This window comes from Malaya genurostris, chromosome 2, assembly GCF_030247185.1.
Source record: "Malaya genurostris strain Urasoe2022 chromosome 2, Malgen_1.1, whole genome shotgun sequence".
In the NCBI taxonomy this organism is placed as follows: domain Eukaryota; kingdom Metazoa; phylum Arthropoda; class Insecta; order Diptera; family Culicidae; genus Malaya; species Malaya genurostris.
In genome coordinates, this window is record NC_080571.1 from 2369124 (window position 1) to 2657481 (window position 288358).

The window sequence follows — 288358 nt, forward strand, 5'->3', positions numbered from 1 at the left end:
GTGCTATGAAGATAAACAATTTTACTTACGTACGTTTTTCCTAAGAAAATAGTCTAAAAAGCACTCTATATTTCGTTGTCTTATTTACACAATTTAACAGGGGTTACACATTACGCATTACGCATTTCGTAGCTTTATATTACTTGATTTAGGCTTTCCAAAAAGTATATGTATGTGCCTTTTGGTCTGCGACCCTGCTTCCTATTAGTAGTTAAAGTTAATGTATGTAAAAGTTAAAATGTTAAATAACTTTTCAAGGAAAAGGCCAACCCGTGCACAATCTTCAACAAAAATGTGTAATTTTACGTTTTTAGTAATTGTCGCGAACATAGTAGACATTGAAAATAATTGCGAGAAAAGTTTTGTACAAAAAAATGATTTATGGTGTTTTTAAACGAAAATGTTTCATATATCTGAAACTTTTTGTGTTAGACTTATAGCTAGTTTTTGGCATTAAAAATGCCTAACTCTTCACTATATGGGGCCGATGTCAATTAAAAGTTTAAAAAATAGTCGCGTAACTTTTTTGTGTCATAATTTTGAACGTTAATAACTCGGTCATTTGTTGATGGATTGTTATAATTTAACAACCAATCGATTCGGAAACTTTTAACTTAAACATGTATGATGACGTCGTTTCAGTATTTCAATAGCATACTATTGAAAAAATTGTTGGAATCGACCTATGTTTTCATCCATCAATCCCTGTTGTACAAAATGACGTCTTGTTCGGCTTAGGAGGCTTTGCGTCATGCATAAAAAAACACCGCATCATTATGCGTAGTATGAAGAAAAATCTATAAATATAGGCTGCACAATATTTCTTTGCCTAGTTGATGTTTGACTGTGAATGAAACAAGTAGCTTGTCCAGTGAGCTGATGACTGGATTGTATATGCGTTCATTTGCTGGATTGTCGTATTTGCATTATGTGTTGGTTAAATTTCCTGTTGTCTGCGCAACACCGTGTTCGCTTGAGTATCTTATATATCATCTAGCTATTGAAGAACCGAATCAGTGTGGTTACCGATTCTTTTTAAATATCCCATGTATTTAGCAAATTTTTGGTCGATTTTGCCATTAAAAATGCCTTACACTTCGCTTCCCGAGGCTGGGTGTCAATTTAAAACATGCAAAACTAATCGTGTAACATTTTTCTGTCGTAATTTTGAACGCTTATAACTCAATCATTTGTTGATGGATTTATATAATTCAACAACCAATCGATTCGGAAACATTTACCTTAAACTTATGAGACAACGTCATTTGAATATTTCAATTGTATACCATTGAAAAATTGGTTTGAATTGAGTATTTCATTTTGGTTCTCTGGTAACTATCAGGCCAATTTAGAATTATCGGCGATAGATTTTTTGCGGATCTAATTTGCAGCGCTTGTTCCTCGATGATTTGTTAATGGATTTTCCTAATTTAGATGATTCCAAAGCTTCAATATTGTTAGCTTAAAAATGTTTAAATTTGTCAACGGATCGGTTTGCATACTTAAATCTCCATTCCCATACGAACAAAACGGTGGAGCGCAAATGGATTCAGTATAAAGTTGTATTCATCTTTTCCATTGAATGTGACTGAACAAGTTTTGTCCCACCAGGAATTAAACGCTTCAAAAGATTCAAAATTAAATCCTGAAACTTATCTAAAGGCGGCCTCCTCGGTTTAGTAGTATAAATGAGTTCCACAGGCTCACATATTCAGTACAATTAGATGCAATATCATATAGTATCAAAGTATCAAAGATAAACTCAAGGTAATTTTACCTGCGATTTTACATGTATCGTTTGAATAGGAACCCTCGTAGAATTTGGTTCACTGCCAATTACAGTTCAATTATTATTTGCTTCAAAATAATGAGCGTCTGATTTAACAACACAGATAAAAATATTTTGTGAATTTACATTTATTTTCATGCACATATTTGGAGCAGGTAATTGAATGGAATGTTACATTACAAAACTAAGCGATTTGTAAATATACAGCCTTGTTCGATGAACAAGTAAATGCATTTCAATGTAATTTTGCATCAATCATGGTTTTAAATCAGATTTTCGTTTCAACTGATGTCTATTTAATAGTACTATCGGTTTACATGTCGTGTAAGTTTCATCTTTTCTTTCTGTGTATGACAATGTTCATTCATGTGTTAATAACATCAAGTTACAATATGAACAAAATTTCAGAATTTTGTTGCGTATCCATTCCGTATATTCCTAATATGTCAAAGCGAGAATCAATGTAAGTAACTAAATATGTTACGCGCACTTTTTCACATGTTTTCTTCCTCGTATTGTTGCCATATTATTTACCGACACTTTCCGAAGATTATCGACGATTTTGAAGAAGGATTAATAAAATTACACTATTACTGAGTTTACTGGTACAACATTTTTCGTTAAAATAAATAAAATCTTCTCTTGGATCGATTAACTGTTTATAAAATTAATAAGTTTGTACGTTTCTCGAAAATTATTATCATAAAATAAAATAGGTTCATTTGTTCAGGTTTAAATCTTTAGGTTGTTTGTATCTAAAATTGAGCTTTCAAGTAACTTTGAATACATCATAATTGACTTCTAGTTAAAGGACGTTATTCAAAAACTTAACAATGTAAAAATTTGTGGAAAGGGATTAAAATTGAATAGAATTCATCAAGAAAAAATTTAATTGTTAATTTCATCATTCGCTAACAATCTTAGCCCTTAAACTAGAGCAAGTATGTAATTAGTCAATTGAATGAGTTTTTACTTTAGTGTATCACCATTATTATCATCTTTATTTTCGTATTTATTATGAAGATCCTAAAAACGTCCCATTTTTAATGTTATTGTGTTCGGTCGTGTCTTGAATACAACCCTCTATTTTTTTCTCGTTAGAAGTTCTAAGACTTTGTAGAAGACATCGTTTTTCCATCTTTTAAGTGATAAAAGTTGTTGAAGTGAACTTTTATCGTAGTATGCTTTGAACATTTTTTATTGCAATCAAATCACGAGGTATATTTTTGTGAATGAGTTCTCCAAAGAAACTATGTATATCGGATCAACAGTTTAGCAGCTAGAGAATTTAATTCACGTTTTAGTCGATACAAACCACTGTGTAGAGGCGTGCTAGTGGCGCGCGAGGGGCGTTCCAATATACTTTCAGTCAAGCTTAAGGTGTTCATGGTGGGGTGCATAGAGATGTCTTATACAGATTGAATTCCCAACTGCACCACCTCTGTTAGTTTTGTTTTGACTACCAATTTTCGATCAATCACGTTTTTTTTATTATTTTATAATATATTTAAGAGGGCACATTGCCAATCATGTTTTTGTTTTGATTATGGCATAAAATTTTCTTCCACCTACTTTATTACTCTTGGCAAAACTCACGTAGGAGTAGAATGAAATCGGAATATAGAAAATCTAAAAATTGAACAAAAATCTACGTCAAAATTATATCTTTACCGGCTTACCGATATGGAATAAAATATGGCAATGATTGGACAAAGTATCTAAGTTACAAGGTCACAAGGGGCAATCGGATCGCATTTTTTAAGAGCACACACGGAATGAAGAAGGTTGCGAATTCGAGTCCTCACATGTTTAATTTTCGTCATTATATTCGTTTATTGTTTTCTGTTTCTTATTGGATATGTGCTTGTGCTACCGAATGAAATTCAGTATTCTAGGCTTCGGTTAACTGACCGCAAATGTTTACAAGTAATAATCTTCGCAGCTTCTCACGTTCTGTCTTTGTTCATTACAAGCGAAATCGAAACCAAACCCGGCATTCGGCAGTTTTGGGGCGAAATTCATCCGACCTCAACAGGGCTCAACCCGAGTGGCCGTGCGCATGACTGTTACCGAAGAGGACGACCGAACCGAACGGTCGAGAGGCTGTGACAGTTCGTATCAGGATATTCTCAGACTGCTGGACGCCACTGCAGCCGACCTGATGGTCTGAGTCAGTTTTCCAGCATCCGTCAACCGTTTCGAACGGAACAGGACATTTGTCGTCCGGGAAGCATTTTTCCTGGGAAGTGGAACCGCTTATCAGCCCGGCAGTTGGTGGTTGTGTTGGCAGTCGGGCAGTTTGACGCGTGTGTTTGGATTTTTTTTTTCTTGTCTCGCAGTCGGTTACGAACCGTGTGGATTTAGTGTCATGACACGCAACGGTTGATTTCCGCCGGTGGGGATTACGAGGCGCGACCGTGCGAAACTTGGCACTGTTGTTGTTGTTGGTGTTGCTAGCTATTGTTGTTGTTGTTCCTATTGCTGTTATTGTTATTGTTAGTTGCAACCTCGACTGGGTGGACGAAGGACCTCGATGCTCGATCCATGTCGTTGCTGATGCTGGATGCCAAAGCGTCCGTCGCTCATGATTTCGTTCGTTCCGTTCCGTTCCGCTGATGATGCTGATGGTGATGAATAAAGCGAAATGAAGCATAAAACGATAGCATAAAAAAACCTAGTGCACTTTAGTATGGATGACTGGAAGTGGGCAATCGAATGTGAATGGATGGTGGCAGGTGGCGATACTGATGTTAATCACTGTTCAGCTTTTTTACTTGCCCCATGTGAGCACACGTGTTTGTGAACCTGGTAAAGTGTTCGAATGAAGAAGCTCATGAGAAGCTGTCCAATTTCGGCACATTTTTTTCCCCACGAATTGTGCAGAACCATGAATACGAGAGTTTGATTGAAGTGTTGGAGTTAAACGAGACATCAAAGGCTTGGCGATGGTTTGCCACGAAAAGTACAGTGCGGGAATGTGTGATGTGGTCCTGAAATAACTCGATGCGCATGAAATTGAACTCCACTGCAGGTATGTGCAAAACAGTCTAACGGTTTTTTTCTCTCTCCACTGATTCCTGATGAATTCTGGGATGGTCGTTCAATAAAAGAGTATAAATGTCTGGCTGCCGGTTGTAGATTGCAAAGTGAGTTATATTTTCCGGTTCACCCTTACTCGGATAGCTGGAAACGTGGCGGTAATCTGTGCCGCCAAGACGGAAAACTGCTGCACAATTGATACGGACATCGTAGCAGAATTGTAGAATGGAAAATTAACTGCGCGTTTGATAGTGTCTGTGTGTGTGTGTTAGTGGGTTGGAAATTTTTTAATTAAAATTTCGGAGGACGAAAGGATGGTGCTCTGGGATGAAGTTCTTCGTTTCCACATGTAGCTGAAAGTTGAAACTGTAGTGTGAACACTGGAAGCACTGGTGAGTATTCGGTGGATAGAAAAACGACCAGCTGTGCAATTCGCTGCACAAGTCGGTAGCACAATGGCAATGTTTGATCAAAAATGAACTAGTCATTGCTCGTATTGGAATATGGACTACGTGCTTTTGTGCTACGAGGTTGACATTTGTCGGTTCGATTTTCCCTGTGTCTCTCGTGTGTATCAAGAATTAGTCTTCATTACCGTTTCTAAAATAATCATTGTCGTATTTCCCTTCGTCGCTTTCGGAAAATGTAGATCACAACAATGTGTTACAAGTTATTTGACGTCCGTTAGAACTAGGTATTACGAAAACATACAGGAAAAAAGACTGATGACGGGAATAGTAGAATTGAAAATTTGCGAAAAAAATAATTACAAAGACTCAAATGTTAGGAACTAACTGAACATAGACTGTTTTTGCCAGCACGTCGGATTTATTTGATCGCACCGATGTAAAAACAATGTTCGAAACCTATTCAGAAAGTAGGGACAGTTTCGACTTAAAAATATATTATTTTATGCATGAGCTTTCCACATTATCACCATTTACTTCTAAACATTTTTCGTATCGCTGCACCAGTTTCCTCAGCTTCTCTGATTAGAGGAATATCGCCAGCGCCTCTGGTTTTCAAGTTTTTTTTTGTCGTGAATACGACTTACTTTACTATGGGGCGCCTTTTTAAAATTAGCCATATGGAGGAATGGGCAGAACTTGATCGTGAATATCTCGACTTGTATTAATAGCAGCAACATAATTTTTTAACAATTTCATCAATGATATTATCAGGAATTTAGGATTATATTTTGAACAGTGTGAGATAATCACAAACAATTCAAAATATAAGTTTTCTGGAAATTTGAAAACTACGCGGAAAACTCTTTACATTTGCTTGGGTTTTTCGCGCAAGGACGACGATTTTGAGATAGCCAGGCACATATCTTCAACTGAACGTTATAAAAGGGATCATTTCTTCTTGTGCGTTGGATGGAAGCAGACGTCGAGGCGAGAAGACGCGTTAAACCAGTTTCGCATCATTTGGCACTGCGAGCGGATGTGTTGCGGTTTGTACGCAAAGCTGGTTTCAATTCAAGCAAGAACGATTGCATCAGCGGCTGGTGCTTTGCATTGGAGAGAAAGAAAACAAGAAACGAAAAGTGGACAACATTACATAAAATTAGCCGTTCTAATGGCTCTAAATGTTATCTAAAAAACTATCAAGATGACTTTTTTTTGCAAATCGAAGGTAAAAATCATCAGTTTAGTGAAAATTTAAAATAATTTGATTTGCTTCGTGCACTTTTTGCTGCGCGAAAATCGTTCGAGAAAAATGTTCCGAACTGTGCTAAATATCGTAAAGAATTCCACAATTTGGTGTTTCTAAAAGGCAGAAATGAATCCTGTACAGCACCTTGATAGTTTCTTTCAACGAAATATGCAAATCCGAAATGAGATAGTCGACGTCAAAGCGCCCATTTGCGAAAAAGCAACAAACGAAATCACGTAAAAAGAAGCCTCTTAAGAAAAATTGCTTCAGTTTGGCATCATTTGGCCCAATGCAACCAATCATTTTAACTTATCATGAAATCATGAGCTCTAATTTTCTACCCGGATATCACTTTGAACCCTCTGCCGCAAGTGATGTGGTAGATTAACAGATTAATGGTAAAGCAAAAAAGCATACATTAAAAAGCAAGACCTACTGAACATGTTTACTTCATTCTGAAGTATGTTATTAGATAATCGTGTTGTTTTACCAACATAACATAAAAATAAAGATAATGAATCGAAAACACATTTTTCATTTGACAAACATCAATGTTACATTTTGTTCGAATGTATTCTTACATATTTGATGGGATCATCGTTGTTGCTCGAATAATATTCCGAAAGCTAGCGTTTAATTCGATTGTGAATTTGGAACACTATCTAACGAAAATCAGAAAAATATTTTGTTCAACCACTTTGATTAATTTGTTTTATAGATATAAAAACACAAGCTGTATTGATGCGCCTAAATATTATGAATGAGACGATTTTTTTTTGCAAGAATTCGACATAGAGTTTCTTTTTAAGAGGTTTAATTCACTCGTGTTTTTTTATGCAAAAAAATACTCAAAACTGAAGTAATGAACGCAAGTAAACACGTTATCTCATGTGTCGTCGTTTTCCAAAAACAGAATATTTTCATTTTAGAACAAGTTCGTCGTGCTTTTCACTGAATTTATATTGCAAACATGACCATCGTTGCAAAAATCACACAAAACGCCTAAAGTTATACCCAACAACTTCAAGTGCGTTACGTTTAAATTTCATTTTTTTTCCATAACATTTTCTTTATTCAGATTTTTGTTTTCTCTTACATGATTTTTACAGTTTTATGGATACAACTTCAAGTTTTTCAGCTATGGCTACATTTTTCAACATTTGTTTGCAGTTATTCAAACATTATTTTAGAAATAATTTATTTACAGATTAGCACTTAAGGGGCGGCTAGGGTCTAACACTTTTGAAAAATCATTTATTTTCTTTCTATTTTCGGATAGTAAAACATTTCAAGAATATTCTGTGAAATTTTGAAGCCTATCGGAACAAAACTCAGTAAGTTATAGGGCTTTATCTCTGCCGATCTCATACCACGAAGAAATAAGAGTTGCGCACACAGGCCCAAGATTTCTACTTCGATTGACTTGAAAACTTGACAAAACATTCTTGAAATGTTTCATTATAATAAATTAATAATGAAAAAATATATTTTTTTGAAAATGTTAGACCCTACGGGCTCCCTGGAGTAATTAAATGTTTCCTTAGATTTTATAGATAAAAAACTTTAAACGCGTTTTTCTCGATGGCAGGTTTTGAAAGTCCGTGTCCATCGTCATTCAAAAACTACTGCATCAATTTTTTTCAAATTTTGCACACACTTTCTACATATGAAAAAAACAGACGCCAACGCTTTCCTTTTTGTTGTTTGTTACTATGGGGAGGTTTTACAGCCAGAAAATGAAAGTTTTTTTTCGTGAAACAAATTTTGTTGAACGATAGTTCTGAAAAAAAATCGCAAAAATGATGATTTTTTCATCATTTAGACCCTACCCCCCCTTAAGTGCTTTGATGTTGTTTAAAATTATTAATATATCCTACCTAACTAACCTACATAGAAAGTTCACGAACTAGCAGAGCATCTGACTGTGACGCACTTGTTTCAAATTTCTCCGCACTTTGGATGATTTTGGTGAAAACATGTTCAATGTTTGCTAACCGATGGACCTCAACTGTGCTGGTTCTGGTTGGTAGATTTAAAATCATTTTGAGGAAGCGGGTTTGGACTCTCTGTAGTTTTAGTTGATGTGTTCGTGCGCATGTTTTCCACACAGGAGCAGCGTATAACAACATTGGTGGTGATATTATTTGCTTGTAGATAGCAAGTTTGTTAATAATGGATAGCTTAGAGCGACGATTTACTAACGGGTTTTTAAAATTTTATAGAAATCAGTCCGATTGGATCATGATCCGAGAAATTTTAACCATGGTGTATTATCATAACATGAAAATTTATTATTTTCCCCAAATCATGACTCGTTTTGCTCATTTCTAGAATCGGAATTTTGCCCGTGTAGAGAATTTCACAATTTGGTTCTTCTAAAACGCAGAAATGAATCCTGTACAGCATCTTGATAGTTTCTTTCAATGAAATATGCAAATCCGAAATGAGATAATTCGACGTCAAAAATCGTTTTTAAATATTAGTAGTGAAAAGGGGGAAAGTTTCGCAATTCACACAATCGATCAACTATCAATTTAAATTCGAAAGTGTAAAAAATCGTGTTAGTTTTATTCGTATTCACGACATCTGACATTACACACCCGTATTTTTTTCATGGCATTTGTGTAGACAGCAGTGCGTTCAAGGCGAGAAAATTCATCTTCCGAGACACTAATCGTCAAACTACAATCGGATCACAGTGTTGAGTTCAACAGATAAATAAAATTGGTTTTTAAAATCAACTCTATTATCAAACCATTTAGGACTGAGGTCCACTAGAAGATTGATAGTACCTATTAGCTTTCTCCGGACAAAACCAGCCTAGATGCCGTGTGGAATCCGGCGGAAAAAATAAGCCAAAAATAGATCCACTGGGTTCCTGCTTCCATGTCGTAAAAGGCGACAATTACAGGAGTTTTCAGTTTTTTAAAGTTTTTTAATTGAATGATAAAAATTAACTATTGCGCAAATAGTAAAAAATACTTGTTTGTTTGATAAATTAATAATTTTTTCTCGGTAGCCGATTGCCCAACCTATTAATAAATTTAATAAATAATTAAAATAATAATCAAGACACGCGTGAAATCTGTACATCTTTGTTAACTGATTTAAAATGATTTGATATAATTCTTAGTATATGTCACTACAGTGAATCGACTATTTCGTCTGGATCCTATTCACTCGTTTATTTTGTAGTAGGTCATTCCATTTAGAAAATATAAGGAAGGTTTTGTTCGTTACGCGAAAGTATTTTAAATTTTCTTTCAGTTTTCACGCATAAGAACAAGGAATCAAGACTTCCCGGGATTTCAGTATCGGATATTGTTGAAACGTTCACTCGGGAAGTCAGTGAGTTTAGTGGTGCACCCGAGCATCTTGAAACCAGAACATACTAAGTCGCATGCAAGTACTACCATTACTGAAATTTATACTAACAAATATTCCGTGGCACTTGTGGAGTGCGCAGTAGTATATACGGCCTCTAGTAACAACAAGTGTTAGACTAACGTACCTTCCTATCTCTAAGCGGACCTACAAACGGACCTGGCCGGCGCCGGTACGGGGTTACCAGAAGTTGCACATTGAAGGTTGATCTGCCATTCCCAGGTCTGATCTTCCAGAATTTCCCTGTGCAATATCAGCTGATCCCGATCAGTAACGGAGTAGCAACCAGGGGTGGCCGCTCAAGCTCAAGCTCAACACTATTATAAAACCATTTAATAACTTATTACAGCGGATCCATAAACTAAGTAGCTGAAGATCGTTTTGTAAATCACAATATCGTTGCAGTGCGAAATTCACAGCTGACGAGAAAAGCGATTATCACGGGTACTGTTTACTGTACGCACAGATAGGCAAATAATTACTGAATTGGAACAAATATGTCGAAACGATTGGCCGACTTAGAAATGTAACGCTTGTTCGCGACAAAACTTTTGAATTTACTCCAACCATTGAGGTCTGTTCAGAGTTCTTTGTAGCCGATTAAGCTGCTTTTGTTCAATATTTTCGATTTTGTGTTATTGTAGCTTGTTATTTAAATTGAGAGCGGTCTCCCTTCCCGAGAGCTCAATACAGTTCGATAGGTCGCCATTCCGCGCAGTAGGTGATTTGCCTATTTCGGTATAATATGAACATCTTTGGCGTAGTGACAACATACCAAATCAGACCAGAATAGCACGGGAGTGCCATGGTTGCATAGGAATGGTAAGAATCGCTTCTTTAGACATTCTTTACGGTATATTTCCTTGTTTACCGTTCCGGTAGTGATGAAGCTTTGGCTTGATCGACCGCAGCTGCATCTTGCTTACAAAACCAATTCTTGTGTGGGAAACTCGGCCTTTTTCTTCAACTTGAATGGCACCTCCACACCGATCCGTTGCATGGAAGTATAAAAAGACATTTCGGAAAGTTGCATAAAGTCTTCCAGCGCATAGGTTTCAGGAAAACTTCGTTAAATGTTCGCGATTCAACAACTAGTGAGCCCAACTTTTAAACGTCACATTCTGTTTATAATTACGCTTCGGTACAGTTTTCATCTTGAACGACTTCACACCTTGCCGGCGCTTGAAAGTATGCATGAAAGTTTTATTTTTTTAATTTTTCTAGTCACAGTACGTACCGAATGAACTGATCACTTTTGCAATATTTGCAATTTGCAATTATTTTCGCGTCCTTCTTGCCATTCCTGAGATCCTTTTTTGTTCTGGTGATAATGACGTGCATGATTGTGTTTATTGTTTTTTTTTGTGTTTGGTTTTATGATTGTTAGAATAAGGAAAAATAAGCTATCCACAAAATTTCCTTTCAAATTATAATAAAAAACGATATTTGTTTCAAACTAAAAATTGATCCTTTATTGTACGAGGTTAAACTTGAGCATAATGAAAACCTGATGAAATTTATCACGAATTTTCGAACTTTTGATCCAATTTTCTTCATCAAGTTTCGGCAAAGAGTTACATCGCATTTTTGAACGCTTGAGGTCAAATTTTTTTTCGAGCTTCTGTATGTTCCCAGCTGCCTTACCAGTCTTCTTGAAGACCCTCTTCACGATTGCCCAGTTACGTTCGATGGGTCGAAGATGAGGGCAATTTGGTGGATTGATATTTTTCTCAACGAAATGTATACCCTTTTCCGCAAGCCAATTGAGAGTGGTTTTGGCATAGTGAGCCGACGCCAAATCCGGCCAAAACAGTGGAGGTGTACTATGCTTCTTATATAAAGGCAGCAGTCTCTTCTGGAGACACTCAGATCGATAGATTTCTGCATTTATAGTTCCGGTAGTGTGAAAAATGGTTGACTTCAAACCACAGGAACATATTGCTTGCTAAACCAGTACCTTTCGACCGAATTTTTCCACTTGAATCGATCTGTCCGCATCGCTCACATCCTTCCCAACGACGACAGTAAAGTATTGTGGACCTGGAAGGGTTTTAAGTCCTCCTTTACATAAGTCTCATCGTCCATCAAAACGCATGCATCCGGACATTGCAAAAGACGCGAATACAATTTCCGGGCCCTTGTTACTGCTCGCTTCTTCTATTCTACACTTTGTTTCGAGATTTTCTTGTAGGTCTTCGGGTGATTTCGCCTCTTGATACTCTAGATTATTCCGACACTCGTTCCTGCTTTTTGGCCAAATCACGTTTTAACATTGATTTGTTCATCATGATTAGAGATACCACTTTCTGGTCCAGTTTCGGGTTGGAAGAATCGGATTTTTTACCTTTTCCTGGTAGCTCATCCAAAGAATAGTGTTCCTCAAACTTATTAATGATGGTTTTAACACTGGCATGATGAATTCCAAAACGCTTCACCAATTTTGGCATAGTAAAACCCTTCTCACTTAGCCATGTATCCAGAACCTCAATTTTCATTTCCTTTTCAATACGCGACATTTTGAAAACGCAGAATTTCAACCGCACAAACAAGTAAACAAACGAAAGCTGACAGCCAAAGCATGCTGTGATCTGAGCATAAAAAACCATCACAAATACATGCGTACAACTCAAATGTATGTGGATAGCTCATTTTCGATACACTCTTTAACTCATTAATAACTAAGCAATATCTCAGTTTGGTAACTAAAACTACTTTGAATCTTTATTCGACAGGACATAAAGAAGGAATCGAAGGAATTTTAACAATGTTTCATAGGGTCGAATAGAGCTGGGGAATGAACAACTCAATCCAGAGAATTCCGTTTAAGGCAATCGTCCAAGTACCATGCGCGCGGGCAGTTTTAGCACGGAACGACCGAAATTAGCTCTGCGCCTAATTCGTATTACTGTTTTTGAATTAGTTGATTCTAACAACAAAATTTCCAAAATAACTATAAAATTAGTTAAAATGTAGAATTTACTGTGCTGAAAAAAACTCTTATTTTTAGAGAATGTGTTTAGTTGGCGAATATTCTGGACACAAACCAGCAATATTTCAATCCAACACGAAATTCTCATTGACAACTAATTTCGTTATTAAAATCAGAAACTTTGATTCTATTTATCTATCACCGTCATTACTGAAGGACAGCAGTGTCAAAGCAAAACAATCCATTAAAAAGCTAAAAGGGACAGTCTTGTTGAAACTGCTCGCAAATTGTTTAGATGTTTTTCGCATGTGTTACGTAAACTGTTAGTGGAAAGTGTATTTATTCAGAATTTGTGCGCACTTGAAGCGATTGTGCGTAATAATGTTTTTACGCGGAACAGTGATGTGAATTTCGAATGTTTCACTCTAATTGTGATGAAGGTTTTTTGTATCTTCAAACCTTCCGAGCTGCGCCGTCCGGTGTACTATTTGTATTCGGTTTTTGTTTTCCGAGTGCTCAAAGTTTTCAGTGAGAATGAAGAAACAGTGATTTAGAAGAAAAAAAATTCAAAAAGATGTTTACGTTTCGTTTATGTCTTTTTCTCCAACACAACATCGTATTTATACCTGCCAATATAGAAAAGACAACCGCGTCTGAATTTTTTTCGGCAGTAGTGTGCCATCTAGTGGCTAGTAGTCATTAAGGTGTTACCGTTTCGGTGACAAGGCGCCATATAGCTGCAGATTGCAGAAGCCAATTCAACCATTCATATTGGTTGAAAACAACATTATATTTCTTTAATTCAACTAAAAAATTAGTTGACTGGATATGAAGTGTGCCTTAGCTAAGAAATGACAGTACGTTTAATTTGTGAATTCAACTAAAAAAAATAGTCATTTCAACAAATATTTTATTATTATTAAGGGAATGAGAATAAAAAATCTAAATCAGCAAAAGTAAGATTTTTTTAGTTGTCTCAAAAAATAACTAACTAAAATCAGCAAATCAACTAAATTTTTCGCGAAAATGCTGATTTCGGTCGTTCCGTGCACGGAACGACCGAAATTAGCTCTGCGCCTAATTCGTATTACTGTTTTTGAATTAGTTGATTCTAACAACAAAATTTCCAAAATAACTATAAAATTAGTTAAAATGTAGAATTTACTGTGCTGAAAAAAACTCTTATTTTTAGAGAATGTGTTTAGTTGGCGAATATTTTGGACACAAACCAGCAATATTTCAATCCAACACGAAATTCTCATTGACAACTAATTTCGTTATTAAAATCAGAAACTTTGATTCTATTTATCTATCACCGTCATTACTGAAGGACAGCAGTGTCAAAGCAAAACAATCCATTAAAAAGCTAAAAGGGACAGTCTTGTTGAAACTGCTCGCAAATTGTTTAGATGTTTTTCGCATGTGTTACGATATATCCCTATATAATTTTCTAAACCGATATGTAAAAATGACGTAAACTGTTAGTGGAAAGTGTATTTATTCAGAATTTGTGCGCACTTGAAGCGATTGTGCGTAATAATGTTTTTACGCGGAACAGTGATGTGAATTTCGAATGTTTCACTCTAATTGTGATGAAGGTTTTTTGTATCTTCAAACCTTCCGAGCTGCGCCGTCCGGTGTACTATTTGTATTCGGTTTTTGTTTTCCGAGTGCTCAAAGTTTTCAGTGAGAATGAAGAAACAGTGATTTAGAAGAAAAAAAATTCAAAAAGATGTTTACGTTTCGTTTATGTCTTTTTCTCCAACACAACATCGTATTTATACCTGCCAATATAGAAAAGACAACCGCGTCTGAGTTTTTTTCGGCAGTAGTGTGCCATCTAGTGGCTAGTAGTCATTAAGGTGTTACCGTTTCGGTGACAGGGCGCCATATAGCTGCAGATTGCAGAAGCCAATTCAACCATTCATATTGGTTGAAAACAACATTATATTTCTTTAATTCAACTAAAAAATTAGTTGACTGGATATGAAGTGTGCCTTAGCTAAGAAATGACAGTACGTTTAATTTGTGAATTCAACTAAAAAAAATAGTCATTTCAACAAATATTTTATTATTATTAAGGGAATGAGAATAGAAAATCTAAATCAGCAAAAGTAAGATTTTTTTAGTTGTCTCAAAAAATAACTAACTAAAATCAGCAAATCAACTAAATTTTTCGCGAAAATGCTGATTTCGGTCGTTCCGTGAATAAGCCTCGTCGTACACACGCATTAAAACACACATGGTTTTCCTTCCCGCGAAAGTTATTTGATGACGTCCTAGAGATGAAAGCAAAATCTGGTGAAAATCCCGCTTCATTTCCCTAGCAAGCACCGTTAAATTGGAGTTTATGCATGACATATTCTCACATTAATTTCCGATTGACGATTTCCTGTTTGCATAGTACATCAGAGAATTACTGGATGTTATCAAGCGATTAAACTCTGCGGTTCTGGGTCAGTTAGATAATTCAATCAATGTTAGCCAAAAGTAAGACTGTCCAAACTAGAAATATAGAAAAACTTTCGGGTTCATAATTCAAATCCCGAATTTCGTCTCTCAGGGGTTTTGTGAGAGAGAAAAAAAAACTTTTTCCGGAGGTGAAAGTTTTTGAATATATTTTCTCTCCTTCAGCCGGGGACGATGTCCGGCCCCGTCCAGGGTACGAAAGTGAAACGAACGGATTCCGTCCGATGTGTTGTTTGCCTCAATTCGATTAGCTTCTCCCGTCCTTCGGAAGCTTTCCTGACAAGCTAAGCGGCCGGAACCGTTTAGATAACAAGTTTTCACTTGATCGGATGAGTTGTTTCCGGTTGGTGGAGGTGGTTTCATTTTAGGTCTGGGAAGCTGATAGGTGGTAAACTTTTCCTAATAGCTTACCCCTCGGATTGAGTCCGTTTGAGTACGGGCGGTTGAGACGCTAATCGGCTAAATGGCCGATTGGCCTGCTGCGACACGATTGAATCGGTTTGTTTTGAACTTTTAGTATTTCTGGTCCGAAAGTAAGCTGATTGTTATGTTCTTTTTTTTAGCAGGTATCCACTTTCGCATAGAACTGTTACTAGATACGGATTGAAGTGAGCTTTGTTTGAGACTAAAGGTGACTTTTTCATTATTTCATTTTTCAAACTAGAATTTTATGGGTTCTATAAAACGAATCTCTGGCCAATTGGAAGCAAATATTGCGAAAATATTAAATATTACCGCTGAAAAAATCATTCCCGATTTTAGGTAAGGAGTGTATTCGAAAATAAGCTATCCACAAATTTTTTGTTTAAATCTGAGGTGGAAATAAGCCAATTTTGCGAAATGTGAATCAAGATATCCGACTGTTAATCAAAAAACCGAACATCGTGAATTAAAAAAATGGGCAACTAAACTAAAACTGCAATTATGTTTTAAATTGCGGGAAATTAAATTGAAGAATTTTTTGAATACTGAGTAAAACCAAAATTTAACAGATCGGCTGAAAAGTTCGTATCGTTTCTATGAGAGGGCGCCACTAGAATTAAATCCATACCATTTTCAGTTAGTACCAACCTTCAAAAGATACGTGTATAAATTTGACAGCTGTCTGATTATTAGTTTGTGAGATATTGTATTTTGAGTGAAGCTACTTTTGTTATTGTGAAAAAAATGGAAAAAAAGGAATTTCGTGTGTTGATGAAACACTACTTTTTGATGAAAAAAAGTGCCGCCGATACCAAAAAATGGCTTGATGAGTGTTATCCAGACTCTGCACCGGGCGAAGCAACAATTCGTAAGTGGTTTGCAAAATTTCGTACTGGTCATATGAGCACCGAAGACGATGAACGCAGTGGACGTCCAAAAGAGGCTGTTACCGATGAAAACGTGAAAAAAATCCACAAAATGATTTTCAATGACCGTAAAGTGAAGTTGATCGAGATAACTGACACCCTAAAGATATCAAAGGAACGTGTTGGACATATTATTCACGAATATTTGGATATGAGAAAGCTTTGTGCAAAATGGGTGCCGCGTGAGCTCACAATCGATCAAAAACAACAACAAAAAACCATGCTGAAATTGAACGAATTGGGCTTCGAATTGCTCCCTCATTCACCGTATTCTCCAGATTTGGCCCCCAGTGACTTTTTCCTGTTCTCAGACCTCAAGAGAATGCTCACTGGTAAAAAATTTAGAAGCAATGAAGAGGTAATCGCTGAAACTGAGGCCTATTTTGAGGCAAAGGACAAATCGTACTACAAAAATTGTATCGAAAAGTTGGAAGATCGCTATAATCGCTGTATCGCCTTTGATGGCAATTATGTTGAATAATAAAAACGAATTTTGGTAAAAAAATGTGTGTTTCTATTAAACGATACGAACTTTTCTGCCGAACTGTTATCTTATCAAAAATCATTCGTTTCAAAATTCATTATAATATCTACAATAAATATGTGATATGAAACCACAATACTGACTAATGAAAAATGTGCTTATTTCCACCCCTGGTTCAAATTATGATAAAAAACGATATTTTATTCAAACTAAAAATTTATCCTTTATTGTATGAGGTTAAACTTGAGCCTAATGAAAACGGGATGAAATTTAAGTTATTCCTTCACGAATTTTCGAACTTTTGATTGGAAGCTCTTGATCAAGTTCCGGACAAGTGTTGCATCGCATTTTTGGACGCTTGAGCCCAAATTCTCCTGCATGTTCCCAGTTGCCTTACCAGTTTTCTGGTGGATTGATATTTTTCTCAACGATTTTTCTCCGCAAGCCAATTGAGAGTGGGTTTGGCATAGTGAGCCGACGCTAAATCCAGCCAAAACAGTGGAGGTGTACTATGCTTCTATGATCTCTTCTGAAGACACTTAGTTTGATAGATTTTTATAGTTCCGGTAGTGTAATAACTGGTTGACTTCAAACCACAGAAACATATTGCTTGCCATACTAGTACCTTTCGACCGAATTTCTCCACTTGAATCGACCTGTCCGCATCGCTCACATCCTCCCCAACGACGACAGTAAAGTATTGTAGACCTGGAAGGGTTTTTGAGTTCTACTTTACATAAGTCTTATCGTCCATCAAAACGCATGCATCCGGACACTGCAAAAGACGCGAATACAATTTCCGGGCCCTTATTGCTGCTCGCTTCTTCTGTTCTACACTTTGTTTCGAGATTTTGTGCTTCTTGTAGGTCTTCAGGTGATTTTGCCTCTTGATACGCTGGATCATTCCGACACTCGTTTCTGCTTTTTTTACCTAAATCACGACATTGATTTGTTCTTCATGTTTAGAGATACCACTTTCTGGTCCAGTTTCGGGTTGGTAGTACCGGGTTTTCTGCCTCTTCCTGGTAGCTCATCCAAGGAATAGTGTTCCCCAAACTTATTGATGATGCTTTTAACACTGGCATGATGAATTCTAAACCGCTTCGCCAATTTTCGCATAGTAATACCCTTCTCACTTAGCCATGTGTCCAGAACCTTAATTTTCACTTCCTTTTCAACACGCGACATTTTGAACAAGTAAACACCCGAAAGCTGACAGCCAAACGCACAGCATGCTGTGATCTGAGCATAAAAAACCATCACAAATACATGCGTACAACACAATTGTATGTGGGTAGCTTATTTTCGATACACTACTTATGTACAAAATCTCGACCCATTCAATGACCCTACAGCGATGTACTATGAACTCATCATTCAAAATCATTCTCACAATTATCAACCAAGCAGTGGTTTTCACTGAAATGTTGATATTCAATGTGGTGGGTGATGTATTGAAAATTTGCCATGCTGTTGTTAAAAACAGTTATAATGACATCACAAAGCATGTTTCATATTGCAGTTTCAAAAATATTAACACTATTTACTTGAATTTCATACAGCCAAGTAACAGGAGCGCAGGAGCGAACACAAACAAGGGTTTAAAACAGCCCGGTGAAAGGGCGCTCTACCAAGTACTTTCGTAGCCAACATATTGAAATCGTAGCCAACATAGAGAATTAAAACAAAGTCTTTTCTCTCTATAATTAATATTCAGATATTTTTCGCTGTATTTATATTGCATATTGCTATCGACTTCGGAATATCATCGTCTAGTGAAAATTGTTGCTTTGCTGATTATCATGAAAAGTATCATTCATAATCATGTGTGAGTTTAAAAAATGAAAATGAGAAATGAGATTACACTCAGCGGTGAAATTTGGCTAGGTGATAATTCCGCAACACTGATCAGAAGCGATAATGCTGCCACAATATCAATCTCACAAAATCAAACGATTTTCGTTATTATGATCTATGATGATTTTGTGAAAGATAATCACCGACGGTGATGATAGCTGTTTTTTTTCAGAATGGTAATACCAACCTGTGCGGTATAATTTCATTTTAAATCGAATAATATAAGATGAAAATGAAATTTATGGCCGCTGACCGTCAGCATATCCCTACTAGTTCATTTGACTTTTGCTGCCATTTTCAAGTGAAGCTCCCGGAATTCATCGTCAGTTGATAAATCGTACCTAGTCATTTGAAGTTTTGCTTGCTCAGTACTGCCAAGTAGTGTAGCTCCTTCATTGTCTACGCTCTTGACAGTAAGCAGATTCGAACGAATAGAATTATAAATGGAGTAAAGTATTAAAAATGAAAACTGAAGAAGGAAACAATTAATTTATGTGTATTCTGTGATTGATATTTCAGCTATCTGGTTTGTCTTTCATCTTTTATCTTGAACCAATTCGAATGTTTACATGAACCTCATTTGAAGGCCGCTATCACACTATTGAAAGAGATATTTTGTCATTTCAAGAGATCAACTGACGGTGGTTAAACTGAGCCTCGATTGAAGAGAAACGAGTGATGACTGAATGGCCGTTCGGGCCTTCAGCAAACATTGTGTGAGTCAGAGAATTGAATTGAATGAAGTTTTACAGCACTGATACCAACATTGTGTTGTTTCTGGACCTCAGAAGGATGATCCGTGCCAAAACCGTAGTGATCTGGTTGAGAGGTGCGATCCGCAATAGTGTTCTTCTCGAGAGTTGCCAGATTATATCAGCAATATTTTTTCTATTTAATAATACTTTTTTTTGGCACACTGCTTAAGCTCTAAGATGCCGTGGTCATTTTCTAATTTTAGTTTATTTTTCCCTTAAAACTAGGATAGTTTCTTTAACTGTGATAATGTCGCACATTTACAAAAGCAGTCGGACTAAACAAATAACACTTGCTCTATTAGACCTTCTAGAGAATTCAGTGAATCAACTCCATAAATTATATTACAATTATCCGGAGCTTGCGCGAAATTCCGAGCAACAAAGCATAACTGGAAGCTCTCAAAAATTTTTTTCAGTAGATTCAACCCAGATGTTGCATATCCGCTCAAATTCAAACTGAAAAAGTATGGTTTGGATTTGGTTTTTAATAGTAAGAACTATCAATTGAGAACTGTATTAGGATCTACAAAGGATCATACAGAAAATTTGAGAAAATTCGTAATATATCAAATCTCGTGTTCTCATTGCGAGAATAAATATATTGGACAGCCAAAAGGAATTCGGAAATTCAGTTTAAAAAGCACATCGCAGGAATAGCGAAAGCCTCTAAAGAATTTGAAAAGGGTTTACCATACCATTCAAATACCGGTATCTGTCTGTCACTATTACGTTAGTATCATAACGATGTTAGTATGGTTTTCATAGTGGAATCTAAAAGGAACCTTTCAATTCTTTTTTCATACGGTTTAGTTTTATTCTACTAACCGCTCGAAAACCAAACTATGCATTTTATCATTTTACCGGGTTGGGAATCGAACCCAGGTGTGCTGCGCGAAACGCATCGACTTACTTAGAAGCTTTAAATTCAAGAAAAGTTTACTGGAATTTGTTTACCATAGAAGAAATTCAATAATTTGGTTCTTTCAAGGACCAACAACCGATCTTAAGGGCTGAGGCCAGTGTGTTTTAGGGCGTTTTAAAGGGCTATTTTCACGCTTTAAATCCGATTTTCTCAGAAACGGTGACGAATATCAAAAAACCCAACTGACAATCTCTTAGAAAATTAGTTTAGATTATTCTGTGAAAATTTCAGAATGATTGTTTGACTTTAGCGGTCGGGAAAGTCTTATTTCTGAAGGAAGAATTGCATAGCTGAAAACGGCAACTTTCAACTTGTTCATTGAATATCTCGCCTTCAAAAGCATGGATCAAAAATCTATCCTGTCAATGTCTAGATAATTTAATTTAGATGCGATTAGTGCATAAACATATATGTTATCGCGATGAAAATGAAGTGTAGGTTATTTTTGTCAAGGTAAGTCGATTTCTATGGCGCCCCCTTTTTAGTTCCCTGGTAACGTAACGAAACATGAGAGAGAAATAAAATTGACTCAAAATGGCTGCCAAACAAGCGGCAGCTTTCTTGGATTTTATGTGATGTGGTCAAACTTGTAACCGAAAATATCAAAACTTTCTTGGCCACATCGAGAGTCATTTTACACATTTGCGAGCGATAATGGAGAGAAATGGAATACGCACAGTGAGCCACGTGGTTTTACGCGAACTAGTGGCCTCAGCCCTTAAAGAACTGTTTCTGACTTTGAGTCTTGCACCCGTATTGATTTAATTCGCACCGGGTGCAGTTCTGTGGCTGGGCAATTAGTCTGTTTTCGTTTGTCTCGTTTTGTTTAATTGTGTGCTAGAATATGTTTGATTTGAATAAATCGTACTTTAGTATAAGCTAGTGAATAAGTGGAAGCATTCACAATTCACTCAATGCGAACGAAGTGTGTCAGCTTTATACGCATGCACGTCATCCAGTGATGCATCTGACATTAGCCACCCGCCTTTTAAAACTGCTTATGTAAGCCAACATAACTGCCAGAAAACACCTTTGTATGTCCTCTTATGTTTTTCTCAACCGAAATCGGTGTATTCTTGAGGCTAATGTCCCATGTACTTGCGTCCACGTTTTGGACTTCTACTTCGTCTTCTGTGATAAAACCCTTACGTTGGTTTCCACACTCGGAAATTTTTCAATGAGTGACTGGAATGACGAGCGCCTGACGGTGAGACCAACGACACGACCTGCCACTCGTCTATTAAAACTGTATCGCAAATCTGACTACCCCTCAGTAACTCGAAATGTCAAAACAAAATATCTTGAAAATTTGTTAAAACTGGCAACTCGATTTGATAAATTATTGATTTCGAATAACAGAAACCTTGGATACTGTTGTTCAAAGGCATGTTTGTATAGATAAACAAAACTAACTCCGAGTCGATATACCAGTCGCGCATTTTACCACTGTACCTAAGAACAAGAATCGGCCCTTAAAAGTTAATTGAAGCGCTATGTTTTTGCGATACCGATAAGTTATATCATTTTATTTGCACCACCAGTAATTGTATTCATCGAAAATTTGATAGCATAGCAGTTACCAATCAACTACATCAGCATCTCACACCATCTCTATTAGAAAAATTCAATAATGAATTGAAACTATTGCATAGTTTTCATAAAATATTCGAATTATGCGACTAAGAATTTCTTCTAAGTAGATCATATCATCAGCATTACTATTTTTTAACGCCATTGAGACAAACTTTTGTTTTATGACTTTTGCTAACCATAGAATAGTTTTAGTATGACATCTGGATAATTCTTGGAAAATTCTCTTGAGAAGACTTCAAACGCATCTCCAATAAAGATCTTCATGGATAACAATCAAGCTTTTTGGCATGATTTAGCAGAGAAATAACATAAATAAATGCATTTTTTTGTTACTGATTCAATGTATAAAGGATCTTTGAAAATAGCTTAAATTTAATAATGATGTTTCAAATCGACATCACAGAACGCAGCAATTTCATTAACGTTCTTTTCCCATTGATTTAAACTTCTCTGAGGGTTCTTATAGTGTTACGAAATAATGTTTTTGGTCTTAATTGAATACATAATAGACAAAATAAACGTGAAGCAGGACGTTTTTTTCGAGTTCTAGAAACAGTAATTTTACTTGATTATTAGCAAATACACATGATTGTAAATTCAGTTTTCTCTTGTGTTGCAACCGATTTTGAAATACATGATTGCACACAAGAGAATATATCGCTTTATTTCGAATTTGATCCTTTTTTTCTTGCATTTTCGTGGCTACTGACAATGGATCGGGATACTTTTCCTATTTCGATAGTCCCACGACAAAAGGGCATAACTGCAAATGAGAGCCTCTCTTTGTTTACTTTCTCTTTTGATTATTACGGAGCCATTATTGCAAATTCTCTAAAGTTTCCAATATAAATCGAAAGCTTGTAGTTTTACCTTGAAAGTTTTGCGAAGAGTAAAGCGTCAAATATAAAATTAGTTCGGTAAATCGTGAAAGAAAACGTAAACAAAGAGAAACTGTCATTTGCAGTTAGGCCCTTTTGTCGTGGGACGGTCGATTTGTTTGTTTATTTCTACAATTGCGGTTCCTTGACAAATAACGCATAGCAACGAGAACAGTGTTGCCTAAAAAGATTAATTTTATCATTATCCAGGAGTCGCTATATTTGTGGTAACTGACGAAAAATCACTCACAGACACTTTCTACTCCGATTTTTCTTCGGAGTGCCTGGTCGTGTCGTCGGTGAGACTCTTACTACAGAATTCGACATCGTTTCATATTTCACTTGCCCAATCAGACAGCCTTGACTGCTTTCGAGGTGACGGTTACGTTCTGCAGTCCTTTTGGACATTTCTTGAAGTTGAACATTTGTGCTCTTCGATTGTTGTTCTCGAGGGGTACAACTGCTGTGTTCTTCTTTTGTCTTCTTTATAAAATTTCCCTTATTCTTATTGTTTTCTTGTCAAGCTTATTACTACGTCAGTTTAAAGACTTGTGCTACAACTTGTAACAAGTGGTACAGAGATCCTGATCGATGGCAGCAGTTCTTTTGTAAATTTAGTGCATCTGCTGATCGGGATGGCAAACTGAGTTCTGTCGAATCCCATCACATATGGACGTATCAAATCTAGGTCTAACATTGCCGCTCGAAATCTGCTGATGGCGCCATCTTCTATAAAATGCTGTAAGCTTACTTCTTTATCCGATGCAAATCTACAAAAATACACATTCCACGTCCTTTTGTGTATGGAAATAAATTAGCCTAATCTGATCTCATTACGAATTAAAGCAATCATTCCTTAGGCCACTCGAAAGAAAGAAAGTTTCAATGGTGTTTCTTACCAAGCCACATTAATAACTCGAATATTAATAGTTGTTCTCGGAGCAGATATCATCTTATTACCGACAGCAGAAATAAACTTTCCAAAGTCTCATTTCTCGAGCTGTTCGGTACAGCAGAAGTAATATTTATCTTTCCTGTTCTAAATACATCATTTCATTTCCACTTCTGCTGGAGGAAATGAAGACATCAATAATGTAATAACACCTGTCTCAATCAGAACGAGATCTCAGGTTGCCACAAGCTGTTTCAGCTTGTATTCCATAAGCTCCGCTATCGTTCAAAGTGTATCGCATTTCCTCTTCCTTGTTGTAGGTGTCTTTTTTTTTTTCTACACCCACTCGCGGTCGTCAGAGTTTGGGGGCAAGCCTAGGGTGAAAAAAAAATCGACGAATAACAAGCGACATCAGATCAAATAGAAGGTAACGAAAATATCAAAGCCAGCCATGAACGGCTGTGTTTAAACCCATCAGGCGTTCCGGTTGACATTCGTTCTGGTTTCGACATTTGGACGAGCTTTTTTGCTGTTAGTTGGTAGCAATATAAGAAATAAAATGAGAAAGTCATGTAAAACGATGTCGCCGTCGATGATTCATGACTTCCTATCAGTGCGTGTCTCCTGTGAACGAAAGTGGATGTATCGAATGCGCGGAAAATACCGGAGAGAGTAGATTCCTCTGGAGGAAGTATTTTCGGTAGGAAGTTTTGCAACAGAAATTGACATGTTCCGGAGGCAACCTTGTCAGGAGTAAATTATATTCTGTCGTTTGTGAGTGTCATAACTTTTTTTTTCTTCTTTTTGATGATCGGGTCACAGACTTCTTCGAGATAACAGTCGGCTGTGGTAAACTTATTCCTTGGATGTGATAAATTGACAAGTTCGTTTGGGGTTGGTTAGAACAGCTTCTGATTTAGGGCTCCGGTAGGAAAAGATGGGACGAATAAAATATCATTATCCGGAAAACAGATATCAAACTACCGACCGGTGCAGTGATACCTTTTTCGTTCAGTTGCATATTTTATGAATCTTTTTTACGTTTCGTTTTCGACACGTCAGTGCCTATCAGTTTAAATCGAGTTACTAGTGTTCCAAAGCGGTGCAACCAGTTAACCGACTCAAATTTCAGGAGTACTCCAAGAACAATGCGTTTTAACTGTATGGTACAAATTAGAGTGCCTATAATCATTTTAATTTTATAGACACTCTAGTGTATATAATTTGATAAGATAATCGCAGTAGGCGTGTGTGTGTCGGACGCACCTGTCAAAGTTTTAGAAAAGAGGTTTGCATGTTTTTTATTAAATAAAGTGAATTTCCGGCATATCCAAGTTTACTTTTGAACTAGTGTAATTTCTACTTAGTTCGGTCGGACTCTATTATTATTCATAGTTTTAAGCAAACTTGTCTCTTTTCGGATCGTAGAGAATTTATCATTTTGCAAAGAATGAGTGAATACAGTAGAAAAGTCACCTTATTTGAATGAAGCTATTTTAAAGAACTACTAATAATAAAGTTTTGTGAATTTTGCCTTCCATTTATATTCCTTTCAGTTAACATTGATCCTTTCCGTATGTTCGTATTTTCTAGTACTGAACTAGAAAGATTCTTAATTCGAAGACATACATGCTTATGGTTGAAAGAAAGAAGCTGATGACTGATCATCAAAAAAATCTGTTTATTTAGTGAATAAATCTTTTTATTGGGGAAGATGAATTACCGTTCAGTAAGGCTTGAGAAACTATGGGTCGTGCAGTTTCAACATATTTTATGGGCAGCATAACATGGACGATTTTCCAAAAAAAAAATAGGTTGTTTAAATTATATCTCATTGCTATCCTTTTCCTTGAGGGAGAGGTGCTCTCATTACTACCCAGCAAATTGAAGGGATGATGTTTCATTATTCTCGCCATTGATTCATCGTTGTTAGCAGACATATATCGTGCATTGGTTGCAGATGATAGTTTCGTTGATGAGCGTGTTAGTTTTGTATTATGGTTGGTTTGAGCCGGTGCAGAAGTAGGTTGCTTGTCCTTGCGTTTAGATGTTTCCTTGTCCAGTTTCTTGCATAGCTTGCTGTAGTAAGTAGCTTTTTGACAAAATTCACATGTAGCTAACTGGGTTTCATATGCGAGCAGCAAGCTACATGACCACTTTCCGTAGTGATCGAAAGTCACATAAGAAGGGCTTGGTTTCAATGGCTGCATGAGCACGATACGAAATGCGATTCAGAACATCAAGAAAAGCATTCCTTCAACTTTCCCTCTCAATGAAGAAAATCTCTCTGTAAGGCTGTTATACCAATATTTATCTCATTAGCATAGGTGCCATGTTATTTTGCAGTTAACTCTACTTTCGAATTGTTACGAATAACAAATTGTGATAAAATTGAATACAATGGCCCTTATTGCCGTTCTCACTTCCACTTTCACATTCACTTCACTTACATGTCACTTCATTTGATTCTTCCTATTACCAGTATCACGCATAATGAAGTGATCACTGTGGTGGAAAAAACTAATTTTTTCAACAAAATGTTGGTGGCGTGATATTCATAATGACATCAAGTTCTTCCAAGTACTTACTTTTGTCTCTGAAGCGACTTCCGTAATAAGGACCTAAATTCACTTCACTTGGTTTTCACCGTGAAGTGATACTTATAATAAGGGTCACAGTCACTTCACTTGGTTTTCACCGTTTTGTGACACCGGTAATAAGGGCCAATATCTTTAATTCGACTCCAAGAAACATCTAGTGGTACATTGACCGCAGTTGATTGTTTAAATAATATACAAAAAAACGACTTCTTCAAGCGTATGACCATTGATTTCACTCGTTTTATCTTATGGAAAAACTTATGACCGTAAAAAGTATGACTCTTCGAAGTCAAATATTATTTGTGCTGAATAACGCTTGAATCTTCATATCAGAGCTCGAAACTTGTATTATGCGATGCTTACTGAGAATTCATCACGATGAAATCTATATGGAATTCGATTATAAATTACTACGCCCGGTACACTAAATTATTCACTGCGAGAAAGATAAGTATTGAAGTAGTCCGAGACATCAATTCGAGTCGAAAAATTTGGTAAGAAAGCTGTGGACTGGCAAGATATTTATGGCTGTGGTAAAATTTCTCAATCCTTCATCACAACTGCTTCGGTGAACAGCGAAATGGAATGTTTACAACAACGAAGCCTCATGGATTTCACTGACCACTGACCAGATATTGCGTCTTGTCATTACGCAAAATCAGCAGTACTGTGCTACTTTTGTTGCAGAAAACATCACGGAGAGGAATGGGCCTAGTTTGAAACAACTAATTATTTGATTGAAGTTCAAACTCGTATTGTTGCCTCCCTCATATAGAAAGGCTATGCAATCACTGTGAAAACCGACTTTTGAACCGAGGCCCGGAGGGCCGAGTTTCATATACCATTCGACTCAGTTCGTCGAGTACGCAAAATGTCTGTGTGGGTATGTGTGTGTGTATGTGTGTATGTGACGTTTTTTGTACTAACTTTTCTCTGAGATGGCTGAAAGCTCTTATGGTCCCATACAAAATTCCTGAATATTATTTGGATCCGACTGAAGTTGTATTTTAAGATTAGTTTCGTATCGTTCAATCCTAATTTTTCGAAATTATTTTGTTTTTAATTTTACCGAAAAATTTGATTACTTTCAACCAAAATTGAGAATATTAGACGCTAGCCATTGCCAATCAAATCAAACTGAATTGTCAGTTTGAATCAACGTAAACATATTTTAAAAAAGTCAAGTTTTCAGTTAGATGAATTTCCTAATCCTGTAGGCAGTAATTCAGACTGTTTGGTTTGATGTTGAACATTTTTATTGATTTAGATCATTTAAGGGGTTACACCACTGTAGAAAATAAAAGAGACGGAATTTTTTTGGGGAATTATTTTTGGATACAAAAAATGGAGTAATCCGAATTTTGTATAAAGCACTTTTTAATATGTATTTTCAAGTGCAAAAAAAATGATCAGTTTTAAAAATTGAAAAACAAAATGGCGGCAGTGCTGCATTTTGACGGCCGGAAACATAAGTCAAGTAAATCTTGACCAATCGATTCAAAAATTTCACAGATTATTCTCGATAGTTATCTCCACAGAGGTACGTAGGTACGTGAACTTTCATTTGACGTAGATTACTGATGTATTTTTTAACAAGAGTCTCGTAAGGTTTTCCAGGGGATTGATAGTACTTATTAACTTTCTCCGGACAGTACCAGCCTAGATGCCGTGTGGAATCCGGCGGAAAAAATAGTTCCACTGGATTCCTGCTTCCATGTCGTAAATGGCGACAAATGCAGGAATTTCTTTTTCCTTTCAGTTATTAGATATTAGGTGTACAACTTTGCTTCCGCCGTTTTTTTTCAAAATTTAAAGCTTTATTGCTAAAAAGTGCTTACAGATATATTTTTCAGAGTATTGTCTGTCGCTAGCGACAACTTTCGACTGATCTGCCAGGCCGTGTGCCATCGAACGGAATAGGTGGAAGTCAGAAGGGGCGACATCTGGGGAATACGGGCGTGGGGCAAGACTTCCCATTTCAGCGTTTCCAGGTACTTTTTGACCACTTTTGCGACGTGAGGCCGAGCATTGTCGTGTTGGAGGATGACTTTGTCTTGTCGCTTTTGATACTGTGGCCGCTTTTCTTTTAGCGCGTGACTAAGGCGCATCAGTTGCGTTCGGTAGCTATCTCCTGTGATGGTTTCACCCGGTTTTAAGAGCTCGTAGTAAATTGTTATTCATCTTTGAAGGTTTTTTTCTCTTCCACCATCATGTTTGTCTTCGACATCGAAATCACCATTTTTAAAACGTTGAAACCACTCCCGCCACGTTCTTTTACTCAGAGCAGCATCACCGTAAGTTTCTGAAAGCATTCGATGCGCTTCAGTTGCATTTTTTTCGAATTGTAACAGAAAAGTAAAACTTCCCCGCAAGAATTGGGCACATAAACAGACATTTTCGAGCGTGAATAATACGAAAACAAGAACAACTGTCACTGAAACGGCGATGACAACTCGTTAGGCACTGTACACACTCACTTTAGAGTCATTATCATCTATGTATTTTAACCAGCCTCAGCCGGTACTGCCACCTATTGGAAAACGGCGGAAGCAAAGTTGTACACCTGATATTTTCAACGTTTTATTTCTGATTACTCTATTTTACTAAATTATCTCTTCATTTAACTTCTAAATTTGCGGCTAGCTTCAGAGAAATGATTTATTTGGTATGTTCTCTTCTTCCAAGTTATTGCTTGTTTTCCAAGATTATAAATTGAATGATAAAAATCAACTATTGCGCAAATCCGGTAATATTACAAAGTTAATAACAGAGAAAACATAAATCAGAATATTGAATAAATAGGAAAAAACACTTGTTTGTATGATATTTTTTTGCGGTAGCCGGCTGCCCAGATCAACCAATATAACCAATTAATAATTTTAATAAATAATTAAAAAAAAAAAGAGCGGAAATAATAAACAATCATGACGCGCGTGGAATCTGTGGACTTTTGTTTGGTGATGTAAAATAATTTATCAAATTTGTTAGAATGGTGTCACAACTATCGACTGAATCGACTATTTTTTCTAAATCCGATTCACTCGTTTAGAAAAAAATGGGGAAGTTTCTATTCTTTACGCAATAGTATTTCAAATTTTCCTTCGTTTTTCACGAATAAGAACTGTGAATCAAGACTTCCCGGGATTTCAGTGTCGTATATTGTTGAAACGTTCACTCGGGAAGTCAAAGAGTTTAGTGGTGCATCCGAGAATCTTGAAACCAGAACTTACTAGGTCGCACAAGAGTACTACCATTACCGAAATTTATACTAACAAATATCCCGTGGCACTTGTGGAGTGCGCAGTAGTTTATACGTCTTCTAGTAACAACAAGTGCCTTCCCATTCCTTAGACGATTTATGTTCTAACATGCCTTCCCATTCCTTAGACGATCTACGTTCGGGCCTGACCGGCACCGGGACTGACTAATGAACTCTGGGGTTACCAGAAGATGTACATTGAAGGATGATTTACCAGTCCCATGTCGGATAATCTAGAAATTCCCAGCTAGTCCCGATCAGTAACGGAGTAGCAACCAGGGGTGGTCGCTCAAGCTCAAGAGTCTCGTGAAGTTTTCCATATATGAGTAGCTAATTTACGCAGGAAACCTGCTAATTATAAGGAAATCGATTATGCTGACCAAGGACCAGGTATGTCATTCCAGATATCCGATAAAATTAAGTTTAATAAGGTCCGGATATCAACCAAAAGTTGATTAGATTAGATTTTTTATAATAATTTTGAAAGCTTATAGCTGAGTGATCTGTGAATGGATTTATATTCTGAATAGTATGAACTTTCGCACAACACAAAATCTATAAACATAGGCTTTGTCAATTTTATTTTGCTCAGTCAACCACAACGGCTCGGTTTGTGGTGTTCAGTATCGAACCGGTTTGCACTCGGTGCGGTCCGATGATGACGTAGAGAAGGTTGCTTGTACACATCAGCAAGTGGACATTCTACGGGGTTTATTTTATGTGCCGTTCGCCTCGAATGAGCGGTATCGATTTTCAATGTGTGTGTTCGCTCTCACAGATTGGGCGTTCTAACGTTGTGTTTCACAATGCGAGGATGATGATTGCAAGTTTACCTGTCAGTATGCAAGTGAAAACAAATTTTCACATGTAAAATCAGTTATGAGTTATTTAAAAGTTAATTTTTGTGTAAGAAAAGTCATTTTCCACCTTTGTTAGTTTTACAGCTTCCAAAATTCAGATTCAAACAATGAAAATTTTCAGTTCTTGTTTCAATATGTGAGAGAATGTTATGTTGATTATTTTCAAATGATTTTATTCGTCGCGTAAATTATGTAATGTCACTTGAATATACACTCAAAAAAAAATTTGAATTTTACAGGTGACTTAATCCCTCATACGATGTAATTCATAAAGACCTAATTTGTCAAATGACGGAAAAATTTATTTGTAATGACTTAATGTTAGATGAGCTTGAATTTTACTGGTTTCGACTGTTACTTGCGTTCTGCTAGCAGGTGCGACTGTATGAATTTAAATGCTCATTTTACCAGCCAAGCAGATGCATGCTTCTGTGGCTCAGTCGATTAACAGACGTACTTGCGATCCAATGATTCTCGGTTCAAGTCGCGGCGGTTGCTATCAGTATTCTTTTTTTTTATTTCAATGAATTTCATGGCATGGAGTTTTAGACACAATATTAAATGTTCTTCGACGTAAATTTGTGTGAACTGCGACGCTCCATTTATGTGCATCTAATAAGATGTAAAATCACAGGGATTTTTTTAAATGTGTACGTCATACTTACTTATCGAATATGCGATATTATAATGAGAAATAGCCTTTTATCGCCGTTTAATTTATTCCTCTAGCGTTCAGAGTGCCCTTAACTGAACCGAAACAAATAAATGGTACTCGATCGCTAGACATCGCTATAGTACATGTCAACATTAGATTGATTTCTGTTCGAAAAAGGTTTGTCCGCAAAAAAACTCTTCTAACCTAATTTTACATATTTCTGAAGGTTTTCCATTTTTAATCGTAGTTCACACTAGATAAAGTAGTAATAATCACTTTCAAACCACATTTCCACCCCTCCGAGTTTACTTTTATTGCTGATATCTGTTTCCATTATTATATTTTTGGAAGAATTATTATTCTTGGTTCCATTTTTCATTTGCAGGTGTTGCTACGGTAATTGAGTTTTGCGGAAATGTGACAATAGCAGTCTGTGTAAAATTCAATCCTAATCCTAAGAAAGTTCCAAATAGTGAAACTTATGCCGTTTTTAATTGAAAAACACTGGTGGCGTGAACTGCTCTGTTTTTGCACTTTCGAGCAGAAATGCAATATTCTGAGGGTGTTTCATTGCAATTTCTGCTAGAAAATGCAAAACCAGAGCAATTCACGCCACCAGCGTTTTTCAATGAAAAACGCCATTAGATATCGCGCTAGGGAAAATTAGTTCCGCGCTAGATTGCCAATTATAATCAGTATCAAACCGACTTTCCGAACCGATGTGGTTCGACAATGCCGTAGAGAAGGTCACTTGGGCATTTTTAATGTCATCGTGATCGGTCGCTGTAATTTTTTTCATGCAGTGATATGCATTCTCTAATAGAAAGCTCACTAACGTCCGGAGTAAGTTTATGTCCACCTACTTCTATAGCACAATTTTCTACGCATACTGGGACTTTCCATATTAAGTTTTCATACCTATGCTCATTATTATGTTCGATAGCGAATCATACTGTTTTGAAGACAGACAGGCCCGTACCCAGGATTTCATTTCGGGAGGGGCCCAAAGATTAAAAAATAATGTTACTGAAGATTGCTCATGTACCTAATTCTCGGTGTACCTTTTACGGCTGTTTTTAACATACTTACTCTTTTAACTTTTCCACTGGAACTGATATTGTATTACATTTCATTACCTTCACTGTTTTGTTATTTCTGTAACACATGTCTGAGACATTCTAAATAATTATATGTTTTTGATTTCGGGAGGGGCCAGGGCCCCTCGGCCCCCCCCTCTGGGTACGTGACTGAAGACAGAAAAGAATTGCATGTATATTCCACTGCTGACATTGTTTAATTTCGTACCATCGAGAAGCATTTGTTTATTTTACCAAAACCATAATTTCATTCACTGCTGTTTAAACTCAATAATGATTGAAATCGATAATTATGATGATTTTGTGAAACGATACTGTACTATTTTTTCACACCACTGCATAGTGGTTCAAAAGCGCAATTTCACGCTCTCAATTGATAACTCATAGAAACGTGGTTTTTGAGGTACAGTATTTTCAGCAAAGTTGTTTAGAATGAAAGACGCCATTTTTTGGCAAATTTTGTTTATGTGATTAATCCCCTTAAAAGTGAGATAACAATATTATTTTTGCTCAGGACCAACATGGGGGCTTAGATAATTCGACAAAGTTGTTCAGAAAGTCATTTCAAACAAGTTTGCTGAAGGTACTATTTCTGTAATTTGAGTGTAATTCATGATATAATGTATTTTATGAAAAGGGTGTCCTAAACCCAGTTTTTGTACAAAAACATATATATTATTAATTTATATAAGTTTTTCATGTTCTACAAAGTTTTTTATCATTAAAAACTACACAACTTTTTCAAACATATTAGGCTGCTATCATTTCAGTTTAATGAAATAGAGCCATTTTTCATGATTTTTTTTACAAAATTTCAACTTGTCTATTATCAAAAGGCGCAGATGAGACTACTTACACATTAAACCACTTCAAAAGAGCTTTCATCCTGTGGTTAAATTACTCGTCTGCGATCGTCTGTAAGCGAGATATGTTCTTTTCAAATATCCTTGTTCTGGACATTTGCAATGATAAGGTTAATTTTAAATCGGATCAGATTTCAGTATATATTCGTTACCATGGTAACTCTCATAATAAATGATTTTTATAGACATCGAGTTCTACAAATAAAAAAGTTTAGTAATCATTACAATCATTTTTCTATAGAAAAGCTCTGCGGATAAATATCCTCTATTCATAATTTAAAGTGGAGATCGATAAACGCTTGCTATATTGTACTGTTCACAATGATTAAGAAGTTTCTTTCATACAGATTTCGAGAGTATTATACACGCGAGCAATTCAGATCACTTACGAATCGGGATCCCATGAATTGGTTATTAGTTTCATAGGATTCTTTGTTGACAAATATTCGTCAATGGCCAAAACAGTCCAAGAAGAATCTGTCGGACGATGCTAAGAGTCTTTTAGCTGGTTGAGAACATTGTCAGCTATTATAAAATAAATACAAATAACTAAAATATGAGTTGTGGTAATACTTTTCTCTACCAGAAGATGACATAACTTAATTCAATTTGATGATTGCTTTTTTTCGAAAGTCGTGACAAAACAGTTACTAAACTATTCCCTTTATAGACTTCAATTCGGCTGCTCGGCCATCCATGGAAGTTGACCATCAATGTCAACTTTCCCTCTCTGAGCAGCCTAGATAGCCGTGTAGTGTCGGTAGCGGTTTCCCAACTGGCTAAGAATAACGCTACGGTCCACCTGTACCGGTGGTATAAGTCCACCAAACAGGTAAGCCGTGTGGCATCCGGCGGAATTATTTTTTACCAAGAATTGATCCACTGGTTTCCTGTTCCATGTCGTAAAAGGCCACAAAAATAGGAACTCCTAAGTCAAGGTGCATTTCCGTACCGATGGCTGAATGGCTGCAGGAGGTTAAACATTGCAGTCGTGAACGGAATATCTTGGGTTTTTCCCTTAATGGATACACGCAATGCTTAACAATCGACTTCTTTGTTCATCGCTTCGGCAAGCAGAGATTAGAAAGCTGAGTGTCTGTGGGTGTCCTCAAGGTGGTGTACTATCCCCACTTTTATGGAACCTAGTCGCTGATGGTTTGTTAAGGAAACTTAATAACCTTGGATTTCCGACTTATGGTTTTGCCGACGATTATCATATATTGATGACCGGTATAAGCATTAACACTCTCTTTGATTTAATGCAGAAAGCCCTGCGATCTGTTGAACAATGGTGTTGTCAGGTTGGATTATCTGTAAATCCGGGCAAAACATCAATGGTGCTTTTCACTCATCGTAGGATAATCACAGGAGCTCGTCCGTTGCAGTTCTTTGGTTCAGAGGTGACTGTGGTCGAACAAGTTAAATACGTCGGGGTTATTCTTGACTCAAAACTGAGTTGGTCTGCTCACATTGACTTCAGAATTAAAAGAGCTTGCAAGGCTTTTGGCCAATGCAGACGAGCTTTTGGAAAATCATGGGGACTCAAACCCAGATATATTCATTGGATCTACACAACTATCGTTAGACCAATTTTAGCATAGCATTTTAGTCTTGTATGGTGGCAGAAAGGAGAAGTCGCGACAGTTCAGTCGAAGCTAAATCATCTCCAAAGGATGGTCTTAATGGCGATGACAGGAGCATTCACGACAACTCCTAATGCTGCTCTAGAGGCGCTACTGTGTATTAAACCCCTACATGTGTTCCTAAAACAAGAAGCATTATCTTGTCCATACAGTCTTATTGGCGCAGCTTGCAAACTTGCGCTCAGACAAAAGCATTTCTACCAGATTTAAATCTGAAAATGTCAAAGTGTCTACTGCATTTCTCCAAGTATCATTGCAGTATTCTGGTCAGAGCTCTGACTGGACATTGCAAACTCAATTATCACATGGCTACTATTCAACGTGCTGAGTATTATTCGTGTGATTTGTGTGAATGCGATTATGGTACTTCATATCATCTGATATGTAACTGTCCCGCATTGACGCAGCTACGTATCCGGGTTTTTGGTTCTCCATACATGGTTGAGTCTGTGTATGCGGAGCTAAAATTGAAGGATATTCTCTCGTTTCTCACCCAATGTGGTAAGGAGCTATAGTCAGAAGGGTTCATCGTTCTTCCTGGAGTGAATGAATCCCTTCTGTATTCACCTTAAATAGGGTTTAGCAGATTGTTTGGCATCCTTTGGGGGGTACCGGATTTACTTCTGCTCGTACATACTGCGAGTCGTTCTGCATTCTTCCGGGAGTGCAGAATGGTGTCGCTTTTGTAAGATCTCTAAATCCTCTCGGGGGTTGGAGGTTTTATTAACAGCAGACTGTTCGGGACCTCGTAGAGGTTCAGAATTTCCTTCTGCTTCCACTAAATGTGATCCTCAGCAGATTGTTCAGCATCCCTTAGGGGTGCAGAATTTACTTCTGCTTTTATGTGTTTTTGTGTCGTCAATTTTTCCCATCCTCCTAGTCCAACCCTTACCATTTCCTTTCAATCCTTCCCTCTTATATATCGGGAAAATGATGCTAAAAACAAATTGATGGCAAGGCACAAATCTCCAAATATCAAGGGGAACGTGCCATTTGAGCCAATTTGTTCTGATTCCTGATTCCCTTTATAGACTTCAATGTGCAAAAAAAATTTTGTGGCAAGTACCATGGTAATGAATATATACTGAAATCTGATGTGACATACAATGAACCTTATCATTGCAAATGTCAAGGACAAGGATATTTGAAAAGAACATATTTCGCCTGCAGACGAGTAATTCAACCACGGTATGAAAGCTCTTTTCAAGTAGTTTAATATATAAGTAGTCTCATCTGCACTTTTCTGCGCCTTTTGATGATAGACAAGTTGAAATTTTGAAAAAAAACATGAAAAATTACTCTATTTCATTAAACTGAAATGATAGCAGCATAGTATGTTTGAGAAAGTTGTGTAGTTTTTAAAGATAAAAAACTTTGTAGAACATGAAAAACTCATATAAATTAAAAATATATGTGTTTTTGTACAAAAACTGGGTTTAGGACACCCTTTTCATCAAATACATTATATCATGAATTACACTCAAGTTATAGAAATAGTACCTTCAGTCAATTTGTTTGAAATGACTTTCTAAACAACTTTGTCGAAGCAACTTAGCACCTATGTTGACCCTGAGCAAAATTAATATTTTTATCTCACTTTTAGGGGGTTTAATAACAAAAATGAAATCTGCCAAAAGATGGCGTTTATCATTATGAGCAACTTTGCTGAAGATACTGTACCTCTAAAATCACGTTTTTAATGAGTTATCAATTAAGAGCGTGAAATTGGGCTTTTGAACCACTGTGCACTGTCATTCTGGAGACAACTGTACTCTGTTGAATACTTAATACAGCCACAATTCCATTCAGTACCACATATTGAATATGAATTCATTGGTAATCAGGCATAATTGCTTCTATGAGCCACATACCTTCTGTCGAATCTATTTTGATTTTGTATGTTAACTGCTCCGACATTGCTCCCAATGGAATAATAAGAATTTTGTGTATTTGGCAGTAGCTGCGTACGACGATTCTTTAATGTCGGTCTCATCGCATGCACTATTCAACTGTTTGATCTTTCGGTTTCATTGATTCACGTCGAGATGTGACAGAAACATCGAGTTGAATATCTTATTTGATGTGAACATTCTTGCCGTATCTTTCAGGTTGACAGTATAGGATGCTTTACTTTGATGTGATTTATGAAAATCTCATACGAATAAAGATACGTTATTGGAATTTTTTTAAAACATTCTTCTGGAATAATAATACTTCTTTTATATCTGTTATATTAATTCACTTCTATTATGATGTTAATTGCAAATCAAAATAACCGTTGCCAGAAACTTGTCATCAGCGTTATTGATCAAAGCGATCGTTAATCAATCACATTTGAACCAATCGAAATTGGTGAAATTTCTTTTCAATTTTCCAAATTACTTTCTCTTCCGGTACCTCCGGTCACGTCAATCCGAAAGTGGAGAAAAAACTGTATCGATATCTTTCTGGGAAGTTCGAAAAGTTTCGTCCATACCTTCACGTACGATCCAGAGGCGAAGGAGAGCACTTTCTGTGAAATAATAAATAAAAGGGCGCCCCACATCAGGTTTCGATATAAGCTCTTCCGTTCGTTTTTCGAGGCAAGGCGACGCCTGCCTTGTTCCACACCTAAATGAATGCTCTCATCAAAGCAAGCTATGCCGGGCGGGCGTATGGCGAAGATGTGCACAGGCTGGGATCGAAATCCTTCGTAAATAACAAACTTTACTTTACTTCAACTTTTTCTTTCCCATGAGGAATTCCGCCGCCCATTGGACCGAGCGTGCTCCGCTCTGTGAGTGTTGTTGATGGAATGTTTTCGTCGGCTTCCCTCATGTGAGTTTCGGAGCAAAGTAGCTTTCTAGTTTTTATCTCGTTTTCCAACTTTTCCAACCGGCCTTACGTCATGATTTCGGAAAATTATTGCTGAGTGATTGAGAAAACAAGTCGTTTTTTTTCACATTCTTCCGAAACGGACGACAGGTCGGTCACTACTCAAACGAAATTGATTTGTGTGATCAAGTAATATTTGCACCACCACAATTTCCATCCTACCAATTCAGTTATTGCCGGGAAATTGGTTTCTCTAACGAAATTATCTAAGAATGATACCATTTCGGCTGCTTGTAAAGTTTGATTGGTTTTGATAGCTTCAAGTTGAATCCCCCCAAGAAAAATGCACTCACTTGTTTTCGAGAGCTGCATTAAAACCATTTAAAAAAAAGGGGACTGTAAAGGTGATTGTTTTCAATAATTTTCAAGAGGTCAAAAATACCATGCAATAAAATTTTGTTCGCTGTCCTTCTCAAAACCCATCTCGGTCTGCCCGGGAAATGTTTCCTTTTTATCGCCATAATCGATGTGGAACGTACCTTTCTATTTCAATTCTACCGCATCCCAAAATATGTCCCAAATTGACCTTAAATTGTACTGGACAATCAATTTCCCAGCTCAAAAACAGTTCACTTTAGCACGCATACCTACAACCTGCCCAAGAAATATAGCCCCTAACTTGGCAATCGTTTTGCTTTCGGTTTCGGTTGGGTTGCCCTTCCACTCTTCCACCCACCAACAATCCACGGCTGTACCAGGAAGCCATCGGGAAGAGCACTTCCTTCACTGCCGAAATCACGAACCCTGGCTTCGACTGTCCCGATATGTGCCGGAAACGAGGCAAAGAATTTGTTAAAAGGATTAGATCCTAATAACTCCTAATAAAATAAACTTTGACAGTTAGATTGATGGTCACGTACTCTCTGATTCGCCGCAATTTCCATTTCATCAGAGGGTGCGGTATAAGCGAATCTAGTTATCCGTGCTCGGTCAAACCAAAATGTAATGTCCATGCAGTAGGCATGGGTCGTGCCTAAAGAAAAGACATCGGACCAATGTTTATTTATGTCTGGGATGTGGAGCAGAACGCGAGTAAAAAGAAACTTCTTTCCCGGAATACGGTGGAGAAATAAAAGGCAAACAGAGCTTTTCCCCTCCACCATAAGAAAACTTGAACCACACAACGATCCGCTCGCTCCTCAGAAGCTGGCAAGGAGCAGACTAGGAAAAAAGGAATTATTATTTCATTCGCATTATTTCCATCACCAAAATTTCATCCTAATATTGTTTCTGTGTTTGCCTCCAGCAAGACGTTTTCTTCGTCCGAAATGGATTTTTGTTTTGGTTCTCGTCCTGAAGCGACCCATTCCCTTGGAAATCTCGTCTAATGATTATGTTTCGGTATCCTTTGAAGCGGGTTCCGTTGTTTATGATATTTCGATACTTACAATTTACCCGTTTGGCACAATCCTGGGAAAAAGACACACCCCTTTGAAGTTAACTTTGAAGTACTACTGTATTTAAATAATTGATTAATCATAGAGGAAAGACGGAAAGACGGAAAGACGGAAAGACGGAAAGACGGAAAGACGGAAAGACGGAAAGACGGAAAGACGGAAAGACGGAAAGACGGAAAGACGGAAAGACGGAAAGACGGAAAGACGGAAAGACGGAAAGACGGAAAGACGGAAAGACGGAAAGACGGAAAGACGGAAAGACGGAAAGACGGAAAGACGGAAAGACGGAAAGACGGAAAGACGGAAAGACGGAAAGACGGAAAGACGGAAAGACGGAAAGACGGAAAGACGGAAAGACGGAAAGACGGAAAGACGGAAAGACGGAAAGACGGAAAGACGGAAAGACGGAAAGACGGAAAGACGGAAAGACGGAAAGACGGAAAGACGGAAAGACGGAAAGACGGAAAGACGGAAAGACGGAAAGACGGAAAGACGGAAAGACGGAAAGACGGAAAGACGGAAAGACGGAAAGACGGAAAGACGGAAAGACGGAAAGACGGAAAGACGGAAAGACGGAAAGACGGAAAGACGGAAAGACGGAAAGACGGAAAGACGGAAAGACGGAAAGACGGAAAGACGGAAAGACGGAAAGACGGAAAGACGGAAAGACGGAAAGACGGAAAGACGGAAAGACGGAAAGACGGAAAGACGGAAAGACGGAAAGACGGAAAGACGGAAAGACGGAAAGACGGAAAGACGGAAAGACGGAAAGACGGAAAGACGGAAAGACGGAAAGACGGAAAGACGGAAAGACGGAAAGACGGAAAGACGGAAAGACGGAAAGACGGAAAGAAGACGGAAAGACGGAAACACGGAAAGAAGACGGAAACACGGAAAGAAAACGGAAACACGGAAAGAAGAAGGAAACACGGCAAGGTGTCGGAAACACGGAAAGAAGACGGAAACACGTAAAGAAGACGGAAACACGAAAAGAAGACGGAAACACGGAAAGAAGACGGAAACACGGAAAGAAGACGGAAACACGGAAAGAAGACGGAAACACGGAAAGAAGACGGAAATACGGAAAGAAGACAAAAAGAAGACGGAAAGAAGACGGAAAGAAGACGGAAAGAAGAAAAAAAGAAGACGGAAAGAAGACGGAAAGAAGACGGAAAGAAGACGGAAAGAAGACGGAAAGAAGACGGAAAGAAGACGGAAAGAAGACGGAAAGAATACGGAAAGAAGACGGAAAGAAGACGGAAAGAAGACGGAAAGAAGACGGAAAGAAGACGGAAAGAAGACGGAAAGAAGACGGAAAGAAGACGGAAAGAAGACGGAAAGACGGAAAGACGGAAAGACGGAAAGACGGAAAGACGGAAAGACGGAAAGACGGAAAGACGGGAAGAAAGAAGACACTACCTTTTAACATGCAAACTTATCGCCGCTAACGTTCAAACAAATTATAAATTTCCTTTCTTATTTCTCGTTTCAGCTCATTTTCACTGTAAAAAGAAAACAGGAAGAACCCTACAAAAGCAGCCGAGGTGCTTAAACGATCTGGTGCCCGGATCAAAGTGTAAAAAGCATTATTATTAGAGAAAATTTAGCACCATTTCAATCCTCTTTTGCCCGAAAAAAAACCCACGTGCTCAGACGGTTGAAACAGAGATATATACCAGGGCGAAGAAGAAAAAATCAAGAATAATGTGTCAATAAAGTGTAAAACGCCGCTCCAGTGTATCAACCCCTTGAACTCGACACGACAATCGGCCTCTGTGACAATCGGCTGCTTGCTGAAGAGAACCGAAAGGCGGACGAACCTCGATGCAGCTCACCCACCCAGCGCTGTAGGCATCCGCTTGGGTCTTGATCTGTGTCAGGGGTTTTTTTTTATTACCATTCGGGGCTCGAAACGTGTTCGGAATTGTAAGATGGTGATCAACGGTAGCAGCCTTCGGACAGCGGTAGCCGCAGCAGCAATAGCATCACCCTCCGTAGTAGTCGGCCATCGTCGCTGCGTAAGACCAGTGCTGGCAGCGGAGATGACGGTGCTAAATCCGGTCACCACCGGGACAGGATTATTGGTTTGGCTTGCCGTGCTGGCCGTACTCGTCAATGGTAAGTGGTGTTAGCTATCTCTCCCCAACCTCTCCAACTGTACGTTTTGGGGGATCCAAGCAACGGTGATGCGATGGGCGTTATCTGGAAAGTGTCGACCTTGTGTGGCATGTAGGCCATGGGGTCGGCTTTTTTTCCTTCAAATATTCCGAGCAGGTAAAACGTAACAGAATCGGTCTAATCATTGTCATACGGTTCGACATGTGTTTTTCTTTGTATGTACAAACAAGTTCGATCGTTTGATGATAAAATAGAATGTAGCTTCACTGGTGGAACGTCACGATTCATTTGAGAAAGTTTCGAGTCGGTTTTAGTTCAATTGAATCAGACAGGAATTGGTGATGATGAACAGGAAGCAACTTTAAGCGACGCAGTATTCCATTTTGGGCCTTTAAGTTTCGACAGACAGCGAGTGAGGATTCAATGTTTGCGATGTCATGACTAAACGGAAATGCTTTGAATTGAATGTAACAAATTACTTACGTTTGAGCAAAGTATTGATTGGCTTTTAGGTATGATTTAAGGTTGTGTCTGGTTTGCAACAATTAGTTTATACTTAGTTTGATCATTTTTGTACCTGACTAAAATTAAATTAGTACGCCATTTGGATGCCACTAGGACGTCTCTTCGGGAGGTAACAGAAGAAACCTTGTAATACAGTTCTTCAGTCGAATTTCAGAGGAATTATATCAAAAACAGACCATTTTAAATATTTAGTGAATACGTTGAATTTGAACGCATTTATTTAGGGTGAAACTTGCTGTACTTTTGAAATATATTTTAACTTCCACAGGTTTGAATTTATTTGCTTGAATCGAAAATCTTTTTAGTGAGGTAAACCATCCCGAACAAAAAGCGATTGTAAACTTATAACAAAGTAATAGATCATTTTACTATCATTGCTTATTTAGGCATTATTTAATTATTGAAATTGCAAAATAATGTTTCAATTTGGTATGATAGCTTGTATTACTGCACTTCTGGGTGCACGATCAACGCAAACTATTAAACATGACTGAACTAACAGCCTTTTCCATCACGAGATGGTTTTACTGTGATGTGGTGGTGTCTTTTTCGATTTGTATAGAATTCGTTGAAGTTATCCATATATAGATATATATATATATATATATATATATATATATATATATATATATATATATATATATATATATATATATATATATATATATATATATATAATAATGATAATAATAATAGTGGCAAAAGTGTGTGTTGCTAATATTCTCTGCTATGCGTGGACCGATTTACAAATGTTTTTTTTTGTTCGAAAGGTGACGTGAGGTTTTAGGCTATATATGCTATAATATTTTGTATAGACATGGAGATTTTCCGCTCAATGCATGCTAGATCTACGACGATTGTTTGGCGCATATCGAGTTGTGTAATGCTTGCCCGCTGTAGAGCAAAATATGAATACTAGATTAATAATAAAATCCTTGGGCGTAAAACAAGCTGATTTGTGTTCAAATTTTATTGAGAATACACAGAAAGAAAATCTAAGGTTGAAATCATTGTTTAAACATATGAATTTGTACTTGATGCCAAAGCAACAACGTGTATTGGAGTTCTGTGCAGTGCAGTGATGTCAGCAGTGATAATGTTTATTTGGTCACTTATTAGTATCATGGGAAAACACGTTTATATTGCATGTCTGTAACTCAGTTTTGAAATATCATCTTTTCTAAAAATATAATATAGCTTTTGATACATAACTGAATATTATTATTTTTCACTGGTAAAAATAATATGATTTGAAAAGAAACGTATGTTTTTCAAACTTTTTACATGTTGATTGCAAATCCACCACATAAAAATCATAGTAAAACCACGTAAAAATCACAGTAAACGACTTTTATATTCTCATGAAATAGTTATGATTCTCAATGAAAGGACTTTCTTTGATATAAATAAACGAATATTAATTATTGTTATGTTGTATTTTAAATTATCACTTAAAATAACATTACTTACATTGTGTTACCCTAAATTTCACATTCATCGTGGAAGAAATCAAGTTTTTTCTAAAATACATACGATTGTTAATAAAATGCAGCATAATAGGAGACCCATCAAATTCTGATATTATTATTACTTTGAACAACTGAGTACAACGAATAGCCTCATATGCTAGTAGATGATCATTAAGGTGACCATGGAAGCGAGCCACAAATGGCAACCAAGAAACCGCCTACCCTCCCACTCCACCTTCCGCTATTTGCCCTGCTCTTGATGTAAACAAACCATGAAACACATTTTTTCTACGCGTAGGGGTAAATATGTTGCGTAGAATTGCTACTGCAATTTGGTGACATAATCACTTATCGTATTGATATATGTTTACGATAAACTATCAACTCTGAAGAATGATTTGTGCAAAACTTTTTCGGACCTTCATTAGAAGGTTTCTTCTTAGAATGTTATTATTTTTCACTCACCTCAAGATTTCAACTGCTGTTTATAGCTCTGTGACATAAGTAAGCTTTATGAAATACATTTGAGTTGTTCTTCACTGGTGAACTTATCATCTGCTCTAAACATTTTATTATAAAACCTTAGAATAACTCACAGTTCTGGTTTTGAAAATTTTCCGAAAATCCACGATAAAAAGTTTGCCGGCCTACTTTAGTATTGGTAATACCACCCTTTTAAATTGGCAGTGATGCCATACATAATTAGAAAAAAAAACCTTGCAATGCAATAAAAATGGCAATATTTTTAATTAGTCGCACATTGATATAGTTAAAATTACGGATCAAAACTACTTTTGTACGTCACCATCTAAAATCTCAATATTAAAAAAAACGATAACATTTGCCTAATTTCCATTTCAAATATTGCTTCCCCTCCTAATTATCCGCAACCCTTTTGTCTTATTTACCGTCGCTAAGTAATGCAAAAAATAAACAAACAGTTCAAGTATTGCAATGTTTTCGAAATGCCTCGTCCGTATAAGAATAAGAAAGCAGCGCTCATTCGCGAAAATCAATAGAAAAATAGATGGAATACGTTGATAGAGGGTGTTTTGGGTGGCGAGTATGTGCGGGACTCATCAGTTCAAACAGTGGAAGAACTGCCAGAAGTGCCGGTTCAATACAATACCACGGAATTTAGACACTGTACTTGATCCAATAATTTGGTATCAATAGGTAAAGTTGTAAAATATTTTCGTCAATATATGAAATTATATCTTCAAATTTGCATGATAAATCTTTTCAGAGCAAATAGCCGATTTATCAACCATCCCTCTCGTTAAATGCCACTTGACTGTTCTCTGGGTGAGATTGCTTCCCTATCCGATAATGTTGTCGACAAAATGGAAAATGTAGAATTTGTTGGTTTGTATTTTTTGAATATGTGAGCTTCAAATTCAAAAATTAAAATTAATACAAAGAGCCATTGCAACAGAGTTTGTTCTGATTTCGTGTGGTGTTACTATACTTAATCCATCAATGCAACAGCTTCCTTTTTACTTTGTAATGTAAGAAAAATGCCAAGAACCAAGCGAGGGCAAACAGTAAACTATCTTCTTTGGCACAATCATTATATTCTCATGATTGCAATTTGTCAACTCCAGAATGAGCATGAAGATGAGATAAGTTCACTCTGTTCTGCTAGGTGATTTGAATAGTTTCAATGTTTACATTTTGTTCTTGCAACTGTATTCCTTTCAACACACAAATATTATTATTTCATTCCTCTCTACTCACAAATACTATTACTATATGAAAAAAGTATTGTTTCACCAATACTTTTACATTTATTTTCCTTGGCTTCTGTCCACGGTCACCCTTAATTCACCGCACTCCCATAACTGCCCAACAACGTAAATTTTTTGCCTTACTTTAACAATTTCTACTAATTCATATAGCTCTGTCACGTCTCTTTCTGTTCTAGTTAAATAAAAACCATTTCTGTACAACGTACCGTAATATTCATAGAAGTATGTTGCAACTGTCTCTTCATTATAATCAATATTAGTTGATTCGACAATATTTTCAAAATATGACCTTTCTCTCAAATCTACTTGTACAAATGTGGTTTGTGCATCGCTCTTGAAAAAAATGTTGTTTTTTAAATCGTGACTAAATTGCAAGGCTGCCTTCAGACATAATGTGTAAGTAATATTTCGACGAGAAGATATAACGTGTGCATATTGTTTGAACTGCTTATGCTTAGCTTCATGTCTAAAACACATCTGATTAGTTATAGGACCACTACTTTCAATTACTGATCCATAATGTAGAACTATGTGATGCTTTGGTTTTAAGCCTTCTTCGAAAATTTTCTGGTAAAGTTCATGATGGTATTTGGTAAACAATCGAAGTTTATCTATATCTTGCACCGAAAAAGATAGCAGCAGTATCATCTCGACTAGTTTGATAAGACTTTTTGCATAATCCCAAACCAAATCATTTTGTGGAACGAAAGGCCTATAAATGGAAAGTAGTGACAAAAAGCACGCATTTCACTGGCTGTTGTTCTAATATGAACTGTTTTGGATTTGTTTGCCGAATCAGTGATGCGTCTAATACCTGTTTGCTGAAAGTACGTCTACGATTATTAAGCTCATTTATAGTTAAATATTGTTTATTGAACAGAACGTAGTTCAAAATTTTTGTAAATCCATACTTGCAAATACCATTGCTGAAAATATCATGCATGGCATCGACGGATTTATTTGCTGTGATATGAAATGATGGCAAACTGTTGAATTCCGAACTGCCTCTTATACCGGTTTCTTTTTTATCGTTAATTCTAACATCTTCTTTATAATTCAGTACATTACGTGAATCCATTGGATATTCCTGGACATCTTGTTGTAACAAATGTCTATGCCTTCTACAAAATCTGCAATAATAGTTTGCATTGAATCCACCTGTAAACATAAGCATGGTATGTACACCTAGATTGTCACCCTGACACATAACCAACACAAATCGTATATTGTATTTTGTATTGTTTACAGAGATTTCTGTTCCCCTTTCCTCCATATATTTGAATCGATTTATTAGCACTTCCATCAATTTATTGATGCCTATGTCACTTATTGATATCTTCTTCAAAGCACCACATACAAAAATATTTGAAAGCCTTGCTCTACACTCGTTCGGAATCGCAAGACAGTTATAGTAGATTCCACAAATGACGTCTTTTTTGTTATGAGAGCTTATCATTGATCTCATACTAATCAGAGTAGATCAACAATGGTAATACAATTTCGTTTGAGTATTTTTTTATAATCGCCTTCCATAATGTACAGTTAACGAAATGCATGATTCTGCTTGAATTTTTCAATGTATTCATGTATTCCAAAGTTTTATCTAGAATACCAGGACTCTCAAAAAAAGATTTGAGTTGGAACTCTGCATCTAGTATTGCCATGTGATATGTTTTTAGGTTAGCCGCAAGCAGTAGATCGGGCGGAATAGTGAGCTGTGTAAGTATATTATTTTGAAGTATTATTATTCCTATCTTTTCTATATAGCGAAAGAACTTATAATCACTGCTAATATAATTAAAAGTATTTTTCAGTCTGTCAACATAAAACATTAGTTCGAACTCAGATTGTTTATCAGTAAAAACAAATGGCAATGTTTGGATTTTTTCTGCTATTTTTGTGTAAACTACTTCAACACTTCGTTGAATATCTCGTATGTCAGATCGCGTTATGTTATTTCGTTTGTGTAAACACAGAATGCAATCTAGGACCGCATTATCAATTTCCGAACAATTGAATTTACTATGGTCGTCACTTTCTTGTTTACTGCTTATGTGATTGTAACAAATAACATTTTGATTAGTAGCATGAATATTTACACTATTTTCTTTAACGATAAAAGATAAACGGTTACGGTTCATGTCAAATTTGTGATTCAGAATATGTCGTTTAAATGAATATTTATTTGTAAAAATTAAGTCACAGTCTCCATAAGTACATTCGAACCTATACTCCCGCGGTATTCGGTATATATTAACTAAGTGATCGATATAAGCTTGGCCTGATCGATATTTTTGATTACATCTTGTAACAAAACATTTAATTTCTATCGCCGTTGGATTCATCTTGGTTATGTGCATTTAGGAATGATTCGAGCTTTAGTACACGCATCTTTCTTGTCTTTTAATCTCATAGATATAGCGGGATATGAATAACCAAACAAGATATGAAAATTTAGAATGTTTCAAACCTAAAACAGCAGTAAATTTGATGAACACATCTATTGCTCTTGAAACAGTAGGTAGAGTGTAAAATAGGTCACCATAGTATACTCGAAAAATTCCAGTGAGATTTTTATAATCAGTTCCGAAGAAAATCAACTTAGAAGAAGCTGGAAGACCAAAATCTTGATATCGACTGTATAATGCTTTCAATTTCGTTGCTGCATCGTCGTTAGATGATGCGAACAAAATAGAATCTGCGATCCCGTTTACAATTGTTGGTTTATACTTTCCAGCTACCTTTTGAGGATGCAACACACAATTAAGCAGTAGAATAACAGCACAGAGATGATTATCTGAAAAAATTAGAGGGTTGTATTCAAGACACGACCGAGCATAATAACATTAAAAATGAAACGTTTCTAGGGTTTTGTTCGTATTGGAATGGAGATTTAAGTATGCAAACCGATCCGTTGACAAATTTAAACATTTTTAAGCTAACAATATTGAAGCTTTGGAATCATCTAAATTAGGAAAATCCATTAACAAATCATCGAGGAACAAGCGCTGCAAATTAGATCCGCAAAAAATCTATCGCCGATAATTCTAAATTGGCCTGATAGTTACCAGAGAACCAAAATGAAATATTCAATTCAAACCAATTTTTCAATGGTATGCAATTGAAATATTCAAATGACGTTGTCTCATAAGTTTAAGGTAAATGTTTCCGAATCGATTGGTTGTTGAATTATATAAATCCATCAACAAATGACTGAGTTATAAGCGTTCGAAATTATGACAGAAAAATGTTACGCGATTAGTTTTGCATGTTTTAAATTGACACCCAGCCTCGGGAAGCGAAGTGTAAGGCATTTTTAATGGCAAAATCGACCAAAAATTTGCTAAATACATGGGATATTTAAAAAGAATCGGTAACCACACTGATTCGATTCTTCAATAGCTAGATGATATATAAGATATTCAAGCGAACACGAAGCGGTGTTGCGCAGACAACAGGAAATTTCACCAACACATAACGCAAAAGCGACAATCCAGCAAGTGAACGCATATACAATTCAATCATCAGCTCACTGGACAAGCTACTTTTTTTTTTATTCAAGAATATAATGTTTAAGGCACACTGCTTAAGCTCTAAGATGCCAAGGGCTTTTACTAATTTAAAATTTACGACTAACTTAAAACTAGGGTTGTATCATTAAGTAATGTCATATTTGGGTCGCAGTGGTTGACTTTGGCAGATCCAGCCTTCATGTGGTGATCGGCCGGTGAATTGAATATTTCATGAGAGTCTTCCATATGGCGTTGGTGAATATTCATGTTGGCCGCATTCTTCGGTCCGTGTGGGTCCGCGGGAAACACCCCCAGGTTACGAATACCCGGCGGGTGGCCCGCATGCTGTTGATAAGTTTCCGTGGGCGATGATGGTGTTGTTACAGAAGAAAATGAAAAAAAAAAAAAAAGCGAAGTAAATATTGCGGAAAACGGAGTAAAAAGGGGATATGGGAATGAAATGACTAAAACGACAGAGATCTAATTAGTTGACATCGAGATGGTGAAGAGACGGGGAGGGGGGAAGCGAAGGTTAGTGACAGCAAAAAGATCTTGTTAGTTCCGATGAAGATGGTGGACAGATGAGGAATCGGGATAATCGGCGGAAGTTAGTGTCGAACCTGCAGTTGAGAAATAATTCTTAGCCACAGTTGAAACAACGTCGATAAATAGGAGGAACTTTCTAAGCCAGATGTAACAGATTACACTTGTATATTAATGTGTTTGAGAAACTGGTATATGAGAAGCATATATGAACTATCCCGACTCGCCAACACATCCCGAACCGGAACCTCAGGCGGTCTACCTCGGGCCCTGAGGGATTCCAGTAGCTTCGACCTGGCGTCGCGATACTCTACGCACGACCACACGACATGCTCGATGTCCTGATAACCGTCGCCACAGGTGCAGAGCCCGTTCTCCACGATCCCGATACGCCGGAGATGTGCGTTGAATGTATAGTGATTTGACATGAGTCGTGACATAACGCGAATGAAATCACGACTCACGTTCATCCCCTTGAACCAAGGTTTCGTCGATACCTTAGGGATAATGGAGTGTAGCCATCGTCCCAGTTCGTCATTGCTCCATGAAGTTTGCCAACTTTCGAGAGTTTTCTGACGAGAGATACTGAAAAATTCATTGAAGCAGATTGGTCTTTCATAAATATCACCTTCTAATGCGCCCACCTTAGCCAATGAGTCTGCCTTTTCATTTCCCGGAATGGAACAATGTGAAGGGACCCAGACTAACGATATTGAATAAGACCGTTCAGATAAAGTACTCAAATGTTCCCGTATTTTCCCCAGGAAATATGGGGGATACTTTCCTGGCTTCATTGCCCGGAGAGCTTCTATTGAGCTTAGACTGTCCGTGACAATGAAGTAATGGTCTTTGGGCAACGTTTCAATGATCTCGAGGGTGTACTGAATAGCAGCTAATTCTGCGACGTAAACTGAAGCCGGATCACTGAGTTTGTAAGAAGCGGTGATGTTTTGATTGAAGATGCCGAAGCCTGTGGACTCGTTGATGTTTGATCCGTCAGTGTAAAACACCTTTTCACAGTTGACTGTTCTAAATTTATTATAAAAAATATTTGGGGCCATGGACAAGCTACTTGTTTCATTCACAGTCAAACATCAACTAGGCAAAGAAATATTGTGCAGCCTATATTTATAGATTTCTCTTCATACTACGCAGAACGATGCGGTGTTTTTTATGCATGACGCAAAGCCTCCTATGCCGAACAAGAAGTTGACGTCATTTTGTACAACAGGGATTGGTGGATGAAAACATAGGTCGATTCCAACCATTTTTTCAATGGTATACTATTGAAATACTGAAACGACGTCGTCATAAATGTTTAAGTTAAAAGTATCCGAATCGATTGGTTGTTAAATTATAACAATCCATCAACAAATGACCGAGTTATTAACGTTCAAAATTATGACACAAAAAGATTACGCGACTATTTTTGAAACTTTTAATTGACACCCGGCCCCATATAGTGAACAGTAAGGCATTTTTATTGCCAAAAAATAATCAAATGTTGGTCTTATTTTATTTTATTCGTCATATGTTTTAAATATATTATTACATCAACTTTTAATAAATATTTTATCGACATTGGTATTGAAATTTCATTATGTCATTACCTTGATTCAAAGCTTTATCACAAAGGCAATGCAATAGCTCCGAAAAACACTCGTCCTTTATACGTTGTTGAAAAAATAGCTGAATAGTACCGAGAACTGTCGACCATTTTATCGAACCGTCTTCGTTTCCCAATTCCAGTAAGCGGAAATCAATGTCAATCTATAGTCAATAATCAGCATTAGATACTTTTTCAACTCGTATGATCTTGTAACTTACCAACTGATATCCGTGTTCCGACGTGACTAAGTTCCATAAATCCGCTTTGATTAGTTTATCTAAAGCGACGGAGCTATCAAGAAAGGATTTACGCATTCCAAACGTTACTGTCCAATTATCGAGAACAGTTGACCACGGTGCTTTATTTATCAACAACCATTTGCGGGCTTCAATCGCACAGGAATCGAACAACTCAGTATCGATATTTGGTCGTTTTCCTGATTTCAAACTGTTGAGATAATCTTCGTCTTCTTTAGAGCGCTTTCTCAGTCGTGATTTGATAGTGTTTATTTTGTTGTAAACTTTTCCACCGGGGTTTTTCTTATCTCCTCCTTTCGGCAAATAATATGATTCCTGAAAAGTGATTTGAATGAATTACCGAATACATCAATAATAATGCTGTAAAGAAACCTCGTTCTCTGATGGAAACAACAGTGCAATTGCTTTTGAATATGTTTTTAAATCGTTTTCATAGAGTTTTATGCGATTTTCTAAATGCCACTCGGCAATCACTTGGGCTAGCTCGAGTTGGCGACGTTCAGACAGAGGACCTTGTGTTGCTTTTTCCAATATAGCCTTCCCAAACAAATTCTGTTCTAACAATCGCTGCAATACTTGTGGGCCAAACGGTAAACTTTCAATTGTAGAATCCAGAACTATTTGATTCGAATCAATGTTTTCCTTGTCTAGTTCAATCATGGATTCCTTCAAAAAACATTAAAAAAATATAAATAACATTACAGGTTTGGTAACTTAGAAACATTCAGTTCTAAAAATTGGTGTTGGGACAGTAAGGTTTGATTAATTCTACTCCTTGTTGAAAAGAGAACTTACATTGAGACAGTAAACTAAAAATTTTAAGCCTGCAAAATACTTTATAAACAACGAAGTTGCTTTGTTTAGTTATTATTAAACAAAAAAGTTCTGATAGTATCCTGTAGTTCAAGCATTTTAGATCAATTTGCTACATGTTGAGGATATATTTTAGAAATATAATTTACCTGATCGCATTGCTCCCATAATGGCTTTCTACTGCCCACAGACGAAGAATGTCTCTCATTTCCTGGAAACTGAAAAGAACGATTGGAAAACAAATTAAAAAAATGCTAAAAATCGTTTTTATCGGAACATCTCCCGACAAAATCAAATTTGAATAGAAATTTGACCAAGTGGTAACCAGACAAGTGCTATTCAATCTTTGTGTAAACTTTTTACAATGAGATATGTCGTCCAAAATTTTTTCTGGAATTCACTTGCTGGAGGTTTATTTATCTTTATATTATACGTCTATACTCAACAGAAAATTACCTTTACGATGCTTGTAGATAGCTGCGATGCATTCTCAGAGATATTTGTATCAACTAAGTTATTATTTTGTCCGAAACATTGACCACTCGTCAAGAACTGTACAACAGCCGATTGTTCCAGTATGCTAATGCCGTACTCTGAAAATAATTGAGACGATAAAAATATTGCATCCATGAATTTGATGTCACTTACTTTCTATTACTTCTTGAACCGCCTCTGAATCCAAAATGAGTTGGTTCTCATTAGAGCACAGGCAATTTTCAGTGGCCAATTTTTCGCGAATGATTGAATTACTGTTGTGATTGTACGCTACACACATAATACTCATATGTAATACACATAGAAATAACTGAAAAAAAGTTAAAGTTCTAATTCAAATTCAATTCACATCAAAACATGATGAGATCGAATGTGATTTGTATCTGTATGTTTCACCTATAGATTTGATTGCTTGAGCATTTCGTTTTCATGTATACTTTACAATATTTTCAATGGATCTCATATACAATTGAAATAAATTTCGTCACACGCATCTCATGTGTTAAAACAGATACAGTAGACGTGTGTTATTTTTTCAGTGTACTTGATTCACGTACTTCTTTATTTTCAACCACATGTTCAATTAGGTATGGGCGCCAAATAAACAGCATACAGGTTTCCATTTTTCGATATATAAATTGTGTTCAATGCCGTCAACTCAAATTAAAGAACGAAATAAAAAAAGAAAGTGATTGACGAGTGAGCGAGACGTTATTTTATAATTCGTTGTTTTCTTAAAATTCCAGAAATGTGAATTTCTATCTTCACGATTAGCAAGATTGAAGTGTGCAATGGAACAATTCCATTGGAATCCAAAGGATGTTTTATGTTTTTTTCGGCATATTTTTCTCTAAACATCGGTTTCTGCAGAGTACTTCGACATTTCAAATTATTTGCGTTTATGTGGCTATGAACAGATCCGTACAATATACTCTAACTAACAACTCTTGCTGCTTTTACGGACATCATCGTTTGAACGGGGTTTGGAAAACATCACATTGACATTTTTCACCTCTTTGAAGCGATTCATCGACTTTCTCACAAACTGGAAAATTGCTGAGATTTATTTTACCATTCAACTTCATTGATCGCGAACAATCATGACCACACTCTTCTGATACCGACTTTCATACAGGTCGTTTGATTATTCTGATTTTGTTAGTGTTCGAAATAATTTCCATCCAGAGATATTTTTTCAGCGGTACGAAGTTCGCCTGGACAGGTATAGAAATAAAGGGAACAAGTGCAGAACGCACAGAAGCAAGTGTGGAAGGTACAGGAACAGGTAGAAACAGTGAAAAAATACAGAAAGTACAGGAACAAGTACAGACATGAGAGAACAAATACTGAAAATACTGAAACAAGTGCAGAGAGGACAGGAACATGTAGAGAAAGCACAGAAATACAGAGTACTGAAAAAGGTACAGAAACTGATACATACAATTCAGAAACAAGAGCAGAAAGAACAGCAACAGGTTCAGAAAGTACAACAATAAGTACAGAAAGTGCAGAAAAAAAGTTCAAAGTTAAAAGGTTAATGGCAAATGTTATCGAGGAAACGATTCCAATGATACCCCCTGACATGTCATTCAAATTTAAACGTCATTTTCCCGTCCGTTTAGCTTTCATATTATCGCCAATAAAGCACAAGAGTAATCGTAAGGAGTTTGTGTCATGAAGTTTGAGTTTTTACATGGAAAATTGTATGTTCGCGTGTTGGCAAACCATCGATTTGACATACTTGTACCGAAAATGGAAAAACAAAAAATGTTTTTTATCGCAGAGCAGCTATTCTCAATCTGTGGTCCGCGATATAAAAAGGCTCCGTTTTATTGACAATAACCATTAAATTGATTGAAAGAAGTATTGATTTATTCACATCTAATCTAATATTATTGCCCTACGAAGTGTGCAGGGGTCCGCTAGTTGATATATAATGTATTTGGAAAACTAATTGGTTTTATGGATCTGTCGTTGTTTTTGTCTCAGTCCTATATACAAACTTTTAGAAAATCACCTGAGAACACTACACAGTTTCATCCACAGATGCCACAAGACAACACACCCAACTTTTCTCCATTGCTTAACGTAAGGACAAACTAAAAATATGACCGGTAAAACGAATATTAGCGTCACAAGTTCTCAGAGACAGTTGTTAATACGCAACGGATGAATTAGTCTGTCAACTGAACTACTGTGGACGTGATAAAACACAACTCAGTAGACTTCCCGGTAGAAAAAAAAGCGTGGTAATTAATCTGACCGCACGTAAACATTCATCAAGCTTTTTCCCTAGCAATAAAATCTTTCTTTGTTTCTTCGGCTGAGAAATTGAGTTTTTTTGACATTTCTTAATTTAAGATTTTTATTCATTTTTGAACTTGGTGGGCAGTAAAAAGAATAATATATCCATGAAGGGTATTCGATCAAAAACAGTTTGGGAACCAATGCTCTAACTAGTAACTAACAATCACAATTGCTAATCACTTTTCGACACAGTCCTTAGCTCGAATGCAGTCCGACGTCAATTTCTAGGCTATATCTCCGACATTACCTAGGCTTATATTTTTGCAAATAGGAATGTTTTTAGTTTTAGGGGATAATAATTAATGGATTATTACAACATTGTCCATTTTATACCAATTCAATGCACACTCTTTAACCGTTCAACTAAAAAATTCCGTTCAGTAAATGTTGCCATATTTTGATTTCTATAATTGGCAACCATGAACATTGTTTGCAGAGAAATTCATCGAATTCCGACTTAATTCCTTAGAGTGATAAATATTTTACGGAGTGGAGCTAAGAAATTCCAGATTCTCCAAGTGGTAGTATTTTTTGGTATTTAGCTGATTAAATGTGGTTCATGCTGACTGAGACGTGTTGCCTTTAATCTTCGAAACTTCTATCCTTTTGTTGAAATATTGCTCTCTCTCTCTCTCTCTCTCTCTCTCTCTCTCTCTTACACACATACACGCATACATTCCCACAGGGCACGCTTTTGTGAAGTGGGGATTAATTAAGAGATGATGTGCTTTTCGCCGAGCCGGGCTACAATCGACCGTAAAAGAAGGAGTATCCCCATGGCAGTTTTACTGAACACTGCTGACAAAGCATAATCCGACGGGGCGAAAGTTCATTAAATATGCCAAACTTTTAAGCGAGAGTGGTGTACTTTCACACTCCGATCCCTGCCTTCGGGTGTTGGTCGGGTGCTCGTAAGAAGGAGTGTGTAAGGAGGAGTGGCACTTGTCGGGGTGAGCAGAGTAGGTTGTAATTATGAAGATGTTAAATCCCGGCAATGGGCCCATTCGCATGCACCGACGGATGTAGCTTCGCTACTTGACATCAAGATTCTCGTAATGCTGTAGTAAGGAGTGCTTTTTACGAGCTTTCGTCTGGTCGGTATTGCCGGAGTAGTGGGGAATGAGAGCTGGTTTTGTGAAAAGGGTTACTTAATAATTTAAGTTTGTGTTCCGGAGAGTTTCTTCTATTCAGGATTGTTTTGCTTTTACTTTATTAAATGATACTATTTAAGTGGAATTTATCTTGATTATGAGAAGGGATAAAGGAAAAGTGATGGCTTGTCATATGATGAATAGCAATAACAAAAAAAAATTACGCAGTTTTTTTTGCACCAATAGAAAACGAACATGGCGTGCAGTGAAAATTTTAGTGATTACAATAAACTAATAAATTCGATCTTCTTGTGAGAGAATTTTCTCTTGTATCGAAATCCCTTCACCCAGTCTTTTACAATTCTCAGCAGAAAAGACTATGTAATCATTCAAAATAGGGAATTCCTACCTTGGTAAAAGTTTGTTTGTTTATGTGAAAATCAACACATGAGATCAAGCCAATTTTATGGGTTGATATTTTATCGCTATAAAATGACCACCCCACTCCCCAAAAAAAAAAGAATAAGAAGTTCAATATTTCAAATCTGTACTCCAAAAATGGGATGCTCGGTCGGGTCAATTTCTCCGAAAATTAAAAGTGCCCCATAGGATCAAAAATATGCACAAAATTCAGCATTCTATCATAGCCGGCGTGGTTACGATATTACGGTAGTCGGATGGAGTCAAGTCTGGTCAACAAGACACGCGAGGTAGGATTTCCCATCCACTATAATCCAAAAGAGCGGGTAGACTAACAGTAGATATAGGGTAACTTTTATACTACTGTAGTTACAGAAGGGCAAACTGGGTTGATCCGTAATGAGAGCCATTTACGCGCATTTTGCGGGAAGTAATAATCTTCTTCCAACAGCAACATGTGGCCATAGAATAAGGAATCCCGCTATTTCAGCTTGAATCCACCTGTTGATTTAATTGCTGAAATGGTGTGCCCCACATATAGCGATCTGAGCAGAGAGGTCGGTTTTTGAGTTCTTGGCCATTATTTCTGGTACTTTCGAAACCGGAAACTGGGAATCGGTATAATTGAAGTAATACTAATTACACATTTACTAACATCAATTTTCAAGGAAATTTCATTCAATCGGTTCAGCCATATCGAAGAAAGTTAGTACACTTATTTTCATATTTTTTTGCACATATCTCCCTGTAAATCCAGATCCGGAAGCCATATTTGAATGAAATTCAGCAAATTCCACAAGTCCTCACATTTGAATATTAGCTGAATAATGAGCTAAAATAAATGTATTTTATTGAAAATTACTTTATTGAAGTGAGATTGAACAGATTTGAAAAGAAAAAAATGTTTCCGTTCAGTTCCATTTTATTTAAAAAGTCTGCCTACACGCAAAGAAAAAAATTGTGAAAATAATCAAATTTAGGTTTCACCCAACGAATATTTTTGTTGAAATAGTGACGAAAGAACATCTGGTTTGATATATTGCTCCTTGAAACTACAAAACATGATTCGTTTATATTTCTCGGTGGATTAGTTTGTTTCAATCAATAGTTTGATAAAAAATAACAAAAATTTTACTTGTGCGTTCCTGTCAACCTCTCGGCAAACAATTTCACAGTAAATTCAACTTAAAAAATAGTTTTAAATGAAACGAACTCTAGTTAAAGTCAATAATAGTAACGCTTTAAATTCAAAAAGCCTTTTAGTTGAAATAAATTTCCTTTCCTCCTTCTGGAATAAAATGATTTCTTTCAAACTAATTTAACAAACTAATTTTTTATACTACTTTTATTTGTTTTCAATATTCTGATATACAATTTTTTAAAAGTTTGCATTTTTAAAAACTTTTAGCCGTTTTGTCGCTAGATGATCGAATTATTTACATAACAGTTCGGCTGAAAAGTTCGTATCGTTTGATAGAAACACACATTTTTTTGCCAAAATTCGTTTTTATTATTCAACATAATTGCCATCAGAGGCGATACAGCGATTATAGCGATCTTCCAACTTTTCGATACCATTTTTGTAGTACGATGATGATGAGGGAGCAATTCGAAACCCATGAGGGAGCAAATCGATGAGGGAGCAATTCGAAACCCAATTCGTTCAATTTCAGCATGGTTTTCATCGACTTGTGACACGGTGCATTGTCTTGATGAAACAAAACTTTTTTCTTCTTCAAATGAGGCCGTTTTTTTTAAATTTCGTCCTTCAAACGCTCTAATAACGCTAAATAATAGTCACTGTTGATGGTTTTTCCCTTTTCAAGGTAGTCGATGAAAATTATACCACGCGAATCTCAAAATACAGACGCCATACCCAAGTAACAATTCGAATGCCTAATGGTTTTGATTGTAATTTATAGGAGTTTTGTAATTGATTTTTCAATCACTACCTGCTTTATGACGACTATAATAAATGTCTCTTTTGACAAGTAATATCATAGTTTTTAAAGCTTCTATAAAACTTTTTACCCAGACTACCAACTGGACTAAAAATAAAACAATGTGTACTAGAATAAAACCATGCAAACACTCTTAATATTGCTTTCAAACATTTTCTTTAAAACATTATTGTCAGTTAAATTCTTTTATAAATCTAGTTTTGTGTGTGTGCATGTTCATTGGATGACAGTTTCACTCAGAGCAAATTTGAGGGTTCTAAAGTATATTTATGACACATTTGTTATGGGCTATTTGATTTATTGCTTCTTGGGTTAAGCGTAATTTGCATTAAAGAAAATTTCATGGCCGCCATTATGATGTTCTACACCGTAGCATTCATTGACATCAAATAAACTTCGAAATGCAAAAACGAATAAAAATGATGGGCTTTAATGATTCATTCTCAGAACGTATACACAAGTTTTAATGCCACGAAATAGTTTTATACAAAAATGACGAAGAATCACAAAAAATAATTTTTTAAAATCATGGAGATTTTCGCAAAAACTGCATTTATTTCAAGGCGATTAGTTATAATTATTATTTTTATCCAAACATTCACGATAAAAATAAAAGCGCATAAAGTTTTTACGTTCGGAAAAAAAACTCAAACTTGTAAATAAAATCTAATATATTCTTACTGGTTGCATTCAAAGCAGACATGACACACACATAGCTATGAAAAATATTATCAAAACGACAATTTATTCATAGCGGAATTAATTTCTTCCGAATAATTTAAATGTTGATCGTAAAGCTGGTTTCAAAATTTTCTTGAATTTGGAGTTTTAACGCAGGTTTATGCTAATTCTTCACTTCGCTTTAAAAACCTTATGAAGAATGGTCCACTTGGCAGGAACATGCTCTTATAGAAGTTATCAGTAGGCGAGTTTAAAGTTTTAATGCAAGATTTATTATGTAGCATTGAAGACAGCTACAAGTATTTATTAATATTAAAATTGTTACTTGGGAAACCCTACCGGCCGATTGTTGAGTCTTTCCACGCTTTGGGTTCGGTTCATCGCGTGCAGTCCACTCAGCTGACTGTCGATTGGACTCCGGAGTGAAGTGATGGAGCCATGTTTCGTCCATTGTTATATATCGACGAAAAAAATCGGTTTTATTTCGATATAACAGCTCCAAACACTGCTCAGAATCATCAATTCGACGGACGTCCACTGCGTTCATCGTCTTCGGTGCTCATATGACCAGTACGAAATTTTGCAAACCACTTACGAATTGTTGCTTCGCCCGGTGCAGAGTCTGGATAACACTCATCAAGCCTTTTTTTGGTATCGGCGGCACTTTTTTTCATCAAAAAGTAGTGTTTCATCAACACACGAAATTCCTTTTTTTTCCATTTTTTCACAATAACAAAAGTAGCTTCACTCAAAATGCAATATCTCACAAACTAATAATCATAGAAACGATACGAACTTTTCAGCCCTCTCATAGAAACGATACGAACTTTTCAGCCGATCTGTTACCACTATCAAGCTCTGATTTTTTAATTTTTATAGTATCCAACGATTCGGTGCTCCAGCAGTCAAAATAGAGATCCTGCATGAAATATTTTTTGCAAAGAGAATGTGTTATGTAATGTTATACAATTTTCAAAAAATTCCCTATTTTCGATACATAAACTTGAATTTTTGAAAATCCCTTGGAAATTAAAGAAGCAGATAAACGCTTCTTATGAACCTTGTAAAAAACTTTATCCGCGGGAGATAAAAAAAATGTCCTGGATTATTCTCGCGGAAAAATAGCTTTTGTCTATTGGAAATAAAACGGTTACGGTTCATTTAAACAGTAAACTTAGTTATATCAGTACACAAATAAGATCATAGATAAATTGAACCTATTTCTTTCTTGAAATAAAGATACAGGAGGATTGAGTCGATATTTCGATAACGTCAATTCAAATTTGGTTGACATGTAATAAATAGTTAAATTATTTCAACAACAAAATTCTTCGGGAGCAAATAAATTTTTCGTTTGGTTAAACCAAAGTTTAGATTCAAATCAAGCAGTGAGCATTTTTTATATTCAAGGGAGAAATTGGTTCAAAACAATCATATTCTAGCTTGAAATGAACATAAATCATCCTAAAAATTCTACGAACTGTTTTGTTATTTTAAACATGCTCCATTTCTCTGCGTGTACGACTTAGAACTGATGCACTGATGAAGGTTGCAAGTAGCACAGCGAAATACTGCTATCTGTATCTGTGACTATCTCGTGACATTAGTGGCAAAATAGGAAAGATTTTCTAAAGATAGTAGCATTAAATGGAAATAATTTTAATTTTTCAAATCGAAGTTTTTTTATGATATGAAGGGCAAATGAAATTCACAAAAATGCATGAATGATTTTCATAGGTTTTATTTTATGAAATTATATCATCATTTTGCAATATATACATGTAATTTAATTCAGAAATTATTTTAGCATTTTTTGTACCAACTGTTAACAAACATTTTGAAGATATTTTCCATATAAACCAATCTATACTAAAAACTAGTAATATCACATATATTTGCGATTTTGACGACTGTTCGTTCCTATGACTATGGAATACAAGTTAAATAAATCGCTGCAATAAAAACCAAATTTATTTCTCTTTCTTGATGCATGACGGTTCTCCGAAAAACCCTCTTCAAAGAAAATTCTAACAGTTGGTTTTAAGGCTGGAATAGTAAAATTTGTCTTTAATTTATTATTGTTTTCATATTCGAAATTATGCATTCCTCGCATTTATGTTTTGGACTATCGATGAAATACATAAAGCGAATAATTATAACAAACGTAGATAACAATTCAGAAAATCATAAAACTGCATAGGAAAATCTCTACCTCTTACTGGAATTGATTTCTGCTTGGTTTAAAAGTCTTTGTCCTATGAAACTCTTAGGTTGTGGACCATCTCGGGAATTATTTTAACTTTCAGTAAAAGTTTGACAGTCGAACAGTTATTTTGTCGTTGCCAAATATAACTCTGCTCGAAAGTATAGTTTGTTTTTGACAGTTCATTAATCATTTTCCGACACTGAAAAAAATCTTTCAAAAAATTTTAATTTCAAAGTAAAAATTTCTTCTGTGTAATTCGTTTTTATACTTTCAGTCAAAAAAATACTTCTATGTAAAGTTCCAATACATTGTCAAACAAAGTCAACTAACGTTCGCTGTATTGCAATTATTATACCGCATTTTATTTTCAGTGCAAAATAAACCCAATTAACTTTCTATCCGTCAAACTTTCAAATGGGCCGCAGTTCTAGTTAACTTTAACTATTCGATAAATAATTACTGCGTGGCTGTCCAATTTTAATTAATAGTTAAAATAATTCGCGAAATGGTCCTCGGCCTTAGCTGCTTTTTGTTCAGTGCAACATATCAGTCTGCTTTGTGTGGATTTGAAATCGCAGTAGGCGTGTGCATCGGGCGCTAATTTTAGTTTTCTTATGTCATAATAAAAGTATAACATTACAGAGTTCTACCGACGACACGACCTGCCACTCGTCTATCAAAACTGTATCGCAAATTTAGGTACCCCTCAGTAACCGGTAATGTCAAAACGTAATCGCTTAGAAAATTGTTGAAACTGACAACCAAAGCTTAAAATTGTTGATTTCGAATAACAGTTACCAGAACCTTAGCTACCAATGTTGTTATGTTGAAACCAAACGTGATTGTTAACACCTGAAAAAATCTAAAATGATCAGTATTGGAACGAAAGGAAATGTTTTTTTTTCTCTAGGAATAGTTTTCCAAGAAAATTGAGAGAATAATTTGTATCGTGAAGATCTTAGCGGAGGAATTGGTCGAATTACGATTGGACTACGTTTTCTGTGAAAGTCTTGTGATTATAGCCAGTCATCATAACGATTATTTTTGACGCTTCTTTCAGTCTGAAACAACTGATTCAGGAATATTTCCCCATAAAACATTTGCTTTTAATCTTACTAGAACATTACTAATTAAAACCTTATATATAAAATCTCGCCAGTCATATAAACATTAAACAATAAACACGAAAATAAAGAATGTGAGATTTTAGAGTTTTTTCGTTTTTTAATTTTATTATTTACATTTTATTATAACAACCCAAGACATTCGCATTAGTCTAATAAACTTTCTTGATAAATCCTTAATTTATTAACTTTCGAAGTATTACGCCTACACGCTTTCGAACAATTGTTAGTCCTCTAACTCCCATCCTAACTATCCAGTGAAGTATCGTACATATGTTATCTAACGTCCAAAAGTGAATGAATTGAGAATTGATACCGGTAAGGCATGGTGATAAACAATGCATTTAAAAATTCCGACATTGACCATTTGAAATTTTGTACAACTTATCGTCAGCATCAAAAATATGGATGAAATCAAGATTTTGAAATCTTTCAAGCCATTTCCCAATGCTAATTCTTGATATTTTCATCCAATAAAACGGCGGCACAGCTAGACACGGAGATAATTGTAAATACACGCATATCGGCCAACAAAAATGTGAACACTACATTGCTTTGTTTGGCCTGTTTATAATCTGCCTTTGTGATATAATAAATCATCTGCAATCATCAAAATCAAACGAACGTTTCCGCACATTTATCAAACTGTTTGTTTATTTGTATTAGAACTCCTTGGCAACTAGTTCGTAGCAACTGAACAGTGTTGCTCCAAAACATTATTTTCGTCATTAGCGAGGGATCGCTCAATTTTTGGTAACTGACAGTAAATCGTCAATGGACATTTTTCAAGTCGGGTTTTCTTCAGAGTGCCTGGTCGTGTCGTCGGTTCTACACTGATAAAAATTTGCACGATCGGATCATATGTAAACACAACTTCAATTTAAAATGCATATAGAATCTGAAGGTAACGATATATCTGATCGTTTTTGAGGGCATTTCATATAAACGTAGCAAGATATCCACTAAATATCAACAGTTTTTACAGTCATTTTATAAGTTAAGTGTATATTCTCATAAGTTTCATGTGTTCTACAAGCAGTGATAGATCAATTGCTTTGCACATGACACTAGCGTGCAACTTATTTTCAGTGTACGGTTCACAAATATTGATATTTATTGATTTGACCTCGTAATTTTGAGTTTATCTTTGCTCTGACAACGTCGCATAATCTGGACATTGTATCCCATCCAGTAAAGTATTTAGAGGTGGAATTGCAGCTGGAATTATGTCATTATGGATTCTTTAAGTAATATAAATCGATAGAGTGAAAGATTTTCATTTTTCGAATTGATCAGGTTCGAATTTTACAAACAGAAAGAAAGTTCTGCACTCGGTCGGAATGATTCGATTCGAGAACATAGAACTGGGCTGAAAATCACACAACTATCCAGTGCAGAATTTTATACATTTACTCCAATTTTTGAAAGTTTTTCATACGCTAGCATACGGTTCGTGTGATGTTTTAGAATTATAGTAGAACATATTTTAAACTAGAGTCGTGCTATGGTTTGAACAAATGATTTGTATTGTGTCACTGGACGTTGTGATTCAATTATCATCTTGTATGTTTTTGGTAGCTAGCGGCATCGTGTATTAATATACATTGTATGAATTATTAAAACTACTTCATATGGTTCGTATGAACGTGCATCTAAAGCTTAAACACAAACTTAAACAAACAACACATTTTTTCCATAATCGCATCGCTTGCTGAAAGCGAATTCCGTTCAAATCGCCAACTCCTCGACAACTTTGGAAGAGTCATTGTTTTTCCGTAAAGTAGGTATATATCAACATTTCATCTCTTCCCTGTGAACAATGGAGATGTGGTATGATAACTGACGAGGTGTTCAATATGCGTTGGAATAGTATTATTTCCCAGTATCGTTTTCTAAGCAACATTTATTATTAGACCACAATTCAATACAAGTTTTTTCTGTGTCTGGCACAGATCCTCGTGCATCAAAACCTCTAAAAATGTTGTAATTGACTTCAGCTTTCCTTCGTAACACGTTTAAACAACAAACTTTAAAAAAAAACAATAGTTTATTGGCGAGATACTTCATGTACCTGTGAGTTCCGGTGCTATTTGTTGGAATAATTGGCAATCAACTGCACAATATGAAGTTACTCAGTAACTATCTAACCGCTAGGAGATCGTTTCTGCTGCACTTTTATTTGAAAATCTGATCCTCTACCAGCCTCGCAAATAGATGTACGTACTAACGATCCGAACACCATGCATCTCACGTATATGTGAAAGGCATCACAACACCGGTTGGTGGATTAAATTATGGTTTTCATCTTTTGCAGTGAATGCACAGCGGACCACAAGAATTTACATTTTGCACGAGGTTTGCAGAATGTTAAGGACTAGACTGTGCATTGCCCCGGGTGAAGGCAAAGGAAAGAAGCGAAACGATAGTTGCATATTCAAAGACTGCAAAGTGTCGCGTTCCGCGGTCACACTCGGAGGTTTCTCGGCAGGAGCAAGGATGCGAGAGAGGCTCAGCATCGTTTCCGGTGTACATTTTTGGTGCACATTTTTTTTCTGTTCCTAGCCGGGCTACATCAGCTCTTGGTTCGTCCGTGCATGGGGAGCTTGATACTGATGACGATGGAGCAGATTCCTTCGCTCTGGCAGTTCGCTGCCTGGTGCATCGACCAGACCTCTAAAGTTTCTACGCGAAGCGGAATTTGTGTTTGGTGCGACACCCGCTATCATTCACTCTACACGGGAACATTTTTGGAAACTTTCTGAAACATTGACGGCACACATCCGGGCCACAGCATGCATGTATTCGTTCGGTATTGGCACTGTCGTTGGCCAAAATTGGACCAGAATAAACGCTCTCGTGTGAAAAGTTTTCGTCGTGTGTTCCATCCAACAATCACGACGTGATGTACTCGGTTGCAGCGCTGAATAAACAAATAGGTGCATTGTGTAATGCTGTGCTTTGAAATCCATTTTTCTTGGCCCGATCGATCAATTTTCTTGTTCCCCTTCGGTGATGGTGACTCTCCGACGACTGGGAGCAACTTTGTGATACTTGCCGTTGGATGTTTCTCCGGCGTAACTCGCGCTGGGAGTCCGCTCGGCTGCCACCGGATCGTTTGTCAAAGCAGGTGTTTTCAACTTCGAGTTGAATGACGTGCCAGAAATTGTTATTGCTGCCAAGAATCCCCAAGATGTAGATGGCGAGAATTTATAATCATACATTCAACACGTGTCAATTAATATAAAAATTGTAAACACGTCAGTCTTGGTCGGATAATTTACGGATTTGGGCGATGGCGTTGTAAACTGAAGATCGTGCATTCAAAATCTACTATCCAAGTAACCAATGGGCATGGCGAGAAGTACGAAAACAGAAACAAATATATCAGGATTGCTTGGATGAAATAATCCCGAATTGGCGGCTCAGTGCAATGAACACTGATCTTACAAGCCACACTGAAAGACCGAAATCAGCATTTTGGCGAAAAACTTAGTTAATTTTCTGATTATATATTTTTTGAGACAGCTAAAGAAATCTTACTTTTGCTAATTTTTCTTCGAAATCGCTGTATTCCTCATTTGACTTCGTGAAATCGACTTTCTCATTGAAAACTTTGAGAACTCGGAAAACAAAAACCGAATACAAGTAGTACACCAGACGGCGTTGCCCGGAAGGTTGGAAGAAACAGAAAACTTCGTTTGACATATACAAATAAAGTGCAGCATTCGGAACTTTTCTTCACTGTTCCACGTAAGAACATTATTACGCACAATCGCATCAAATGCGCACAAATTTTGAATAAATACACTTTCCACTAAAGGTTTACGGCATTTTTACATATCGATATATCGTAACAAATGCGAAAATCATCAAAACAATATGCGAGCAGTTTCAACAAGACTATCCTTTTTAGCATTTAATGGATTATTTTGCTTTAACACTTCTCATGAGTTTTTGGCTTTCAACCAAATTGAAATGTTAATAAAACCAATTTTTGTTTTCTTTGTGCTGTCATTCAGCAATGATGGTGATAGATAAATACAGTCCAATTTTCTGATTTTAATCACAAAATTAGTTGTCAGTGAGGATATCGTGTTGGATTGAAATATTGCTGGTTTGTGTCCAGGATATTCGCCAACTAAACTAATAAATTCTCTAAAAACAAAAGTTTTTTCCCGCAAAGTAAATTCTGAATTTCAACTAATTTAATAGTTATTTTGGAAATTTTGTCGTTAAAATCAACTAATTGATAAACAGTAATACGAATTAGGCGCAGAGCTAATTTCGGTCGTTCCGTGCAGTTGTCATATGTTCGAGCCCCAACCTGGAAGGATTCATAGTGTCAGTAGGATTGTAGTACTAGTCATGCAATGAATCTGTACGCTAAGAACCGACTGCGAAGTCTGTTGAAACAGAAACGGCCAACTTCACAAATGGAATGTAATGTAAATACTCTGGGTGAAATGAAACAGTTGAGTTAGCGAAATAAAAGATTTTGGTACTTTTCCGTTATCCGGGGGTAAGAAAAAAATACCCAACACCGTTTGCATTGATGCGTGTGCTACTCAAATTTCGCTACTGCTTCTTCATAACTGTTCTCAGGGCAGTAACCTTGGTCCACTACTGTTTGTGCTGTTCTTCAACGATGGTGCTTTACTACTTGGCGTCGGATGCAGATTGGTTTACGCTGATGACTTGAAGCTGTATCTGGCAGTCCGTGCAGTCGAAGATTGTGTCCATCTTCAGGAGCTCCTAGATATTTTCGTAGACTGGTGTCGACGAAACTTTTTAATAATCAGTACTGTTACCGTTTCGGGTGCTTCACCCTAGGATCTAATTCCGAGCACAGCAGAAGAGATTCACATTGGCTGAAATAAAATATTCGATTATTGTAAATATCTAGGTTATTAAATTAAATAAATATGTAGCAAAATTGTATACAAATATGAATATTTATAGAGCTAGAATTAAATCAATTTTTCACTGCCAAATAACGGTCAGTTTATAAAAAAAAGAATGTAACGCATATAACACCAAATACTGTACACAGGAAGGTACTGGATGGAAGGAATGGGTGGGCATTGGATTAACGGATGGAATCAGGAAATAAGTGTTAATGGAGGGAAAAAGAGTTGGAAAGGGGGAGGTGAGGTGATAGTCAAGGTATAGCAAAAGGCAAAGGAGTATAAGTCACTCTTTTCCGCTTTAGACACCGAGCACTCAAGACGGTTTACTTAAACGTAATGGGAAAAGTACATAATTAGATGTCTACGAAGTTAATTCTGACAATCCAAATAGTGAACAAAGATTTGATAAGCCGAATTTGAGACGCGCCAGGTAACAAATTATGGCCCTTTTATGACAAAACCCTCATACCTCCCCTATACAACCATCAGGACCCATTAAGTTCGAGCAGGAATTTGGGTATCAGGGTTAAGTTGAACACGTTAGTTCCCTAACGGACCCGAGCGAACAAACTATTCATCGTTTCCACCATCACTCGAAATATCGGTCAGCAGCAAAACGATCTCCGATGAAACGTGCGTGAATCTACGATTACGTCGGCCGTGGATCAGCAGCAACGTCAACGACATCACCGATCAATAGCATCGTCGAAGTAGCCAGTACCCTTCCTCCCCGGTCACACACATACACAAATAGTAGGTAATAAATGTAGATATTGTAAAACAAAAAAAAAGTGTTTCTGATCACGGTCCTTGAAGCCGACCTTGAGAATAAAGCCACTCAAGCTCGAGCTAGCCATAGTAAAAGAGGCAGTTGAAGCCCGCCCCAGACGGTCCCCGTGGCTTGACCAGGGACTAGGGGTTTTGTCTTGGTCCTTCTGAGTGAGAGAATAACAGTACCGTGAAATGTTAAGTTATAACTTTTCATCGTAAAATAAATCCAATAGTATTCAACTATTAAATTGACGTACAAACGAATTTGGCGTTTTGTTGGATGCTAAACTCACCTTTAATCTACACCGATCAACTCTAGTTTTCAAAGCAACGCGGCAACTCGGATTTATTGCAAAAAGATAGTGGAGACTTCAAGGATCCTTATTGTTTGAATTCATTGTATTGCTCATTAGTGCGTCCACTAGTTGAAAATGCGTGTTTAATTTGGAGTCCTTACCAACTGGTTTGGAATTTACGGATAGAACGTATACAAAAAAGATTTATTCGATTTGCTTTGCGGGACCTTCCCTGGCGGAACCCACTGGATCTCCCACCGTATCCTGACCGTTGTCGCCTGATTGGATTGGAATTGGGATTACTTGTGGCTAAAGTAATCAACGGCTATATTGACTCTCCCAAGATCTTATCTCTTTTCGATTTCCGTGCTTCTCATCGACCTCTACGCTCGACTAGTCTATTTCAACGCAGGTTCCATAGTACTACATTCGGACACCATGAACCTATAACAGCATGTATCCGAGCATTTTCCAAAGTTGAGCATCTATTCGAATTTGGGGAACCACAAAAATTATTAAGTGTTTCTTTTTTATAAATTGTACCCTTCATTCAGACTAATATTTGTCAGATGAATTATTTTAACAAATAAACAAATGAATAAATAACTAAGGTAAGTGTACCTAATTAAAGTAAATGTACCTTACTAAGTTATAGCTAACTAACATTGGTAAACAAACCAAGCGGTTACAGATTATATAAGAAACTCCTGCTTCCGGTTATTCATTGAATTCCAAGCTTCTGAAGAAAATATTGCTGCTTCGCAGGAAAGACTCCATTTTAATTCACACGGAGAACCCTTCGATCATAAAATTGCGATATCGCAGTTTTTGATTTTTCCGATAGTTGATTTAACTAATTTATTTTTGATTTAACCAATAAGGGTTTTGATTTGCATGTATTCAAGTAGTTGAAAAATATGTTGTTTTGAATGCTGTCAAATGCCGAAGACAGTTGAAAGCAAAACAATAATTGCAATGCAAAATCAACAACTTTTTTAGTTGAAATCTGTTCGCGTCGCTTCAAAATGTCAATGAAAACAACATCGATGGTTAAAGCGTTTGGTGAAATTGTGTTCATTCGATTTGAGAAATTTATGATAACAAGTGTTTATCTAACAGCGTTGTTGTGATAAAGTTAACCTTGTTTAAGATGAAAAAGATTTGGTGATAAATTAGAAAATGTTAATGAATGATCATCTCGTAATCTTTTAGGTATGCGCAAAAATTTTCGATCATTGATTTACTTCCAGCAGACTGTTTTACTTCCAGCTGTTTGATACCGATGATGATGTTCATGCATTATTATCAATGAAACGCTTTTTGACATGAATTTAATTTATGAAAGTAACAGGAGCGAAGGGTTTCAAACACATAGAACGCGCTGCGATTGAATGGCGCGTTTGAATTTCCCTCGCAAATTTCCAATTCCCAGCACCCAAGCTCCTATAAATTGACTAAAATTTTCGCAAATGTTATTACATTGTTCGAATTGATTCAACTATTTGCAACTATTTGCGATTTATTTTTCAACTAACAGAATTTTGTTTCAATAACAACACCAGTTATTTCAACTAAAATATTTGTTGAAATTGAAAGGTCCTCACTAATTGACAGCATGTTTTTCAAACAGTTAAATTAGTTGTTTCAACCATCGTTTCTGCTAATCGAAAAACAAAAATGACAGTTTAGTTAAAACAACAATCGATTAGTTGTACCAAATTTTAACCAATCGAATTCAGAAAATCAACTAACATTCTGGTTGAAATGGGATCGCGGGTGGTTCCGTGCAGGAATAAAAACTAGCTTTGATTAGATCAGACAAAGGGGGGAGGGATTATAGGATTGCTTGCGAGAGCTAGAAACGCCATGGTGGCTTTGAGCCACCGAATCATCTTGTCTTCGGTTATGTGACTGCGTCATATTGATAGAAAATGAGAAGACACATATACAAACCTGTATCCGACTCGTTTGTCGGCTATACCCAAAGCTAGGGGCATTTACCTTAGTTAGGTATTATTTTGCATTAATCAGAAACCAGTTGAAGCATGATTTGGTCAGCCAATGCATCGAAGCAAACTGTATTCGACACATTTTGTCTTGCGCCCGGATAACGGAAAAGTAAAAAAAAATTGTGCACTTTGAAAAAAAATACCGTGTTGGTTTCAAAACTTTGATCGGGTTTCGGGTATTCGATCCCGAAAACTAGGGTTTCTTGAGGTTTTCGATCGGATACGGGTAAAGATTTTTATTTTTTATCGCGCACGGATCGGGTTCGGGTTTGAAAGAAAAACTTTTCTCGGCTTCGGGTCGGGCACGGGTAAAAGCTTTTTACTTTCGATCGGGTACGGGTCGAGTTACTTAAAAGAGTCGAAAGACCATTTTGGATATTTTTAAAGGATGGTACCCCTCAACGGAGTCGCTATGATTGTGTGCTTTCGGAATTTGTCATGCAATTTATTACTCAATCAAATTGAAAGATTCATAATCTTGGCTGCATCCCGAAGCAAATGAATCGGTTTATGCTTGAAAATTGAACTTTCGCTATCTTCTTAGTCTTCCTTTGAATTGCTGTATTGTGTTTCTGTCGTTTCCATTATCATACTTGCACGGACAAAATTCCGATTTGGGGAAAGGAGTGTAGGAGAGTTATGATAACCCCCGATAAAATTTCTCGAATAATGAACCATTTGAACTAATTTTGCTGAAATTAAAGCGAGCTTTTTTCACGTGATTCTTTCATTTTTGGATTTTCAATGGGATAAAAACTTACTTGGACTACCATAAAAAGTTGGAAAACTAATTCAGACTGACTATATCTCAGCTACTCTTCGGCCGATTTCGAATGTTTTGTCATCATTAGAAAGGTGAATTCATCGAAAATGGAATATACTAAGTCTACCCAAAGTTATCAGACAAAGTGCAAACCAAAGTCTTTTGCAAAAAAAAGTCGGATCGCTTACATGAATTCACCACATCTCAAAATTTCAAAATTTTATGATAATTTAACAGATAAATTCTTCACAAAACAAAAAAACTGCGATATACTTCAATTACACATAGCCTTATTGGCTACGTGTAATTATTATAATTATTCGGATTATATCAAAAGTCCAATCGTAGGTAATGGAAAACTTTGTGAAAAATCCTTAAATTCAAAGCGATTACAGAAACAGTTTGACATTCTCATTGATTAATTTTGATACAAGTTATAATTTGTTCAAATGTACCTTAATAATTCAAAAATTTGATATCTATAGAGAGATTTTAAATATCAAATGTTTGAAACTATACAAGGAATTCGAAGTTCGTGTTTTTCAATGTCTGCTTTTGACGTGAATATGTGACGTGCCTTTTCAAAATGCACTCTGTACAAGAATGGGCAGAATTTAATTGTGAATGTCTCTTGTTGTAATTACGTCAGCAACATAATTTCTCCTCCATACTACCGGAAATATGTTCATTAATTCATGATAAAGTTTTCAGTAGTATGAGATAGCCACAAATAACACAAAACTAAAGCTTACTAAAATGTTTGGTAAAAACGAGCACTAAGAGCTCCGGCTAGTGTGTTTTAGGGCGTTTTAAAGGGCTATTTTCACGCTTCAAATCTGATTTTCTCAGAAACGGTGACGAATATAAAAAAAAACCCAACTGACGATCTCTTAGAAAATTAGTTTAGATCATTCTGTGAAAATTTAAGTATGATTCATTGTCTTTAGCGGTCGGGAAAGTCTTTTTTGTGAAGGAAGAATTGCATAGCTGAAAACGGCAACATTCAACTTTTTCATTGAATATCTCGCCTTCAAAAGCATGGATCAAAAATCTATCCAGACAATGTCTAGATAATTCAATTTAGATGCGATTAGTGCATAAAAACATATATGTTATCGCGATTAAAATGAAGTGAAAGTTATTTTTGTGGAGGTAAGTCGATTTCTATGGCGCCCCCTTTTTAGTTCCCTGGTAACGTAACGAAACATGAGAGAGAAATAAAATCGACTCAAAATGGCTGCCAAACAAGCGGCAGCTTTCTTGGATTTTATGTGATGTAGTCAAACTTGTAACCGAAAATATCAAAACTTTCTTGGCCACCCGGCCACATAGAGAGTCATTTTGCACATTTGAGAGAGAGCATGGAGAGAAATGTAATACGCAGAGCGAGACGCGTGGTTATACACGACCTACTGGCCTCGCTCTGCGTATTACATTTCTCTCCATGCTCTCTCGCATATGTACAAAATGACTCTCGATGGGCCGGTGACCAGAAAAGTTTCAATATTTTCGGTTACAAGTTTGGCATACAATGTGTCTGCATCAAAAAAACCTACTGCTTGTTTAGCAGCCTTGCTGAGATGATTTTATTTCTCTCTCATGATTCGTAACGTCACCAGGAAACTGGAGCAGAAAAAATGGCGCGTGCATAGAAATCGACTTACCTTCACAAAAATAACATTCACTTCATTTACATCGCGACAACACCTATGTTTTTATGCGCTAATCGCATCCAAATTAAATTATCTGGACATTGTCAGGACAGATTTTTGATCCATGCTTTTGAAGGCGAGATATTCAATGAACAAGTTGAAAGACGGCGTTTTCAGCTATGCAATTCTTCCTTCAGAAAAAATCTTTCCTGACCACTAGAGTCAATGAATCATACTAACATTTACACAAAATAATCTAAACTAATTTCCTAAGAGATTGTCAGTTAGGTTTTTGATATTCGTCACCGTTTCTGAAAAAATCAGGTTTGAAGCGTGAAAATAGCCTAAAACACACTTATCTCAGCCTTTAAGGCGAAATTTAGTGCCGAAATAAGGTGCACAACATTTGAACCGCATGAATTGAACGAATCATCGCACAAAGCGTATCAAGTAAAACCGACACATAGAAATACGGAATATTTTCAGTGCCCACTTTTTGTGCTTAGCTAGTAACACAGTCACTGTGTACAGTTATAAACCATAAGTATTTTACTTTTACTAATATGGGGGGGACTCATTTGTGCATGTTGTTTAAAATGGTCATTTTAATTATTCAATGTATAACCAAAATGCTTTTATAATTAACCAGAACGCTATTAAATGTTTTCGAGACTTCAACAAAACGTATCATTCGGCGTATGAGTTCGTGAATCGATTTCGAATGATTATTTAAATGAATTTTTTAAATTTGGTTATTGTAAACTAAAGCATGATTGTTTAGAATAATTTTAGGTTGTATCCAGAAAACATTAGCTGGATCAAACCAGATTTTTATAGTCACAAAAGAATCTTTGGAATTACCCAGAATTTATTGATTTTTCAATAATTTTTTTGTGCTTTTATGACTTAGTTTCAACCGGTATTTACAGGATATATGGTTAAAGAAAACTAATATGGTGGAATATATTAATATTTTTACGTTTCGTCTTTAACTCATTAGTGCAGAGCAGTGATGCCACTTTTCCCTGAGGAGGAATCCGTAGATTTGGTTTCAAGTGTACTCAAACTCATATATTTGCATAGAATTATTATTATAAAGTTTTGAAGAGTAATTTCTGAAGTATTGAAATCAACAAGACGAAAATTTCACTAGCACCAAGTTTCTTTCTTCAAAGTTAAACTCAACAGTTGAATAATTGCCCGTTTTCAGAACAAAAATGCGATTTTATTATTTCTCGTAGATATCTGGAGGAATAATGCAAAATCCATAGATTTCAAGAGGTAGATCCATAGAAAAGGCAGAAATCCGTAGATCTACGGATAAATTCGTAGGGTTGGCATCGCTGGTGCAGAGCAGTTTAAATTGAGTTACTTAATACTAAGCTCGGCAATTCAATTTGAACCACTGAGCAGACGTAAAGTTTCTTCTACTTGCAGAACACTTTTTATTTAGCAACATAGTGTTTTCGACTTTTTTTCTGGTCAATGCAGGTTTGGTCACTTATGAGTCGAAGACGAAACGTAAAAATATTGAAAACAGCTAGGTGCTCTAGCACCAAATTTGGTTAACCCCTGAATGAAATTTGTTTCGTTTTTTTAACTATGCATAAAACCTTTGTTTATAACTGAACAATTTTTTACCGTTTTTTATTTTAATGAATTTTTGGAAGAATTATAGATACTTTTTCTCCAGGCTTGGCGAGTGGATATCAATAAGGTATAGTTTAGGAATTCGAAAAATTCCAGATGGCAGCTTTCAGTTTGTGGGTATTTTTTAAAATCGCTACATAATTTTTATTTGCGAGATTGTCACATGAATTCCTAACTCCCCGGCAAACAACGCTAAGAAGTTTAAACCGAATCTAAATGAAAAGATGTAATTAATTAAACAATTTACTAACTTTAGTTTGGAGTTCCTAGATGGCCATAAACGATTTGTAAATTTGTAAATTTATGAAAGAATTGTAATGAATTTAGGACAGAATTTGAACATTGCATTTTCAATGTCATCTTAATTGGTCTTGTCCCCTACACAACTCCGTAATTCTTACCTAGTATTAAAAAATTTGCAAAATTAACAAGATCAATCAATTAGAACCTGCGATTATCGATATTCATAAATGGGAAAAACGTATGTTAGCTTCATTCGTATTCACGCCATCTAGTTATGTCTCTGACATTTCCCACCCGTCTTTTTTGCTTTCCCTTTTATATATTTAGCAGTTCATCACCTCATATGAGTTTAAAGGTTCATTGTGATATTCGGGTAGTAAATTAGAGTTACGAGTTTTGAATAATATGCATTCCTCAAGTAACGCATTTTATAACTATGAGTTATTTTCATGGGAGAAAACTTATTGCTCACATAATCTTATGTTGTGACCGGACAAACCGTTTGCTCATAGGTTTTGAACGACCAGTAACATGCTCGCAGATGAATCCTCCTGGAAGATATCCCTATTCGATTCCAAATTTAAACCCATCTCGTCCGGGTTTTAACGTGGGTGCCCAGCATTAATTTTCTTCTCTCGTCTTTCAAATCTGACCTTTGTTAGGGCGGAGTATCCGGATTCTAAATGGATCAAGCTTTTCTGTGATCAACTGTGAATCCAAAAAGAACCTACCGAGAATATCGAATCATGCGAAACCACAAAATCCCATACATCTAGTAATAGTTCCAGTTCATTATGACAATCTTAATCAGCCAATTGACGGAAACACTTATTCGGTTTCTGGCTTGGAAAAAATAAAAGTACTTGCCCGAAACAACGCAAAACCAGAAATACTAGATGCTATGAAACTCGCGATGCTTCGAAACTACCCGATATAATGACCAATCGCGTTTCATTACCCCGTTCAGAAAGGGCCATTATCGATATTATTCGAAGTTAGAGCCCGAAGCCAATTACCTCACCGAACGCACATTTACCCGTCACATGAAACTGATCGATTTTATTAATCATTAATAATCGCCCAATCGCTCATTAACTCAGGAAAAATGTAGCAGATGCTCTCCATTATGGCCCGGATCATAACCTCGAACGTTGTTACGCATCAACGACAAGCTTCTCCGCAGATGTCTAGCCTTCTTCCTTATTGCGCCTAGATGCCGACAAACCGCTTAGCAGCAGTTCACCAATTCAATTTGCCAGCAATTTGTTTGCCTCCGCCTAAATTGGTTTTCATTAGACAGTTAGCGGTTCCTATTTAAAGTGTGTTAGGAGAGAGTAGGCGGAAATTTTGGCTAACGGGTACGGATGGATGGAACGGATTCTTCAACATTACCTCCGATGAACGATAAAAGTCATGGCTTGCTTGATGGTTGCTTGGAAGAGAAACCGATACGCTCCAAGATAGTTAGGGCAGCCCTCGGCAAATCTATGCAGAACAGCAAAGATTTCCACTCTGCTTATCTTCCATGCTAATTTGCTGATTTTCATCATCGCAAAAGGAAAGCAGTGTGTATCAGCAGACAGTTGTTTACAATCTGTGGGATGCTGTAGCTTGATGGACCAGGGTGGCTCGGTGGTGAATCTCCGCTTCTTATCGCATTATTAATTCTAGCTTTGGCTTCATTTGCTGTGCCTGCCGTCGGGGTTGTCGTTGTTGCCGTTTTCTTTCGCATTATGGAAAACCATTCCGAAAATGAACGGTGGAATCATGCTGTCATGGAGTGGATAAGCGGGTGCTTGATGGGCACATTGTTGGGCTGGGAGCCGCTACTGCTACTGCTCTGACCGAGGGTGGAATGCTGCTGGAAATGAAAGAAGCAAACTTTTAATAATGAAAATTGAAAGCGACAGGAGGTCGAAGATGGATATGAGGAAGGGTGTAAAGGGAAATCGTCTTGCTAGCTTATAAACGCGTGTAGTGCAATCTGATATCTGCCTGAATGGAAAGGATTTGGTGTCTGTTGAAGAGATTCAAATTTTCGAGTTCAGAGATCGCAGCCTGTTGGGAGGTTGCAAAGGACCGACCGGAAACAATTTCAAGGGGTTTTTGCGAGCAGTTTCCAAAAGTTAGGATTATACTTGTCGGCAAGGAATTTAAATTGTGAAATCATAACAGTTTGCTGATCAATTAAACAAACGGGCCGGAGCTTTCGACTATGTTGAGGTAGGACGATAATGAAAGTTTGGAAAGTGAAATTATACGCGATTTATCATTGATCTTTTGATATCTGTTCAACTGTAACGTCGAATTTAATTAACTTTTGTGTGGAATTATTCTGTCAACACAAGATCAGCACCGTAAGGAAAGTTTCATTTACCATTGTGAAAACTACCAATTGCAGATAAGTCAGTTATCGTATGTTCAAGGTTCGGTTTGATGAGATTACTAGTGTCAGTAGGATTCAATTTAAATAAATGATTGTGCAATTTATCAAAATAATTCATATTACTATTGTAGTAACTGTTGTGTTATGGAAAAAGCGCAATTTTACTGTGCTGTGCAACATATCTTTGAGTTCTTCCGTTGTCACGAACATTTATTCACAACTATTGTGCAACTGACACAAAAACTCATTCATCGGTCCCATTACAAATGCAGCAAATAAATCAGCGAAAAAACAATTGTGAAACTCATGGAAACTACTACGTAGTAAACCCGACATTTGTGATACGCACTGTAGGTATTGTTTTGGTGAGCCCATGTGCTTTAGTTGCAAAAACAAGTTGCTCAAGCGATAATAAGAGTAACTATGATGAACTTAACTTTTCGTTCAATATCTTTGAGAAGTGATGTCAGGTCTAATCATTTTTTCGCGAGATGAAAACCGAATACAAATCATCTGATTTGATTTTTGTTTTCATTGGGTATGTAATGCTGTATTTCTGAAAATTTTATGATAATATTCTCATGCCGGAAAGTTTTGCGTTCATTTCAAGCAGTTGAATCTGGTACAGCTTATTTGCAAGTTTCGAATTGTTTTTCTAAAAATGAAGAAAACTGCACACACTGACCTAAAATTTCGTGAGGCAGTCAAAACCATGCGGACTCGGCAGCAAAACAATTTTTACTGCGAGGTTTTCAATTCGGCTTATCAGTTTTTGCCTTGCGAAGAGCATAATTTCACTATTTCTTTCTTCACAAGATATATTGAGTCCGATACAATTATGACTGCCATTTGGAAATTTTTTGATAAGTTAAACAATTGTTTTAAGTTACTTCGTTTTAACATGACGATGTGAAAATTTTCACAGCGCTTCTATAACTGCTAGTGCAACGTGGGCAAGTTGGTGATATGCTGCACAATTGTTTTAGATATACTTAAAATTGTTCTATAATGATTTTTTTCGGTATTATCGTAAAACTTAACAGGTATAAGTTGCAAAACCGATTTTATTATATTTCAAAATCTTTTTGAACATATCTGACATAAAAAACAATTCTAAAACAATTGTAGAACCTCTTGAAATTTCAATAAGTTTCATTTGATACTTGGGAAACATTAAGCGAAACTTCATTTCGCCGAGGTTTAATCCCATAAAAATTGATGTTGATGAAACATAACGGATATGCTGTCATTTTAATTTCACTACGGCAGTTCGAGCACCTTCAAAGTACTGTTCCTTATTCAAATAGATGATCAGTTTTTCAATGTTTATACTCTCTGTTAAAAAATGAAAACGGTCAAATTTAGTTTGGATTTTTAAATAAATCAACTTTTTTTGCCTTCCTCAAACAGAGAGGTATATGCAATCACTCGAAAAATCGACTAGTTAAAAGTGTCATATACCATTTGACTCAGTTCATCGCGCTGAGTGATGTCTGTGTGTGTAAGGAGTGTATCGAAAATAAGCTATCCAAAAATTACGATATAGAACGATATTTTATTCAAACTATAAATTGATTCTTTATTGTACGAGGTTAAACTTGAGCATAATGAAAACCGGATGAAATTTAAGTTATTCCTTCACGAATTTTTGAACTTTTGATCGAACGCTCTTCATGAAGTTTCGGACAAGTTTTTGCATCGTATTTTTTGGACGCTTGAGCCCAAATTTTTTTGAACTCCTACATGTTCCCAGCTGCCTTACCAATCTTCTTGAACACCCTCTTCACGATTTCCCAGTAACGTTCGATAGGTCGAAGCTAAGGGCAATTAGGTGGATTGATATTTTTCTCAACGAAATTTATACTCTTTACCGCATGGCAATTGAGCGTGGTTTTGGCATAGTGAGCCGACGCTAACTCCGGCCAAAACAGTGGAGGTGTTCTATGCTTCTTATATAAAGGCAGCAATCTCTTCTTCTAGAGACCCTCAGATCGATAGATTTCTGCATTTATAGTTTCGGTAGTGTAAAAACTTCAAACCACAGGGACATATTGCTTGCCATACCAGTACCTTTTGATCGAATTTCAGGAATATTTTAGAAATTATTTCTGTTCTGATTTTTTTTTCAGATTTCTTCAAGTTATATTTCATTTGAAAAAATATGTTCAGAATTTTCGAAATTTGTTTCAGAATTTTCGAAATAATCATTGTGGCAAATCTAGTAGCACTGGATTCTTTCCGCTATACGTCACCATAACACTGTTAAATGTGTGTGTTTCGTCGGCTGTGCACAGAGATGCCAGGTACTTTCATAGAAAATATGTATCTGCTCCATCTGTTTTCACTAATAAAATTAGTCAAATTCAAATTCAAATCAAATTCAAACTGGTTTTAAATTTTAATATAAATGTCTATCAGTGTTCATTATCAAACATTTGCACAAAAGATTTCCATTTTAACATGTGATTTGTCCGTTGATTAATAAACTTTTAAAGAAGTACTGTAATCAAATACTAATAGATACTAAGAGAGAAAAGTCTAACGTTTTACTTCTCACTTTTGATGAATCTTTACAAATCTTTATTAAATTTAGAAAATCTGTAATCTGATTTAACGAGCGCGAACGCAAAAATCTATACAATACAGATAAATCTGTATGAATGGCATCCCTGGTTCTACATTCTGTTTTTAGAAGGGCTAATGCCTAAATAGTAACAATTCTTTTTTTGTTTTTTTTAAGTTCTCCAAATTAACTGCAGAGTAAAATTTTAAATTAGAAACGAAAGGTAATAAAAACGATCCAAAAAATTTCAAACATCGAGATGATTCCAAACTGTTTTTTTTAAATATCGTGTATTGTGTCATAGTTGGCATTCGGCCCTTTTAACGGAAAATTCTGACATTTTGAACCTGAGAGTGTAATACGGCAAAATTTGGTTTTGATTGCTAATTTATGGGATGAATAAAGGACCAACGATAGGATGAATAGAAAACCTTTGAAATGAAATTAGGAGCACAGTAGTGAACATATCAGAAGTGTTTTTAGCTGATTTTTTAATTATTATTTTAATTTCCAAGGAATCAATTCCCAATGTGGAGCAAGGTGAATTAAGCAGAAATATGAAAAAATCGTAGTGATTTTGATGGCTAAATCAGGTTTTTAAGGTAACGTCCTTACAAATGAGATGAAATAGGGAGTCCTTACCAGTGCTGTAAAACTTCATTCAATTCAATTGAAACTGAATGTGGAACACATTCACGATCTCTTTAATGCAGTAAACTTCACTCTCTAACACACACAATGTTTGCTGACGGCCCGAACGGGCAGCATTCAATTCATCACTCGTTTCTCTTCAATCGAGGCTCAGTTTAACCACCGTCAGTTGATCTCTTGAAATGACAAAATATCTCTTTCAATAGTGTGATAGCGGCCTTCAAATGAGGTTCATGTAAACATTCGAATTGGTTCAAGATAATAGATGAAAGACAAACCAGATAGCTAAAATATCAATCACAGAATACACATAAATTAATTGTTTCCTCCTTTAGTTTTCATTTTTAATACTTTACTCCATTTATAATTCTATTCGTTCGAATTTGCTTACTACCAAGAGCGAAGGCATTGAAGCAGCTAGACTACTTGGCACTTGAAACTGAGCAAGCAAAACTTCAAATGACTAGGTACGATTAATCAACTGACGATGAATTCCGGGAGCTTCAGTTGAAAATGGCAGGAAAAGTCAAATGAATTAGTAGGGATATGCTGACTGTCAGCGGCCATAAATACCATTTTCATCTTATATTAGTCGATTGAAAATGAAATTTTACCGCACTGTTCCTTACCCTATCACATGTTCCTAGAACTGAATACGGCTGTCTCGATTTAGCTAGTAAAGATGTAGGGAAACAGTTCGTTTGAACGCATTAGTGAACATGTTGCCAGCGGACGGTTGAATTTTATAAGGAGTGAGAGTAACATGAATTAGAACTAATGAATTGACAAAATGTTTAGGTTTTAATATACGGTTTAAAGTTTTTATTTATGAACTGATGTCAATTTACGTTTATTTTACATTTATTTTCAAATCAAATAAATCAACAAACACACAACATCAAATGGAGGCAAAGAGTGGTCATAGTCTGAGCTGTATGGAGACGACTTCTAGATACAGAATTGACGGGCTCGAGCTGATACTTGAGACAAGTACTCCCCGAAACACCAGAAAAAGACCACTAAGTGGAAGTAAATACGATGAACAACATTTCCGAAAACCGAGCCGAGTTTTATTTTTCTACATAGCTTAGTTTCTTATTCATTCTTAGTTAATAAATATTTCGAGTAAAGCAATAAAACAATACGATTTTCTGAAACTGTTCAATAAATAAAATAGCAAAATACTGAAAATATTAAGTTTAAAGAACATGTTGTTTGTATAGAAAATCGACGATGCGAATTAATACGTTTTTTTTTTTGGTCTTCGAGACTTGCTGCAAGCGCTTCGACATGATTTCTATCTGGTGTATAGTATTTCTTAGGATTGCTAATAGCTAACTTCGAAACCTCCAGACTATCCCACAAGATGTTGAAGTTAGAATCGAATTACGAATTACGCTGGCACACATGTTCACTAATTCATTCCCTACATCATTGCATGATAAATCGAGCCAGGCGTGCGGGCGTGTGTAAAAAAACAGAAGCAATAAATTTCTTTTATCATTATTAATTACACCCTGAACTCAAGTTGTAGATGGAAACGCATGGTATTTAGTTCTAGGGAGATGTGATATATGATTTTAGAACTAAATACCATGCGTCTCCATCGGATGATGACAATTTGATGGAGACGCATGGTTTTTCAAATGATTAATTTTTTTAAAAAATCTGAAAAAATACAGCCCAATGTATGAGTACATGATTTATTTTTGATGTAAAATCTAGAGTGGTACCAAAATGGGGCAAGTGTAAATAAAACAAAATCGAAAATTTAAACCATTTTTTTCACATGAAATACATTTTAAAAAATTCTGAAAAAAATCAGAAAGGTTTCCCATGATTTCTAAAATATTCCTGATTTTTTTTCAATTTTATTGCTAAGGAAGTTTTTGAAAAATTTAAATAAAATGAACGAACAAATATGGTTGTTAAAGGGTTAAAATTTTGGGAAAATCAACTCCAAAACAAAAATAGCGTTCCTTTCAAATAGCGTATATATTTTTTTCTGTTTGGGGGCAGTTTTTATATGCAAACCCGGCTACACCCTTTCTAAATTGGCTCCAAAACTACTTCAATCGGTACCCATTATCAGTAGTCAGCCAAACAAACCGATTCCGGCTATTCTTTCTAGAATTGATGAAAATTATTTTGAAGAATAGTACAGTATTATATATGAGAGTATGATTGATATGAGCAAGGCTAGGTGGATTGAAGCAGATTTTTGTGTGTATTCCAAATACCAAGAGGAGCATAGCACTAACGATGGTGGGTTGAAACAGAAAGTTGTTTCATATCTTTTCTATTCTGCTATCAGCTTTTTTTCATCGATTGGAGTGCCAACATCAATAGCGCAAAATATACTACCACACTTGCTGGGTTGTGAAAGGTGTTTAATGTCACTACTGGTGGGACCTTCGTTTCAGGACACCAATGTGGGATACATAAACCTTGCACTCGTACAACCATGAAAATGCAAAACGCGAGAAACTGATTCGTTCATCATCTATCCACTTTGCGGATAAGTTAGAACCAAGTGAAACAAATCCAGCTCATTCGAATTCGTTGCAGCACTTTGGAAATGTTTTAATCAAATTTGATTTTCGCTTTTCGCAATCATCCGAAATCACTCGTGTCTCGTGACTCTTCCCGAGGAATCATCTCGAACGATATATTTGCTCGTTAACTTTGAACCATTCTCTTAATTACATGTACCGGCTCGAAAGCTGGAACATCCGCACCGGGCTCCTTTCCATTTACGACAGTGTGTTTCTCGTGTCGGTATCTCTACTGCATGATGAATGGTATCCGAGACTCTTTCCACATCCCATTTTCTGAAACTTTAGATATTTTTATCGAATAGCTTCTGTACATTTGAACAACGTCAACCAGCGTCGGATTTAAACAGTTCTCTAACTCATTAAAAACTGTCGCGCAAACTGAATCCCTCATGCGTTGTGGAAACTTTCTGTGTCGAGCAGATTGATTGGCACGGAATGAGTTGAATGTGGTTAATGCTGGGAAATTGCTTTTTTATTCCTACACTGCTACTGCACTCTAAAACTTACACTATCGACGGTGACAGACAGTGATTTTCGCTGAATGCACACTCGCACGTTGTGTACTCGTCAACATTACAACTTGTGGAAGATACTATTTGTTATGGTTTACAATAGATCGTAAGAGCACGGTTTCGAGTTTTGTCGTGATTGGTTTTTAATCATCGTAAAAAATATGTACTTTCACCAATATTTTTTTGCTCATTGTTCGGCCGGTTCCTAATTAGTTGCAGATAGAGTGCCTGTAATATCAGAGTGATGACATCTTAATTGTAAACTTGTAAGATTTCCATTGTTTTGACAGGTCGCTTGCTCTGTTGAAATGATATTGTTTGTTCCAAAAAAAAAACAGCGGTCGTCATTGATTCGTTTTTACTATTTCTATTCTACAACGTTGCTATTTGCTTGTTTTATTTGGAGTATAGTTTTTCATCATCTCGAGATCTTCAAATAATAAAAGTAAATTACTGATGAAACTGTCGAACTTCACAGTAAAACGAAAAAAGTACTGTTTCTTTCTTAGAACAGATGTATTGAAACATACATAAACGAAAAGCAGAATAGATGCAAATAGTAAGTGATTTAGTTCGAAACCATTAGTTAGACAAAAAATCTGATCTCTGCAATGTCAGCAATTTGAATCAAATGATAAGGTGAAAAGTTGATATATTCGCTATGAATTTTTGCGCCGCTATAACAGAAGTCTTGCAAAATTTTCTTATTAACTTTTGAATGATAATGCTTCCTAGACCTGATGCTAAGGTATTATCTCCGAATCCACTGTAATCCAGTTGGACAGTGAAACGGATAGAAAACGCGACGATTTTTTAGTAGGAACGGTTACTGTAAACACCGAATGCCACGGAACAATCGCGGGCTTTTAGTTGGTCTAGACAAACTACAACAGTGACGAAAACTATCGCTAGCCTCTATCATAAAGATTGTCCCAGAAAGTATGGATGCACTTTGGTTTCGCTGTAAATAATTCACAAGTGTTAGATATTCAAATTTTATTCGATATATTGATAATATTAGACTACAACAACATAATATTATTCTCAACATTAGCTACTTAGCCATTGTAGACTAGCTTCCTCATTAAATTCCGTACAGACTTCTTGGCGACAAGTTTTGACACTTTTTTCCAATCTTTTTCGAACTGTTGAATGGTTTCGGCTGCCGAGTCATGTTTCCTAAGATGTGCCTTCGTTAATGCCCAAAATCCCTCAGTTGATCGAAGTTGTGGGCAATTTGGTGGATTCATGTCTTTTGGGACGAAAGTGACATTTTTGGTAGTATACCATTCTACCGTTGATTTCGAGTAGTGGCAAGAAGCAAGATCTAGCCAGAAGACAACAGGATCTTTGTGGCTTCGAATTATGGGTAGAAGTCGTTTTGTGCAAACATTCCTTGATGTATATTTCGCTGTTCATTGAAGCAGTGGTGATGAAGGGTTTCGAAATCTTACCGCAGCTACAAATTGCTTGCCAGACCATAGCTTTCTTACCAAATTTTTCGACTTCAATCGATGTCTCGGTGCCCTTCTCGCACCGTATAATATTGTGGTCCCGGCAAGGACTTGTAATCGAGTTTTACGTAGGTTTCGTCGTTCATGATTAGGCAGTTCAAATTTCCAGCAAGAATCGTATTGTACAGCTTTCAAACCCTTGATCGATGCTTCTTGTTTCGGACTACACTTTAGCAGATACTTTGAATGATAGGATTGATTGTCCCGATTTGTTCAATGAAATTTCGTTACAATGTCTTCATCAGATACTTACTACGGCGCAAACGGTACTGTTATTGATCTGCAGAAATCCGTTATTAGTGTATCAACTGGTTTTTCAATCAGTCATGCAGCAGAATCAGTGCAGTAAAACTTCATTCAATTCAATTGAAACTGAATGTGTTCCACCATTGACGATCTCTCTAATACAGTACACTTCACTCTCTGACACACACAATGTTTGCTGACGGCCCGAACGAGCAGCATTCAGTTCATCACTCGATTCTCTTCAATCGAGGCTCAGTTTAACCACCGTCAGTTGATCTCTTGAAGTAACAAAATATCTCTTTCAATAGTGTGAGAGCGGCCTTCAAATGAGGTTCATGTAAACATTCGAATTGGTTCAAGATAATAGATGAAAGACAAACCAGATAGCTGAAATATCAATCACAGAGTACACATAAATTAATTGTTTCCTCCTTCAGTTTTCATTTTGAGTACTTTAATCCATTTATAATTCTATTCGTTCGAACTTGCTTACTACCAAGAGCGAAGGCAATGAAGGAGCTACACTACTTGGCACTCGAAACTGAGCAAGCAAAACTTCAAATGACTAGGTACGATTATTCAACTGACGATGAATTCCGGGAGTTTCACTTGAAAAGGCAGCAAAAGTCAAGTGAATTAGTAAGGATATGCTGACAGTCAGCGGCCTTAAATTTCATTTTCATCTTATATTATTCGATTGAAAAAGAAATTTTACCGCACTGAGCAGATTACAAGTTAATTTTATGCAATTATTAGGAATTATCGTTGTCAATTTTTAGAAATTAGGAATTATCATTGTTCCTGCTTCCATGTCGTAAAAGGCGACAATCGCAGGAGTTTGTTTTCCTTTCAGTTATTAGATTTTTTCAACGTTTCACATCTGATTGTTCTATTTTACGAAATTATCTCTTCATTCAACTTCCGACTAGCTTCGGAGATAAATTTCATTTGATAGTTTTTTTTTCTTTCATGTTATTGCTTATCATTCAAGATTATAAATTGAATGTTAAAAAAATAAAATCAGCCACTCAAAATTTTTCAAAAATCAAAAACATTAGTTTGACTTTAATTATTATTTCAGGAGAAATTGATTTTCTGTAAAATATGAATATTCATGATTTTAAATATAGAGACATCGAAAGTTTGATAAAAAAAATTAGTTTTTATTTTTTGTTCTCACAATCGCAATAATCCTTTTTTTTTCACGAGATTCCCCACTTTCGTAACAAAATATTTTGATGTGTTTATCGTATGCGCTGTCTTATGAATACTCCAGTTTTTTGGCAAAACAGTTGAAATTCTCATTCTCTTGGATGCATCTTCTGCATGAAATTTTTGTTTCAATTTGGACAGATAATCGGAAGGCAAATATGGTTCATTCTAAAAAGGCAATCGATATTTTAAAATTTGAGAAAAGCAATGTTACAATGTAAGTAAATGTAAGGATTACTTCTGTATAGTCGCTGAATATAGACACATTGTCATCATTGTCGTTAGTCTCAAAGGATTCAGAATCTGTGATCACTATAGAATCAGCAGAATTTTCCCTCACAGCTGAATAGTGGAAATTGCATCTTTTCGCACCTTTTCCAAAACTGTATGTCATCACTATTTTATTGCTCACGTAAATCCTTTGCCCAAATTTTACTCGCTTTCTGCCTAAACGGTGCACACAAAACATCATTTGCTTGCAAGATCAAGAGAAAAGGTCTTAAAATTTAACGGATTGCAGCAACGATTTTTGATTTGTGAATTCATTTTTACACCGCGATCTTAATTGTAACGTTGCTAACAATAAACGGTCAAAGTTGGGATTCGATTTTTTCACGAAACTAACTTTAAAGGTCTGGAATCTCTTATTCGAAAGCTATGCAAAAGACGCACGTTTCATGTCTTGGGCGAATTTTGTTTTTTTTTTTAGATTTTACAGTATAGGCTGTTGGAAAAATGCTCTTTTTTGTAAACGTGAAACTTCAAAAAATCATATCTCGAAAATTCCACGTACCATATTAAAATAAAAACAAAAACGTGTCGAATATTTTCGAGTTCTTTACCGAAAAAAAAATAGTTAGATGATAAAAAAGATGTGGCTGATTTTGCGTGGAATGCCCCATATACCTATTTATACTATATATCAATATGGACCACTCTTGCGATTCACGAGGGACATCACAGTAAAGTGCGGTGGCAAAAAAGGTTACTAATACACTAACAACTCCAAACAACTCCAAATGTATGTACGATAAAATAAGCTGTAAATACGGTTTATAATCGCAATCTGATACTAACTCGGATGAGAACATTTTGTTTTATTAAAAATCCCTATTTATATAAATACGTGTGAAATGTGCCCGCAGAACTAAACAAATTAATCTTAATGTTAGTTCCAAATTTTTTCCAACATTTCCGAATTATATACTACAATTTCGTGATTTGAAAAATTACAATTACGGTGAGAGAAATGTACAATAGGTTGTTTCATAAATAAATAAATGCTTCAAAACAAAACAATTTAGTATTTGAATAAATCGTAATTTGCCCCAGCGAGAGATTTCAATTGAAGTAAAAGTAATAAGTATAACTTGTTCTTTTGCTTACAAATCTGTAAAATGTGTTTTGAGGATGACCCTTTTATCTTTACAAACTGTATTGTCTTAAAGCTTGATTACACTAAGGTCGCTACAAAAGACTAAGTATGGTCTTACTTGAGTAACAACTTCGAAATGATTGCTGAAAGTTTGAATGATCGCACAAATCTGGTCTATTACCTCTGCTAAAGTTTTGATTTGTTTTCGATTTGAATTCTTGAAGCAGATTAAATGCAACCATCCAATGAAAAATGTAGAAAATTTCGTGCGACGCTCGATGGGTTGAAATCAAAGTCAAGATAGCTGGTACGACATCTGCTACTTTCGGTATAACGTGGATTGAAGCAGGGTGATGCGTTCTCAAATTTGTTGTTCAATGTAGCGCTCGAAGGTGCGATACGAAGATTCGGCATGCGGAGTAACGGAGTCATCATCAAGAAGTCTCACATGCTCCTTGGTTTTGCGGACGGCATTGATATTATTTATGTGAATCGCAGAGTTGTGGAAGAGGTTTTTGTGTCCTCCAAGAAAGAAGCTGTGAGAATAGGGTTTACAATAAACTTTATAAAGATGAAGTACATGGTGGCTGGTAGAGACGGGACAGCCCAAACGATGCACAGTGGTTCAAAAGCGCAATTTCACGCTCTCAATTGATAACTCATAGGATCGTGGTTTTTGAGGTACAGTATCTTCAGAAAAGTTGCTCAAAATTTGTTTATGTGATTAATCCCTCTAAAAGTGAGATAATTATATTATTTCAGTTCAGGGCCAACATAGAAGCTAAGTTACTTCGACAAAGTTGTGCAGAAAGTTATTTCAAACAAGTTTGCTGAAGGTACTATTCCCGTAACTTGAGTTCAATTCAAGATATAATGTATTTTCTGAAAAGGGTTTCCAAAAACCAGTTTTTGTAAGGAAACATATATATTTTCAATTTATATAAGTTTTTCATGTTATACAAAGTTTTTCATCTTTAAAACCTACACAACTTTCTCAAACATACTATGCTGCTATCATTTCAGTTTAATGAAATAGAGAAATTTTTCATGTTTTTTCAAATAAAATTCTAACTTGTCTATTTTCAAAAGGCGCAGGAAGGTGCAGATGAGACTACTTACATATTAAACTACTTCAAAAGAGCTTTCATACCGTGGTTGAATTACTCGTCTGCGATCGTCTGCAGGCGAGATATGTTCTTTTCAAATATCCTTGTCCTTGACATTTGCAATGATAAAGTTTATTGTATATCAGATCAGACTTCAGTATATATTCGTTACCATGGTAACTCTCACAATAAAAGGATTTTATGGACATCGAAGTCTACAAATAAAAAAGTTTAGTAATAATTACAGACGGTTTTTTGGAAGTAACTGTCCGACGTGTTTTGAAAGTAAGATAAGAAGCCACGACTTTGTAAAAAGGCAATTATCATGTCAAATTACGTTATGTAATTTTTTGATATGTTTTTTTTTTCTATAGAAAAGCTCTGTGGATAAATATCCTCTATTCATCAATTAAAGTGGAGATCGATAAACGCTTGCTATATTGTACTGTTCATAATGATTAAAAAGTTTCTTTTATACAGATGTTGGGGGTATTATACACGCGAGCAATCCAGATCACTTACGAATCGGGATCCCATAAATTGGTTATTAGTTTCATTGGCTCCTTTGGTTACAAATATTCTTAAATGGCCAAAACAGTCCAAGAAGAATCTGTCGAACGATGCTAAGAGTCTTTTAGCTAGTTAAGAATATTGCCAGCTATCATAAAATAAATACAAATAACTAAAAAATAAGTTTTGATCATACTTTTCTCTACCAGAAGATGACATAACTTAGTTTGATTTGATGATGACTTTTTTAAAAGTCGTGACAAAACAGTTACTAAACTATTCAATTTATAGACTTCAATGTGCACAAAAAAAATATTCTGTGGTAATGAATGAATGAATAGTAATGAATATATACTGAAATCTGATCTGAAATACAATGAACCTTATCATTGCAAATGTCAAGGACAAGGATATTTGAAAAGAACATATCTCGCCTGCAGACGATCGCAGACGAGTAATTCAACCACGGTATGAAAGCTCTTTTGAAGTAGTTTAATATGTAAGGAGTCTCATCTGCACCTTCCTGCGCCTTTTGATAATAGACAAGTTAGAATTTCATTTAAAAAAACATGAAAAATTGCTCTATTTCATTAAACTGACATGATAGCAGCATAGTATGTTCGAGAAAATTGTATAGTTTTTAAAGACGAAAAACTTTTTATAACATGAAAAACTTATATAAACTGAAAATATATATGTTTCCTTACCAAAACTGGTTTTTGAAAACCCTTTTCAGAAAATACATTATATCTTGAATTGAACTCAAGTTACGGGAATAGTACCTTCAGCAAACTTGTTTGATATAACTTTCTGCACAACTTTGTCGAGGTAACTTAGCCCCTATGTTGGCTCTGAGCTAAAATAAAATTTTTATCTCACTTTCAGGGGGATTAATCGCATAAACAAAATTTGCCAAAAGATGGCGTCTATCATTCTGAGCAACTTTTCTGAAGATACTGTACCTCAAAAACCACGATCCTATGAGTTATCAATTAAGAGCGTGAAATTGCGCTTTTGAACCACTGTGCGATGTAGGAACCGAGGTGGGGATTTATAGGGTACAATGCGAAATTGTTGAAACACGACAGACTACAGTGAGCTGGACATGTAGAAATAATGCCGGAAGAGAAAATGACCTACGTGATGCTTAGTAGAAAACTTGGAAGAAGTCGAGTACAGAGCGCCTGCAGAACGGTGGATCAATGCCGAGTATCTAGAATTTATAAGGTCATGCTCCGGAGACGTAATGTAGAAAATTTTACTGATTCGGTTACACAGAGGGCATAAATTATCACACGAAACGATTTAATCCGTAATTTGTAATCATATTGGGTGGCCTTCTTCTTCTGAATCTTTTGCATGGTATGAATAAAATATGTTGTAATGATACCTGTCTCATATTACTCATTACTTATATATAATGCTGCGCTATTCAGCAAATACTTTTCTTTGACTCTTGAAAAAAATTTCAAAAAAGTGCTTTAAAGCATCAACCAATATAACCTATAAATTAAAACAGTTCCCCATTTTGTTTAGTCATCTCTTTAAAAAAACAAAGAAAGTTCCGTTTTGGAGTTACAGACCACTATTTCTGATACTTTTAGAACTGGTACTCGGCAACCGCACCATTGAAGTAAGTAAGCAAAGTACCCAAGTAACCACGACGCATTATAACTTTACAATATTTCAGCTTTAAAAACTCGCGTAAAACAATTAATTAAATGCAGCGGAGTTACACATGTTTTAAAATGCTATTCTCAAGCTGAAAAGGGCGATTTTTAGACTCTCATAGGATCTGACAGGTGAAGCAGGAATTGCACATTATTAAAGTAGCTGTTATGCAAATATCTACTTTATCGATGGTAACAATTTCAACTGTACATGTTTTGTTTGCAGATAAGAATCTTATAACTTATCACCAATAGCATTATAGTCTTTTCACAGTTTTAAATAACATTTATATATGTTACCAATACATAACGCTGCACAATGTTAACAGTGTTGTTTTCAAATGTTTCAATGTAAGTAAAAGACAAATTTTCCTCGGTAATCCATTTTACTTCTGTACTACCGACACATATTGGTAAATAAAGGTAAATTATTATTAAAGTTTCGTTGCTTCAAAATATAGCATTAAATGTCGATATATAGCACGGCGGACGGTTGTTGTAAGTTAATGCTCAGTTACATTTCGAATGCAAATTTAATGCACATTGCTTTAACCCTTTCACAACCATAAGATGTCCAGGACGAAGTATGTCAGTACAACAATATTTTAACAATTGTGGCCGTAAAGTAAGAAAATATCACCAAAAAAACTTAGCAGAGTGCGTAAGTTTCTTATAATTTCATAATATATTTCCCTATGATCCTCAGGAATAAATGAACGTCGGGTTGGGTTTATTATACCGTAATTTAATTAATTGCTTTAATTGCTTTAATGATCAGAATAGTAAAATAAATAGTTAGTTATGGTATTCTACGGAACGATTTCGTGTACTTGTTTAGCACAAGTGGACGTTGCTAATAACACATTTATTATTTGTTCTATTTTCTATACATCATTTTGCACAACTTTTTGTAGTGCAATAAAGATTGACAGTTTTTTTTATTCGTTCCGAAAGCCTTGGAAATAAGTTTTTTTAACATTCAGTAAAATAAACATCGAGTTAATAATAATTGAACAATCGATAACTATTTTTATAGAAGGGAAAAATGTTGCCCCATGAGCGTTAAGGGGTTAAAGTACGTAGGATTAGTGTAATTATACATTACCAATGTAAAAATAGGGTTGTAAATGTGCAGTGATATAATGCATATGGTTACTTGGGTCCACGAGGTCGGACAGCACACGACTAATAGCGATGCACCAGAGCAAAGGCTTTGAAATTAATAATATCAACTTGTCTTAAATCAATGTTGGAAGTATGAATGAGTGAGTGGTCTAGACAAATTATTAGGAAACGACTTCATCTCTTATTAAACACTATCAAACGTGCGAGTATGAATCCCTTAAAACGGGTAAGAAGTCGAGCATCTTACATTTTTCTTTACTTGAAATTAACTTCAATTAAAACAATTGAAATGTTTGGGTACCTGTATAGCGTGATGGGTAAGTCGATGTCTCCCACGAAGCCCACCTGAGTTCGATTCCCAACTCCGTAGATAGGGTCAGAAAGTTTTTCTGGCCCGTAGAGTTTTTCTGACCTTAAGTGCTGAAGCCAGTAGGTCGCGTAAAACCACGTGGCTCGCTGTGCGTATTACATTTCTCTCCATGCTCTCTCGCAAATATGCAAAATGACTCTCGATGTGGCCGGGTGGCCAGGAAAGTTTTGATATTTTCGGTTACAAGTTTGTTTGACGTTACCAGGGAACTAAAATGGCGCCGCCAAAGAAATCGACTTACCTTCACAAAAATAACATTCACTTCATTTTTATCGTGACAAAATATATGTTTTTAAGCATTAATCGCATCTAAATTAAATTATCTAGACATTGTCAGGATAGATTTTTGATCCATGCTTTTGAAGGCGAGATATTCAATGAATAAGTTGAAAGACGGCGTTTTCAGCTATGCAATTCTTCCTTCAGAAAAAAGACTTTCCCGACCGCTAATGTCAAACAATCATTCTGAAATTTTTCACAGAATAATCTAAACTAATTTTCTAAGAGATTGTCAGTTTGATTTTTCGATATTCGTCACCGTTTCCGAGAAAATCAGATTTGAAGCGTGAAAATAGCCCTCTAAAACACCCTAAAACACACTGGCCTCAGCCCTTACGGTAAAAACCGTCATAATTGAAACAAACAAATTGAAATGTCATGCAGCGACATGACATTTTGGCGAAACGGTATTCAACTTTCGGCGAAACGTCTTTAGGAAAAGCATTTGTCGAAATGACCCTGACTTTTCTTTTTCAATTCGAAAGATATCAAAATAAAATTTCGCCTGACTTTAGATATACTCTCACCCAGAATGCTCGGTGTCTCGATTTTTGGTTGCTAACAGCCTACGTGTAACTGTTTTTCCTCCAAGCTCATGATTGCTGTTGACATGGTAACCAGTCAGTCTACCCGCTGGATTCCGTGAAAACCGTGGTCTACTGCAGACGGGAACATTTTGGTTTGTGCTCAGAGTTGAGGAATTTTCTTCTGAATCTTTTGTTCTTCAGTGATGTCGTTCACTTATAGGTTTATAGCATACTGAGGTTTGGCGAAAACTCCTCCTGACAAGTTTGAAGATTGGTTTTAGCCACACCTTTCATAGCCAAATAGCTTCGATATTTTTGAAATATCATTTCCCTGATGCTTACTTATATACTCAGCTCTTCCCTAAACTTTCTCAGGATCACTATTTCAAATATTCACAACTTGAATGCTCATATTCGTTATCCCGTACATAGTCAGCATATTGAATCTTAATGAATCATAAATAAATAATCATAATCATAATCACTCAAATGGCAGTACTTCTCAACCAATTCGCTGTCGAAACATCACATCGGCCGACCATCAGCAGTGTGTCCAGAAACATTGAAAAGTATTTGAATTTGATTCACAAATACCATTTCGAAAGCACAGCAGCACTCGTTACACAAAATCGCCAGCTACATACGGAACTGTCTGGCAGTCATCGCGTCCTCGAATTGGAAATTTTCACAGCTAATCAAATTATTTTATTTTAACATGCCTCTGTTAATGTCATAATGATACCGTATGGCACATGAAACCACCGACCGACTGCTTCATCTAGAGAATTTTTGGAAAACGACATATACCAAGTGTCACCCGCGGAATGACGGCCGGATAATCCACAATGTGGTTCGGGCGTTTTGTTGGGAGGGTTGTTTTCGGCTAATTGTGACAAGAATCTGGACCAACATGAAACGAACACAATAATTGAATTTTCTGGTACGGAGAAGTCGGTTTACACTGGTTCCGAAGTTCATTACAATTTCGAAATGTCTGTGCTTAGTCGTTTTGTGACACCAGTGCGATAGAAAATGATATGTTTTAATTTAATTCTGTGCTGATGCTGATTTTACCCATTCAATTATATGACTAGACATGTAAGGCTAGTGAGTAAGTCGAGTCGTGATTCGAGAACGGAAAGGGATTGCTTTTCCGGGTGGAAAATCAATATTTTGATAGAATAGTTCTGCAAAATCATCTCTCAATTCAAATAGGTGCGAGTACTTGAGAAGTCAAGCAGAATCCCTTTCGTGAAACAATTTCAAAATAGGACTGTCTACTGTTCCGTGAAGTGACTCTGTATAGTTTGAGTGCCTTCTACCTTCAACAGACCCACTTATCAACAGCCACATCAAAGTGCCAGAACCTGCTCATTTGCTCAGTGAGTGTAAAATTTGCTCATTTGAATACACCAACAACCACAACTTGCCTCTTTTTCCTATCCTGTTTAAATTCAACTTGGCTCCATCCATTTGACATCCTATCGCCGTTCGAATCCCTAGCGACAGTTCAAAAGTCACGACTTGTTCACCAACGAAAACCTTACCACACATTTATTTGATAAAAGTGAGCAATTTAAATTATAATAATAAACATACTTACCCATTCCCCGGTGGTTGATTCCGGCCACGCACGGGTGAACCTTTTCCTATCGTATCAGGAAAATACTATACGTGCGGTACCGGGAGGGTGTACGGTTATTTAGACGGGCTGCTTAAGCGAGTACACAGGAAACGAAAAGTTTAAATCATCCCGCCTGGTTCCGTTTCCCGTCGCTATCATATCGCAACCTCTGTGTAAGCCTTTTGGCAAATTGCTCCCGTCTTTCGTTCCAGTGTTCACCCGTCACTCGCCAGCCTCCTTGGATAATGAGCAAGTTTAGAACCATTTTAACTTTTCACACTTTTTGCGACGACGAATGAAAGAGAGAAACTGACTGAGACCTGAGAGTCGTCTTTCCCTCTTTCTATGCCTACTACGATGGCACGACAGCGGTTGACATTTTTTGGCGTTGACTGGTGGAATGGTGTGCGGTGTGCGGTGAATGTTTGTTTTTAAACATTTTCTTGTGCTAAAAGCATTTTCCACTTATATGCAAAGCAGCAAGCGGATACTTTTCCTTCGGCGCATATGCCGCCGTCATCGGTCCTATCGACGGTAAGCCGATGATTGGGACCATAATTTTCGAGCGTCTACTAGAGTGTTTTCATAGAAATGATTCGTTTTGTGGATTATCGTTCCGATTGTGTGTGTGCTATGGGAAAACTTATCGCATAGGATATTCAGCAGTGAAAGGTAATCGATAATATTCTGATTATGAATTTTTAATTGAAGAGCTCGACCATCTGCGAATGTTATTTCTGGAATAGAAGGTTGAATTGATTTTCACATTCGATTATTAGTTTGTATACGTCCGCAGTTAACTCGCTGATTTCATAATGTTATCTGCGGATTCTTGGGAAATAGTCATATGGAACTTTGCTGTAAATTAAATTAAACATGAGAGCCACATTTTATCCTACATTATTGCCGTGCTTCCATTTCCAACGCTTACAGGAAAGGATACAGGACGAAAATGAAATAAAATGTCGAAACTTTACTTAACGGAAGGACTCATCAGACTTATATAGTTCTTATACAAACTGACAATAAAGAGTGACGACTAGAAAATAGCGAAATCGAGCGTAAAGCTTGCTTCATTTAGAATTGGAACAAACTTTTGCTCATATTGTGGCGTTCCTGGTGGACGGATTTGAAAGTTCTTGGCGCCCACGTGTCGGGAATTTTGTCAGCTTCACGTATGATTTTTGACATTCCGCAAATCGACTGTACGTTGTAAACAATAAACATGGAAGCCGAAAGAAGGGAAAAAATTGTGCACAGTTATTTGGAAAATCCATTGTGGTCTGAATCTAGGCTAGCTAAACAGCTGAAATTGCCCAGAAATACCGTATGGCGCGTTATCAAACGGTATAAGGAAACATTGATGACTATTCGGAAGCCCCAAGCCAATCGTCGGAGTGGAACTGTCGACTGGAAACTGCGTGGTAAGATTTTGAAGACGATTAAGACGAATCCTAATCTGTCGGACCGTGATTTGACCAGATAATTCGATGCTGCCCATAGTACCGTGAGGAGAACTCGACTCCGGGAAGGAATCAAGTCGTATCCAGCAGGCAAACAGCCAAATCGAACCATAAAACAGCATAGTGTGGTCAAAATTCGTGCTCGGAAACTATATGACCAGATGCTGACCAAGTTCGACGGGTGTCTTCTGATGAACGATGAAACCTATGTCAAGGCTGACTTCGGGCAAATCCCAGGTCAAAAATTTTACTTGGCAACTGCTCGGGGGGATGTTCCAGCCAAATTTAAATTTGTTTTTGCCGACAAACTTGCAAGAAAATTTATGAAGGCAGGGCATTTGCAGCTGTCACAAAAAAAAACGAAAGTTTTTGTTACAAATAGGGCAATGACATCGGAACTATACCAAAAAGAGTGTCTCCAAAAACGAATTTTGCCGTTTATTCGATGTTTTAGTCAGATTTGGCAAGCTGTCATTACAGCAAAGCCGTTCAAATATGGTATGCAGAGAAAGGGGTCCAGTTTGTTCCGAAAATCTTAACCCACCCAACTGCTCCCAGTTCCGCCCTATTGAGAAAAACTGGGCAATCATGAAGAGGAGACTCAAGGCAAAGGGAAAGGTTGTCAAAGACATCAATCAGATGACGACCTGGTGGAATGAGATAGTTAAAACGATGGACGATGAAGGTGTGCGCTGCCTAATGAGCCGTGTTACAGGAAAAATTTTGAGAATTCCTTCGAAACCGTGACGAATATTTTTATCCGTATTTTTTTCTTAAAAGTATGAAGAAAACGCTACATTTCTTTAAAAAAAAGATCTTGAATTCAATAATAAATCACTGAAATACAGGCAATTGTCTTTGTTCCAATTCTATCTGAAGCAAGCTTTATTTGCTCGTTTGCCTTTAAAAAACGAAACATTTTCGCACACCTACGAGCTAGCTCCGGCAAAATTTCATGCACTTGTTTTCGGCTTTCTCGTGTAGGAAGGTTATCACTTGAAAAGTCAACCCTGACAGCCACGTGTCATATTTTGTTCGAAACAGTTCGACGAGTTAAGTGTTGCTTAGAGATGGATGAACCGATTTACAACTGTATTCAATTTTCTTAGAGCTGGTTACATCGATTTTCTCTATCTTAGATTCAAATGAAAAGACGTAGAAAATCCATTCTTTTGGCATTAAAAATGCATTACTCTTCACTATACGGATCCGGGTGTCAATAAAAAGTTTCAAAAACAGCCGCGTAACCTTTTGCTGTCATCATTTTGAACGATAAAAACTCATTTGTCATTTGTTGATGGATTGATATAATTTAACAATTAATCGATTTAGAAACATTTAACTTAAACATGTATGGCAACGTCGTTTTTTAGTATTTCAATAGTATACTTTTGAAAAATTAGTTAGAATCGACCTGTTTTCATTATCCAATCACAGAAGGGCGAATGATGTCATTCTATTGATTTTTCGTGCACGGTCGACGGTTTCAATCGTTCTCTTCTGCATCGCTTGAAGGTTCACACAAAAAGGAATCTATATTGATCTAATTCAAACGGAGTGGTTATCTTTCAAAGCCAATATTCGGGGCGAAGAAGTACCTCACTTAGAAAGATGGCCTAACCGAACTGAGAACTTTTTCGTTCTGTAGGTTACACTAGTTCATGCCCTAGATTTAATGTTTTTCATAAATCAAACAAAATTATTTGAAGAATATCTATCCTTTTCTATATGAGAATAAGAGAGATATGAGAAAGGTATAATTGCACCATTAGGTGGATAAAAACAGATTCTACCTTATTTTGTGAGACTTTTTGTGCTAAATTCGTAATTCTACTTTTTCTGAATTGGTAAAAAAATATATGATAGGTTTTCGAGTGGAATTTACTAATAGAAAATTCAAATAATTTTCGAATTCTGTACATTCCGAAATAATTCTAAGTTTGTGAAATATAAATTTTAATATTTTATCGATTTATTGATGTCGTTTAGGATAGCAGGAAATTTAAGACATACGAAACAGATGAAATCAACACGGATTGCAATATTTCACTTTGATTTGCAGAAACGTTGGAACGTAATATACATCTCAAATTTTGAAATTTCCAATCCTCCTTCGATTTTTTAAAGATTTTACGGAAAACTTAAAACAAAATCAGAATTTTAGTAGTTTTTCAATTGCTTTAGGGTTGTGCATAAAAATTGTTTAAATCTTTTTATCCATTACAAAAATATAATTATTTTTAGAGTTTTGGTATTTATCAAAATTTTGAAGATTGTCAGTGAAATCCAAGTTTCAGTTTTTTTTGTAAATTTTGTTCATAATAGATTTCCAGCTAAAATAATAAAAAAATATATGTCATAAAATTTAAAAGTTTTGACTTGATTTTGTTTGGCAAAATTTCCCCAATAATAGAAATTCTCTGTATTCGTACCAAATTTCTTGAGATTCTTTGAACGGATATATAATTTTGTTTATCAATATATTCTTTCTGGTAATGATTCCAATATTTTGGAGCAGAAAATGTACATGTCATCGCTTTAATTTTTGAGTTACATACAAACATGCGAAAACAAATTAAAAATTCATATATATATATATATATATATATATATATATATATATATATATATATATATATATATATATATATATATATATATATATATATATATATATATATATATATATATATATATATATATTTATAAATTTATCGATTTTTTAAGGTTTTATTTTGATAGTGCAAGAATCGTAGTTGGTCAAAAATTGTAGCTGGTATCACTAGCACTCGAATGATGTGTAAAAATAAAAAGGTCATTGCTTTGAAATTCGAGATATTGACGATCATTGTAAAAAGTCTCACTTTTTCTGAGGTCATCGATCTACAGTTTTCATGATAACTTTGGGTAGACAACCCTACTTTTCGCATTTTATTTCTGGAACTAGTACCTTTCCAACGGTAAACAAATTTCGAAAATCGGTTGACTAACAACAAAGTTATGACTCGGTAAAGTTGAAGTTCTCAATATCTTATTCGCGATGCAGGGGCCGCATGAATGCTGATAGGGCATATTTTGAGCTTCAAAAAAAAAAACTTGGAACGGGAAAAATCAGATTTTCATCAATTTTTCCTAAACGATCGTCAATAACGATATATTAAAAATAACCTACAAACTTCACAAAATTCGAGGATGTAAAATTTATCGAAATTTGTCAAATAACAACTGAGCATGATAGCTCAAAGATACCACTCACACTTTTTTTTCAGGATTCATGCTCCGCGTAACTTTTTTAGGCTTGGTATTAGGAGTGTTACCTAGGGTTCTTTATCGGTGCCTAAAATATCGAAATATATCTCCCGATTACCCTAGTTTTAGACATCTTCGAGTCAACGCAATGTTCCATGATAGTTAAGCATTGATTTGGTCCTTTCAAATTGTTAAATTCTTACGTTTGTGAATTACCCGAAACAATCTAAACAATCCCGAATGAAGTTAGCCGAAGGAAAACACATTTTATAATGAGATAGTTTGAATGACATGGAAAGAGAGTTTTTTTTTGTTCATTTTTCACGGTTTTGATCCGTCAAAAAATCATAAGAGCAACCTTAGCTCCACCAATGTTTTAAATTTGATTACTGTTTGGTACCAGACTTGATATGCTTACCACAAATAAAAAAAATACTCGAATACGTGGTTTTCCTAGTTCGAAATACAAGCTACTTTCAATAATAATGAGAATGAACGAAACTTGCTCAACAGATAGAATAAAAGAACATGATTCAATTTCTTCATGTTTCGCCTTTGGCTCATCAGTACTTAAAGCATGATTGTTTTACTGAGGGTCTACTAAATACAACTGACTGCAATTTTTTTCCAAGCCATTCCTGGGCTATCTTACCATGGCCTGCTACGTCGATAAATAGCGAAATGACTCAGTAATAACCGAACTGCCGGTGGCTTCTGTCAAGCGCTGGACCAAGCACTGTAGGAAGAAAAATACTCTGTATGTATTCCCAAAGGCCACAATGTAATGTTTAACGAAACCTGTTTTTTTTTTCAACCGACAGCAACAGAGCAGTAGCAGGAGCAACAACGTGCAGGAGAACAATCGGCACAATGCGGCGCTACCGATGGTACCCACAGGCAATCGAGAAAACATCGCCTACTCTGTGTCTGTTTGTTTGTTTGCTTGTTTGTTTCTATGTGTCTCTATTCCTCTAGCACTGACGGTTCTGTTTGGTGTGTCTTCCCAGATTGGACCAGAAAAACTAGGGCAAAACAAGTCCCATTTAAAACTAATAACATTAATAATGCAGCGCCACAAACTAATCGGGTAGCGGAGGAATTTATGCAGCAAAAGTTGTAGATTTGTGGCTATTCTCGAACTCTGACTTCGGTCTGCACGGGTTTTCCTATGAATGTATTCAAAAGCACGTGGGATCCAGAGAAACTAGGAGAAAATGCATGATTGGTTTCTCGACTGTCCGGCAAAGTTTTTTTTTACTCCTGGACCGTCTCGGAGAATACGAGGAATGTGGCTCGCTGTTCGGATAAAAAAGAAAAATTTAACCCAAAATTCTGACAAAGCTTTTTGACAGATGAAAATGAGCTCAAAAGGTCTCCATGGTCGTTCGTTCAACCATAATTGGGAAAACAAATTGCTTGACAGTTTAGGCGGGTTAGTAACCAACCAGGACAATTTAGGATCGCCTAATAGCTGCCAATTTTTGTGTGTCGTCTTCTCGAGGGGTGTAGCATAAGTGAATTCATGTGGGGAAAATAAAACGTTCCTCGAGTGAACGAAAATAATAGATGGAAAAAGATTGCACACAAGAAGACAAAAAAACAGCATCTGGTCCGGAAATTGGAACAAGTGCCAACAGAGCTTTTAAATTGAAAATAATAGACCTCCGGGTGAGGGGGGTGTCGAGCAAACGTCGGGGGTAGCCACTTCGAATCGGTTCGTAGCCGCTGAATGTTGAAAAACTAAGAGCAATGTTTTGTTCATACAGTCGGCACCGCAGAATAAACCGTGAACGAGATGGCAGTTTTCCAAGAAAAAAAGAAACAAAGAACAGACCGGAACATGCGGTTTTGGACGGTTTTAAAACCGAATGGACTTAATCTTGGATCAGTCAGGATGCTAGATTTATAGACCGAAGAAAAGCAGACGTCTAGACTGAAATGATTTAAATATCTTCTGCCACTTTTGTATTGTATTAATAGATTGAGAAGCTCAATGCTCAACTACACCAAAATGGATTTCAAATAGACCGTCTTTAAAACCCAAAACAGTGCAGGATACATCGAATGTTAGGCCTTCAGTTTATCTTTAGATTAAAGTTCGCAGTTCGTTTTATTTTTATAACTGATAATTTCAAATTTCATCCGAAATATTTTCAAGTACCTACAGCAAAGCCATTCCTGTGGTGGAATTTGGCCTTTCTGTTTCAACAGACATCGAAGCCGATTCTTAGTGTACAGAATCATTGCATGGCTAGTACTATGGATCCTACTGACACTAAGAATCCTTCAAGTTTTTCAAGTACCTTCAAAGAACAATTTTCAATCACGATGGTAACACATCAATAATAATTTTTTACCCATATTTATAAGATTTTCCCATCTTCATTCATTTAAACTCAGATAAATTGAAAAAGTCATCCAATTTTTGTTTCTAAATACATGGGATATGTTAATATTTCGTGGTGACGTGGTGGTGGATTCTTCAATTTTGTTGGAGCAATTTTCATACGTTAAAAATCATTGCTGCTAGTGCGAGGCGAACGGCACATAAAATAAACTCGTAGAAGATCCAATTGCCGATGCGAACAAGCAACCTCATCCTCTACGGCACTATCTATTCGCACTCAGAGTGTAAGTCGGTTTGATACTAATCAGACTAGCCAGCTACGATCAGACTAGCCAGGTTATCTGTCACAGTGCGTCTGCCATAAACTCTCTCTCTCTCTCTCTCTGTGTGTGTGTGTGTGTGTGTGTGTGTGTGTGTGTGTGTGTGTGTGTGTGTGTGTGTGTGTGTGTGTGTGTGTGTGTGTGTGTGTGTGTGTGTGTGTGTGTGTGTGTGTGTGTGTGTGTGTGTGTGTGTGTGTGTGTGTGTGTGTGTGTGTGTGTGTGTGTGTGTGTGTGTGTGTGTGTGTGTGTGTGTGTGTGTGTGTGTGTGTGTGTGTGTGTGTGTGTGTGTGTGTGTGTGTGTGTGTGTGTGTGTGTATGTGTGTGTGTGTGTGTGTGTGCGCGCGTTATACGAAGTTTTATAACAATATCCGTCATAATTGACCATGAAAACAGAATATGTTTTCAAACTTAGATTCCGCACGGTAGTAGCTAGCCAAAAGCCATAGATTATTAAAATCCGTCCTTTTTTCCGTAAGCGATTTTTCGCCTTTTTCCAGTAGCATGAGTTCTACTCGCTTGATGATAAAGCGATGTTTCGGAGCAAAGTGAAACACGATTTTCAATACTTTTTCATTCAATTGTTTCTTAGCACTTATGTTAAAAGACTATGCACAGCGCCGTTTTTCATGACGTTCCGATTTTAGCACGGTTCGTTTTTAGCAACATAACAGATTCATATTTATGTTGATTTCTACTACTTGCAACAATAATTGCGGGTAGAACACAATTTCTTACACCCTCATACCATTCGAAAAGGTTCGTCGAGATAAGAAAATTTGTGTGTGAAAAATAATTTCATTAGAATCTCGGAGATGGCTCAATTAAATTCTACAAACTTCGTTTCTGAATATCATTTGGATCTGACTTCTGGTTCCAGAACAACAGGAGGATACGTGTAAGGAAATTAAAATAATGCCACTCATTTTGCTCGAACCTCGAACTGGCTGATCCGATTTCGTCCATCTAACATTTGTTTATTTGTTTATTTGTTAAAATAATTCATCTGACAAATAATAGTCTAAATGAAAGGAAAAAGGTACAAACGGTCAATTTATAAAAAAGAAACACTTGATAACTTTTGTGCAAACTTATGCGATGGTTCCCCAAATTTGAACAGATGCTCAACTTTGGAAAATGCACGTATACATTCTGTCATTGGTTCATGTAGTCCGAAAGTAGTACGATGAAATCTTGGTTGAAGTAGACTCGTCGAGCGTAGAGATCGCTGAGAAGCACGGAAGTCAAGGAGAGATAATAATTTTGGTGAATCAATATCGCCATTGATCACTTTAGCCACAAGTAACGCTTGCTGTATTTTTCTACGTCGCTCTAGTGTTTCCAGTCCAATCAGGCGACAACGGTCAGGATACGGTGGGAGATCCAGTGGGTTCCGCCAGGGAAGGTCCCGCAAAGCAAATCGAATAAATCTCTTTTGTACACGTTCTATCCGTAAATTCCAAACCAGTTGGTAAGGACTCCAAATTAAACACGCATTTTCAACTAGTGGACGCACCAATGAGCAATACAACGCTTTCAAACAATACGGATCCTTGAAGTCCCGACTAATTTTTGCAATAAATCCGAGTTGCCGTGTTGCTTTGGAAATTAAAGTTGATCGGTGTAGATTAAAGGTGAGTTTAGCATCCAACAAAACTCCGAGATCATTGACAAATTCGACTCTATCAAGCGTTTGTCCATCAATTTGATAGTCAAATACTATTGGATTTATTTTGCGATGAAAAGTTATAACTTGACATTTCACGGTACTGATTATTAAAAAGTTTCGTCGACACCAGTCTACGAAAATATCTAGGAGCTCCTGAAGATGGACACAATCTTCAACAGCACGGACTGCCAGGTACAGCTTTAAGTCATCAGCGTAAACCAATCTGCATCCGACGCCAAGTAGTAAAGCAGCATCGTTGAAGAACAGCACAAACAGTAGTGGACCAAGGTTACTGCCCTGAGGAACACCCGATTTATTCGTGAACGGAGAAGAAGTACAAGAGCCAAGCTGCACACGTAGTACTCTGTCGCATAGATAAGAGCTCAACCATTTTACAAACGTTCTCGAAGCGCCTAATCGAGACAATTTTGCTATTAGTATTCCATGATCTATTCGATCAAATGCAGCTTTTAGATCGGTGTAGATGGCATCAACTTGTGACTTTTCTTCGATCCGCGTAATACATGTCGATGTAAAATCCAGTAGGTTCGTATTCACTGATCGTCCAGGCATAAAACCATGCTGGTCGGTGGATATGTATGTCTTCGTTTGAGATAATATTGAAGCGCTAACTACTAGCTCAAATAATTTCGACGCTGCTGGCAAACTAGTTATACCACGATAGCTTCGAACATTCAGGCGATCACCACTTTTAAAAACTGGAAACATAAAAGACTGTTTCCAGATTGTCGGGAATATACCATGCTCAAACGACTTATTAAAAATTGCACATAAAGGATCGGTCAGGACGTGGGCGCAACGGCTATAAACTACTGCTGGAATACCGTCAGGTCCCACAGAGTATGACTTTTTTAGCTTTTTTGCGGCGGTAACGATCATATCAGGAGTAATTGTAAATGTACTTATATCCACTAAACTGTCAGGAACATCCAGCGCGGCGGTCTCTGCCTGGCTGGCAGATGCGGTGCTATCAGCAAAGACAGAAGCGAAAAATCTCGCGAACAATTCACAAGAATCTGATGTACCCGTTGATTCTACCCCATCAAGACGAACGTTTGGAGGGATTGATGAACATTTTCGTTTCGAATTGACGAAGCTCCAAAACTTTTTAGGATTCCGCCGTAGATCAAACTGGATGCGCATTACATAGGTTTTATATAAACCAGCATTCAATAACCTATATTCATCACTGGATTTCTTGAAGTTTTGCTTAGTTACAGAAGAACGCCATCGACGGTGTTTTCGCTGCCAATGATTGCGCTCTCGTTTCAATGCACGGAGACGAGAATTCGCCCACGGAGGAGAAATGGGACGCTTCACGAAAGGCAAATTAGAATTGAACCACTCCAACAATAGGTTTATAAACTGCACAGCCATATCATCCACATGGTCGAGCACCTTTAAAGGTTCCCAATTCGTATTTAGAAGAAATTCTATCAAGGCATCAAAATCTATTTGCCTATAATTCAACTCTCGAGGTTCATTCAAAACAGCAGTTCGGCAAACCTCTTTACCATGATCAATTGTAAATGATATTGTTAAGGGCGGGTGATGAAGGTCAACGGGTAGTAGTGGAGCGGTGCTATTCTTTACACTTAATGGTGGCTCGAGAGGACCAAACACTAAATCTAGAACACGTCCGTTGTGATTTCTTTGTTGGTTTGCTTGAAAAAGGTTTAAATAATCCATACCGTCGATCAAAGCGGTGCTAGCGGCGGTGAGCTGAGAGGAGCTAGAGTAAATATTTCCATCACTTCCCTCCGTCCACACGATGCGAGGCTGATTGAAATCACCACACACCAGAACAATATCATTGGATGATGATTTACATAATACCTCCGATACGGAACAAATATGTGCATCAATAACACCAACATCTTGGCTTTTGTCAGGAGGAATATAAACAGCGCAGATCTGTACTTTTTGACCACGCACGGTGACACTTGCGCACACTTGCTCTAGGCAGCGTCCATTCATTGTTTCGATTATCGAACAAGTGTGTGCTTGCGAGACGGCAATCAAAACACCACCAAAACTTCTTTTTTCACTATTTTGGGAACTCCGATCACAGCGAAAGACGTTGAAGGCGTTTCCAAATAGTTGTAATGAATTTATACGGTCATCGAGTCCAGTCTCCGTTAGTATAATTGCATCGTAACAGCAATCTTGCGTGGCCAAGAAAATGTCATCAATTTTCGTTCTTAAACCTCGAACGTTCTGGTAGTAGATCCAAATTTTGTTGTCGTTATTGCCGTACTGAAACGTGTGATTCTTTAGCGCAGGAATATCAATATTTTCAAAAAAATACTCGCCTCTGGTGGAAACCCTAGGGTTTCCACCGTCCGCTGTACATCGCAGTGGAATATAACTCCCTACAAGTTGCTTGTGCTGGGGGGAATCATTCGTCGGTCGTAGTTTTTTGGCAGGTTTATAAATTCGCGAAACAGTAGTCCAACCGGCCAACGGGATGGATCCAGTGCCTTTGCTTTCATATCGGTGTTAAGTCCAATTTTATATGATACGAAAGACATGTTAGAGACATCCTTGCCTTTTGGAACGAGCCGTACTAAGTGAATTGGTTCATTTAAATCCAAGCAGCGAGAGACAATTTTTTGTACATCACTATCTGAGACTAATGGGTTGAGCCCAGAAAGGTACAACCAAAACTTTTCTGCGTTGGTACAAACAGATGGAACGGAGAGGTCACTAAAGTCGATCTGACTGGTTCCATGATCTGAAGGAGCTTGAATGTTTGTTGTATCATCCACCCGGCGACGTTTTGAACTCCTAGATAACGTGAGATCTAACATTCAAATAAAAGGTCTTAAGGTCCCATAAAAACTTCTTGTACATTAATCAGATTCGACTTCCGGTTCAGGATATACAGGGTGATTAGTATATAAATTTCGCATAAATTTATCGGGTTTATCGGGTTCACAGATTTTGAGAGTCGACGACCAAATAAACTTGTTTCAGTTTTACTGGTATTCGGTTTTCGATTTCGGAACGTATTTTTCTAAAATGGCTACACCGATTTTCAAAAATTTTGAATCTTATGATCAATTAGACTAATTTAACTGACTTCGGCTAAATAGATTTTTGAATACTGTTTCCGTAAGTATCGGGACTAGAGAAGCTAAAAGAAGGCTAAAACGAATTCAATGAACAAACATTTAAATTAGAAAAAAACAGATGGTTCCATACAAAATTTGTGAATTTAATCCAAATCCAATTTTGAAATTACAGGGTGATGAGTTTTTAAAATTCATACCGTCTTAGAAGACATGACGATACCAAAAAATCCAAAGTTTAGCTTAGAACTATTTCAATTTATTCGACATACTAATTCATGGACATACGAACTATTTTTGGTTATGCTGGTCTCTGAATACCATTTCTGGAAGTACCATAAATAATGACAAAACCTTTAAAGAGAAACTCACTTCTGCATCTCATAGGTGTCGACGATACCTCTCGCCGATATGATTTGCGAACCTATTCATCGTAAGAAAGTTACCACAGGGTATAAAAAGCTTGCGCCTTGATAAATGTCACTAGTGCAAGAAGCAGAAAATGACAGAAAAAAAACATTGAAAGCGACCGGTCTTGCAATTTTTAGTCGGTTTGATTAAATTTCTATTCGGTTTGGAATTTCTGAATCTAATGTCGTTTTCGTTTTTAAATTGCACTACACCGGTGTAGCGAAAGCTGCACTGAAACCGTTCGTTTTTACCAATTGCACTACACCAGTGCTACACTTTTTCTGCGCCGATACCACTGGTGTAGCACTCATCAAAAGTTTGGTGTAGCTCTGTGCAATGGAATCGTTAATTGTAGTCAATGGTTACTGTTTATGTTTTCGTCATTTTTGTTCGTTTATTCATGCCTCAGTGTAGCACTGCACCGGTGTAGTGCAAATTAAAAACGAAAACGCCATAAGTTGATTCATACACGTAGTAAGTGGAATAGTTACCAGAAATTGAGAAGAAATATTAAGGTACGTTTAGAGTAAAGAATAATTACATGTATTACTTACCTTACCACTAGTTAAATGCTTACCAGAAATGTGTGAATTAAAGCCTAACCTAAAACTTACCGTTGCTATTATAGATTACATTTAGTAATCCTTCCGCAGTGATACCTGGTAAATATTTGTGAACTTTGGAAAATTTTCCAAGTAAATGTTTGCTACGATTCAGAACTTTTTTAATTTAGAGTGGCCAATACTTTTTTCATTAGGAAATATTTTTATTTCATCCAAGTACCAAGCAAAACGTTCCAGGACCATTCTTCTGGAAAGCCTTTGCACTTTATTGTTAAGGAAGAGCTCGGAAAATTCAGTAGCAATTCCTTTGCTTCCTTTGAATTCCTTCTTAGAATTTTAATTCTTAGAATTTCTTTACTTCTTAATAGAAAACAAAAAAACATATATATTGATAGACGCTCTTTTGTGTCAAAGTTCATACCGTGCAGAACCACATTCAAATATAATCTATCAGGACAAAAATCTTTAAATCTGTTCCAGGGGATCAGAAATCTGTAACGAAAATTTGTGTACGATAATGATAAGAAATTGAAGCACAACGTAATCAAAAAGTCATTAGAACCCGAATTTAAAGAAACCAGAACTATTTTTCGTCTGACTTCTATAATGTTAGAAAAAGGTTACGCGGCTACTTTTGTATACCGGTCTCGTATGGTTCCCTAAGGCAAGTCGATGCCAATGCCAAAATCGCAATCAACCTAAAGTTGAACGAATGAAACTCTACAGCTGAGTGAATATATTTTATTATTGAGTAGATAGAGTAGATCATATAAAAATACCTTTAACTACTTAATCTAAGCTTAGCGTCCGAAAATTACTACTTAATCTAAGCTTAGGTTCCGAAATTAAATGGATAGTACTCAAAATGAGGTAGTTTTCAGGATCCGTGTATGAACGGCCTACTAAAACAATATACAGACGGATATACAGCCTACTAAAACAAATTTTTAATAGTTGATGGGATTTCGAGTGTTAGAAATGAATATAGAAGGTGCACATTCTAAGAAAATGACAAATTTTCAAAATTCGGACTAGAACAGAACAAACAGTGGTAGAATTCTATTTCGTTCTCACGATCAATCATCACCACTAGTGCTAACGCTAACCTGCGTACGGTGGAAAGTTAAGCTTCTGATCCAGACACTGACATGTGGAAAATAACATTCACACTTGTCAACTGCCAAACGAACCGCGACACCCGGAACCCAAAAACCACGGGACCCCGTCGGTTGCGCAAAGAACTCGACGAGGATGAGCCATTCATCGTCGCGTTCTCAAAACCGTAACCCGTTCGGCACTTGAACCGTTTCGCTGCCACTCGCTTTCTCTTTGTCACTGTGTCAGTTTGTGTTAATTGTGAAGTTCTCAAGTATAATAACGATAATTAGGTGCACGCCTTGTATTCTCTTTTGTTAGAATTGCGGAAGACGAGGGACGGGAGCGGATGTATCCTGTGCTACGCTACTATCGCATTAAGTGGTAGATGAGAAATACTCGACCGTCGTCGTTTTTCCGATGGTGATAAGTTAGTTGAGAAACCCGTTTTCCTCTTGTTGGTTGGAGTAAACTTTAAGAATCGAGAACACTGAAACGATAGGAGCCTAATTGCCAGCGTGGATAATTTACGGCTTCTCAAGCAATGTGAAGCCTGCTTTGGATGCCAATTTTACGAATAACTTCTTGAGTTCAATGTTTCGCTGTTTCCAAAGGAGTTCAGATTCGGAAAAGACACCTAAAAAATTCAAATTACTTGCGTGTTTTATTACTGATTCCTGATTTCGTAATCCTTATTGAGAATTGAAATTTATCATTCGATTTTTCAAATATGCCACAACGAATTAATAAATTAAAGAACCAAAGGGAAGTTTCCACGGTGAAAACTTATATTCATATGACTTGTTGCATTCCGAATGTTTTTCTCGAGAGTCTAGTAGGCGTATCAAATATGTAGTTGTAGTAATTGTGGGTTATAAAGTCGCGAACAATTGCTTCAAATAACTTAATGTAATACCAAGGCTTTGCGTTACATTACCATGGGCATTTGTGCAAGCTCACCTATTCAGAAAAAAACATTCGCACTGCTGCATGGCTTGGCATCAACTGAGCAAAACAATGTGATAGATCTACTTATCTGTTAGTATAGCATCAATCACGTGTAAAACTCTATCATCCGGTGAACTAAAATGAAATCCTACGAGACGTTTGAATACTATTGGGAACATCTATCATTTCCTTAAAGGATGCAGTTTCAAGCTCTAATCTTGTCTCAGTTCAAAAGGACAGTTCAAAGAAGTTAATGTTTTCAAAAAAAAATGTTTTCGAAATAACACCAGACCTCGATATTTTATGAAATTATAAGGGTTTCTGTGATTCAAATATTGGAAATTTTCAAACTTCAACCGTCGTTTAAACAAAACTGATTTAGCTTGAATTTTACCCGTGACGTTTTTTTTTAAGGTAATAATACTTTGGACGTAAACATTCCCAAAGGACCTAAAAGCAGTGTTGGTGATTGCCGAAAATTTAACATAAGCTGCTCGATTCTTATCTATATTGTATACAACATTTTCAATCCGATAGAAGATGCTATAAAAAGTCGAGTCTCTCAATGCATGAACCGCGAGAGAATTTTTCAACATTTCTTCACTCCACTTCATACTCTGAGTATTTCACGGCCCTTACAAAAAGTTGACAATTATCGCAGAAAATCGAATCGATGATTCAACTTGATGATTCTCATCAATATTTGCAATATTTGCAATATTTCAAAACCCTTGTGTGAAGCATTCACAGACATTTTCATAGACACAACTTATACAAAGGTTATATGCACATAGTTAGAATATACAGCAATAGTAAAATGATTCTATCGCAATTATCAACTGCCTGCATAGAATCGGATCGCGAAACGAGAGTAAGCGACCGTTTGTTGCTTTAGAGAGAATCCCAACAGCAGCGTGCTAACCTTTGATTCTCGGAAATGTCATCGAGAGAAATTCGCTCTCGCACTGGTGTCTATTCTATGTTAAATGAACCATGCCGGTTTTTTTGTTGCTGCGATGATATCCGTCTCTTTTTGATGGCACTAATTCAATCGTGTGAAGAGTTGCAAATGAGCGTTCTTCGATACGATAAAAGCCATCCTAGCCTAAAAGCAATTGACAGATTCTCTTCGTTTACTTTCTCTGTTGATTTTTTCTCTGTTATGATACATATATTTGTTGCATATCTAGAGCTGTTAAAAAAAGTATAATATTGGATTTCATTCTACACGCAGGTTTTGTAAGTGAACGCGAAAATTTAGGAGTTATTGACAGCAGAGAAATTTCAACAAGGTAACATTGTTCCACACAATCTGAAACAAGTGACGGATGATGCTATTCTGGATTTTTGAGAAACATTTTTTTATAATTATTCGTGCTACGCCTGTATCCGGAAATTGCTCGAAAAATTAGCACTTTTTCTCATAATTAAAAATATGAAACAAATACTTTCTAAAGAAATCAAATCGATGGATGTATCCAGTGGCGTATCTAAGAAGGGTGAAGGGTACATTCGCCCCGGGCACTACGTTTTTAGGGGGGGCGGAAACTAACCCTTGGGACCTTATTTTTTATCGACCAAGTAATTTTACCGGAGATTTTTCTTTTGCTCACTAACCAACGATGGGGGCGCAAATCTCCTATTTTGCCCCGGGCGCCAAATTTTCTCGGTACGCTACTGGATGTATCAAAATGAAAAGATCATTGTGTAAAATTCTCAGTTGTATATTAAACACAAATGTATTGTTTGTTTAATTACAGCATATCTTCAAAGCATTCAGGTTAAACTTGAGCATAATGAAAACCGGATGAAATTTAAGTTATTCCTTCACGTATTTTCGAACTTTTGATCGAACGTTTTTCATCGAGTTCCGGACAAGTGTTGCATCGCATTTTTTGGACACTTGAGCCCAAAATTCTTTGAGCTCCTGCATGTTCCCAGCTGCCTTACCAGTCTATTTGAAGACCTTCCTCACAATTGCCCAGTAACGTTCGATGGGTCGAAGCTGAGGGCAATTTGGTGGATTGATATTTTTCTCAACGAAAAACCGATGCTAAATTCTGCCAAAATAGTGGAGGTGTACTATGCTTCTTATATAAAGGCAGCAATCTCTTCTGGAGACCTTCAGATCGATAGATTTCTGCATTTATAGTTCCCGTAGTGTAAAAAATGGTTGACTTCAAACCACAGAAACATATTGCTTGCCATACCAGTACCTTTCGACCGAATTTCTCCACTTCAATCGACCTGACCGCTTCGCTCACATCTTCCTCAACGACGCTAGTGAAGTATTGTAGACTTGGAAGGGTTTTGAGTCCTCCTTTACATAAGTCTCATCGTCCATCAAAACGCATGCATCCGGACACTGCGAAAGACGCGAATACAATTTCCGGGCCCTTGTTGCTGTTCGCTTCTTCTGTTCTACGCTTTGTTTCGAGATTTTCTGCTTCTTGTAGGTCTTCAGGTGATTTCGCCTCTTGATATGCTGGATCATTCCGACACTCGTTCTTGCTTTTTTGGACAAATCACGTATTGACATTAATTTAGTCTTCATGATTAGAGATACCACTTTCTGGTCCAGTTTCGGGTTGGAAGAACCGGGTTTTCTGTTCCTGGTGGCTCATCCAAAGAATAGTGTTCTCCAAACTTATTAATGATGGTTTTAACACTGGTATGATGAATTCCAAACCGATTCGCCAATTTTCGCATAGTAATACCCTTCTCACTTAGCCATGTGTCCAGAATCTTAATTTTCACTTCCTTTTCAATACGCGACATTTTGAAAACGCAGAATTTCAACCGCACAAACAAGTAAACAAACGAAAGCTGACAGCCAAACGCACAGCATGCTGTGATCTGAGCATAAAAAAACCATCACAAATACATGCGTAAAACACACATGTATGTGGATAGCTTATTTTTGATACACTCCTTATCAAAACAATGAAATTACAACGACATTAAACATTTATATAAATCAAAAAGTAGTCATATGATCTAAAATGCTAGTTTCAGATAAATTGAACAGAATGATTAAAACTAGACGGATGCGATATTTCAGCGGGCTGCCGCCTATGTTCGTCTTGTTCTGGATCAACAATGAGTATAGTATGATGTGAAAAAAGTTTTTGATGTGAAAAACATTTTTTCAAATTTGAACTTTAAGAATTCAAATGCATAAAGTATTGCCCCTGAACGAGTCTAAAATTCGCTCAATTGTTATAACCAGAATAAAGCCTTTTACAAATCTACAACATAAATCTAAAATAATTCTATTGAGACCAGTTTGAACTTTTACCTACGAACTCAGGTGCAGTCACGTAAATATTTTTCCCATGTGAAAGCATATAATCTTCTGCTGTTTTACAACGAACTCGCATTGCATTAGAGATTGCTCTCGGAAAATGACATATTCCTGCAGTTCTGAAGTTGCCCATCCCATTTCTACCGTAATCTTAAAAAACAATAGCTTCCAAGAGCAGTGATCCATTATTCAGCATAAAACCACATTAACCGTAACCGTATATGAAAAACAAATCACGCTGGAGTAGCGTCTTCACATCCATGTGGGAATAATGATTCATAGGTGGGACTAAGCTCGCTGTGTTCTACTTCGCTACTGCCGTCAGTAAACAGGAAAGTCCTGGGAAAACTTCAAACTCGAAAGTGGATTCAGCTGAGACAACATCGGGAAGAAAGCGGAACGCCAGAACAAATGAAAAATACTAATCCAGCAATGAAATATTTCGTTCGGTTTCGTAAGAGAGCAGTTGAGGCAGCAGTTCTGTTTTCGAGTGTTGTAAATAAGCGGAAGGGAGGTTGTAACATTTCCATATCGGCAAATGAAGCTGTAGTCTATCTACTATATCTCTCTGGGAGGCAGCTGAGAAATGCTATTTTCGTGGTACAAAATTTTGTGTTTTCAATTCTGAAATGTGTACTCATTTTAGAAGGAACTATCCAAATAATAAGAAAAACATGATTGAAAGTATTTGATAATTTTCCATACGAAATTTAACTTAGACTCTACCTATTGAAAATCGACATCTTCGATGTAATAACAGTGCACAATTATTGTTCTGCAGTTCTAAGTACGAATAAAAAACAATTTGACTTTATCAGACCAAGATAACCGTCATTTGCATGAGTTGGGTCGCTTTCCGTCGTCCGTCCTAAGGAATCGATTTACTTTGCCTCTCGCCTACGGTGAAATACCAGTAGGACAATGACGAAACCGGAAGCAGAGCAGCTTCCGACCAGAAGCGTTATTGTTTCGAATTCGAAATTGGCAATAAATCTACATTTAAATGCATAATTCAATGACTGTGTGTGTTATCAGTGATTCTCTTTGTGTCGGTGCGGCATCGCCTCCTTCGATGGAAAAGCAGGCGACGTCCCAAAACGATAACACACATACAATGGTTATGCAGACTTAAAAGAGAACCATTATATTATATTCTTGGTTATTTTACTGTGGTAGTTACGTTTATGAAGGTACATTTTCTTCCTGTGGATGAAAACGAACGGTACAGATTAGAGACGCAAAAGGGTAAAATTATTCCCTTTTGGGAACACCTATCGGAGATGTAGAAATTCTAACATTTCACAAAGGCAGGCCCCCGCTAGAGGCTTGCCGGAAGTTGTTGTATCACTTAAGGGATATTTTCCATTGAGGTTGACGTACAATTGCTAGACAAAACATTGTTGTGTGGACCCTTAAACTGATATGAGGTTTCGGGTGGAATCTCAGTTTCATTAATTGGGCCTCTGAACACCGGATACAAAACTATTAAATTTTCCTTTTCAACTTTTCTCTGCTTTCAGGAAACACCGATTCCCGGAACGAGCAGGAACCAAAGCCAAGTTTCGCCAGTCCAATAGAAAACGTTACAGTTCCTATCGGTAGAGAAGCGACGTTAAGTTGTGCTGTACAAAACTTAGGTGCCTATAAGGTAAGGTCATATGTGTGGTATCGTTTTTCCCTGGTACAATATTTTTCCTGAACGAATTTTCTCCGCGAACCAGGTTGGATGGATGCGTGCTTCCGATCAGACTGTACTTGCCCTACAGGGCCGGGTTGTGACACACAATTCACGCTACAGTGTGACCCAAGAGGAGTCGAATGTGTGGCGACTGAAGATTCGAAATGTGCGCGAATCAGATCGCGGTTGCTACATGTGTCAAATCAATGCGACACCCCTGCAGAAACAAGTAGGCTGTGTCGATGTGCAGCGTAAGTTTCCTTATCTATTTTCCCCATATTGTTGCTTGAATGTTGACTGACTGTTGATTTTTCGTTTGTTTGTTTGTTTGTTGTTATTGAATCTATCGCCGGATAGTACCGCCAGATATCTCGGATGAACAATCGTCCTCAGATACCACCATTCGCGAAGGTGGTGACGTGACGTTCTACTGCAAGGCAACCGGTCATCCGACACCGAAGGTCACTTGGCGGCGGGACGATGGCAGCCCTCTCTATCTCTACCGGAATGAGACCGACGTGCGGAAAGGTAAATATACTTCATCACTCAATGGGGTTTCAAAGGGGTATCGCTGATTTCGCATAAATTTTACAGCTCTGTTGGTGAACGGCATATCGAGTCGCAGGGCTGTCAAAGGAGAAGGATAAGGAAATCAAATTAGTGAAGTTAATGATCCATTAAAGCTTATTGGGTGTTTCAGTGCGGGAAATCAATTTAGACGTGTTTATGTACATAAATAAAGGGAGGCACTAGCTTTTGTAAGAGGAGCAAGACTAAGTCTTAAGTGCAGTACCGTAGTGAGGATGAGGCGACCGACTCGGGCGCCAACAGCCGGGGGGCGCCAATACATAATGGAGTTGGAAGAAAAATGTACAATTATTTTAGGAAAAAATAATTTCATATTCAGTTTCAGATTAGTACTATTCCTTATTACTAGTATTTAGTACAAAATCCGACGAGATGCCATACTCATTATCACTGATAAACATGAAAATGCAATTTCACAGTCATTAAGAATACAGAACCGCCATTCAGCGACGACCGTAAAAATTATTTTTCATGAGCAAGAGACGCTCTCTTCTTGATTGTGGTTGTGAACTTGAACCTACCAAAGCTCTTATTCTCAGAGAGCAAAAATGCAAATTTTCTGAAAGGTTCCCTGAAAGAGATTACCATTCTCGAAAATTGACTATCAATCAAATGTGCAAGTGCGCAGATATCTGTACTACTGTTCACTAAACTGATATTGCACGTTTTGACGTAGGACTACTCTTTGAATTTTATATAGGAATGCGAAACAGTGATCAGGTCGCATCGATTCGAAGAGTTGAAACTATATAATTGAGATAATTGGTTGTCGAAACTTCAATAAATAACGAACAATGTATAATTTTACATCTTTACCAAGCCGTACCGTACCATAACTTCCCCTAAATAAGACGACAATTTCGTATGCATTAAATCTCTTTGCGGTTCGCGTAGAATGGACGCGATCATTTAAACTGAGCCGCTTCACACAATCGAAATTAGTATTGAATCAACTTGAATTCTGTGCGGTTCGTTTGAGCCGTGAAAAAGGATTCTATGCTCATCAGTGTTCTGTGGGTTTTAATGCGCTGTTCGTCTTTCATGAGAGGCAATGATTTTTGTAGGAGTTCTGCTGATTTTTTCCATTCGAGATGCTGAGCGCTGGAAATTTTGTGATCTCCGAGATGGTAAATTTATTTTTGACGCTAAATATCTTAAAATTTCCTTAAACGTCGAGGTAACACCAGATTTCGACATTTTATGCAATTCTAAGACATTCGGTAAAACAAATTTTCAGGAATTCAGGTTCATAAACCACGTCAGAATTCAGGTTCATAAACCACGTCCTCGAAAATCTAGAATTCGTGTCCAAAATCCAGTTTTATTATTGAGGTCCAGAACCCAGATCCGGAATGCTGGTCTAGATTCCAGGTTCTAAGATCCTAATCCAGAAATCAGATGCAAAATCTAGGTTCTGAATTAAAGTTCAGAAGTCAAGTCCAGAACTCAGGTTTCTAGAACCAGAATCCAAGTTCAATCCAGTTCCTAATTTAGAATCCAGGTCCAAAATTTTCTTTACAAAATTGAATTCCAGAACAGATTTCGAATTCATATCCAAAGTTCAAATACAGAATCCAGTTGTAGAATTATGGTCTAGAATCCAGGTATCGAAACCAGATCCAGATTTATTTTTAAGATCTAGAATTCAAGTCCAGACTCCAGGTCCATAATCAAGATTCAGGATCCAGGATCAGAGTTCTACTCCGAAGTTTAGTTAAGAATATAGGCCCAGAAGGCAGGTCCAAAATGTACGTGTAGAATTCGGGAGCGGGTCATTGCGCCGAAAGCCATTTCGCCGAAAGTCGTTTCGCCGAATGCCATTTCGCCGAAATTCGTTTCGCCGAATAGGTAATTTCGCCGAAAGGGTCATTTCGCCGAAAGGGTCATTTCGCCGAAAGGGTCATTTCGCCGAAAGGGTCATTTCGCCGAAAAGGAAATTTCGAATACATCAAATTATTTTTTATGCCTCCTGTATAACTGATGTGGCGCAGCCACATAACCGAAGCCAAGATGGCTCGGCGGCATAAAGCCGCCAAGGCGACGCCGGCTCAGTTGGCCGCCGACCCGCCGTCGGATGCGGCGGCCTCTTGCATACAAACCTGTAACCGCCTCGTTTGCCCGGTCTACTCAAAGCTAGGTTTCATTGCTTTAGTTAGGTCCGAACGAGAGGCAGCGAGGTCGGACAGCACACGAATCAAATCGATGTGGCGAAGCCGCATTAAATATTTTTTTATTTAGTAAACGGAAAATACCACATACATTTGCTTGGTAGATACCTATGGAATTGCTTTGATGATTAGTAGTCAACAAGTTTCTTTGGGAACTCCGTTCTGAGGTTCATGAATCAATTTTTATTCAAGAAGTACAATTGTAGGTCAACAAAACGGGCGTTAACGTTATTATCTTTTATTTTTCTTTATTTTAAATCGATTCCCATTACGATTTTAAGACATTTGTAGGAATCGGCGAAATGACCCTGTCGGCGAAATGGCTTTCGGCGAAATGACATTCGCTGACATGACCCTGATCCGTAGAATTCAGACCCAAAATTTAGATCCAGAATTCATTTCCAGAATCCAGTACCTTTACCTTTCCAAAACCCAGGTCTCCATCACAGGTCCAGAAATCAGATGTAGAAACCAGGTCAACCACTGCCTTAGGTCTAAGATGCCGAGAGTATTTCTTAATTGTACTTAAGACTACTACTTACTACTTACTTTCATGAATTGTAACGTTGTTAGTTTCGGTTAACATTGTCGAAATTCTGAGGGATCCAGTCTCCAGTTTTAGTCGGCAGTGGCAGGATGGGATGAAAATTTTAGGGAACGATTATTTTTTAGTTTGCCTCGGGCGCCAGAAATGTTCACTATGGCTTTGCTTAAGTGTATTACTAGTTTGAGATGATTCTCTATTTTTACGGTTGTACAAGAAGACTACCCACATTTTTTCTCAAAATTTTGATCATGGAGGCTTTAGCCTTTCGGTCATTCGCATCTTGAACCAGGTAAACTTGTTGGTCCTATGTGCGGGGCTCGAAATCTAAACCTGGTAGGTTGTTAAAAACGTTCCCCACATAAAAAATATTTTAATGTATGCGAATTTTCAACATAATACAACAAGAAACAAATTTAAATAACATTCCACCTAGGGTGCTGTAATATCTTTCACATATAACTCATGTTTTCATTAATATTACTAAGGGATTCTAAACTGTTCTTTGAATATTGAATGGAAACAAAATAGCTTGATTGGGCATACATTAAAAAAAATCTTTTGCATTTTCGCTCTAAATGACGGTTTTAAATCTTAAACACATTTCTCTCAGTTGTTTTGGAATCGGAAGTGAGATCCGAACAAAAGTCACAAGCAGTTAATTTTTATACACTTTGACCCTTTTTTAGGTCTAAGTTGTTAAAAATCGACTTAGCTGTTTCTGAGAAAATGAAGAGTTCCGTTTTTTCGACTACTATTTTCGATATTTACGGAACCGGGAACTGGGAACGGGCATACCGCAAATCGATTCGTTAGCCAACAACTAGCATAACCTATAAATTTAAATTTTTGCATTACCGTGATAGGTTGCAATTTCACACACACTATCCTGTATTCCGGAACTGGATGCTGGATCTGGATTAAATTCTACATAAACTGATGGAAACAACAACACATATCTGATATTTTAACTACTTTCCATTTGAATCTGAATTCTACCGCTATTGGAATATATTTGGATAAATTTTGTAGTATTTTATACACCCTAACCTCAATTTATGTAATAATCGGGACTTCGTAAATCGAATGATGACGTAAAAAATTTTTACGCATTTTGGAATTTTCAACGTAGAAAAAGTTTTCTCTATGTATGTATCTTATTGGATATGTATAATATAATGGATAACTAAGGAACCAAAATTATTAGTATTTGCAGGAGAAGGATGTTTTAAGTCGCATTAATTTCCAAGATGGCGACTTCCGGTTTATTGATATTTCTTGAAATCCGGGAACGGGTTTGATGAGTGCATGTCAGAAAACGATGTTTGAGGTGGTTCTGAATTCCAAGATGGCGACTTCCGGTTATTTCTTGATAACCCTTACAATTTGTGTCGATATTTCTCGAATTGCTCGAATACCTTCAAAATATGCATATTTTTGGAACGGATTTCATTAGTAAGAGCTTACATTTTTGAAGCAGTAGCCTAATATCTGCGGGAGTTCTAAATTATAGCCGAATTAAGTAGAAAAAATATTAAAATACCAGACAAATCAGTTTCCGATTATCAAGACTGTTGAAACTATGCTATGCCATTTTGGAATTCAGAACCACCTCAAGCATCGTTTTCTGACATGTACTCATCGATCCCGTTCCAAAAATAATATATTATATATATTATAAGTGTTTTTAAGAAATATCAATAAATCGGAAGTCGCCATATTTGAATTCAGAATCACCTCAGATATACAAACATACAGAAAAAATTTACATATGCACATAAAAAGCATCGCAATGCACTTAAATTTACATCTCAAAGCCTGTAAAAATGAATCATATCGTTAGCTTCACAGCTGGTTTAGCAAAAGTTGTCATCGAAACAGACACAAAATTTTTTACATTTAGTCTCTAGCTTTCTCTTCTAAAAATGTGGGAAATTCCGTCAAAATTCTGGGAAATTTCTCCGGAATTCTTGGAAGTTTCGAAGGAATTTGCATTTAGCTTCTTGGAAATTCTGTCAAAATGCTGGAAAATTCTGTCGAAGTTTTTGAAAACTGCATCGGAGTTCTTAGGGACCATGCATAAACCATGTAGATTCTTCAGGGGGAGGGGGGGAGGTTTGAGTCAGTATCATGAAAGTTAACGTTTGTATTCGAGGAGGGGGGAGGGGGTTTCTGTGCAAAGTCTACGTAGTCTCTTTATTTTTATTCACAATTACTATTTAAAAGTTATTATTTATTACGGAAATCAGTCAACCAAGCCAGAACCATGTTTTATCAGCTTAACTTTACCTCAAGCAAGTCAGATTCGAAAAAAGTAAATGTGAAAAAAAGCAGCATTGCTGAATTGCGAATTTGAAAAAAAAAATATCGTTTCCTATCGTTCATGCGCTTGTGTATCAGTAATAACTTCGAATTGATGACACTTCCCGGTGAACTTTAAAAGTTAACGATATAACTAAACTAACTTCCAACACAAATATCTTGTTGAACAAAAAAATTCATCTCGACTTCTTATTCAGTATTTCTAGTAGCATTAAGACTGTGCACCATCTCGCGAATTATTTTAACTTTAAGTTGAAATTTGACAGTCGAGCAGTTTGTAGTTTGTCGTTTCCACAAATAACCCTGTTCGAGAGTATGATTATTTGTGGCATTTCGATAGTTATTTCAAAGTTTAGATCTTGAGCAAAAATCACTCCTTTGTATTTTTTTTGTACTTAGAGTTAAAGGAAATACCTCAATATGAAGTTTAAATACATTGTCGAACGGAGTAAGCTCTTCTCGAAGTTCTTCTGACGCTCTCAATATACCCCTTGTTATCATTTCATTTTCAGTGAAAAATAAATTCAAAAAACTTTTCATCCGTCAAACTTTGAATTGGGCCGTAGTTTTAACTAAACATTACTACTCTATAAAAATAATTATTCGATAGTTATTATGTTAAATTACGCCACACAATACGTAGTCTCGATGTTGGGCACGAAAGGTTAACATAACTTCCAAACTATGTTTTTAATAACACCTTCTCGTTCTTGCTTTATGGGTTTTACTGGATGATTTTTGTTTCAATCGTGTTCATGAATTTCCACAGGGAAACTATAAAATTCAGTGAATGAAATCATGATGGCACTATTTGTCAATGAAAATAAATTTAACAAAATTTCCATCATGTTATGTGAAACGAAAAGTCTAAGTAGCTTTTCCGAGAAGGAGGGGGGGGGGGGGGGGGTGGTAAAGTCAACGAAAGTCTACGGAGGGGGGACGGGGTGGTCCAAAAAATCCAAATTTTGACCTACGTGGTTTATGAACGGTCCCTTAAAAATTTTGTCGGAATTCTCGAAAATTCTGTCGTTGAGTGAATTGCGATGCTCTTTTTAGTTATTTTTGAAATCTCATAGTTATCGAGAATACCAATAGGAAATCCAGCACAATTTTCAGAAATTCCGTCAAAACTAGCAGAGATTCATTCAAAACTTCTGTTAAATCCGCCAGATTTCTTTAAAATTCCGTTGAAATTCTGGGAAGTCCCGTAATTTCTTGAATTTTTTTCGGAATATTAAACAATTCCTTCGGAATTGTTGTGAATTCCATCGGAATTCTTAAAAATTACCTTGGAATTCTTGAAAACTCGTCAGATTTCTTTGAAATTCCATCGGAATCTTTGATAATTTCCTTGGAAGTTTTAGAAATTGTGTAGTACTTCTGTCAGAATTTCCGTAAAATCAATAAATTCGTGTAATTCATGAAATTCTGTAAGAGTTGTAGCAAATTCTTGAAAATTCTAGGAAATTTCGTTGGAATTTTTAGAATTTGAAAAATACGTCGAAATTATGAAGTTTCCGAATTAATGTAAAATCTGTTTGTAAATTCCGTCTAAAATGTTGAAAATTTCATTGAAATTATACTGAATTCTGGCGAGATTCTTGTAGATCCCATTGAAATTTTCAGAAAATCCGTCATATTTCTTGATAATTCCGTTTCAACTGTTGGAAATTCCTTCGGAGTTCTTGGAAATTCCCTCGGAAATGTAGGAAATTCATACAAAATTCATAAGAGTTACTTCGGATTTCTAGAAATTTCTGTTAGAATTCGGGGAAATGTTGGAATTTTTGTAAATTCTATTGTTCAGGGAATTCTTAGAATGTGAAGAAACAGAATTCTTGAAAAATGTTGTTGAAACTATCAGTATTCATAGAAATTCATCTTAATCTGACGAAATGTCTTGAAAATTTCTTTTTAAATCCTTGAAAATGCCATCAGAATTTGGAACTCACTTGGAATTCCAGAAAATTTAGAGAAAATTCTTGGGAATTACTTCGAAATTTTTATAAATCTTTGGAATTATTGTAATTCGTGAAATTTTGTAGGAAGATAGAAAATATCGTCGAAATTTCTTAAAATTCTTGGAAATTCCGTTGAAATTCTTTAAAAATTCAGTGTAATTCTTAGAAATTGCGTCCAAATTCTCGGAAACTCTGTTGGAACTCTTCGAGTTCTTAAAAATTAAATCGGAACTTCTAGATATTCGTCTAAGTTTCTAGGAATTCTGTCGTAATGCTTGAAATTCTGTTCTGAATTCTGTTGAAATTCTGGGAAGTCTCGTAATTTCAAGCGATTCTTGCAATTCTTGATATGCTTGAAAACTTTGTCGGAATTCTTGATTTTTTTTTTCGGAATATTAGGCAATTCCTTCGAAAATGTTGTGAATTCCGTCGGAATTCTTAAAAATTACATTGGAATTCTTGAAAACTCGTCAGATTTCAAATGAAATTCCGTCGGAATATTTGTTAATTTCCTTGGAAGTTTTAGAAATTGTGTAGTACTTCTGTCAGAATTTCCATAAAATCAATAAATTCGTGTAATTCATGAAATTCTGTAAGAGTTGTAGAAAATTCCTGGAAATTCTAGGAAAATTCGTTGGAATTCTTAGAATTTGAAAAATACGTCGAAATTATGAAGTTTCCGAATTAATGTAAAATCTGTTTGTAAATTCCGTCTAAAATGTTGAAAATTTCATTGAAATTATACTGAATTCTGGCGAGATTCTTGTAGATCCCATTGAAATTTTCAGAAAATCCGTCATATTTCTTGATAATTCCGTTTCAACTGTTGGAAATTCCTTCGGAGTTCTTGGAAATTCCCTCGGAAATGTAGGAAATTCATACAAAATTCATAAGAGTTACTTCGGATTTCTAGAAATTTCTGTTAGAATTCGGGGAAATGTTGGAATTTTTGTAAATTCTAAGCTGTTCAGGGAATTCTTAGAATGTGAAGAAACAGAATTCTTGAAAAATGTTGTTGAAACTATCAGTATTCATAGAAATTCATCTTAATCTGACGAAATGTCTTGAAAATTTCTTTTTAAATCCTTGAAAATGCCATCAGAATTTGGAACTCACTTGGAATTCCAGAAAATTTAGAGGAAATTCTTGGGAATTACTTCGACATTTTTATAAATCTTTGGAATTATGGGATATTTATATAGAAAATATCGTCGAAATTTCTTAAAATTCTTGGGAATTCCGTTGAAATTCTTCAAAAATTCAGTGCAATTCTTAGAAATTCCGTCTAAATTCTCGAAAATTCTGTTGGAACTTTTCGAATTCTTCAAAATTAAATCGAAACTTCTAGATATTCGTCTAAGTTCCTAGAAATTCTGTGGTGATGCTTGAAATTCTGTTCTGAATTCTTTTAAAATTCTATTGTAATTCTTGGAATTCTGTGAAATTGTGCTGAAATCTTTAAAAATTCCGTTGGAATTCTCAGAAATTTAGTCATATCTTCAAGATATTTATTAATTTTCTGGAAAATTCCTTCGAATTTCTAACTTCGGTTGGAATTTTCGGTAATTCGTGGATTATACGAAATTCTTGGATTCGTGAAATTCATGTGAACGTTGGATTTTATTTCTTTCTTGTATTCCATTAAATTCTTGGATTTCGTGGAGTTTTTAGATCTCTTGAAATTTTTGGATTAGTAGAATATCTTTGGTTTCATGAGATTCTCAGATTTTAGGGAGTATTCAAAGTTCGTGGAATTCTTGAATTTCATGAAAATATTGAATTTCGAGAAATTCTTGATTTTTAGGGAAATCTTGAATTTCGAGGAATGCTTGAATTTCGTTGATTTCCCTAACGGCATTTTTGAAAATGACTTCGTGGAATTCTTGAATTTCATGGAATTCTTGGAATATTTCGAATATTCGCGTTTGTTGATTAATTCTTTTAAGTAATATAAGATAAAATAAAATAAAATATGATTTAAACATCAGACGACTTAGTTCGTCGAGATCACAAAATGTCGGTGTCTGTATGAATGTTTGTGTGTATGTGACAAATAATGTTACTCGATTTTTTCAGAGTTTACTGAACCGATTTTCACAAACTCAGATTCAAGTGAAAGGTCTTCTGGTCCCATATGGTCCGCTATTGAATTTTATCCCGATCTGGACTCGATCCGGTGCCGGAGTTACAAGGTGATAAATACCAAAAACAGGGAACACTCAATTTTCTCATAGATGGCTGAACCGATTTTTTCAAACTTAAATTCAAATGAATGGTCTTATGGCCTCATAGCTTGCTATTGAATTTCACCTTTATCCGACTTGAAATTATTTAAAAAGTTCCTGAAAAGTGGATCCGGACCCGACTTCCGGTTCTGGTACTACAGCGCGATAAGTTAAAAAACTTCATGAGTATTTATTCATAAGTGATGTCGGAACGAGGTGGACGAGGTCGTATAAAACTAACTGGTAAATTCATCTAGTTGGCAGATCTCTTTGGTTGGTGGATATTGAAACTAGTTTGCGACTACTAGTCTCCGGTTCCCGGTTCCGAACGCACCGATGGTAGTGAAGAAAAGCTCCAAAAACGGATATCACCTCGATTTCTCAGCAACAGTTAAACCGATTTTCACAGTGCATGATTCAAATTAAAGCTCTCGTTGTCTTAAAAGATGCTGTGCAGTTTCATCCAGATCCGACTTCCAGTTTCGAAATTATATGGCAATGAGTGTCAAAACTATCGAAACGTCATAGTTACGATTCAAAACCGGTACGCATCGGTACGTGCTGCTACGGAAGAAGAAAATACCACCGCCTTTGCGACAAAACACACAACGTGCTTTGTTCAATTTCGTATAGCGTACGACTCGGCAAACGACCGAAAAGGTTAAAGTCGAGCATATATAAACGACAATAATAATTAATAATAACTCGTATATCGTGCAAGGTTGCCACATATTAAGAAAAATCTGTAGATATGTATCGGTAGATCAAAACTCTGTATTGAAAATCTGTATATATAAAATGTTAAAAAATTAAATTATAGAAGACTCAAATAATAATGCGAGTGAACAATATATGTGTCAAAAATGTCAATTAAGATCAACTTAGACTCAAATGTAAGGCCCTATAGTCTCAAAGGTTCCTGTCCGACTTCCGGTTCCGAAACTATAGGGTGTTTCAAACCGTCATTTAGTGCGATAATGTAAAATAAACAAAACAATCTTATTAACTTAACACTTTACTGTCTACAAATTGAAAAGGTTATTTTAGTTTGTACCCAAAGAAAGCAACTAATTTTATTCAATTTTGAAAAAAAGATTTTCTTGACAGAATCTTCTGGTGATATTTTGGGTAATATAAGTAATATGAGGAAGGCATCATTAATTTTATTTTTAATCCGTTTATTGTTTGAACAACTTCTCGGTCGCGTGTGCCCTCGACACTATTTCTTTATCATTTCCCTTAACTTAATTAACTTCCCTTAATCAAACTTTGTACACGTCACCAGTCAAATCAAAATTTTGCTCAATTCATAAATTGTGGCGAATGTGTTTTAGCAAGTGCTTTCTTCAAATCGTTGTAACTTCAAAACTTTGAGTTGGAAAAAATTGCAAATATAAAAGTCTTCAGAACTATAACTATATCGATTAATTAATTTCAGTGGGTTTGACGTAAAGCAGCCGTAACTAAGTTCAGTTTTGCAATGACTGAGTGAAAACATATGTATATTGGAGAAACCAGGCTGGAGAGGTTCAGAGTGGCGAAATGATAGCGTGTATGCACGGAATGCATAAGAACGCATGTTCGAGTCCTCTCTCTGAGCGTATTTTTTTCCAAAAAAACATCTTTTCTGTTAAGTTTTTCATTCGTATGGCTTCTCCAATATATGTTATGTTTCCACTCAGTCATTGCAAAACTTAAACTATATGTTTTATCTCTAGAAGTATTTTAATGTATAAATGACTCTTTTCCACCCAAAACTAGAAGTTTCTCAAAGGCCTATAAATTGTTTATACTGATATTTCTTCATTTTTAAAAAGAGACAAATCATATTAACATGGTGTTGAAACCAAGTTCAAAATAACTAAGGGATGCGTTTTACCTTAGTTTTAGTTTCTCGGTTATTTGTCTAATTCTTGGAAAGCATTCAACTTTATTTTTCAGTGGGTATGTTTTAATGTGCCACTACTTTTATTAGGCGTTAATTTTGGGCAATTTACAATTTGGAATAGACAAATCTGACAGAGCGCAATTTGAAGCAAATTTCGCGTTTAGTGTGTCCCTCTTCAAGAGTACAAGATCGTACAACATACAAGATTCTATTGTAAATTATATCTTTCATCACAAAGCAAAAAGTTTGTTTTTCCGCATTAATTTAAAATTTACTTTATTGTATGCGACAGGTAATCAACTTGAAATATGTTTAGTTCATTATCCTCTTAAAAGTTATGACAGTCAATTGATTGGTTTCATTTTATCTAAAATATAGGAATCGATACCATCACTTCAAAAGTCATTAGCAACGAAACGTTCGAAGCAATCACTTATCAGCGAAGCTACAGTCAATCCCCCAGTGCCTACTACGTTTCCTCCGTTGCAAGAAAAGCCGAAAGATTTCCCAATACTTTAAATTTTCAAGCACGGTTTCTAAGAAGATTGTACGGGAAATGAACAAAAGCCGCCGCCTGCTTTGGTCGGGCGGGACCGTCACCGACAGTTGGGATCGAATGCCAAAGGATGATTCCTTTTCATTATTTTGGACTACCACCCAGGTGCTCAATCATTTGTAACCGCAGGAGAAACGACGGGGCGATGGATGATTGATTTATATTCGGTCCTCTTTCATCTTCACCATGTTGCGTTCGGTACCATTTCTTGGAATCGGTTTTTGTTGTAAGGGGTGAAGAATGGGAACGGCTTTTCGTGACTATTATTGCTCATTTTCACGTCAGATTCCGAAGGCTTTTAATTGGTTCGGTTCTGATCGGATTAACGCACTTTTGGGCAATTGATTTAAATTACGGAAATAAATTCAAATAAGTCTGTTTAGTGTAATGGTTATAGGGTAACGGTGCCCCCATTCATCTCAGCTCCAGTAGTCATCTCATATACGAAAACCATTACTTAGAGTTAATTTAAGAGTAAGATCGAGTTTTTGCGTCATTATAACAGCAGTAGCAAAGATATTGTATTCGATTTTATCACAATTCTTTGATTGAAAGTTGGGTAATCGGTAAAATAATGCCCCTCTTCAACTTACTAACTTTACTAATGAGATGACTGTTGGTACAATAGCACAATAAAGTGAAAATCTGTTGAATAGTAATGAGCCTCGAACGGATATAAACTAGTAAACTTATGACGTAATTAGAGATTAGTGCCGCTCGCACTTATCATAAGCTTCGAGGCATAACCGCACGCAGTAGGCTGTAATAATAATCATTTACGACAAGAGCCAACAAGTGGCTGCTTCGATGAAATTCACGATTCTCTTAGCACGCGCCATTGTTCCGAAAAACCACAGCCGGTAATAAGATTGGTTTCCTTATTGCCGCTCTCCGGGGTGGCGACATCGTAATTGGCTTGCATGGCAGACCGTCCCGATGACAGACGCCAACGCAGCCCTTGGTGTGGGCTGCCTACTTTCATTCCTGAATCTCCCGGCGCTTCACATGGTGTAATAATTTATTACGCAATTTCCCAGCGTCCTATGTGGGAACAATTCATCTTTCGTGGAATTCTATTAACTCTGTTCCCGCGTGGTTCTTTTCCTTTTTCTTTTCATTTTCAATCGACAACCAGTGGATACTCATATTGGAAACTTTCTGAACCTAACGAGCGTAGATAGAAGACAAATGGGCGCCTACTTATGCATCGCTTCCAACGAGGTACCGCCGGCTGTCAGCAAGCGTGTCTATCTGAATGTACACTGTAAGTATGAAGTAATGATTATTATCGCTTCCTTTTTAGTGGAGCGCCTTCATTTTTTTGATTTTGTCGTATTTTAAACGTTTCAATACTTATTAATATTGTTTTTCATTTCAATACTTGACTTTTTTCTAATCCCTTAGTTATATTTTTTTAGATATCCCTTTTCAGGTATAAATAAAGTCAAACAGAATCATACCATTCTGGAATGACGTCCGCATTCCCCGTACCTTTCATACTCGAAGCACTTCCTTTCTTGGTCAGGCTGATTGGTCGAAAGTCGGGGTCGACCCGGCGTTTCCGATTGGGAAAAAATCACTTCCTGTGCCCCAACGACCCGACTTAGCAATGCTCGCTAGCTTCTTGTCCTCCCGTGAATTTTGTAGAGCCGCATCGCTTCGACCATCGGCCCAATCATCGGAACAATCGAGCACAAAATTGATCCGAATATGACACTGAGTAATTCCACCGCAAATGACAGATTTTGTTTTGAACTTTTAGTTTTGTATTCTTCGATTTGGATCAAATTTTGAATAATGGGCATTCCACACAAAATCAGCCACTTAAATTTTTTTTTCATCTAACTATTTTTTTCGGTAAACAATTCGAAAATATTCGACACGTATTGTTTTATTTCAATATGGTAGGTGAGATTTTCGAGAATGATTTTTTGAAGTTTCGCGTTTACAAAAAAGAGCCCTCTTTCAACAGCCTATACTGTATAATCTAATAAAGATACAAAAATTTGCCCAAGATATGAAATGTGCATCTTTTCCTTAGCTTTCAAATAAGCGATTCCATAAAACGACCCGCAGCGCAACTCGCTCGGATACGGGTTCAACCAGGGATACCAGGTTCACAGATTAAGGTGGAATGTAGCGGAATGCGCGCGTTGCGTTTTTGATTAATTATTCAAAAACTAGATCGATTTTCGAAAAACCAAAAACACTTAAGATTTCGAAATCAAATTTATCACAACTAAGTATTTTTAGAATTTCAAAATTTTGCTTTGCCGAGCCGTAATTGGTTTTTGAAATGTATTTAGAGATTTGTGCCTTGCCATCAATATGTTTTTAGCATCATTTTCCCGATATATAAGAGGAAAGGATTAAAAGGAAATAGTAAGGGTTGGACTAGGAGGACGGGAAAAATTGACGACAAAAAACACAAAACAGCAGAAGTGAGTTCTGCACCCCTAAGGGATGCTGAACAATCTGCTGGGGATCACATTTAGTGGAAGCAGAAGTAAATTTTGAACCTCTACGAGGTCCCGAACAGTCTGCTGTACAACCTATTTAGGTTTGTTACTATGTGCGTGCTTTCTGATGAACGATGCACAGTTTGTAAAACCTCCAACTCCCGAGAGGATTTAGAGATTTTATAAAAGCGACACCATTCTGCACTCCCGGAAAAATGCAGAACGATTCGCAGTATGTACGAGCAGAAGTAAATTTGGTACCCCCTAAAAGATGCCAAACAGTATGCTAAACCCTATTTATCAGGAATCAGAACAAATTGGCTCAAATGGCACGTTCCCCTTGATATTTGGAGATTTGTGCCTTGCCATCAATTTGTTTTTAGCATCATTTTCCCGATATATAAGAGGGAAGGATTAAAAGGAAATGGTAAGGGTTGGACTAGGAGGATGGGAAAAATTGACGACACAAAAACACATAAAAGCAGAAGTAAATTCTGCACCCCTAAGGGATGCCGAACAATCTGCTGAGGATCACATTTAGTAGAGGCAGAAGGAAATTCTGAACCTCTACGAGGTCCCGAACAGTCTGCTGTTAATAAAACCTCCAACCCCCGAGAGGATTTAGAGATCTTACAAAAGCGACACCATTCTGCACTCCCGGAAGAATGCAGAACGACTCGCAGTATGTACGAGCAGAAGTAAACTCGGTACCCCCCAAAGGATGCCAAACAATCTGCCAAACCCTATTTAAGGTGAATACAGAAGGGATTCATTCACTCCAGGAAGAACGATGAACCCTTCTGACTACAGCTCCTTACCACATTGGGTGAGAAACGAGAGAACATCCTTCAATTTCAGCTCCGCACACACAGACTCAACCATGTATGGAGAACCAAAAACCCGGACACATAGCTGCGTCAATGCGGGACAGTTACATATCAGATGACATGAAGTACCACAATCGCACTCACACAAATCACACGAATAATACTCAGCACGTTGAATATGTGTTAATTGAGTTTGCAATGTCCAGTCAGAGCTCTGACCAGAATACTGCAATGATGCTTGGAAAAATGCAGTAGACACCTTGACATTTTCAGATTCAAACCTGGCAGAAATGCCTTTGTCTGAGCGCAAGCCCGCAAGCTGCGCCAGTAGCTGGCATGCTTGGATGCAGCCCAAGAACGTATCTCGTGCTTTATCCAACTAGTTGAAAGTGGTAAAGCTGGTTCAGGACCAACGAAATTATTCGTTGCACCAGCTCTAGCCAACTCATCAGCCCATCCATTTCCAGTAACACCAGAATGGCCGGGCACCCATAAGAAGTAAACAGCATTTGAAATGCTGAGGTCTTCAATTTGAGTTCGACATGCGATCACTAGACACGACCGCGAGTCACTCGAACTGAGTGCCTTTAAGGCTGCCTGACTGTCGGAACAAAAATAAATACGTTTACCACAGATCCTCTGCTGAAGTGCCGATTGTACTCCACACAGAATTGCGTAGATTTCTGCTTGGAACACAGTACAGTATCTACCAAGTGAATGAGACTGCTTCAGCCTCATTTCTCGACAGTAGACACCAGCACCAGCACGACCATTCAACAGAGAACCGTCCGTATAACAAACTATGTGTTCATCGAGTTGTCGTTCCAAACAACCAGACAACAATTACTCACGAAGAGGATAGCTCACATTGAATGTTTTGAAAGGAAAACTGCATGTGAGAGTAAGGTCACTACGAGCGAGTAAATACTCATCCCACGTAACCATTTGAGACCACAAGCGAGTGTGGCTGGTAGCATAATCTAATGGGTTACTGCTCCAAAGCCCTGTAACCCTAAGACGGTATGCACAAGATAATGCTTCTTGTTTTAGGAACACATGTAGTGGTTTAATGCACAGTAGAGCAGCAGTAGGAGTTGTCGTGAATGCTCCCGTCATCGTCACTAGGACCATCCTTTGGAGATGATTTAGCTTTGACTGAACTGTCGCGACTTCTCCTTTCTGCCACCATACAAGACATCCATATGCCAAAATTGGTCCAACGACAGTTGTGTAGATCCAATGAATATATCTGGGTTTGAGTCCCCATGATTTTCCAAAAGCTCGTCTGCATTGGCCGAGAGCCATGCAAGCTCTTTCAATCCTGAAATCAATGTGAGCAGACCAATTCAGTTTTGAGTCAAGAACAACCCCGACGTACTTAACTTGATCGACCACAGCAACCTCTGAACCGAAGAACTGCAACGGACGAGCTCCTGCGATTATCCCACGATGAGTGAAAAGCACCATTGATGTTTTGCAACCTGACAACACCATTGCTCAACAGATCGCAGGGCTTGTTGCATTAAATCAAAGAGAGTGTTAATGCTTATACCGATCATCAATATATGATAATCGTCGGCAAAACCATAAGTCGGAAATCCAAGGTTATTAAGTTTCCTTAACAAACCATCAGCGACTAGGTTCCATAAAAGTGGGGATAGTACACCACCTTGAGGAAAAACCCAAGATATTCCGTTCACGACTGCAATGTTTAACCTCCTGCAGCCATTCAGCCATCGGCACGGAAATACACCTTGACTTAGGAGTTCCTATTTTTGTGGCCTTTTACGACATGGAACAGGAAACCAGTGGATCAATTCTTGGTAAAAAATAATTCCGCCGGATGCCACACGGCTTAACGATGCTGTACAACCTATTTAGGTTTGTTACTATGTGCGTGCTTTCTGATGAACGATGCACAGTTTGTAAAACCTCCAACTCCCGAGAGGATTTAGAGATTTTATAAAAGCGACACCATTCTGCACTCCCGGAAAAATGCAGAACGATTCGCAGTATGTACGAGCAGAAGTAAATTTGGTACCCCCTAAAGGATGCCAAACAGTCTGCTAAACCCTATTTAAGGTGAATACAGAAAGGATTCATTAACTCCAGGAAGAATGATGAACCCTTCTGACTAAAGCTCCTTACCACATTGGGTGAGAAACGAGAGAATATCCTTTAATTGTAGCTCCGCATATACAAACTCAACCATGTATGGAGAACCAAAAACCCGGATACGTAGTTGCGTCAATGCGAGACAGTTACATATCAGATGATATGAAGTACCATAATCGCATTCACACAAATCACACGAATAATACTCAGCACGTTGAATAGTAGCCATGTGATAATTGAGTTTGCAATGTCCAGTCAGAGCTTTTTATTTTATGAATACGGGCCGGATAACAATGTTTAGGGTCGTCTCGAAATTCAAGATGACGATATTCATTAAAAACTCCTCTAATTGAGGTTCTATCGGTACGGATTTGATGGTTATATGCAAGAAAACAATGTTCGCGCTTGTATCGAAATCTACTCATCAAACCGGTCGAAGTCGCTATCTTGGATATTGGAAGAACCTCGAACATATTTTTCTTACACCTACTCTTCAAGTAAATTCCAAATAACGTAAACTTTTTTTTTACGAACTAACTCGATTTACTAACCCCTGTTTAGATCACTGTATAGCATTAGCTCTCACTTGGTAAAATATTTCCGAACTGTTTATGTTTCCAGATCCGATGTTAACTTTTTTAGTGAGACAAAGTTTCGCTTCAAAATTTTCAGTTCATTGACAATATCTGTAACAACTGGACTTGTAAACAATATATGTTTCAAAACTTAAATACCTATTGATTGGGAAGCAAGATTAGATTAATCGATATTCACTGTTTTCATCTAGAACTATTGTACCAATAATCATCTCATTTGTAAAATCTCCATATTATTTTGTGAATTGTTCATCTTTCAATCGTCTTATTGTGATTCAATTGATCGGATTTCCAATATTTTGAGGAGACAATGAGACTTTAAATTTGACTGGATTTCCATGCGAATGATATTTTAGTTTTGTCTTGTCGTAGGGAAACGAGTGATATTGGCATTGACGCTCTCTTTTGTTGAAGTGAAAAACGAAAATAATTCACCTCTCCTCGCGCTCGTTTGCGAATGAGGCAGTGAAAAAATGAAGATGAGGCTGTTGAATTGTATTCTTTCATTGAAAATACGTAACAATTTTTAACTCTGGTCTTTTCCTTCGAGTTTCCAACCAATAACAAAAATTCATGTTGCAGAAAAAAAACTCTTTTAATCCTAATCTAATGGAGCGATAACGATTTCCTCTTGTCATTCAATCAGTATCATAAAAATATATTCTTTTCATAACAATAATTTCTGACGTAAATTTGAGCAGATTTTAGACAGAAATTCATCCTGATTGATTTGGTTTGGCTTACGTCGCTCATCCGAGAACATTCTCGGAACCAAAAGAATTAGTAATAATACATCTGAACCTGATCATTGGTAATTTACTGAAAAAACGCGATACTTCGATTACGCCACTTACACGAATATATCTTTGGAACCGAAAGTATCTGCAATATGATCTTCGAAGTTGTTCAACGATTCAATAGTAGCTTTCAAACGAGCCCTGTTGAAATCTGAGAAAATTAAGTGAAACCTAGAAAAGCTGCGTTTTGTCGGTTACGTCACTTATGCCATTATATCCACAGAACCAGGATCGATAGCGAACTCGACTCACAACCTAAAACTCGGGTTTTTTATCCAGTGAAACAGATTTCTCTCGAATGGTGAGTGAAAATTGACGGTGAAGGAGAACAAAATAGAGTAAAATTCTTTATTTAATTTTGAACCTCAATATGGTCGAATCACTCTTTTTGCCTTTCTCATATAGAAAGGTTATGCAAACACTGTGAAAACCGACTTTTGAACCGAGGCCCAGAGGGCCGAGTGTCATATACCATTCGACTCAGTTCGTCGAGTACGCAACATGTCTGTGTGTGTGTGCGTATGTGTGTATGTAACGTTTTTTTGCACATACTTTTCTCGGAGATGGCTGAACCGATTTTTACAAACTTGGGTCTTGTAGTCACATACAAAATTCCTGAATATTGTTTGGATCCGACTTCCAGCTCCGGAGTTGTGGGGTAAAATGTGCAAATAAATGGAAATATGTTTTCTAGCTTTTCTCATAGGTGGCGCAACCGATTTTCATAAACTTAGGTTCAAATGAAAGGTCCTGTGGTCCCATACGTAATTCCTGAATTTCATCTGGATCCGATTTCCGGATCCGGAAATATAAGGTAAAGTGTGTTAAAAATTGTATACCATCACTGAAAAGGGCGAAAAACCGTAAAAAGTTTTCTAAATCGACCTCAAATCTTCTCCAATTAATAGTTTTTATCACTAGACGGTCAAACAAACCGATTTCGGTTATTCTATTTAGAAATCGAAGAAAATTATTTTGAAGAATACCACAGTATTATATGTGATGGTATGATTGATATGAGAAAGGCATCATTACACCACTAGGTGGATTAAAACAGGTTTTTTACATGTGTATAGTCTTTGATTCTGTGCAGTCGCTGCACAGTGGTTCAAAAGCGCAATTTCACGCTCTTAATTGATAACTCATAGGATCGTGGTTTTTGAGGTACAGTATTTTCAGCAAAGTTGCTCAGAATGATAGACGCCATTTTTTGGCAAATTTTGTTTATGTGATTAATCCCCTTAAAAGTGAGATAAAAATATTATTTTTGCTCAAGACCAACATAGGGGCTTAGTTACTTCGACAAAGTTGTTTAGATAGTCATTTCAAACAAATTTGCTGAAGGTACTATTTCTGTAACTTGAGCGTAATTCATGATATTATGTATTTTATGAAAAGGGTGTTCTAAACCTAGTTTTTGTACAAAAACACATATATTTTTAATTTGTATGAGTTTTTCATGTTCTACAAAGTTTTTTTATCATTAAAAACTACACAAGTTTCTCAAACATATTATGCTGTTATCATTTCAGTTTAATGAAATAGAGCCATTTTTCATGATTTTTTTACAAAATTTCAACTTGTCTATCATCAAAAGGCACAGAAAGGTGCAGATGAGACTACCTACATATTAAACTACTTCAAAAGAGTTTTCATACTGTGGTTAAATTACTCGTCTGCGATGGTCTGCAGGTGAGATATGTTCTTTTCAAATATCCTTGTCCTTGACATGTGCAATGATTAGGTTCATTGTATTTCAGATCAGATTTCAGTATATATTCGTTACCATGGTAACTCTCACAATTTTTATAGACATCGAATTCTACAAATAGAACAGTTTTTTGAAAGTAACTGTCAGACATTTTTTGAAGGTGAGATAAGAAGCCACGACTTTGAAAAAAGGCAATCATCATGTCGAATTACGTTATGTCATTTTTTGGTAAGTTTTTCTATAGAAAAGCTCTGCGGAAAAATATCCTCTATTCATCAATTAAAGTGAAGATCGATAAACGCTTGCTATATTGTACTGTTCACAATGATTAAGAAGTTTCTTTCATACAGATTTCGAGAGTATTATACACGCGAGCAATTCAGATCACTTTCGAATCGGGATCCCATGAATTGGTTATTAGTTTCATAGGATTCTTTGTTGACAAATATTCGTCAATGGCCAAAACAGTCCAAGAAGAATCTGTCGGACGATGCTAAGAGTCTTTTAGCTGGTTGAGAACATTGTTATAAAATAAATACAAATAACTAAAATATGAGTTGTGATAATACTTTTCTCTACCAGAAGATGACATAACTTAATTTAATTTGATGATTGATTTTTTTCGAAAGTCGTGACAAAACAGTTACTAAACTATTCCATAGACTTCAATGTGCAAAAAAATCATATTTTGTGGCAAGTACCATGGTAATGAATATATACTGAAATCTTATGTGACATACAATGAACAGAAAGGTGCAGATGAGACTACCTACATATTAAACTACTTCAAAAGAGTTTTCATACTGTGGTTAAATTACTCGTCTGCGATGGTCTGCAGGTGAGATATGTTCTTTTCAAATATCCTTGTCCTTGACATTTGCAATAATAAGGGCAAATGTCAAGGACAAGGATATTTGAAAAGAACATATCTCGCAGACGATCGCAGACGAGTAATTCAACCACGGTATGAAAGCTCTTTTCAAGTAGTTTAATATGTAAGTAGTCTCATCTGCACTTTTCTGCGCCTTTTGATGATAGACAAGTTGAAATTTTGTAAAAAAAAATCATGAAAAATTGCTCTATTTCATTAAACTGAAATGATAGCAGCATATTATGTTTGAGAAAGTTGTGTAGTTTTTAAAGATAAAAAACTTTGTAGAACATGAAAAACTCATATAAATTGAAAATATGTATGTTTTCTTACAAAAACTGGTTTGAGAACACCATTTTCATAAAATACATTATATCATGAATTACACTCAAGTTACGGAAATAGAATCCTCCAGTCAATTTGTTTGAAATGACTTTCTAAACTACTTTGTCGAAGTAACTTAGCACCTATGTTGACCCTGAGCAAAATTAATATTTTTATCTCACTTTTAGGGGGTTTAATAACAAAAATGAAATTTGCCAAAAGATGGCGTTTATCATTATGAGCAACTTTGCTGAAAATACTGTACCTCGAAAACCACGTTTTTAATGAGTTATCAATTAAGATCGTGAAATTGGGCTTTTGAACCACTGTGCGCTGGATGGAATTTTATTCAAAAGATTTTAGTTTATTGAAAGATGGCTTTTTGGTCAATGTTGCTTTACAAAATATTTATTTTGCGTTAAAAGCCGACGTTTTGAAGGAATATCCCTTCATCTTCAGGGCAAAAACGACAACAATGCCCTGAAGATGAAGGGATATTCTTTCGAAACGTCGGCTTTTAACGCAAAATAAATATTTTGTAAAGCAACATTGGCCAAAAAGCCATCTTTCAATAAATTACAACAAAGTGGTCGTTCCGTCTTCACAAAAGATTTTAGCTGAACAACTCAGTTCAACCATTATAGCATAATAGAAGAGAGTAAAATCATATAACGAACACTAGCAGCAGTGATGCATTATTCATTGTTTCATTGATTCATTGTTCGAACCTTGTGTCGGGTTTACTTTGATAACTTTTTCTACATACGTCTGATTGTTTTGCGGTCTTCGAAGGTTTTCTTTCTCGTTAAATTTCCTACAAAAATCTTTTGAATTTTAGAGTCCATAGGGTGATCTCTAGCCGATTTTCGGGAGATTTACTTGTAATGACCGCGTCTTTCAAATGTTGATCTAGATTTATTCATGATTTTAAAGGGCTACATGATGAAAATTTGAGAAACTTATTATTTACGAATCCAATGGATTGAATCTTTTTAATTGCATAATACCTTTTTTCTTATCAACACCTCAGTGTTTCAGTAGTCCTAGACTATTCAATACAATATTAACTGTTTATCTCCACCACGGAACAGTTGCTCCAAATGTGACCACGGCGAAGACCCTGCTGGGAGTTTTCGAAGATTCGGACGTCGAACTGGACTGCGCTGTTGAGTCGTACCCCCGTTCGGTGAACTACTGGACCAAGGTTTCCACGTCTGGAGGTACAACGAAAAATTTGGCCGGTTCTGGTGGACCACTACCGGACGGCCGAAACAATCTCATTGCACCGGTTAACCCGCGGCAGGAAGTGATGTTGAACGGGGATCGGTACGAGATTCGGGAACAGTACAACTCGCACTATTCCGGCCGGATGAGTCTCCGAATTCGTCGGTTCGGCGCCAACGATGCCGGCAGCTACATGTGCATATCATCGAACGCCTTCGGCAAGGCGAATAAAACCATTAGGGTTTATGGTAAGTCTGCACTCCGGTCCGTACGGGCGCGCCTGTATCTGGATATCTGTGCGTGTGTGCTTATGTTATCAGTTTCATAGTTTTATTGCGGTGGAAAATCCAATAAAATAAAATGGGAAAATGTGCTGCCAAATTACATTTCGCCAACTAACTCGACGGGTAAAACATGCGAGGATCGGTACAGCGTCAAAACTGTACCGCCATAAAAGCTGCCATAAAATCAACTAACAGGGTTTCCCTTCCCTTTTCTCTCACTCTCTTGCCCTTCCCGACGTAATTGCCTTCGACTGCTGGCTAGAGTGCACTGTCTGTCAGGCTTTAAAAAGATTGATAAAAATGAGACCCTTTCTGAGCTGAACGTAGTTGGCCAGGCAAACACACAAACACACATACTCATGCCAGTACACGTTTATGACGCCGTAAATATAGGGTTTTATGTTTCTTGCCACCTCACTCAGCTGGTGATTCTATTTTAGTTGTTTATTTCTAAATAATAATACAGATCCTAGTACGGAAACTCGGGGCGTGGATCCAAATCTGATAGTACCCTCTGGGAACATGAATGTAGAGATTTAATGGCAGGAAAATTAGAATTTTTTTCCTTTCTAAGGTTTTTCCCGATGGCTCCAATTTTTTCTGGACCAACGAATCCTGAAAATAATCAACCAAAGTTTTCAAATACAGATGGTTCAATAAGTCATTCAAAGTATTTTTATTGCTACATGAATAAGTTCATCATTGATTGACAGATTTGACAACTCTTGATGTCAGTTCAATGCTTTTGAATTAAATTACTGCTTTATATTTAACCCTACGGTCAGTGCGAATTCCCTTTTCTATTAACCTAATAATGTTTTTCCCATTTTATATTTCTCATCCGTTTTTTTTATTGCAGAAATCAAGCGTCCAACCACCACGACAACAACAACGACTACGACAACGACGACGACGACGACCACGACTACTACGACGGAACAGCCAACTACGATCCCAGTACGAAGAACAACTTTGATGGTGCAAAGTAAGTTTTTCGTCCCGTTCTCGTTTGTCCCTCGATAACCCGCCATTTGTCATAAGCCCCACCGGCTGATGACCTGCTGCGATTTTATCTGAGGTTTTCAAACGGTCTCTTTTTCTCTCTATCTTTTTCACTCCGTACGAAGGAATGCCGGAGGCAACCCCGCGTGGACCCCCGACGGACTTTATCTTCGAGTACATCACAAACCCGCCAGCCTACGTGGAGTACGGGGCAAACGGAGAAACTTATATCAACTATCCCCAGCTGACAGCGTACAGCAAATCTTCGCCATCGAATCACGGTGGACCGGACGGTGACGGCGGTGGTGGTCACCCGGGAGGACACCACCACGACGGGGATGCGTCCTCGTCCCGGTCGCTGCTGGTGCCGTCCGGGGAGCAGCGGTTGATGACAATTCTGGCACTGACGGCCCTCTCCTGCTTGTCGTTTTTTCGCTTCTTTCAGATCTATCTACCCTGGATAACGTTTTTTTTGTTGCTCCTGCTGATCGGCCGGAAACCGAAGGAAAAGTGCTTCCCGGTGCTGGCCGGACAGCCGGCGTAGTGACCGCGCAGAGCGGCAAAGGTTTTCTGCTGGGTTAATGTTAGAAACTGTTGACTTTTGTTTTTGCTCTCCTGTTTCTACTTTCTAAGTTTGTAGGATTATATCAATCAAGCAAAACAAAAAAAAACAAATCTATTTAGATGACATTGTAGCACAACGCAAATAGAGGAAACGGCAAATGGAAACAGCAAAAATTTTAGTGAAATTGTATATAAAATCAATACAGCAAACATTTAACAGTAATTATGCGGTGGAGGAACTTTATGAGGGAAGCATATGCGACATAATAGGATTCAGTTATATAAGAATACAACAAACACATTTAATAAATGATGTATATTAAAAATTGAGATGTATTTCAATTTTGTGTGTGAAACATTCCAGTATTTATGTCGTTTTCGTTTGAGAAAACTGAAACTGACCGAGGATAGTTACATCAAACAAACGACGTTTCACGAAAACGTTCGAAACCGACCGACCGAATTTTCAGTTCAACGACGTTGAAACTAGGTCAGAAACTAGCTGCGAACAAACGGTTTGACATCAGTTAGGCGAAAACGACATTAGTGAGTTCAGATGAGTTTTCAATTTCAGAGTAAGAGCAGAGTAGGTGTCGATTAAAACAGATGTCAAATCACTTTTATCTTTCTCATATCGAAAAATATTACAAGGTAATATGTACAAATCTATGAGAAAATGAGTACTGGATTTTTTCAGTAATTTCTGAACCGATTTTTACAAACTATAATGCAATATTTTAGAGTATTGTTCCAGTGATGGCGAAAAGAAGTGCAAATTTCTATTAAACTTACCATTTCGTAAATTATTGTAACCGAACAGTTCTTTTCTATTGAGTAGTGGAATTTACCTGTACTTTGACGGATGGACAGTTATTTGGGTTTATATTGCACTGAAAATAAAACGATATCAAGTTGTACAATAATCACTATACAGAAAACGTAAGAAGAAAATTTACTTTGTTGACAATGTATTGAAACTTTTTATTGGGGTATTTTCTTTGATTTTGACTCTGACTAAAAATCTGAAATTAAAATTAGATTTTTTTTCAGTGTCGTTGCATAACTATACTTTCGAACAGGGTGATTTTTGACAACGATAAAATAACTGCTCGACTGACAAATTTTAACTAAAAGGTAAACTAATTCGTGAAATAGTCCACCATAAATCACCAACTCCGCGAAACCTATGTACGAGTCAATAAGGCTGTTGAGATGTCAAATATGAGCAAAAAATGGTATCAATTCTTAACTCATTTTATTCAATCAACGGAAAAAAATGATAAGAATCATAGTGTAATCTTTTTTTTAAATAACTATTCATTGGAATATGAGTTAAAATTAAAATATTAAGATTTAAATTGGGTGTTCAGCCACAAGTGGTGACTTTTCAGCCCTATTATATATATGATTTGGTTGATACCATGATAACATCATTTGCTTCCGCAATTCTGAGATTTTTGTGTAGGGAAAATTCTAAACCTACTTGTATTGTGTAATGGGGAAAAGGAACTTATATTCTAACTTACTAACTAATACAGAGAGCGAATCGATTCAATTGAAGATTGCATCGATTTTTGTCGGAATTTGCTTATAATATTATGTGACATTACATCTAATGGTTCTATATTTGTGAGTCTGTGTAACTCATTTGTACTAAACCAGGGAGGACGCTTCAAAATCATTTTCAGAATTTTATTCTGAATCCTTTGAAGCGTTTTCTTCCTGGTGGAACAACAACTTGACCAAATTGGTACTGCATAAAGCATGGCTGGTCTGAAAATTTGTTTATAAATTAACAATTTGTTTTTTAGACAGAGCTTAGAATTTCTGTTTATAAGAGGATATAAGCATTTAATATATTTATTAAACTTTGCCTGGATTCCTTCAATGTGATCCTTGAAAGTGAGTTTTTTGTCATACGTTAAACCTAAGTATTTAGCTTGATCAGACCATGTCAATTCCAAGCCATTCAATTTGAGAATGTGATCATTGTTTGGTTTAAGGAAAGAAGCTCTTGGCTTATGAGGAAAGATAATTAATTGCGTTTTTTGCTGCATTTGGTTTAATTTTCCATTTTGACAGATAATCACTGAAAATATTTAAACTTCTTTGTAGGCGACTGCAGATCACTCTTAGATTTCTACCTGTGGCTAGCAGACTTGTGTCGTCACAGAATAGCAATTTCTGACAACCAACGGGTAGATTTGGAAGATCAGAAGTGAAAATATTATACAATATTGGAGCTACGTTCGAACCCTGCGGAACACCGGCTCGTAGATTTACAATTCTGATAGCTAACCTGAAGAGTACGATCAGTTAAATAATTTTGAATCATTTTGATCAAATAAATAGGAAACTGGAAATCAGACATTTTTGCTATTAAACCTTTGTGCCAAACACTGTCGAATGCTTTTTCTATGTCTAGAAGAGCAACTCCAGTGGATAACCCAGAAGATTTATTTGTTTTTATCATGTTCGTAACTCTTACAAGTTGATGAGTAGTTGAATGTTCATGACGAAATCCAAACTGCTCTGGTAAAAAAATTGAATTCTCATTTATATGAGTCATCATTCTCAACAAGATAATTTTTTCAAAAAGTTTACTGATAGAAGAAAGTAAGCTAATTGGTCGATAACTTGATGTTTCTGCTGGGTTTTTATCAGGTTTGAGGATAGGAATTTCTTTAGCGTTTTTCCATCTTTTTGGGAAGTAAGCTAATGAAAAACACTTGTTGAAGATTTTAACCAGGAGTCTCAAGACAACACCGGGAAGATTTTTAATAAGAATATTAAAAATTCCATCATTACCAGGAGCCTTCATGTTTTTAAGTTTCCTAATAATTGATTAATTTTCATCAAAATTCGTCTCAATAATGTCATCTTGTGATAACACTTGGGTTGAAATATGCTCATATTTCAGTGAGACTTCATTTTCAATAGGACTCACAACATTCAAATTAAAATTGTGGACACTCTCGAACTGCTGAGCAAGTTTTTGAGCTTTTTCACCATTTGTAAGAAGTATTTGATTTCCTTCCTTGAGAGCAGGAATTGGTTTCTGAGGTTTTTTCATAGCAGGATCACGAGAACGTTGATATTGTCGTCGACGAACATTCTTCAACCGAATGAGCAGTTGAAGATTGTCATCGATGATAGGAGAATTTAATTTAGTTTGAGCTTTGGGAACTGAAAGATTTCTAGCTTCGATAATGTAATGATTCAAATTATCAATTGCTGTGTCGATGTCCGCAGAATTTTCTAAAATAGTTTCATGATCCACATGATTTTCAATGTGAGATCTGTAATCCAACCAATTAGCGCTATGATAGTTGAATATAGAACTAATTGGATTAATTATAGCTTCGTTGGAAAGTCTGAATGTTACAGGAAGATGATCTGAGTCAAAGTCAGCATGTGTAATCGGTTCACTACAAATGTGACTTTGATCCGTTAGAACCAGATCAATTGTAGACGGGTTTTTCACGGAAGAGAAACAAGTCGGATTACTGGGATGAAGAACTGTGAAGTAACCAGCTGAGAGTTGATTATGAAGTATTTTTCCATTACTGTTATTTTGCCTACAATTCCACTGGACATGCTTTGCATTTAAGTTCCCTATTACGAAAAATTTTGGTCGATATCTTGTGAGTTTTTGCAAATCGCCTTTAAAGAAATTTAATTGTTCGCCGGTGAATTGGAATGGCAAATATGCTCCAGCGATGAAATAAATTCCGTGAATGGTTTCAACTTCGATTCCCAAGCTTTCAATAACTTTAGTATTGAAAGAAGGTAAAATTCGATGTTTAATTTGCCGTTGGGCAAAAATGGCAACTCCACCGCCCATTCCAGTAAACCTGTCAAATCGATGAACCACATAATGTGGATTGTTTTTCAATTTGACATTTGGCTTAAGAAAAGTCTCTGTCACAATGGCAATATGAATTTTGTGAACTTTGAGAAAATTATAAAATTCATCTTCACTCGATTTCAAAGATCGAGAATTCCAAATTAAAATATTCAAATAATTATTTAACATCACTGTTAAATTTTAAACTCATTATAATATTATTTGCAAATTGCCATCCGATTTGAAATGCTTCAAAAAGAGATGAAGTCGAATTCATTCGGATGATCATTCGAAAAAGTTGATCTTGTAGGTAGATCATTTTATTTTTAGTTATATCGCCTAAATCAACTTCATTTAAAGAAGCGAATGGTATTGAAGGAGGTAGACTGCCATTAGAACTGCCATTAGAAGAAGATGATATGGCCAATCTACCTATTAATAAATTGTTTTCGTTAGAAGATGAACTGCATGGCGGTCCTGTGTTTTGGTTATTTACATTAGAAGAATTAAGTGGTAGATTTCTACCTGTTATACTAGCATAACTGACATTAGAAGAAGATGATGACAAGGTCGATCTACCTGTCAATAAATTGTTTTCGTTAGAAGAGGAATTGGCAGGCGTACCTGTTTTTTGTTTTAAATTCGAAGAAATAAGTGCCTTAGAAGAATTAGGCGTGGCATTTGTAACGGTTTTTTGATTTTCAGGTATATTCTGTAAATTTAAGGTCGTTGATTTGACTTGTTGTCTAAGCGAACGAGCGTTTAAAATTTTTTCCCTGACAGGACATTTCAAATAATTGGATTTATGATTTCCATCACAATTAAAAGATGAAAATTTATCAGTGGTTTCATTCATTGGACAAACGTCTTTCGAATGCGATTTACCACAATTCAAACACCGTATATCCATATGACAATTTTTGGTTCCATGACCGAAGCCTTGGCAACGACGACATTGCGTTAAGTTCGCAATACGATTATTCCGTTTATAATGTTCCCAATGACTTTTAATGTGGGAAATGAAACGTAATTTTTCTAAAGTTTTCAAATTGTTTACATCGCTTCGATTGAAGTGTATTAAGTAAAGTTCATGGGAAATTCCAGAGCGTGGTTTAGAAGTACCATTCGCTCTTTTTTTTCATAAGTATTACTTGGGAAGGGGCAAAACCACTCTAAAACTCGAAACAGACATAGTAGCAACGTACATCGTCTGTCTGTTTCGAGTTTTAGAGTGGCTAAAGCAAGATCAGAGTGTCGAAATGGTAGCGCGTATGCACGGAATGCATAAGAACGCAGGTTCGAGTCCTGTCTCTGAGCGTTTCTTCTTCCAAAAATTCATCTTTTCTGTTAGTTTTTCTTTCACTTGGCTTCTCCAATATATATTGCCGCTCAGTCATTGCAAAAACTGAACTTAGTCATGGCGGCTTTACGTCAAACTAAAATTAATAAATCGTCGTAAATATTGTTAGACGGCATCGAATCAGCGGAAGGGAAATCCGTCCGTTGTCTTTTATTTTTACATTCAGATTCTATAAGATCGGTTATGTTATTAAAAAAAATGTCGAATAACGGATTGTGATTTATTCCGTATTGAATTATTTTTAGCCTTAGGTTTGTTGCCTTTTCGGTTGGATGCTGGCATTTTTGAAATGAATGAAAATTTAAATTAAATTAACTAGGCTAAATTAGTCTTCGATTAGACTCCTAGTTTGAAAAAGTCTTGATAAAGACTGATTTTTTGGTAGTCTTAATAAAGGCTGATTAGTTCGAGGAATAGTTCTTTGAATAGCTAGCCTTAAAAAAGGCTGAATAATTTATTAGTCACTCTAATATCACTCTTTGTATCACTTAGTCACTCTAATATCACTCTTTGTATAGCCTTAAGAAAGGCTGACTCAACAATAGTCTTTAAAAAGACTGTTAGTGATTCAGGTAGCTTTATAAAAGACTGAAGCCGTGAATCAATGAAACTCTAGGAAACCAGAAAAAAATTCCAGGAGCCAAGAGCTATACGCGTGCGGTGCGAACGACTGTTCAACACCAACTAAGAGTGCAATTTACCAAGGGCATCATCCTAACGGTATTCAGGTAAGTTTTTCTTTTCAAACACTAGATCCCGCACTCTTAATGTTTACTCATGGCGTAAAATCAACTAACATAATTTTCCCTCTTTTCTGAAGAACAATTATTGGTATTATTTCTTATGCTAGTGAGTTTCTGTTATCGCAGATATATGTCTTTTTTATACCAGCAAAAAATGAGACTTTAAACACATATCATCCTTTAACACCGGAATCGGAAGTCGGATCCGCATAAAATTCAATTAAGATGTACGCTTCCATAGGGTCTTTTATTTGGCCTCAGTTTGTGAAAAATGGTTCAGCCAGAAAATTTCAACTCTTCGTAATAGTATTTATCATCAACTACAAAAAATCAAAACTACAAAATACAAAATGAAAAATGCTCGAAAATGTACAGTTGTGGTTTTATTTTTTTTAATATTTCGGTTTGTAAACGAACCGCGGCGGTAACTACGAGCAATCATGTTATGTTTTAGTATTGGTAATACAATCCCAACATGTTTTGAATGAAATATGACCATGCACTATTGTTTCAATTGATTTGTGATTTCTGACACTTAGATATTATTGAAACTAATTGATGTAAACACCTTTTTCCCTGACAATTTTAAAATTCATTTATTTGAAAAAATTCAAAATGAAATATTTGTAATTCAATTCCATAACGTTCCGTTGTCAAGGAAACAAAAAGCAAGCAATCTTTTTAAGTATTGCCGTCTTTTTGAAAATGTCACGTCCGTTTAAAAAGAAAAGCAGTGACAACTCTCCAAAATCTGGTGAAAAGTAAATCAGTTATAGAATTCGCTCAAACTTTAGAAAAATTTTCCGAGGCCCGGAGAGCGGAGTGTCATATACCAATCGATTCAGTGTGTGTGTGTGTTTATGTTGAACTGCTAACGCCACCACGTGGTACCAAACTCCTAAATAACTACTATCTGTTGACGGCCAGAACGTCGTCACTTAGTTTCGTTTCTTTCGGCACGTCAGTAAAGACATAGCACTTCGGTTATGTTAATAGCATTAACTTTATGTCTGTTCAGCGGTTTATGTTGAACCGTTAGGTGGCGTTAGCAGTTCAACATAAACTGCTGACGCACTGATGAGTTGAAAGCGAAACGTAAAAAATGACAAATAAACTTATTTAAGTTATACTGGTATTCGGATTTCGATCCCGGAAGGTACCAAAAAATTTTATGCGGAATGCAGTACGATTTCTTCAAAATGGCTGATTTTCAAAAATTTCGAATCTAATGATCAATTAGGCGAATTTAACTGATTTCGGCAGTTAAATGTCCGAAAGTAAACGATTAAATCTTTTATTATATTATATTTCTAAACGAATACACCCAAACCTCCGCTTACGAACACTTTTTATACGTTACCTCTTTTTACGTAACTCTTTCTACGAACCAAATCCCAAATAACTTAAATTTTTTTGCGAACCTGCTTCGTAAAAAAGAGGTTTTGGAATACATCGATTTCCGGCTCATTTATATTACATGGGAACTACTACAATATGGGTATTTTTGGAACGGGATTGATGAGTAGATGTCGGAAAACAATGTTCGAGGTGATTCTGAAATCCAAGAAGGCGACTTCCGGTTTATCTTTATCGATTTCTTGAAAACCTTCACAATGCGGGTATTTTTGGAAAGTATTTAATAAACAGATGCCGCAAAACTATGTTTGGTCTCGAATTCCAATCTAACATCCTCCGGTTTTTCGATATGCCTTAAAAACCCTTAAAACAAAGAAATTTCCGGAACAGATTGGATACCAATAAACGATGTTTGAGCTCGTTTCAAAATTCAATGAGGTGACTTCCGGTATAGTGTTTTCAAGGAATGCCAAGTTCAAGGAATACGGCAAAAACTTTTAAGAAATACTCATAAACCGGAAGTCACTGTTTTGGATTTCAGAACCACCTCAAATATCGTTTTTCAACATCTACTTTTCAATCTCGGCCCGAAAGTTCCCATATTGTAAGGGTTTTCAAGGAATATCAAAAACCCGGAAGTCGCCATCTTGAATTTAAGAACCACCTCGAACATCATTTTCCGGAATCTACTCATCAATCCCGTTCCGAAAATATCCATATTGTTAGTGGTTTTAAGCAATCTCAATAAACCGGAAGCCGCCATCTTGGATTTTGAAACGAGTCCAAACATCACTTACTTACTACTTATAGCACTTACTCTTCACATGCGTTCCGAAAATAGCCATATGATGCGCGGTTTCCACATTCATTACACAAAACTTTTTTACGAACCAAATCCCAAATAAGTAAACTACCTCTTTTTACGAACCCCCGTTTAGTTCATAAATGTAGGTTTCGGTGTAGACGATTGTCTAAGTCGTTTGAACCATCGCACAGTGGTCCAAAACTGGAAAAAGACGGTCAAAAGTCTGTACTGACTTTCACTGATTTTTAAGAGCTAACGTGTGTCTTTAAAGAAGTTTTACAATATTATATACCGCTTCTTTTAAAAGTGGCACCCTTATTTTTGATAAGGAGATAGTACCAATTTCGAATAAATATAGTTTTTTTTTCACAAAATAAGTTTATTTTCTATCTCGTTTTGAGGTATTTTTTCTGAAGATATAAATAATGCAAACCAATTTTTTCTATATATATTCGCTTTGTTTTAAAAACAGTTTTTTGGATTTATCTACGTAGAATCTATCTCGATTACTTAAGTATCTACTTCAAAGTTTTAGATACCATTTAAATCATTACAATATGTCACCTAGTCGCATTGCATTCGATCAATCATGCTATCGTCCGAGTTTTCTGAAAAGAATAAACCTATGCTTCACCTTCTACAAAATTATGGGATTTTATATTTTCTTCAATTATTCCATACAAAGTGCATAAAAAATAACTCGAAACAAGTTATGATTAGAAAACTAGTTTTAAGGGGGTTGCCATAATTCAATAACTAAAACTAGCTATGAAAAGGCCTAAAAAAAGTTCCATCGAGTTCCGATAAATTTTGTAAAAATTAGCTGCATAAGGTCGCATATTTCGCTTCGGTTTAACGGTTATCATAGGTAAAAAAAGGTAAAATGTTGTATAACTTTGCCAGGAAAGAACAAACCTATGCACTACCTTCAACAAAAATATGGGATTTTCTATTTTCTACAATTATTGAAAACAAAGTGTGCATAACAAAACAATTCGAAACAAGTTATGAATAATAAACTGATTTTAAGAGGGTTGCCATAAAAACGGTTCGACCTAGACTTTTGGTATATTTGGCAAAGTAAATTATTGTCAATAGTTCTTAAACTTTGCAGAGAAAAAAATTTTTCTATCTCTTCAGAAAAAAAGTTATGGTAATATTTTTGTCAAAGTAGGCCATGAACAATTAGGGATAGAAACAAATTACGCGGTATATATTTGTAAATAATTTCTTCAAAGCAACTATATGCATTAAAAGAACGGTTTGCAGCTACTGATTTATGTCCACGTTTTTATTGATTCGAACCACTGTGCATTGTCGAGAAAATTGTGCGGACAAAGATAAAAGGAACGTTTGAACGTGTTCTGTGTAATAATAAAAAACATTTCATTTCTGTATAAAATGTTCATTTCGACCTAGTCAACAATGAGAATTTCCCGTTTGTTTACTTTCTCTTTTTTTAACATCAATGTTGCCAGTTTAACGGAGGACCGTGAGTTAAAGTAGAAAACTTTGTTTCGGTCTAGTCTGTATATTTCTTTGTGCTAATACCTCACCAAAAACATTAGAGATGACGCCTCTGCGCATACTAAGGCACTTTTCATGAAAGGCACTCGGACAAACAACACTGATCACCCCTACTCATTTCAATTCAAAATATTTATTGTGTTTAAACTTTACAAATGAATCAGTATAGATAGTGACAGTCGAGATTCCTCTGGAACTGAATGATTAATTATTGTGATATAATTATTATGCAACTTTCGACACTTTTATTAAAATCCACCATAAACTGCAACCAGCAAAGACGGTTTATTTAATTATTCACCCACAAAAATTATGCATGGCTTAACCTCAAAACGTTCCGAGCGACAGAAAACAAATTGATGCTTAATCTCAGCCGCACTTCAGATCGCGTCGGCTCGGCATAATATTTAGTCTTAACGAGCGAAAATTTAAATTAATATTCAATTTAAAACTCGACTTCACATCACGGAAACTACACCGTCACCGTCGGACTGATTTGCATATTTCCCAATCCCGCGTGTGTCAGCATATTTGCAAAAGCGGGCGCGCGCGCTCGAACCATCGCAGTAGACTATGACTCGATCTTTTTCGGCTGTCACAGGGTGCTATTTTTTTCTATCTCTCTCTCTCTCTCTTTCCCTCGTTCCTGGACAGCACCACCACCACAGGACGACACGGTTGACAATGTACCAGGGTGTGATTAAAAAGCATTTAATTAAATTGAATTTGAATAATACTTGATCGCTACATGCCTAGCCAACATATTATTTGGCAGTATAGTGAGTTTACCCTAAGGCTATTATCATATCCCGACAGCTTTGCAGATTAGTTTCTGGGCGAGGATAAATCTGAACACAATGCAGCAGGACGGCGACGGAAACGACAAATTTTAACAGAAAACGCATGCCTTTTCTGTTAAGGGAGTGGGGTAGGGTCTAACAGATGAAATAATACACGATTTTTGCGAACTTTTCTAGGGCTATCGTTCAAAAAAGTAAATTCAAATGTTTTGCATTAAAAAAAGCATTATTCAAACCACATTATGTATTTTGTTTTCGTGAAAAAATATTGAGAAATAAGTCGGTGAAGGAGTATTTTCGAAGACACTTCTCAGAAATCATAATTTGGGGGGTCCACTGTATCTCTGCGCAGACTTATCAGAAGTCAACAAATCAAAGCAACATAGTTATAGTAGATGCTTTTCTATACCCCTAAGTTATTGTTTGATTATTTTAATTTAGTCATATTTGGTGGTTGTTTTAAAATCTCCTCCCGACCTGCAATGGTTCTGTACACCCTGAATCGGCTGCGAAGTCTGTTGAAACAGAAGGTCAAATTCCACTACAGGAATGTAATACCAAGGCTTTGGCTTTAAAACCTCCTCAAAGTAACAAAAAAAAAACGAAAAGGGAAACGTTGTGGTCTGCTATTTTACAAGTAGAAAAAGTGTGCAAATTTGAAAATAAATTACTTCACAAACGGTTGTATCAAATGAATTTAATTCGAAGACCATAGAAATTACGAGTTACGAATTGATTTTATTTAGTTACCATTTCCGGAAAGTTTCCCGAGATTTCTTAGGATTAATTGTGGAACTATTTTTTTGCCATTCTACTTTGAAAGGATAAAGAATTGTCGCAGCCTTTGCGATTCGTCTCAATCGCACAATGCATCTTTCTTCGTCAACTGTTATCGAATCACTGCTGCATTTTCAGATTTCAAATATTCTATCATAATTTGTATGTCTAGCTTACTTCGATTCTGTCAGACACACATTTCCGTAAAAGTTTAGAAACTAATGTCGTTTTTCATTGCAAACACTCGTGGAGTGTTTTGCTCGACTCGTGCACTTTTCGTGCAGTCGGGCAATCAAAACAGGTGCACTGTGTTTCATTGATTTGCGCCGCACGAAAAAATTGCACTTTCGGAACAATTCGCGGGCAACTATTTTGCACCCGTTTTCCTTTCCGAGCAGCAAGCGGGCAAACCAAACTTTACAAAACCGTTTCATTGATCAACTGTCAGAGCAAAACACTGGCACCAAGCGAGTGGAATCCATGAAAAACGACATAAGTCTTACGAAAATTCCGGTGGTCATTAGAAAATCTTTCTTAATCCACCTAGTGGTGTGATATTTTCGTGTAATGCCAAAAGTCATGAAATGTCGAAACGTCGAGATTTAGTTTTTTCGAGATGCTTAAACTTTTGAACACTGACGCTTTACGAAATTAGAGTGGATCCCAAAATATTGGCGCCCTTATGCGAGCCCTTATAAGAGCGTTAAAAACGTGTTTTGTCGGTTACGTCGCTTATAATATCATTTCTCCAGAACCCGAAGTCGCAGTCATTTGATATTCGGTTCAGCCCTTTTTGAGCGGTAAAAACATCTTCGAAAAGTGCACACACATACATACATTATCCTATCGCGTCGAACTGAGTCAAATGGTATATAACACTATGGGTCTCCGAGGTTCTAAAGTCGGCGTTTCCAGCAATTCTAATACCTTTCTATAGAGAAAGTCAGAAATTCGTCCAAAAGGAAGGCTCGAGAATCTTTGAACTATAACTAAAAATGTATATTTTTCGTATATTTATAAGGAAATAAAATGAAATTTTGATTCTCAATTGAAAGTTTCTAATTTAAAAAACAGAATTTTTTGTTTACTTTCAATTGCTGAAGGCTCAATAATTCATAAAGGGTGTAGCCGGGTTTGCATATAAAAACTACCCCCACACAGAAATAAAATTGATATAAGCTGTTTGAAAGGGTTTTGTATTGGAGATGATTTTCACAAAACTTTAACCCTTTAACTGCGATATTTGTGGAGTTAGAATGGTTCTTCTGATTTTCATTTTATTTAAATTTTCCAAAAACTTCTTTAGCAAAAAAAATTGAAAAAAAAATATTTTAGGAGTTATGGGATTTTCTTTTCTGATTTTTTTCAGAATTTTTCAAAATGTATTTCATGTGAAGAAAAAAGGTTCAAATTTTTCGAAATTTTTTTGTTCGCTCGCCTTCAAAGCGCCATTCGGTCAATTGGTGTGCGGTTTCGACGTCATATTCATAGATCCACACCTCATCACCAGTTATGATGCTTTCGATGAATGTGGGGTCACTATCTGCGTTGGAAATCATCTCTTTGGCCACATCAACACGACACTGTTTTTGAATGAAATTCAGCATTTTTGGCACCAGCCGAGAAGCGACGCGTTTCAAACCCAAAACATCAGTTAAAATGTGTTCGGCTGATCCATAAGAGATGCCCAACAACACAGCAATCTCTCTAATCGGTACAGAACGATTTTGCAACACGATTTGCTTCGCCGATTCAATGTTTTCTTCAGTAACAGATGTTGTTGGGCGGCCAGGTATCTCATCATGATCCAAGCTTGTACGACCACCTTTGAAGCGTTTATACCAGTAGTATTCCTGTGTTTTTCCTAGACATGATTCACCATAGGCCTTTTCTAACATTTTCAACATTTCGGAACACTTAAGTCCATTTGCAACACAAAATTTGATGCACGCACGTTGTTCTAAATTTTCATCCATTATAAAAATCGCCACACGAAAATTTTTCAACTTCTTTGTATAGACGCCAAACAAAAACTAATCGTACGATATGCGTCAAAATTTGACAGAATGTGTATAAAAGTGTTGCCAACGTTGAGAGAATAAAAGTTTACCGATTGGACAAGCGCGGGAATTTTAAAATGAAAATTCCGGTTCATTTTTGATCATAAGATACATTACGTTGTATTTTTTCAGTTTTTAAAAAATGTGAACGGGTATAATTTCAGACTTTAAAAAATAAATCATTCGAAAAACCATGCGTCTCCATCAAATTATCATCTGATGGAGACGCTTGGTAGTTAGTTCTAAAATCACATATCACCTGTCCTTAGAACTAAATACCATGCGCTTCCATCTACAATTTGATTCAGGGCTTAGGAAAGATTTTTATTACTAAAATTATTTACACACGCCCGTACGTCTGTACGTTTCGATTTAGTTAGTAATGACGTAGCGAAACGATTCACTGGTCATTCCTTATGAATTACAACCGTCCGCTGGCATTTCCTACATCATTACTTGGTAAATTGAGCCAGGCGTGCGGGTGTGTGTAAATAATAAAAGGAATGAAATTCTGTTATCATTATTAATTACGTTAATACTCAAGTTGTAGATGGAAACGCATGGTATTTAGTTCTGAAAGTGACTGGGTACGATATTAAAATCAAATACCATGCATCTCCATCGGATGATAATTTGATGGAGACGCATGGTTTTTCGAATAGTTCATTTTTCTTTAAAGTTTAATATTATACCCGTCCACATTTTTTAAAAATCTGCAAAATGACTTTTTTGTGTTTAGTGGAGCATTATTTTTAATTTTTTCATCTCTCACTTCAAGACATTCCACTAGTTAGATCTCAACAAACATTTTCATCCCGAAGGGAATCAGGAATCAAAACAAATTGGCTCAAATGGCACGATCAAAATCGATTTAGCCATCTCCAAGAAAAATGAGTGAGATCCTTTTTGCAGTTTTTAATCACTATTTCCAATTCTTCCGAAACCGGATTCAGATTAACGGAATAGCCGAAGTTGGTTCGTTTGCTACCAACAATTATGACCTACAAATTGGAACAGTTTTGAACGTAGTTAAACCTATAATTAGTATCTCATGCTCTATTTCGATTAAACCAATTAAACGAAATCTAACAAACGAAACGAATCTGCGTTTCTGTTACTTCTGCATATGTAAGTCAAGCTAAACAGCACTATTATTATTATTATTATTATTATTATTATTATTATTATTATTATTATTATTATTATTATTATTATTATTATTATTATTATTATTATTATTATTATTACTATTATTATTATTATTATTATTATTATTATTATTATTATTATTATTATTATTATTATTGACATCACTACACAACCTGTACGAAATAGAACAAAGCATGCCTTGTTCGTTTTGTGTTTTCTTTTTCCACCATACCCCCACGTACCGGTGATGTATATATTGTCACTCTATATGGCGATTTGAAAATTTTGACACTCATCGCCCTGTAACTATAACTGTCGGAAGTCGGATCCGGATGAAATTAGCTTTAAAGACAGCATGAACTTTAATTCAAATCAAGATTTGTGAAAATCGGTTCAAACATCGCATCAAAGTGAATTTATTTTTAGGAGTTTTTCTTCTCCACTTTCGGTGCTCTCGGAACAGGAAAAGAGGGGACCAGTAGTGCCGAATTAAGTTTTCATGCCCACAAACTAACAAGCTCTGCAAACTAGGAGAATTTATTAGACAGTTTTATGGGATTTGTACCTGTTTTTAACCATCGTTTGTGGAAAAAAAATAATAAAATTGGTAATTTACCACTTCTCACGCTTTAGTTCCGGTACCGGAGGTCGGATCCAGATAAAATGTTTTACAAATTTTTAGGATATTATAAGATCTTTCATTTGAATCTTAGTTTGCGAGAATCGGTTGAGTTGTTCCAGAGATAATTGAGTGTAAACCTTTTTTTAAATTTTCGCATATTACCATATTACTCCGGAACTGGAAGTTACATTCAAATGAAATTCAATAGCAAGCTATGGGATCATAATACCTTTTATTTGAATCTTAGTTTGAGAAAATCGGTTCAGCCATCTCTGAAAAAAGTGAGTGCATATTTTTTTTACTCTTTTGGTACATATCATCCTATATCTCCGGAACCGGAAATCGGATCGAAATGAAATTAAATATCAGGCTATGGGACTATAAAACCTTTCATTTGAATCTTTGTTTGTGGAAATCGGTTTAGCCATCTCTGAGAAAAGTGAGTGCATATGTTTGTTACATACACACACCTACACACACACACACACACACTCTGAAAACGGGAACCGTCGAAGTAAGTGTGTTTGGATATCAACTAATATTCGTCTAACAGAAGGCCTCAAAACAAAATTTTGAAAAATTCTTGACTTTAGAAACCAAGTATAAGAGCATACTTCGGGCCAAGAAATGTAGCTATTGGAGACATTTTGTCGAAGGTTTGTCAAGAGAAACCTCAATGAGCACTCTTTGGAACACGGCCAGACGAATGAGGAATCGTAACGTAGGAAATGAGAGTGAGGAATACTCGAATCGATGGATATTTGATTTTGCGAGGAAAGTTTGTCCAGATTCTGTTCCTACGCATAGCATTATTAAGGAGTCTTCTAGGGATTTCATTGATAGCCCCTTTTCAATGATGGAATTTTCCATAGCACTCATGTCTTGTAACAATAACGCTCCTGGGTTGGACAGAATTAAATTCAACTTGGTGAAGAATCTGCCCGACCTCGCAAAAAGACGTTTGTTGGAATTGTTCAACAAGTTTCTTGAGCAAAATATTGTTTCACCTGACTAGAGGCAAGTGAAAGTTATTGCCATTCAAAAGCCGGGGAAACCAGCTTCCAATCACAACTCATATAGACCCATTGCAATGTTGTCCTGCATCAGAAAATTGTTCGAAAAAATTATTCTTCGACGTCTCGACACTTGGGTCGAGACGAAAGGTTTGTTATCAGATAATCAATTTGGCTTCCGAAGAAATAAAGGGACGAATGATTGCCTTGCATTACTTTCGTCTGACATCCAAACTGCCTTCGCTCAAAAACAACAAATGGCTTCTGTATTTTTAGACATTAAAGGAGCATTTGATTCAGTTTCCATTGATGTTCTTTCAGACAAGCTCCACCAACATGGACTTCCAGCGGTTATAAATAATTATTTGCACAACCTTTTGTCAAAAAAGCACGTGCACTTTACATATGGCGACTTAGCATCATTCAGAATTAGCTACATGGTTCTCCCGCAAGGCTCATGTCCGCTCCTCTATAATTTCTGCATAAACCATTGCAAGATACCTTAGATAAATTGTCCGTTTGGGCTGTTCATCTGGGAATCGAATCGAAAACAGAGCTGGTCGTCTTTTCAAGAAAACATGATCCCGTGCAGCTTCAGCTTCATATGATGGGAAGAATTATCGCGCAGGTTTTGACTTTTATATACCTCGGAGTGTGGTTTGATTCCAAATGCACGTGGGGAGGACACATTAGGTTTCTGATAACGAAATGCCAACAAAGAGTAAATTTTGTTCGAACAATAACAGGATCTTGGTGGGGTGCTCATCCGGAAGATCTAATAAAATTGTATCAGACAACGATACTTTCAGTGATGGAATATGGATGCGTTTGCTTTCGTTCCGCTGCAATCTCTCGTATTATCAAACTGGAGCGAATTCAGTATCGTTGTTTGCGAATTGCTTTAGGCCGCATGCATTCGACACATACAATGAGTCTTGAAGTTCTGGCGGGAGTTCTTCCATTGAAAGATCGTTTTTGGGAGCTTTCATCGCGACTGCTAATAAGATGTGAGGTACTGAATCCTCTGGTTATTAATAACTTTGAAAGGCTAGTTGAGCTGCAATCTCAAACAAGATTCAGTACAGTATATTTTAACCATATGTCACAGAAAATCAACCCTTCAAGATACATTCCTATCCGTGTCAGCCTCCTAAATGTCCCTGACTCAACTCTATTTTTCGACACATCCATGCAGCGCGAATTGCGTAGAATCCCGTAACACATACGCTCGATGGAAACCCCAAAAATATTTACAAGTAAGTTCAGGCATATTGACACTGAGAAAATGTTTTACACGGACGGATCACGAATTGAAGAGGCTACTGGGTTTGGTATATTCAACAATAATGTTTCGGTCTCATTTAGACTTCAAGAACCTGCATCTGTTTTTAGAGCAGAGTTAGCAGCAGTTCATTACAGTTTGAGTGTAATCGTCACATTATCTCCAATGATTATCTCTTCACAGATAGTCCGAGTGCAATTGAAGCCATTCGCTCAAACGCTGCTGGCAAAAATGAATCTTTTTTCTTGGTCAAAATAAAATAAATCCTGAACGACATATTGAATAATAATTATCAAATCACAATAGTTTGGGTTCCGGCTCATTGCTCCATTCCAGGCAATAAAAGAGCCGATATTTTAGCCAAACGTGGTGCTATTGAGGGTGAAATTTATGAGAGACCGATTGCTTTCAACGAATTCTATAGCGCGTCTCGCCAAAGAACAATTGCAAGCTGGCAAACTTCTTGGGATAAAGATGATCTGGGTCGGTGGATGCACTCAATTATTCCTAAAATATCGACAAAGGCATGGTTCAGGGGACTGGATGTGAGTGAGATTTCATTCGTGTGATGTCCAGACTCATGTCCATGTTGAAAAAATCAACTAATGTGACTTACAAATTGGAGTAGTTTGGAGGAACGTTGAGAACACTTTTTCTGTTCCTCACGAGTCGGAACAAGGGAGTCACCTCGGACTCCTCATTTTCATGTTATTTATCATAGTTTTGGTACTCATCATAACTTAATGATATGTTTTTTCTCTAGAATGTTTATAGTGCACCAGTCCGCAGTATTCTGGAATTCGAAGTTACAATTTGGACTTGTCAAAATTGTTTCGTCCTAATTGATCTTCGAAAATTACCTTATGAAAATAGCTGTGCTCTCATCAACCAACACGCCCTGTAAAAAAGGTGAATATTTCGTTCGAAATCCTGGGTACGGATCTTTCTCCCCTACATTTCTGTCCAATGAATCATCAAAAATGAAGTACTATAATTTGTGTCATTGTGAAAATAATTGCGAAAAACGTTCTGCCCGAGTAAGCAGATAAGGAAATAACGCTGACAATTTTTAACACCTTCCGAATCGTATCAGCGGACAGAAACTGCATCAATGATGCATGCATGGCCGAGACACCGTTGGATTGAAGTGACAAAAACTGACTATCAATCCCAGCACTGGCAACCAACGTTCAATTGTCAACTTCTTCCGAAAGGCAAATAACAAACAATAGACGGTTAGGAAATGAATCTCGCAAACACCTTCGCCATCCGGAACCGGTCGGTGACGGTGAGCTCATCTGCTATTCACTGTTACTGCGCTCATGTTTTTTTTTTCGATCCGGATAAAACATGTCCTTTTGCCAACTGGCGCCACTAACCTACAGTCACTAGCATCGGTAGCGGGACAGCATCCGGATTCGGAAGCCTGTGGAACGGTGAAATGAATTTTTAATGAACAAATTCTGCCTCTCGCTTTCCCGGTTCCGAATTACGTGGCAAGACAGACGAAAACTAATCGTCGTCAGGAGGCAGGCAGTCGGGGAAATTGAGTTCTTTGCAAGTTTTAATTTTTTTTCGTTTTCGTTTTACTCGGATCGCTTCCGACCATCCACCACCACCACCCACCCATTTTTCCTTTCGCTCTGCGACGAAGGTGTTACTTTCAAAGGCAAGAAATGAAACCATTTGTAAGTTCTGAATTGTTAATGGAGAAATTTATATAAACCGGTGAGCTGCCAAAGGGGCACAGTGAATTTGTTTTGTTTGTGGTGTTTCACTTCTGTCGTTTCGGTAAGCCAACTGCTGGTCTGGACCGGGCCGTCTGGAGTATCTGAAAATAATCGACAATAACTGCTTTCGAATGGAGGAGAATATCAAACCGCTACGGGTTGGTGAGTTTCATCTGAACCCAATCTTGTGATTTGTTTATATGGGACCTGGTTTCAAGGTAAGCCCATTTGTTTGCCAATCTGAACTTGTTGTTGCCTTGTGGGTTTGTGGCTTGGTTGGTAGAACACGAAGCGTCTCCATCATGTTCCCGTGTTTCGGTCCGTGTTCTGATCTGGGGACAGTAGATCTACGTGTGTAAAATATGAATTGTTTCGGAATATGGAACAGTACTCAAGCCCTTGCTTCTTTTTGAAGCCACACTCAGTGAGCACAATCCAAGTAAAAACCCCCGGAAATGACACAGGAAAGTCCGGGTAACTTGTTTGGTCTATCCAACGCACTGCATTATTTACGGTTATCAAAGTTGCACTTCGTCTGGCAGTTCCCATTGCTGACAGTGGCACCGCTAAGTATGTAACGAATCGGAAACCATCCATAAACATTACGTGAAGCCATTATATTCAACAGCATTCCACCGGGACATGGGAAAAACTGTGCGCTACTAATGCCGATAATGCACCATGCCAGGAGTGTGCGCGAAGTTGTTGGACAGATGAATTGACACTTTTTCGCTCGAGCACCGGGTGTCCTGGTGTGGAACTCACGTGCCAGCCAGCCAAGCAACCAACCAACCGACGGATGACTGGAGCACTGACTGTTTTCCTGTTTGCGATGGTGGTGTTCCGCATTCACCACCCGACTGCTTCAGATCATTACCGTCGGTATAAACAATAATAATAAGAAACAATTTATTCATAGTGAGAGATCCTGAAATATGCGCTCGGAATAAATTCAAGTGACGGGTCTTTACTTTCCAGAGCACTCGGTGAGTCGCCTAGCAGTCAAACAAATTTGTATTCTCAGCTTAATTTTTTTTTTATTTCGTGTGAAGTTGCTCTGCTGCTGGATGCTGACAAATGTGGTATTGAAATTCTGCTCTTGCAGCAGAGTTTGCCGCATAAATGTTACGGTCATTGTGGTAAAATTTCCGAAACAAATTTCTAAACGACAATTCACGTTCCACAGAAAATGGAAACAGCGTTTTGGTAGAGAGGTAAGATTTCCTTTTTCTTTTCGCAGGAATCACAAACTCATATCATATATGGATTGTATAATACATGCGTCACGGTCATATCCATCATATCACTTGCTAAAAAGGTGAATGGGTAACGTCAGATACATAACCGGCATAACGTAACAGTTCGGCTGAAAAGTTTGTATCGTTTAATAGAAACACACAATTTTTTGCCAAAATTCGTTTTTATTACTCAACATAATTGCTATCAGAGGCGATACAGCGATAATAGCGATCTTCCAACTTTTCGATACCATTTTTGTAGTACGATTTGTCCTTTGCCTCAAAATAGGCCTCAGTTTCAGCGATTACCGCTTCATTGCTTCTAAATTTTTTACCAGCGAACATTCTCTTGAGGTCTGAGAACAGGAAAAAGTCACTGGGGGCCAAATCTGGAGAATACGGTGGATGAGGGAGCAATTCGAAGCCCAATTCGTTCAATTTCAGCATAGTTTTCATCGACTTGTGACACGGTGCATTGTCTTGATGAAACAAAACTTTTTTCTTCTTCAAATGAGGCCGTTTTTTTTTAAATTTCGTCCTTCAAACGCTCTAATAACGCTATATAATAGTCACTGTTGATGGTTTTTCCCTTTTCAAGGTAGTCGATGAAAAATACAGACGCCATAATCTTACCGGCCGATTGTTGAGTCTTTCCACGCTTTGGGTTCGGTTCATCGCGTGCAGTCCACTCAGCTGACTGTCGATTGGACTCCGGAGTGAAGTGATGGAGCCATGTTTCGTCCATTGTTATATATCGACGAAAAAAATCGGTTTTATTTCGATATAACAGCTCCAAACACTGCTCACAATCATCAATTCGTTGTTGTTTTTGATCGATTGTGAGCTCACGCGGCACCCATTTTGCACAAAGCTTTCTCATATTCAAATATTCGTGAATAATATGTCCAACACGTTCCTTTGATATCTTTAGGGTGTCAGCTATCTCGATCAACTTCACTTTACGGTCATTGAAAATCATTTTGTGAATTTTTTTCACGTTTTCATCGGTAACAGCCTCTTTTGGACGTCCACTGCGTTCATCGTCTTCGGTGCTCATATGACCAGTACGAAATTTTGCAAACCACTTACGAATTGTTGCTTCGCCCGGTGCAGAGTCTGGATAACACTCATCAAGCCATATTTTGATATCGGCGGCACTTTTTTTCATCAAAAAGTAGTGTTTCATCAACACACGAAATTCCTTTTTTTCCATTCTTTTTACAATAACAAAAGTAGCTTCACTCAAAATGCAATATCTCACAAACTAATAATCAGACAGCTGTCAAATTTATACACGTATCTAACTAACTGAAAATGGTATGGATTTAATTCTAGTGGCGCCCTCTCATAGAAACGATACGAACTTTTCAGCCGTTCTGCTAAATACAAAAAAAGTACAGGTGTGTAATGTCAGAGACATAACTGGATGTCGTGAATACGAATAAAACTGACATTTTTACTTTATACTTCCGAATATAAATTAGTTGATCGATAGGCTACAGTACAGATTAGTTACATTAAACATTCTGATACACAAATATTACGAAATAACCAGTATAGTTCCTTTTGATAAAATAATGGTGGTTCTGAAAAGCAAGGATGGCTTTTATCGTATCAAAGAATGCTCACTCTTCACTCTTTACACGATTGAATCAGTGCCATCAAAGAGAGGCTAATATCATCGCAACAACAAACACCCGGCATGGCTCATTTAACATAGAATAGACACCAGTGCAAGAGAAAATTTTTTTCGATGACATTTCTGAAAATCAAAGGTTAGCACGCTGCTGTGGGGATCCTCTCTGAAGCAACAAACGGTCGCTTATTCTCGTTTCGCGATCCGATTCTGTATGGGCAGTGGATAATTGCGATAGAATCATTTTACTATTGTCGCTTATTCTAACTATGTGCATATAACCTTTGTATAAGTTGTGTCTATGAAAATATCTGTGAATGCTCCACACAAAGGTTTTGAAATATTGCAACCCAGTATGAGAATCATCAAGTCGAATCATCGATTCGATTTTCCGCGATGATTGTCAACTTGCGATCCTCTCTGGGGAAATTCCACACAGCAACGATCACTATCAGTATGTATTTTTTTTTCAAGGGCCGTGAAATACTCAGAGTATAAAGTGGAGCGAAGAAATGTAGAAAAATTCTCTCGCGGTTCATGCATTGAATGACTCGAGTTCTTATAGCATCTTCTACCGGATTGAAAATGTTGTATACAATATAGAGAGCAGTATAGCAGCTTCTGTCAAATTTTCGGCAATCACCAACACTGCTGAAAAGAACCTTTTATGAAGGCGTTCGTGATGAAGAGTGATGAGTTGAGTTCAAATTCCGATGGATACCGCTGACTTCCGTCTTCTATTTCTAGGATGACCTGTTGTCCGTGAATTCGAAACTGATATGTGTTCTGTTGGAGTCTTCTGCTTCTTCTTGCTTGCGGTAACAAGCTTTGTATTTCGCTTGGAGATTCCTCGATCGCACCATAATGAACACAATGACAACGACATCCAAATTCGAAATGAATGGTTTCCGAGTCGAAACTATGTATTTCATATAGCAAATCAGTAGAAAATTCTACTACAAACTACAACTGGTTGAAAAATGGGCCGTGTATAGTATAGTGAAGTAAAATTTCGCATAATTCATTGGGTATAAAATTATGGTTCTAAATGGCACCTTAGAGAATTTTGATGTCGATTTTTTCATTTCGGATTTCAATATTTTAGTAAAAGATACTATCAAAATGCTGTACGGGATTAATTGCTGGCATCCCAGAAGAGCCAATTTGTATAATTTTCTAAGAAACACTGATTGCATATAAATGATTTTAAACACTGTTGAGAGTTTTGAAATGTGAAAATTGCAAAAAACTGATCAAATTATCTTAGATTTGCACTACACTGAAAATTTTAATTTTCGATTTACAAAGAAGCAATATTTATAGTTCTTTAGGTAACATTTAGAGCCATTAGAAGGGTTGCATAATGTTCCACATTGTTGTCCACTTTCCGTTGTATTTTGCTCCAATGCAAACGACCACCAACAGGATTATGTAATCGATCTTCTTCGAAGGGAAACTGACGACCGAAGTACAAATGAAAGCATTGACGACTACTGCTTCTGACGATTGAAGTCCAAATGAAAGCACGACCTAAGCGTTTGAGGCTTTATACCACGTCTGCTTAAAGATCTGCTTTCATTGCCAACTGCTCCACTAGACGACTGAAGTCCGAATAAGAGTTGCGATCTGAGCGTTTGAGGGTTTTTATCCACGCAGAAGGTGCACTCTCCGAAACTGCTGCTTGATTAAATCATTTCCACGACGTCTGCTTCCATCCATCGCACAAGAAGAAATGATCGATTTTCGCTTTTTTTGCATAAATATCTGTTTATTAATCTTATTTTTGTGTACTACATCAACATTTTACAGTACAAGTGTTTTGACCCTTTGGCCTTTCATCTTTGTTTTTCATACGATTCGTTATTAATAATAGGTGTTTTAGTTACTCTTGTTTTACATACTAATGTTTAATGACAATATTTATTTTAATTATTTATAAAATATCTACCTACTTATAACTATCCCTAACCTAATACGTACAAATTTTGAATTATTTGTATTTCAGAGATTGAGCACCTCTCTTCAAATATCGTGCAGTATTGTTCGAAGTTTTGTTCTAGTATATCCAGGGAAGCCATCTCATGTACTTCACTAGTCCTTGTCCAAGGGGGTAGATTTAGAATCATCTTTAAGATCTTACTTTGAATGCGCTGAAGCCTAAGTTTGTGTGTTCGTGCACAGCCCCGTCAAACAGGGACTGCGTATTCAATTGCGGGGTAGATGATTTGTTTATAGACAGCCATCTGATTCTTCAGGCACAGTTTAGATGTTCTACAAATCAGCGGATACAGAGACCTAATGAGTATGCTGCATTTTTGAACGATTTTGTCAACATGTGACCTGAATATCAGATGTCTGTCAAAGGTGAGTCCTAGATAGATAACTTCGTCGGACCATTGGATGATCTCATCACCGAATCGTATTCTGCATTCGTCTGATGGAACAAGTTTTGGAGATCTTGAATGTGGAAACAAGATGACCTGAGTTTTTGCTGCATTGATCACAATTTTCCAGCTTGTAAAATATTGCGTTAAATCGTCCAGACCTGTCTGTCGTTTATTCTTCAGAGCATTAATGACACGACCTTTGTAAAGAATGACAGTATCATCAGCAAATTGTGACAGAACACCACCACCCGGAAGAGGTGGGATGTCTGATGTAAAAATGTTGTATAGAATGGGACCTAGGATACTTCCCTGGGGTACACCAGCAGGAATAGTAAATCTTTCTGAAAGTGCATTATTCAGAGAAACCTGGAATGTTCTATCTGCAAGATAATTTTTGATAATTTTAATAAGATACATGGGAAAATTATACCGATGCAGTTTGAACACCAGTCCATCGTGCCACACATTATCGAATGCCTTTTCAATATCCAATATTGCCATGGCAGTCGTTTTGGACACTGATTTGTTTTGCTGGATGACGTTGTTAACCCTTGTGAGTTGGTGGATGGTGGATCTCCCTTTCCGGAACCCAAACTGTTCTTCCAGAAATATATCCTGTTCATCTGCGAAAGCAAGAATTCGCCTTTGTATTGACTTTTCAAACAGCTTGGATAGGGCAGAGAGTAAGCTGATGGGCCGATAGCTCTTGGAAAAGGAAGGATCTTTCCCCTGTTTCAAAACTGGGATAACTTTAGCTAACTTCCACTTTGAAGGGAAGTAACCAAGCTCCCAGCACCTGTTAAAAATTTTAGCTAAGAAAACAAATGAGCGAATACTCAAATGTTTCAGCTCAATGTTGAATGTGTTGTCGAAACCGGGGGCCTTCATATTTTTGGATTTTTTTCAAAATAGCCATCAGCTCATTCGCAGTGACTCTACTTTCCTCAGGAACTAAGCTGTCTGATTGGTCAACCTCAGCTACTCTATCTGCAACGGCTCTTTCATGTGGACTAACAATGTTGAGTCCTAAATTGTGAGAACATACAAAGTGCTGGCCTAGCGCATTTGCCTTCTCTACTGGTGTGATTAAAGGTATTCCTTCAGCTGCGTCCTGGGGTGGCAGCAAAGGAGGAATATGCTTCGGTTTTTTCTTAAGCACCTTCGTTAAGGACCAGAAGGGCTTTGAATGTGGGAGAATTTCTCGAAGCTTTTGCTGGAAGTTCCTGTTGCGAAGCTCAGATATCCTTTCCTGGATTATCCTAGTTAAATTGTTATAAGAAGTCTTCCTATCTAGGATGGCAGTTCGTTGATACTGCCTCCGGTAGATATTTCGAAGTCGGATGAATTTCTTGGTGACACTGTCGATTTGAAGAGAGGAACTCGGCATATGTTGTACTGGAACCGTCCTATCACGAGCGACTGCGATTGAATACTGGAAGGAAGATAGGGCCGCATCGATTTCCATCGGAGAATCAAGTGGCAAATCGATATTAATAAGTTGCTCGGCGATTTGTTGAAATTGGACCCAATCGGTGCGATAATAGTTCCTCCGAGGTTGAATAGGCACTGTTTCTGGTGAAGATCCCAACGTCAATATTACTGAAAAGTGGTCGGAAGAGAGCTCGTTGAAGACAACCGGAGAGCTGTCTATGGCGATGTTGCTGATGAATATATCCAAAATGGAATGAACTCCCGATCTGGAAAGTCGCGTTGGTTGATCCGGAGCGAGGATGTTGTATTGTCCAGCTTCGTAATCTTCGGCAAGTACGAATCCGTTTCGATTCTGTCTTTTGTTTCCCCACAGCTCATGCCGTGCGTTCAGGTCCCCAGCAATGATGAATTTGTTCTGTCGTCGAGTGAGCATAGCCAGATCTCGCTTCAATGATGCACACGTACCATCTCGAAGATTGGTTTGTTTGGGGCAGTACGCTGCAATGATGATGATGGGTCCCATCGTCGTTGTAATCTCAATTCCGATGGCTTCTATGAGTTGCAATTTAAAGGCTGACAGAAGCCTGTGTTGAATGGATCGTTTAATGGCAATGGCAACTCCCCCTCCTCTGGTAGTTGTCCTGTCGAGCCTGTGAATCCTGTAATTGGAAATAAAACTAGAAATTTCAGGTTTAAGATGAGTTTCAGTTAAAATAGCAATATCGGCATTCTTCTCTTGAAGAAAGTCGGACAATTCAGCAGTTTTGCTCCTGAGTGAGCAAGCATTCCAATTTACTATAACCAACTCATTATATTGCATATTCGATGATGAATTTGCCTAAGGCGTTGATTTGATTTAACCACGTTCTGCAAGTTCGTAGTTTTGTTGTCATTGTTTCAAAAATGACGATCAGTTGTTCAGCAGAGAATAAATCACCAGAGTCATCCTTTGCTTGTGGTTGATTATTGCCCCGTCCAGGAGGGATTCTTGAGGAAGATTCTTTTTGTGATCCAGCGGCTGAAGTCTTTGGATTGCTGCGAGGAAGTGGCGGCAAATTCGGAATATCCCTCTTCGGTGGGAGCCGTGGGAAATTAATTTCATCCTTCTGTGGAACATTCTTGTGCGTTGATTGTTTACGGTACGTCTGTTGTCGAATTTTTGTGAACTCAGCACGTTTGGGACACGATTTGCTAGTAGATGGATGGTCGCCATAACAGTTCACACATTTTACAGCGATGTCATCTTGTAGGCAATCGTTGATATTGTGTGGTTCGGCACATTTCCCGCACCGACTTTTCATGTGACAATTCCTCGCTCCATGGCCGTAGTTCAAACAGTTCGTGCACTGTGTGACATCCCGATGTACCGGTTTATACTTTTGCCATTCGATGATTATATGAAATAATGATTTTATGGTTTTCAGTTGACTCATGGTGTAGGAGCCCTTCTCCAGAGGAACCAAGTAGAGTTGATCTCGATACTTTTTGTCCGTGTTATGTCGCTTCATTTTAAACACCATCAAAGGCTTTAGTCCAGCCTCCGACAGTGCCTGCTTTAGTTCGGCTTCCATCATGTCGGATAGTCCTCGAAGTACAACCTTCATAGGTTTATTGGCGGCAATATCGTGTGTGAAGTATTCCGCTTTTGTCTGCTTCAGGTAACATTCCACTGCTTTGTAGTGGTTCAAAGCCGGAACAGTTATTTTGTAGCCTTCAGTACATAAACGGATTGTTGCCTGTAGTCCTTTGCTGATCAGTGTGTTGAAATCCGATCGTAGAAGTGGGAAGCCCTTCAGGTAGAAAGGTGGCATTTTTTCCTTCTTCTGCAGTTCCTTTTCGACATCAACTGGCAGATCAGCATATTGGTTGTTACTCAGCAAACGGTCGTTTACCTGTACATCACTTGGCTTCAGACGCTTAGCATCCTTTGGATCCTTCTCGGATCTATGGCGCGTTTTACCCATAGCTTGGGTAGGTAGACAGCTGCGAATAAAAGATAAAAAAGAAGAAATTAGTCGTAGTAGGTTATTCGTATATCCACATCGAGTGTTAGATGACGAATATTGAGGCAAAGAAATATTGTGCAGCATCTATCTGTCTATCTATTATATATATATATATATATATATATATATATATATATATATATATATATATATATATATATATATATATATATATATATATATATATATATATATATATATATATATATATATATATATATATATATATATATATATATATATATATATATATATATATATATATATATATATATAAATAATAGCGAAAAAAGTGTGTGTTGCTAATGTTCTCTGGTATGCGTGGGCCGATCTTCAAATGTTTTTCTTTGTTCGAAAGGTGACGTTTATGCGGAGGTTTTAGGCTATAGTACGTTTAGAGTTGGAAACTTTCCACTCAATGCATGCTAGATCTCCGATGATTGTTTGGCGCTTATCGAATTATGCAATGTTGCTGCCCGCTGGAGAGCAAAATATGAATACTAGATTATTGATAAAATCGTTTGGCGCCAAACGAGTTGATTTGTATTCAAATTTTATTGAGCTTACTTGATTCACGTGTTTCTTTATTTAGAACCACATGTTCAATTAAGTATGGGCACAAAATGTATAGCATACAGGTTTCAAACGACTGTAAGAAAATAAAGTCATTGACAAGAGCACGTTATTTTATGATTCGTTGTTTTCCTTAAATTTCAATAATGTGAATCTCTATCTTTACGATGGATGTAATTATTGCTACCACAATGCGCTGAACTTTCATCCAGAGACAACAATATTGAAGTGTTCAATGGAGTAATTCTGTTTAAATTCGAAAGATGTTTTGCCTTTCGCTTGAAAAACCGACCAGTGAAAATTGGCCCGGAGGGCCAAGTGTCATATACCATTCGACTCAGTTCATCGAGCTGAGCAATGTCTGTGTGTGTGTCAAATAATCTCACTAGGTTTTCTCGGAGATGGCTGAACCGATTTTGACAAACTAGGATTCAAATGAAAGGTCTCGTAGTCCCATACGAAATTCCTGAATTTCATCCGGATCCGACTTCCGGTTCCGGAATTATAGGGTAAAGCGTGTTCAATATTGTACACCGTCACTCAAACCGGCGAAACAAAACACGTAAAAAATTGTCTAAACTGGTCTCAAAACTACACAAATCGATAGTCATTATCAGTAGGCAACTAAACAAACCGACTCCGGCTATCCTGGTTCCCGGTATCCGGTTCCGGAAGTATCGGAAATACTGGTCATACATAATGAAATAGATCTCACTCACTTTTCTCAGCGATGGTTTGATCGATTTGCACAAACTTAGATTCAAATGAAAGGTCTTCCGATCCTCTACGAAATTCCTGAAATCCGACGTCCGATTTCGGAGTTATAGGGTGCGTACTAGAAGAGTTTGTGTGTCATGTTAGTTGGTGGCCGTACGAACCGGCTATGATTATACCGGTTCTCGGGTTCCGGTGCCGGAAGTGCATATAATAGTGCACCCATTTCGTTTTCTTAAGGATGGCTTACGCAATTAAAGGACTGTTTTATTCTGTATGTTATGCATAAACAATCTCTTGGTTGCTTTCAAAAATCGAAGAGAAAATTTTTGAATAGAATACCACAATATTATATACATGAGAAAGGCATCATTACACCACTAGGTGGATTAAAACAGGTTTTTGGTTTGTTTTTGGCCTAAATTTTACATTACAAGTACCACTACCCGAAAAGTAAAATTATGCATCAACTGTTACAAAAAGTACATTCAATTGATAAATGAAATAAATTTGGAGTAAAATGCGAAAATAATTGAGAAGAGTAACGGCAACCCTGTTCATCTTAATATGCAAAAACTAATTCTCAGAGTGAGATCCGATATCTCTGTTCGATAGATGGACTTCGAGACGTCTTTGGGTCTATTTTTCTCTAAACATCGGTTTTTGCAGAGTACTTCGAAATTTCAATTTTAAAGTAGCTATAAACAGTTCCGTACAGCATACTCTAATCAACACTTCTGTCGCTTTTATGGACATCATCGAACGGGATATGAAAATCATAACGTTGACATTTTTTTTCTCTTTGAGACGATTCATCAACTTTCTCACAAACTGAAAAGTTTCTGCGATCGAATTAATTTTATCATTCAACTTCATTGATCGCAAACAATCATGGCCACATTCTTCTAAAACCATCTTTCACATAGGTCGTTTGATTATTTTGATTTTGTGAGTTTGGTGAGTTCGCAAACGCAAACGCTCAAAAACAAATGTGTAAGGTACAGGAACAGGTGCAGAAAGAACAGGAACGCATACAGACATAAGAGAAACAAATGTTGAAAATACTAGAACAAGTGCAGAGAGGACAGGAACATGTTGTAGAGAAAGCACAGGAACAAACACATAGTACTGAAACAGATGTAGAAACTGATACATACAATTCAGAATCAAGAGCAGAAAGTACAGAAACAGGTTCAGAAAGTATAACAATAAATACAGAAAGTACAGAAGCAAAAGCAGAAAAAAAGTTCAAAGTTAAAAGGTTAATGGCAAATGTTATCGAGGGAACAATTCCAATGACTCCCACTGATATGTCATCTAAATTTAAACGTCAATTTCCCATTCGTTTAGATTTTATGTTACCGTCAATAAAGCACAAGGGTAATAGTAAGGAGTTTGTGTCATGAAGTTTGAGTTTTTACATGGAAAATTATTGTTTACCGAAAATGGAGAAACAAAAAATGTTTTTTTTATCGCTGAACAGTTATTCCCAACCTGTGGCTCCGTCCTTTTGACAATAACCATTAAAATTGATTGAAAGTAGTTTTAATTTATTTAAATCTGATCTAATATTATTGCGCTACGAAGTGTGCAGGGATCGGCTAGTATATTTATAGATTTCTCTTCATACTTCGCAGAACGATGCGGTGTTTTCTATGCATGACTCAAAGCCTCCTATGCCGAACAATCAGTTGACGTTATTTTGTACAACAGGGATTGGTGGATGAAAACATAGGTCGATTCTAACCATTTTTTCAATAGTATGCTATTGAAACACTGAAGACGTCATACATGTTTAAGTTAAAAGTTTCCGAATCGATTGGTTGTTAAATTATAACAATCCATCAACAAATGACTGAGTTATTAACGTTAAAAATTATGACGAAAAAAGGTTACGCGGCTATTTTTGAAACTTTTAATTGATACCCGGCCCCGTATAGCGAAGAGTAAGAAAGAGTGTGATTTTACATCTCATAAGATGTACATTTCAGAGTCGCATTTCACATAAATTTACGTTTAAGGACATGTACATGAAATTCTTTGAAATAAAAGAAAAATACTGGCAGCGAGTGCGGCGACTTGATCCGAGAATCATTGGATCGCAAAGTACGTCCATTAATCGACTGAGCCATGGAAGCACTTATTTTCCAGCTGTTTATCATTTTGTTGCTAAATTTCTCATGATTGATCATTTTTGATCTGACAAGCTGCGTAACATCGATACAATACTACTTTGTTATGGTACCAGACTGGCTTATCTTAGGAACGGCTTCGTATTCAATAGAAGAGAAGATAAACAAAGTTGCTTATATGACCATTAGAAAAGTTTACAGAGAATTCAAGAAAATTATTTTGGTTTAAGTTCGACGGGTCAGCTAGTAGACAATAATTTTACTAGACAAACGTGCCATAGTTTAGCAAGATCCTGCAGATGTTGTCCCAAAGGGTTTGATGATGGGTTCGTTGCTTAAGGTAGTTTAAGTCGCATACCGAAAAAAGAACCAAGAATAGCTATGAAACTTTACTAACCTAGCTCTTTGTCAAGACTCAATTTTGATTTTATTCACTGCAATCTTTTGAATTTGAAAGCATTTACAAGATTGGCTATTTCACAGAGACCGTAGTGAACAAAGCTTTCATTACCTGCCATTTATTGTACTACCGGCAAAAAAAAACGGTTCGTTACATGACTAGACAGACCAGTTTTGAAGCGTTTAATTCTCCTTTTTCAGTCAGTATTTTTATTGACACACTCTTGCCAGGTGACGAGACAATTACGACGGCATCGGCGACAACGCGGTGGTGCTGACACAGTCCGGCCCGGATTGATTACGGCAATACGTGAGACAAGTGATCGCACTTGCGTGCAGTTGAAGCCCCACAGTTCCAATCTCAGTGCGCCGACTTGCCAAATTGACTGGCATAATAAAACAACACGCTAATGCCACTCACAGTCTTCGTCAGTGCCGTCGCCGGAGCCAATGCTGCTAGCTGGGGAAAAAGGAAAGAAAAAAAGAAAAAAACAAATGCCAAGGTGTAATAAAACTGAGCCGGTAAGTGATCAAGTAAGTAAGCAGGTAGGCAATCAAGTACGGATAGCGCGTATGTAACGCAGTACCGCACCACCATTCTTTCTCTTTCTTTCTCTCTCTCTCTCTCTCTCTCTCTCTCTCTCTCTCTCTCTCTTGAACACGGCCCATGGGAGGGGGGCACATGAAATGCAAAAACGGTGTCGGTGCCTGTAAGTAGATAGGTGTGCGGACGGTGCTCGGCGTCGACTAAAGTATGTCCCATTGCAATCAGTTTCGGTCTGCCACGGGTAGTTTTTGGACTTCATGCAGCCCCCGCAGTGGTGTGTGTGTGTGTGGAGTGCAAATTTGATCAGGTACACCAAACCCCACTCCTAGGATCACCATTGCCTTCGGGACTGACGGACAGTTTCAGACCAATACAGCAGCAGCAGCAGCGACGCCGTTGGGTTTTTTTTTCTTTCCTCTTCTTCTTCTTTCGTTTCGTCTTCCATCTGTTCTGCCTGGCAGAAGGATCCAATTTTTTCCCCATTTCATCGTCGTCGTTGTCCGAGTTTGGTACGACGAGTGGTAAGCGAGTACAGAAGAAAGAAGTTTTGCGAAGTGAACGCGCATTGAGAAAATTTTCCCGATTCTAAGTGCCGAAACGAAACCGAGGAACGGTAGGAGAAAAAAGTTTTCATCCAAGTGGAAATTTCATTACCACGTGTTGTTGTTGGAATGCTGCAAAAAAGGGAGCAGAGAGAATAACAAAAAAAAAGAAAAAAAGTTGTTATCAGTAAGTTGCAAGTTTCGGTGCATTTTCTTTTCTTCTGTGCGTTTGTGTCAAATTGAGTGCACGGTCCAGCGGAAGACGCAAAGAGCGCGAACAGCGAAATTCCCTCGAAGGCGACTGGGTTAAGCGTGGTTTCAGTGCGGAACGTCGTTGCTTGAAAGGTTTCCATTATTAGATAATACCGTTTTTTTTCGGCATCGAAAAAATAACCCACAATAAACCAACCACGAGGCAGAAGCAGCAGCAGTAGCAACGTGCATCTTTTCAGTATCCGAGCTTAAAGTGGTCATCATCGACCACTGGAAGGAGTTAGGCGAAAAAAAAACGAACATTCACCGGTGGTTGAAGCAGTGAGCTGATTACAGCAGAGCACAAACAGCAGAGCAAAAGCGGGAGCAAAAAATGTTTTCAGAAGTAAGTAATGGCCATTATGTAATTTTCTTGGCAAAAAGGGTTTCTTTCAGCAGCCAGGGCCAGCGCGCTTTGGTTTAATCTCGAGTGGCGGTCGGGTAATTTTTTGATATCAATCTATTTTGATCGCTCCGCAAAGTGCAAGTGGAAAACTGGCACAGGTCCGGGGAATTGCATTCAACGAGACACTCAACCCGATCCGAGCCAATCGTTTTTATGTTTGTGGTAAACATTTGTTGCTTGGTATTACAATAATTGCCGCATTGTTTCTGTTATGTTCGATTTAGTTGATTATTCTCAAGATATTCCAGCTAGAAGAAGAGAATGATAGAAGATTTTTTTTTCGGTTGACGAAAAGATATTCTAGATAAAATCGTAAGAGACCGAATCTTATGAGCATGACCTGAAAGAAGAATGATTTTCCACCTGTGAACCTGAACTATCTTACTAATTCTATCTGGCTAGGCAATTAAAATGATTTAGTATTTATATCTGGTGTCACACGACCTCGGGGCTATTGACTAATTGATCTTAATTTAAAATTGATTTCAGTGGTGTTTTTGCCTTTCTTTATAGAAAGCTTACAGAGCTTCTACAGAAACCGACTTTTGATCGGAGCTTATCTACCATTCGACACAGTTCGACAAGATCGGAGAATGTCTGTGTGTATTTTTTTAACTTCCGCACAATTTTCTCGGAGATGGCTGAGCAGATTTTAACAAACTTTTCCTTTATACTCATTTGAAAGTTACTATTGGATTGTGAATTGAGGCTGTCCATAAAAGACGTCACGCTTTTTTTTGACGATTTTTGACTCCCCATCCCCCCTTTGTCACATGTCAAGAATTCAAAATAAATAAAATTCATCTCAATACATTCTCAATATGTATGACAAACCATACAAATATGAGGGAAAAATCGATTTATTACATGCTGTCATTAGATTAAAAAATATCCCTAAAACTACAGCATCATCGAAATTATTTTATTAATATCAATTATATAAATTAACAAAAGTATTTGGTTGGAATTGATGAAACATTTAAATCATCTGTTTTATTCCTCCTAGGGGTACTCAGATATATTATTGTTTTAGGTAAAGAATAATGTTTCCTTAGTGTAGCATACAGGGCTGAGAAAATAAAGACCAAAACCTCACCAAAACGAGATCACTGCCGGAGAATCTTTTCATGATCAGTTGATCAGTGAATTTTTAATCACATCGATCAATATCGGTACTGATCTTCCGTCACACAATGGGTAGTGATTTTGAGCTAAAATGATTCTTGATTTATGTAAGTTCAATCATTGGATGATTCGATAAGCTTTGATGTTGGTGGAGGAAAATCACATATGATCAAGATAAGACATGACATGATCTACGTCTGAAATCGTTGATATCCCGCCCTTTTTCAAATGGAGTACAGTTGAATAAAGTGCATTAGAATCAGATAAGAGAAATTCTTATGATATACTATTATCAATGCTAGAAAATCAAATTAATTAAAACAAAATTCAGTGCATAACTTAAGTTAAACCGTTTGAAGGCATCTTTCTCTTTTTACCGTATATAAATATATATATATATATATATATATATATATATATATATATATATATATATATATATATATATATATATATATATATATATATATATATATATATATATATATATATATATATATATATATATATATATATATGTATATATATATATATATATATATATATATATATATATATATATATATATATATATATATATATATATATATATATATATATATATATATATATATATATATATATATATATATATATATATATATATATATATATATATATATATATATATAGGTATAGAATTCGCACAAACTTTAGAAAAATTTTCCAAGGCCCGGAGAGACGAATGCCATATACCAATCGATTCAGCTCGAAACGCATATCGCAGGCGAACCGATATCTACATTTCATCTGGGTGAAAAGAAACGTAAAAAAACTATCATAACGCAGCTTAGGAGTGAGAGCGATGAAATCATCGATCGACCCGAACTCGTCGAGCAACACCTACTAGAATACTATACATCATTATATGCGACTGATGAGACGACTGAAGTGAGAGACGAATACTTCACCTGCGAAAGAGTAATACCGGAGTACGACGAAACGAACGAGACATGTATGAGCGAAATCACAACAGCTGAGATAACAACGGCTATAAAAACAAGCGCATCACGGAAATCTCCTGGATCCGATGGAATTCCGAAGGAGTTCTACCTATACACACTTGATGTCATCCACCGTGAGTTAAATCTCGTGTTGAACGAAGCACTGGCTTCTAACTTCCCGACCGAATTCGTAGAAGGTGTTATAGTGTTAGTTAAAAAGAAAGGGACAACTGATACAGCTACCTCATACAGACCAATCACACTACTGAACTACGACTGCAAGCTTCTGTCGCGTATTCTGAAGGCACGAATAGAGAACATATTGAAAACACACCGGGTTTTAACCGATACACAAAAATGTGCTAATAACAACAACAACATTTTTCAAGCTACTCTATCACTGAAGGACCGAATAGCACAGCTGATCAACCAACGCCGAGCAGGTAAGCTGATATCGTTTGACCTGGACCACGCGTTTGATCGTGTCAACCGAAGTTTTTTATTCGGGAACATGTGCTCGCTCGGCTTTAATCGAGATCTGGTGAATTTACTTATCAGACTCTCCGATGCATCGTTTTCTCGCTTACTCGTAAACGGACACTTATCCACAGCATTCCCCATACAACGCTCGGTTCCACAAGGTAGCCCTATTTCGAGTATTCTGTTTAGCCTATATATACATCCTTTACTGCAGCGAATAGAACGAATATGCGAAAATGATCTGGTCGTCGCATACGCCGACGACATAAGTGTGATTGTCACCACCCCTCAGCGAATTGACCGAATATACGAACTGTTCACTCGTTTCTCCCGTGTATCTGGAGCGGTATTAAATCTAACCAAAACAACATCGATTAATGTTGGAATTATTGATCGAGATCCTTTGGAAGTACAGTGGCTCCAAACAGCTACGACGATCAAAATACTGGGTATAACATACACCAACTCTATTCGAGGCATGATAAAAGTCAACTGGGACGATCTGGTGAGAAAATTCTCACGCCTAATCTGGTTTCATTCTATGCGCACACTGTCACTTTTTCAAAAAGTTACATTACTAAACACATTCATAACAGCGAGAATATGGTATGTAGCATCTACCGTACCCCCGTCAAGCATCCATATAGCAAAATTAACCTCTACAATGGGTAATTTCCTATGGCGAGGAATCTCAGCTAGAGTACCAATACAACAACTAGCACGAGATCGAACGCAAGGTGGACTTAAATTGCAACTACCCCTCTTGAAATGCAAGGCGCTTCTGATAAACCGACATACACAAGAAAAAGAATCAATTCCGTACTACAAATCATTAATCTTCCAAAACAACCCAATCCCAATAATTCTCCCCACAAACTGCCCTTGTTTAAAAATAATACATTTGAATTTCCCACTTCTACCTGAACAACTTCAACAAAATCCTTCGTCCGATCTAATCCACCGTTTCTACACACAAAGCACCGAACAACCCAGGATAGAACGAGAGAACCCATCTCGAGATTGGCATAAGGCGTGGAGCAATATCCACAGAGCAAAAGGACTAACAACGCAGCAGCGAAGCGACCTTTTTCTTTTTGTAAATGGAAAAACCGAACATAGACGACTTTTACATACGATGCGGCGCGTCGATGGCGAGAATTGTTTACACTGCAACGCGCCAGTGGAAACACTACAGCACAAGTTTAGTGAATGCCCGAGAGTTGTACCTGCCTGGCAATTTTTACAACGACAAATCTCATCGCGTTATGGATGGAGGCGATTAGAATTCGAGCACTTCATGATACCAGTATTGAATGGAATACGTACAGTTACGAAATCTAAAGTTCTAAAATTATTTGCAATTTATTTACATTTTGTGAACAAAACAGATACTTTAATTAACATTAATGAATTGGAATTCTACCTAAAATATGAACTATAATTATTCAAAAAAAAAAAAAAAAAAAACAAAAAGAGAGATAAGACAGATTATGTAGGATATTACACTTCTCTTGGCAGCGTGATGAACTATCACTATAAACAACTACAAACAAATAAATAGAAATGAATTTACAAAAAAAAAAAAAAAAAAAAAAAAAAAACTGAGCAAATGTCCGTGTGTGTGTGTGTGCGTGTGTGTGTGTTTGTATGTGTGTTGTCAACAAAGAGGTCGAAATCTCGAGATTGCTGGACCGATTTTGATCAAACTAGTCGCAAATGAAAGGTCTACCCGTCACCCAGAGCGCTATTGAATGGTTTTGAGATCGGATGTTTACTTTTAGAGTTATACGAAGTTTTATTTCAAAATTTTCAGTTTTTTGACAGTATCTGTCACATTTGACCTTGAAAACAAAATATGTTTCCATACTTAGATTCCGTACGGTAAAAGCTATCCAATCCTATTCCAGCAGTAGGAGTTTTGAGCGCTGTATGACAAAGCAATACTTATGACCAACGTGAAACACGTATTTTTATACTATTACATACAATTGTTTCTAATTAACCAAAAATACTATACAGCATCCTTTTTCATGACATTTTGCCTCGGACCGATTTTAGCACGGTTCGTTTTTGGCAACATAATCTTTCGAATATGACATGTAAATCAGATGATGGCAGCATTTTCGAGTTGAAAACAATTGTATAATAATATTTATTCATACTACTTACAGCAATGAAAGCACATGAACATAACACCCAAATACCATTCAACTCAATTTTCTCGGAGATGGTTGAACCGTTTTCTACAAACACGGATTCATATGAAAAGTCGTATACTCCAAACAAGGTTCCTGAATTACGAAAATTGAAATAATGCAACTCATTTTCCTCGTAGATGGCTGAACCGATCTAAGATTCAAATGAAATTTAAGAACCGTCTGAGATTTTAATGAAAAGTCTTAAGTCGATTTTCCAAAGATGTCTACACTGATTTTTAAACATTCTGAATCAAATGTGAACTGTACAACTTCTCAGGTGAATTTATCTGACTTCAGCTACAATGGTATTCGAATTCCGGTTCCAGTATCGAATCGTTTCTCAAAGTTCAATCGTTTTCTCAAAAAAGGCCAAATCGAATTTCAAAAACAAAAATTCAATTTGAAGAATTTATGGTCCCATTGAAAATTTATGAATTTTATCCAATTCTGACTTCCGATTCTGGAATTACAGGGTGATGAGTTTCTAAAATTCAAACCGATATAAAAGATAACCATCCCAGAAAAGCTTAAAAGTTGGACTCAAAACTATTGCAATTAATTCGTCATATTAATTTATGGCTATACGAATCCTTTTAGGTTATGCTGGTTCCTGAATACCGGCTTTAGAATTACCGTAAATAATCGTAAACTCTAAAGTGGAACTTACTTCGACATCTCATGGAATGTTCAATCGATTGTCTCTGAAATCTCAAACTGTGTCTTAAAACGACGGTCATTAAAATAATGTCATGAGAACTAAAACACCGAAGAATATTCATGCAAAAAACACATGCGGATTGATAAAACAGGTATCATCTCACTGCTAGGTGGATTAACTACGGTTTTACTCATATTAGGCAAAATTTATTAATTTCGCTAATTTACTCGCTCCTCCGTGCACTTTTGCTGATCACAACAGAAATGATTTCCTGCATCATTCATTTCCGAATTTACAAGAAGAAGCTTTTACATCAACAAATACACATTTTCCTATAGAATGTAAACGTCCTAAGCCCCTAAGTTCTATCGGCTGCCACTTCCGGTTCCGGAGATATAAAGGTATGAGTGACGTAACCGACAAAACGTCATTTTACTGAGACTGTTTGAATGACAAGAGAAAGACATATTATCACACCACTAAGAAGATTGAGAAAAAGATTTTTACGAAGCAATCGATCTACGTAACTCATTTTAGAAACCAAACTCTATACAAGGTAAGTAAACTAGCTGAATTACCCGGCGTTGCACAGTGGTTCGAATCAATAAAAACGATATTAATTCACCTAGCAGTGATATGATACCTTTTTTATCAATCCATATGTGTTTTTTGCATGAATATTCTTCTGTGTTTTAGTTCTCATGACATTATTTCAATAACCGTCGTTTTAAGACGCAGTTTGAGATTTCAGTCATTCCGACATTAATGTCGAACCTGCAAATCGGATCGAATTTAAACGTGTTACAATCGATTGAACATTCCATGAGATGTCGAAGTAAGCTCCACTTTAGAGTTTACGGTTATCTACGGTACTTCTAGAGCCAGTATTCAGAAACCAGCATAACCTGAAAGGATTCGTATAGATATAAACTAATATAACGAATGAATTGCAATAGTTTTGAATCCAACTTTTAAGCTTTTTTGGGATAGTAATTTTCTATATCGGTTTGAATTTTAAAAACTCACTACCGTGTAATTCCAGAATTGGATACAATTAATTAATTTTGTATGAGACCATAAATCCTTTAATTTGAATTTTTGTTTTTGAAATTCGATTTGGGCTTTTTTGAGAAAACAATTGAGCTGTGAGGAACGATTCGATACTGGAATTCGAAAATCAGTGTAGCCAAAGTCAGTTAAGGTCACCTGAGAAGCTGTATAGTTTATATTTGATTCAAAGTGTTTGAAGATCAGTGTAGACATCTTTGAGAAATTGTAGTGCGAATTCAATTTTTGGGTACCTTCCAAATCGAAAGCTGAATACCACCAAAACTGAAATAAGTTTATTTGGTTATCGACTATCCAAAACTGCAAACCCGATAAACCTGATTATTTTATGTGAAATAGACATTTTTATACTAGTCACCCTGTATCTCCTGAACCGGAAGTCGGGTCAAGCTGAAAAGAAAGATTTTTTATAGGATTTTAAGACCTTTTAATTGAATCTTAGATCGGTTTAGCCACCTGCGAGAAAAATGAGTCAAAATTTTGTTTCGCATATCAACCTGTAGTTCCGGAACAAGAAGTCGGACCCAAACGTAACTAAGGAATCTTGTTTGGGAGCATACGACTTTTCATATGAATCTGTGTTTGTAGAAAACGGTTGTCAACAACAAGTTGAGCGCACCTTGATAGCGATAGCACCGAGAAGAGAATGACAGTTTGATAAAATAAATTAAGAAGGAGTAAAACAAAATGGTTTGAGAGTTAGGAAAACGTGTGTGAACTGAACGCCGCTTGGTTGAAAAAATACTTACAAGGTCTGTTCAAAAAGTACCCGGAATTCTAATTTTTCTAAAAAAAATATTTATTTATTCGTCTACATCTATATGGTCCCCTTTAAAGTAATCCCCCCTAGATATAATACACTTATGCCAGCGTTTTTTCCAGTCTTCGAAAACCCCCCCCACACTTTTTGTAATGCTCTGTAGCACTCTCAGCGATTCTGCCTTTATCTCTTCAATCGATGAAAAACGCTGTCCTTTCATGGGTCTCTTCAACTTTGGGAACAGGAAAAAATCACACGGAGCGAATAAGGAGGTGAATAAGGAGGTTGGGGCATGATTAAAGTCTTGTTTTTAGCCAAAAAATCACGAATAAGCAACGATGAATGAGCAGGTGCGTTATCGTGGTGCAAAACCCATGAATTGTTTTTCCATAAATCGGGGCGTTTTTTTTCGAATTGCTCCACGCAAACGTCGCATTACTTCAAGGTAATACTCCTTATTGACGGTTTGACCTTTTGGCAAGAATTCTTTATGCACTGGCTATAATCGAAGAAAACAGTAAGCAAAACCTTGACATTTGATCGAACTTGACGTGCTTTTTTCACTCTTGGTTGCTTCCACGTGGACGATTGTGCTTTTGTTTCGACATCATAACCGTACACCCATGTTTCATCACCAGTGATGACCCTTTCAAGTAAATTTGGATCGTCTTTGACGTCGTTTAACAGCTCCTGAGCGATGCTAATGCGTTTGTTTTTTTGATCAAAATTCAGCAGTTTTGGAACGAATTTTGCTGCCACTCGTTTCATGCCCAAAACATTTGAAAAAATATGATGGCATGAGCCAACTTCATCAGCAACTTCTCTAATAGTGATTCGGCGATCATCCATAATCATTTTTTCCACTTTTCCCACATTTTCATCGATTATTGACGTGCTGGGTCGACCAGAGCGTTCGTCGTCTTCAACGTCTTCGTGGCCATCTTGGAAACGCTTATACCACTCGTAAACACTTGTTTTTTTCATAGCAGACTCACCGTAGGCTCTCTGTAACATTTCGCACACTTGGTTACACTTTATTTCATTTTTCACGCAAAATTTAATACAAATTCTTTGACTATTCAATTCTTCCATTGTTTAAACTAACAAAAATCGCCGAGCTCAAAAAAAACACGTCTACACCAGCCGCTACAAGACAGAATGTAAACAATGAATACAGCTGAAAATTTCACCATACATTAGGGACATATGTACCAACACAATAAAAAAAAATTAGACCACCGGACTCTCCAGACGCGCACAATTAAAAAATTCCGGGAACTTTTTGAACAGACCTCGTATTTACGTAATTACAGTTACATTCTGTTCCAAATAGTTACTTTGATTGAACTTGAACTTATAAGTAATAGTGTTTGTCACTTAATTGAATTAATACTTATCGCTTAACCTAACTCATTCTAGGATTGTACTGTTCGATAAATATCTATCTTAACTACAGTTCTCTAAATCCATTTAACGGTAAGATTGAAAAATATCACACATAATTTGGTAATAATATGTCTATAATGTGTAGTAAGAAATCATTGAAGGAGCAGTAGACCCATGAGCTACATCTGAACTAAAACAGTAGGAATTTACTAAACGTGAGTTTTGTATATTATAACAGCTAAATGAACTAATGTGAACTTATATTAAATTTACTACAGAGATTTAAAATCTTCCCTGTGGAAATAAAGGGACTATTACAAATCCGGAAAAGCTTCTTAATTTTCAGAGAAACCACAACGGTTGAGTCATCTCAGAGAAAATTGAGTGATATTATTTGTCACACACGCATTTGCTGATCTCGACGAACTGATTCGAATGGTATATGGGTGTTATGTTCTTCTAGCATTTATTGCTGTAAGTGGTTTAAATCAATATAATTATGGAATTGCTTTCAACTCGAAAATTCTGCCATCATCTGGTTTACATATGTCTTATTCGAACGATTATGTTGCCAAAAATAATGAAAACATATTCTGCTTTCAAGGTCAATTGTGACAGATATTTTCAAAAAACTGAAACATCCGATCTCAGATCATTCAATAGCGTTGTGGGTGATGAGAAGACCTTTCATTTGCGACTAGTTTGATCGAAATCGGTCAAGCCATCTCTGAGATCTCGACCTCTTAGTTGACAACACACATACAGACACACACACGGACATTCGCTCAGTTCGTCGAGCTGAATGAATTGGTATATGACACTCGGCCCTCCTCGGCTTATATATATAAAAAAGGTAAAACGTGGACATAAATCAGTAGCTGCCAAACCGTGCTTTAAATGCATATAGTTGCTTTTAAGAAATTATTTACAAATATATACCGCATAATTTAATTCTATCCCTAATTGTTCATGGCCTACTTTGACGAAAAATATAACCAAAACTTTTTTTCTGAAGAGATTGAAAACTTTTTTATTCTACAAAGTTTTAGAACTATTCAAAATAATTTACTTTCTCAAATATACCAAAACTCTAGGTCGCACCGTTTCGGATATACAAAGCGTTTTTATGGCAACCTCCTTGAAATCAGTTTTTTATTCATAAATTGTTTCGAATTGTTTTGTTATGCATACTTTGTAATCAATAATTGTACAAAATAAAAAATCCCATATTTTTGATGAAGGTAGTGCATAGGTTTGTTCTTTTCTGGAAAAGTTATACATCATTTTACCTATTTTTACCTAGGAAACCTTGTACAGAAACGAAATATGCAACTTAATGCAGCAAACTTTTACAATACTTATAGAGAAATATATTCATAATTTAATTTATTTTCCAATGAGAATATCCTGAGTACTATTCGTGTGACTCCTTTTCACTATGGCCATGCTGGAACCATGAATGGTTAGGAACGGAGTGCGTCACGCGTCTGCTATTTCTGTAACTCACTTTTGCAGTGAGCGTAGAGATGGGCAATTCGGTCCTGAGCTATTCGAGTGAATCGAATCTTTAAAGTGAGCTAATAGCTCACAGTTCTTTTTTTAAAAGAACCGCACCTCACCAGTTCACCGCACTGGTAAGCAAGGATGCTTAAATAAGATTAATCTTATTCAAATTATTAAAATCGTTTCAGTATCAACGAAGATACATATGAAAATACATTTTTTGTACATCTTCTGATGCATATATTGTTTGTGTTTACTAACTATTCTTTTGTTTTCTTCTGTTACAAACAGGTACGGATTGTGTCTCGTCGCAGTGTTATCTGCCTTCAGCTTGTTACCGTGACTTTAGTGCTACTATGTGTGGTGCCCTCGATACGAGCAGCCGAAACAGTTACCGGCACCGTGTCTGCTCCGACTACGGCCACTCAAAAATCACAGGTTTCCGATGAAGCACTCGACAAAGCACTCAGTGATAAACGGTATCTGATGCGGCAGCTGAAATGTGCCCTTGGAGAAGTGCCATGTGATCCGGTTGGAAAGCGGCTGAAAAGTGAGTTTTCAATCGATTTTTAATATATATTTATGCGTCTGATAAACAAACTAGCTCTCGTATAAAGGCCGAAACTGGCTAGAGTACTTCTTTACTATTTCTTTATTGACTAAAAAACTAGATTTGACAGTTCTCATATAAGCCAGCGGGGAGTTTCTTGACACTCCATTCAATCAGCTTAATCACGTGCAAAAATAACTAGCTCTCTATTGTTGCCATGACTCCTGGAATACAACTATCGTTCTCCACCGCCTACTGCACGCCAATCGTATTACCGATCGATGCCGTATGCTGCTCTTCGGATCCTGTTCACGCGAATATTTTGACAAAAAGCAATGACAGCAGTTCCGACGGCATTCGCTCCAGGTTATCACAGTTTCTATGCTCGGTGGACGGTGGAGGTGCTGAAAATGAATTTCAAATTAATGCGCCAATAAATTGAACTACTGCTGAACGTGGGAAATGCTGACTCTGCTGTTGACAGTACCTGCCGAAAGGACAAATGACCGAATAAAGGAATACCGAAGCGTACGTGTGGACCTGTGTGTGTGTGTGCATGCGAAACGTGTCGAATTTTCACCGGTAAAATTGTCACATCAGAATGGGAAAGTTGTTGGCACTGGAGAGGACGTTGACAAAGTTGCTACCTCTCCGATCGGCAGGTAACGCATCGAGCAAGGACGACCGCAGTCTGTGATAGATGAGCGAGAGAATCTAATGGGACTGGGAGATTTGAAGGACTTTGTTCAATGGACTGATTTATTACCCAACAAGGGCCTATCATGGTTTTGTTGGAAGTCCATGGCACACTTGATGTATCGTCAATCGCTCTTGTCAGAAGAAACATCAACAAAACATTCCAAAGACACTTATTTCCGAGCTGTATTATCATGTTTTATTGTACAGTGCTGATACTGGCACACTATAATTTTAACAGAGACTATTTATTCAGATATATATATTTTCCTTTATTTTCTTTCAGGCTTAGCTCCTTTCGTCCTACGCGGTGCCTGTCCGCAATGTACTCCAACCGAGATGACCCAGATCAAGAAAACATTGGCCCACCTGCAGCGAAACTTCCCTGCCGAGTGGAACAAATTGGTGCAGACGTACGCGGGTTGAAGGACATGGGCTTGTTTTTCGGAATTTAACCATCGTGCCTACTGGAAAACGTGTTGCTTCCGTAGTTATAAGAAATGATTTTTTTTTCTACAAACACTAAACCAAAATGACAATAAAAATTGTTTGCTCAAAACGATTACAGTATCATCTTTATCACAATCCCGCAATCAGAGAAAAACCGAACCAACAGAAAATAGAAGCATACATTCATGATTAGCTATGGAGCATTGTCACAATACCATTCCATAAATCATTCACCTGCAGACAGGAGATGAGATATAAACAATGACACAAAACAATAAACAGAAACAGAAGAGACAGGGTCGAACATCGCACGCAACAGAAAGAGAAACCTTTTTCTAACATGGATGCACACGCTACAAAACAAAACAAAACAAAAAAAAATAAACAAAGAAAAACTCCCTTCCCCAATAAAACACCCGCCTACTGCGATAGTAATTTGTCATATCACTTGATGCTTTGGATTGCGCTCATATCAAAAAACGGTTTCCCTAACCTAGATTAAGCGTCTGCTAGGGTTTTTTTTTGTGTGTGTTAGCTTTTGCGTGATGCTGAGTGGTTTTGCATACAACAGCGATGACACTAGTCACCAAAACCGATCTCAAAGACCACCAGCTTTCTGCTCAAAGCCACCAGCATCATATGGACAGAAATGAAAACAATGTCTTCGTATGCAATCCCGAGAGGATAATCGTCGTCGTAACCAACCCGAGTTTCCAACCCCCAACCGGTTCCGACGACGGCCTTACCTTCGTTGTTGTTGACTTCTTTTGTACTACTCATTCGCCATCGTGTGGAAAGCTGGGTATTAGCAAATGCCTGAATGGAAACAAAACACGCTCATTCGCACAGAACGGGGCAAGGCGATGGGAAGCGAGACGAGAAAAATCTGCATGAAAAACCGAAAAGTTAAATTACTTTCAACCTACGGGGCTTGATCCAGGGAAATGTTTGAAACAAAAACTACCAGGACATTGTAGGCAAAAACACAAACCCATGCCGTATTGTGTTGGTGAATGAAGAACTAAAAGATGAAAAAGCTTTCCTCGAGAGTACACTTTAGAAACTTGTTTTTTTTTTCCCGAAGAAAACTGGGACTACAAATTTGCCGTTATTCAGAGTAATAAGAGCAGGTGAATTGCGTGATAAAAGTTTGATAGTTTGATTGAAGACTAAGGCAATTTCGAAAAAAAAATTTGAATATATAACCAATGAAATAATATATAATAAGAATAAATATATGAATTGAAGGCTGAATGATAAAAACTTAAAAACTTCAGACTGATAAAAATAATTAAAACTGAAATACTGCAAAAATGATGAATTTTACAGAAGAAACCCATCTACATATGAAACAATTCAAAAGAGCGTAATTCGTCGGAAGTCTGAATTGTACAAGAATGATTTACATCTGTGTCAAACATACCCAGTATTTCATATGGTTTTGATTGCCTTGTGACACGGTGCTTTGGCTTGGAATTTCTGCCTTCGATTGCTCCATTAATGCTACGTAATATTAACTGTTAGTGGTATTTAATTTCTCAAGATAGTCGATAAATATTATACCACGCTCATCCCAAAATACGGAGCCTGATTGTTGTGCTTTCGGGCGCTTCGGACAAAGTTTACCAGTTGCTGTCCACTCAGGTCCTTTTTTATTCTGGAGTGAAGTGATGAATCCATGTTTCATCCATTGTCACATATCGACGCAAAAAATACGGTTTATTACGTTCAAACATGGCCAAACACGGCTCAGAATCATCAACATTCTCGTTTTCTTCCATAAACTTGCATGAACTTACATTCACGTTGCGAAAGTTTGCACGGGCCCACTAGTGTCTAAATATTTCCAGAACGGCGACGTCTAAGGAAAAGATTACTCCGCGTAAATTTATTACTTTTGACCTGTTAAATCGGTTTTATAGTGTTTAATCCATTGTTTTTTTTTTATCAATATGATGAATTCTTGAAAATGTCCGCGCGTATGTGTGTGTGTATTTGTGTTGTCAATAAAGAGGTCGAGAACTCAGAGATGACTGGACCGATTGTGATCAAACCAGTCGTAAAAGAAAGATCTCTCCGTCACCCTGAACGCTATTGAATGGTTTTGAGATAGGATGTTTACTTTTTGAGTTATACGAAATTTTATATCAAAATTTTCATTTTTTTTACAATATCTGTCACTATTGAGCTTGAAAACAGAATATACTTTTGAACTTAGATTCCAAGCGGTAATAGCTATCCAACAAGCCATAGATTGTTAGAATCCGTCCATTTTTGACGGAGATAGTGATATTTTTGCGTAAGCAACTTTTTGTCTTATTTATTTTTATTTATTTATTTTTCTATCTATTTCTTTCCATCTGACCTGAATTGATCTCAATGAAGTTCTCGGGGGAGTGGGAAAAGCCCATTTGAAATGCGCGTCTAAACACATCATCTTTTTAACATCATTTTACATATTTGCTTACATAATTACAATTCAAAAACATTACCCTAACGAATAAAGGTACAAACATTGTCCAGTGCTAGAAAATAATTAAGTTCTACTCGTAATCTATCTGAGTCTCTTAAGGCTATTCTTGAAAACGACACTAGATACACAAAAGTCAAAAGTCACTATTGAAAACAATACACATTGCCCTAATCCGTTCGTTCTGACCATACTCCGTTCTTCGTAAGTCGAGTCGCAAGAAATTCCGCGCTCTTAGCGTTCTTGGAGGGACATTATTTACATATTTGCGAGAGAATCTCAGGAGCATTAATTTGTTCATTCAGCAATTTCGCTATAAATACAGCTCTGAGTATATTTCGTCGTTTCTCTAGTGTGTCCATGTCGAGCAAACGACAGCGCTCAAGTTCTGACGTATTACCATGGCAGAGATCTAAGAGCAAATCGTAGGAATCGTGATTGTACTGCTTCGATTCTATTGATCCCAACACTGGCGTAAGGACACCAAACATGCACTGAGACTTCAAGGGTAGACCGTACTAACGCGTAATATAACGCTCGCAAGCAGTATGGATCAGTGAACTCTTTGGCGATCCTCATAACGAACCCTAGGTTTCTATTTGCCTGAACAATTATATGCGAGTAGTGATGTCTGAAGGAGAGCTGAGAATCAATTCGGGCTTTTCTTACGCGTGAAAGAAATCACAGTGCATTTGGACACACTTATAGTTAAGAGGTTGAGATTGCACCATTTACAAAAGTGCTGCTGAAGTTCCATGCAATCAGCTGTCGACAAGAAACAGTTTCAAATCGTCCGCATACATAAGTCTGCATCCTGGTGGAACGACAAAAGAAATGTCATTTAAAAATAATGATAACAGCAATGGTCCGAGATTGCTTCCTTGAGGAACACCTGATTCGTTAATGAAGTTGTGTGACTCGACATTTCCCAGCTTCACTATGATTTAAGCCACTGAGAGAAACCAGACGATGCACCTAGACGCTCCAGTTCCGCAATCAAGGGCGTATGATCTACACGGTCAAGCGCTGCTTTCAGATCGGTATATATTGTATCTATCTGTGATCCAGTTTCAATGTTCTTAATACAAAGGGAACAAAATTGTGTCAAGTTAGGATTTCATACTACTTATTGCCGCCATAATATCCTCATCAGAAAATCGAGCGTTTGCAATATTTATTATATTATATGTAACGTTTTGAAGGCATCGTTCCACCAGAGTTTAATTAAAGCTTGCTTCATTTAGAATTTTATCCCGGGTTGGCGGTTCAATGCATAGGGCGCTGGTCCTACAAACCAGTTGTCGTATGTTCGAGCCCCGATCTGGAAGGATTCGTAGTGTCAGTAGAATCGTAGCACCAGCCATGCAATGGTTCTGTACACTCTGAATCGGCTGCGAAGTCTGTTGAAACAGAAGGTCAAATTCCGCTACAGGAATGTAATACCAAGGCTTCATTTAGAATTGGAACAAACTTTTGCTCATATTGTGGCGCTCCTGGTGGACGGATTTGGAAGTTCTTGGCGACCACGTGTCGGGAATTTTGTCAGCTTCACGTATGATTTTCGATATTCCGCAAATCGACTGTACTTTGTAAACAATCAACATGGAAGCCGAAAGAAGGGTAAAAATTGTGCACAGTTATTGGAAAATCCATTGTGGTCTGCATCTAGACTAGCTAAACAGCTGAAATTGCCTAGAAATACCGTATGGCGCGTTATCAAACGGTATAAGGAAACATTGACGACGATTCGGAAGCCTCAAGCCAATCGTCGAAGTGGAGCTGTCGACCGGAAACTGCGTAGTAAGATTTTGAAGACGATTACAAGGAATTTCAATCTATCGGACCGTGATTTGGCCAGAAAATTCGGTGCTGCCCATAGTACCGTGAGGAGAACTCGACTCCGGGAAGGAATCAAGTCGTATCGAGCTAGCAAACAGCCAAAACCGGACCATAAAACAGAATAGTGTGGTCAAAATTCGTGCTCGGAAACTATATGACCAGGTGCTGACCAAGTTCGACGGGTGTCTTCTGATGGACGATGAAACCTATGTCAAGACTGACTTCGGGCAAATCCCAGATCAAAAATTTTACTTGGCGATGGCTCGGGGGGATGTTCCAGCCAAATTTAAATTGGTGTTTGCCGACAAATTTGCAAGAAAATTTATGGCAGGGCGATTGCAGCTGTGGCAAAAAAACGAAAGTTTTCGTTACAAATAAGACAATGACATAGGAACTATACCAAAAAGAGTGTCTCCAAAAACGAATTTTGCCGTTCATTCGATCCCACGACCATCCCGTAATGTTTTGGCCAGATTTGGCAAGCTGTCATTACAGCAAAGTCGTTCAAGAATGGTCTGCAGAGAAAGAAGTGCAGTTTGTTCCGAAAAACCTTAACCCACCCAACTGGCCCCAGTTCCGCCCTATTGAGGAATACTGAGCAATGATGAAGAGGAGACTCAAGGCAAAGGGAAACGTTGTCAAAGACATCAATCAGATGACGACCTGGTGGAATAAGATAGCTAAAACGATGGACGAAGAAGATGTGCGCCGCCTACTGAGCCGTGTTACAGGAAAAATTCGAGAATTCCTTCGAAACCGTGACGAATAATGTTATCCGTATTTTTTCTTAAAAGTATGAAGAAAACTCTACATTTGTATAAAAAAAAAATTTTGAATTCAATAATAAAAACTGAAATACAGGCAATTGTCTTTGTTCCAATTCTATCTGAAGCTAGCTTTAGCCGAGTCTGTATTGAATACTCTCGAGAAGTGTTGTGCGAATAAGTTACATTCCTGTAGTAGGAGTTTCGAGTGCTGTATGATAAAGCAATGCTTGGGAGCAACGTGAAACACGATATTTTATACTGTTTCATACAATTGTTTATAAATATCAAAAAGATTGTGTACGGTATTCTTTTTTATGACATTTTGCCTCGGACCGATTTTAGCACGGTTAGTTTTGGGCAACATAATCGTTGTGACATGACATATGTATTAGACAGATGGCAGTATTTTCAAATTAAAAACAATTTCGTTTTTATATTGATTTAGACTGCTTGCAGCAAAAAGAAACACAACTTGTTACACCCTCATACCATTCGAATCAGCTCGTCGAGACAAGCAAATTTGTGAGTGAAAAATAATTTCATTATTTTTTTTTTAGAAAGCTTTACTGTATTCTACGAACTTAGACTCATATGAACAGTCCTATGCTCCCATATAAGGTTTTTAAATTTATTTAGATCCGACTTCGCGTTCCGGACCTACAGGATATATGTAATGAAATAAAAATAATGTCACTCATTTTGCTAGTAGACGGCTGAACCGAAAACTTTTAATAAAAGGTCTTAAGGTCTCATAAAAACTGCTTGTTTTTTAGATCCGACTTCCGGTTCAGGAGATACAGAGTGATTAGTGTAAAAATTTCACATACATCTATTTTTTATAATTTCACATACATAATTTTTTATAAAGGAAGGTACCAGAAAATTATATGTGGAATGCACTACGATTTCTCTAAGATGTCTACACTGATTTTCTAAAATTTCGAGTCTAATGAAATGGTTAACAATCCATTCGGCGAATTTAACGGTGAAGAGCGGTGAAGCGGACCGGATACGTGACTTGTCACTGATCGATACGCATATACAATCGATAGACGAAATTACTTCCGTTCATATGCGACCTACTGATGAGATCTGTATTATCGGTGATTTCAATTTTCCCGGCCTGAAATGGCTCCTCGCGTCCGACGGTTTCCTGTATGTAGATGCGTTGCATTCTTCCTTCCACACTGGTATCACGAACTTGCTTGACCGATGCAGTCTCAACCTGTTACGTCAAGTGAATCACGTTCAAAATGAGAGTGGCAGAATACTCGACCTCTGCTTCTCGAGCCAATCCGATTGTGCACCCAGAATTATCGCAGCACCCTTTCCTCTGGTGAAATCCGTTAGACACCACCCTCCGCTCCACATTGTACTCGAATCAGATGGATCGCACGATCGATATAATTCTCGCATCGTTAGCTACAATTTCAAAAAAGCCGACTACAATAATATCATTGTTTTTCTTTCTAACTTGACCTGGAGTGAAATTCTTGACAACGACGATGTTAATCTTGCGACTCAAACCTTTTCTAACGTTATGACGTATGCAATCGATCAATACGTTCCTAAACGAATTATCCAGCCCTCCAAATAGGCTCCGTGGCAAACCGTAGAGCTAATACGTTTGAAAAGTTAAAAAAGGACCGCATTGAAGAAATACTCGAAGAATGGCGGCTTAGTGTTTCGACAAAATTACATGCCAATAAATAAAGTATACAAAAAGACAGCCAAGCGTTGCTACTCGAACTATTTGCGCAATGTGCAAAGGAGGCTAAAGTCCGATCCAAAATCATTTTGGAAACATATAAACGAGCTAAGAAAGGAATCGGACCTACCTTCGACCATGTTTTACGAACAACAAACTGGTTCCTGCACGCAAGAGATAAGCGATATGTTTAGAAAAAAAATTTCCAGCGTTTTTTCTAGAGAGACCTTAAGCCCGTACCAAATCTCTCAGGCGGCTCTTAATGTTCCCATATCGAGCCAGTCTTTGAATTTAATCAATATCGACATCGACGCTGTACTAACAGCAATCGTAAAACCTGAACCTTCACACTCGCCTGGACCCGACGGTATTGCGGCAGTTGTCTTGAAAATATGTTCAAGTGCAATAGTAAGTCCCTTATGCCAACTGTTTCAACTATCACTCACGACCGGAGTCTTTCCCGTTATGTGGAAATCTTCTTACATGTTTCCAGTTCACAAAAAAGGAGACAAAAAGAACATTGACAATTATCGTGGAATTACTGCCCTAAGCGCCATACCTAAATTGTTCGAGTTAGTAGTTCTTAAGTCAATTTTCGACCACTGTAAACAATACATCGCGGAAACTCAACACGGATTCATGCCGGAACGCTCCACTGCTACTAATCTCTTATCTTTTACGACGTACATAATGGATGCTATGTCTAATGGCTTCCAAACGGATGCTATTTACACGGATCTCTCCGCAGCATTTGATGAAATCAATCACGCTATCACGATCGCCAAACTGGATAGGCTTGGTTTCGGTTCCAGTATTCTTCGATGGATGCAATCGTATCCCTGCGATCGACGGCTGGCGGTTAAAATCAATGACAGTCTATCACAGGAGTTCTTTGCTTTTTCCGGAATACCTCAAGGAAGCCATCTAAGTCCACTAATTTTCCTCCTTTATTTCAACGATGTAAATTACTCACTAGAAGGCCCACGACTATCTTTTGCTGATGACTTAAAGTTTTACCAAATAATCAAAAGTGCAGAGGATGCTTCATACCTTCAGCGTCAACTGACCATTTTTTCAAGGTGGTGCGAGATCAACCGAATGACTTTAAATATTAGCAAATGCTCTATTATCACATTCACTCGTAAGAAAGACCCTTTGCGGTTTGATTATTGCCTCCATGATGCAACGATTGAAAGAGTCACTTGTGTCAAGGATCTTGGAGTTTATCTAGACGAACAAATAAATTACAAGCAGCATATTGGCTACATAGTTTTGCATTCCAACGAATGACTTGGAAGAATCCACAACCGCAGCCGAGTTATGAAAGTGCTGAGCGATTTTTTAAAAATAATTTTGTCCATCTCTAGTTCGAACGGTTTAAATTCCGTATTTCCAATTCTCACCTCTGTGAAAAAAAAGTTATAGTCCTACGTCAAAATCAAAAATACTTAAGATAGACGATTTTTAGCTTCAGCTGTCGTCTAGTTGCAAACTTTGAGCAACCATGTAGAACCGAATTATACTAGAGTTATTTGGTTATTCAAAAGGTTGGGATGATGAATATATGTTAATAAAAAACAGAATTTAATTACACAAATAGTTTCAAAGTGAATTTCCGTATTATAATCTTTATTACCATTCTCTGAAGCGTATGTCGATAATCGCTTGATGCCTCGTAATGAATATGAATTGCAGAGGACATAGCGCAAAATAATCACAACCGAAAGGGTGTTTAATTCTTAATACGATAAAAGCATTAAAGTGCGGTTTACTGCACTTTACAAGCGAAGGCATTGCTCAAATTTTCAAAATGGCCACAGCAGAGAGAGAGAGAGTGTTAATCGTGGAGATTAATCGTGTGTTGTTTTTATTTTGTATGCATTGGGGATTGATAAAAAAAATCTTCGTGGGAAAACAATAAATCACTGGAGCCCGCAGGACGTTTGCACTAAAAAATGTATGTCATTTTGAAACCGGGAATCGATTATGCGAAGTATTATAATCATCCAATTTTAATTAAAAATCAACTCCACCGAACGCACCACGCAAATGATACTCGTAATGAACCGATTGGACACAACAAGTGGCAGTGCTGCAATGTCTACCTACAAACAAACAATTAGGTAAAAAAATCGAATCTAGTTTAATACAAAATCCATACTACGTCAGTGCGTCGTCCTTGGTTCCCCGCTGAAACCACCAGTCCCGTCATTGTCTATTGCGATGCCATAATTCACTGCGCATATTAATTATCTAATGGGCCATTAAATTTCAATTCGCCGATTTATGGCAAACTCCCCCGTGTTCACGCCACCCTTCCCCCGGCACAGAAAACAATGGCAAGCGTACGGTACTAAAATGCGGTCGTTTATTGCGATTATCGCCGGGGTGAGATAGTTATTACGGCCTACTGCGGTTTTATTTACAATTTCCTCCTCGTCGGTGACACATTGTTCGCGCGTATGGAGGGCGGATGAAGCTATTTGCCCGTCGGACGAAGGGCATATTTTAGAACTTTTATTGCGTTCAGGCTGGCATTGAAGGAATGTGTGGTTAATGCGGTCGAGGTACCAACAATTCTCCAAATTTAAAATATTATAAGCTTTCTGAAAATGGTTTCTAATTTCTAATTTACCGAGTATGACACGTGACCCAGCCAGGTTGAAGGGTGAATGATTTGGTGTCCAATGAAACTTATTCAAAATAAGAATTTTCCAGACGAAAATCCTTACTAATGCAACCTGTTTCTCATTAAACACGTTTCCCGTTTGGTCCACAAAAAATAAGTAGATTGCCAACCCAGAACATTCCACCTACAGTGATGGAACGTTATGAGACAAAAGCCTTTGGCAAGTACAATATTATGCAAATTGGATCTTGAATAATCGGACAGAAGTGAAATAACGACGGAAAGGATTCCATTAATAAGCCACAGTGAAGCGTTGGTGAAACGATGGCTGCGGAAATTCGAACTAGCACTTTTTACGCTTCATGTGCTCGGGACTTCTGCAGGATAATTTTATCTCTATTACGATTGAACTGATATCTTGGAAAATGCACTATCAGCAAAGGTGGCAATAAATTAAATTATAGATTATAGATAACATAATCTCAACAGTATTTATAATACTGACAATCGTTCTGAATCTTTGATCAAATTCAAATGTTTGTGTTTTTCGATATCACCTGAGAACTCTAATAAAACTGTAAAAACACAATTTATTTAAACTTTTAGAAGCTTTTCAGCCTTTTAAAAAATAAGATATAAAAATGTAAAAGTTACGTAACCGACAAAATGCGTTGTTTTTTCCGCTGAATTTTGTTCAATCCGTTATTCTAAATTTTTCTAATAACATTGACGATCTTATAGAATCTGAATGTAAAAATGAAAGACAGCGGACGGACTTCCCTTCCATTGATCCTATGCCGTCTAACAATATTTACGAGATTCTTCCTAAATCTGATTGTAGCGACATAGAAGAAAATTCTTCAAAAATTCCCAAAATGGACGCTTGTCGTTCTGGGAAGAAACAACAATCTATGCCACCAGTGACGGTGATGATTTCCGACTTCAAAGCATTCCGTACTGGGCTTTCTACTTTTCTCCCGTAAGTAAAAGTCTCATTTCAAATCGGACGAAGAGGAGAATGTCGAGTCTTGGTTGATGGATTGGAATGCTACGAACGTCTTATCCGATATTTGTCCGAGAAACTTCATAAATTTTATTCATGTGATATAAAATCAGACAGACCCTTCAAGGCTGTCTTGAAAGGCTTATCAAATGATCAAAGTATTGATGAAATTAAAAATGAAATAAAAGAATTGCTTGGTTTTGCCTCTTCCCAAGTAATACTTATGAAAAAAGAGCGAATGGTACTTCTAAACCACGCTCTGGAATTTCCCATGAACTTTACCTAATACACTTCAATCGAAGTGATGTAAACAATTTGAAAACTTTAGAAAAAGTACGTTTCATTTCCCACATTAAAATTCATTGGGAACATTATAAACGGCATAATCGTATTGCAAACTTAACGCAATGTCGTCGTTGCCAAGGCTTCGGTCATGGTACCAAAAACTGTCATATGGATATATCTGTGTAACTCATTTGTACCAAACCAGGGAGGAAGTTTCAAAATCATTTTCTGAAATTTATTCTGAATCCTTTGAAGCGTTTTCTTCCTGGTAGAACAACAATTTCACCATATTGATACTGCATGAAGCATGGCTGGTCGGAAAATTTGTTCATAAATTAATAATCGAACTGCCGAGCAAGTTTTTGAGCTTTTTCGCCATTCGTAAAAAGTATTTTATTTCCTTCCTTGAGAGCAGGAATTGGTCTCTGAGGTTTCTTAAGAACCTTAGAAAGTTTCCAGAAAGGTTTAGAATATGGTTTAATTTGTTCAACTTCTTTAGCGAAATTTTCATTTCGCAAAAGAGTAAATCTATGTTTAATTTATTTTTGTAAATCCTTAACTATATTTTTCATAGCAGGATCATGAGAACGTTGATATTGTCGTCGACGAACATTCTTCAACCGAATGAGCAGTTGAAGATTGTCATCGATGATAGGAGAATTTAATTTAGTTTGAGCTTTGGGAACTGAAAGATTTCTAGCTTCGATAATGTAATGATTCAAATTATCAATTGCTGTGTCGATGTCCGCAGAATTTTCTAAAATAGTTTCATGATCCACATGATTTTCAATGTGAGATCTGTAATCCAACCAATTAGCTCTATGATAGTTGAATATAGAACTAATTGGATTAATTATAGCTTCGTTAGAAAGTCTGAATGTTACAGGAAGATGATCTGAGTCAAAATCAGCATGAGTAATCGGTTCACTACAAATGTGACTTTGATCTGTTAGAACCAGATCAATTGTAGACGGGTTTTTCACTGAAGAGAAACAAGTCGGATTACTGGGATGAAGAACTGTGAAGTAACCAGCTGAGAGTTGATTATGAAGTATTTTACCATTACTGTTATTTTGCCTACAATTCCACTGGACATGCTTAGCATTTAAGTCCCCTATTACGAAAAATTTCGATCGATATCTTGTAAGTTTTTGCAAATCGCCTTTAAAGAAATTTAATTGTTCGCCGATGCATTGGAATGGCAAATATGCTCCAGCGATGAAATAAATTCCATGAATGGTTTCAACTTCGATTCCCAAGCTTTCAATAACTTTAGTATTGAAAGAAGGTAAAATTCGATGTTTAATTTGCCGTTGGACAAAAATGGCAACTCCACCGCCCATTCCAGTAAACCTGTCAAATCGATGAACTACATAATGTGGATTGTTTTTCAATTTGACATTTGGTTTAAGAAATGTTTCTGTCACAATGGCAATATGAATTTTGTGAACTTTGAGAAAATTATAAAATTCACCTTCATTCGATTTTAATGATCGAGCATTCCAATTTAAAATATTCAAATAATTATTTATCATCACTGTTAAATTTTAAATTCATTATAATATTATTTGCAAATTGCCATCCAAATGCTGAAAAAGGTAATGAAGTCGAATTCATTCGAACGCTATATCGCCTAAATCGACTTCGTTTAAAGAAGCGAATGGCATTGAAGGAATATTGGTAGGTAGATTTCTACCTGCTACACTAGTGTAACTGCATCAGAAGAAGATGGTTTGGCCGATCTACCTATTAATAAATTGTGTTCGGTAGATGAACTGCAAGGCGGTCCTGTGTTTTGATTATTTACATTAGAAGAATTAAGTGGTAGATTTTTACCTATTATACTAGCATAACTGACATTAGAAGAAGATGATGACGAGGTCGATCTACCTGTCAATAAATTGTTTTCGTTAGAAGACGAATTGGAAGGCGTACCTGTTTTTTTTTAATTCGAAGAAATAAGTGCCTTAGAAGAATTAGGTGTGGCATTTGTAGCGTTTTTTTTTTATTTTCAGGTATGTTCTGTAAATTTAAGGTCATTGATTTGACTTGTTGTCTAAGCGAACGAGCGTTTAATTTTTTTTCCCTGACAGGACATTTCAAATAATTGGATTTATGATTTCCATTGCAATTTGAACATGAAAATTTATCAGTGCTTTCATTCATTGGACAAACGTCTTTCGAATGCGATTTACCACAATTCAAACCCCGTATATCCATATGACAATTTTTGGCTCCATGGCCGAAGCCTTGGAAACGACGGTATTGCGTTAAGTTTGCAATACGATTATGCCGTTTATAATGTTCCCAATGAATTTTAACGTGGGAAATGAAACGTACTTTTTCTAAAGTTTTCAAATTGTTTACATCACTTCGATTGAAGTGTGTTAGGTAAAGTTCATGAGAAATGATAGAGTGTGGTTTAGAAGTATTACTTGGGAAGAGGCAAACCCAAGCAATTCTTTCAGTTCATTTTTAATTTCATCAGTACTTTGATCATTTGATAAGCCTCTCAAGACAGCCTTGAAGAGTCTGTCTGATTTTATATCATATGAATTAAATTTATGAAGTTTCTCGGACAAATATCGAATAAGACGTTCGTTATCTTCCAATCCATCCACCAAGACTCGACATTCTTCTCTTCGTCCGATTTGAAATGAGACTTTTACTTCCGGGAGAAAAGTAGAAAGCTCAGTACGGAATGCTTTGAAGTCGGAAATCATCACCGTTACTGGTGGCATAGATTGATGTTTCTTCCCAGAACGACAAGCGTCCATTTTGGGAATTTTTGAAGAATTTTCTTCTATGTCGCTACAATCGGATTCAGGAGGAAACTCGTAAATATTGTTAGACGACATAGGATCAACGAAAAGGAAGTCCATCCGTTGTCTTTTATTTTTACATACAGATTCTATAAGATCGTCAATGTTATTAGAAAAATGTTGAATAACGGATTATGATTTATTCCGCATTGAATTATTTTTAGCCTTAGGCTGTTGCCTTTCCGGTTGGACGCAGGCATTTTTGAAATGAATGAAATTTGAAATTAAATTAACTAGGCAAAATTAGTCTTCGATTAGACTCCTAGTTTGGAAAAGTCTTGATAAAGACTGATTTTGTGGTAGTCTTAATAAAGACTGATTAGATCTAAGAATAATTCTTTAAATGGATAGCCTTAAAAAAGACTGGTTGATTTCATAGTCAAGAAAAAGATTGAATATATTAGAATATCACTCTTTGTATATCCTTGAGAAAGGCTGACTAATTGTTAGTCTTCAAAAAGACTGTTAGTGATTCAGGTAGCTTTGAAAAAAGACTCCAGGAGCATCGCGTGCGATGCTAACGACTGTTCAACACCGACTGATTACATAGCAGTTATGATTCTCGTTGCTATGGCTTCAACCTGTTCGATAGATTTGTTTCATATAAGTTGCGTAGAATTACATTCAAGAAAATATGTCACAGTACGGAGAAATTCTTTCTATTAAAGAGAATAGTGGCAGACTTTTACCCCAGAATGGTATGCGAGTGTTACGTAAGCGACTACATGAGGCATTTCTATCATAATTTTTTGTCAGAGCTGTAGATATCCCAGTAAATTGCTGGTCACCTTAAATGTCAGGTTTCAATATAACCTGCCTACTAAGGTAAAACCTGTTCTGAAAATGCAAAAGAGAAACCTTGAATCAAATACGAAGATAACTGTTTAATAACGGTAACTAGTGAACCCAGCACTCCTGAGTCAATATGCGAAAATAGCAATGCGACTATCGAGCAACAGTTCTTATCCACCAATCATAGGCACAACAAATCAACATTAACGAACATTGTTTTCAACATCGCTAAAATCAATTTCAGCATTAATAACAACAGCAATAGTACGACAAAAATGATAGCAACGACGATGACGCAATGATCAAAGAAGAGAGTGGCAGATCCCTGAATCCTCGCTGGATAGCACTAACAATTATTATCCATCAAGAAAATGTAGGCTCTTAAATTTAAGGATCTTGAGCCTTGTCAAACAAATGAATTAATTTAAAAAATCAAATAAAAGATCTTGTGATCTAATATCGAGTTTTTATTTGGATATGGCAGTTGTTGGTTGCATTCAATAGAATCATCACTCGATCTTATTTGTGGTAAATTCTTATGCTAATTTACTCTAACCAAATCTGCTAGATAAATTGCAAGTAGGATCTTCTCCACAGATCCAAACGGAATGAAGCAAGCGGACCGTAATGATACGTACCATCGTCACCTGGATAATGTCTCTACCGTGTATTTGAGTATTATGGGATTGAGTCGACCACAGCAAGTATCACACTCAGCTTTCACATTTCTCCCTTAAAAGTCGAGATTTCGATCTGTAGCAAAGAATGAAAAAAATCGCTATATGCAAGAGAACCAAGAGCATTTTGATTATACATCGAATGCACAAATAGGTCTCCCTCATATTAGTCAATGAAAAATACTCAGGTTTATAAACATTCAGAATCAGTGTCAGTTTTACTAGCGAACCAAGCGTATCGTAACACTTAATTACTGAAATATTCCGAATTTCTATGTATCGGTTTTGACCGATTGGTTCAATTCATCAGGAATTTTGCGCGCCTTATTTTGGTACTGAATTTCACCTTAATGCTCGTTCATACCAAACATTTCAGAAAACTTCAACTTTGAGTTTTTTTCATACTACTGAAAATTTTATCATAGATTGCTGAACATATTTCCAATGGTATGGAGAAGAAATTTTGTTGCTGACTTAAATACAAGAAGATATATTTACGATTAAATTCTGCCTATTCTTGTACAGGGTATATTTTGAAAAAGCACCCCATAGTAAAGCCAGTCACATTCACGACAAAAGTGGAATCGAAAGAGTCGAAATTCCACGTTTTCCGGTTTTCGTGGTGTTAGAATTAAATCCGGACAGCTGACAAGAATCCGTTTTGCCTGTTTACACTGGTTAAACGGGGCGAAAAACGAAACAGTTATCCAGTAAATACGCAATGCCGGGTGGTTTAATTCTACCGATATGTACCCGCCAGGAAACACATCCAAATGGAAAATTCCGACATGGAACAGCAAGATTGTTCTTATCAAAAGACGGAACACAACGCACGAATCAATTACGTTTTGCTTTTGCATTCTGCGCATGATGCTGTAGTTCGACGGGGAAACTGTGTTTTTCTTTATTTTTCACTCTTGTGTGAATAAACGTTATTATATATTTAAACTCGAAGTTTGAATTCATAATAGATGCAAGTATTTTTATATGGTCTCATCGTAAGCTTAGAGCAAATCCTAGACTCCTTACCTACCCTTATCGTCAACTACCCGTATGGAAGAAAATGATGAGTCGTCGTCCTTCCGGAAAGTAGGTAAAGCATGAACATTTCCTCTCTTCCTCATCCTTCATACTTCCTTGTGAACGATTGAGATGGAGGGCGGTATAAACGATATTGGTAATCGATTAAGCATAAACGATATAATTGATGAAACATAAACGATATAATCGATATTATCGATTAAAACGAGAATCGATAATCAATTAAAACGATAGGCGATGAAAATGATAATGGACGAAGTCGATAAAAACAATAAACTGCTAGAAAAAAAACGTACTCGGAATTATCAACGCGGAACCACTAGAACTACAGTGCTCTTCGAAATAGCATCGCGAATTTTTGGTTCGAGAGGTTCGAGAGACGGTGTTTGATGAACAGTGAAAATGTTTGTATGTAACCCAAACCTACAAGTTTCAAAAACCACGTCTCCTGGAACAGCTCACTGACCTCCTTTGCTCTGTATAACTTCTAAGTTATATTTTTATTCCTGTTTTCTATTTCCACTAATTTGTATCTATAATTATCGAAATTTATGGTGTTCAAAAGAAAAAGTATAATTCTGAATAGTTCAAATAAATAGTCAAATAATATTTGTAACGATTAATGAAATCATCATTACTTTAAACAATTTGCAAGGTCTATATAATTTAATTAGTAGAATTCAATAGAATATCAAATACTCGAGAGTAAACTTGTGTTGCTCTTCAACATTTGCTAAACTTGAAATATAACTCTTTGAAGTGGAAATTGTTTACGCCCAACCAACAGAGAAGAGAATCTACCAAACCCAGCTTCCAAAAACAAATGCATTTCCCAGTGGAACATTTACGTCAATCGACCGCCTGTGGAACGGACTGTTCCCATTGAAACTGCCGTCACACTCACGCACCACTCACGGAAACAGATTAAACCAACCGAACGGGGTCCCACTGTAACTAGAACTGGGACTGGGACCACGCAGATCATTTGTGTTGGACCAGTTCGAACGAGCAGCTGCTGTTACGAAAACGTGATGTATCGTCTCGGAAGCCGATGCTGGATAGTGCGCCATTCTCTCGCCTGTCACTGGAAGATATAAATTTTCATTATATATCACCGCATTAGAAACATGTCAGAGAGGGCTTTTTGTTTCCGTGGTTTTTCTTCCTGTTTTGAAACCAACGGCCATTTCTGTTGATATGGCAACGACGCTACAACGGCTGCTGTCGACTGTTGAATCCGATGATACCTATTTCACTAGCTGCCATACTGAAGTAACTACTTTTCGATTCGACCACCCAAGACTGATTTAAATTTCGATGACTTCGAGCTTAATATTAAAGCGATTCAACTTCAAAACCTAATTGTTTATTATTATTGTGTCATTGTGTTAGTAGTAAGCAGTAGGCGACGATGTCCCTTCTACGTCAGAGAAAACTATGATAACAAAATGATGGGAATAAAATAAACTATTAGGGTCAAACTTTGCCTTGAAACACAAAAACCAGCTATCAAACTGTCATGAAATAAAATCCAATTTTCCAGTGATTCTCAGTCTATGATTACTTTCTCCACAGTGACACAACATTAAACAAGGTCGGTACGATATCAAACAGTAATGATGCTTCGGACTGTGGTGACCGGCTGTTCCATCTAACCGGCCATTTCTTTGGAGCCGAACGGGAAATCCATGGATTTCGTTTTTATCCCCAGTCCGTGTCAAGTCGCTGAACCGAACAGCCGACTAGTGCACATTGGAACTGACCCCATTAGGTGATAACATCACACTACTCTGACCGGAGCAGTCGTTGCCGTGGCGACAACAAAAAAAACAGACGGCAAAGTAGGCAATCACAGAAAAACTAATATTTAAAGGATTATGCCAACTCTAGTTACAATCGTTTTGGTCTGTCCCTTGTACGGAATCCGGAGAAAAACCAGACTTGTCAGCAAAGCAAGCCCCAATGGGCCACTTAAGAGCGGATTACCGTAGCGCCCACCAGTCTCAGAGTCATGCTGACCGTGATTTGAGAAAATATTACCGTCACAGCACAGCGCCCGGCCGGGGATTTTTGGGTGTTGTTTTTATGTTGCTATGAAGGTTGTCGTGTTACAATTGAAGTGGTTTGCCTGTCGCTTAGTTCCGTAGATGGGTGGTTAGTGAAATCAGATCGTAAACATCTTGCTGACGGTCAAAGTTAAGTTTTTTTTTATCCCCGACCAAACGTGAACAAAAGGTCTGAGACTGAAACGGTTCGGGTGTTCCATTTCACGGTCGATCAAAGTTTGCCATGTTAATTTTATCTGTCAAACGAACAGATGACACTGGAGAGGCCGGTTGGTTTATCAACTGCCGGCTGGTGCAGTTGGCTGCGGTGGTGTCATTTGGGTAAATCTTTATTACCGGCGTGATTTTGCCCCTCGTAACTGTTTTATGAGCATATGGTATGTTGAACATGCAGTTGTCGTATAAATGTGTGCTTAAACAAAAGATTATCAGTTTGGGAAGTTAAATGATGGGTCGTTCATAAACACACTTGACTTTTGTGACTGAATCTGATTCAGCACAGATAGAATGTTCGGTTAACAATTTGGTAAAAACTAAACGAGTTTGAATGTCGGTAATAAAACAAAAAATGACATTTTGTTTTCTGTCTTCTGTCTTCTGTCTTCTGTCTTCTGTCTTCTGTCTTCTGTCTTCTGTCTTCTGTCTTCTGTCTTCTGTCTTCTGTCTTCTGTCTTCTGTCTTCTGTCTTCTGTCTTCTGTCTTCTGTCTTCTGTCTTCTGTCTTCTGCCTTCTGTCTTCTGTCTTCTGTCTTCTGTCTTCTGTCTTCTGTCTTCTGTCTTCTGTCTTCTGTCTTCTGTCTTCTGTCTTCTGTCTTCTGTCTTCTGTCTTCTGTCTTCTGTCTTCTGTCTTCTGTCTTCTGTCTTCTGTCTTCTGTCTTCTGTCTTCTGTCTTCTGTCTTCTGTCTTCTGTCTTCTGTCTTCTGTCTTCTGTCTTCTGTCTTCTGTCTTCTGTCTTCTGTCTTCTGTTTTCTGTTGCCTACAAGCTAGGGTTAATTATTCCACTAATCTGAAGATTTGACAGAATTAGCATCAGCTAAATATCGACCTTGGATCAAATTTTTTTTTTGTTTCCTTACATCCGTGTATTTTATTCGCACTCTCAATCATGAGTACGTGCACGAATCGTAAAAATCATGAACTTACAGTTGATTGACATTGACTGTAATCCAGTCAGCTCGAAGTTCTGGTCGGGTATTTAATCGCGATGTTTACCATTCGCTGTCAAACCATCACTTCACTGCACCGCCTAGCAGTCCCTGGTCGGAAACGTCCGTGAAATTTGCCAACTGCCGATGCGACACAATGATAGCTTAAATCAATGCACCCAACACGTCTATCTCGCTCCGGTTCCAAGGTCCACACGCGTAGTATGGCAGTTGTTTCATTCATAACTCCACGACGCGCCGCAATGCCACAGTCGACCATCAGCTTAAGTCATTCAGTGGTTGGATTGTTTTTTTTTTTGTTTATCCGCACTTGGATTGCACCATTCGGTCATCGTCATCAGGTCCGTCTAAAAGAGCACGCAATAATGGCGTAAACCTCAGGCATAAACCACCAAGAGAAAAGTCCAAACGCCGAAGGGTTGGTTTATTCATGCCGCTTACTACGACTGTGAGAAGTTTTGTGGCGTTACCATATCAACGAACATGTTGATCATGCGAGTAACAGAACCTGCCCATGCCGGCACACAACCGGCTTCGAGCGGGTTGGTAAACATTACGGAGTGGCGGTTTCTGCAAAAGTACCAGCTGAATCCGGTTCGATCGGGACAAATTGAGCGTACTGACTGTGATTTTATGTAAGGATTGCGGCACGGTGTTCAGATGCTGTTACGATTGTTTCTCCGCACATGTTGAAGCGTGCTGCCGCGGGTTTCCCGCTTTTGAATGAAATTGTATGCTGTCTTGCCAAACAACGTTTTGTTTTGGGATTAAGCCCACTTGACCAGTTAAACAACTTATGACATTGTCGTTTGTTTGCCCAGCAGGCCATGGAATATTCATTTCAGAATTCTAACAGAAAAGCAGTCGAAAAAAAACGGTCAAATCAATCACACTCAAAAAAAAACATCACATCCAACTGCAACCAGTTCAATTGGGACAAAATAGTCAGGTATTTTAACAATACAGTATTTGATAGGTACCAATAAAACGGCGTATGACTTTGATGAAAAACGAGCCGGCCACAGCTGCCTAGAATTCGTACTTTTTCCCACTTTCCACCCACTCTGACCGTCACAATGGCAAGACGCGTCAATCGCAATTTGATTGATTAATAAAAAAAAGTTACCACGGGTGGTTGTTACAGTTTTTATGCGATACCTGCGTCTCGCTCTCTCCTTGTCTACCGTGTTTCTCCTAAGCCGACCCGAAATGAACCAGCCATCCGTGCTGGAACTGTGAGTGGGTTTCGAGGGTCACCAGGCGTGAAAAAGCATCATTTCCAGCAACACCGAGTCTGACACTCATTGATTGAGGTAATAAATCAATCCGATAAATACATGTTGATGCCGCAGTGTCGTTTGGATTGTTTGGATACTTTCTCTTTCGCCATAGATAAGCGGATATAAAATATGTTTATGTTTAACGTCGTCATACACTTGAAAAACATTTAACAAGAAAAAAAAACAGATACCATAAAGTGTGCGAATGTTATTTCGGATTCGAGTTTTATATTCAATCAAGTGAGGCCATGAAATCGAGCAAAAACTCAAACCGGTGTAAGATTTGTTTGTCGGTGCTTCCGTCCCATGGGGGGTGGTCTCCGAATGCTTTTTCACTCACCATATAAAAGAGTACCGATCCGTAAGTGAAAAGCTTTTGACAAATGTAGTTCAAGGACATTGTTTCGAAAGGGTGAAATTCGTCTCCCTCAAGTGGCATTGTTCGTTCCCGAGCGTCTGTTTCGCTACAAGAACCAACCAATCAGTAAATTGAGAGTCTTTCAACGGTTTTAATCAAGCAGAAAGTCGTCGTCGGGTTTTGCACTTAGTTCCAGGCCTATCAATCGGATTAACTGCCCGTTTGGCATTCAACCAGGCTCTGTGTTGTTGTTGTTTTTTCTCAGGGCTGCGTAAATAAAAAAGGATCGTTTGTTGAGCGTAATCTGTTATCTACCATGACTGTTAGGAACATGATATAAATAGTTGACCGCTCTTAGATGGTTTATAGCGTTAAGCCGGTTTAACGATATATGTTCCATGATTACAAATTTGTGGTTCTTTTCATATTTATGGTGAAGCATGCCTCTGCTATTATACAGCATTGCCTTTGATGATGAATTCGAATGAAACTGTTTCATGTTCCACGGCCATGCCAAATCACTCAGTGATTCTCGGTTTGGAGGCACACTTCCATAATCAACTTGTTTACATTCAAACATCCATTTTTCCCAAGTGTTCAAGTTACGTAACTCTTTCCACGAACCTAATCTGAAATAACGTAATCTTTTTTTACGAAGTAAATTCCAAAAAACGTAAACTATTTTCACTAACCTATTTCGAAAACAGTGTTCTATGACTTATTTCTAAGCGATGAATGACGGTTTCGAAAAAGTAAATATAAGAATACTGGGGAGAAACTTTTATGATTACAATTAAATAAATTTTAGTTTCAATTTTCTGAACATTGAAAAGAAAAAAACCAAATCATCAATCTGTTGTAGAACTCACGTACGAGCATTATTCAACGTTACCCAATAAAATGTAGCAAACTAATCACCGGTGGCACTTGTCGTGTTCGAAAATTTCTAGGTTTTCACAATTATTTGTTTATTTTGCAAATTTAAATCTATTGACGAGTGAGTTTGAAAATTGCATTTTTAATGTCCTCGTGATCGGTCGTGTCTCGTTTTTGCACACATCACATGTAATTCCGGAATCGGAAGTAGGATCCACTAAGTCAAAAATTTTACATGAAACCTTAGTACCTTTTATTTTAATTTAAAATATATGAAAATGAATAAATGAAAAACGGTTCCGCTTCTGAAAAAAGACCTCTTAGAAATATTAATTCATAACATCCTTTATTTCCGGAACCGTGCGTGGGATCTGCATGAATGTCAAATATTTCTATAGGGAAATGATAGCTTTTATATGAATCTAAACTTGTGAAAGTTGGTCCTGCTATCTTCAAGAAAATTTTAGTTTTGTTTTAAATATTTTTTCTCAAACTTCAACTTAAAGCTAGAGATGCCACGTAAAAATTTCAAATATCTTCAGACAGGGTTGCAAAAGCCTGTATATCCAAAAAAAATCTGCAGTCAGGAAGTATGTCTTGCTGGCAGCAATTTCTCTATAAAGTATGATACACTAAACTGACTTGAACATGAAATTTCCGAAATAGAAAAAAAATTGATGCCTAGAGTCTTAGAATTGCATGAAACGTCGAGATTTGGTGTCATCTTTAAAAAAAAAAAATGTTCAAAATAAAGACTTTCTGGGACTTCTAAGGACTTTTTTCCAAGTCCCAGAAAGTCGATTTTTTCAAAAAATTTGATTTTTTGTTTTTTGAGATGACACTAAATTTCGATGTTTCAAGCAATTCTAAGACGTTTGGCATCACAAAAAAATTTTCGATTTCGGAAATTTCATGTACTCCCCCCTATGGTGATTTTTCAAGATCGAAAATTTTTAAACCTTAACCGTCTTAACCATATCCGATTCAGCTCAAATTTTGTATGGGGAGTTTTTTCGAAGTGCTCAAACTATTGAGCACCACCGCCTTACGAAATTAGAGGGGATCCCAAAATATTCGCACCCTTATGTATGTTAGAGCAGTAAAAACAACGTGTTTTGTCGGTTACGTCACTTATACCATCATATCTCCGGAACCAGAAGTCACAGCCATTTGAACTTGATCAATGGCTGAATAGTAGCTTTCAAACGAGCATTAGTTTGTTAAAATCGGTTCAGCCATCTTTGAAAAAATTGAGCGGTAAAATATTTCGAAAAGTGCACATACATCCACACAGACACACAAACATTTTTCGATCTCGTCGAACTGAGTCTGGTATATAACACTATGGGTCTCCGATGCTCCGTTCGATAGTCGGGTTTCCATCAAGTTCTAATATCTTTTTATGGAGAAAGGCAAAATGGTTGCGACAATTTCAAAAGTCTGTAAATTTTGACGAAAGTCTGCAAAAAACTCGATTTTCAAAAGTCTGCAACACAAACACAACAAAAAATGTCTGCAGCACTATGTACGAAATCTGCGGATTTGTCTGTAAATCTGGCATCTCTGCTTAAAGCCCACATTTGGTGCAAATTTTATTAGTGTGAATTGAAAACTGATAAAGTTACAGCTAAAATATTTTACAAATATTTGCAAAACAGTTATTCAAAATAAAATATACATTTTTATATGCCATTCTGTCAGTTATTTAAAAAATTGGTATGTATTATTAGTGGTTGAAGATGTAGTAGCACCTTTCCATGTAATAATTTAGTACACCGACATTGAATTTTAATGTATATTTTGAAGTTGTTAATCTTGTTAATTACAATATCATTTTTGAAGATTGTATGAACACAAAGTGCTTCGTCATTCGAAAATTGGATCGAAATAATGTTATTTATGTGTGCAACTTTGGTACTTTGATAAACGCTACTCTACTCGGTCGCTTCCCGTACGTATTCCTTTTGTGACATTTAACAGAATGCCTAATTTCTGAATGAGTTTCGAAGTTTCTGTTGAGTCCAGAAGAACTGATTTCTTTGGACACAGAACGACTGAAATTAGCTTTGCGACTAATTCGTATTACTGTTTTTGAATTAGTTGATTTTAACAAAAAAATTTCCAAAATAAATATGAAATTCGTTAAAACTGAGAATTTATTTTGCTGAAAAAACTCTTATTTTTAGAGAATGTGTTTAGTTAGCGAATATTCTGGACACAAACCAGCAATATTTCAATCCAACACGAAATTTTCATTGACAACTAATTTTGTTATTAAAATCAGAAAATTTGTTTCTATTTATCTATCATCATCATTACTGAAGGACAGCACAAAGAAAACAGAAATGAAATTGGTTTTCTTAACAAGTTTTTTAGCCAAAAACTCATGAGAAGTGTCAAAGCAAAACAATTTATTAAAAAGCTTCAAACGACAGTCTTGTTGAAACTGTTTGTAAATTGTTTTGATGTTTTTCGCATGTGTTACGATATATCCATGTATAAATTTCTAAACCGATAGGTAAAAATGACGTAAACTCTTAGTGGAATATGCATTTATTCAGAATTTGTGCGCATTTGAAGCGATTGTGCATAATAATGTTTTTACGTGGAACAGTCTAATGAAGAAAACAGCGATTTAGAAGAAAAATTTCAAAAAGAAGTTTATGTTTCATTTATTTCTTTTTCTCCAATACAACATCGTATTTATACCTGGCAATATAGAAAAGACAACCGCGACTGAATTTTTTTTCGGTTGTAGTGTGCCATCTAGTGACTAGTAGTCATTACGGTCTTAACGTTTTTTCGGTGACAGTGCGCCACATAGCTGCAAATTGCAGAAGCCAATTCAACCAGTTATGTTGGTTGAAAACAATTTTTTATTTCATAATTCAACTAAAAAATTTAATTTATTTGGTGAATTCAACCAAAAAAAATAGCCATCTCAACAAATATTTTATTATTATTATTATTAAGGGAATGAGAATTAAAAAATCTAAATTAGCAAAAGTAAGATTTTTTTAGTTGTCTGAAAAAATAACTAACTAAAATCAGAAAATTAACTAATTTTTTCACCAAAATGCTGATTTCGGTCTTTCCGTGGAGAAGTTGTAGACCATATTATTACAAGAAAACATGCCGAACTCATGAACTCTTATGAAACTTCGTTAATCGTAGGCCTTAAAATGTAGTTGTACCTTTCCATATTTTTTATACCTATAAAAAAGAGGTACAGAATTCGCCTAAACTTTGGAAAACGAACTGAGCAAATGTATGTGTGTTTGTATGCGTGTGCAAAATAAATAATCGTGAATCTCAGAGATGACTGGACCGGTTATGACCATACTATTTGCAAGAGAAAGGTCTTTCTGGAAGTACATACGCTATTGTTTTTGTTTTTGGATCTGATGATTACTTTACGAGTTATACAAACTTTTATTTAAAAATAAAAAATTGTAAGAATACGTCAACTATTCACGGAGATATCGATTGTTTCGCCTTATCCCAATAGTATAGGTTTTGAACGCAGCACCATGAAATGACGCTTGGAATCAAAATTAGACATAATTTAAAAAACCCTTCTTTATCCACCTAGTGGTGTGATAATGCCTTTCTCTTTCTTCAAAACAGTCTCATAAAAACATTTTTTATCTTATTAACTTTTCGTTTGAGAGTTTGAACAGAATGATTCCACAAGGATAAATTTTTTAATATTACCATTTAATTCTGTTATAAGTATATCACGTCACTATACAAATTCACTATTTATCTCACAACTCTATAAATCATGTATAATGAACGTCATATCACATATACGTATTTCGAATACAATTTATATTCTTCTTCAGTATGTTAGGTTTTTTTAATCATTAAAATTAATAATATAAAAAAAATTAAAAAAAAAGCCTAACACACTGAAGAAGAATATAAATTGTATTCGAAATACGTATATGTGATGTGACGTTCATTATACATGATTTATAGAGTTGTGAGATAAATAGTGAATTTGTATAGTGACGTGATATACTTATAACAGAATTAAATGGTAATATTAAAAAATTTATCCTTGTATTTTTTATCTTTTTATTAAATAATTTGTGACACTAATTTGGGCTCATTTTTGACACCAATTGATTCAGATTGAATCGAGTAGCTTACAAAAACATTCTTCAGTGCTTATATCACATAGTAGGCATCATTTTTCCTACCAAGCGCTTGACATTTGTGTTGCCTATTTGTATGAGAAGAGTGATGTTAATCTTAAAAAACCTATCTTAGTCCACTTAGTGGAACTTTCATAGATCTTGAAAAATCAACATAGAAAGGGTGGGGGGGGGTACTTGTTGACCGAAATAATGAAAGGCAGAATAGTCATTTTTGTTCTATGCGCTTTTATAAACTGGAAGAAATCAATATAGGGATTAAACATCGATTGTGATATTACAATTATCATGATATATTGTTACCCGACATTCGAAAAATTCAAATTCGGCTACAATAAAGCGATTTCTATAAGCGTTCCTGTTCTTAAATATTTAGGATTATTAATAGATTTTGTTCATTTCAAGGCTCTTATAATATTGTAAATATAATTAATAAATTGTTTTTGTAAAATTGTTATTTAACATAGGATAAGTTTACTAACCACTAAAAACTTAACCCGATAAATCATATAAAACCAAATTTGAAAAAATATCGTTATCTTGTAACTCGTTAACGTTTGCATAACTGCGGGGTACTGTAGAAATGAACCGGTTCGACATTAAAAGAGGCCTTTTGTGCCCATCCCGGAACGTCCAGACCAGGCGTTGGGATTTTGGGCAAGTTCCCTTCAGGAACCGCCAAAGCCATTGTAGAACCCATTTGCAGCCGTAGTTCTTCAAACGTTAACAAAAACACTCAATAAAATGTACCGGAAAACCCGCAACGGCAAAAGACGGCAAAAAGTCCGCACTAAAAATTTAACCGTTAATAATTACAACCCTGAACAGCAGTCCTCATCAGTCCCCAAAGGATTTTTGTCACCGCAGAACCACCGTATCCGGCTTAGAATTTAGAGAGAGAGAGAGAGAGAGAGAGAGAGAGAGAAGATGCACTAAAGGTGGAGGGAGATTGATAAAGGAGATAGACGAGACAGTTGATAAAAGATAGTCGAGGCGAACGGATTGAAAAGTTAAAAGTTTCAACGGAGTGAAAAGTAAAAAGTGAAACGTGTTGAACACGAAGTCAGCCAGAGTCCCGTGTTATACATTTGGAGCTACACGGGGTCCTCCGTCATCCTTTCTGGCCAGTTTAATTGGACAATTGGTTTCCCGGGGCAGCGCACTGCGATATAGCGCCAGCCTGTCGGACTAAAATCTACATCGTGAGCGAATGCCGTACCGGGTGAGCGTGCATCGAGTTACGGATTACACCACTGTTCCCGACCAAGAAGGGCCACACTCGATTAGACGGTCAAACGGCTTACATCCTCCGAGCGAAATTCGACGTAGTTTCAACCGCCGTTCAGCGCCATCTTACGGTCAACATAGCTCCTGATCACCGTTACACCACGTGTACCGCAGGTATGTCTCCAACTCTGTCTCTCTCTCGCCCACCTTACACGACGATCATCAAAGGGCCCCACCGAACGACGATTAGCGTCGCCACAATTCAGGGATTAGGATTTAATAAATTTTGTTAAACTGACATTTGATTTTCCTTCACCAACAAGAGCCAGGTTCCCTTGAAGATTTCTCTTTTTCAAGCCAGAAAATCCAACGGGTAAGTGTCGTGGTGACTGTGTCCTCCCAAGGTCGGATGCCGACCCTGAGAAAATAATTGTTTAAAACTGAGCTAGCTGGGTCGTGCATATAAGTGTTACTTTCAATTGGCGATCCTCGTAGAATGGAAATATTCTAATCTACGATTAGAATATTTCACCCGTACTGGGGAAGACTCGAGATCATTTCGTCACTTGTCTCGATTAATTTGCCTGATATTCTTACGGTGAACCAGCATAGAAATAAGACTATTACAAACTTAAATAAGTCATATATTCGCGATAAAGTTATTCGGCTGAAACGATAGGAATTTCTGTGATCAGCAAGCAATAACTCGTTATTATTTATTCTATAGGTTTATTAAGTTCTACACTAGAAATGCAAACCGATAAGATGTTCACTTTAGCTAATTTGAAAAAAAGATATTTAGATTTGAGAGTTGATTTTCTCGACGGAGACGAGTTGGACTGTGAGCTCGCGATGAGAAGTATTACAGTTGTAGGGGATCAGTCCATGTCCAGGCGTCGTCGAATGTTACGCGAAGCCATTAAGCAGGAGAAAGAGCACGGAGTGATGGCTAATTTACTACTCCATCCACCCGAGCAAGAGGTGGAAATTTGTCGAGCAAAGTTTGATTCGATTGAATTGTCGGTTATAACTTGTGTACAGATTGCCCCAAAAATTCAAACTTCACTGTTACATGTAGGAAATCGGTTGTTAATCCTTTACGAATATTCAGAAGGATTATTGCGCAAAGGTGCTGAAGATTTATTGGCTAGAATCATCGATCATCTTAATCGACATTTCGGTCAGATGTGCACAGAGAAAAATAATAATAATACAGATGTAGAGTCGGAAGAAGTGTCAGGGACAGCAGCAGCGGCAGAAAATAATGACAAGCCTGGTAGTCAAGTGTCTGTTTCAGAAGTCGAGGTAGAGTTGTTGGAATGTGTCAAACGGTTGGGTATTTTGGCCAGCGTCTCCGATTTAGCCAATCCCGATCAAATAAAAAACTCCCTATTCAGTCTCGAAAAAGAAGTTGAAAGGTTAAGGAAATTTTACAGTGAGCATGAACCGTCCGCTTCGAATACGATTCCCAATCTGGTTTCCAAAAATATCGTGTCAAGTAACACACAAACCACTACGAAATATTTGAACACATACGAGTTACCGTATTACAGTTCTAGTTTTTCGGGAATATACACAGGAACTATTCCTAAAAGAGGTCCGTCTTTAGCAAACACAACTTTAATAAACCAATTTCAGCGACCGATTACAACTCCGGTCATACAAGCAGGTACTAGTAATAACTTTAGCGAAATGAGAGCATTATTACCCACGTCGTGTTCGCTCGCAAATCCCTTCACGATTACAACTACTTCTTCAACCATAAGCATATCTCCATGGTATGGGTCTCGTACCACACACCCTTATCAGATGCATTCGTCTTCTCAAGTTCAATTCACGCAACCGGTATCTTTTCAAAACACATTACTTACTAACCCATCTACAGTACATTTAGCACCTACATCGCAACAATATCCAGATTTTAACACATCATCTTCCAATATAAATTTATTTTATAACCCACCAAACTCTTTACCACCCCACCCCATGTACCAATTATCACCACCACATTCAGCCATAGCTCACCAGACAATACCACAAACACCTTCGGGTGAACCACAACTGGCTCCGATTTTGCATCGAACCCTTCCAGTTTCGCAGTGGAATATTGAAAAATATTCGGGAACCGATCAGGGTATGAAACTAAATGAGTTCCTAGCGTTAGTACAACAGTTGTCTCTATCAGAGAGAGTCTCTGAGAGGGAGCTTTTTGATTCCGCTTTTCACCTTTTCAAAGGTCCAGCAGCAAATTGGTATATGTCAATGCGCGCCGGAGGTCGATTATTAAGCTGGCCGCATTTGGTTCACGAGCTTCGCAAAACTTTTGTACATCCAGAACTCGACACATTAGTGAGATCAAGAATATACCAAAGGCGACAGCAGCGCAATGAAACTTTTCAGGAATATTTTTTCGATATGGAAAAAATGTTTAGATCAATGATTTCCCAGATGGACGATAGGGAAAAGTTGGATGTACTAAAACGGAATTTACGATCGGACTATAAAAAAGCGTTACTGTGGAAACCAGTAGCCGATCTCCCACAGCTTATTGAGGCCGGTCATCTGATTGACGCATCGAACTTTTCCATGTATCAAAAAGTGTTCGGACTGGAAAAGTCGGTCAATTTGATAGACCAGAGAAACTCATCACAGGCTAATTCCGGTAATCAACAAAGGCCATATCAAAATCGTATTGAAGGGGGGAAGTCGATCAAGTCTAAAACTGAATTAAATGGGAATATCCAGTCTTCAGGAAAGTCTAACGATAACGGAAGGAAAACTACTGATTTCGATAGACCAGGCTCGGAAAACCCTCAAGAGGGACCCTCTAAACCTACGAGAACTCTCGATCATTTAATTGCTGGTTTCAATCCACCACCAGCGAATGTCTGCTTAAATTGTCGACAACCCAGCCACCAGGTAGAGCACTGTCGGTCGTTGAAAGGTCTAATTTGCTATGTCTGCGGGTTCAAAGGGTTCGACACTCAGAATTGTCCATATTGTAGAAAAAACGGGAAACAGATGACAGAAAATCGCCGGTCATCGGAGAAGTCAGCGTAAATTTTTCTAACAGCGAATCCGATTCAGAATGTTGGGAGGTTGAATCGGATACATACGTAGATGACTCTCCTCAGATTCTTCATATAACCCTTCCCAACTCCAACGATAACCGCCCCTACGCGTGGGTGAACATTCATCAGTTTAGGATTAAAGGATTACTAGACTCGGGAAGCAATCGTACCTTGATTAGTCACTCGTTATTCTCCCGATTGCGTTGCTTTAAATTAAAGCCTCTCAGAGAAGCGTTGCAATTGCGAACCGCTGATGGCGGGTGTTTAAAAATTTTAGGTGAAATATATATCCCATATAAATTTGAAGGTAACATTAAAATAGTACCCACATTAGTAGTGGACGATCTTCTAGTGGAGTGTGTGTTAGGAATGAGCTTTTGGTCTCGTTTCAACATATACCCTCAAGTGCAACTGTGTGCTCTCTCGCAAGCGGAATGTAGTCTAAATCTCGAAGAGAAAAAGTCCACCCTCTCTCGGAGCGAGATAGACGAATTAGAGAAGGTGAAGCAATCGTTCAGGATTGCAATATCGGATTATTTACCAACCACACCACTAATTGAACATAATATCGAAATAATGACTGAATGGAAATTATCTCCTCCCATTCGTCAATATCCGTATACCATGTCCCCTAAGATACGCGAAAAAGTGGCCGAAGAATTGGATCGTATGCTCAGAATGGGTATTATTGAGCGATGTTCGTCAGATTGGTCATTAAACGTGGTACCGGTCATAAAACCATCGGGAAAAGTGCGGTTGTGTCTAGACGCTCGTAAAATAAACGAACGAACCGTTAAAGATGCATACCCCTTGCCCCATCCCGGCCGAATTTTGGGTCAGTTACCAAAAGCTCGGTATTTAAGTACCATTGACCTATCGGAAGCCTTCCTTCAGATACGGTTAGGAAAACAGTCACGTCGGTTCACTGCTTTCAGCATCCAGGGCAAGGGGATGTTTCAATTTACTCGACTACCATTTGGCCTTGTGAACAGCCCGGCCACGCTGTCTAGGTTGATGGATCAGGTCTTGGGACACGGAGAGCTCGAGCCGAACGTATTTGTTTATCTGGATGATATTGTCATCGTTAGCGAATCGTTCGAAGAACATCTACGGTTACTTCGCGAAGTAGCTCGACGCCTAACCAACGCGAACCTATCTATTAACTTAGAAAAGTCACGTTTTGGAGTCGATGAGTTGCCATTCCTAGGCTATCTTTTGTCTACCGAAGGGTTGCGGGCCAACCCTGAGAAAGTTCGCGCTATAGTGGAATATGAACGACCAAACACGGTGACGAAGTTACGTAGGTTCTTGGGAATGGCCAACTATTATCGCCGATTTATCGACGATTTTAGCGGTGCTACCGCATCTTTAACAGAGCTCTTGAAAACCAAATCAAAAATACTTGATTGGAACGATCAAGCTGAAGAGTCGTTTTGCTTCATTAAAGAAAAGCTCATCACGGCACCTATTTTAGTGAGCCCAAATTTCTCAGAGGAGTTTACGATACAAACAGATGCGAGTGATGTGGCCATTGCCGGAGTGCTAACTCAATGCCAAGATGGACAGGAGAAGGTCATTGCTTATTACTCGCACAAGTTGACCACCCCACAAAGGAATTATCACGCGTGCGAGAAAGAAGCATTGGCTGCGCTCTTGTCCATCGAAGCTTTCAGAGGGTATATTGAGGGTTCGCATTTTACTCTCATTACCGACTCATCTGCTTTAACACACATCCTTCGAACGAAATGGAAAACTTCATCTCGTTGCAGCCGTTGGAGTCTTACGCTACAGCATTACGACATGACAATTGTCCACCGGAAGGGCAAAGACAATGTGGTTCCGGATGCCTTGTCGCGTTGTGTCGCTGTAGTGTCTGCGCAACCCCCTGCTACGTGGTATGATGAGTTAAGTCAGAAGGTTACGGATAATCCCGACGAGTACGTCGATTTTCAAATAAATAATGGCGCCCTATATAAATTTGTTTCTACACCAAATCGACCATTCGATCATCGATTTGAATGGAAATTGGTAGTTCCCCCAGAAAATCGGGAAAATATTCTAAAAGAATGCCATGATAACTCGATGCATCTGGGAGTTGACAAAACCCTGTCTCGAATTCGTCAAAAATACTACTGGCCCCGTATGGTCAGCGACATAAGGGACTATGTAAAACAGTGCACAACTTGTAAGGAAGTTAAAGCCTCCCACGTACCAGTTATTCCGCTTATGGGTGAACAACGTATCACTACCCACCCGTGGCAAATGATCGCCGCCGATTACATAGGTCCTTTACCGCGAAGCAAAAAAGGGAATCAACACGTCCTTGTAGTGCTTGATTTGTTCAGCAAATGGGTCATGCTTACCCCTGTCCGGCGAGTGGACAGTACTTCTCTGTGTAACATTTTAAAAAGCCATTGGTTTTTGCGTTATTCGACCCCTGAAATAGTAATAACAGACAATGCTTCCGTCTTTTTATCCCGTGAGTTCAAATCCTTACTAGATCGGTTCAATGTTAGGCATTGGTTGAACGCTAAGTATCACTCCCAAGCTAACCCAGTTGAGAGGGTTAACCGAACAATTAATGCGGCCATACGTACCTACGTTCGCCAAGATCAGCGATGCTGGGACAGCCAGATTGCTGAAATCGAAACCATTTTGAACACTTCCGTGCATTCAGCCACGGAACTCACACCGTACTTTGTCATTCATGGTCACGAAGCCTTCGCAAAAGGCACTGATCACAAGTGGTTCTCTAAAGACAATATACCGTCTGCCCAACAGAATGAAGAGGAAAAGCAAAACCTGTTTAAGGATATTTTCAAGCTAGTGCAAACGAACTTGAAGAAAGCACACGAATCGGGCAAGGAGCGTTATAATCTTCGTCATAGGGCACCGGCAAATCCATTTCATATAGGACAACTCATTTATCGCCGAAACATGAAACAGTCCAACGCTGCAGATGGGTATAATGCTAAGTATGGACCAATGTATCTTCCGGCGAGGATTAAAAGAAAAATCGGTACTTCTTCATATGAATTAGTCGATACCGAAGGCAAAAACCTGGGAGTGTGGCCAGCCGCCCACCTAAAGCCAGGATGATTTATTGAAAACTATACATTTCACAACACTGTATTGTCATTATCATTAACCAAAAATGCAGAAGTTGTTGGGATCTTTTCCGTAGTCTCTCTATACCTTCGATTTGGTAATCCCCTGATGCAAACGCTGGAAAAGTTGATAACTTTCAACTCAAATTCATACAAAGAAAAAAACCTTATACGAACCTTTACATAGATCGCGTCTAAGATAAACATTTATATAAACCGCCATAGTAAATCGGCCGTCTTCTCAAATTCAGTTTCCTTGACAATATCAGTCCGTATCAATAAAACCCGTCCGATCGTCCCACGTCGATGTCTAATTAATTTTGCCAAAAAAAAAAGCTTTTTGTTTGGCAGACGAATGTTTATTCTCTAGTGAGCAAATCCTTCCTACCTGTAATGACTGACAGTTGTCAGATCAGATGACGAAAACAGTTCGTTTCATTTCTATGAGTCCGTTAATTTCAAAGACACGACTGACATCTCTTTATCAGTACTAGTGCCATAGCATGAGTTTTCCCACAAAGGGCTCATTATTCGAATTTGTGATTCAAATAAATTGAAGTCCATAATGAAATCCAAATTATTTTGCTAGTGGATACAACGCTGGAATGATTATACACAATGGTCGTTTTGCTGGAGACCAGAATCAACACGATAATGATGGTCAGTAGCAGATACTTTTTTCAAAAGAAGTTATTCTGAAAATTGCGTGGAGTTGGACACTTTCAACTATGAAGCCTTATGACCCCGAAATGACCTGTATGATCGTTTTCATGCCCAGTGATCCTAAATTAAAAAAAAAAACAAATACAATGAATTGTATAATGAAATGGTGAAATACTACCTATTGTATGTAATACGGTTTAGTTTCGATGGCAGGGAAATCTTTTGCCTCGAATTCAGTAGAGAATTAGTTTTAAAAATCGAAAACAGTATGATCGTGTGAATGAATTAATGTGTGAAAGTTGTATGGAGGACGCGTCCATTGAGTGTGAGCATGGATGGTTATGAATGAATGGTGATTAGGATATTAGGTTTTTTCTATTCAAATAGGAAGAAATAAAAAAAGGTAATGTGAATAGCTAATTCCCGTTATCAGATAAAGCGTGGGCATAATAGAACGAGTTATTGATGCAGAAAAGCAGAATATTGTATTTAGTTCAAACTATAAACTGGAATATGTAATCCAGTCTCTTATCATCCTTGCTGGTTCACTAGGGGAGTGTTTGGTGAAGGCGGCGAGATAGATGACGAAAAATTTATTGTTAAATTTTTCTACCCGAGCGGGAGGAGAATTGTTACCCGACATTCGAAAAATTCAAATTCGGCTACAATAAAGCGATTTCTATAAGCGTTCCTGTTCTTAAATATTTAGGATTATTAATAGATTTTGTTCATTTCAAGGCTCTTATAATATTGTAAATATAATTAATAAATTGTTTTTGTAAAATTGTTATTTAACATAGGATAAGTTTACTAACCACTAAAAACTTAACCCGATAAATCATATAAAACCAAATTTGAAAAAATATCGTTATCTTGTAACTCGTTAACGTTTGCATAACTGCGGGGTACTGTAGAAATGAACCGGTTCGACATTAAAAGAGGCCTTTTGTGCCCATCCCGGAACGTCCAGACCAGGCGTTGGGATTTTGGGCAAGTTCCCTTCAGGAACCGCCAAAGCCATTGTAGAACCCATTTGCAGCCGTAGTTCTTCAAACGTTAACAAAAACACTCAATAAAATGTACCGGAAAACCCGCAACGGCAAAAGACGGCAAAAAGTCCGCACTAAAAATTTAACCGTTAATAATTACAACCCTGAACAGCAGTCCTCATCAGTCCCCAAAGGATTTTTGTCACCGCAGAACCACCGTATCCGGCTTAGAATTTAGAGAGAGAGAGAGAGAGAGAGAGAGAGAGAGAGAGAAGATGCACTAAAGGTGGAGGGAGATTGATAAAGGAGATAGACGAGACAGTTGATAAAAGATAGTCGAGGCGAACGGATTGAAAAGTTAAAAGTTTCAACGGAGTGAAAAGTAAAAAGTGAAACGTGTTGAACACGAAGTCAGCCAGAGTCCCGTGTTATACATTTGGAGCTACACGGGGTCCTCCGTCATCCTTTCTGGCCAGTTTAATTGGACAATTGGTTTCCCGGGGCAGCGCACTGCGATATAGCGCCAGCCTGTCGGACTAAAATCTACATCGTGAGCGAATGCCGTACCGGGTGAGCGTGCATCGAGTTACGGATTACACCACTGTTCCCGACCAAGAAGGGCCACACTCGATTAGACGGTCAAACGGCTTACATCCTCCGAGCGAAATTCGACGTAGTTTCAACCGCCGTTCAGCGCCATCTTACGGTCAACATAGCTCCTGATCACCGTTACACCACGTGTACCGCAGGTATGTCTCCAACTCTGTCTCTCTCTCGCCCACCTTACACGACGATCATCAAAGGGCCCCACCGAACGACGATTAGCGTCGCCACAATTCAGGGATTAGGATTTAATAAATTTTGTTAAACTGACATTTGATTTTCCTTCACCAACAAGAGCCAGGTTCCCTTGAAGATTTCTCTTTTTCAAGCCAGAAAATCCAACGGGTAAGTGTCGTGGTGACTGTGTCCTCCCAAGGTCGGATGCCGACCCTGAGAAAATAATTGTTTAAAACTGAGCTAGCTGGGTCGTGCATATAAGTGTTACTTTCAATATGAATTCAAAATAATGAGAAATCACTTTACTTGTTGTCTTACTTTACGTTTGTTGTTTATTGTTCAAATCTCCATAAACAGATTTTTATAAAAAAAAACAGTTAATTGAAATTTAGTTCCGCTCGACAGTTTTAAAATCGTTGTGAAATTTATATCTTGTATCGAATTTGTAATTTCAAATACTATATTGTCTTTTTATTGTTGATAGAAAACATTATGGATTCATTACAACGTAACAACAACTTATTTTTAGCCGACATAGAAACTAGTAAAAACTGCGCTTTTTGAGTCACGCAAGTGGTTAGATGTTAGTAACAATAACTCTATAATTTCTGGTTGCAAACTAGTCACAAATAAGCTAGCATAACAAAAATTGTTACTTGGGATCAGCGTTGCCAGGTCATTTTTCCAAAAATCTGTATTCGGCATAAAAATCTATCGGTACCATATCGGTATCAGAGAATCCCGTAACATAAGTACCATGAAAATGTAACCAAAGCTCATAATTTTGGCGAGCAAAAAAAAAAGGTCTCACAACAACCTTTTCTCATGTCTATCCAAGCTAAAACCGAAAATCGGTATTTATCTGTACCATCCGTGAATTATCGGTATTTTGTTAGTACATATCTGTATTGCGGCATAGAGGTCAAATATCTGTATAAATACCGAGAAATCGGTATACCTGGCAACGTTGCTTGGAATGGCAGTTCGGCCGTTGTATTGCTGAGTAAGTGCGAAAGCGATTGGAATTTAGAAAACGAGTTTGTAGGAGACGGCGCTGAGAGGAGAGTAAAGCTGGGAGAGTGTTTTATGAACTTGTTTGCGTGTGTGTGTGGTTGTGTGTGTGTGTGTGTGGGAAATAACCTGCTTTTGAGAAAAACGCTTTCAAACGTTTTTGTCTATAAAATCGAGGGAAACAATTTATTAAGGGAGAGTGTTCGGTTACCGGCACCCTTTTCTTTTAAGCTTATAACTTCTGACTAAGTGCACATTATGCAGACATCTATACATCAATGGTTAAGTCCCTAGCTAACAACTGAATAAGAAAATAAGTTGATTCAATCGAAAAAACTTTATTATCAATTTAGTGAAGTGATAAATTTTGGCCATTTCAAAAAAGGTGTTCGATTACCGGCACCTGAAGAAATTTCGCTTAAAATATAAGTAAAAACTGCAATTATTCAAAGAAAACCCTTCTTAATCCACCTAGTGGTGTGATAATGCCTTTCTCTTCTTTCATAACAGTCTCATGAAAATATGTTTCATACTTTTATTAAATAATTTTGGATACTAATTTTGACACCAATTGATTCAGATTGATTCGAGTAGTTCACAAAAGCATGCTTGTGTTTATGTCACACACTCAGCATCATTTTACCAAACTAGTGCTTGACATTTGCGTTGCCTATTTGTATGAGAACAGTGATGCTAAACTAAAAAAAGCCTTCTTAGTCCACTTAGTGGAATTTTCATATATCTTGAAAAATCACCATAGGGGGGAGTACATGAAATTTTCGAAATCGAAAAAAAATTTTTGATGCCAAAAGGCTTAGAATTGCATGAAACGTCGAGATTTAGTGTCATCTCGAAAAATTTTTTTTTGAAAAAGTCGACTTTTTGGGACTTAAAAATATGAAAATTTTGTCTAAGTCCCAGAAAATTGATTTTTTCAAAAAGAGAGTTTCGGCATCAAAAAAAATTTTCGATTTTGGAAATTTCATGTACTCCCCCCTATGGTGCTTTTTCAAGATCGAAAATTGTCAAACCTTTACCACCGGGCACCACCTCTTACGCATGTCCGATTTAGCTCAAATTTCGCATGAAGGCTTTTTTCGAGGTGCTTAAACTTTTGAGCACTAGAGCTTAACGAAAATAGAGGTGATCCCAAGATTTTGGCACCCTTATATATAAGAGCAGTAAAAATCAATGTGTTTTGTCGGTTACGTCACTTATACCATCATATATCTGGAACCAAAAGTCACAACCATTTGATCTTCGAACCTGATCAACGGCCCGACAGTAGCTTTCAAACGAGCCCAAGTTTGTTAAAATCGGTTCAGCCATCTCTGAGAAAATTGAGCGCGTTCAAATATCTTCGAAAAGTGCACACACACACACAGACATTTTCCGATCTCGTCGAACTGAGTCAAATGGTATATAACACTATGGGTCTCTGAGGCTCCGTTCGAAAGTCGGTTTTTCCAGCAATTCTAATACCTTTCTATAGAGAAAGGCTAAAACGGAATTTATTCTTTTCGGAAGCGTTTCGGACAAAAGTCTTCATTGTCTGATGGTGACTTCGCCTTGACTCTCTTGGCCAATGATTTGTATGGTGGCGCCTTTGGTGTTGATTAGGCCGGTCTTCTACCGGCTTCGCGGGATTCAATACATTGCTGCAGTCGAATTTATTGGCTTCTTATCCACTAAGCAACGTTTATTGGCATTAATCAGTGCATGAAAGTTCATTTTCCTTGACTTGGACGATTTGATTGAAGTCGTCATTACAGAGAACCAGAGAACCAATGTTTTGCCTTTCTCATAAAGAAAGGTTATGCAAACACTGTGACAACTGACTTTTGAGCCGAGGCCAGAAGAGCCGAGTGTCATATACCATTCGACTCAGTTCGTCGAGATCACAAAATGTCTGTGTGTGTGTGAGAGAGAGAGAGAGAGAGAGAAATAATGTCACTCAATTTTCTCAGAGATGGCTGAACCGATTTTCACAAACTTGGATTTAAATGAAAGGTCTTGAGGTCCCATACAAAGTTCCTGAGTTGCATATGGATCCCACTTCCGGTTCCGGAGCTACAAGGAAATATGTGACAAATTTATGAAAAAATATGCAATCAATTCTCTCGAAAATTTCTTGACCAATTTTCACAAGCTAAGAAGCAAATAAAAGGTCTTGCAATTCATTAAAAAGTCCCCGAAAAATTGATACAGATCCGATTTCCGGTTCCGGTATTACAGTGCGATTGATGAAAATTTTCTATTTCATGAGTATTTTTTCACAAGCGATGGCGAAACGAGGTGCACATTTTTATAAAACTTCATCTAGTTGACGAATTTTATTAGTTAGTGATTATATAAAACTACTTTGGGACTACTAGTCCCCGGTTTCCGCTTCCGAAAGCACCGGAAATAGTGAAGAAAATCTCCAAACACGGAACTCCCGTCGATTTCTCAGCAACCGTTAAGCCGTTTTTCACGATTCATGATTCAAATTAAAGCTCTCATTGTCTTTGAATATACTGTGCAATTTCATCCTGATCCAACTTCCCGTTCCGAAATTATAGGGCGATGAGTGTCAAAACATTCAAATTCAAAATGATGATGCAGGGGAACTGGTATAGCGTGATGGGTAAGTCGATGCCTTTCACGCTGCCCACCTGGGTTCGATTCCCAACCACGCACATAGGGTCAGAAAACTTTTCTGGCCCGAAGAGGTGAATGACGACAATGTTAAAACCTCTTTAATCGAAAAAATGACGATGCAAAACTAGTACGCGACGGTACGTACGGCTTTGCTCCATTCACAGCGTGCTTTGTTCAATTTTGTATTGCGTGCAGGGTTGCCACATTAAAATTTTCACACCGTCATTTTGAGCGACGTAGGGTAAAATTCTTCTAGATTTGGCTTGAAACTGATTCAATTTGTAGGCTATATTAGTTACTTACTAAACGAACCGACTTTGGTTATACTCGTTCCAAGTTCCTGGTTCCAGAAGTACCAGAAGCAGTAGTCAAAAAGTTTAAAAGGGGACTCATTCAATTTTCACAGAGAAGATTTGATCGATTTCCACAAACAAGCTCAAATAAAAGTTCCTACAGTTTTATAGGTTGCTGTTTAATGTAAAGTGTGTTTAATCACAAAAGTTCTTCACAAAATCTTCTGGTGATATTGTTGAAAATATTAGTAATGTGAGAAAGGAATCATTACACTACTAGGTGGATTAAAACAGGGTTTTCCTTATATGACGGATATATTAAAGCCGTCACGTTGTCCTCGTGTTGCATATCACCCGAGATGCCAGGTAATATAATAAGTTGAGCTAGCAAAACGAAAAGATCGCGCCAATTTTCAAAAGTCTGTAATTTCTGACGAATGTCTGTAAACAATCGAAGTTTCAAACGTCTGTAAAAAGTTTTTAGATGAAAAAAGGTAAACCTTGTTAACTAACTTAACTAACTAAGAAATTTGATAATTTATAGACAAATTGGCGACTTGGCATCTCTGCATATCACTGACAATTTTGCGCGATTTTTGAAAATGTCGGAATGACACTATCTGCTTTCTGTCAAAAGCTACGGTGGGGTGCCGCAAACGAACATCTTCCCCTACTCTAGAGAGCCCGTAGAGTCTAATATTTTCAAAAACTTCATATTTTTTCACTAATAGTACTGTTGTTGTACCGTTTAATTTCACTATGTCACGTCATTACACTCTCACAAAGTTACTATTTTCACGAAAGTATATCAAGCGTTACAATACAGATACGTATTTCGGAATGTTATTTACATCCTTCTTCAGTGTATCGGTTTTATCTACTAACAAATATGAATTTTATCTACTAACAAATATGAATGAAATGTTTCAAGAATCTTTGTCAAGTTTTATGGTCAATCGAAGCAGAAATCTTGGGCCTGTGCGCTAAGTTCTTACTTCTTTACAGTATGAGATAAGCAAAGATAAAGACCCATAATATGCTGCGTTTTGTTTCGATAGACTTGAAAATTGAAGAGAATATTTTTGAAATGTTTTACTTTAAGAAAATAAAAAGAAAAAAAAGTGATTTTTTCTAAAGTGTTAGACCCTTGGCTTTGAAATCTTTGTCTACTTGCGAGCCTCACAAGAATTGTCGAAAAGCCATGTGTTACAGTTAATTGCATTTAACAGAGCCGAACGCTACTCTAAAATATACAAACAGACAATGAGTGGATCCAAGGCTCTTCCTAACAGTTGAATTTTGGTTGAAATAGCCGAACATTCTGGGTCCCTGTTAGAATGTAATTTAGAATAAATAATTCTTACGAAGACCGTCTAGTTAAAATAGAATTGTTGTTAATAGATCGGCTGAAAAGTTCGTATCGTTTCTATGAGAGGGCGCCACTAGAATTAAATCCATACCATTTTCAGTTAGTACCAACCTTCAAAAGATACGTGTATAAATTTGACAGCTGTCTGATTATTAGTTTGTGAGATATTGCATTTTGAGTGAAGCTCCTTTTGTTATTGTGAAAAAACTGGAAAAAAGGAATTTCGTGTGTTGATGAAACACTACTTTTTGATGAAAAAATGTGCGGCCGATACCAAAAAATGGCTTGATGAGTGTTATCCAGACTCTGCACCGGGCGAAGCAACAATTCGTAAGTGGTTTGCAAAATTTCGTACTGGTCATATGAGCACCGAAGACGATGAACGCAGTGGACGTCCAAAAGAGGCTGTTACCGATGAAAACGTGAAAAAAATCCACAAAATGATTTTCAATTACCGTAAAGTGAAGTTGATCGAGATAGCTGACACCCTAAAGATATCAAAGGAACGTGTTGGACATATTATTCACGAATATTTGGATATGAGAAAGCTTTGTGCAAAATGGGTGCCGCGTGAGCTCACAATCAAGACAATGCACCGTGTCACAAGTCGATGAAAACCATGCTGAAATTGAACGAATTGGGCTTCGAATTGCTCCCTCATCCACCGTATTCTCCAGATTTGGCCCCCAGTGACTTTTTCCTGTTCTCAGACCTCAAGAGAATGCTCGCTGGTAAAAAATTTAGAAGCAATGAAGCGGTAATCGCTGAAACTGAGGCCTATTTTGAGGCAAAGGACAAATCGTGCTACAAAAATCGTATCGAAAAGTTGGAAGATCGCTATAATCGCTGTATCGCCTCTGATGGCAATTATGTTGAATAATAGAAACGAATTTTGGCAAAAAAATGTGTGTTTCTATTAAACGATACGAACTTTTCAGCCAAACTGTTATGAGAAAGGCATCATTACACTACTAGGTGGATTAAAACAGGGTTCTGCTTATATGACGGGTATATTAACCGTTGTGCACTCGAAAAAAAAACACCTTTAACCACCCGAATGGGTACCCGGGTACCCATTTTTTTAAATCGCTGTAAGTTGAGCATTTTTCAACCGATTGAAGTAATTTTAGCACTGTTGGATTCAGGAACTTAAGCTCTTTGGGATTGGTACCCATAAAGATGGACATGGTGCTCCTGGTTCCCAGGAACCCGGATATCCTAAATGAGTTCCGACATCGAGGCATTTATACACGGATTTCACGTATTTTTGTAATCTTATCTAAGAATTGCTATATGAAATCAAGTGCTATGCTGAGTTGTTATGTTTATATATTTCAGGGGGCATCCGTTATGTACGTAACATAAAATTTTGAATTTTTCTACCACTCCTTTCCCCCTTTGTCGAGCATTTCTCAATCTTTTCACCATGTATTGTCACGTATTTTTGAAACCTCTCCCCCCTAAACGCGTGACGTACTTTATGTATGTTCCCTTATATACTTCACTGTCTTATCTTCAGTTTGAAAATTATTATGTACTTCAGGCCTATTGCGAGGAGCACGCAATACAATTTTTAATTCTGGCAACAAACATTTCGAAACATCACGAAGTTACTTCCCAAACAGTTTCGTTCTCATTTATATTTCCTTTTTTTCGTTCTATGAGAGTAAGTCCAGAATAGGCCAACTACCCTTTAGATGACGTCATTTTTCTACAAAAGGTTCATTTTGGTACGGCCTTTATCAAATAGCTGGTTTTTGAAAAGTTTCAAATTAGTAAATGACATTTATGGTGGAAAACACAAGTGTCGGAACATTCTACGGAAATCCGGATTAACGGGAACCAGAAGAACCTACTACAGCAATATACACGGCCATCGAAAAGTGGATAAATTTCTGAATTTACCCGTACTGAAAAAATTCAAATCGGATGGAATTTGCCTTAGTTACAAGCATTTTTATTTGTGGGTACCCGGGTACCCATTCGGGTGTTTACGTAATAAAAAAAATTTGAGCCCCCCCATTCGACCCCCCTTACTGTAAAATGAAAAGTCAAAGCATGAGAAGTTATGGTCCAACTAGTTCTTGGAATTGACCGAATTGCAGAATCTTAGTTTAAACCTAACTCAGAAATTTCTTATTTTGAAATTCGAAAAGGTACCCGGGTACCCATTCGAGTGCATAAGGGTTAAGGAGCAAATGCAGCTGGACATTAAACGTGTGCATTTACTTCAATGCAATAAGACGAATAATGTTGTTTACATCCAGTTTTATAAAGAGTTGGATGCAATTCAATTCGCAAAAGACAATAATAATGTGCATTATGTGGAGCACGAGAACATTAAGTACAACATTCCAGTATATATGGAAGATAGTGCTATAGAAGTACGTGTGCATGATCTTCCCTCAAACGTCACCGATTCATATATTCGCGCAACTATGTCCCAATACGGAGAGATTCTCTCTATCGAAAAAGAAAAGTGGAAGAATTTTTTCCCCGGTATTCTAAATGGCGTACGTGTATTACGCATACACTTGAAAAAGCCTATACCTTCTTATGTGATTTTCGGTCAAGATACAAGAATTCCGTGCAAATCACTTGTTACCTATGACAATCAGATGGCCACATGTCAGTATTGTCAAAAAGCTGTTCACTACGGTAAGCCATGTGATAAACTGGACAAGGAGACAACTACACCAAAGGACAACAGTGCTTCCTTCACACCAACCCCAAGCAAACCCAGTACACCTGTGACAGCCGCCAACAACAATGAAGCATCCACTTCAACGAAACCATCCAACGTATCCCCTATAGAACAAAGTACACCAGCTGCAGTTAACAGCTTACCATCCAATCAACCAGCAACTGCAACCAATGTACAACAAGGCGCATCTACAGCAACTAGCAATGAAATCAGCAACAATACCACGGCAATGGATGACGAGACGAACCACGAACGAAGTGCCCCTCAATCCTCGCAGGAGGGAAATGGAAGCTCCTCTCCCCCTAGAAAAAGGGTGACAACGAGATCCAACTCAAAAAAAAATTATTTAAAAACATCGGCTCAATCGGCCACGTAAAGCTTGTACGCATATAGGCCTGAATAAAACTATCTTTTAAATAAAAAAAACTCTATTTTAACTAGACGGTCTTCGTAAGAATTATTTAAACTAAATTAAAGAGCATTGGATCCATCCAATATCTTTTTGTATATTTTAGAGTAGCGTTCGGCTCTGTTAAATGCAATTAACTGTAACATGTTTGGACATGTCTTTTCGACAATTCGTGTGAAGCTCGCAAGTAGACAGGGCTTTCGAAGCCTTTTTTAAGGGGCGGGTAGGGTCTAACACTTTAGAAAAAAATACTTATTTTTTTCTTTATATAGTAAAACATTTCAAAAATATTCTGTGAAATTTTCAAGTCTATCTTTGCTTATCTCATACTGTGAAGAAGTAATAGCTTGGCGCCAGAGATGGCATTTCACCAGAGTGATACACGCTAGAGTCAGATTTTTGCCACACTGAGGATGCAAAAAACGAAGCACCGCACAAAGAGGAAAGCGCACTTCTTCTCAGTGTCGAATAGACAGCAGTTGAGTGTGTGCTTGTGGTTAAAGCAGCTGGCGCGAGTGAAACACATTCTCTTCGCATGAATCGCTCACACGCACTCTCGTCTAAATACACCCAAGTGACCACTGGCGCGTGATTGTGAGCGAACACTTCTGTGAACTTCAATTAATAGAGAGTAGATCTGGCCTTGCTATGAAAAATTTGCAAGGAAAACCGAAAATTTTACGATAAATTGTTTTATTTTGCTGATTTTGCGTATCCACGCTTCATCTACGAAAACCATACAGCAGAGTGCTCACCGGCGTGTACACCTCTGTGAAAGTATCTGCATCCACCTCAGAGAATTTATTAGCTAATGCTCTAGCACTTTGGTGCGATTCAGTGGAAGAGGTAAAAGGAAATAAACAAACGCACTCATGATGCGTGCACACTTTACACAACAGTGGTGTATAAATGTGAAAGAGAAGAGCTCTCGTTGAAGTTGTCAGTGCGAGGGGAGAAATTTTGCTTGCTCTTCGTCACACAGAGGAGATAGACATCTCTGCTTGGCGCACATGTCCAAGATTTCTGCTTCGGTTGACTATAAAACGTGACAAAGATTCTTGAAATATTTCATTATAACAAAATACAAAAGAAAAAATATGATGTTTTGAGAATGTTAGACCCTACGGGGTCTCTAGAGTAGGGGAAGATGTTCGGTTGCCGGCACCCCACCGTGACTTTTGGCATTCCGACAAATGTCATGTGTGTATAATAGCAGCACGTTCTTTTTGTGCCGAATACCAAAGCAAACAGACGCTTGCACTTTTCGCTGCACCTCAAACAAATTTTAATTGCGTGAAAATCAACATAAAAGTTTTTTATGACTTTTTTTATAGTATCATAAAATGAAAAGCATTAATCGAAAAGGTGAGTGGATTGAATATTTCTGAGGTGAAATCGATCTATTTCGTGATTTAATTACCGGCACCCCATTTTTTTTTTCGACAAATCGCGAAAAATTGTCAGTGATTTGCAGAGATGCCAAGTCTGCAAATTTGTCCCTAAGTTATCAAATTTCTTAGTTAACATGTAAACCTTTTTTCGTCTAAAGACTTTTTACAGACTTTTGAAACTTCGATTGTTTGCAGACATTCGTCAGAAATTACAGACTTTTGAAAATTGGCGCGATCTTTTCGTTTTTGCTAGCTCAACTTATTATATTACCTGGCATCTCGGGTGATATGCAACACGTGGACAACTTGACGGCTTTAACCCTTATGCACTCGAATGGGTACCCGGGTACCTTTTCGAATTTCAAAATAAGAAATTTCTGAGTTAGGTTTAAACTAAGATTCTGCAATTCGGTCAATTCCAAGAACTAGTTGGACCATAACTTCTCATGCTTTGACTTTTCATTTTACAGTAAGGGGGGTCGAATGGGGGGGCTCAAATTTTTTTTATTACGTAAACACCCGAATGGGTACCCGGGTACCCACAAATAAAAATGCTTGTAACTAAGGCAAATTCCATCCGATTTGAATTTTTTCAGTACGGGTAAATTCAGAAATTTATCCACTTTTCGATGGCCGTGTATATTGCTGTAGTAGGTTCTTCTGGTTCCCGTTAATCCGGATTTCCGTAGAATGTTCCGACACTTGTGTTTTCCACCATAAATGTCATTTACTAATTTGAAACTTTTCCAAACCAGCTATTTGAGAAAGGCCGTACCAAAATGAACCTTTTGTAGAAAAATGACGTCATCTAAAGGGTAGTTGGCCTATTCTGGACTTACTCTCATAGAACGAAAAAAAGGAAATATAAATGAGAACGAAACTGTTTGGGAAGTAACTTCGTGATGTTTCGAAATGTTTGTTGCCAGAATTAAAAATTGTATTGCGTGCTCCTCGCAATAGGCCTGAAGTACATAATAATTTTCAAACTGAAGATAAGACAGTGAAGTATATAAAGGAACATACATAAAGTACGTCACGCGTTTAGGGGGGAGAGGTTTCAAAAATACGTGACAATACATGGTGAAAAGATTGAGAAATGCTCGACAAAGGGGGAAAGGAGTGGTAGAAAAATTCAAAATTTTATGTTACGTACATAACGGATGCCCCCTGAAATATATAAACATAACAACTCAGCATAGCACTTGATTTCATATAGCAATTCTTAGATAAGATTACAAAAATACGTGAAATCCGTGTATAAATGCCTCGATGTCGGAACTCATTTAGGATATCCGGGTTCCTGGGAACCAGGAGCACCATGTCCATCTTTATGGGTACCAATCCCAAAGAGCTTAAGTTCCTGAATCCAACAGTGCTAAAATTACTTCAATCGGTTGAAAAATGCTCAACTTACAGCGATTTAAAAAAATGGGTACCCGGGTACCCATTCGGGTGGTTAAAGGTGTTTTTTTTTTTTCGAGTGCACAACGGTTAAGCAAACCTTCAAGTTCTCGTATCGAAGGTCGAATTTTGCACTGCCTAAAGTCAACAAAAATTGTATTCTTTCGTGTCGGCGGTAGCTTTTGTTCGTTTGGTTCACTCATTTTCGAGGTCTATTGTTCACTACACAAAATACTGTACTTGGTTTCTTCTGTTTCCAACGTAAGCTGTTTTGTTTTATCGACTGACTTGGAGGAGATGTAAAACCGAACTGAAAATAGAGTTGTTGTTACAGATGGTGGATTCTGCCAGTTAGACAAACTCATTTAAAAATTTCAGCATGATTTTAAAATTGTACAAAAAAAATCACCACTTCAATATTTTTTAATTAACATTAACTCGAACAGTGCAATGCATTAAGACTGATGGAATTTCCCTGACAAATAATTGCTTCCCAAATAGTACGAATGTCGGTGCGCCTTTCTTCTATCGTTCTTCAATTGGCACAGTTGCAGGAGAAAAACAATTTTCCCATCATTGTGATGTCGAGTGAAAGCAAACAATCTGAAAAGGGTTCTGCCTCGCACTTTCCACAGCCGGCACCTACAGAGAACAACAACAATCCTGCCTTGACTCGAAGGCATCTGACAAAACTTTCAACTCCAATTATTTCTACAAATCATAACCAGTTGTTTGGAGCGAACAAAAACACACACACAAGAAGTATCGTTTCATTCGAGTCAAGCTGCTTCCGATGGGGTTGGGCTGGTCTTTATAACGGTCTTGGTTGTATGGAGAAGACCTCCTTCATCATGATCAACCCTAGCCGGAAATGAAATAAAAAAAAATCAACTGTACTGAATCGGACTGCGTGCCAGCAGTATTGTCCGCACTATCCTCACGCCTGGTAAACATCCGCGTCTTCCCCTTTGGATGATAGATGAGCAATCAAGCTAAAAGTTTCTGCTTTTTCCATCCCATGTATGTTCCTGTGTTGGAATTATCGGTCAGCCTTCGGGCAGAATCGATGATGAAAACTAACTTTCAAGGGCCAACTTTTTTCCAGTGGTTTACTCCTGCTAAGCCAACCAAGTAGGGAAACTCGAAGAACGCCCATTCCTGCAATAAAACTTAACGATCCGATATTGGTCCTACCGGGTTGCTATGTTTGTTGCCATACGTAACTATGGCTGCTCTTCAACCCGTAAATAGTTGTAGCACTTGTACACTGATGAGTATTTCTGGATCTGCGCCACATCTCGGGGACCTGTCAGCTGCACCCCGTTTCGACAAGAGCAGAAGGGGGGTGTAGAATATAATAGCTTTGTACATTTCTAAGCCCCAGCAATGAAATGCTCAGATTCTTTGGTGGACCCTCCCGAAAGTCGTTTTTTACACACCGGCGTCCCTTGCGAACAGCGAAAACGAGTTCAATGACTATGTTTTATGAGAGTCATTTGCAGTCCCGGGGCGGAACTGTTTATTGCAACCGATGCTGTTTACATTCGGCTTCTGATGATGACGTGATGATGGAAGACGCATACCGTCCGGGACCATGTTACTGAACTAGCCCGATGTAGCTGGGCTCAGCCTGCTTCGTTTACCCGTCGAGTGTAGTGTTACTGTAATTAGTGTTTAGTTACGCCCATCAGGTCTGCTACTGTCTGGTAATAAAATGTTTTACATCGGATACTGAATTTGTTTGACACACAACAGTGCAGCGGGCGAACAGTGAGCAGTTTGTTCGGTGCTCTGTTTGGTATCGTAAATTTTCTGCAGGTTCTCGCAGTTTCGGAACTTTGATAGCAAGAAAGTGCCCATTGTACAAATGGAGCGTTTTGTGTTCATTGCCGTTATTCCATTGAACAGAACAGTCAATTTATATTGAGTACAGAAAACAACGAGTTTCGTTCTCTCGTCAAGCAAATTCTTACATTCAAACCCGACCCGAGCCCGAACCCAACAATTTTTGTTTTTCTTAACCGTAGCCCATCGAATGAACTCTCGGCGTCGATTGGTAACTATTGATGGACCCTGGATCGACTATCATACCCTTAGAGAACGAAATGAGTTGACTGAAGTCGACAGAATCTGCTCCGAAGCGGAATAGCGAGGGTCAACGGGTCGGACTGATCATGGAGTTTGTTTACTGGGATTGTTATGATATAGTTTTTTTTGCAATTCCTCGAAATAAGAACAACCATCAACAGCGAGTACTACTGTGCAATGTTGATACGATAGAATACCGAAATCGCTGCCAAACGGCTTCACAGGAAACAAAAATGCGTTTGTCATGCGGATAACGATTTCGGGTTCCGATTGCTTACCCATCCACTTTTTTCACCCGATTCGGCTCTCTCGGACCATTATCTGTTCTCAAACCTCCAAATAAATCAAGCAACATTGTCACTTTATAATAAAATCAGTTAACTTATGATAAAATGTAATGAAATTAAAGTTATTGTACAATTGACTCTCGAAGGGATCGGTTTTCCTTTCAAAAAAAACCCTTCTTAATCATCCTAGTGGTGTGATAATGCCTTTCTCTTTTTTTTAAAGCAGTCTCATGGATTTTTTATCATTTTATGAAAAAATTTCTGACACTAATTTTGGCTCATTCTTGACACCAATTTATTCAGATTGATTCGAGTGGTTCACAAAAGCATGCTTCAGTGTTTATGTCACATACTCGGTATCGTTCAAGCACTTGGCATTTAAGTTGTCCGATTTAGGTCAAATTTTGCATGAGGGCTTTTTTCGAGGTACTTAAACTTTTGAGCACTAGAGCTTTACGAAAATAGAGGTGATCCCAAAATTTTGGCACCCATTATATCTCTGGCTGGAACCAAAAGTCACAGCCATTTGGTCTTCGAACTTGATCAATGGCCCGACAGTAGCTTTCAAACGAGCCTAAGTTTGTTAAAATCGATTAAGCCATCTCTGAGAAAATTGAGCGGTTAAATTTTTTTCGAAAAGTGCACACACACAGACATTTTCCGATCACGTCGAACTGAGTCGAATGGTATATAGCACTATGTGTCCTCGAGGCTCCGTTAGAAAGTCGGTTTTTCCAGCAATTCTAATACCTTTCTATAGAGAAAGGCAAAAAGCCTTCTTAGTCCACTTAGTGGACTTTTCATATATCTTGAAAAATCACCATGGGGGGGAGTACATGAAATTTTCGAAATCGAAAAAAAATTTTTGATGCCAAAAGGCTTAGAATTGCATGAAACGTCGAGATTTAGTATCAACTAAAAAAAAATTTTTTTTTTCTCAATCGACTTTCTGGGATTTGGGATATCATTTTTACCTTTTTTATATATATAAAAAATAGGTATAGAATTCGCTCAAACTTTCGAAAAATTTTCCGAGGCCCGGAGGGCCGAATGTCATATACCAATCGATTCAGCTCGACGAACTGAGCAAATGTCTGTGTGTGTGTATGTGTGTGTTGTAAGAGGTCGAGATCTCAGAGATGGCTGGACCGATTTTGATCAAACTACTCGCAAATGAAAGGTCTCCCCGTCACCCAAAACGCTATTGAATGGTTTTGAGATCGGATGTTTACTTTTTGAGTTATACGAAGTTTTATGGCAAAATTTTCAGTTTTTTGACAGTATCTGTCACATTTGACCTTGAAAACAGAATATGTTTCCAGACTTAGCTTTCGCTCGGTAATACCTATCCAACAAGCCATAGATTATTAAAATCCGTCCATTTTTAACGGAGATATCGATATTTTTGTGTAAGCCTTATTCCAGTAGAAGGAATTTTTAACGCTGTATGAAAAAGCAATGCTTGGGAGCAACATGAAACACGATTTTTTATACTGTTACATATAATTGTTTCTAAGTACCAAAAAGACTGTGTACAGCATCCTTTTTTATGACAATTTGCCTCGGACCAATTTTAGCACGGTTCATTTTTGGCAACATAATCTTTCGAATATGGCATATGTAATCCAGATGATACCAGCATTATCGAGTTGGAAGTAATTCCATAATTATATTGATTTAAACTATTTACAGCAATAAATGCTGGAAGAACATGACTTTCATATACCATACGACTCAGTTCGTCGAGATCAGCAGATGCGTGTGTGACAAATAATTTCACTCATTTTTCTCGGAGATGGTTAAACCGTTTTCTACAAACTCAGATTCATATGAAAAGTCGTATACTCCCAAACAAGATTCCTGAATTACGTTTGGATCCGACTTCTGATTGCGGAACCACAGGATGATATGTGAAACGAAATTAAAATAATGCAATTAATTTTTCTCGTAGATGGCTGAACCGATCTAAGATTCAAATGAAATCTAAGAATCATCTATGATTCAAATGAGAGGTCTTAAAATTCTATAAAACCTCTTACTTTTTAGTCAGATCCGACTTCTGGTTTAGAAAATGCAGGGTGATTAGTATAAAAATGTCCATTTCACATAAATTAATCAGGTTTATCGGGTTTGCAGATTTGGATAGTCGATTACCAAATAAATTTATTTCAGTTTGAGCGGTATTCGTTTTTGGATTCGGAATGTACCCCCAAATTTTAATTCGCACTACAATTTCTCAAAGATGTCTACACACTCCTCAGGTGAATTTAACTGATTTCGGTTACACCGATTTTAGAATTCCGGTGTTAGGGGACGGGTATAGCATGATGGGATAGTCGATGCCTTTCACGCAGCCCGCCTGGGTTCGATTCCCAACCCCGCACATAGGGTCAGAAAGATTTTCTGGTCCGAAGAGGCGAATGACCTAAGATGTGAAAGCCTCTATAATTGAAAAAAAAAAAAAAAAAAAGAATTCCGGTTCCAGTATCGAATCGATTCTCAAAGCTCAATCATTTTCTCAAAAAAGACCAAATCGAACTTCAAAAACAAATATGACAGGACTTAAGGTCCCATACAAAATCGGTGAATTTTATCCGATTCTGGAATTACAGATGATGAGTTTCATGTAAATTGTTTGGCGTAATAATTTATGGCCATTCGAATCATTTTGGGCTATGCTAATTCCTGAATACCGGCTCTGGAAGTACCATAAATAATGACGAAAAACTCTAAAGTGGAACTTACTTCGACATCTCATGGAATATTCAATCGATTGTCACACGCTAAGATTGAAATTCGATATGTTTTGCAGTTTCGGCATTACAGGGTAATGAGTGATTAAAATCTCAATTTGCCGTTTAAAACGACGATAATTAAAATAATGTCATGAGAACTAAAACACCGAAGAATATCCATGCAAAAACACATGCGTAGTGATAAAAAAAGGTATCATCTCACTGCTAGGTGGATTAATCACGTTTTTAGTTATAATATTCAGTTGAAATATGATCTATAATCCAAAAGCAGATCCAATACGATCTATCAAAAATGGTTTATATTACGTACAAAATATCTGTGATCCAATTAAATACAATGGGAGTGACAGTAATACCTTTTTAACCCGTTTCACCCAAAATTATTTCATAAGTCTATCATCGGCTTAATTTTCCTTTCGCATTCCGAAAGGAAGCTAGTTGCGGTTGATGAAAATCGATTGATATTATGAAGAAATACCTTAAAATACGATTACAAATGGATTCAATGACCGCACGAATCTTGTTATACCATTTTACCCCAATTTATTCAATATTTATATCAATCTATTATAATCAACCGCAATAAGCTTCCTATCGGAATGCGTTAACTTGTCTTGATCTAATTGATTGATCCATCACCATAGGTTCAAGGTTGTCTTGTCGAGGGTAGAAAGTTCGATTTGGTACAAGGCATTTCTATCAACATGATCAGTACAGGGATGCGGAAACAAATCTGACATATTTGTTATGTAAATTGACAAAAGCACCGAGAAAACTAACCAGCAATAAAAAGTAGAAGAACGCAGGTTTACAACCGTTATATATTATTTATTAAATGATGCTCATTATTTGTCACTTTCTCAACGTATCGGTATCAATTTCGGCAATTTCACAACGAATGTTGTTCCGCAGATCGTCCAAAGTCCTGGGTTTGTTGATGCTTTAAATAGCCCCATAAATAGAAATCACAGCTCGATAAGTCATAAGGCTGCTGGGTGATGACAATCTTATATGGATGAAAAGACAAATCTTCCTTACCCATTCTATGGAAAGAATAACGAATGATTTAAAGAGCAGCCGCATGTTTCTTGCCGAAACGCGCGGGACTCTTAGCAAGAGCAAATCCGGACGTGGCCCGGAAGTTTTATTTTCCTTACAAAATTTTTCACCTAAAGCTTCACAGTATTACGTGATTCTTTAAAAATGAGTTATAAATAAAAAGGCGGTGAGCGACACTCCAGTGCTCCATGATGGAAAGCTACTAGACGTAAATAAACCTTCATTCTTCTACTTTCCGATGCCGTGTTCGGTTCTTCCTGTCAGGTTCCTTTGCGGAACTCTGTAGCTTGATTACGTGGTGGATAGTTTGGTGAGTAATTTGTTGGGGTATTTTGTTGTATTTGTATTTTTTAGTTTAGATGCTGTTGCAGATGGTGTGATCGGATTTGGACCTTTTGATGGTAGATTAGATGGAGGATGATGAAGTAAAACATTTACGAGTCATACCTTTTAACTGATTATCGAGCATGATCAAGTCCCGTTTGTCTGATAAGGACGTCGTTTGCTTCGTTTTGCCTTTCTCTTTAGAAAGGTATTAGAATTGCTGAAAAACCGACTTTCGAACGGAGCCTCGGGGACCCATATATGTGTGTGTGAGTGTGTGCACTTTTCGAAGATATTTGAACGCTATTTTTCATCTGGAGCTATTAGTGGAATATATTCAATAGTTGCACTATTTATGTACCATTTAATTCCACTATTTCACTGTCACGTTATTACACTTTCACAAAGTCACTATACTTTAATGAAGCATAACAAACGTTACAATACAGATACGCGTATTTCGGAATGTTATTTACATCCTTCTTCAGTGTATCGGTTTTATAAGTTTGTTTGAAAGAATGCTGTGATGCTGTTCCTTCAATAAAGAAATGGAGTTATTTTTGAAGATTTCTAAACGTTCGGCTGTGTCTAATTTCCATGTGTTGGAAATTTGTCTTATGAGTTTTATGTCGTTGGTAGTGAGTTCATGATCTTCAGAAAAGGCAAGATTGTTGAAAAAACAATCACTTACAACTCTGCCTCCCCCATCGGAAATTTTAAAAAGAATATCGGTGGACTTCAATCCAAACATTGCACATCCTTTGAAATCAAAACTAAATAAATTTGGTCTAGATTTAATATTCAGCAGCATGAACTGTCAATTGAAAAATTTACTAGGTTCCACAAAAGATCCTACGGATAATTTGAAAAAATCTGGGGTATACAAAATCTCATTGTGATAAAATATTTATAGGACGAACAAAGAGAACTCTAGACATCCGTTTCAAAGAGCACGTCGCTGAAATAGCGAAAGCATCTAAAGAATTAGAGAAAGGACTACCACATAATTTCAAGTCAAAAGTAGCTGAACATGCCTTTTCTGAAGATCATGAAATCACTACCAACGACATAAAAATCATAAGACAAATTTCATTAAAGTATAGTGACTTTGTGAAAGTGTAATAACGTGACAGTGAAATAGTGGAATTAAATGGTACATAAATAGTGCAACTATTTTAACGCGCTTAATTTTCTCAGAGATGGCTGAACCGATTCTTACAAACGTATGCTCTTTTGAAAGCTACTGCCGTGCCATTGATCAAGCTCGAAGATCAAATGGCTGTGACTTCTGGTTCCGGAGATATAATGGCATAAGTTAAAATGTTTCATTTTCGTTTTCAAGACTTATGACTTCATTAGTTCATTAGTTGGAAAAATGAATTCTTATGTTGCTTCATATCGAAATATAATGATCAGAATTTCAAAGAACTAAAAGAAGAAACCAGATCACTAAATAAATTATTCATTTAATAAAAAAAAACCTTCAACAATTTTGAATTAAAACGATGCTAAAATTTGCCTGTGATATAGTTTTTCTGTGTTAAATTTGCTATCTAATTTATTACAACTATTGTTATAAATTTCCGCTTTCGGACTTCTCTAGTTATATCAAATTCAATAATAATTATGATACAAATGTTTTAAAATCTGTTACGATTTTGTTCCCGCTAGAGTCCTTTTTGTAATGATATTTGTTATTTTAACAGCTTACCAGCCAAAAATACTTCAAAATTTGTTACAAAATATTTCTGAAATAAATTACTCCAGTTGTTATAATTCTATTATTACCATCTAATCGGGTCTAGTGCTCGAACGTTTAAGAACCTCGAAAAAAGTACTCATGCAAAATTTGAGCCAAATCGGACATGGGTAAGAGGTGCTACCCAGCGGTTAAAGACTGAAAATTTTCTATCTAAAAAAAAACACCATAGGGGGGAGTACATGAAATTTCCGAAATCGAAAATTTTTTTTGTGCCAAAAATCTTAAAATTGCATGAAACGTCGAGATTTAGTGTTATCTCGAAAATTAAAAAAAAAATCGTCCCAGAAAGAAAAGATTTTTTTTTTCGAGATGACACTAAATCTCGACGTTTCATATAATTCTAAGACATTTGGCATCAAACTTTTTTTTTCGATCTCGGAAATTTCATGTACCCCCTCTATGGTGAATTTTCAAGATCTATGAAAATTCCACTAAGTGGACTAAGAAGGGTTTTTGCCTTTCTCATCTAGAAAGGTTATGCTATCACTTGAAAACCCGACTAGTAAAAATTGGCGAAGGGCCAAATGTCATACACCATTCGACTCAGTTCATCGAGCTGAGCAATGTCTGTGTGTATGTGTCGAATAATCTGACTAGGTTTCTCAGAGATGACAAACTTAGATTCAAATGGAAGGCCTCAGGGTCCCATACGGAATTTTTGAATTTCATCCGGATCCGACTTCCGGTTTCGGAGTTATAAGGTAAAGTGTGTTCAATATTGTACACCGTCACATGAACATAGAGTTAGTACGTCATGTTAGTTGGTGGCCGTACGAACCGACATCGAACCATATAATAGTGAACCCACTTCGTTTTCTCAAGGAACCTACGTGAGCAAAGAACTATTTCATTCTGTATGTTATACTAGTTAATGTACAAACAATCTCTTGGTTTCTTTCAAATATCAGAGAGAAAAATTTTGAATAGAATACCACAATATTAAACATGAGAAAGGCATCATTACACCAATAGGTGGATTAAAACAGGTTTTTTGATTAGCATCACTCTTCTCACACAACTGGGCCAAGCAAATGTCAAGCGCTTGGTTGGAAAAATGATGCCTACTATGTGATATAAACACTGGAGAATGCTTTTGTGAACAACTCGAATCAATCTGCATTAATTGGTGTCAAAAATGAGCCCAAAATTAGAGACTTTTTTCGAGGTGCTTAAACTTTTGAGCACTAGAGCTTTACGAAATTATAGGTGATCCAAAAATATTGGCACCCTTATATGCATTAGAGCGGTAAAAACGATGTGTTTTGTCGGTTACGTCACTTATACTATCATATCTCCGGAATTAGAAGTCGCAGTCATTTGATCTTCGAACTTGATCAATGGCCCGACAGTATTTATTTATTTTTATTATATATGGAGCAAGGGAAAAGCCCGATGGAGATGAAATTTAAACTTTAAAACTAGCCTAAGTTTGTTAAAATCGGTCAGCAATCTCTGAGAAAATTGAGCGGTAAAAATATCTTCGAAAAGTGCACATACAGACATTTTCCTATCTCGCCGAGCTGAGTCGGTTGCTATATAACACTATGGGTCTCCGAGGCTCCGTACGATAGTCTTGAAAAATCACCATAGTCCACCCTATGGTCAAATTTTTTTTCGATTTCGGAAATATCATGTAATAAAATTCTAAGACGTTCGGCATAAAAATGTTTGTTTCGATCTCGGAAACTTCATGTTAAATCACGTTAAATTACCGAAACCGAAATAATTTTTTTAAGCCAAACGTCTTAGAATTCAACTTTGTTTGCGTTTCGCCTTCGGCTCATCAGTGCTTGAAGCAGTTCAAGTTGAACTGTTATCTCCGCCTAGCAGTTCAATTTAAACCGCCAAGCAGAAAAAAATCTCAAAATTTGTCTAGGCCAATAAAGTCGATTTTCTCAAAAAAGAGGTTTTTTTCAGATTACACTAAATCACGACATTTTATGCAATTCTAAGACCTTTGGCATAAAACAAAAATTTCGATCTATTTTGCCTTCAGAGCACTAAATAGAACAGAAGAAGCTTTTCAATAACAGAAAAGGTAATACTCGCCATTCATTAGTCGTTAAAAGTGTTTAGAAGTTCCAATAACGAAGGTTAATGTTAATGTCATATACTTTTAATGAGCATTTGCGGATAGAGTCGGTTCAGTTTGTTGGTTGAAAAATAAATTGCTACTGAATCCCACATAATTTTCGTAGAATACGACCTATCTTCGACAACAATTGAAAAAACCTTATCGCTTCGAAAATAGCACGATGCTCTGTATTTTGTGGGATTAAAATAGTGTCTTGAAGTACAAGCTTATCAAACCAGGAGAAATTGTAAATACTTTTCGCTACCGACAGCAAATGATGAAATTAAAACAAAAAACGACTGAAAACGCTTCACAAGACATGAGACGGGAACTTCTACCCCACATACTATACTCGCCAAACATGACCCCTACCGACTATCATTTTATTTATTTATTTTCGTCAAGCAAATGTAGACTACATATAAATGGTTTACAATGTTTACTTAGATACTACGCATTATTTCTACGACTAAGCTGGAATTTCATTTCATTTTTGGACATACCAAGGTCAAGATGTTCGCAATATTGATTGTAGTGGCGCATTATACGATTGATTGGGCTATATTTTGCATAATTTGTTCTAGTGTTTCTTTCTAAAAATAATTTCCTGGTTCGTAATTGACGGTTAGGTGTATAAAAATTTAGTTGCGATAATAAAGAAGGTGATTGAATGCGTTGAGAAATAATGTCGCTGATAAAAAAAACATTGCAAGGTCGCGGCGTTCTTTAAGTGTTTGAATATTGATGCGTGCCTCATATGATGGTAGAGGAAATGCTTTCCAGTTTAATTTACGAAGTGCATATAAAAGAAATTGTTTTTGAATAGATTCGATGCGTTCTTCGTGAATAATATTGTATGGATTCCATACTAGGCTGCAATATTCCAAAATAGGTCTGACATATGTAGTGTATAGTAATTTAATTGTGTATGGGTCCTGAAAGTTATGACTGAAGCGTTTAATAAAGCCCAGCATGCTATTAGCTTTATTGATTATGGTATTGTAGTGTTCCACAAAAGTGAGCTTGGAGTCTAAGATTACGCCTAAATCTCTTACAATTTTACATTTTTCTACAAGTTGATTTCCTATATGTATGTTTGTAGATATAGTTTCATTCTTCCTACTGAAAGTTATTGAGTTACATTTTTTTACATCGAGTTGGAGTAGACTTTTGCAGCACCAAAAGTGGAATAGATTGATTTCGTTCTGGAATATTACAGCGTCGTTGATATTTTTAATTTCCATGTAGAGTTTCATGTCGTCTGCATATATAAGCACTTCCAGATTTTTGAGTATGAAGGAAATGTCGTTTATATGTAAAATGAAAAGGAGATGCCCTAAGTGAGAACCCTGAGGTACGCCAGAAGTTACATTAATTGGTTCAGACAGAATGTTTTGGAAGCGGACTACCTGTATACGATTCGTTAAGTATGATTTGAGCCATTCAAGAAGACTATGTTTTATGCCATATTTTTGTAGTTTGTGTAGAAGTAAAGGTATGTCAATACGGGCGAAGGCTTTGCTAAAGTCAGTGTAAAGAGTTTCTACGTAGTTGCCGGCATCCATTGCATTCAGAGTGAATGTCATAAATTCTAAGAGATTTGTTGTAGTTGAGCGGCCTTTAAAAAAGCCATGTTGTTTGTTTGTTATTACATTTTTAAGTTGATGAAAAAGTTTTTCGTTTACAATTTTTTCAAACAATTTTGGAATGCATGAGATAATGGCTATTCCACGGTAGTTCCGAATGTTAGATATTGCACCAGATTTAAATATTGGTACAAGAAAGGAAGGTTTCCATGCTTTAGGAAAAGTACATTTATTATACGTTTTCAATTTTGCGGTTATTTCTTCATGTGCTGTGTTAATGGCTATTTTGAGTTGATTGCATAGATTTAAGTAATTTTGAAGATGAGCGTCACTTTTTTCTTATTTGTAAGTTTTGTGTGCTTTTTGTTTCCTATTTTTCAAATGTTTTAGATGTGAATTGAACCATACAGGTAATTTGCTGTTATGATTTTTTCTTCTTCTTTTCATGGGCAAAGTTTCGGCTAATATTTTGTTTATAATGTGATAGAATTTGTTTACTTCGACGTCGATATTTCCTTCTGTACTCAGTATGTTCCGCCAATTTATTATACTTAGTCTACACTTGACTTCTTCAAAGTCAATTTTATTGTATTCCGGCACTTCCTCATATTCCAAGTCGTAGGGAAGGGATGCATTGTGTGTAAATAATGAATATTCAATTGCGGTGTGAAATGCTTCATTTTTCCATAATGGCAGGTTTGATGCATTCACACAAAAGTCTTCTGTGCAATTTGTGAAAAGAAGGTCTAAATATGCATTTTGTTGATTTTTTACGGAGTTTACTTGATGTAGGCCAAAAAAAGAAATTTTGTCGAAAAAGTAGTGCAATGTTTCGTTTTCTCCTACGACTGGAAGTAAGATTGATTCGTTTTCAATGTCAGAAATGAAGTCCGCATTACGTTGATTGAAGTCGCCAAAAATATGAAGCTTTACTTCAGGTTCCATATTCGAAATAATTGTGTCTAAAGATTGAAAGAATAATTCAAAAGAGAATTTGTTCGCATTTTCGGGAGGGAAGTAGACAGAGCAGTAAATATGTTCTTCTCCCAATATTGAGACTTTGACCCATACATGCTCAAATTCTTTATATTTAGGAGTAATAATTTCTTCAGAAGTAAAGCAAGAGTTTATGGCTATGAGGACTCCACCTCCAGATTTTTTCTAACAGAGAGATAAATTTCGGTCGTGCCGGAATACGTTAAAATTAGTTCCAAATACTTCTTCGCATCTAACACTTTCATCCCAGCTGCTTTCAGTTCCAAGGATTACGTCGTAAGAGGAGGTTATTAAATTTTGTTGAATTTCTTTCATTTTGGCCGGGCTTTTCATTTGTTTTCACCGATTGTTCACGCACTTGCTGAGCAGCACTTCAATAGTTATGAATGTGTGGAAAACGATTGGATCGCTTGAAAAGATGGACTGTTCGTTCGACGTGGTACTCATAAGTTAATGGAAAGATGGAAAAAATGCAAAAACTTACAATCAATATGTATTTCCATTCGCAAACCCTCGCATTATTATCTGGCACATTGTTTTCAACCCAAAATTAGCTAAATCGAAAGTCAATCGGCTCCGAATATACTTCGAATCGAACCAACTCCAATCTCTTCAACAGCAAAGATTCTACTTCTCGGTCAGTTTAACGACTGTTTCGCATCTAGAACCTGGAAGTTACCTGGCTGCAATCGAAAAAACGAAAAACAAATACCAAACAAAAGACCGAGCGGTCGGTTTGATCCTCTGCAAAATCCTCGGTATTCCGTTTCCGCTTCTCCAGTCCCGGCCAAAATATTCCATCCAAAATTTAATCCGTATGAGCTCAATTCAGATTACCGAACGATCCACCGAGGAAAAAATATGCGCCATCAAGCATAAACTGATCGTAAATTTGTGCGATGTGTTGGTGTTTTATGGCTCATATAAATTCTCGACATTGCGCTGTGCATGCCGGGCTACACCTGATCCTGCTACCGGTGTTGGAACTCAAAAATGCCATTTTCCATCCGTCCTTCCCGTTTGCTTGTGTTGGCTGGTAGACTGGCTCGTGGACTGGACAATGCGACTGTTTGCCCTTCCGGTCGAGTAACTAAAGAAAGGCGCAGTAGTGACCTCTCTCAATTGCTCCCTTTATGCACGCCTGGGTTCCGATGACACAATGGGCCTTGGACCAGGACTGGGAAGCCACAACAAAAGGGATGCTGCAAAATGATACTTGATTTTGTTGATATCATAAATAATCATAATACGAAGCAGCAGCAGCAGCAGCATGCCGCTGACAATAGGTTTGGTTAATCATGTTGTTTGCTGCAGCAGATGCTGGTGTCATTTTGCCTCCCGGATTATGGAAGCGAAAGAGTTGAGATGCGCCGAAGGGGCTCTCGGTAGAGCGGGTGTATATTATTATAACAGTTTGATCGACATTTATCATGCAATTGAGACAGATGAGCGTGAAATTGCATGCTGTTAATGCATTGTGCTGCATCTGCGGTGATTTATCATCCTCCGATGTGGACACAAAGTGAATTCAAATTTATCGCCTTGTTCGGAAACGGAGCTGGCTTTTGTAATAAGCCGACACCCGTAATTACTACATTGTAAGTCAATCGAGGAATTCGAATCCAGCCGCAACGAATTGCACTTCGTGTACTGGCGGGATTGGCTTTGCCTTGTGTGCTGTACAGTAACTAATTTTGTCGTCCATTGTTTACGGCCGGAGCAAAAACTGGTCATAATCCCGGGCCTCTGAACCATATGGAAAATGTGGTATGGAATTCTCTGATGAATGAAAGTTTCGTGCTGTAATCAACAGTCACAAGGTTTGAAGTTTTCGATTACAAAATTTCTACCAAAACTGACCAGGAACGGGAACGGAAGCAAATTTAGCTGCACCTATTGTGTGTTGCAATCGGGACTTGACTGAGAGAGATCAGGGATGGAGTGTCGGAAGTGAATACCAGTACCGAAAATTGCAGTAGAACGATTCTGGCAACGCCACTGACCCAATGATTGAACGAACCTCTAGAATTCAATTAATTTTGCCAAACACGCACACAAACACCAATTCCGAAAATTCGGCTACCACCGAACTGCATTTCAGGACCTTACCACTGCAAAAGTACCGCACGCTCAATATTGCCGGTTTCGCAAAACACTCCTAAAGGACTTCAAATTCATTTCCATCCGTGGGCGTACGTTTGGTGCTTGCGGGAAATGCGGTTCCGACCTGGAAGTGAGTTTACCTTTTTCCTACCCGGTCGATGGCAGGACAGCATCCAAATTTTCACATCTCCGACGCTTTATGCAGATTAAACGCATTCTTATTGGCTTCTAGGCTGATGATCCTGATCAGTGGGTAATGACAAGCCGAGGTTGAAATTTCAATAAGGCTGTAAATGCCGTCCATTAGTTACTTGGTTCAACGAAAAATTTATGCTGTCCGAATCGGTGCAACGAACGCAATTAAAATACAACCCCGAAAAGTGTTTATTACAAACTTCTGATCGGGACTACCATCAGTCAAACCGTACGTAACGTATCGTAGCAAGCGTGGCACGTTTCCACGGCACCACAGCAGCGGATGCAATTAAATGACCGAAATTGCAACCAATCTGTAGGTTTTCTACTTTGAAAAGTTTTCGGTTGCAAATTTAGGAGAGTACTCCCGTTCCGGTCAAACAACCAATGATTTTCATCTCGAATCCATATGAAAACTACCATTCCGTAGAAAGTTCAACTGGTCGGAATACGAGCGAACCACTGAAATCGTTAAACAACGAAATGAGCAAAATTCAGTAAGTGCCGAAAGCCTATTGAAACAATAATCGGATGTGTCATCAAAGGTCCCATTCTTCCTGGTCAGATTCATCCTAACCGCGACAGCCAGTGAATGGCAAACAACCACTCCGTCGACACCTCACTTCTCCATTCCCTCCATCCGCATCTCTAACGCCACAACATCGTAAGCTGGCTGCTCTTTAGACGTACGATAATCGAAGAAATTTATGTTCATGCTTGTAACGCGTTTCCTTCGCTTGCAAAGTTGAGATGCTTTTTGACACGACCAACAACTGCAGAGAAGAAGGGTGAAGGAAATGTTCCATAATCTTTACACTCCATCTTTGCTGTATTTTCCGTAAGAGGTTTTGTGGTTGTGAAAGTAAGAGGATGTACGCCTATCCCGTTGATCATCTACCTCCCATCTGCATCAATCGGCTCTGGTGCATAGCTTCTCTGCAATGTAGAAGAAATAGGTGGGAACGTGTCTGGTCTTTGCACTCAATGCCATTCATGGTGCAGCGTTCTGTGCTGAGTTCTATGATTTTAACATAAGCAAACATTTTCTCCGGTGTTATTGAAGATTCAGATACGAACACGAATCCTCGTTCGTTTGCAAATTAGGAACGCTTGGTGAAGGGTGTTGCAATTCAATGGTCCATCACATTAAGTTGATAGAAACCTACATCGCATTACGACATGCCGTGCTTCGGGCGTTGAGAATCTACAGATGGTAGTAGGCGATGCAGCTTTGCTCGTAACCATCACAGCACATTTCGTTGATGGGCTCGACTGCTACGATCGACTGCTACTTGGATGGCGATGCATGACTTAATCTAAGAAGTATCTCAAAGTGCAGTTTTGTCTAGTCTAATGCGTACGAGGTAGGAGTGTATGAGTACGGCTACATTTTGTTCGGTATAATAATAACTCTACAACAATTACTAACTTCAGCAATGGCTCGTTCTTCGTGGCTGCGAACATTCAAACTTGAATAACCGCCGGGGTGAAGACCTTAATCTGATTATAACACTTCGGCTTGAGTGCACTTCAAACGTTGTGATCCTTCAGACCATGGTACCATACACACATACATCCGGATTGGTGTGTAGCAAAGTGTCAAAGAAGAGATAGTATTCAAAGGCAAGTAATGGATTATAAAGGAAATTGGTGACCGTAACTTGTTTGTGTGTAAACTACCGCACCCATAACACGTATTTTTCGGCGGGCTGAAGAGAGTTAAACAAGGCAAATCGCACTAATAAGATTTAAAAAAGCGGAAGGGTAATATCAGAGACATATCCGTATCAATGTGAATCCGAATAAAACTGACCCGATTCTAACTGTAGATAATTGATCTATTTTTTTATTGATCATGCAAAACAAAGGAATCTGCCCCGAAGAGAATTCAAATTCAATTCAATTCAAATCTTAATATTAAAGATCATGGATTTGAGATGATTTCTCTAAATTTCAAACCTTCAACTACCATACTTACGGATCTTGAAGACGTTAATCTGATTTCCATTTTATTTAACTTGTGAATCAAATTGTTTGGAATCATAATACTTGATGTCAAAAAAAATTAAACAAACAACCAGGCGTCTCCTTCAAAGTCATACTCGATGGACACGTATGGTGCTCAGTTTTTGACACGGATCAGCAATCTGCGGCTTGCGAGCCACATGCGACACTTTGGATGTGAAGCTGTGGCTCTTCAGTTGTATACGCAAATATCGTATATTTTATTAAGAAAAAGGGAGATAATAATGATCATCACGCGTTTTAGTAGCAAAAAGCAAAGTCTTGGAATTACATTCCTTTTGTGGAATTTGGCCATTCTGTTCCAAACAGACTACGCAGCCGCTTCTTACTTTTCCTTGTAAAAAATGAAGTAACTTAACAATTTGATTCTTTTAGGAACCGAAAAAACGATCTCTTAGAAGTATTAGATATTTTGTTCAATTAAAGTTAGCGATTTTTTAACAAAATAAATCAATGCCTCTTCACTGATAATTCAGAGCAGTGTTTGACCATGTTTACAGCACGGAAAGAAATCCGTTACTGTGGTCATGATTAGAAAATCATGAAACCAATCATTTTAACTTCTCATGAAACCATGAGCAAAAATCTTCTCCCATGAAAATTAATAATGGTCCGAAAATGCGTTACTTGAGGAATGTATTTCTTTTAAAGCTCGTAACTCCAATTTTCTATCCGGGTCTAAATGATGAAAAATATCATCATTGAGAATTTTTTTCAGAAATATCTTGCAACAAAATAAATTCAATTTTTTGCATGATAAAAAGCATCATTCGAACAACATTTTGTAATTTTTTCGTGGGAAAATATTGAGAAATAAGTCGGTGAAGAGGTATTTTTGAGAACGCTTCTTAAAAATCATGATTTGCGGTGTCCACTGTATCTCAGCGCAGACTGATAAGAAGTCAACAAATCAAAGCAGCATAGATAGAGTAGAAGTTTTTCTAGACCCCAACGTTTCTGTTTGATTTTTTTTTAAATTTTTGGTGGTTGTTCAAAGTGAAAACTACAAAAAACAAATGCAATTTTGTAGCTGTAAAACCTTCCCAAAGAAACAAACAACGAAAAGGAAAACGTTGCGGTCTGGGCTTTTATATGTAGAAAGAGTGTGCAAAATTTGAAAAAAAATGGTTCAGTAATTTTTGAATGACGATGGACACGGCCTTTCAAAACCTGCTTTCGAGAAAAACGCGTTCAAAGTTTTTTGCCTATAAAATCAATGGAAACAATTTATTACTCAAGGGAGCCCGTAGGGTCTAGCATTTTCACAAAACCATATTTTTTCTTTGGTATTCTTTTATAATGAAACATTTCAAGAGTGTTTTGTCAAGTTTTTAAGTCGATCGAAGCAGAAATCTTTGACCTGTGTACCGAGCTCTTATCTCTTCGCAGTATGAGATAAGCAAAGATAAGCAAAGCCCATAACTTGCCGAGTTTTTCTTCGATAGGCTTGAAAATTTCACAGAATATTCTTGAAATGTTTTATTATGAGAAAATACACAGAAAATAAATGATTTTTCGAAAGTGTTAGAACCCTAACCCCCTAATCATCATATTTTAAAACATAACGCCTGAATTTATGTTGCAAAGATTACCATCGTAGCAGAAACACGCCTGAAGTTATACCCAACAACGTCAAATGCGTTACGCTAAATTTCAACGAAATCAGTCCAAATGGATCATGATCCGAGAACTTTTAATCATGGTGTATTATCATAACATGAAAATATACTATTTTCCCCAAATCATAACTCGTTTTGCCCATTTCTTGAATCGGAATTTTGCCCGTGAAGAGATAAATCAAATTTTTGCGTTGTTATGTGACAAAGAAGGAAACATGGATACATTCTTTCTCCCCGGAAAGAAAACGATCATCATCTGAGTAGAGACTGGAGACACAATAGTCAGCTGAAATGATTATGGCTTCCGTATTTTGGGAGCAGAAGTAAAGTTTTGGCATTACATTTGTTTTGTGAAATTTTGTCTTAGCGCACAGAATCGCTGCATGGTTAATACTACGATCTTACTAAACGATTTACATTTCGAATCGCTTCATCATCTCTCATATAGTCCAGATGTGGTTCCCAGTGACTACTGACTATTCGCTGATCTCAAAAAAAAAAAAATGCTCGCCTGTAAGAGATTCAACTCAAATAAAGAAGCAATTGCTGAATGTGAAAAAAGACAAATCTTTCTACGAGCACGGCATCGAGAAGTTAGAGAAGCATTGGAATGACTGTTTGCTCTGCTGACGACCGTGAGTGCTTTTCGGGAGCGTGTTTGACCATGCTGATGGAAATTTGACGTTAATTACTAATTGCTGACAAAGTTGCATCCAGTTAACGTAAACAAAGTACATTCAACGGCCGACACAAGCGACTAATTCTCTCACTGAATAGTTACAAATCTTTCATTAATTGAGTATAAGTTTTACTGAAAGATATGTTTTAATCACTTTATTCGTACACTCACTTGGTGACGTAATAACGTGATCGAAATTACAATGAATTTTTAAAATGATAATCATGATTTGTCCCGGGTTGGCGGTTCAATGCATAGGGCGCTGGTCTTACAAACCAGTTGTCTTATGTTAAAGCCCCGACCTGGAAGGATTCGTAGTGTCAGTAGAATCGTAGCACCAGCCATGCACTGATTCTGTACACTCTGAATCGGCTGCGAAGTCTCTTGAAACAGAAGGTCAAATTCCACTACAGGAATGTAATACCAAAGCTTTTTATATGATCGTCAAACGGATGAAAGTTTTATGGATAAAACATTCCCGGTTTAACTCAGTACTTCATGTTCACAAACATGGAAGGAAATTACCAATGATAGAAAAAGCATGATTGAAAATCAATTCACTTGCAGTTATCTTGTTTAACAAAGTCACTTTGTTCAATCTTGAATATTATACACAGAAGCAGCTGGAGCACAGGATAGTCTCACTTTACTAGCGACCGTGCTCGAAACAAACAAAATGCTGCGCTCCTGTCGCTTCTATCAATATAATTCATGCTAAACAGTGTTCAATTGGGTTTGATCAAAATCGTGCATAAATCAACCAGGTGGATGTAAAGCAAAGGTTTGTAGTCAATATTCAGCATGAAATTATTCTTCATTGATTTTTCATGGTGTGTGGCTATTACGTATTGAGAGATGTAAAAATAAATCCCTTCATTCATAATCGGAAACATAATTACCTATCTTGGAACAAATTTTTCATCCGAATCAAAAATGGTGTTGTTTTGAAAATTGACTTAAAATTTTGAAATTTTTTTTTTCTGGGCAGGATTCGGTTGGGAATGTTTTCAATATTTTTATTTGAAAATTTGACTAGTTTGGTGAAAATCACACATACAGCACTTGTTCAGAAGGTCGCATTGTAATCTGAGAAACTGTTGTCAACATTTGTTGCAAATGGTGCGAAGTTTGGACGAATTTGAAGTTTGGACGAATTAGTTATTGAGAATTAAAACAGCATATTTAAGAAGAAGGTATGCGTGCTAGATCAATAAAATTACGCAGTTTGACGCGGACAAATTTGGTACACCATCATCTAGACGACTTAGAACGACTTAGCATTAAGAAAACCAATTCCAAAAATTAAGTTAGTAAAAGAATCATGTGGAATAATAAAAGACTACAAACAGCTAAGCGAAACTTAAGAATAAGCGATGTGGAACGCGTATGAATTGAGCTCAACACAACTTACAGTTTTGAATAACGAGAAATAATACGGGAGAAGTAAAATACTTCTTCCAGTTTAGACCATTCATGAAAGCTCGAAGAAATAAAAGCACTTTGTTGAACGAAGTGATAGTAAAATAAAACAGTGTTCTGGTAACCGAAAGTAGGAAAATATAAACTTCTGTAATTGTAGCCTTTTACGGCATGGAAGCAGGAACCCAGTTAATCTACTCTTGAATACAGTTTTTCCCTGCCGGATTCCACACGGCCTCTAGGCTAGTTCCTGTTCGGAGAAAGATAATAGGCCCCTTCTATTTCAGAGTTTTGTTTTTATCGAAACTAATCTGAACTGAAGGTCATGATCAACTCAGAATCCAATGAAACCTAATTAGTGAGATGATTCAGTCTTGTTCAATAACAAGGCATACTTTTATTAATTCAGAATTCTTTTTTAGTTCGCTCGTACATCTCAACCAAGTCAGTCGATAAACGAAAACCGCTTACGTTCGGGACAGAAGAAATCAAGTACAGTATTGTGTAGTGAACAATAGAACGATCTCGAAATGAGTGAACCAAACGATCAAAAGCTACCGCCGACACGAAAGAATACAATTATTGTTGACTTCAGACAGTGCAAAATTCGACCTTCGATACGAGAACTTGAAGGTTTGCTTAAGGAGCAAATGCATCTTGACATTAAACGTGTGCATTTACTTCAATGCAATAAGACCAATAATGTTGTTTATATCCAGTTCTTTAAAGAGTTGGATGCAATTCAATTCGCTAAAGACATTAATAATGTGCACTATGTGAAGCATGAAAATATCAAGTGCAACATTCCAGTATATATGGAAGATAGTGCTATAGAAGTGCGTGTGCATGATCTACCCTCATGCGTCTCCGATCCTTATATTCGCGCAACTATGTCCCAGTACGGAGAGATTCTCTTTATCGAAAAAGAAAAGTGGAAGAATTTTTTCCCCGGTATTCTAAATGGCATACGTTTGTTACGCATGCGCTTGAGGACGCCTATACCTTCTTATGTGACATTCAGTCAGGATACAAGAATACCTTGTAAATCACTTGTTACCTATGACAATCAGATGGCCACATGTCAATATTACCAAAAAGCTGTTCACTACGGTAAGCCATGTGATAAACCGGACAAGGAGAAAACTATACCAAAGGACAATAGTGCTTCCTTCACACCAACCCCAAGCAACCCCAGTACACCTGTGACAGCCACCAACAACAGGGAAGTATCCCCTTCAACGAAACCATCCAACGTAACTCCTATAGAATAAAGTACACCAGCTGCAGTTAACAGCTTACCATCCAACCAACCAGCAACTGCAAACAATGTACAACAAGGCGCATCTACAGCAACTAGCAATGAAATCAACAACAATACCACAGCAATGGATGACGAGACGAACCACGAACAAACTGCCCCTCAATCCTCGCAGGAGGAAAATGGAAGCTCCTCTCCCCCTAGAAAAAGGGTGACGAGATCCAATACAAAAAAAATTATCTTAAAACTCTGCTAAATCGGCCACGTAAATCTTGTACGCAAATAGGCCTGAATAAAATATCTTTTAAATAAAAAAAATCAGAATTCTTTTTGGAAAAAGTTTATATCTTCGAATGAAAATTATAGTAATTCTTTTTTTCAGTTCTGAGATAAAATCGGAGAGGAAAACCAAATTAGTGATCGGTAAAAATGTTGAGTTTTACTTATTAGTTATTTTCTTATCACAAATTCGTCAAAATTTCTCGGAAAAAACCGGTCAAATTCTGTAAGTTGTATTTTTCACAAAATTAGTTTGTGTAGAACAGAAGAAGCGTGCAGCAAAAAGGGCCCGGAAATTGTATTCGCGTCTTTTGCAGTATTCGGATGCATGCGTTTTGATGGATTTAAGTGGAGAAATTCGGTCGAAAGGTACTGGTATGGCAAGCAATATGTTCCTGTGGCTTGAAATCAAAAAAGGTTAATGCAGAAATCTATCGATCTGAGTGTCTCCAGAAGAGATTACTGCCTTTATATTAGAAGTATAGTACACCTCCACTGTTTTGGCCGGATTTAGCGTCGATTCACTATGCCAAAACCACTCTCAATTGTCTTGCGGAAAAGGGTATAAATTTCTTTGAGAAAAATATCAATCCACCAAATTGCCCTCAGCTTCGACCCTTCGAACGTTACTGGGCAATCGTGAAGATGGTCTTCAAGAAGACCGGACTTCATGAAGAGCGTTCGATCAAAAGTTCGAAAATTCGTGAAGGAATAACTTAAATTTCATCCGGTTTGCATTATGCTCAAGTTGAACCTCGTACAATAAAGAATCAATTTTTAGTTTGAATAAAATATCGTTTTTTATTATAATTTGAAAAGAAAAATTGTGGATAGCTTATTTTCGATACACTCCTTACTAACAATTTTATCATAAATTGCTGAACATGTTTCCTATGACTATGATCATCAAAAACTAGTTTTACGTCGGCAATTTTTGAAACTCTCAGGAAATAAACGAAGCACATATTAGCAAAGTTGGTTAATTCAACCTCCTTTCCTTGACTAGTAATCCATGTGTGCGATTTTTCTTACACGATTTCGTCCACTATTTTTTCAAATCCTTGTTGCTTTTCAAATCTTCCCAAATTTTTCTATTTTATTTGACAAATACAACTTCGTTGGCTTCGTACCACTCTATTGCTGGCTTTGCGTAATGGCATGATGCTAAATTCGACCTAAACAGGTTATCACAATCGTGCGATCGGAGGAAGGGTGGCAAGCGTCAATATGTACCACTCGTTGTATAATTTCTTGTCGCGTAGTTCAGAAATCGTATCCTATTTATCGGTACATTTCGGCGTCAGAAGAAATAATTGAACTTCTTGGCCAAGTAATAATATAATATACTGCCCCGCAGGGCTGAAAATGTAGCAAGAATATCGAAAGGTTGAATATGTAGCCAGATTTTCATTCCGTTCTAATTTTTTACTATGACTGTAATATGATAGAGACTCCATGACGTATGATTTCAGCCAAAACTGATGGCAGAATATGACATCTTTACAACAAAATGTCGCATGCGATAAATTTCAATTGAATTTAGTTCAAAGGCAAAATATTTTATAATTCTGTGTGGAATACCTCTATCACCCCTGTTATAAACAAGAAACTAAGTGTCTGATCCACAAGTTAATTTCTCATTGCACCCACCAACGCACGGGCTCTAATAAGCGACTGGCATATAAATCAACTTCAGAAGCGTGTTTAAAACGAACCTAACCTGGTCCGGAGGCCTTACATTTCCGTCCGGTCCATTTGCTGTCAGTCTAATCGATTTTCTATGAGACATGTACAACAAGCCGGTCGTTCCTTGCCGTGGCAAGATGCTTCATGGGAACACAGAAAGCAGATGTTGAATGCAATTTATCTTAAGCAGCAATTAAATTTGTAATGTACTTAGATAAATTTGCCCTCATCTCGGTAGGCTTTGGCGCCACCCGCCCACAGTCTTGTGAAGCTAACGTGACTATCCCTGGGTTGCTGCGATCAGACCGAAACGACAGACTGTCGTCCCAGACACGTTCATTTGCCTCCCCCTTTTTCCGTAGAAGAAATATGTTCGATTAAATTGCGGCTTGATGAACTAAATTATTTACATTGCTGTAGTGTTGTACTTGTTACTAGAAGTAGTGACGGGAAAGTGGTTGTACGACTGAAGAAGTGTTTCGTTTTGATTTGATATCTTTCCATAAAACACGACTGGTGGGTTCGCTCGACATGATTTTTAAGACTGCTGAAAGACTTTATTTAAACCGAAAGTGTCAATAAGTTGTAACAAAAGACGATCGGATTTTGAAAAAAAAAACGGTTATATACTGAAGAATTGTAGTTTTCTCGATCGGCATTATGTAACGATCCGTGATCAGCCAAACTCGAAAAAGTAGCAACTTCTATGAAAAGGCATTACCCAGAGTGAATTTGCATACTCTATCTTGCTCCAAATTGCTTTCTTTTTTTCACCCCGAAATGCGGTCTTGCACTCTTTGACAGTGCAAGAATCCCTTGTCTGCTTCAGTATGTAAATAACACTTTGGGACAATGGTTTTTTTTTGCCAGTGGACGCTGACACCATTTCCGCTGTCGTCATCATCAGCATCATCATCATCATCATCAGTTGCAGTTTTCCACCGGTTGAAGAAAATTGGAAACTACTCCTCTAGCAATTTGAGGAATGTTCTTGCATTTTCCCAGGCTCTCGGTCGTAGAAGACAGTAGGACTCGCAATACTTCGCAGGTTTAGCGTAATGTCACAGGGATCGCATGTCAACTATAGAATCTTTTGGGGCTTTGGTTCTATTTCCGTTTCCGTTTTCCTCGAATGTGAGCTGGTATGCAGATTTTATTTTCTTACTGCCAAACGCAAAAAGAAAAAGAATGGAATCCCTTCAAATTGGTAAACTGACTTGAGCTATGAAACCTGAAAATTGTATCGAAATAACTGTTCAAAGTAACCAAAACCGTCCTGCTTCATTTAATTTTCATCTCAAACTGAAACTGATTTGCTCGGGAAGGATATGAAACTCGTTTTCGTTGCCGCCACGGCCGATTGAATTAATTAACGCCGTGAGATGAACCGCCATCATGCCACAAACCCGTAGAAGAATTACTCAATTAAGGCACCCTAATCTGCTAAATGTATGAATTCTCACCGTCAGCTCCTACCGAAGCCCGGGAGCATTTGGAACTTACACTGCACGAAATGGTGCCATCCTGCAACCGAAACCGGATGCTGTTCTCGTGTCGGTGATACTGACGATGATGATGATGATGACGATGATGATGATTATGGAATTACTCAGCGATGCCCAGCGGGATGTTGAGCTACTAACAATAATTAGATACACAACGTATTTATTATCACTACTTGTCTTGTCGGTACCAAGGTAAATGGTTCTGTCCTGCATGCCCTCATGTTTGATAGTAAAATTTCAAAAATGTCTGAATAAAGTGTAATTTTTTTATTAAACTAATCCTACTACTAGAAATTATATAGTTTTGATGTCATTGAGACCTCTCCAGATGTCATCCATACTGAGTTGCTTCGTTGCTGCCGATAGTAAATCTCCAGTCATCTGAACACCAGTGCAACAAAGTGACAACTCTTCGATGACACTACGCTACTGCCCATTGTTCCTCGCTAGCATGGCATGCTACGATTGTTCTACTTCGCGCACCGTTTTATTGTTGCCAGCAGATGGGTGCGGTGAATTCTCGTCATGTCTCCGCTCCATCCCGATTCGTTGGTGCATGTTCTGCTAAATTGAAAATTTTGATCGAGCCACATAAAACTTTATCGTCGCCATTGCAAAACCGTGGATTAAGACTGTCTGTACGTTGAAACGGCGGAAGTCTACCTCCCAACGATGGTTGCTGGTTACTCTGCTGACATCTGCTAAAACCAGGCAGTCTGTCTCGTCCATTTGATACATATCTCTTATGAGAACTTACACACAGATAATGCAGCGTTTGAATTGCGAGTTTTGGAAGAGAAAACCAGACGTAATACTTTCTCGTTCAGTGTCTAGGTTGATAATCAAAATTCGATTTTCATATAAAACACTACACGGAGAACCTTTCGATTATAACATTACGATATCGCAGTGTTTAATTTTTGCAACGAATGATTCAAGGTTTTTTAATTTCGCATTAAATATGTCTCACTCTTAGCTGTACGGGGCTGGGTGTCAATCAAAACTTAATTTAAAATTTAAAACTAGCCGCATAACCCTTTCTGTCATAATTTTGCACGTTTTTATTGTATTGAAACGTTGTTATAGTAACAGTTCGGCTGAAAAGTTCGTATCGTTTAATAGAAACACACATTTTTTTGCCAAAATTCGTTTTTATTATTCAGCATAATTGCCATCAGAAGCGATACAGCGATTATAGCGATCTTCCAACTTTTCGATACCATTTTTGTAGTACGATTTGTCCTTTGCCTCAAAATAGGCCTCAGTTTCAGCGATTACCTCTTCATTGCTTCTGAATTTTTTACCAGCGAGCATTCTCTTGAGGTCTGAGAACAGGAAAAAGTCACTCGGGGCCAAATCTGGAGAATACGGTGGATTAGGGAGCAATTCGTTCAATTTCAGCATTGTTTTCATCGACTTGTGACACGGTGCATTGTCTTGATGAAACAAAACCTTTTTCTTCTTCAAATGAGGCCGTTTTTTTTTTTTCAAATTTCGTCCTTTAAACGCTATAATAACGCTATAAAATAGTCACTGTTGATGGTTTTTCCCTTTTCAAGGTAGTCGATGAAAATTATACCATGCGAATCCCAAAATACAGACGCCATAACCTTACCGGCCGATTGTTGAGTCTTTCCACGCTTTGGGTTCGGTTCATCGCGTGCAGTCCACTCAGCTGACTGTCGATTGGACTCCGGAGTGAAGTGATGGAGCCATGTTTCGTCCATTGTTATATATCGACGAAAAAATCGGTTATATTTCGATATAACAGCTCCAAACACTGCTCAGAATCATCAATTCGTTGTTGTTTTTGATCGATTGTGAGCTCACGCGGCACCCATTTTGCACAAAGCTTTCTCATATCCAAATATTCGTGAATAATATGTCCAACACGTTCCTTTGATATCTTTAGGGTGTCAGCTATCTCGATCAACTTCACTTTACGGTCATTGAAAATCATTTTGTGGATTTTTTTCACGTTTTCATCGGTAACAGCCTCTTTTGGACGTCCACTGCGTTCATCGTCTTCGGTGCTCATATGACCAGTACGAAATTTTGCAAACCACTTACGAATTGTTGCTTCGCCCGGTGCAGAGTCTGGATAACATTCATCAAGCCATTTTTTGGTATCGGCGGCTCTTTTTTTCATCAAAAAGTAGTGTTTCATCAACACACGAAATTCCTTTTTTTCCATTTTTTTCACAATAACAAAAGTAGCTTCACTCAAAATGCAATATCTCACAAACTAATAATCAGACAGCTGTCAAATTAATACACATATCTTTTGAAGGTTGATACTAACTGAAAATGGTATGGATTTAATTCTAGTGGCGCCCTCTCATAGAAACGATACGAACTTTTCAGCCGATCTGTTATTTCAAGGGTACATTATTGAAAATTAGATTTCAATTCATCTTTGTTTCCACGAGCTAATCACAGAATGTCATAATGACGTCATCCTTTTGATTCCACTAACACGGCCGACGGTTTTGATCATTGCATCACAACTTGCATTTCACTTTTGTAGCAGTGTCACATTTTTCTGCTCAATCAACTGCTACCTTCTTGCAGATGGGCGAAATAATCGTTTTACCTTATGATCAAAAAAGAACCGAAATTTTCATTTTAAAATTCCCGCGCTTGTTACCGATTGGACAAGCGCGGGAATTTTAAAATGAAACTTTTTTTCTCTCAACGCTGGCAACAGTTTTATACACATTCTGTCAAATTTTGACGCATATCGTACGATTAGTTATTGTTTGGCGTCTAAACAAAGAAGTTGAAAAATTTTCGTGTGGTGATTTTTATAATGGATGAAAATTTAGAACAACTCGCGTGCATCAAATTTTGTGTTGCAAATGGACTTAAGTATTCCGAAACGTTGAAAATGTTAGACAAGGCCTTTGGTGAATCGTGTCTAGGAAAAACACAGGAATACTACTGGTATAAACGCTTCAAAGGTGGTCGTACAAGCTTGGATCATGATGAGATACCTGGCCGCCCAACAACATCTGTTACTGAAGAAAACATTGAATCGGCGAAGCAAATCGTGTTGCAAAATCGTTCTGTACCGATTAGAGAGATTGCTGTGTTGTTGGGCATCTCTTATGGATCAGCCGAACACATTTTAACTGTGTTTTGGGTTTGAAACGCGTCGCTTCTCGGCTGGACCACCACCACGATAATGCACCGGCTCACACAGCGTTGGTTGTGTCGCAGTTTTTGGCCAAAAACTCAACCAATATCATCAACCAAGCACCGTACTCTCCAGATATGGCCCGTGTGACTTTTTCCTCTTCCCCAGACTCAAATTGCCATTGCGGGGAACGCGTTTTGAGACCATAGAGACCATAAAAGAGAATTCGCTGCGTGAACTTGTATGGAAAATTGGTGTGTGTGTGTGTGTGTGTGTGTGTGTGTGTGTGTGTGTGTGTGTGTGTGTGTGTGTATGTGTGTTGTCAACTAGGAGGTCGAGATCTCAGAGATGGCAGGACCGATTTTGATCAAACTAGTCGCAAATGAAAGGTCTCCCCGTCACCCAGAACGCTATTGAAAGGTTTTGAGATCGAATGTTTACTTTTTGAGTTATACGAAGTTTTATGTCAAAATTTTTTAGTTTTTTGACAGTATCTGTCACATTTGACCTTGAAACGCCATACAACCATACAAACCATAGATTGATAAAACCCGTCGATTTTTAACGGAGATATCGAAATTTTTGTGTAAGCGACTTTTTCCCCTTATCCAGCAGTAGAAGTTTTGGGCACTGTCTGACAAAGAAATGCTTGGGAGCAACATAAAACACGATTTTTTATTCTGTCACATACATTTGTTTCTAAGTACCCAAAAGACTGTGTACAACATGATATTTTGCCTCGGACCGATTTTAGCACGGTTCGATTTTGGCAACATACTCGTTCGAATATGCCATATGTAAACCAGATGATGGCTGAATTTTCGAGTTGGAAGCAATTCCATAATTATATTGATTTAAACTACTTACAGCAATAAATGCTGGAAGAACATGACTTCCATATACCATACGATTCAGTTCGTCGAGATCAGCAAATGCGTGTGTGACAAATAATTTCACTCAATTTTCTCGGTTATTTTCTTTTCTACAAATTCAGATTCATAGGAAAAGTCGTATACTCCCAAACAAGGTTCCTGAATTACGTTTGGATCCGACTTCTGATTGCGGAACCACAGGATGATATGTGAAACGAAATTAAAATAATGCAATTAATTTTTCTCGTAGATGGCTGAACCGATCTAAGATTCAAATGAAATCTAAGAATCATCTATGATTCAAATGAGAGGTCTTAAAATCCTATAAAACCTCTTACTTTTTAGTCAGATCCGACTTCTGGTTTAGAAAATGCAGGGTGATTAGTATAAAAATGTTCATTTCACATAAATTAATCAGGTTTATCGGGTTTGCAGATTTGGATAGTCGATTATCAAATAAATTTATTTCAGTTTGAGCGGTATTCGTTTTTGGATTCGGAATGTACCCCCAAATTTTAATTCGCACTACAATTTCTCAAAGATGTCTACACACTCCTCAGGTGAATTTAACTGATTTCGGCTACACCGATTTTAGAATTCCGGTTCCAGTATCGAATCGATTCTCAAAGCTCAATCATTTTCTCAAAAAAGACCAAATCGAACTTCAAAAACAAATATTACAGGACTTAAGGTCCCATACAAAATTGGTGAATTTTATCCGATTCTGGAATTACAGATGATGAGTTTATAAATTTCATGTAAATTGTTTGGCGTATTAATTTATGGCCATACGAATCGGTTTGGGCTATGCTAGTTCCTGAATACCGGCTTTGGAAGTACCGTAAATAAATGCGAAAAACTCTAAAGTGGACCTTACTTCGACATCTCATGGACTGTTCAATCGAATGTCACACGTTAAGATTGAAATTCGATACTATTTGCAGATTCGAAATTACAGGTTAATGAGTGATTAAAATCTCAATTTGCCGTTTTAAACGACGATAATTAAAATAATGTCATGAGAACTAAAACACCTAAGAATATCCATGCCAAAAACACATGCGGATTGATAAAAAAAGGTATCATCTCACTGCTAGGTGGATTAATCACGTTTTTTAATAAAATTCCGGTTCTTTCTTGATCATAAGGTATCCTTCGCTCGACGAATAGTGAACTTCTCGGATCCGGAAACTTTATATGGACCCTCGAATCTATCCGAAAAAGAAATCGACGGAAATTGAATTTTCTCCACGGAAACTATTTTGTGTGGAAGAACGATTTTTTCTCATACGTTTTGTGCTTCAACCCGATATATAGTTTAGATATGTTCATGTGTAGGGTCCACCATCTAACATTTTTTTTAACTAGCGGATATTTCGACATTAGTATCCTTAATGTCACTTCACATTTGACAGAAACTTAGTTTTATGCTTCCGCTGAACGAAAATGGTTGTGTTATCATGGTTTATTTTTACTTTGAAAATCAGACGAAGATCGCACGTTATCATGGAGAAGCCGATGCATCCTCAGAGAGTGACGGTTTGGTGCGGATTTTGGTCTGGCGGCATCATTGGGCCATTTTTCTTCGAAAATGAGGCAGGAGCCGTAGCCACGGTCAATGGCGAACGCTACCGCGCCATGATTAGCGATTGGTTCTTCCCGTTACTTGAAGAGGAAGACTTGGACACCATTTGGTTCCAACAAGACGGCGCTCCGTGCCACACAGCCAACGCTGAGATCGATCTTCTGCGCACAGTCTTCGAAGATCGAATTATTAGTCGAAATTCGGATGTCGTTTGGCCGCCTCGGAGCTGTGATTTCACGCCGTTAGACTATTATCTTTGGGGGGGGGGGTGTCAAAGATAAGTGTTATGTGGACAAGCCAGAGACAATTCAAGCCTTGAAGGACAACATTCGTGCAGCCATAGCTGAAATAAAGCTGCATACAATCGAAAATGTACTAAAAACTTAATCGACCGTATGGCGTACTGCAAAGCCAGCCGAGGCAGCCATTTGAATGAATATATATTCCACAATTAACCGGAAGGATTGTACTTTAATATGAAAAAATAAATTTTGAAATCGGATGAACCGTTTGTGTTTTATTGCATGTTTAAAAAAAAGTTACATTGCGGACCTTGTAGTTGTCTATTTTTTCTCTGGAAAATTTTTGAAAAATGAAATATCACAAAAAAATGTTTATGCATAACAAAGGAGCTGAAAAGTCCCGGGCCTAACAAAGCGAACACAATTTTTTGGTTCAAAATTAACTTTATTCATCAACGTAATCTCAATCAAGAGCAACGCAATCATTCCAGCACCGCTCTAACATTTCAGTACTACTTTTGTAGAACGATTTATCGTTTGCCTCGAAGCAGGCCTCAGTTTTAGTGATAACTTCATTCGAACCGAAATTTCTTACCGGCGAGAATTTGTTTCAGGCCTGCGAACAGTCAGTAGTTGCTGGGAGCCGAATTTGGCGAATACGGTGGATGTGGTAGCAAATCTAAGTTCAATTCAAGTAGTTTTGCCATTGGTTTGATTGACTTGTGACACGATGCGTTTTCTTGATATAACAAAAATTTTTTCTTCGTCATATGCGGTCGTTTCTTTGCAATTTCAGCCTTCAAACCCTCCCATAACGCTATATAATATTCACTGTTAATGGTACACTCAAACCTCAATTAATGCGAACTTAATTTACGCGAATTGAATTTACGCGTTCTGTTTGGAATAACGCGATTTTTAAGTAATAAAAAGGTTTTTGCATAATGAACGAAATCTTAATTTATATACATGAACAAAACAATCTAACATGCTTCAGGGAATTGAATATTGTGAGATGTACATTAATGAATTGTTTAGTTTCAAAGAATCCAAATAAGATCGTGAGCATCCAAGAATTATCTCGAAAGCAAATATTAAAACCTCCTCGGAATAGGCCTTAAGATCTACCAACGTAACCGATGCTCCATCTAAAAACTATCTGAAATTAAATGTGTAGATCTTAAGACCTGTTTGCACTGAAGTTCTTGGACGACTAGGAAACTACCTGGAACAGCTATACAGAGACAAGTAAGAATTGTGTACCTCTAAAACCTGTTTTAATCCACCTAGTGGTGTAATTATGCCTTTCTCATGTACATATAATATTGTGGTATTCTGTTCAAATTATTTTGATTTTCGATTTTTGAAAGAAACCAAGAGATTGTTTGTGTATAAAATACAGAATAAAACAGTGCTTTGATTGCGTAAGTCATCCTTAAGAAAACGAAGTGGGTTCACTATTATATGCACTTCCGGCACCGGAACCCGAGAACCGGTATAATCAAAGTCGGTTCGTACGGTTACCAACTAACATGACATACAAACTCTACTAATACGCACTCTAAATTACGATTTAAATGTTTGTTGCATCCGAAAATATTTTAAGTGACGGTGTATAATATTGAACACACTTTACTCTATAACTCCGCAACCGGAAGTCGGATCCGGATGACAATCAGGAATTCCGCATGTGACCTCGAGACCTTTTATTTGAATCTAAGTTTGTGAAAATCGGTTAAGCCATCTCCGAGAAAACCTAGTGAGATTATTTGACACACACACACAGAATTGCTCAGCTCGATGAACTGAGTCGAATGGTATGTGACACTTGGCCCTCCGGGCCAATTTTCACTAGTCGGTTTTTCAAGTGATTGCATAACCTTTCTATATGAGAAAGGCAAAAATATGAACCACAAACAAAACATTAGCCGTGAAACAGTGTACACTTCAAGAACAATACTCCACGTAGTTCTTGGATCTTGGAACATCTCTTAATCATTTCCGTTAATTGAAATAGCGCGATGTTTTATTTAATTTACACGAAATTTAATTTGCGCACCCCCGGCTTTGCGCGTAAATTGAGGTTCCAGTGTATTTCCTTTTTCCAGATAGTAAATAAATATTACACCACGCACATCACAAAACACCGAGGCCATAACCTTTTCAGCCGATAGTTTTGCTTCCGGGCGCTTCGGACAAAGTTTACCAATTGCTGTCCACTCAGGTGACGATCCTTTTTTATTCTGGAGTGAAGTGATGAATCCATGTTTCATCCATTGTCACATATCGACGCAAAAGTACTTACGTTTAAACATGGCCAAACACTCATCAGAATCATCAATAATAAACAAATAATAATAAATAAATAATGCGGAGCATATGAGGAAATAACGCAGAATGATGTTACGGTGGCAGATAAAAAAGGCAAGAAATTGGGACATACCAAAAACGGAAGAAAACGTCACGTTCGTAGAATAGTACGGAAGATTTGGATAGTTTGAGAACGAAATCCGGAGAACGTCTACAACCGCCAGTATCTTCTTCCTTGCCAGATAAAATCAAAGCCATGGAAGTGGAGAAGTAGAGTTTGAAAGAGGAAATGGACTTGGAATATTTACCTAAATTAAAAGAAATTGAATTAAGAAACCCGGCGAACGACCAAAATTAGGTTAAAACCGAGTATAAATAAACGATATAAAAAAAAAGAATTAAGAAACTTAATGCGAGAAAGAAAAATGTGTTTGGAGTGATACCTGCATGAAAAGGAAGCTTCACGAGAAGGAGATCAAAGAAATAAAGGGAGGCTCATTTAAGCCATATGAAGAAGATACAAAAAATTCATATAGCAGAAATGTTCTTTGTAAAAGACCAATTATAAAAGGTGGAATTAAAGAACAGAAAAGAAGAAATCATCAGTCGATCCACGCCAAGGATTTTCTAAATCTCAAACGGGAAGGTTCTCCCTCGCGTAATCCGGCGCTTGACAGTAACAATCTGACGGTTGAAAAGGAGATGTCAGATGAGAATATCGATGACATTGACGATGAAAATAGCCAGTCAGAACACTCAGGTAACGAAGCGTGCGGCAAAACGGACAGCGGTAGCGAATACGGTGCGGATTCTCAGACGTAGAAAATTCCTTGGTTAGTGGAATGAACTAAATCGCTTCAAAAAAAATTATATTATTTTTACTATTTTGCCATCAATGTCACGAGATAGTCATAGATATTGATACTAGTTTTTCGGTGTTCTATTTGCAACCTTTATCAGTGTATCAGTTCCGTTGAGGCAATTTACTTCGCATGCGAAAGAGTAGTTGAATCGGAATTCTTAAACTTAATTCTAGACGAATTTGCACTCCGGATTTTTGAACTCATTTTTGGTACTAATTTTTGGAACTGAGTTCAAGGCTTGGAATCCGAACCTGGATCATGGAATCGAATTCTGGACGTGGATTCCCTGGAACTTAAGCCTAAGGCCTAAATTTTGGTACAGCTATCTGAAAATCAATTTTGAATCTAAATACTGGATCTGTTTCCTGAATTATTAACCTGGCTTCTGGAACTCAATTTCGGTGCTGACTTCAGGAACTGAAATTTGTGCCTGGATTCTATTGCTGAAAGCTGGAATCGAGTTCTAAACCTAATTCTAGGACAGAACAAGAACCTGGATTCTGGAATCTAATTTAGCACTGATTTTTGGAGCCTGGATTCTGAACCAGAAAATAGGACTTGGATCTAGTTTCTGAAATTGAATTCTGAATCTGGATTCTGGGTCTAGATTCGGTAGATGAATTTTGAACCTGAATTCTTGTCTTGGTTTCTGCAACAATGTTCTGGAACTAGACTGAAATTAAGTGGATCTGAATTCGGAAACTAAATTCTTGAACTGTGATATAAATTCGAGTTCTGGACCTGCATTTCAGAATCAAATACAGTATCCGGATTCTGGATCTCATTTCGGTACTTAATTCTGGAATTGAGTTAAGGACCAGGATTCTGAACTAGAATTATGCAACCAAAATCTGGACTTGGATTCCGGAACTTAATTTTAAAACATAATAAATCTAGTTTAGTTCTAAATTCTAGAACTGGATTCAGAAACTGCATTTTGAAGATGAATTCATGAACTCAGTTCTGTACGTGGATTCTGTAGCTGAAAGCTGGAATCGAGTTCTAAACAAACATCCAGGATTCTGATTCTGAGATTGAAATATGAACCTGGATTCTGGAACTCAATTTTCTACTATATTATGGAGTGGGACTCTGGGCCTGGGTTCTGAACCAGAAAATAGAATATAGTGTCCGAAATTGAACTCTGTAACTGATTTCTGAAACATAATTCGAGATCTGACACTTCAAAGCATCGAATTATGAATATTACGGGTTGATGTTGTCTCGCTTGGGAGGCGAATGGCGCACAAAGCCAAAATGAAATTTCACTTCCCCAGCATACTGAAATCTGGAATTGAATGCTTGTTTCGGGAGCTGGATTCTATATATTTGGAGCTGATTTCTGAACCTGGAACTGTAATTAAATGTACCGAGTGTTAACCTTCCATATATATCCAGTGAATAACGCGGAAATGAGATGTCGTTTACTGCCTCAAAATCGTCGTCGCGGGTACGAGAAAGGCAAACCAAGCGTCATGAGTTTTCCTCTCAAATACTCGTTGATTCTAAAAATTTCAAATATCTTCAATTTTAAATTATTTGTGGTTATGTCATACAGCCGTAACTTTCACCATAAATTGTTGATCATATTTCCGATGGCATGCAGGCAGAATTAAGTTGATACGTTGAATACAACAAGAGATATTCACGCTCAAAAACTTATCACTCTCCCAGAGGGTGAAATTTGAAAAGGCACCCCATAATAAAGTAATACGTATTCACGTCCAAAAAATAGGAAAACTTGCCGTAAAAGTGCTTACTAGATCATCGATTAGTGTTTGGCGCGCAACGAGATGCTCAGTATTTGACCGTTGAAGAAATGAATGCTAGATTTTAGTATGGCGTTACTAAGTCAGTTCAGTCACATGCAATGTGTAAAAAAAGGTTGGATGTTTTTAGTGCAATTACTGAACATACAGACGAAGACAGTCAAAACTGTTTTTAAGTTCAACTGAAGATTTGTTTTATGACCTAAACATTTTTCCATTGCTACGAACCTATCGAGAAGAGTCTGTATACTGATACATTAAAACAATTATTTATGAGATCTGCTGTTTGTGTTCAATACATTGGCTCAAATGATAATACGAGTCCTGGTACATTGACTGCATATATTCGCTTCACTGTAACAAAAGTATTGCACTCTTTGCACATTGATTCCCTGGTCTCTCATCGCGATTCGTTGATTGTAGGGTGAGTATTCGACAAAATGTTGTTGTTGCTTGATTAATTGATCGTTCAAGGATTCAAGGATTCATTGAAATAAAATAAAAATACTGACAGCGAGAGCGTCGAATCGATCCGAGAATCATTGGATCGCAAAGAACGTCCATCAATCGACTGAGCCATGGAAACACACATAAGCTTAGCTATTAAGTGGTGCATATAAATTCAAGCAGTCGCACTTGCTAGCCGAGTAGAAATAACATTCGGAAAATTAAGAAATTTTCCATCATTTGACAAATTAAGTCTTAATGAATTGTATCATATGTGGGACTAAATCACCTGTGAAATTCAGAATTCATGTATGTATTCATCTATCTATCTATATATATATATATATATATATATATATATATATATATATATATATATATATATATATATATATATATATATATATATATATATATATATATATATATATATATATATATATATATAATATATATATATATATATATATATATATATATATATATATATATATATATATATATATATATATATATATATATATATATATATATATATAAAAATGCAGAGATCATTCTCTGTAATCGCATCACGTAAGAACGGATGGACGGATTTACATGATTCTTTTTTTGTTTGATTAGTTTTTACCCCCACCGGGTTCGTACATAAAAAAAATTGGAAAACTTGCCGGAAAAGTGGGAAAAATCCATGAAATTGTTTTGTATGGACAATGGAATTTTCCACTGAAAAAGCCGCCAATGCTTGCTAGATCTATGATTGATGTTTGGCGCGCAACGAGTTGCATAAGTGTTTGGTCGTCGGAGAAAAGAATACTAGATCGTTAGAAAACTTTTTGGTGCGCAACGCGTTGTTTTCTGTGGAGATTTCAATGCGTATTTGATCGATGTGATTAATCATTTCGAACCACGTGCTTAAATGGGTATTAAAATTATTGCTTACTAATGTCGTTTTCGCTTGAAAAAACTGAAACTGACTCAAGGTAGTTTCATCAAACAAACACTTTTCACGAAACTGTGTTGATTTCGCACTTAGCAACAGGGGTTTCAGTAAAACTGATATAAAAACCAGGTTCGAAACTGACTCGATTTTCAGTTCAACAACGTTGAAACTAGGTTCGAAACTGAGTTCAAACAAACGGTTTGACAGCAGTTAGAGTGGAAACTTGGTTAGGTTTGGCATCAAGCAAAAACGACATAAATGACTCAATGACTGTTCTAGAAAACCGTTGTAGGCAGGAGAAGAAGTTTTGATATCATTTACCAGTTGATGAATTGTGTTCAATGGAGTCAGATGAATAGTATTGGTCATTCCGGGGGCAAGATAAACAAATCAGAAATTTTTTTAATGAATCAATGAAAAGATTGTGCTGCACAAGCGCTAAGGTCAAACTAAGAGATTTTCCTTGCATTTTTCTTTCTAATGATTTAGATTAGATTAAGCGCAAACAGTAAGTGACTATTAGATATCAGTGTTCAAGATGATTACCATAATGAATTGAGACTGTTATTGCATGTTGCATATTCTGTGAAGAATGTTCAAACTGGTAAGATCAATATCAAATTACAATTTAAGCGTCGTCTCCAAGCAATTAATAGTTCCTCAGTACCTGAAATATTCACTTTATTAGAGCTCTAAAATACTCATGGTATTTTTTGATAACTTGAACGTACAGAACAAATTCTGAGAAAAATTTCTCACTGCTTAAAAGCTGTACACACCGAATTATTTTTACGGATGTCGGTACAGTTTTACTGACTTTCAAACATCTGAATATTCGGTAATCCGTTCAGTAAAAGTTTTATTGGCTGAATGATCGGTACAGTTCCATTGAACTTCGATCTGCCATAATTCTAATGACTTCTTCATCATTCAAAACCGACATTCGACGAAAATCACAAAACAATCCTAAAATTATGTAAACGTCTTGACCGGTAAAGTATTACTGTTTTTTGGTAAATTGTATTATAGATCTGGGAAAGGAAGGAGCAATTTAGTTTTCAAAATATATTTCCATCCGATTAATTAATTTATTTGCGTGTGATGAATGAATTGAATTACATTTGCTCTCCAGAAATAATTTATTCAAATAAAATGATCAGATATCTTTCGGATACAATTCAGTAGAATATGGGATCACCTTTCATATTTTCAGAGTGCTGAAATAAAAAGTTGTAAAAGGCTTTTTGAATTTATTCACTAAATGAAAAATTACCGCTCGGAATCAGTATTATCTATTTTTGCAAGCAATCGATTCGCACCACTATTTTTTCTCTACACGGAAAGACCGAAATCAGCATTTTGGCAAAAAAATTAGTTGATTTTCTGATTTTAGTTAGTTATTTTTTGAGACAACTAAAAAAATCTTACTTTTGCTAGTTTAGATTTTCTAATTCTAGTTCCCTTAATAATAATAAAAAATTTGTTGAAATGGCTATTTTTTTAGTTGAATTCACCAATTAAACGTGCTGTCATTTCTTAGCTAAGGCACACTTCATATCCATTCAACTAATTTTTTAGTTGAATTAGAGAAATAAAACGTTGTTTTCAACCAACATAAATGGTTGAGTTGGTTTCTGCAATTGGCAGCTATATGGCGCTCTGTCACCGAAAAAACGTTAACACCATAATGACTACTAGCCACTAGATGGCACACTACTATCGAAAAAAATTTCAGTCGCGGTTATCTTTTCTATATTGGCAGGTATAAATACGATGTTTTATTGGAGAAAAAGACATAAGCGAAACATAAACTTCTTTTTGAAAATTTTACTTCTAAATCGCTGTTTTCTTCATTCGACGTCGCGAAATCGACTCTCTCACTGAAAACTTTGAGCACTCGGAAACAAAAACCGAATACAAGTAGTACACCGGACGGCGTAGCCCGGAATGTTAGAAGATACAAAAAACATCATTTGACTTGTACAATTAGAGTGCAACATTCGAAACTCACTTCACTGTTCCGCGTAAAAATATTATTACCCACAATCGCCTCAAATGCGTACAAATTCTGAATAAATATACTTTCCACTAACAGTTTACGTCTTTTTTACATATCGGTTTAGAAATTTATATATGGATATATCGTAACACATGCGAAAAACATCTAAACAATTTGCAAGCAGTTTCAACAAGACTGTCCAGTTTGGCTTTTTGAAGGATTGTTTTGCTTTGACACTTCTCATGAGTTTTTGGCTAATAAACTTGTTAATAAAAACAAATTCATTTTTGTTTTATTTGTGCTGTCCTTCAATAATGACGGTGATAGATAAATAGAAACAAATTTTCTGATTTTAATAACGAAATTAGTTGTCAATGAGAATTTCGTGTTGGATTGAAATATTGCTGGTTTGTGTCCAGAATATTCGCCAACTAAACACATTCTCTAAAAATAAGAGTTTTTTTCAGCAAAGTAAATCCTCAATTTTAACTAATTTTATAGTTATTTTGGAAATTTTTTGGTTAAAATCAACTAATTCAAAAACAGTAATACGAATTAGGAGCAGAGCTGATTTCGGTCGTTCCGTGTACAAATCTAGAAATTATCACATTTTTACGTCCGAAATTTATGTTATTTGACAGATCTGTATTTCTGCTAAATATATAGTGATGATTACTGAAATTCTTCATTATTTTTTTTTAGTAATTTTCCGAATATTGGTAGAACTTTCACTGAGTTCGTCAAGAGAAATGACATTTCAGAGTTCACAGACCGTGTCAGTAAATAATAAATAACCGCAACTTTTACATAGGAGTTGGATAAATTTTACTTTACAGATCGTTGCCGCAAAAATTATTACCGAACACAAAAATAGATTTTTTTTTGTATATAAGAAACTGCTTCAAAGTTTGTTCCGTCGGGTGAACAATCACGTATGAGTAATTCCATAAAACGGACTGTTCAGAATACAAATCTGTGCATTTGTTCAATTTTCGCTTAACAGAAGTATTTCATATTTTCACATTAATCTTTGGGGATGTTTCTTTTTTTGGATTGTAGGTTAAGTAGTCAGAAAAATAATGTAGAGAAACGTTGACCACTTAGTCTTTTGACAATTCTTCTGACGAGACGAAGTTCGACGGGTCAGCTAGTATTTGAATGAATTCATTGTTCATGAACAAGTTAAAAAAGTTAGATTAAGTTAGATATTGAATGCCACTGTCATTTAAATTTCTTACCATCCAGCAATTTATCAGTTTATTGTTTGATTGATTATTTCTGATCTTTATTCAATATTATAATATAATTTTAAGGCACACTGCTTAAGCTCTAAGATGCCAAGGGTATTTACTAATCTTAATTACGACTAACTTAAAACTAGAATTGTATCATTATGTAATGTAGCGGTAGCGGAATCGGATTCTCGAGAATTCAGCTTTCAGCTGGCGATCGGTAGTGGCCGGTGAATTGAATATTGCATGAGGGTCTTCCATATGGCGATGGCGAAGATCCATGTTGGCCGCATCCTTCGGTCCATGTGGGTCCGCGGGAAACACCCCCAGGCTACGAAGGCCCGGCGGGTGGCCCGCATGCTGGTTTTCGACTGGAGCGATCTTCCGTGGACGATGATGGTCATTTTACGGAAGAGAATGAAAAAAAAGAAGTAAATATTGTGGAAACGGGGTAAAAAGGGGATGTGGGAACAAAATGTTTGGAAACGATAAAGATCTAATTAGTTCCCGGGTAGAAGTGATTTGCAAACCAATACCAAATTCTGTCATTAAAATCAAACATCTCAATGGTAGAAATTAACATTATTTAGTTTGAAATAAGAGTTAAAATATCAAAAATCATATCAAAGCTTGCATGAGAAAATAGCAACAAAATAAAAAATTCTGTCATTGTAATATCAAACCAAGAACAAAATATTTATAGAAGATGAATTTGTTAATTATTTTATAATCTAGCATTTAGAATAGAGTAATATCTTAAGTATTTCTCTTATCTGATTCTGATGCAGTTTATTCAATGGTATTTTATTTGAAGATAAAACTACTGGATCAATTTACTTAATGAATTTGAAATAGCTCATCAATAACGAAATAAGATATTATAACTAATTTTGATGTTGAACAGATATTGTACAATGTCTTGATCCCTTGATGAAATATCACGAAAATATCAAGTATCGCTCTGACAACACAGAAACATCAAGCCAAGATATGATGGTAAAATTTGTTATTATTTTGACCTTTGTTTGTTATTTACACCTACCCGGGTTGCTATCGAGATGGTGAAGAGACAGGGAAGGGGTAACGAAAAAGTTAGTGACAAAAAAGATCTTGTTAGTTCCAATGAAGATGGTGGACAGGGACGGGGATCGAGAGAATCGGGCGGATTTTAGTGTCGAACCTGTAGGTGGAGATTATACTTTCTGAACGAGGATAATCACATTACACTTGTATATCAATGTGTTTAAGGTACTGGTATATGAGAAGCATATACAAACTATCCCGACTCGCCAACACATCCCGAACCGGAACCTCAGGCGGTCTACCTCGGGCCCTAAGGGATTCCAGTAGCTTCGACCTGGCGTCACGATACTCTACGCACGACCACACGACATGCTCGATGTCCTGATAACCGTCGCCACAGGTGCAGAGACCGCTCTCCGCAAGCCCAACACGCCGGAGATGTGCGTTGAAGGTGTAGTGATTTGACATGAGCCGCGACATAACACGAATGAAATCGCGACTCACGTTCATCCCCCTGAACCAAGGTTTCGTCGATACCTTAGGGATAATGGAATGTAGCCATCGTCCCAGTTCGTCATTCGTCCATGAAGTTTGCCAACTTTCGAGAGTTTTCTGACGAGAGATACTGAAAAATTCATTGAAGCAGATTGGTCTTTCATAAATATCACCTTCCAATGCGCCCACTTTAGCCAATGAGTCTGCCTTTTCATTGCCCGGAATGGAACAATGCGAAGGGACCCAGACTAACGATATTAAATAAGACCGTTCAGATAAAGTTCTCAAATGTTCCCGTATTTTCCCCAGGAAATATGGGGGATACTTTCCTGGCTTCATTGCCCGGAGAGCTTCTATAGAGCTTAGACTGTCCGTGACAATGAAGTTATGGTCTTTGGGCAAGGTTTCAATGATCTCGAGGGTGTACTGAATGGTAGCTAATTCTGCGACGTAAACTGAAGCCGGATCACTGAGTTTGTAAGAAGCGGTGATGTTCTGATTGAAGATGCCGAAGCCTGTGGACCTGTTGATGTTTGATCCGTCAGTGTAAAACACCTTTTCACAGTTGACTGTTGTAAATTTATTATAAAAAATATTTGGGGCCACTTGAGGGCGCACGTGATCCGGGATTCCACGAATTTCTTCTCTCATGGATGTGTCGAAAAACACAGTAGAATCAGAAGTATCCAAGAAATGAGCACGATTGGAAACAAACGAAGAAGGATTAATATTCTGAGCCATGTAATCAAAATACAAGGACATAAAACGGGTCTGAGAATTGAGCTCGACAAGCCTTTCGAAGTTTTCAATCACCATCGGATTCAAGATGTCGCATCGGATTAGCAATCGATATGAGAGATCCCAGAATCGGATTTTCAACGGTAAGACGCCCGCGAGCACTTCGAGACTCATCGTATGAGTCGACTGCATGCAACCTAAGGCAATACGCAAACAACGATACTGAATTCTTTCCAGCTTGATGAAATGAGTGTTCGCCGCGGATCGGAAGCAAAAGCATCCGTATTCCATCACGGACAATATCGTTGTTTGGTATAACCTGATCAGGTCTCCTGGGTGGGCACCCCACCATGATCCGGTTATTGTACGAAGAAAATTGATTCTCTGTTCGCATTTTTGTTTCAGATACCTAATGTGACATCCCCAGGTGCCTTTGGAGTCGAACCAGACCCCGAGATATTTGAATGTGAAGACCTGAGCTATGGTTTCACCCCTTAGTTGAAGCTGTAGTTGTGCTGGTTCTCGCTTCCTTGAAAATACAACCAACTCAGTTTTCTCCGTAGAGAACTCGATACCCATTTGAAGAGCCCATATGGATAAGTTGGCAAGAGTATCTTGTAACGGCCCTTGCAGATCGCCAGCTTTGGGTCCTATAATAGACACAACGCTGTCGTCGGCAAGTTGTCTTAGCGTGCAAGATGTGTTGATACATTTATCGATGTCGTTTACGTAAAAATTGTATAAATAGGGGGCTTAAGCATGAGCCCTGAGGAAGACCCATGTAACTGAATCGTATTGTCGACAAATCACCATGCGCGAAATACATGTATTTCTCGGACAACAGATTGTACAAAAAGTTATTCAAAATTGGTGAAAGACCATGCTGATGCAACTTCTCAGATAGGATGTTTATGGAAACTGAATCAAAAGCCCCCTTGATGTCTAGGAAAACTGACGCCATTTGTTCTTTACGAGCAAATGCCATTTGAATTTCGGTTGAGAACAACGCAAGACAATCGTTCGTTCCTTTGCCCCTGCGGAAGCCGAATTGTGTATCTGAAAGTAAGCCATTAGTCTCGACCCAATTGTCTAGACGAAACAGAATCATTTTTTCGAACAATTTCCGGATACAGGAAAGCATAGCAATCGGCCGATACGAATTGTGATCGGAGGCTGGTTTCCCTGGTTTGTGAATGGCGATACTTGTCTCCAGTCATGTGGGACAATATTATCCTCAAGAAGCCTATTGAATAAATTCAATAAGCGCCTTTTGGCAGAGTCAGGCAAATTTTTCAACAAGTTGAATTTGATTTTGTTTAACCCCGGAGATTTATTGTTACACGATAAAAGCGCAAGTGAGAACTCGACCATCGGTGTTTCGTTTCTGTTTGATGAAGCAACGCGCATGATTGTCTGTTCCGGAACAGAGTCAGGACATACTTTTTAGCGAAATCGAATATCCAGCGGTTAGAATATTCCTCGCTTTCGTTCATGGTATTTTTGTTGCGCATTCGTCGGGCTGTGTTCCAAAGAGTGCTCATTGATGTTTCTCTCGATAATCCGTCTACGAATCGACGCCAATTTCCGCTTTTCTTCGCTTTAATCAAGCTTTTCATTTTAGCGTCTAATGCCGCGTAGTTTCTAAAATTATCAGGTGTTCCGTTTTTCCTAAACTCAACAAATGATGAAGTTCTTTCCGCGTTTAATTCTGAGCACTCTTTGTCCCACCACGGGTTGGGGGGACGGATGTTAGTTTTCGCGTCGGGTACACGTTTCGTCTGAGCTTGAGTCGCGGTGTCGAGAATCAAGCCAGCCAAAAACGTGTACTCTTCCTCCGGAGGAAGTTCTTGCGTTGTTTCTAGATTCTCAGATATCAAATTTGCGTAGCATTTCCAATCAATGTTTCGTGTGAGGTCATACGAAACATTGATTGTTTCCGATGGTCTTAATCCGGTGGCGATTGAAATTACGATAGGCAGATGATCGCTACCGTGGGGATCAGGGATTACCTTCCACGTGCAATCCAACCGTAGCGATGTCGAGCAAAGGGATAAGTCTAGCGCACTTGGTCTTGCTGGTGGTGCAGGAATTTGTGTCATTTCTCCCGTGTTCAAGATTGTCATATTGAAGTTGTCGCAGATATCATGGATCATAGTTGATCTGTTATCGTCGTGAAGACAGCCCCATCCCGTACCGTGTGAGTTAAAGTCTCCTAAAACCAACGTCGGTGCGGGAAGAAGCTCTATGATATCATTGAGTCGCCGATGCCCAACCGAGGCTCTTGGGGGAATGTAGATGGAAGCAATGCAAAGGTCCTTGCCTTTGATTGTAACATGACATGCGACAACTTCAATACCTGGTATCGATGGGAAGTCAATGCGATAGAAAGAATAGCACTTTTTGATCCCCAAAAGTACTCCTCCATAAGAATCATCTCGATCCAGACGAATAATGTTAAAATCGTGGAAGTTTAAGGGTATTTCAGAAGTTAGCCAAGTTTCGCACAATGCAAATGCGTCACATTTCAGATTATCTACTAGAAATTTGAAAGGATCTATTTTTGGGATGATACTTCTACAATTCCACTGTATAACAGTGATTGTATCCGTGACCTCGGTGGGTGACTTAGCCATCGAAGGATACGATCGCTGAAAGAATGGGCCATTTTGCAGTCAACTGCTTCAAGAATGTTTTAACTGTAGGAATAAAAGCCATTATCAGGCTTTTAAGAGGTTCAGAAATATTGAAAGTAGACATGATCCAGTCCACAATATCAGAGAATTTAACAAACCCAGTATTTGGTAAATTCTCTGACTGATCTTTAGGGACTTTCGGGGGTTTTGAAGGCCCAGGAAGTGATGGAAATTCTTGCTCGAAATTTAATTTTCCAAGGCCTGGAGCTTTTTTCTCTGGTTTTTTGCCATCACTACCAGTTGTTGTAATTTTTCGAGACCCATCAGAGGACATCTTCGAACCCTTACTAGGGAGCTTTTGAGAGGATTTATTTCTTCTCTTTCTAATTGATGAGCTATGAGGGACAGCCGAAGATGTACCTTCGAGGGGGTCATCATATTCGCTCTCGTCAGTTGACAAGTAAGCGTAAGGATTTTCGGTAGGTGGCGTAGCACATTTCAACATTTCCGCAAAAGAGCGTTTGGAATGTTGCTTGAGTGAACGCTTCATTTTATCCTTACGCAATTTGTACACGGGACAATCAGAGAGGTCATGCGGCCCTTCCTTACAGTAGAGACACTTTTCAATGTCTCCACTGCAGGAGTTATCCGCATGACTCCCTCCACACTTTATACACCGGGATTTATTGCAACAATGGGATGCTGTATGTCCCAATTGTTTGCAATTGGTGCAGTTTATGACCCGCGGCACAAAAAGACGAACAGGTAAACGGACTCGGTCCTGGAGGACGTAATTAGGCAAAGCCGAGCCAGCGAAAGTCACCCGATACGAGTCTGATGGGATATAGGACTTAGTCCCATCCTCAGCGGTCGATACTGAACGCAATTGCTTGCAGTCCAGTATCTTAACGTTCTTGAGTAGGGGGTTTTTAAAACCGCCTGCCCCATGCTTAATAACGTCCTCGCAAGTCAGACTCGGATCGGTGATCACGCCGTCTATCTCGACTTCGCGAGCTGGTACGTATACGCGATACTCCCGCGTGAAATGCTCACTTTGAACGATCTCATTAGCCTGTTTTGCACTGGCTAACAAGACCCTAAGCTTGTCCGGGCGTACTTTTTCAATTTTTTGTACTGTAGAATATCGCGAGGTCAGGTCCTTTGATAGTCTAAGGAGGTTTATTTTTTTTCCATTGGCTTTGGTCCGGATGTAAACCGCAAATGGTCGGCCTCCCTTCTAATGCGCGATTTATTGCCATCAGAAGCATCCATCTGGTCATCAAGGGGAAGGTCAGGCAATTTTATATCGCCTGTCATGTCACGGACTTGTGTCCGTGCGGTCAGATTCGGGGTGCAAATGAAGTGGTATTAAACAACAGGGAAAATAAAGTTTTACTTAGCTTAAGCTCCAATACGGTGAACAGCTGCCAAGACGCGGTCCGAGGCAATCGGTAAATAATCCTTCCAGTAGAGTGCAAAAAACCTCTTTCAGGAAAAAGCACTTTTTTCAGTCTCTCACTACACTGTCCAATAAAACGTTTCTCTTTTTATCACTATATATATTTATCACGATATATACGCAGCGCCCAGCGCTGGCGCTGGCTAACGGTAAACACGCAGTGCTGCTTTACACAAGCTCACAGTCGGCCTTGAGAACGGATTAATTAGAACTATCACTCGACCGCACTGATGCAGACAATAGAATACGGAATGACCTTGATAACGGAATAAAACAATTCACCACGCGATTGGAGAAAGCCGAATTTACGTCCGATCGATCCGATAGTCACGGCACGAGTGATTATTTCTGATCTGACACGCTGTGTAACATCGATTCAGAACGACTTTGTTATGGTATTAGACTAGCGGTGAGAGAGAAGAGAAGTAAAAAGAAGAATTTCCCTTCTGATGATCTAAAACGATTTGACTTTCGGGTTGAAATGTCCTATTGTGTTTCCAAATGCAATGGTGACCCAGTCACGAGGGCAGCCTTTAAAACATTGCGAAATCAATTCGAATAAGAGTAACCGTTCTTCTGATCCTGTAAACCTAGGAAAAGCTTCGTATTCAATAGAAGAGAAGATAAACAAAGTTGCTTATACGACCATTTAAAAAGTTCGCGGAAGATTCAGGAATCGGATTTCATATAAATTTGATCGGGTTTACAGATTTTGATAGTCGATTATTAAATGAACCTACACGGAACGATCGAAATTAGCTTTTTGGCAAAAAAATTAGTTGATTTCCTGATTTTAGTTAGTTATTTTTTGAGACAACTAAAAAAATCTTACTTTTGCTAATTTGGATTTTTTATTCACAATCCCCTAAAAAAAGCAAAAATATTAGTTGAAATAACTGATTTTTTAGTTGAATTCGCCAACTAAACGTGCTGTCATTTAACAGCGAAGACACATACCATTTCCATTCAACTAATTTGTTAGTTGAATCAGCAGAAATAAAATTATATTCAACCAATATGAATTTTTGAACTCAGTAGAAAACATTCCTAAATTCAGTAATATATTTTTGATTTCAATTGATTCTGACAATTGATTTTAACAACGATGTGTGTTAACTTTCGTGTTATTTTTACTGATTTTAACTATTTGAAAATATTAAATGTAACAAAAGTCGTAATTGAATCCAACAAAAAATTCTTTGATTTGAACTAAAAATCGACACTAAATATAACCATAATCAATTTTAAATATTGCCGGATTTTCTCATTATATATTTCCGAATTACAAAAAATATGTTTGTTTTAATATATCATTTACTCCGTGTATACAAGCACTTTACGTGGTAAACATAAAAAAATAGTTATCGTAAACGTTTGATCACTATATACGAACGCACTGTTACAGTGCCATACATTGTAGGAAATCTAACAACATGATAAAATTTTAATACATTTCATTTTTTAAATAAAGTTTGAATTTATCGAATGTAAGTATTATTTTCATAATGCTTACGATGAGAAATTTTTGAAATAACACTCATCAGTTTAGTAAAAATAATATACGTAGTTTTACGTCGGTAACATTTAAAGTTCTGATAGCAATGTTTTCACACATTGGTAATTTCGATCGCAGTTAGCGATTTTAATCCCATAACAATATTGCTGAATGAAAGTCCAAACTGATCTTGACTCCGCTGGATATGCCGCATTAAAAATCATGCAACCTTTAAGTACAGCGTCTATTGCGCTTAATAGACAGTTTGTTGTTTGCAAATTATTTGTTTCGAAGTAAGCAAAATAATGCTTTTTTACTTCATTTGCAACCACAATCACGTGTGGCTGGACACGTAGTCCATGCTGTCCCATTTCACTTCTGTACTTCTGAACAGAAGTTTCAATATCGTTATGCGTCTGAGAAAAAAAAATACATTGTTTACATTGGTATATAAAGTTACAAATTGGCATATCTTACCAAAACCACATGTACAAATCCTCTCTCTACATCTCGAAAGCTTGGTTTGTAGTTCGCTTTTACCAGCCCTGGATGCAGCAGTCCACATAGGATATGTGAAAACAATATCATATTTTCTTTTCCTTGGACTTCAAATTCTCGTAGCATATTCCGATGACGGATATTTCTCAAGGCTTTTCCAGCATATTCGCAGACTTTATTTATTAAAGTGGGCCACTTTTTAAAAATATCGGTGTTAGTTTGGTACCCAACACCAAAATCATAAGAAATCTAAAAAAAAGAAATTTGTAAATCATTCTGATATATGATATATGAATAATTTTCGTAATCAGATGACGGACTGTTATACTCACAAGTTCCAATGCAATTGGTTGTACGAGAATAGGCCACATATGTTCAGTCCAAAGTTGAGAAATTTCTTTACCGCTAATGGTTGTGAACTCTTTACGACGCAATGAATGACATAACTTCCAACGTGAAACAACTTCTTCCGTTGGAAAACGACCATATTTCAGCCACTCCTTTGCTTCTTCCATCTCTATTTCTGTAGAAATAAATGCCGTAATAATTTATTTTTAAAGGTGAAAAAACTGCAAACAATCGGTACCAGTATGCTCAAGACAATGTGCATCTTCTGATGACGGTTGAATAGCTAAAATCACATGTTCTCCAGTTTTGATCCTTTTCTGTAAATTATATTTAACCGATGGAATTTTTGCCATGTAGTACTCCAGGTACTGAAAAATAAATATTAATTTATGCTTTAATTGTTTATCTCTGGCTAGATACTACATATAAATGAAACATAAGAAATATTATATTACTTATACTGTCGCCCTACGCATAATTGTGACAAATTTTGAAGGATTTCCTATATATATATATATATATATATATATATATATATATATATATATATATATATATATATATATATATATATATATATATATATATATATATATATATATATATATATATATATATATATATATATATATATATATATATATATATATATATATATATATATATATATATATATATATATACAGGGTCCGGCACTCGAAGTGTAACCAATTAAAAAGGCCATAAATTCAGTTTGGAAAATTACTTTTACTTAATTCAAAGTACAAAATGTGTAAAAATAATACAAAATTCAAAATCAATTCACTTTTGCTCGATATGACCACCTTTTGCCTGGACTTGATGACTTGAGAGAGCGAAGGAGTTGCTTCATTTGGCCGAAAGCGGTCAATTTCCGAACATTTTGTATTTTCTGACGAGAAAATTTTTCCAATTGAGCAATTCGTAAACTCTCAAAACGATAGGGTTTACTTGACCGACAGTTCATACGAGAATTTGAGTCATCGATTGGCCACCAGGAGGCAGCACCCGCAACAGATAATGGTTTGGGCCGCTCTAACCGCAGATGGGCGCTCTCCAATCGTTTTCATCGAGCCTGGCGTCAAGGTAAATGCGACATATTATCGAGAAAGTATTCTGGAGGTTGCTTTGAAGCCGTGGGCAGACAAACATTTCGGTGGCAGACCATGGACGTTTCAGCAGGACTCGGCACCGTCTCACAAAGCTTGAGTGAACCAAGAATGGCTGAAAAACAACGTTCTGAACTTCATCACATCCACACAATGGCTCTCGAATTCACCAGATGCGAATCCAATGGATTATTCTCTTTGGGCCATTTTGGAGAGCAAAGTCCGAACTAAAAGATACACCAGTCTCGAGGCGCTGAAAAAAGTTATTGTCCGCGAGTGGGCCTAAATACCTGCAAGTCACATTCGGCCAAACAAAGAAACTCCTTCGCTCTCTCAAGTCATCAAGTCAAGGCAAAAGGTGCCTGAATTGATTCTGAATTTTGTATTATTTTTACACATTTTGTACTTTGAATTAAGTAAAAGTAATTTTCCAAACTGAATTTATGGCCTTTTTAATTGGTTACACTTCGAGTGCCGGACCCTGTATATATATACATATATATATATATATATATATATATATATATATATATATATATATATATATATATATATATATATATATATATATATATATATATATATATATATATATATATATATATATATATATATATATATATATATATATATGTATATATATATATATATATATATATATATTATATATATATATATATATATATATATATATATATATATAATATATATATATATATATATATATATATATATATATATATATATATATATATATATATATCACAATTATGCTTAGAACGGCAGTATACTAGTTCCAAATAGCATTGGCATTGGATTATTACCTTCAATTCTGAAGGAAATTTGTTGACAACCTCCTCGTGGATGACTCTACTCCATTGAGATTTCAGGGCTTTTAATTCCATACGCGCAGCTAGATGCTCCACTATCATCTTGATGAGCTTCATCCTGTGAAGTTTGTTTAAGCTTTGATGTGCATGGTAGAACTGAAGGATCATCTTCCCGTGAACAGTTTCTAGTAAACGATCCAATTCCTATAGATATTAATAATATCGATCAGAACCCAAATCTGAGATTTAATACTTGATTAAATTTATACCAGTATGCTAGGATTAGGTATCAAAACATTTTCGAAACATACTTTCGAAGTTTTATAGTGTTCTTTGTGTGCAGCAGAAGGTTCAGTTAAATTAGCATTGACCTACAAATAAAGATATAAATTTGTTTATTGTTATCGTTCTCTTCAGTAACTTTTCGAATGTTTGTAATCATCACCTTTTGTACGCACTTCCTCAGTCGTATTCGTGCACCCAACGTGCATTCTTTTGTAAGTTCTTTTATGTCTTCCTCCAACAAGAACGCAAACGTCCCGATATCGTTTAAATCATTCTCAACAATAGCATCAAACAAAAATGTCAAGTTGTATAGCTTCAGAAATTCTGCCACCGTGCCCTGCATTGGTGTCTCATCAAGTTGCACTTCATAAATCTCCTCTTCCTGCTGCATATTTATGCTTCTTTGCACTGACGGTTGTTGAACTTTAACCAAAACAGATATATTTAAAGTTGTTTGTGTAGATGTTTAACGTATCCCAAATCAAAGTGACTGACTGACTAGTATTGTACAAAACGAATCGATGCTCAGAATCATCAATCCGATAAATCAATCCAGAAGCTAAATGTTTCGAAACGAAACAATTTCAAAATACCTGCAATGACGTTTCAAATATGATGTTATCCACAATATTGGGCGGTTCTTATCATTTTTAGAGAAATGCTAGCAAATCACTGTCTGGAAATTTATTTCCTTATTGATACTAAATTATGGTTACTAAATAAAAGAATGTCATTAAAATTGTGGCTCTATTAAACTATACTAAATGGCATTCGGTTATATTTGACAATGCAGTGACATATATCAGTATCTTCTACATCAGTGGTTCTCAAACTCCCCCATAAAGCACCAGTGTGCAACAACAACACAACCACACACACACACACACATTGGACTAAGAAGTTTTGCTTTGTTGCCGCAGTGCAGGGTGAGTTTGGAAATTGCTGATCTATACCATACCAAACTATGCTTCATATGAGAATGAGAGTGAGACCTCGGAAATACTTCAAGACACCGGCTAGCCGGTCCCGGTAAAACCGGCCACAGCGGACGCAATCTCGTCGCAAAAGTCACATATTATGCATACACGCATTTGCTTGGGTCACCTAAATGACTTGTGAACAAAGCGATTTGAAAAAATGCATTACTATTTAATGTTTTGCAATGAGTATAATTCAAACAAGTTCTTGAGCGATTTAAACTTCTCAGATTTTTTGAGAATTTTATCAACTTCTTTAAAACATTTCTATCACTTCTTTAAACATTTCTATAACAATTAATATATATTATCGAAAATGAGATGATGTAAACTTTGATAACTGTGATCAAACTACTGGCAAGCCTCACGATGTGATGGCAGAATTAGAAGGTGCGAGTAAGCTGTGGCGACATAAGCGTACACATGGCTTTAACTAATAGAGAACAAAATCAGTTCGATTCATAGCATGAATACTCATCATTATAACAATTGTTTGCAAGCAAGCAAGTCTATGCAATTGAAGCTCACCTAACTCTGACTATCGATGAATATTCCTAACTCTTTTAGTCGCTGTCTATTATATAATATCCTCACGAAGCATTTGACTTCCACCTCTTAGTAGTATTCGAATACTTAATACCGATATCATTGAAGTCTTATAAGATTTCGTACCTTATTTGTATCGGCATTTATATGACGGTTGGAAATGTTTGACGTTTATCATTCTGTAACTCAGTAATCAAATGAACATCAATATGGGAATTGAAAACCTGTAATTCAAATCATATGTCGTTTTCGCTTGAAGCCAAACTTAACCCAGTTTCCACCCTAACTGCTATCAAACCGTTTGTTCAAACCCAGTTTCGAACCTAGTTTCAACGTCATTGAACTGAAAGTCGAGTCAGTTTCGAACCTGATTCTAACATCGAGTTTACTCACACTTGTGTTGCTAAGTGTGAACTCAACTCAGTTCCGTGAAAAGTGTTTGTTTTATGTAACTACCCTGGGTCAGTTTCAGTTTTCTCAAGCGAAAACGACATTTGTTTGCTATTCCCTATTTTGTCTCATTACTTGTTCAAAAATATAAAATTTTGTAATCAAATATTTTAACCAAATGTTCCATAATAGGTAGCATGTATTATCGATCGAAATCTGATTAGATATTGTTGGTTTATCCATGCCTCTGTGTAACACTGCACCGGTGTAGTGCCAAATTAAAAACAAACACACCATAAAAGAAAATATTAATTAAGAAAACAACTATTTCAAATGAGAAATAAAAAGAAAGGATAATAAAAGTAAATAATAATGGAACATTTGCTTCTATCTACCTGTCACTAGGCCATCTAGTGCATATTTTGAAAAAGAAAATAATCGGCTTGCTTATTTCTGCGTCATAGTTTTCGGTTACATATTTTAGAATCGTTAAATGCAAACGAGTCTCACATACGATACTTCAAATTTTCACTAATTGCTGGAAATTTATAAACAAAAACACGCCACTGTAAACGTAAAATTATTTAAAAATGAAAAATCGCAGTAGAAACCTTTTGAAACTGATTGATAAAATAATACGACGAACTCGTGGACTAATTTTCGGAGAGCGTAATTTGTTGGTTCTACGATATTATTTGAGAAGGTTTCACCGGAAATTCGAATATCAAAGAGTTTACCACTAATGTAAAGAAACGTTAATTGCTGATTTTGATGTAATACAAGTGTACTCACTCACTCCCGAAGCGGTTTACAATTCAATATTCCTTTCACACTACCACATGTATTGAAGCAATCGAATGTGAGCTAAACGATGATGTTTTGAAATGCAATGTCCTCTCCTTTATTAATACAGCCCACGTTTAATAACTTCCAGTACAGCTGTTGCTGTTTGTATCATATTTCACTTAGTACGACAATGACTTTAGCAAAAAAACATTTTCAATATCAGAACCAAAACGCCTCTTCTATGAATACGATTCACTTTTTTAATCAGAGATGCCAGGTAAAAATTTCTAATATCTTCCGACAGGGTTGCAAAGTCTGTAAATCTGAAAATAAATCTGCAGTCAGAATGTATGTCTTGCTGGCAGCAATTTCTCTACAAAGTATGATAGGCAAAACTGACTCGGCAAGAAAAAAAGGACGCAACAATTTTAAAAGTCTGTAAATTTGGCCGACAGTCTGCGAAAAACTCGATTTACAAAAGTTTGCACAACGAAAAATGACAAATCTGCGGATCTGGCATCTCTGTTTTTAATGCACACCAACCAGCGTTGCCAGATCTGTACGCTTATAAATTACTACTTAATTTTTATGATACGATTTTCAAACAGTAAAAAAATTCATTTCAGTCACAATGTATCTGCTGATATGAACAAAAACTATTTTACAACGAACTCATTTCGCTTTCCATGTTTGTATTTTATTTACGTCGCTGTTTAGACGTCTTGAAAACGGAAATAATAAAAGAAAGACAATGTGAGGACATTGACAAGTTTACCTGAGTTATCAGCATCACATAGGTAGAACCAACGGAAAGAACTGGTTTATAGGTAGGTATTTACAATATAAAAGAGAGAAGCAAGCAACACGCATGCAGTAGTGAACCAACATCTGGTGTCATTGCAACAAATTAAAAAGAAGTAAGGTGTGAAAAAAACTAATAGTGACTTCATAATTTCAAATAGAATATTACGGTGACATAAATATGTTCGTTTGTTTTTTGTGTAAGAAATCTTTTTCTTCTGTCCCCAATTTGTTGAAACATCTGTTAGACAAAAATGGACAACATAGAATGTATAGTTATCAAGATTTCCGTTGCATTCAAATGAAGGATACTGGTCCGTGCAACAAAGTTTTTACAACCTCATCCACGTTTAGTAAGCATATTAAAACACATCAAGAATATGTACATAGTGAATCTATTTCATATGCGGATATCGAAACGCATAACTCAATTCTGGATTATTCTGAATCATCCTCTTTGACTGAAACTTTCGTACATGAAAATATAGCCTTTTCATTGTCTGACGCATCGATTCAGAGTGCAGAAGGCAATCTAGAATCTAGTATCAATTTGACAAAATTGAATGAAATAGGTTTAAGGTTTACGGCAAAATTGAACAGCTATCCTCGATTCAATAGAGAAATGGTGTACGATATTCAAAAAGATATCCTTTCATACTTGATATCTGGAATTTCAAAGTATATGAGCGATCAGCTTATGCCATATGTAAAAGAAGTGCACGAAAACGATGCAAAAAAGATAATTTATAATATTGATAGAATTTTTGAAGGTGTTGATTCTGATAAGAAGTTTATCAACTGTATGAAATCCTTGAAGTTATATCAAGAACCTTTAAAGATT

General features: G+C 37.1%; 4 protein-coding genes across 5 annotated transcripts; 2 read left to right on the forward strand and 2 right to left on the reverse strand.

The window, feature by feature from the left end:
- Positions 1 to 3946: 3946 nt before the first annotated feature.
- LOC131432780 (peroxidasin homolog) lies at positions 3947 to 140133 on the forward strand. Of its 2 annotated transcripts, none has more exons than XM_058599285.1 (9): positions 3947 to 5220; positions 40740 to 41365; positions 114624 to 114751; positions 114825 to 115032; positions 115139 to 115309; positions 128169 to 128297; positions 137825 to 138205; positions 139101 to 139226; positions 139369 to 140133. In XM_058599285.1, the coding sequence occupies exons 2-9, from the start codon at positions 41179 to 41181 to the stop codon at positions 139785 to 139787; spliced, it is 1749 nt and encodes a 582-aa protein (XP_058455268.1). In that variant the 5' UTR covers positions 3947 to 5220; positions 40740 to 41178; the 3' UTR covers positions 139788 to 140133. The 2 variants fall into 2 exon arrangements, with proteins under 2 accessions (XP_058455268.1, XP_058455269.1); XM_058599286.1 differs by having other exon boundaries at positions 3947 to 4820.
- LOC131432781 (uncharacterized) lies at positions 44487 to 52643 on the reverse strand. Its single transcript, XM_058599287.1, has 6 exons — positions 52490 to 52643; positions 52298 to 52434; positions 51401 to 51694; positions 50990 to 51343; positions 50773 to 50932; positions 44487 to 47904 (listed from the first exon to the last, which is right to left on the reverse strand). Exons 1-6 carry the CDS (start codon positions 52623 to 52625, stop codon positions 47486 to 47488), a joined length of 1500 nt encoding a protein of 499 aa, XP_058455270.1. The 5' UTR covers positions 52626 to 52643; the 3' UTR covers positions 44487 to 47485.
- A 31733-nt stretch (positions 140134 to 171866) lies between the features above and the next one.
- LOC131430088 (putative odorant-binding protein A10) lies at positions 171867 to 185107 on the forward strand. The gene is made up of 3 exons (XM_058594747.1): positions 171867 to 173081; positions 183594 to 183852; positions 184835 to 185107. The coding sequence occupies exons 1-3, from the start codon at positions 173070 to 173072 to the stop codon at positions 184972 to 184974; spliced, it is 411 nt and encodes a 136-aa protein (XP_058450730.1). The 5' UTR covers positions 171867 to 173069; the 3' UTR covers positions 184975 to 185107.
- Positions 185108 to 280757: 95650 nt separating this feature from the next.
- Positions 280758 to 285174, reverse strand: LOC131430049 (uncharacterized). Its single transcript, XM_058594668.1, has 7 exons — positions 284178 to 285174; positions 284002 to 284103; positions 283727 to 283936; positions 282014 to 282143; positions 281760 to 281950; positions 281407 to 281676; positions 280758 to 281345 (listed from the first exon to the last, which is right to left on the reverse strand). The coding sequence occupies exons 1-7, from the start codon at positions 284406 to 284408 to the stop codon at positions 281019 to 281021; spliced, it is 1461 nt and encodes a 486-aa protein (XP_058450651.1). The 5' UTR covers positions 284409 to 285174; the 3' UTR covers positions 280758 to 281018.
- Positions 285175 to 288358: the final 3184 nt, after the last annotated feature.

Excerpts from the sequence above, each read along its gene's own strand:
- LOC131432781 (XM_058599287.1), bottom strand. The coding sequence starts at position 52,625 with ATGAGTATTATGTGTGTAGCGTACAATCACAACAGTAATTCAATCATT. Across the intron at positions 51,344-51,400 it reads TGTTTCCATCAGAGAACGAG|GAATCATATTATTTGCCGAA; the intron begins GTTTCTTTACAG and ends ATCACTTTTCAG. Across the intron at positions 50,933-50,989 it reads CGGAACACGGATATCAGTTG|ATTGACATTGATTTCCGCTT; the intron begins GTAAGTTACAAG and ends TATTGACTATAG.
- LOC131430088 (XM_058594747.1), top strand. Across the intron at positions 183,853-184,834 it reads GGTTGGAAAGCGGCTGAAAA|GCTTAGCTCCTTTCGTCCTA; the intron begins GTGAGTTTTCAA and ends ATTTTCTTTCAG.
- LOC131430049 (XM_058594668.1), bottom strand. The coding sequence starts at position 284,408 with ATGCAGCAGGAAGAGGAGATTTATGAAGTGCAACTTGATGAGACACCA. Across the intron at positions 283,937-284,001 it reads TACCTAATCCTAGCATACTG|GAATTGGATCGTTTACTAGA; the intron begins GTATAAATTTAA and ends TAATATCTATAG. Across the intron at positions 281,346-281,406 it reads GATTTGTACATGTGGTTTTG|ACGCATAACGATATTGAAAC; the intron begins GTAAGATATGCC and ends TTTTTTTCTCAG.
- LOC131432780 (XM_058599285.1), top strand. The coding sequence starts at position 41,179 with ATGGTGATCAACGGTAGCAGCCTTCGGACAGCGGTAGCCGCAGCAGCA. Across the intron at positions 138,206-139,100 it reads TAAAACCATTAGGGTTTATG|AAATCAAGCGTCCAACCACC; the intron begins GTAAGTCTGCAC and ends TTTTTATTGCAG. Across the intron at positions 139,227-139,368 it reads AACAACTTTGATGGTGCAAA|GAATGCCGGAGGCAACCCCG; the intron begins GTAAGTTTTTCG and ends CTCCGTACGAAG.